Source organism: Amblyomma mixtum, chromosome 2 (assembly GCF_055824585.1).
Source record: "Amblyomma mixtum isolate Tamu chromosome 2, ASM5582458v1, whole genome shotgun sequence".
Lineage (NCBI taxonomy): Eukaryota > Metazoa > Arthropoda > Arachnida > Ixodida > Ixodidae > Amblyomma > Amblyomma mixtum.
In genome coordinates, this window is record NC_143013.1 from 221576738 (window position 1) to 221865095 (window position 288358).

The 288358-nt window shown below is 47.3% G+C and overlaps 4 protein-coding genes, 3 long non-coding RNA genes and 2 pseudogenes across 11 annotated transcripts; 5 read left to right on the forward strand and 4 right to left on the reverse strand.

Annotated features, from left to right (window-relative positions):
* Window positions 1-8512: 8512 nt before the first annotated feature.
* LOC149362685 (uncharacterized) lies at window positions 8513-178587 on the reverse strand. Of its 5 annotated transcripts, XR_016289037.1 has the most exons (8): window positions 178298-178587; window positions 175128-175206; window positions 101085-108100; window positions 26917-26987; window positions 26772-26851; window positions 21366-21398; window positions 9939-9983; window positions 8513-8594 (listed from the first exon to the last, which is right to left on the reverse strand). It is a non-coding gene; the product is annotated as an uncharacterized LOC149362685 (long non-coding RNA). The 5 variants fall into 5 exon arrangements; XR_016289038.1 differs by having other exon boundaries at window positions 8513-9983; window positions 26768-26851; XR_016289035.1 differs by lacking the exons at window positions 101085-108100; window positions 175128-175206; window positions 178298-178587 and adding an exon at window positions 41992-42321.
* On the forward strand, window positions 59230-60540 carry LOC149362686 (uncharacterized). The gene is made up of 3 exons (XR_016289033.1): window positions 59230-60050; window positions 60239-60315; window positions 60489-60540. It is a non-coding gene; the product is annotated as an uncharacterized LOC149362686 (long non-coding RNA).
* LOC149362687 (uncharacterized) lies at window positions 60923-65739 on the forward strand. The gene is made up of 6 exons (XM_089573162.1): window positions 60923-60973; window positions 61666-61728; window positions 62129-62322; window positions 62633-62792; window positions 63675-63786; window positions 65627-65739. Exons 1-6 carry the CDS (start codon window positions 60958-60960, stop codon window positions 65703-65705), a joined length of 624 nt encoding a protein of 207 aa, XP_089429288.1. The 5' UTR covers window positions 60923-60957; the 3' UTR covers window positions 65706-65739.
* On the forward strand, window positions 77032-77837 carry LOC149362688 (uncharacterized). Its single transcript, XM_089569790.1, has one exon. It carries the CDS (start codon window positions 77032-77034, stop codon window positions 77731-77733), a length of 702 nt encoding a protein of 233 aa, XP_089425916.1. The 3' UTR covers window positions 77734-77837.
* On the reverse strand, window positions 78520-94966 carry LOC149362689 (uncharacterized). The gene is made up of 2 exons (XR_016289039.1): window positions 87024-94966; window positions 78520-79400 (listed from the first exon to the last, which is right to left on the reverse strand). It is a non-coding gene; the product is annotated as an uncharacterized LOC149362689 (long non-coding RNA).
* Window positions 155166-156615, forward strand: LOC149362690 (uncharacterized; annotated as a pseudogene).
* Window positions 173145-174312, forward strand: LOC149362691 (uncharacterized; annotated as a pseudogene).
* Window positions 178588-180417: 1830 nt separating the features above from the next.
* LOC149362692 (uncharacterized) lies at window positions 180418-202160 on the reverse strand. The gene is made up of 11 exons (XM_089569791.1): window positions 202098-202160; window positions 198434-198514; window positions 198256-198353; window positions 197577-197635; window positions 197101-197146; window positions 196216-196283; window positions 194187-194311; window positions 192620-192682; window positions 190646-190765; window positions 187968-188032; window positions 180418-180514 (listed from the first exon to the last, which is right to left on the reverse strand). The coding sequence occupies exons 1-11, from the start codon at window positions 202158-202160 to the stop codon at window positions 180418-180420; spliced, it is 885 nt and encodes a 294-aa protein (XP_089425917.1).
* A 29419-nt stretch (window positions 202161-231579) lies between these two features.
* Window positions 231580-254838, reverse strand: LOC149362693 (uncharacterized). Its single transcript, XM_089568356.1, has 6 exons — window positions 254815-254838; window positions 243355-243637; window positions 242508-242651; window positions 237697-237956; window positions 234026-235055; window positions 231580-231794 (listed from the first exon to the last, which is right to left on the reverse strand). The coding sequence occupies exons 1-6, from the start codon at window positions 254836-254838 to the stop codon at window positions 231580-231582; spliced, it is 1956 nt and encodes a 651-aa protein (XP_089424482.1).
* Window positions 254839-288358: the final 33520 nt, after the last annotated feature.

A 288358-nucleotide genomic window follows, 5' to 3' on the forward strand; every position in this document is an offset into this window, starting at 1 on the left:
AGGTAATGGGGTCTGGTTTAGATATAGTGTGGGATCGGCCTGTAGGCCTCGTCTCAAAGAGAACAGAACCGCTACTGTTTTCTGAGGAGAAAATCTAAATCCGTTTCTATCTGCCCAGGTGGCCAGTTTATTTATTGTTATTTGTATCTGTCGCTCACAGGTAGGTATGCTGGAAGACGTGCATGTTATTTGGAGGTCATCTACGTAAACTGAGTACATTATGGATTTTGGGATTACTTTTCCTATGGAGTTCATTTTGATGATGAATAAGGTCGTGCTGAGGATGCACCCCTGGGATACGCCAGTTTCTTGTATAAAAGTGTTGGAGAAGGGTGCGCCTAGGCGGACTCGGAACGTGCGGTTGGTTAGGAAGTCGTTCAAACAGCTCAGCATCCTGCCGCGGATACCTAGGTCCGCTAGGTCACGGAGGATACCGAACCTCCACGTGGTATCGTAAGCCTTCTCCAGATCGAAGAAGACCCCGATACAGTGTTGCTTCTGGATGAACGCTTCCCCGACTGTAGCGAACAAGGTGATCGGTTGTGGAACATGTCTTTTTAAACCCGCATTGGTGTACATCTAAATGTTGCCGGGACTGAAGTATGAAGGTTAGTCTGATGTTTAGAATGCTTTCGAATGATTTTGCTATACAGCTAGTGAGTGCTATTGGCCTGTAACTGGTGGGACTAGTTGGTGGTTTGCCAGGTTTTAGAAAGGGTACTATGATTGCTTCTCTCCATGCTTGGGGGATTTCTCCACTCATCCATATTTCATTGAAAAATTTTAGGAGAGCGTCTATGGCAGTCTCAGAGAGGTGAGCAAGCATGGCATAATGTATATTGTCTGGGCCTGGTGCTGTCTTTTTACCGGATGTTAGTACTGCGTTTAGTTCCTTTATTGTAATAAGCTGATGGTAGTCTTCATGTATGCATGTTCTGAAGGGAAGTTTTTGTTTTTCTACTATTGTTTTGTGCTTTTGAAAGGAGTGTGTGTAGTTGGCTGAACTTGATACTGTAGCAAAATGCTCACCCAATATGTTGGCCTGCTCTTCTAATGTTGTTTGAGTACCGGGTGTTGTTAGCATTGGAAATGTGAAAGGAGTAAAATTTCCAGTGAATTTCAGCACCTGCTCCCACATTTTTTTTTATGTTATTGAGCTGTTTATCGAGGATATGTACTGTTGCCATGATGCCCTTTGTGCGTTGCGTCTGATGTATCGTTCTTTTGCTCTTGATTTTTTGAAGTTTATGAGATACTCATGTGTTGGATGTCTCCGAAAAATGCCCCAGGCTTTATTTTGTTTCTTTTTTGCATCTTTACATTCTTTTGTGTGCCAGTATTTGTGATTTTGTTTTACTATTCCAGAGGATTGAGGAATAGCTAAATGTGCGGCAGCTAAGATACAATTCGTGAATTTTTCATTTATCTCATTGATGTCAACATTTTCTAAAATTATTTTCTCTAATGTAGCTTGTGCTGTAAAAAGTTGCCAGTCAGCTAAATTTAGCTTCCAACACCGTGGTTTTGTGCGAATAACTGTTAGCGAGGATGAAAGACATATTACGACAGGGAGATGATCACTTCCATACGGATTGTCTAAAACACTCCAGTTAAAATCGTTAAAAACAGACGGTGAACTAAAAGACAAATCTAAAACACTCATTTTCCCTGAGGTTGGGGAGCAGTATGTAGGTTTATTAGAGTTGAGTAAACAGACGTCATTGCATAAAATAAAATCCTCTACGAGATGGCCTCTAGCGTCAGTTTTCTCACTTCCCCAAAAATATGAATGTGCATTAAAATCTCCAACTACCATGTATGGCTCTGGTAGCTGCTCTAAAAGATCCTCTAAGTCATGTAGTGTTAAATTAAAGAGCGGATCGATATATAGTGAGCACACTGTGATGGTTTTATGGGCAACCAGAGTGGCTGCGACAGCTTCAAGTCTTGTTTTTAGTTTAAGCTCTCGAGCCGGGACGCTGCTTTTCACTATGATGGCTACGCCTCCCGATAGTCGGCTCGCCTGTTCCCGATCGCGGCGGAAAACAGTGTAATTCTTTAGAAAGTTATTTTTTTGGGGACCTAAATTTGTTTCTTGTAGACATAAGGCGACCGGAGCATGTGCTCCTAGTATGTCTTTTATGTCACTGTAATTGTTTAAAAGTCCTCTACAGTTCCATTGTATTATGAAAGCCATCTTAATTTTGTGTTTCTATAGGGTCGAAAAGGTAGATCAAGTTGTTGTTGGCCCCGTGACTCGGGGCCTGTCTTTTTTTGATCGATCCAGAGAGCTCCGCCGACCGTCCGACGTGGACGGCGCGGGGCTGCCCGGGGCCGTGTCCATCGCCTCTGCGGAGGCGCTGGACGACCGTGCAGGAGGCACGTTCCCGTTCGAGTTTGACCTCGACCTGTGGGAAGAGGTCTTGAGGCCCGCCGACCCGGGGGTCTTCGCAGCCTGACTTGCAGTTGGCGAAGCAGCGTTAGCTGCTCTGCCTTGGGACGCGGATGGCACCGCCACAGGCTCACTGCGTGTGACCTGGACGGGTGCCGAAGCCTGGTCTGGTGCGCCGCGCCCACGCACCACATCGGCGAAGTTTTGTTTTGTTGTGAAGGAGAATGAGTTGGTGAGTGCAAAACGCCTTCTCGCTTCTTTAAATGAAATGTTTTCCCTTGTCTTTATGGTGATTATCTCCTTTTCTTTTTTCAAGGACGGACACGCCCTGGAGTATGCTGCATGGTCACCTTCACAGTTTGCGCAGTGCGGGGCTGCGTCACATTGATCAGAATGATCATTCGAGGCACATTTCGCGCACGTTTTCCGGCCGCGGCAACTTTGTGAGCCGTGACCGAACCTTTGGCAGTTGAAACATCGGCGAGGGTTGGAAATGTATGGTCTTACGTTAACTTTTAGATATCCTACTTCGACTGTGTCGGGCAGTGTGCTGGTGTTGAACGTCAGGATCATGTGTTTTGTGTCTATTTCCTTATTATCCTTCCGGATCTTGATTCTGCGAACATCTATCACGTCTTGGTCACTCAGATCTTCGAGCATCTCTTTTTCAGTGATGTGGACAAAGTCATTTTCGGATATAACACCTCGGACGGTGTTCAGAGATCGGTGTGACGTCACGGAGACAGGAATATCCCCAACAGATACAATGTTTACGAGTTGTGAGTGTTGGACGTTGTCACGCAGTTCGAGCAGTAAGTCACCGCTGGCCATTTTAGATACCTTGTAGCCAATGCCCAAGGCTTCTGTCAAACACTTTGACACTAGGAAGGGGGACAGGATTCTAGCTTGCTTATCTTGTACTTCACTATGAATCACATGGTACTTAGTAAAACTGACTTTTCTTTTTTGAAAAAACTGTTCTGCTTCGTTCCGCCCTCTCTTGAGAGAGCGATCTGGTTTGGAAAAAGGGGGAGCCATAAAAATTCTAGTTTTTCGGTCATGGTGCCAGCCACCCACCATGGAGCCCAACAAGGGGACGGGACAGGAACTTGCGAGCAAGTCCTGCCCACGCCAGCTGTACACCTTAACTATAACCTAATATGACTCAACTCAGGGTAGTTGGTCACACACGGTTAACCCTCGCCGCCAGGAAAAAGAGGAAAAAACGAAGAAAAGAGGAGGAGACAGGAGAGTTGCAAGAAAGAGATAGGAAAGTGAAAGATAGAGGGGAGGATAGGAAAAGGCGACTGCCGATTTCCCCCGGTCGGGTCAGGCCGGAGGTGCCGTCTACAGGAAGCTGGGGCCAAAGTGGTGTGTTGCCTCCGCCGAGGGGCCTTAAGGGTCCAAACGCTCGGCATCGGCTCAACCACCAGGATCCCCTTTTCCCCGGACACGGCGATGCCACGCACGGCTAAGCGCGGATGCTCGGGTCCGTGGTGATGCATTGTTCACCATCATCCCCCTGCGGGGATGTCCCTGCGGATGCTCGGGTTAACCCCGTGGTGTCGCCACTCACCAACGTCTGCATGCTGCAGACGCCTCCCTGCGGGGACCATAGATACAACTGTCAGATCTGTCCAGGTCATTAAGCTGAAAGTAACCGACTTAAGGAAATATATGATGCACAGACTCCAGCGTGCCCTTAAGAACGAAGATAGCCTAATAGCGTCCTTGAGGAAACTAGGGATAGAAAAAATCAGATGTACGCTCTAAGAGACAAGGACGGTAATGTTATTACCAATATGGATGGGATAGTTAAGGTAGCTGCCGTGTTCTACACATGTCTACACAGATCTATATAATAGGGAAAGTAATGAGAGCGTTAATGACTGAGACACGGGTACACAGGAATTAGATGTCCCGGCAGTAACAAAACAGAAAGTAAAGAATGCCTTATACGCAATCAAAAGGTGGAAAGCAGCTGGTGAGGATCAGGTAACTGCAGGTCTGTTGAAGGACGGTGCGCAGATTGTGCTAGAACAACTGGCCACCCTACATTGCAATGACACGTCACTTCGACCGCAGCGGAATTTTCGAGGAAGCTAACATTACCTCAATCCGTAAAAATGAGGGGGGGCGGGGGGTCACCGACTTGAAAATTTACAGGCCAGAAAATTACAGACATCGCGCCAAAATACATCCGCTTTCGAGAAGTCTGCAGGCAAATCAACTCCTCCAGTGCACGTAACTGGTCAAAATATCCAAAATTTGTTCGGCCACAGCGCCTCTGGTAACAGCGTTTTGTAAATTCTAAAAAGGGATCTGAATGTTACTTGCGGTGGGCTACACGCCTTTCAGTAGTTAAGGAAAGTAACAGTTAAAAAGTTAACTATGCAATATTAGTTAACCAGCCTGCTAGTAAGCACGTCTTATCTGTATTCTGATGTAGTACACCGCTGGCAATACTATGCCGAAAGAAGCGCTCTTCTAACTCAAAAAGCCCATTAAAAAAATTGTAACGTTTAGGTGAAACGCCCTTTATAGCCTTCACCGATTAAAAGAATGCTTTTGTCTCGCAATCTCAGCGGTCATGCTGGCATTAGGAGTCTGAGTGCCGAAGAGACATATGTAAAAGTGCTGGCAAATTATATCACGATAGGCTAACGTATAAAAGGTAATAAAATCACAGTCAAGTGTGTCAGACGAGAAGACATGGTCTCTCCAGTCCTGTTTATAGTGTATTTACGGGAGGTAGTCAGCGATCTGGATTAAGAAGAGTTGGTGAAAGAATTAGATTTCCGCTGCTGGCATTGCACTACTAGGTGACTCAGGGTACGAACTGCGAAGCCTGACCGTGTACCTAAAAACGCAAATCATCTCTCTGACCTCCTCTAAGTACCAATTTTTGCCCCTTACGTGTAAATGTAACCCATACCTCTTAGACTATACATAGACACTGCACAGCTGTCACGAGTTAGTGAGTATAAGATCTTTAGGGTTTACTTGTCATGTAAACTTACCTGACTAAACATGTTGAGTATACTCGTGAGAGTTTGCGAAATATTGAATTTAATCAACCATAATTTCTCGTAAGTATCTGCCGAAATTAGAGAATTACTTCACTTTACTAACACAACATCCGTATTGGAATACGAATGTGTGGTTTGGAACCTCCAAAACAAATTCTTTCTCATATGCTTCAACGTCTACAAACACGCACCGCTCCATACGTTGTACTGTTACTAATGTTACTTCTAGTGTTACTTTACCTAAGGGTGGATCGGGATGGGAACTATTAAGCAGACGTAGAAAAAAAATACGCTTAGAAATGATCTTCATAATCCATTTTGGCACAAATAGAATAGACAGGGAAACTTACTTCTTGTCTTATCATTTTACGTCTGAGAGGCGCGATCATCAGCGCAAGAGAAATTAATTGGAGAGGTAATGTCGTTCACTGCTTATTTCTTCCGGACTCCATCAACCATGGAATCAACTACCTCAAAAATTACTGAATTTCATACTGAAGTGTCGTTTCGGGCTTTATTGTTCATGTATAACGGCTGGCGCGGCAGCCATTTTCTTTTTGTAAATTTGCTTTTTTTGGTTTTCCATTATATAGATCTTCCTTCTTTGCATATGTCGGCTTCATGCAAATATTAAGTATTCTTTCTCCCATGCAGTAGTGTTTTCGGGGGCTACAGGTATTTAAAAAAAATAAATAGAAATTTGAGTGAGCATAAACAATATTTAGAACTACTAAAGTAATGTTCAAAGGTCTCGAGTGGGAACCGCAGTTAATTATAAGCAGCGAAGCGTTGCCGGTGGTAAGTAAATACACTTAGGACAGCCAGTAACCCCAGCTCAGGACAACGAGAGTGAAACTAGGAGAATCAGAATGGGGTTTAGCGCATATGGCAAGTTCTCACATCACGAATGGCAGTTTGGCAACATCCCTCAAGAGAAAAGTATACAACTGTATCTTACCGGTACTCACCTATGGGACAGAAACGTTCAAGCTAACGAGAAGGGTTCAATTTAAACTGAGGACGTTGCAGCGAGCTATGAATAGTGGATCAGGGAACAAATGACATCCTAGTCAATATCAAGAAGAAATGGGCACAGACAAGGCATGTGATGCAAAGGGAGTGCGCCAAAGGAAAGTTTACTCCCCATTGACTCCTTTTCATGTTTATACTGTGTCAAGCGTGAACTAAAATGCGCCTTAAGGCAATGTCAAGCGCTATACGTGCACTCTGCCAGTGTCACTCACAGAAAAGTGCGCTCCGGTTGAAGTGCGTTCACGGAAGACAACTCGTTGGTCAAGTGTGTACCTCGGCCAGCAGTGACTTCAAGGACCCAAAATGTAATGAATAAAAAAGTACACATAAGTTTATATTACTTGTTGGAAGAAGTTTTTGAAAATACTCCTTTGCTACAACAAAAAGCGAAATAACACAACGGAGTAACGAAATCAGGTGCAACTACTGGGCTCGCTACCATGTTGTCAGACTTCAGCGTAGGCTACGATTCGTCTTGGGTAGTTTTAGCTTTTTTTTCTATTTTTGTGTTGTTTCTTGCAGTTAAAACAATTTAAGATTTTTGTATTTGTGCTGCCGGGTCAAACAATCAATTTCAAGAAGCTGTTGCTTTTTCGTTACTTCTTCAAAAATCCCGGTAGTTCTGTCACCATTTTTGTTACACGAGCAACCATGCTTTTACATTTAGCAGCGGGTCATCGGGAGTGCCGCTCAGGCGCCGAAGTGCACTTCCTGCAAGTCCACATGCCCGCTCTACAGGCGTGTTATGTTTTGAGAGAACGATTTAGAGTTGTCACCTCAGCAAGGATCACTGTGACCGTCTCGCGGGACTAACCCAGGACGAATGCCTTTCCCGTCCAAGGCAAGTCGGTAGCCAAGACTCCTGACGTATATCCGGCGCAATCCCCCAAAATACGGCACGGTTGGGTACCCTAGTGGCACTCCATTTAAGAAAGGAGAACAGCACTGGAAAGCATACGGGCTAATTGTGAACTAATGGCAACGTCGCACGCTCAATACTCTGCTGGGTTTTGTTCACAAGAAAAGCTGCGAACGAATGAAAAAAAAATTATTGAGGAACACTCTGAAGTCGGAATCGGATCAACCCTAAACTGAAAGAAGCGTATGAAATGATGCATTAAATATATACCAGAATATATGGTTCTCCAAGTTTGCTCACAGGGCCCTCAGTATCACAGCTATCAATAAGGTGGTTGAGGGAAATGCACGGTGAGCCAATTGTGCAAAACTTTTGTAGAATAGTAACCCAGTTGTAAAGAGCTTCGAGTGTGGTGCGAAATGGTGTAAAGCAGTATTCGTCTTCTACGCGCAGCGCAGTGTGGTAAAACATTTATTGCTGTCTCTTAAAGCTAACATTGCATGTCCTCTAGAGACACCTGACCATGTGCTTATTCCGAAGTTCATAATGATTATCTATATTTTTGAACAGACCATTAAAGCTCTACTAGCTTACCGCAGCGGTCGGTGGGATTGCTTAGACGGATGAAGCATCCTAATTAAATGTTGCACCTTTAGAGGCTGCTGCCAGAGCAGGTACTTAGAAACTGCACACCCTTTGGCCCTGTTGTAAGTGACTTGTCTTCGTTAGAACGCTCACGAGACCAAGCTACGAAGTGAAAGACTATTTCCCCATAGCAGTAAGTCATACCACTTCACTGCTTCTGATATCTCACAGAGCAGCTAGTCGGAACGTATTGCAATTCGAAAGCGAGGGAGAACGCCGCATGACAAGACCCACTAGTATAGTATAGATTACAGTGCAGGTCTGGCCTCTGTCATGGCTGCGACAAAGTTGAGCGCAGCAGGTGAGGAATTACGTTTCAAAAAAGCGTACGAGCAAACTCGATCGGCAGCACATGGCTCGATCTGTGCTTTAAGCTCTAGAATTCTGGATGGTGTGCGCACTTGGTGTGGTCGCCCCAGTGTTAAATGTCCGACACACTAATGACAGTGCACGCATTCTCTTTTTTGTGCGCTTCGGTGTACTATCACCTGCAGCTCGATGTGGGTCATGTGCGCGCAGCATCTTACCACAGTCACCAAGTTATGCAACAGCACAGAACGGGCTAAGGCACACTTTATTCAGTTCTTCCGCTTTGGTCAGATGGTCCAAGTTGTTTCGGCACGTTCTTGAGGCAGTCCTGGACAGTAGGGGTAGGAAGAGAACATACCTGTCACAGTATTCAAGAGCGTAGCTTGCTGGGCCAGTTGTAGCATGGTTACGAAAAAAAAACAGCAGAGAAAGACGCGTTCAGAAGGAGCAGACTGGAAGACGCTAAACGCTGCAAAAGCGTCCGCTTCTATCCGGCTGGTCAGGAAGCTACACCAGAACATTTTTCTGCTTTTCTACAGCGTTAAGATTACTGTCGTTTCCTTACCTTAGCACTAGCTGCACTTCTGACTGAGCTCCACGATATAAGACAGACCGACATCAACTTCGTAAGCCTAATTTCCCTAAAGAAAAGGCGGCATAACAAAGTTAAACTAGAGCAATATTTTGTAAAGGCTGATTTTTTTTCTTTTCGATCGATTTTTTTGTGGTTTGCCACTGCTCCCGGTAAAGTAGGCCGTCGGGAATGACGGCACGTTGATCGTTACAGAAACACGCCCACGATACCAGCGACCTCTCTGACATCGCCCCGCACCCGTGCCACACTGCCGAACAGGCGCCGGCGGCTGTAGAGCACGACGTCGCATTTGACGCCAGTGACGAGTTTTACCGACGTTAACACTGTTTCGAGAAAAAATGTGTGCGGTGGTTGCGTGACGAATTGTAGGGGCATCGTCTGCGTCACTCCGCCGCAATGGATACGGCTGCAGTAGCAGTGCTAACTCCGGCGCAGAGACGAGACAGCCAGTGCCTGTGATTGGTCACCAGCGAACAATTTTGGCCACTGTTTGCCGCCTCGGCAAAAAGAAGTCAAAAGAAAACTAACAGTTACGGAATGCGGCCGCTACTGCAAGCGCCCGCTCACTCATTCAAACGTTTAATCCCCTTACCGTCCGTGCCGCGCAGTTCAAGCCAAAGTAGAAAAATGTCATGACTGAAACCAAGTTAATTTAAGGAAAGTGTCGTTGCTCATATTTAGTGAACGGAAATATGGCATCCGTATCATCGTACTTCATTTGGGGCAAGCAAATACCAGTCACCTCTAAACGAAAGACAGGAAACCATCGATTGGAGCGAAGTGGCCAGCTATATGCTCAGGAATGGGTCAGATGGCGAATTTTAGTACTTTTTGGCCTCAGCAGAAGTCTTTTGAGAGTGTTCTTGTTTGCTCTGGCACTTTTAAACCCTCGCTTCTGGCACACAAGTACTCTAGAATGGCGTTCTGTGGAGCGAGTTAGTGCATGACTGAAAAAACTGCGGCGCAACGACGACGGCAAAAGAAAGAAAGTGCGCATGTGTTGTCCTTTCCTTTCTCATGTTGCCGTTGCGCCGCAGTATTTTCACAAGTATTCCCACGAAGTAATAGTACACTTGCCCTGGCCGGTCGCAACGCTTTGGCAGCCTTCGGACCAATGATTCCCTGCGTGAAGATAAGCGCATTCATCACGAAAGAAGTGTTACGGCATGCGTAGACTAATCCTTACGTCACCGTGGGCGCGTTAAATGCTAGCTTGAGAGAAAAAGCAACATCCTGTCCAGATGCGAGACAAAGGGAATTGCAAGAGATCATGCAGTCACATATACAGGAGTGCCGACTCCGCTGATAAAAGAGGATCAGTTTTGCTACACCCGAGAAAACATGGTGGGCTATCGCATAGGCAGCGCTCTATTTGGTTTTTGCTTCAGAGTACCGCATCCCTTTTCCCAAAGCTTGAAAGAAAGAATAAAGCACCTGAGATCAAAATCTACGCGGAAGGGGCAGCCATCCCACAAGTGGAATCACTAAGAATCTTGGGAATTCTGATACAGACAAATAAAGAAAATGACACACTAATTAACACACTGAGAAACACCGTCAACCAGATCTCCCTCCTCATCAGACGCATCGCGAATAGGCGAGAAGGAGTTAAAGAAGCCGAGACCAGCAAACTAATACAAGCCTTTGTTCTTAGCAGAGTCATCTACTCTACACTATATGTCACCCTCACAGTCAGAGAAAGAGACGACCCGGATTCTCTAATTAGACAGTCCTACAAAATTGCGCTCAACCTCCCCCGTCATAACCCAAATGAAAAACTACTGCATTTATGAATTCATAACACCTTAGCGGAAATTATGCAAGCACACCTCACCGCACAACCCGAAAGAGTATCAGGCACTGAAACGGGACGTTTCATTTTAAAAGAAAGCAGGAATACAATATGAAGGAATCCGTGCACACACCTTGCCAATTCCAAGACACGTCAACGAACATTTAATAGTCCATCCTCCGCCCAAAAACATCCATCCACTCTACGATATACACAGACAGAAGAAACGTTAGGACACAAAAAGTTCACGAAAGATTTTCACTTGAGAAAGACACGGCGCGCGTGGACGTGGCAGAACATGCGGACAGAGACGCCTTTTCCATGGCAGTTGTCGATCACCAAGTTTATCGATCACCAAGTTCTGTTTTATCGGCGACAAACGATAAAACAGAATTTCCGTAGGAGGCCGAAGAAGCTGCCATATCTTTAGCCATTACCTCCACCACTGCCAAATACATCCACAGCGGCCCATAACCACAATTCCAGATTTTTTCAAAGGAAGGGCCCACTCTGCAGCCATCAAAATCTTACAAAAGATCTCTAATACCCTCCAGAACACATGGATCTGAGTCCCCGCTAATTCGGACCATCCTGGAAACGAGGCGGCGCACCAATTCGCCCGAGGATTCATAGTTAGCCCGGAGGTATGCTACCCCGAGCTCAGGTCGGCCAAGGAACGAGTGACGACCTACAAAAAAATTACTACCCACTTCAAGAAACAGAGACGAACCTTCCCAGAACCACGCAGATCTCTAAGTAAAACGCAAACAAGTCAGTTGGCGGCAGCTCCAAACAGACACTTTCTTTAATCTGTACATGTACTCCATATGGTTCCCAGAGCAGTTCAGCCCCGTCTGTTTTCTATGTGGGCACCAAAAGGCACACACCGCACATCCTATACTCATGTAATCAAGACAATCCATCGCAGAATCTGCAGCTCTCTACCCAATGGGAGTGGGAGGCCGCGCTGCTCAGCTCGCACCCGAAGGTTCAACTCCGAGTCATGGAGCGGGCCGAAGAGGCCACCGAACGACATCGTCGGTCGGCCACCTGGAGTCCGGCCTAGAAGAGGAACCCACCGTGGGGAGGGGAACGTCACCCCAACCCGCGCCTATAATAAAGTTTACCTCTCCCTCCTGCCTTTTCCGGCACCACTGGGCTTGGAATGAAAATTGCCGCAGAACAGCAAGGACAAATACTTGCGGATATTTTTATTGTACGGCAACCTTCGAAAGTATCTGGGCTCTCCTCCAGGACCTGCATACATGAGCATGGTGCTGCTTCAACGAGCGAAAAAAATATTTCTTCCAATTTCTTCTGTGAGTTTGTTCACGATCTCACAAAACAGGCATTGTCAACTACGCAGAAGTTTATTTCTTTAAAATAACGATGTTGCGAAGGGATATACACAGGGAACCACAGACGTGCGTGGCACGCTGGCAGAGACAGGAAGTGGAAGCCATGTACCTTCCAAACTGGCGCGTCGCCTGCGCCTGCTGCGTCACTTGTAAACACAGCGTTTAGTAGCGGCAGTATGTACAGGTGGGGCCTCGAGTAATTATGGAGGCGAAAGCTACCGCCAGGCAGACGGCCACTGACTACTGCCAAATTAATGTCGGCGGGAGTTCATAGCAAGCTCTCAAAAATGGAAATAGACGAAGAGTGGGAATAGTGCGGAAACTGATGATTACCGTACTATTCTGCAGATGGGAGTCCTGATCAACAGAGAAATGGCACAAAGACAAAAATGGAACGCAAAATTCAACGACCAACAAACAGCGCTAATAGCAGCGGGCAATGAGGAGGCAAAGAGAAAAGCCTCAAGGAAAAACGGGACTATAACCAGCTATAACTACTCAACAGCACAAAAATGCAACAAGTAAAAATGGCAGACCACAGTAAAGGAAAGGGAAAGACACGAAGCTTGTGGAAAAAAGGAAATTAAGGAGGCCATCGAACAACGACAGAGGTCTTCAGGGGAACATAGAGAGGCAAAGAACGCCCAGTTACCTCAAGATGAAATAGTCCAGAAATCGGAATCCTATCGACAAAAGAAACTGGAAGTACAGATCCTCGTCCACGGTAGAATATAAAAATCCACTGATCGCTGGATGGCAGCAGTTCGCCATGCAACTAAAGCTGGGCCGAGGGAATACTGAAAACATATAAGCTGGCTGGGTAAAAAGAATGCAGGAACATATTCAAGATGATGAGGAAGCATGCGTATAGGGAGACCACGCTGTGAACTGCGTTACATCAGTTATAGCTGAGTCAATTAGGAGCGACGATAGGGTGATCCCCTCAAATCAGGGAGCAACACAGGACAGTATAATAGAAAGCAGCTTAAAGGTGACTGGGAAAAAGCGGAAGCAGATATTCCTAAATTCACATTCGCGGGGATAGAACAAATTCGAATAAATCTGATTTATGAACTTGGTCCAAGAAGCAGAAAGCGTTCTCAAAGGCGCCGCGGTGGCTCAATGGTCATGGAGCTCGGCTACCGACCCAAAAGACGCGGGTTCAATCCTGGCCATAGCGGTCGCATTTCGACGGAGAAAGCGAAACGCCAGTAGCACGCGCACTGTGCGATGTCAGCGCACGTTAAAGAACCGAAAGTGGTCGAAATTTTCGTGGACTCTCCATTACGGCATTCCTCATTGCCTGAGTCGCTTTGGGAGGTTAGGCCCCATCAACCAAACCAATGGTTGTTAAGCGCAGTGCAAACATTCATAGCAAATAAGCAAACTCTGCGCAGCTCTTGACAGAGTAAAAAGAATTTGATTTATAAATGAAAAGTATACACACAAAGTCCATCACACCGATTGCGATCAGCATGATCATAATCACCAGCCTGACTACGCCCACTGCAGCGCAAAGGCCTCTCCCATGTCTCTCCAATTAACCCTGTCCTTTGCCAGCTACCGCCACCGTATCCCCGCAGTCTTCTTAATCTCATTCGCACACAACTTTCTGGCGCCCGCTGCGAAGTTTGCCTTCTCTAGGAGTTCACTCCGTACCCTTAATGCTCTGCCCAAGCGCATTTTTCCCTCTTGATTTCGACTAAAATCTCATTAACCCGCGTTTGCTCTTTCACAAACTCTGTGCGCTTCCGGTCTCCTAACGTTACACCTATCATTTTTCTTTCCATAGCTCGCTGCGTTGTCCTTAACTTAAGCTGAACCATTTTCGTTAGCCTCCACGTTTCTGCCTCATTGGTGGGTACCGGTGAGGTAGAGATGTCATATACTTTTATCTTGAGGAATATTGGTAAACTGCCATTCATGATCTTAGAGAACCTGCCATATGCGCTAAACCCCGTTCTTATTCTTTTACTCATTTCCTTCTTATGATCCGGATAAGCAGACACTGTTCCTTTGCGAGACCGCTGAATATTACTGTGGTTTTCTGCATGCTAATTTTAGACCAATCTATCTGTTCTACCTGTACAATTCATTGAATATGTTTTGCACTTCATCTCCCGAGTGATTTAGCAAGGCAAAGTAATCAGCGAATAACAGATTATTTGGGTATTATACATTAAATCTTATTGCGAATTGTGTCTAATCTAGCCCTCTGAATACCCCTTGTAAGCAGGCGGTGAATCGCATTTGCGAAATCGTGTCTCCCTGCCTGACACCATTCCTTATTGCAATTTCATTGCTTAATTATGTAGGACTATGATAGCTGTACAGTCGTCACAGATATCTTCCAGTATTTTTGCATAGGACACTTCTACACCCTGATTCCGCGATGCCTGCATGACTGCTGACGTTTCGACTGAGTCAAATGCTTTCTCGTAATCAGTGAAGGCTATATACAGACCTTGATTATATTCTTCTCATTTCTCTATCGCCTGAGTAGTAGTGTGAATATGGTCTATTGTCGAGTATCCTTTACGAAAGCCTACCTGAGCATGTGGTTGATTTCTAAGTCCTTGGCGTCTTCTTTCTTATGAATTAAGATATGGTTAGCGTTCTTCCAAGCTTCCGGTACGGTCGAGGTACATATAACACGCTCGAGGTGCATGCAACATCTCTTATAGAGAGGCTGGCTGCGCCGGCGGTGAAATTAAAAATGCAGTCATAGGTAGAAAGTAACAAGAAACTCGGAGAACTTTAGAGAGGGTTCATAAGGGGTAGGCGCTTAGGTGACAGCTGGTCCGTGCATACGTAATGCACAGAAAAAGCTAAGGAGGAAAAGAGACCTCTGTATTTAGCCTTTCTGGACATAAGCGTAGCAACAACAAAGCGAACAGGGAGCTCCTGAGGAACATACTAAAAGATGCTATCGATCATGAGACAATTGATTTCCTAGAAGGAATATACCGAGATTGCATGGAAAGGAATATGAAACGCGAAAACTGTCGAGGTACGCAAAGAATTAAGGCAAGGTAGTCGTTTATCAGCGCTGCTGTTCATGATTTATATGATAAATATGGAAACACGGCTGCAAGAAAGTAATCTGCGTTATAATCTGTCTTACAGATTAGACGGAACAGTCGCTGAGCAACGGCTCGCCGGTTTAATGTATGCGGACGATATTTTACACTTAACAGGTAGCCAGGAAGATTTGCAAACTCTGGTTAGTTGTTGTGGAGACGAAGGAGACCCTCTAGGCTTCAGTTTTATAGCAATTACGTCAAGCCTGAAGATTTTCGATGACATCACTAATCGGGTGCTTACAATACAAGATCATAAAATACCCAGAATGGCTTAATACAAATATCTCGGGGTATGGGTAAACGATGGACTGATCTACAAGGAAAAGTACGAACAATCTGTTAGGGCAAAAGAGCGAAGAGATGCCGGGATAATGAAACAAAGGGTCATTATAGGAGTACAAATATAAAGTGCTGTAAAGTATTTGGAAAGGAATAATGGTGGCAGGCTTTACTTTCGGGAATGCGGTTTTGTGCCTAAAGGCAGAAGCTCTGTGGTGATTAGAAATAAATCAGAGACCTGTGGGGAGTTTAGCACTAGGTGCAGACGGCAAAACTACAAACGAGGCAGTACAGGGGATTATGGGCTGGGCACCGTTAGATGCCCGGGAAGCTCACAGTAAAATACTATATGAAGAACATCTGCGAAAGTTGGACGATCTGAAGAACATCTGAAAATCTATATGAAGACGCTGTTCTGGCCCAGAGTCCTATTCGTACGGCTCTCTGTGTTTCTGCTTATTCTTCGAGCTCTTCCTTTTTAGAGCGCAGCTCTTTGGCGTCCGTTCCTGGGTTTCGCGTCGTCGTCGGCGTCGGCGTTGTCGTCGGCCTCGTAACCAGCTCCGCCCCCCTTTCATCCCCCCAGCGCTATCGGCGTCAGCGGCATCAGTCAGTCGCTGCTATCTCTTCCCTCCTCCCTTTATCGTGTTGTCCGCTTGCTGCGCGCGCTTCTGCCCCCATCGTTTGCCGCTGGGTGTACACGCCGCCCCCCTCCCCCCTCTTCCTGCGAGTCTCCGGTTGTCAAAGCGCCGGCTCGAACTTAATTCCTTTCTTCGCTCCTCCTCCAATGCAACCCCTGTGCGGTGGCAATCAGAGAGCCAGATCGGTGGCGGCGGATCTGTATATGTGCACCGCCCGAGCCGAAATTGCGAATACGTGTGAAAAATAAAAAAAAATTCTGTGATAGCGCATACATGTGTTGCTCGATTTCTTTGCCTCAATCTATCGAAAAGGTGAAACAGCTTATTTGCTGCGCTCAAATTTCGCATTAGGAAGTAACGTAATCGTCGGTAATTTTTTCATGTAGTTAGCGCGTCTGTTGCGAACAAATTTAACGCCAGTTCGCTCGTTACGGCTCCACTTCTCGTGTTTTCCTTCTTGTCCGCGTGCGCTGTTCTGTTTTCCTTTGCGCTTCCAGACTTAGTCTTTGCTGGACGCTGCGCTCTTTCGTCTTAACTTCTTTCTTGGTTTGCTGCGATGTTCGTGCAGCTCGCTTGCATTCGACTCAGCGGTCTTCAGCTTAGTTTTGTTCCGTCCCAGATTTAAGCATGAAATGCTTTTATCCCGTGTCGGCAGTGTGGTGACGTCACGCCGAGATCGAGAGCCAACGTCCGGGCACTGAAACGAGAGCATCCGGGCACCGTACGAGATTTAACGAGACTCATACGTGATCTGTTAGGGGCTTTGAGAGAGGGCCGTTTAGAGCAAGAGGGGAGCTCCTGGGCGAGAAGGGCTTTGGGCGGAAAAACTGCTTCCGCGCCGTCCTCAAGGATGGCGCCGCTGTCCCACACTAACGCATGTAAAAGACCGGCCGCTGACATTCTTGTCAGGCCTGCGTCCCGTCGTGTCCGCGTACACTTCTGCATCGTCCTGCATTTCCACGCCGCCACCGTCACAGCTGCCTAAGCCGAGCAGTGGAGCCTGATGAAAGGAGAGGTAGGAAGCGTCTTGCGGAAACCGATCGCTTTGCGAGTGATACGCCACAGCAGAAGACTGCTCGCCCCTGCCGAAAACGCCATGATTATGCGGCCGCTCCCGAAAGCGACAAGGCCGCCACGGTTCGCGGCTGCCTACCTAAGCCCGCACTATTGCAGGCGATCGCTTCGACGCAACAAGAAGAGTGTGGTGTGGTGTGTTGAACACTAGACCCATTTCACGATTTTGAATAGTACCATCTACAACCAATGTGTTATGCCCGTAAACATTTCATGCTTACTCTACTCTCGGTTACGGGAGAGGCAGAGATTTTTTTCCTGGGCTTTCTTCGAGGCCTGTCCTGTTCGATTACACCTGTATCGGAAGAACTCGATTCGGTTCTCTTTCTTTTTACCTTTTTCCAAACTTTTCTGGGGGGCACGTCCGATTCGCTTTCACGCGCATCATCCGAGCGCTGTTTTCGCGATGAAGCCAATAGTTTAGTTCCTTTCGGTTCTTCCTGGCCTGAACTTCTTGTTCTTTCCGATATTTTCTTCTTTTTCTTCTTTCTGACTCTTGCTCGAGCGCACTGCTCGGAGCACGGCTCAGGATTCATTGAAGAATCCTTTGAATTCTTCTCCTTCTGATTCATCCTTAAGCTTGTCACTTCGTCACTTACAGTGACGTCGCAAAAAGGCTTTCCTTCTACTGCACCTACTCCTGCCTCAGCAGGAGAGGCCCCATCGATGCTCAAGGGTTCACTCGACACGGCTTCCGTGTTTTCTCCGAGTGCGCTCTCCTCAGCTATTACTACGTCTGGGTTTTCCCACTGAGTGCCATTTAGCCACTCTTTCTCGTGGTCTGCACAGCAAGACTCAGACGTGTTGCACTCAGACTCCTTCATAGAGACCCGAACTGCTTCTTCGTCCTCAGGCGGCTGCCGTAGGGGTCCCTCTGACTGAAGCGTCAGTTTGGCCTTTACCTCAGTGCCTACTACCTGAGCACTAGCTACACTTTCACTTTCGTGAGGAATTGACACTCTGGTCTGTTCTTCACTCTCTGACCTGTGGAGCTAGCTACAACCTTTTCCGTGGTTGCCAACAAATCAGACTCGTTAGTCTTCCACCCGGCCTCTCCGGGGGTAAGCTCCACGGGTTCCCTGACCTTGCTTAAACGCCGAATTTCAGCCAGCTTCCTCTGAAGGATTGCGATCTCTTTTTCAAAAGCCCTTTCGGCCGCTTCTCGCCTTTTTCGTTTTCTCTCTTCCTATTCACGTTTCCTTTGCCTCTCTTTTTCAGCGGATTCTCTAGCGCGCTGTCTTTCTTCTTGTTTTTAAGGCGGATCGTTGTAAGCAGGAGTTGTCGACAGAAATGTCACGCTTTTCAACTGGTCCAAACGGTCGCGACATCACAACCATATAAAGGGATCGTATAGTGATGCTCCAAGTAAGTGGGACTAAGTTTAGTTAATTGCTTAATTACCCAATTAGCCTAATTAAGCCTTCTAGTCAGGCCAGATAAATAAATAAAACCGAGTAGGAATTTGGTCGAGATCGTGAATCGAACCCCGGTCGCCGGAGTGCGAGACCAGCATGCTAACCACTCCGCCTTGCCAGATTTTTTTTTTGTCTTTATTGCCCGCCATGCCAGATCGATGGTTTGGAATGAAAAAAGGCGCGTCTAGTGAATACGGTGTCCTCGTTCACTCCCATCTTCCTCCCTTCCCGTTACGGCGAGGTTTAGGTGTTCACCCAGATATGCGAGAATGATACGTTTCTTTCCCTCAAAAACCAATTTACCCACGAGCAAGGCGTAGAACCGAACGAGCGATGGCGTTCTATGGACTCCCTGGCAGCGTTGCAAGACGCTGTCGCGTTTCACTCTTAGAGGCGAAGCCTAACATCTTAACAACGCATCAGTGACACAAGCAGCAACACCGCGCTTAAGGCTTTCACCTCACCGCACTTTAGGTCAACAAAGTGCCCCCCTGAATTTTTTCTGCCATTCTCTCTCTCGCTCCTAAGAGAGCTTATCCGCCTCTTCTTGTCTCTTCTGCCATTCTCTTTCTTTTTCTTTTTGTCTCCTTTGCCATTCTCTTTCTCTCTCTCTTTCTTTTTCAGCCCTGTCTCTCTCTTGGTCTATCCATTTTCGCAGTTCGGCTCCGGTCATTCCCATCTGGATGCCAGCCTATACTAGCTCCTTTAAGCTCATATTTCCAGACCGAACTCTTCACGGTAAAGGATACCTCTGCACGTTGAACCTCACTAACCGCATGAGCGCGGCATCTCACACAGTCGCTCTGCTCCTAACACTAGTTTACGACCTCTTCGTAAACTCCTTCCGACTCTTTCTCCGTTCTCTGTGCTTGCAAACACCAAACGTCCTGTCCACGGATGCCAGAATATTTGTCGCCCAACCTCACGCACGTTTAACGTGAAGTTCCCTCCGGCGAGCGGTGGTGGAGGGGGCAGCCACACACACACAACGGTAGTAGCTCTCCGGGGGTTTCCATCTCCCTCGTTTTACGACCCTCGCTGGTGAGATGTGTCCGCGCGGCGCTGTTTTTGTTTCTTTCCTTCAAAAATGCACCGAATTTTGTGACCGGGGCCTTCTCTTTGAAGCTAGATCAGGGTATCTTAGAACACGCAGGTACGAAAATAAATATAACCGAAAAGATGACACATGCGCACTGTGCTGTAATTCTGCAGAAACAATTAAACATCTTATTCTTAATTGTGATGGTATCCATCCGAATGTCGACGGAGGAGCAGTCACTCTCCCTGAGGTCTCAGGGTTTAGAAACAACAATGGTCATATGACTGAATCTGCGATGGAAGCTACCAAAAAGTGATTGGAAGACTTGTGGCTCAAAACGAGAGAGGTGGCATAATGTTAGAAATGTTGGATTAAAAATTTATTTAAAGAAAACAGTGGATATATAGAACTATTTATAACACCGTTAAAGAAATATAAAGAAAGAATGAATAAAAGAAGCTCAGCACGTTGGCAACTGTCACCGCCCCGTTTCAAAAGGGACGCTCTCCATCCATCCATCCATTCATCCATTCATCCATCCGTCCGTCCGTCCATCCATCCGCAGTTTTCTGTGTTGGTTGGTTTGATTGGTTTATGGGGTTTAAAAGCGACTCGGCTATGAGAGACGCCGCAGTGAAGGGCGCCGTAAATTTCGACCACCTGGGGTTCTTTAACGTGCAGTGATATCGCAAAGTACACGGGCCTCTAGAATTTTACCTCCATCGAAATTCGACCGCGGCCGGGATCGAACTCGCGTCTTTCGGGTCAGCACCTAAGCACCATAACCACTCAGCCACCGCGGCGGCAGCTGTTATCGGTGTGGTTATGCACTACATCGAAGCAGTTACCGGTGAGGTTATGTACTCTATCGAAACTGGACAGGGCAGATGAGGAAATAAACGTTCTATAATAACTCGAGTCAATGCTATACTTTTTGAAGCTAGGTGAGGGTGCGTTAGAACGCGCAGCTACAAAAAAAATATAGCCAATAGATGACACATGTGGAGTGTGTTGTAAACCCTTAAAAACAATTGACATTCTTATACTCGACAGTGATGTCTATCCGGTGGTCGATGCAGACACATTATCTCCCTGAGGCCCTTCAGTTCGGAGATAACAATGGTAATGTGAATAATCAGCGGTGGAACTTAGCAAACCGCGATTAGAGGATTGGTGGCACAAACAGAGTTTACATAAGGTTAGAAGTGTACGACTAAATATGGATATAAAGAAAATGGCGAATTGAAAGACCGATTTATATGCGTTAGAGCAACATAAAAAATGACTGACAAAGAAAAATCAAATAAAGAAAAAGCCGAGCATGGTGGCAACTGCCACCAGCTCGTTCCAACGGCGACGTGCCTACCTTCCACCTTACCTTCGCAGAAAGTTCTGCTAAGAGGACGGCGAAAGATTTTATTTAGTTTGCTTTAACGGGGTTTAACGTCCCAAAGCAACTCAGGCTATGTGGGACGCCGTAGGGGTTCTTTAACGTGCACTGACATCGCACAGTACAAGGGCCTCTAGAATTTCGCCTCCATCGAAGTTCAACCGCCGCGGCCGGGATCGAACCCGCGTCTTTCGGGTCAGCTGCCGAGTGCCGTAACCACTGAGCCACCGCGGCGGGGCACGACGAAAGAGTAAAAGCGCATAGAGCACCGCGTTGGTGAGAGAAGGGGGGCGGAGGAAGAGATTACAGCGCAACGATGACCGCCGGACGGCCCGTGGGGGTTCGTGTAGGTAGCAAAATCACGCTTGCCGAAAGCATTGCGAAGCGCCACAGACGGCGCTATTGTCTAACTTCGTGTATAAAAACGAGTACATACATTAACTTCCGGGCTGTCTATGCACTCCATTACCTGCAAAGAAAAATGCATACAAGTTAAAGCACTTCATTTGGCATCCCAAAACAGATAATGCACGATGGATGACAACCATAAAAGAGAAAGCATTTTAACCAGATAGTGCATGTTCATCGGCAAATCCGGGTGTGTAATAACGGAATTTCCTTCGGCAGCAACCCCTGCTTTATGAAAACGAAATTCCCGTTGGTCGAATGCGATGTGATGTCGCAATCTCATTGCCTACACAGTACAACAATGATGACGTCACTACAAAATTCCACATTAGTCTACAAGGTCGTGACGTCGTCCCAGCACCATCCCGTTATGCCTCTGAAGAGAGAAAAGCAACTGAGCTGAACAGAAAATTGTCGCGTCGGTGCAAGAACCCCCGCCCCTTGGGTTGAAAGCGGGGCGCGCTACCCCATACCTTTGACAACAGAAGGGTTTGGGTTGAGAGGGCTAAAAGAAGGCCTTGTGTGATCGTATCGCAACTCAGAGTGCGCTACAACCTAATCTAGTACACTCTAGCGCTACAGAGCGGGCAGCATCCATTTAATTAAGATGACCAATTAGCTTCACAAATTATTTCAGCCAGTTTACAAAACTTATGCGTGCAAAGAACCGAAATCCGCTTGACGTGTGGTAGTGGCGCCCACATGCGGCGGCCGCCGGAACTACGAGCGCGGCAGAGTACACCGTGCGGCTAAGAGACGGCGGGGGGGGGGGGGGGGGGGGGGGGGGGGGGGGGGGGGTTGCATAGCAAATATACTAGGATGCTCACGTCGTGTCCAACTAACACAAAGGAAACAGCCATCAGGTAGACTGGCTCTACTAGACGCTATTGAATTCAGGTCTCATTGCGGTTACCAATACGTTCTGGAAAGCTTCGAGCTCTTTTTTTTTCGTCGTCCTTGCGCTAATCTCCTCCAGAGACTCTACTGCCGCGCCTGGTAGCTAAGGGGTCCGTGCAATTTCTGTACTGGTGAAAGCAGCTCACGCAGACTAATAGCAAAAATACAAGAAAATGACGAGAAAAATTTGATAAATATACACTGCACAACTAAGTGCATTGAGACGCAAATTATTTTTTTATGCGTTCAGCATTCGTGGTAACCAATTTTTAGGGTGGAAACGCACTTAACTGCACACGCGACTCAGTGATCGTGGATGTACACGCGCGGACAAAAGTAAAGAGAACACGCCAATGCTTTCTAACAGATTTCACGCGTTGATAATTGAAACTGCCAGCTATGATGGTATGTGCATGATGCTAGAGAACGTTGATGCTCTTCCTCATGGATGACCAATGTTTTTTTTTTTACCCATACGGAAGGCGCGCTGACGCTTAGAACAGAATATTATTTCGTTTAACTAAGTCCGCATTTATATGCATCCTAACATGCGGAGGATGTGTGTTGTGTTGGGTTTATTGGTGCATAAGCAGCTGAGGCTATCATGCGCCAAGCTCAAGGTATAGGATAATACTTTTATGCAGATTTTTGCTAATATTAACATGCGGAGGAACGATCATGCTTAATAACGGTATGATTTATCGCAGCCCATAAAGATTAGTAAGCTGCTCGGTGCTTCCTGCAAAAGGCATTCCTGTAAGCAGCTCTGTAATGGGCTCCCGCACAGCTAGTATCTGTCCTCGCTTCGGCGAGCGCGACTTCGGCCACTTATCTGTTTTTTCAGCAGCGTCCGCTCGGCGGACGCAGTTGTTGCTGCGACGCGCGTCTTTTCTTTCCTTTTTCTCTTTCCTCTGATCTCTTAACTCTCGTCTATCGGCACGTGACAGCGGTGGTGGCTTGGCTCGAGCCAGTAGGCAGGCCCGTGCAATTTCCTTTTCATCCTTCTCTCAGTCACAACAACAAACAACAACAGTACAGCTATCGTTGCCATCTATGCTGAAAGATCGAGTTTCACCGAGCATGTACGTTAGCAAGGTTTCCTAAATTATGTAGTAAAAACCTTACAATCTGTGGTTAAATTAAGCAGCAGCCTGAGGCGACCTCAAAGGCATCAGTATAGTCGTAACCTAATCGGAATTATATGCTGTAACGCAGTTCATGTTTTCAAAATTAGTGAACGAAATACGAGCTTCGCTAGCCGACTGGTAGCTCTATCGTACACTGCTATTTTTCCAGGAAAAAAAAAAACTCAATGGTGCTCGCTTGGGCAACAAGACAAAAATGAGTGAGTGGTCGTCGTTACGAACTATGCTCATTGACCACCAATTATTTCTTGTTAATTTCTTTTATTTTTGTTCGTGGGGTCTTTATTCTCGTCATCCTGTAACGCTGCGAGATCGGTCATTCTCTACTTTGCATTCACGAATCCCTCCGAGTCATCATACCACTGCTGGCACAGTGGTACAGCGTTTAAGCTATGCGCCATTGCCTTGCGTTGGCAGGTGCTGCCATATGTGAGGCTTGTGGGACCCAGGTGGCTTTTCCAGGGCAACCTGTCGGGGCTAATCATTTATTTAACTATCGCAGGCTTCGGCGGCCAGTTTGCTCAGAGTCAGGTAGGCAGGGCTTCACTTTCTGCGCTACTTGTCCCGTCAAATTATGACGCATTAAAATTATAGGCTTTGTTCGGCCAAAATGACGGCGATAACCTGAAAATCACGTTCAGCTGTGCACAGCTGCACAGCATGAGGAACGTGAGGTACAAGTGCCGAGAGCAGGTCCGTCTCATTTATGGTAAAGGACAGGACAATAGAAACGAAGAATCCAATGCTAGGATACCAACTAGACCAACAATTAACTATTTTAAAGTGCAGACAGCCGGCTCAGTTCGATGGCCAGAACACTATGATAGATGGTACAGCCCTCGGCAAAAAATATTAGCACAAGATGTACCGACGGTCGGAACGGCGAAATCGCCATAAGCGGTGCTACTATGTCAGATCGACGCTCTCGGCGACGGAGAGGGGCGGCACTGGCGGAAAGTTTTTTGCAAACATGCTTTCAGGAGCAGTCGGCTTCACCTCGTGCTAGGCTACGTACCAGATAGCGCTTACTGTGATTGGTATCCGCAAAGCTACCCGCTGATACATAATTTTCTCTACGGTGTGCGTTCAATGCTGCCATTTTCATCGTACAGTGGGGCGGTCGCAGGGGACGAGACCGTGGTCACATTTACTTGGTGTCAAAGGCTTTTCCTGCGGCGAAGTAGTGGTGACGAAGTGCCGATAAACGCACCTCAAAAAGTTATATTTTTGGGGGGGCGAGCAAGGATCAGTGGCAATTCGTCTTTCCCGATGCACTTGGAATGGGCGCGGGGCGTTGCTGATAGCATATACCGATATTTTCTGTGGATATACATATCAGATCAATACATCACCATATTTTCCGCATGAAACCGCAGGATGCCACGCCGACCGGCTATGGAGCGATACCGTAACCGTAACCGTACTCAATTTTATTAACAAATGCTAAGAAAATGCTTCAAGCTGGGCATCATAGCTTTAGGGACATAAATTTCAAAGAGGTGGACTAACGCTTCGAGAGAAATTGACAGCCTTTGCCGTCCAGCATAAATTCGCAGCTGAAAGGGTAGACGAATGTGAAAGAGCTCTCTCAGTTTAGCAGTTGTTAACGTCGAAAACGAAAGTTCAAAAGAAATTGCTGCAGTTTTTCACAACTGCTAAATGCGTAAAACAAACGCCTTCCTGAAACTTTGAAAGCCTAATGTGTATTTATGTTCATCAAAACGTACAACTGCCCGTTGATTTCGGTTCAGCGAAATTTCTCTCACGCAGGTTTGTTGGAATAGGATTTCACTGCGTGGCCCGCTTACCACACTGCACAGAGCATGTATAAACACCGACCAAATTATCGTATTTCTGCATGCCTCCTGTGTACGTGCTGCGTTGTAGTCTCTCTGAGAGCGTACATAATTGCAAACGCTCTGCGTTGTGCTAGCTTGGATTTTATGGCACATACACTAAACAGCTAAGGTCATCAGATGCCAGAGGCGAGGCTAAAAATCATCAATCATCACCAATCATCAACTTCAATCAGCAATCAATCACCAATCATCAACTTAACTGGCGTTTCCCATGGTGGGTGCCAAACTGCACAGGGCATGCATAAACACCGACAAAATTATCGTATTTCTGCATGCCTCCTGCGTACGTGCTGCGTTGTAGTCTGTCTGAGAGCGTACATAATTGCAAACGCTCTGCGTTGTGCTAGCTTGGATTTTATGGCACATACACTAAACAGCTAAGGTCATCAGACGCCAGACTCGAGGCTAAAAATCATCAATCATCACCAATCATCAACTTCAATCATCAATTAATCACCAATCATCAACTTAACTGCCGCTTCCCATGGTGGGTAGTGTGTTCGCTACCCGGCGGGCAGGTTGTGATGACGCCGCAGGGTAACGTGACCTATGTGGCCCACCAGCCTCCTAGGTCGCCCTATGAGGACCGCTTGCTACTTCCATGCCCTTCATATTTCGATCACAACGCCGACACCAGATTTTCCAGTGAAAGGGGCCTTTCACGCTATCGCGCTAATTTGTTAGTACTGTGGGAAGGAATCAAAAATTATTTAACAGCTATTGAGCGTGCTCGATCAGGGCTTAAAGAAAAATAGTCTGTCAGAAGCTGTCAGACTGAAACCAAATGGGGATTATTGGAGTTTTTGGGACAGGAAACAAAAGCGGGTTCATGACATCCTAGTCGAATTAAAAGAAGAAATGGGTCTCGGGAGGGCCTGTATTGCGAAGGCAAGACAACCGATTGTTGTAAGGGTAACGGAGTGAATTCCAAAAGAAGGCAAGCGTAGCAGGGGTCGTCAGAAAGTTAGATGGGCGAACTAAGAAGTTTGCGGGGACAAGGCAACCGTAGCTGGCACAGGACAGGGTTAATAAGAGCCATGTGAAGAGACCTTTGTCATGCGGTGGGCGTACTCAAACTGATGATAGTGATTGGTTATTTTGTGCAAGAAATTAGAGCATTTATACTTCGTAACTACCGAACGGATGCCACTGGTATATTCCAGCACATATGTATGCATTGAATTTGATTTTTTTATCGCCCTTTGGAAGAGGATCATCCTAATTGAGCTAGTGACGAAAAAGGAGAGAGAAGCGTGGCATCGGTTCTGGCAGTCTCAAATGGCGAAACAAGAAAAATATAAAGCTATCAAAGCGATATGCATAATTAATAGCCACCCAAACCACTCGCGTTTTCGTCGACTGGAAAATCAAATATTAAGGCGTGCAATTCGGTAATAAGAAGAAAGCCCTATTCATGCTTCCGCTGTTGTCGACGGCGTCCGCTCATGCTGCACCCCTTCAAGATTCTGCAAGGAAGCAAGTTTAGGACAGCTAAAGGAAATTACGTAAGATGCTCATCCACCGTTCACCTACTTGTAGTTTCCGTTCATGACGCATTCAGTATGGTATATCCGGGACAGGTCCGCCAGTAGTGCAGCCATGCATTCCACGCCCTGGTGGAATAGTCAGAACCACTGCATTGGCGGCGTGCCTCCAACACTGATGTGGAGTAACTTACCAATAACTCGGTCACGTTCTGTGTGAAAACCCAAGTCAAAGGAATGATTTTTGTTTTGCACCTCTGGAACACTGCGGAAAGAGAGACACTGATCACTCACGCGCTGTTATCCATTGCAGCGCCACAAAACAGCGTGGATGAGTGCATTGTTTACTATCAAGACTCCAAAATAGGCACACGGCAAAACTTTATGCCTCGTTCTTCTTGACAGGTACAGTTTCCTTATTTGTTGCATTTCGATATGCTTCGCATACCAAGTATATTAAGTCTATCACATTTATCAGCGCAGAAGATACCCCAGAGTATTGTAGCCATTTAGTAAATATCATGCACGTTGGGGACATTTTTTGAATCCTTGACTTGCCGTTTCTTATGAATTACAATGATATAGCGCTCTTCCAAGCTTCCGGTACGCTCAAGGTCTTAAGGCACTGCGTATACAGCTTGACTAGTTTTTCTAGAACACTCTCCCCACCGTCTTTCAAAATCTTCTATTACTTCATCCTGACCAGCTGCTTTGCCCCTTTATTTTCCTCTTTATGCTTTCTTTACTACCTCTTTCATTACTGGAGCGATTTCCATTTGCTGTGCACTGCTACCTCCCTCATTAACGTCCTCTTTACGCTGGCCACTGTATGCACGTGTGTAGAACACTTCGCCTACTTTACTATCTCATCCACAGTGCTAAAGACATTGCCCGCATTCTATCTTAGCCCATACGGCTGAATTTTGTCTATGCGTACTTTTTTCTTCACCGCTTATAGGTGACCTCCTTTCTTTAGAGCGTGAACGATTGTCTCCATTATATACGTCCTTATGTCGGTTGCCTTCGGCTTATTGATCAGCTTTGATAGTTCTTCCAGTTCTATTCTGTCTATGGGGGTTAGAAGTTTTCATTCTTTGGCGTTTCTTAATTCGATCTTTCGTTTCCTCAGAGAGCTTGCTGGTATTCTGTCTAACCATTCTACCGCCTTCGTTGATTCGTAAGCAATCGTTGATTATTTGATGAGACAGACAAAAAGTTTGTTCACTGCTTCTAGAGTCTTCATGGGTGAAATGCCGAGTCCAGGACTCCTAAGGAGCAGTAAAAGCTGATATGGTTCCCAGCTGAAAAGCGCTGCCTGGCACTGCTCCGGAGTGACATTGTGTGTGACTTGGACTGCTGAGTTGTACTGGTACCCTCTTGTAATGTGATATAGTGTGGCTGCCTCTCCGCGCTATGGGCATGCAGGCTTGTATGCAGTAAGGTGTATCATATTTAGGATAAATAAGCATGGATATGTGCATGTTTAGAGCTGTCTTGAACTTGCGGTGTGCTCTTTAGTTAGTTAGCTATGGGGTGGGCGGTAGACCCTCCTTAGTCCGCTAAGGAGGGTCTCATGACCGTACGTCTGGGTCCCAACGCATGAGCTTCCACTCGCTTAGTATGTCCTCGAGCAATGACATCCGCTGCGTGGTTCCCGGGCAGGCCGGCGCGTCCTAGTTCCTACATGACAGAATGTTTTTATTCTCTTGAGCCGCCTTAGCTTACAACGCGGAGACTTTTCTTGCCAATTTTGCCTTACAGCCAGCTCCGGCAGACCGTCTAAGGGTCCGAGATGATTACAAGGAATTTTCCTCTTCCGTTGCCATCGGCTACTACAAGAGCGATCGCAGTCTCCTGTGCTGCCGTATAGGTACAATCCCTTATAATGACGCTGGCCAGCTCCTTGTGAGCGTAGTCGATTGCCGGTACCACTATAGCTCTGTGTCTTCGGTACCTCGCTGCAGCTATGACGATGATGCACTTTTGTAACGCCTGAGCCTTTGTTTACCTCCTGTCTCGGCGCAGTTGTTGGTGCATGTGCTTAGGAATGGGTAAAACTGTGTGAGCCAATCTGCTGCCCGATACGTTCTCCGTATTTTAAGGCGCGTTTATACCCCGAAGTAACGCGCGCGCGCGCCAGGCACGGCGGCATCACGTTGACCAAAGTGCTCCTCTACTCTCCAAAGGCGCTTGGCCGCCAATGCACGGCGGCATCACGTTGACCAAAGTGCTCCTCTACTCTCCAAAGGCGCTTGGCCGCCAATGCGCTCGGCGGCTTCGGCGCACTCCAACCGCAGTGGCGGAAACTTGGAGCATGTTTCATTTCGCGGCGGGTGCGCCAGCCATGGCGCCAGCCGCCGGCGGCCCGACCAGAGCGGTTCCTCCCAAGATTATACGCGATGAAAACAAAGAAATACAAGCGAACATCGCAGATTGGATCCTCCAGGTCACCCCTTCATGGAGGCCACTTGGGGCGACAGTGGCTTAACGACGACAAAGTTTGCCTAAGTATGTTTATTCCTCCTCCTCCCTCTCTCGTGGGGGATGCGCTGCTTCGCTAATCTACGACAGATGGCGCGTCGAACGTACGGTGCATCATCTGCGCATGCGGTTCTACAGGCCGCGGCGTCTCAGCGGCGTCAGACAGTAGCGGTAGAACGAGCGCGCGCGCGTCAGCGGTGGCAGCTGCAGCGCTGCTCCTTCGCCAGACGTCTCGTTGCAGTCGAGTGAGTGTGACACGCGGCTCCGAAGCGTGCCAGTGATTCCGCGCCAAGCGGTTCGGGGAAGCGGCAGCGGACGCCGGGTTCCCCCAACACCAAACGCCAGAAGAACACGGAGCGAATGCGCATGCGACGACTGAACATGTAACCAGATGCAAAAACCAGGGAACGCAGAACGTAAACTCTAACAGCGACTGATTAGATCGCCGGGTATACCAAAGGCAGGGAAGCAGAACGAAAGCGGCAGCAGCGACAGGCGATATCGCCGAACACCAAAGCGAATGAATTCGAGCGCAGACAGCAGCAGCGACTCGCCATGTCATCGAACAGCGAACACTGTGGCCATTCCACTGGGGCGCCATGTACAACTAGGTATATGCAGTGGGTTTACCACAAGGCTTTCACCAAGCTCATTTTAGAAAGTGTCTTCGGTAATTTTTCCTGTGGCTGTCAGGACAGCCTGCTCGTCTGAGTAAGGCCCTGGCCATGGTCGTATGTAGAAGGTGTTCTTTCTGAGCGATGAGGAGTGTTTCCTGATGCTCTAAGGATGTGTTGGCGACCGTAAGGTATATTAATTTACGCGTAGATGTTCCCAGTGGTAGACCCCGGGCCGCCGTATATGCGTTCCACTCCATAACCTTTACCTTTTTGACTCCTTGTGATGTAAGTATTTGGTGCGGTAAGCTGTACGTAGTTATACTGACGACTACAGTTTGTATCAGTCTGACCGGGTCCTCCTTTTTGAAACCTCGTCTTCTGTTGGCTACCCGGGTGATCATCCGAGTAACTTGAGTCGTACAGTTGGAGAGGAATCTGAGCGTGTGGTCCACTCTGTGGATCGATTGTAGTCACATTTCCACGATCTTTAGCTTTGCTCCTTGAGAAATTTCCTATCCGCCAAGATGAATGTTAAGTCAGAGGTTGTTTCCGTATCATGTGAGTGAATATGTATAAAATCATACTTTTCTGGTGAGCAAGAGAGACCGCAATCCCTGGTCTACTGGCTAATGCAGGGCACATATTGGAGCTGCTTGCCTTTTTCCAAGATGGATCCGTCGCTTGGCCACACCGTGCTATAGTCGGCGTACATCACATGGCTGATTCCTTCGGTGCGGTCGAGTCTTCGAGGCAGCCTTGGTACGGCTATGCTGAACAGGAGAGAGGAAATTACCGAGCCTTGCGAGGTGCTTTATTGGGCATTCCTAGCTTCTCCGACCTCAGTTCTCCTACTCCAATGGTTACTGATATGCCCCTTAGGAAGGCCGTAACGTAATCTTGGATAATTCTTTCTGCTGTACAGACGGCTTAGTCACGCCAGGACTGCGTCATCGTTGATGTTGTCAAAGGCTCCTTTGAGGTCTATAGCTCGGACGATATCCACGTCGAGCTTGGGTACATTAGTTAAGACTTCCTCTTGAACTAGTAGGAGGATGTCATGCGTCGACAGGTGTAGCCGGAAGCCAAGTATGGCTTCGAGCAGAAGATCATTGTTCTCCAGGTAGTTCTGGAGTCTCATTGGTACGACCGTTTCATAGAGCTTCCCTTGTCATGATGTATGGGAGATGGGTCTGAGGCTATTTAGGCCAGGCTTCTTCATTAAGATGTCCGCATGCCTCCGCTCCTGGGGTACCATCTCTGCTTCTCAAAGATCCTTTAGGCTGATTATGTCGTCAGTCTGCTTAGGTCCCAGGTTTTAGATTATTGTATTGTCACGTTGTAGTGACGGCAGTCCAGCGGTCAGGAAGACACCAGAAAGACTTGTAAACGAAGCTCTATATTTGGGCTGACTTGCGCCCTCAAAAGAACGGAATCACTCGGCGGCGGCGTAAACAACAAGCGTGCTCGTCAATCGTCGAACTACGAATGTCCGCCGCTCGCGGCATCGCTCAATTTAAAGCCGGCAAAGAAACTTCCAGATAACAGGTCAAGATCATCTACGGTAATCTGGAAAAACCTAGATGCAGCCTTTCATGGCTGCGAACAATCGAGATTAGTCTGGTCGCTTCTCGCGCCACGAACAAAAGTGATAACGACCCTTTCCTGCTGCCTTGAGCGTGAACGAACACACACTGCAATGATATGTGGCATTACCTCCCTTCCAAAGAAGCATCGTCTCGATGCTTTAAAATGAAAATAAACACGGACAATGAAAACTTCCAGTCCTTTAGCGTTCATAATATGGCTTCAGGCGTACGACATGTACGACTTCCGGGCGTGTGCGGCGTCGCTGAGATGCTGTCGTGCCGTCGGGGATGACTTCGTAGTCGAGGTCACCGATGCGACGGAGAACCTTGTACGGGCCAAAGTAGCGTCGCAGAAACTTTTCACTCAATCCACGGCGGCGAACTGGCGTCCATATCCAAACACGATCACCTGGCTTGTAATGCGTGTCTCGTCGGCGCAGATTGTAGCGTCGGGCGTCGGTGTGCTGCTGGTCTTGAATGCGAAGCCGCGCAAGTCTTCGGGCTTCCTCGGCGCGATGAAGGTAGGCGGCGACGTCGAGGTTGTCTTCGTCAGAAACGTGCGGGAGCAATGCGTCGAGTGTTGTCGTGGGCTTCCTGCCGTATACCAGCTGGAATGGGGTAAACCTGGTTGTCTCCTGGACGGCAGTATTGTACGCGAAGATCACGTAGGGCAGAATGGAGTCCCACGTCTTCTGTTCGGCGTCGATGTACATGGAGAGCATGTCTGCGATGGTCTTGTTCAGACGCTCTGTGAGTCCGTTGGTTTGTGGATGATAGGCAGTGGTCCTCCGATGGCTTGTCTGGCTGTAGTTTAAAATGGCTTGCGTCAGCTCCGCTGTAAACGCCGTTCCTCTGTCTGTGATGAGCACTTCCGGGGCGCCGTGTCGCAGCAGAATTTGTTCGACAAAAAATTTTGCGACTTCTGTTGCGGTACCACTAGGCAACGCTTTTGCTTCGGCGTAGCGGGTCATGTAGTCGGTGGCCACGATGATCCACTTGTTTCCTGATGAAGAGGTCGGAAAGGGGCCGAGGAGGTCCGTCCCTATTTGCTGAAAGGGCTTGGTTGGCGGTGGTATGGGGTTCAGGAGTCCGGCTGGTCTAGTCGGAGGCGTTTTGCGCCGCTGACACTCACGGCACGTTTTCACGTAATGGGAAACGTCGGTAGCTAGCCGTGGCCAATAGTACTTCTCCTGGATGCGGTGCAACGTGCGAGCAATCCCGAGATGTCCTGCAGTCGGCTCATCATGACATGCCTGCATAATTTCTTGCATGAGATTTTTGGGCACGACAAGAAGATGAACTGCCCTGTTCGGCGCGAAGTTCTTCAGGAGGACATTATTGTGAAGGACGAAGGACGACAGTTGCCGCTTGAACCCTCGAGGAGGCGATGCGGTCTTGCCTTTCAGATAATCAACTAGGCTTTGCAAGTCAGGATCCGAGTGCTGCTGCTGCGCGAAACTGCTGGCGCTTACCGGTCCTAGGAAAGCGTCGTCGTCCTCCTCTTCGGGTGCTGCGTCGACAGGAGCTCGTGACAAGCAGTCTGCATCGGAATGCTTGCGGCCAGATTTGTAGACTACAGTTATGTCGAATTCTTGAAGACGCAGGCTCCAACGAGCAAGGCGGCCGGAGGGATCTTTCAAATTGGCCAGCCAGCACAGAGCATGGTGATCGCTCAAAACCTTGAATGGTCGTCCGTATAGGTAGGGGCGAAATTTGGACGTGACCCAAATAATGGCGAGACATTCTTTCTCTGTCGTCGAATAGTTGGCTTCGGCTCTCGACAGTGAACAGCTAGCGTACGCGATAACTTTCTCCTGTCTGCCATTTTTCTGAACGAGGACCGCTCCTAAGCCCACCCCGCTTGCATCGGTATGAACTTCGGTTTCGGCGTTTTCATCAAAGTGCCCGAGCACAGGAGGGGACTGTAAGCGGCGCTTCAGCTCGTTGAAAGCTTCCTCCTGTGGCCTTTCCCATTTAAAACGCACGTCAGCCTTGGTAAGTTGAGTCAAAGGTTCAGCGATGCGCGAAAAGTTCTTGACGAATCGTCGGTAATAAGCGCACAATCCAAGGAATCTGCGTATAGCCTGCTTGTCATTAGGCTGTGGAAACTCTGCGATCGCGGCCGTCTTCTGGGGGTCGGGGCGAACTCCATCCTTGCTTACGACGTGACCAAGGAACAGCAGCTCCTCGTAGGCGAAGTGGCACTTCTCTGGTTTCAGTGTCAGGCCTGAAGACTTGATCGTTTCCAGCACTATCCGAAGCCTTCTGAGGTGGTCTTCAAAGCTTGAGGAGAAGACAACAACGTCATCTAAGTAGACTAGGCAAATCTGCCACTTCAAGCCTGCGAGCACCGTATCCATTACTCGCTGGAACGTCGCTGGGGCAGAGCAGAGGCCGAATGGCATCACCTTGAACTCGAAGAGTCCGTCTGGCGTGATGAACGCAGTCTTTTCGCGATCTCTTTCGTCGACTTCAATTTGCCAGTAGCCGCTCTTCAGGTCCATCGATGAGAAGTACTTAGCGTTGCACAGCCGGTCCAATGTATCGTCGATGCGGGGGAGGGGGTAGACATCCTTCTTCGTAATGCTGTTCAAGCGGCGGTAATCGACGCAAAAGCGAAGGGTGCCGTCTTTCTTTTTCACTAGGACGACTGGTGCTGCCCAGGGGCTCCTTGATGGCTGGATAACGTCGTCACGAAGCATTTCCTCAACTTGCTTACGGATAGCTTGGCGTTCTAGCGGCGATACGCGGTAGGGGCTCTGTCGCAGTGGTCGGGCGTGTTCGTCTGTGACAATTCGGTGCTTGGCAAGCCTCGTTCGTCGCACATTCGATGCTGATGAGAAGCAATCGCTGTACTCTTGAAGAAGACTGCGTATTTGGTCTTGTCTGCTCCGTGGTAATGCTGGGTTGATATCAAACGTTGGTTGATGGCGTTGGTCAGATGGTTCTACGGGTTGGTCGGGTAGGGCAAATATGTCTCTGATGTCTGCCAGCTCGTCGAGGAAAGCGATCGTCGTACCTTTGTTTAGATGCCGGTATTCTTCAGTGAAGTTGGTTAGCAAGACCTGGGCTTGGCCATTTCGGATTTGGGCGACTCCCCTTGCGACGGCCAGTCCTCGATCCAGGAGTAGCTGGGTGTTCCCCTCGATGACGCCTTCGGCAGTTTCGATGTCTCCAGTACCTATGCAGGCGACGACACTTGATCGGGGCGGCGCGCTCAATGCTTCGTCGAGGACGTTCAAGGCAACGGGATGAGTCGCTGTCGTCGCTGCAGATATGGCTGTGTCCGTGGAAAGCTTGATCGACTTAGATCGAAGGTCGATGATCGCTCGATGTTCATTCAGGAAGTCCATTCCCAAAATCACGTCTCGCGAGCATTGCTGTAGGATCAGGAAGGTTGTCGCATAGGTTCTCCCGTTTACACTAACTCTCGCGGTGCAGCGTCCTGACGGCGTAATCAGGTTGCCACCTGCGGTGCGGATCAGCGGGCCATCCCAAGTTGTTGTTACCTTCCTGAGTCGGACAGCGAGTGGGCCACTCATGACAGAGTAGTCAGCTCCAGTGTCGACCAAGGCAGTAACCGCGTGACCGTCGACCGTAACTTCAAGGTCACTTGTTCGCGTTCTCGTATTGTACGTTGTCTTCGGTGTCCGATCTCGGCTTCGTCGAGTAGTAAGGCTGCGGTGGGCGTACTCCGACGTTACTGCACTGGGCAGCGGTAAAAGTTTCAAGTCTGGCCGCGTCGTCGTCGTCGTCGTTGTCGGTGCTGTCGTCGGTGTTGTCGTCGTTGTTGTCGTCGTAGTTGAGGCATGGACTTGGGTTTTCGTCGATGGAGGATCTTTGTGCTTGCGCTCGGAAGCAACCTCACCTCCAGAGGCTGCTTTATTCAGTTTAACCTTCGGGGGCTGGGGGAGCGTCCACGCACTGCGTAGCCTCGGCTAGGAGATACAAAGCGCGGAGACGAAGGCGACGGGGAACGTGATAGGCGGCTGGGCGGTGAGCATTCTTCCCGGCGCAAAAACTCCTCGATTTCGGCTGGTCGCTGCCCGGGTCGGGGTCGTGGAGCGTCGTAAGAGAACCCTCGGATGCCCAGTCGTCTGTATGGGCAGTGCCGGAGGACGTGACCGGCTTCGCCACAGTGGAAGCATAGTGGGCGGCGCTGGTCGGGAGTTCTCCACTCGTCGCATTTTCTCGGCTGCGCGCGTCGCTCGTAGGACGGGCGGGTTGGGGCGAGTGGGCGGCGGTCCAACGCAGCTGGCTGAGGGCGATAGGGGCTTGGGTCCTGGCATCGAGGGGCAGGGCGGCGCACAGCTGCGGCGTAAGTCATGGCTGGGGGCTGCAGTGGCTGCGTGGGTGTCGGCGTCACACCCAAGGCCTGTTGAACCTCGTCCCGGATGACGTCAGTGAGCGATGAAATTTGCGGCTGCGTTCCCGTTGGCAGCAATCGTTGGAGCTCTTCTCGCACAACTTGACGGATAACCTCCCGCAAGTTATCGTTGTTAACGGTGTCCAGGCAGTTTGCTGAGAAGACGCGCTGCTGGCGGTCATATTGGCGGGCTCGGGCTTCAAGGGTTTTTTCCATTGTGGATGCCTCTTCTACGAATTCCGCGACGGTTTTCGGTGGGTTGCGGACGAGGCCGGCAAAGAGTTGCTCTTTAACTCCTCGCATAAGCAACTTCACCTTCTCTTCTTCCTTCATGTTCATGTCGGCACGCCGGAAGAGACGCTTCATCTCCTCAGTATACACTGCAACGGTCTCATTTGGGTGTTGTATGCGAGACTGTAGCAGCTGCTGGGCTCTCTCCTTTCGCACGACGTTTGTGAAGGTCTTCAGAAGCTGTTCCTTGAAGGTTTCCCAGTTGGCAAGGCTGGCTTCCTCATTCTCGAACCAGACTCTTGCTGGTCCCTCCAGGGCGAAGAAGACGTACCTAAATTTCATGGCATCGTCCCAGTTGTTGAAGACAGCCACACGGTCGAACTGCTCCAGCCATTCCTCGGGGTCGGCGCCAGGCGAAGCGTCGAAGGTTGGTGGCACCCGGGGCTGCTGCAGAATGATTGGAGTGGTCGTCTGGGGCAAGGTCATGATGGACGTTGGTACTTGCTTTCGCTTCCGGGTAGGGTCCGGCAGGGTCCCGAACTCAGCGTCGGCTTGCGCGGTGGACTGGACTCAGGTCCTGCGGTAGATGACTCAGAGGGCTGGCGTCACGACTTTTTGGGGGTGTCCGGAACATGAAAGGCTACCCCGCACCTCCACCAGATGTCACGTTGTAGTGACGGCAGTCCAGCGGTCAGGAAGACACCAGAAAGACTTGTAAACGAAGCTCTTTATTTGGGCTGACTTGCGCCCTCAAAAGAACTGAATCACTCGGCGGCGGCGTAAGCAACAGGCGTGCTCGTCAATCGTCGAACTACGAATGTCCGCCGCTCGCGGCATCGCTCAATTTAAAGCCGGCAAAGAAACTTCCAGATAACAGGTCAAGATCATCTACGGTAATCTGGAAAAACCTAGATGCAGCCTTTCATGGCTGCGAACAATCTAGATTAGTCTGGTCGCTTCTCGCGCCACGAACAAAAGTGATAACGACCCTTTCCTGCTGCCTTGAGCGTGAACGAACACACACTGCAATGATACGTGGCAGTATTACCAGTGCCCCCCCCCTCATGGTGTTGTGCTTTTTTGCTGCCATGCTGACGGTGGCGTAGGCCTCCGCTTGAGTGGTAGGTGCATCTATCTAGTTTAGTGTTTTCCGGGCCTTGGAATCCTGCTTTGATAGCTGCTCGCTCCAACGTACCAGTCGGTAATACTTTGCCGGAGGGCTGCATCGTCAGCCTGGAAGGCGCGGATGATATGTTGCAAGGTCTTGTGTCGGAAATGGAGCAATGATGTGCCTAAGGCTCCAGGTTTCGGCCATTGTGTTTCCTGCAGTGAGTTGGATAGCTGGTCCGAGTCCCTGGCCAGGGTTAAGGCGTGTTTTTCAGGCTGAAAAAAGCCTAAGTTACCTGTTTACTTGTGCATTTTCCCTCTCTTTGTTCGGCTTCTATGGGCCTTCCATAGGTGCAGTCTGTGTATGTCTGTTATCCTTTCCAAGACTGAATTTGGTGTCTCTCACTTGTCCTAGCATGCGGCTCTATTCCTAGACAGCGTCTAACGAATCCTGGCTACACTTCTTCCTGAATGCCTTCAAATTCTGGTCTGGCCTATCTTTTCTTCTAACTGCCACCGTACCCAGCGTTAAAGAGAGAATATTGCCGCACTTAGTTTGGACACCACTGTACCGGCGCCCCCGTGTGGTCTGTCTTCGACATTTGTCGCGCGCCGGACTTCGTTCTCTTCTGCTCGGTGCTAGGGTCGGCCGGCTGCGCTCTGCCCAGTGTGCTCGCCAGGTACTGTTCTGCTAGGGATAGAACGTTCTACCGGCGTCCGTGACATTTTGGTGGAAGTGCTGGGTACGATCCATGTACGAAGAGATCCCAGGAACCACCAGCGCTCCGTCACACCCCCTTGACACGACACGTGTCCACAAGTCAAGCCGCCGCTTGAAAGGCTTAGCCCCCGAGTACAATACCCTCACCGCGCCATCCCGCACGATGACCTCTACGGTGGCCAGCCAGACCTTCCAGCAATTTGTGAGTTCGCCACCGCTGCTTCTTCATACGCCTCGTACGCCCGCGTCGTTCCATGGTGACAAGTTTGAGGATGTGGAGGACTGGTTGGACGGGTATGACAGGGTCGCTTAATTTAATCTGTGGGACGAGGACCGCAAGCTTCGGAACGTCTACTTTGCCCTCCAGGACGCCGCCAAGACATGGTTCGAAAACCACGAGTCCGCCATCCACACCTGGCAAGACTTCCGGCGGCAGTTGCTGGATACGTTCAGCGGCAACGAACGGAGGGAGCGTGCTGAATTGGCCCTGCAATCGAGAGCGCAGCAGCCAAACGAGAGCGTGGCGATGTTCGTGGAGGACATGACCCGGCTTTTCAACTGCGCTGATCCTTCGATGTCGGAAGCCAAGAAGGTGCGCCATTTGATGCGGGGAGTGAAAGAGCAATTGTTCGCTGGACTCGTGCGCGATCCCCCGGCTACAGTTGCCGATTTTGCAAAGGAAGCGGCAGGCATGGAGCGCGCCCTGCAACAGCCGTTTGCGCACTACGGCCGTCCATCAAACATCACTGCTGTGGAGTGCCACATGCCGAGGCCCGGGGATAAGAACACCTCCCTCCGAGAGCTCATCAGGAGCATCGTTCGCGAAGAGCTGCAGAAGCTTCGCTCTGTGGAGCAGCCTCCTAGCGTCACCGCCATCTCGGATGCTGTCCGTGACGAGATACGCCGCACGCTGCAGCCCATTCCACCTCCCCAACCGTCAGCGCCCTATGTGATGACATACAGCGAGGCATTGCGAAGTCCTGCGCCACCACCGCCGGCGTTCTACTCTCCTGCCTCTACCGCGCCGTCCCACCGATTCCCGTATACGACAGCGCTGCCAGACGACCGCCCACCCGTCACGAAGGCAAGCATGTGGCGCACGCCGAACAACAGGCCCCTGTGCTTCCACTGCGGCGAAGCAGGCCACATTCGTCGTCACTGCCCGTACCGCCGGATTGGCCTTCGCGGCCTTTCGCCAGACGCACCCCTGCCACGCTATGGTGAACGACCTCGCGAGATCGATCAGTACCTAGCGGCCAACATCCCACCTGCACCCACTGCCCAACGTAAGTCCAGGTCACCGTCGCCTCGACGGTTTTCTTCACCAGCCCGCCAGTCCTACGTCCGGCAGTCCTCCAGCCCGCGCCGGGAAAACTGAGGACGGCGACCCTCGGAGGTAGGATCGCCGTCACCGGACATAATGACGAACATCCTCCGCTCACCGACGCCTTCGCTTGACGCCCCAACTCGACCGCGAGAACGATCCCCTAGTCCGACCTCCCCCACACAGCGTTTTTCTGAAGGTGACCAAGCTTCGGCTGAAATCCCGATCATCGTTGATGGCCGCCGTGTGACTGCTCTCGTAGATACCGGCGCCGATTTCTCCGTCATGAGTCGTGGCCTGGCGCTTGAACTGAGGAAAGTACTGACACCTTGGCCTGGAACGCACATCCGGACAGCTGGAGGCCATCTGGTGACACCGGTTGGCGTCTGCACCGCTAGAATGGAGATTCGTGGTGTAACCTTCACTGCCTGCTTCGCTGTGTTGGCTCATTGCTCGAAGAACCTCATCCTCGGGTTTGATTTTCTTCGGGAACACGGTGCGATAATAAACCTCCGCGAACTTGTCGTGACGTTCTCACCTCAGTGTGCCATAGCCGACAGCAGCGAGCCCGACAGGCCTGTTTTTCGCGTGTGTGATGACAATGTCACGCTACCACCACGCTCCAGTTTGTTTATTACGGTTTGAATGCTCCAACCCACGCACGCCTCACGGGGTTGCGGAAGGTAACCTGTCGTTACTGCTGAGTCAGCAAGTCTGTGTTGCGCGGGGTGTTACTTCCCTCCGCGGAATGCGAACGCAGCTTTTTGTTACCAACTTTAGCGCCGAATACCGCCACTTGCCGCAAGCAACAGCCATAGCCTATTTCGATGAAATTAGTGACTCAGTCTCCCACTGCGCCTTGTCCCTCAACGATACTCATGCATCGACGTCTGACGCCCCCGTTATGATTGACGCGAACCCCGACCTAACCGCCGATCAGAAACACCGCCTCCACAAGATCCTCGACTCTTTTCGTGACTGCTTTGCGACCACTTCTAAAGTTCGGCAAACACCGGTCGCTAAACACCGCATTGTAGTGGATGAAGGCGAGAGGCCCATACAACACCACCCCTATCGAGTGTCTGCGAAACAACGGGAAGTGATTCGGAGGCAGGTTGAGGAAATGCTTCGCGACGAGGTTAACCAGCCGTCAACAAGCCCGTGGGCTTCGCCCGTTGTGCTGGTCGCCAAGAAGGATGGCACTCTCCGACTCTGCGTCGACTAACGTCGCCGCAACAAGATTACTAAAAAGGACGTTTATCCGTTGCCCCGAATTGATGACTCGTTCGATCACCTGCGTCATGCCCGATACTTTTCCTCTCTTGATCTACGCAGTGGGTACTGGCAGATCGAAGTCGATGAACGTGACCGTGAAAAGACCGCGTTCATAACCCCCGACGGTTTGTACGAGTTCAAGGTGCTCCCCTTTGGCCTGTGTACCGCTCCTGCCACCTTTCAAAGAATGATGGACACTGTCCCTGCCGAGTTCTTCCCCAGTGTTGATTCATTTCTTTTGCCTTCTATTCCTGGCGAATGTTAGGTCTGGAGAGGAATCCTCGCTGAATATGTTGCCTATGCGAGTCGGCTTTGTAAATTCCATAATTAGTTCTAACCATGCAGCGGTTGTGGCTTGGTCTAGGAATTTTCCTTTCAGGTGTTCCCTTTATACTCCCAGCTCTTATGCTGAGTGTTGAAGTCTCTCACGACTAGTAGGCCGTTGTTTTTGGCTCTCCTCATCGCTCCTCAGAGAAAATTGTCGAAGTCGAGCCTTTCTCCCACGGCGGACTGCGGGCACTTAGGATGAATGTGCTCTCTCGCCCTCTTGTTTGGGATGGATTCCACGAACACATTTTACTCAGGTGCCTTGAGTACAGGCTTATCCCCTAATACTAGGCGCGCATTTGCTTTCCTCGCTATTCTGTCGTGCTGCCTCAGCTGTTTTGTTATGTACTGTTGAAAATTGGGCTGTTTCTTTGTGAGAGCTCCGCGATGCCATTGCCAGATCTGTATGTTATTTTCTGCTTCTCTGATTCTGCGGGGCCATTATAAGATCCGTGCACCGAGGCGTTATTACTATCACTCGAATTTGAGAGCACTTTGAGACGGTGAAGGGGCCCTTGAGTCGTCTGTTGGATGTTCATCAGCCCATCCTCGTCTTGTTCATCATATCATCAGCCCAGATTGCTTGAACTCCGTTTACTCCGTAAGCCGGCTTTAAACCTGCGCTTTTATGACAATATTTTTCCTAGTAAATGAGTACGTTGGAGCACCTTACGTTTCGCACATTACGGCCTTAGCTGCCACTGCCCCAAAAACATCAAACTGCCGCTATTTCTACTACTCTTACCACCACTACTGTCTCTGCTGCTGCGGCTTCTTCTTCTTCTTCTTCTTCTTCTTCTTCTTCTACTACTACTACTACTACTACTACTACTACTACTACTACTACTACTACTACTACTACTACTACTACTACTACAACAACAACAACAACAACAAATACTGCCACTACACCACACTGACTAACAGGTAAGTGGGCTTTTACTCTCCGAGGAGGTGAGGGGTTCGAGTAGGACAAATTATGGAGACACAGTTCCCCCAAGAGAAGTCTCCTATGTAGTTATTGCATTAAATTAATGCAGGCATCGTACGGCTCTCTCGGGTAATGATCGCGTGCAGAGACAACACAGTATTGCAAAGCCAACATTAGTGCATTCCCGTATAGCGACTCGGTATACACTGATAACTGAACATTCCAGGTGTCGTACATTCCTTGGAAAGAAGGGAATGAGGACGCCAAGACGATGATTATCGCTTGAGGCAAAGGAAGTAATACCTGGCTTGCACGACGGCTTCAGCGCATCCGGTTCAAACTTAGCGCCCAATTCTAAAATGGTCTTCATATCAAAAAAAGCCCCAGTAGACGCCGTGGATGCCAACAGCCCCATGAAGATAGCGAACTGAGTGACGGGAGCCATAACCGTATAGTCAAATGCGTGAAATCAGTATAAAACTTCCACCAGCGCACGAGGCTACCGCTCAATGTGCCGCAGCTAGGACAACAGACGGAGTTTCACCCAACCGAGTTTGAGCACGAGGCATGTAAATACAAGGATGTAATGGATTCGCAGCCATATGCAGGTTTCAAGTTCCGTTGGAGTTGACAGGCTTGGCAGTGTATCTTCATTCAATGCGTTTTTCGGCCTCAAACTGGGAAGCACCGGTATGTGTTCTCAACTGCTCGCCTGACACCGAATCATTCATAACCCTCAGCCTGGCTAAGCCCATCGTAGAACAATACCTTAACCCTCTCTAGTGCCAGTGGCGCCCACCTTGTCCACACTAACTTTTCAATCTCATCCGCCCACCTAACTTTCTGCCGCCACCTCCTACGCTTGCCTTCCCTTGGAATCTGGTCCCCTACCTTTGACGAGGATCGGTTATCTTGCCTTCACATTGCATGCCCTGCCCAAGCCATTTATTCTTGCTTTCAAACAGTACGTCATTAACCCGCTTTTGCTCCTGGAACCACTCTGCTCTCTTCTGTCTCAACTTTTCATCTGCTATTTTCCTTTCTATAGCTCGCTGCGTTCTCCTCAAGTTAAGTTCAACCCCTTTCTTTAGCCTCCACGTTTCTACCTCATAGATGAGTACTGATAATATACAGCTGTTATATAGTTTTCTCTTAAGGGATATAGTAAACTGTCAATCATGATCTAACAGCGCCTGCCAGATGCGCTCCACCCTACTCTTGGTCTTTTTTTTTCACCCTTATGATTCGGATCTGCGGTTACTACCTGCCGTAAGTAGACGTATTCCCTTACCACTTTCAGCGCCTCGCTACCAATAATAAGCTGTTACTTACTTCCGACACTGCTGAAGATTCCTTTTTTCTGTATACTGATTTTTGCACCGAGCTTCCCGATGTACCTGCCTGATTCATCGATCATTACTGAGTGACTTAGCAAGGCAATCTCATCAGCAATCGCAGATGACAATCTCTATTAGCTGTTATCTCGAACTGTCCCCAGTCCGGGGGGCGTGTTCGCCAAATGCAGCCGGTACAGCCAGCGATGACAGCGCCGCCCACCGGCAGGTAGCAGCCACCATTAAGGCTGGTTATAAATATTCATTCAGAACGACGGCTTGACATCGCCGCTATGACGCAGTGGATTAGAGGCACGTGTTGCGTATGGAAGGTCGGCCCTTCGACTCTGCTCTCTGTACTGTAATTTTATTGTTTTTTTTTTTCATTTCATTTCTTAATTTTTTTCCCTTTTAGGTCGCAAATCGTGATGCTTAGTGGCATATAATGCCGTTTAAGATTTTCAAAACATTTTCTGCATACTTTTACACAGATTATTCACAGCGCTGGAATATCACTTTTGAATTTAAACTAAACATTACACGGGCCTCGAATTTTTCCTCCAAAGAAATTTAGCCGCCGCGGCGGGTTCGATCCCGGCCGCGGCGGCTAAATTTCTTTGGAGGAGAAATTCGAGGCCCGTGTACTGTGCGATGTCAGTGAACGTTAAAGAACCCCAGGTGGTCGAAATTTCCGGAGCCCTTCACTACGGCGTCTCTCATAGCCTTAGTCGCTTTGGGACGTTAAACCCCATAAAACTAAACTAACTAAACTAAACATTACAGGGTCAGTAACAATAGGTTGGTATAGACTTTTAAGCATTATTTAGGGAATAATTATCCCTTTTAGGTAAGCCGTTGTGACAATCTTCAGTCACCGTGATCAATTCACCGTGGTTTCAAGCCTTGTGGCTGTACAGGCTGCAGTTGGCGAATACGCGTCCGGGCCTCTGAATACCTCCTATAAACACGTGGTGAACAGCATTGGCGAGATCGTGTATTCCTGGCTGACGCCCTTCTTTATTTGAATCATAATGCGGACTTTACGGAGCGCTATAACAGCTGTGCAGTCGTTACAGATATCAGACACGTATCTTCCAATACTTTCACATAAGATTCTTCTACACCCTGATTCTATAACGCCTGCATGGCTGCTGGGGCCTCGACTGACTCAAATACTTTCTCGCACTCTATGTTACATATAGGGACTGGTTATACTGAGCGCATATCTCCATCCCCTGACTGATGGTTTCAATGTTCCTTATTGTCACGTAGCCTCTACGAAAGCGTGCCTGATCATTTTGCTGACTGAGGTCTGAACTTGTCCTGACTGCATTAGCGATTACCTTAATAAATACCCTGTAGGCAAAGGACACCTAGCTGATCGGTCTTTAATTTCTCAGGTCCTTGACTTCCCGTTTCTTATCGATTAAGATAAGCTTAGCGTTCTTCCAAGATTCTGGTACGCTCGGTGTCATAAAGCTACAGCTAGTTTTTCTAGCACAATTTTCTCACCTTTCTTCAAATGACCTGCTGCTACCTGATCCTCATCAGCTGGTTTCCCCCTTTGACTTGGTACTGAAACTTTCTCTACTTCCTGTTTCATTATGTAAGGAATGTCGAGTTGCTGAGCACTACTACCTCTCTTATTAACGTCCTGATTACATTGCTACTGTTTAGATTTGTGTATAACTCTTTAGGCTACTTTATCTATCGTATTGCTATTGCTAACGATGTTGCCCTCCTCTTTTTAGCACATACATCTGATTTTTGCCCATGCCTAGTTTCCTCTTCACCGCTTTCAGGCTACCTTCGTTCTTTAGAGCATGCTCTATTCTCGGCATATGATACTGCTTTATGTCTGTCACCAATGTGCTTATTCGTGAGCGTTGATAGCTATGCCAATTCTATTCTGTGCGGTTAGAGGCTTCGATGCATTGGCGTTTATTAACACCGTCTTTCGTCTCGTGAGAGAGCTTGTCAGTATCCTAAGGATTCCACCACCTTCGACTGCACCTGCGTAATGACAGTTCTGAGGCTATCATTCCCTGCTTGAAAATAACTTCGTAGTTCTCGTTTAAAGCCGAATACTCTTTCTGAGGGAAGATAATGAATTCCTATACTTTCCTTCTTACAGCTAACTCGATGATGTCCCCCTAGTTTCTAGCGTTCCCTCTTCAAATCTAGGCTAATTCGAGACCTTACTATTCTGTGGGCCCTGCAACGTACCTTGCTGAGGACCACCACTTCCTGGACGTTGCCAGGATGAGGGCATATAGTATGAAGTCTACTTCATTTTTAGCCTCACCATTGGGGCTCTTCCACGCACACTTTCTGTTTTCTCTTTTGCGGATAAAGAACTCATTATCCGTAAATTATTTCTCTGTGCGAACTTGACTAATATCTCCCTCTGCTATTCCTAGAGCTATGCGGTAGTCGCCTACCGGCTGGTCTCCAGCCTGCTTCTGCCGTACCTTGCTATTGAAGTCGCCCAACACTAGTGTAGTGCGTTTTTACTTTCCTCACTGCCGATTTCACGTCTTCATAAAGCTTTCTACTATCTGCTCATCATTGCTGGATGCAGCATCGTAATCATGTACCACTTTCAGTTTGTACCTCTTATTAAGCCTAATTGCGATACATACCTGCCACGTTCATGTTACTAGCATAGAATTCCTCTATGTTGCCAGCTGTACCCTGATTGACGAGGAATCCGACACCTAGTTCTCGTCTGTCCGTTAATCCACGATAGCACTGTATATGCCCGCTCTTGAGTACTATATACGCTTAATCTGTCCTCCCAGCATCGCTAAGCCCTATGACATCCCATTTAACGCCCACTACTTCGTGAAAATGCGCTGCTCCAGTTGCCTCACTAGATAAGGTTCGAGCGTTAAACTTTGCCACGTCAGTTTCCATTGACGGCGTGTACGGAGCCAGAGATCCTTATCACCCTACGCTGCGTCGGACGTGTTGCCGCAGTCTTGGTGAGTTACCTGCTTCGCTGCCGCTAGACGCTGACGGCCAAGGGCTTAACGAACATACAGGGTGCCCCAGCTAACTTGGACCAAAATTTAGAAAAAACCTAAGCGTTCTTCTGAACTGAAATCACTTGGATGTTGTTAAGATTCATCTGAAGTTACAGTACAGTTTTTTCGCCCGTCCTGTTTGAATAATTAGTCGAGATAAATAAACTTTTCAAATATAGCTTGAAACGTTCAGGCGTCAAAAGGAAGGCTGTGGAGCTCGGCAAATATTGTGCAACCCAGGCATTTGCAACGAGATAGACTTCGCGTGGCCGTTTTTAATCGGGAAAACGAAAGCCAGTGGAGTTTTAAAAATACCACGTGACAGTGCGTACCGCGCACCCGAATGCGCCGCGATTACAGCGCTCTCATCCGTGCTTTGTGAAAAACATCACTCGCTTCGCGCCTTTCGTGCTGCCCAAGACAGACCTTCACGTTGTGCTTGGTTCCAAGATAGGCGCAAGTTGGTTTGGGCGGCACTTGAAAGAAAGCGCGGCTCCCGTTTCTGCGGCGATAATTGAGCTCTCACGTTAGCTAATGCATGCGGAGGAACGGTGACAATCTCATGATTTTGAATTTGGGAGTAAGATCCCAACAAGCAAAGCCGCATATAACAAACTTGATAACGTCGTGTGAATTGCGCTGAAAATTGGTAGCCCCACTTCAACAACGCGCTATTAAACAAGCCCCTTCAAGACTACGTTGCGTAAAACGTGGTACGCCAGTACTCAAACGGACACAAGCCGTGCGAACCCTGCCAGGCACACCATGAACAGTTCACCGCAGTTTTGCGCGCATAACTTGTAGGACAAAAAAAAAGGAGTAGCACTGCCGCGCGTTCTTAGATATGAGTCGCTGAAAGCATTTCACGGGGTTGCAGCACTTTGATGCGGCGCGCATTATCCAGAAATATTCAAAGCAGCACATTCCCGCTGCAGTTAGGCCCTTTCAGAAGTACATGTGAGCGTGAGACAGTATTTTTTTATTTTTTTATTTTATTTATTTATTGATACTGCGATCTTTTACAAGACCTTCGCAGGGTGGGCACACAATACATAAATTCTGGAAACAACAAAAACGACCTCAGGAACAAGCAAACAATACAAGAACAATTGATCAACAATTTAAGATCAAGAACACAATTTCAAAAAGTACAAACGAAACAAAGAAATGTAGCGGTAGGACATTATAAAAAAGTTAAAGGTGGCTTTCAAACCTTTTTAGTGAAGTTACAGCATTACAGCAATGATTGAATACGTTTGAAGTTCGCTTAGCTTTTCTTCAAATGTAGCCCGAGCAAAGCAGTAAGCGGTGTTTCTATTGCATGCAGTTAACTTCACTTAAAGGGTTCCTTAAAAGGGTATTTGCGAGTGACGATATAATATGCTTGAAATATGTAGAGTGTCGGCCACCGCGTTTTCGTGCCCTGTACAAGACCTCAAAAGCGAGCTGATCATTTACAACATATTTTTTTTTTAAATTCGCACTTCTACGCCTAGGGGCGACCAGCGGTGCCGGGATTTCGCCCGAATCCGCGCGCAACGAGTCATGCAGTGCTGGTCACGTGACCAGCGGAGGGCTATACTCTTTCTGACGTCATGCAGCTACTGTGGCCGTGGCCGGAAACTCCGGCCCCCGGGGAACTCTTGCGCGCGTCGGCAGCCGGTTGAGTGGCCGACTGGGTGGGGATGGCAGAGGAACGCCAACATTTCCGTGTGCAAAATTGACGAAAGGAGAGAGACAGGCGCGAAAACCCGTCAATTCCAATTTTAACCACAGATAACTCAGCTTCCACAAAACGCATTAATTTTTTTTTTTTTTTTGCAGGCGGATGTTTGTGAAGCGGCGTCCTTTAACATCCCAGGCATACTGCATGATTATTGACAGCCCCTTTCATAGTCCCTTCAAGGCTTCCAGAAATGTAAAAAAAAAAAGCAACGAACGCGCTCCAGATAGGATCTGTTCCAACGAAACAGTGCACGTCTTCAGCCACAGGCAAAGCCATAATAACACGACGCTACCTGAGTTGCGATCGTTTGCGCAAATCGGCGCCAATACAACTCTATGGCGTTTCCGTAGTGTAGCACTCTGAGACCAGAAACGCATACTCAGTCTCTCAATCAAATACTTTTTTTTTTTGAGAAATTGGTGCACGCGTGAGTGGGATTCATGAAGGAGCCTCTCGAAATGAAAGGTAAACCGTCCCTTCATCTGCGCCATCTTTACTCAGCTGTGAAAACACAGAGCGAGCAGGCCAACGGCGGCCGGGAGCGGCGCGGGTAACAGAAATGGACGATTCTATAGGCGTGCAACGAAACGGAAGATGGTTATGAGGGACGCCGTACTGAAGGGCTCCGGAAATTTCGACCACATGGAGTTCTTTAACGTTCACTGACATCGCACAGTATACGGACCTCTAGAATTTCGCCTTCATCGAAATTCAGCCGCCGCGGCCGGGATCGAGCCCGCGTCTTTCGGGTCAGCAGCCGAGCACCGTAACCACTGAGCCACCGCGGCGGGGAAAACGGAAGATGGGTTGCAGTTCATAGGTTCTTCGCAGTGTTTGTAGAAGCTAGCCGCTAGCGCCCGTACCGACTTTTATAGGGAACCCAAGCTCAACTTTGCCGTGTCGATTGCAGCGCCGTAACACACAGCATAGCGAGAGGAGCAAGCAATTTTTGGGGCACTCGTAGTGCTATTCACGCCACCTTCCTGAGCTTATTGGCATGAGCTTCTGCGCTCTGTCGAAGCCACACGTGGTGCGTGTCAGTTATCTGGGTTATATCTACAGAAGCGAGGCAAACAGTGCTATCAACCAAAAGCGGGCTTCTAATCGTTCAGAATGTGCACTCGCGTTTGTAGCGGCCCAAGCGACTGACGGCAGCAGTTTTTGGTCGCCTAGTGGAATAACTGCAGTGCCATTTGAACAGCGCAGGTTCTCTATTGAACCATCACACTATTAGTATTCCTCAATACACTGTAGCGCAGCAAAAGACGAGGTCCTTGTCTTTTGCTGCGCTACAGTGTATTGGAACTATGTACCAACAAGCCCAAAAAGCCACGCTACTGAACTATAGTATTCCTCACGCGGCGCGTGACTGCAACTACTCTAGAAAAACCTTCCTCAAAACATCGCTGTTCATGACGCGCCCCAAGCGAGCGTCTGCAAGTAAGGAGCGACGCACTCCTCTCAGCATATGTGAAAACAGCGCTTTAGTGCTTCTGTTATCGCCTGTTCGGAGATAACAGAAAGATTACAATTAAAAGTAATCCACGTGAAAAAAAAGAGTGGGCGTTTCCGGAGGCGACAAGTACGAGTGAATCGAGCTCACACAGTGCTAACAGGAGTGTATTTACGTTGCAGCCGTCGTTCTCAGGCTCTGCGATTTTTCTGGCCGCGTCTACACCTTCCTGTACTTACTGAGGTCGCCTTACCGACTGTAAGGTGGCCTCACCTAAGTGCTAAAATGTCTCTTATTAAGGGGCACTTAATTAAGGCCTCCTTGGTGCTCCCTTCCGTTTAAGCAGCCTGTGTGGTACCTTCACGCTTCCTAACCTCTCTGCTCTAACTGAAGGCTTGCTTTCCCGCAAAACTCTGCAAGCGGTACCGCGCGCGGTTCGCATGCAGAAGGCACGCAGCCGCTCTGCGCGCGCGTAGGGAAGATATCCGCAGCCGAGTCACCCGATCAGTCGTGAAGTGCCCGCCCCGTCGTCCATCGTGAGTTCGTGAGAATGCTGCCACGCGCATATGTCTCTGATGACGGCTGTTTTGGAGGCTATCGAAGGTTTTTACGCCACGCAGATGGACTTCTGCACGGCGATGTGTATAGGCCTCCAGTGTTGCCTTAGCCGCCGAGCCTCGCAGCTGTCCGCACTGTGCGGAGAAGTCTTCGGACATCTACCACATGGTGTGGGCCTGCCCCTCCAACCCTGCTATCCCCCCTCACCCCAACCCAACCCGGGAGGACTGGGAGGCGGCCCTGCTCGGCTGCTCTGACCTGCAGGCCCAACGGGCCTTGGTCGCGCGAGCCTGGGCGGCGGCCGATGCCACTGGGGTCCCGAACTAGGGACCTCCACCTAGTATTTGTAAGGGCTGGCCCCCTCTGGGTCAGCTCATGCATAACCTCCTGTATTATACCTGTACATAAATGTTTTCCACCACCACCACCATCGCAGATCACCTCAAACCGTCGGAGCGCTACAACGGCCAAGAGTTTTCAGCATGCTACTGCTTCTCCAAAGACGCTGTGCTAGCCTTACTGGCGGAGCTGCAAATTAAGGGCACGGCACAAAACAGAGGAGCACCGCTACCACCCGCACTCTAGCTGCTCATTGCGCTCCGGTTTTACGGCACCGGTGCCATGCAGACTGTTGCGGGGGGCCTTGTGAACGCGTCGCAGCCTGCAGTCTGCAGAAGCAATTTGGAGATGACACAACTAATATGTGTCCGTCTATTTCCTAAGTACGTGAACGTGCCGAGCTCAGCGGAAGCAAGGGCAACGATGAACAAATTTTACGGGATCGGTGTGTTTCCCGGTGTCACGGGGTGCATGGATTGCACCCATGTGCCCATCTAAAGCCCCGGTGGGGATGATGCTGAATCCTACAGAAATGGAAAAGGTGTCTTCGTTAAATGTGCAGGTAAGCGGACGTCATACACTATTTGAATAGTTCCTGCCTATATGCACTCAATGTAATAGTTACAAATCGATGTGTAATATTATTGCTTTATTTGCATGGAATACACTAAGTGATGGTAAATGTCAACAAAATTACTGCTATCAGGAAAGCTTGAACTGGTAGTGCAGGATTAATGCACTTAACATTAACCTACATATACTGAGGTTAAACTGACACAAAGACTGATGCAGTTGAATTTCTTTTTACAGGCTTTCACAGGACCTGCGCTTCAGTTTTATGATGTCACCGCAAGGTGGCCCGGCTTTGTCCATGATAACCAAATTTTTACCAACAGTAGGGTGATGGTGAGGTACGACGACAAGGAAGTACCTGGCACTCTACTTGGCGACCAGGGATACGGCTGTTTGTCTTATCTCATGAGGTCACTGAGAAACCCTCGTACATCTGCAAAAAAAAGGTAGGTAAAACAATTTTACGGTAGTGATTTGGAGTATACAAGCTTATTACTTTGTCTACCTTTCTCTTAGAGGTACACCAGGAGCCATATACAAACCCGCCCGCGGCGTGCGTTCCTTTCCTACTCCGCGTTCCTACAGCGATGTGCGCAGCTTCCTCGGGCTATGCTCATATTTCCGCCGGTTCATCGAGAACGGTTCATTGAGAATAGCCTGCCCTCTTACCACGCTCCTCACGAAGGACGTCCCGTTCTCTTGGGGGCCCACCTGTCCTCATCGCTCCGTCTGTCTTGGCTCACTTTGATCCTTCAGCACCTATGGAACTTCGGACCGACGCGAGCGGCCATGGAATTGGCGACCTACTTGCTCAAAGGCATTGCAATCAGCTTCGCGTCATTGCGTACGCCAGCCGTCTCCTTTCTGTGACAGAACGCAACTATTCTATCACCGAGCGGGAATGCCTGCCCTCGTTTGGGCCGTTGCCAAATTCTACCTTTACTTGTTTGGGCATCCCTTCTCTGTTATAACGGATCATCACGCCTTATGCTGGCGTTCTTCGCTCAAAGACTCTACTGGCCGGCAGGTGAGCTGGGCTCTTCGCCTTCAAGAATACAAGTCGGGCCGCTTGCACCAGGACGCAGAGTGCTTGTCCCGTCACCCTGTCGATCCACCTTCCCCCAACGAATGTGAAGCTGACGCCTGCGTTTTATCCATCTAGTATACTTCCGCAACATTGCACAAAAACAGCGCTTGGATGTCTCTCTACGCTTCCTCATCGACAGCCTCACAGCCAACCGCTTTGATGCTTCTCTCGCCCCGTTCCTGCTTCAAGAACATCCTCGACCGGCGCAATATGCAGCCTGACGGCCCTGAGCTCTTGCTCGTGGTCCCTCAACACCTGCGCTGCAGCGTCGTTGAGCAGCTTCATGGCGTTCCCACGGCAGGTCATCTTGGCGTCTCCCGCATGTACGACAGCGTGCGCCGCCGCTTCTTTTGTCCAGGTCTACACCGTTCTGTCCGATGTTATGTAGCCGCTTGCGAGCTTTGCCAATGCCGGAAGGCGGCCTCGGTTCTCCTTCCCGAACACCTTCAGCCGATTCCCATCCCAGTAGAGCCGTTTTCCGTGTCGTCGACTTGCTCGGCCCTTTTCCGGTGTTTGCCATGGTAACCAAATGGGTCGCCGTCGCGACGGACTACTAGACGCGCTATGCTATCGCACGAGCGATGCCAACCAGCTGCGCCACTGATGTCGCTGACTTTCTCCAGCACGACGTTATTCTCCACCACAGCGCTCCCCGTCACCTGCTCACCGATCGCGGCCGCTGCTTTCTTTTTCAAGTGGTCGTCGAACTTCTGCGCTCCCGCTCCGTCCGCCATCAATTCGTCACGGCCTACCACCCATTAGACGAACGGCCTCAACGATCTTCTGAACCGTACCCTCACCGACATGATTTCCATGTACTACGTCTCAGACAATCACAGCGACGGGGATATTAGCCCCCTATTTGTGTGACATTCACATCCAATTTCACGCGTCACGATACAGCCGGTTTCTCTCTCCTTTTTATCTTCTGTTTGGCCGCGATCCTTTGCTGCCCTTCGACAGTGTACTGCCCGCCACCGCCTCCACAAGTACTTATGCTCGGTACGCCATCGCCCGCGCAGACGCCGCCCGTCATGTCACCCGCCAGCGGCTGTTGGCCTCCCAATTAACTCAGAAACGCCGTTATGACTGTCGGCGTCGCGAAGTCGGCCTAGCCTACTCTCCTGACTCACTTGTGTTACTATGGGTTCCGTCCCACCGTATGGGCCTGTGTGAAAAACTCCTACCAAGGTATACAGGTCCTTACCGTGTCGTAAGCCCCGTGACCGCGGTGACGTACGATATCACCCCGCTACATCACCGTCCCCGCCCACTGCACCCCGCACCGACATTGTACATGTGTCCCGCTTCAAACCTTACACCTCGCCGTCTCCCTGGCCTGTGTTGCGCGCACCGGGACGGTGCTTTTGCCGCGGGGGGGGGGGGGGGGGGGGGGGGGGGGGTCGTGGCACGGACTCTGGGAGGACGATGAAGTTTTTTTGAAACAAGACGACACAGAGGTGCGCGCTTGCCGTCGATCCTTTGTCTAGCAGACTGTCTCTCCTGCTTATAGCGCACACGTAACAATATACATCATGGTTATACTCTGGGCATTTGTGTATCATCTGATCGATAGTGTGAATAATCCGCTGTCGAGTACCGTTTATGATAGCCTGCGTGGTCATTTAGTTTACTGAAATCTAAGGTCGTCCCAATTCTATTACATATTTGTGATCTTAAATTAATTTTAAGGTAGCCAACTTCAATGTTTTCAGGCACTGTGCTGGTGTTAAACGTAAGGATCAGGTGTTTCGTGTCTATTCCCTTGTTATATTTCCAGATCTGTATCCACTGAAAGTTAATGACACATTTTTGTCAGTAAGTCCTTCAAGCATTTCTCTGTCAGGTCGACAAAATCGATTTCAGAGATGACGCCTCGGACAGTATTCAGAGATCGTGGTGACGTGGCAGAGACGGGAATCTCCCATGTGGATACAACGTTTGCAAGTTTTGAGTACTGGATACTGTCGCGCAGTTCGAGGAGTAAGTCGCCGCTGGCAGTTTCTGATACCTTGTACCCAAGGCCCAAAGTATTTGTCAAGCAAGTTGCTGCCAGAAATGGGGATGAGTCTTGCTTGCTTCAGTATGAGCAACGCGGAATTTCGGGAATGATACTTCTTTTTCGAAAGTCTTCCAGATCGTTCCGCCGTCTTTTTATTTAGAGAGCGATCTTGTTCAGAAAGGGGGTGAGCCATAAAAAAAAATTAAGTTCAGCCATTAAAAAATTTGTTTTTTGGTCATGCTGCCAACCACCCAAACGGAGCCCAACTAGGGGACGGGATAGGAACTTGCAAGCAAGTCCTGCCCACGCCAGCTGTTCACCTAAAATATGACACAACTCACGGTGGGACGGGACAGGAACCTGCAAGCAAGTCCGGCCCACGCACGCTGTACACCTCAAATGTAACCAAATATGACGCAACTCACGGTAGTTGGACAACCAAGGTTAACCTCCACCGTCAGGAAAAAACGAAAGACCAAGAGAGGAGGAGACAGGACAGTTGCGAGAAAGAATACAGGAAAGTGAAAGATGGAGAGGAGGACAGGAAAAGGCGACTGCCGGTTTCCCCCAGTCGGGTCAGGCCGGAGATGCCGTCTACAGAAAGCTGGGGCCAAAGTGGTGTGATGCCTCCGCCGAGGAGCGTTAAGGGTCCAAACACTCGGCAGAGGCTCTACTACCAGGATCCCCTTTCCCCCGGACACAGCTGAGCCACGCACGGCTAAGCGTTGGTGCTCGGGTCCGTGGTTCACTGCTCACCGTCATCCCCCTTCGGGGATGTCCCTGCGAATGCTCAGGAACCGGTGGAACTTACCAGCACCTGCATGTAGCAGGCGCTCCTGCGGGGCATAGAACAGTTACGGCAGAGCTTTTAAAGTAAACGGAAGGGACTGCTCATAAATGGCGTAGCTTGCTTCCTGACAGCGCTGAGGTCCATACCGCGCCCGTTATCACTTTGCTTCTGGCAAGATTCAGGCGGAAGATATTTGAGCATGCCCTATATAGCCCTCACCTGGCGCCCCGTTCTTTGTTCGTACGAACGAAAATCTCGATTGACACCTATTCGCCGATAAACAGTTCACCAGAGGAGTCATGGCGTAGTTTACATGGTAGGCGGGAGACATTATGAGCACCGCATCGAAAAGCTGATTCGCGAGCAGAGCGATTGTCTGGACACTGGCGCGAAATATGTGGAAAGATGAAAAAAAGAGAAATAATTGATTGCAATAAAATTTTGCGGAGTAAAAATTTTTCACAGCCATGCTGGCCGGCCGTTCATATTTGCTTTACCGACACGCCTCATAGAAACCATGACAGTGAGGCTAACTTAGCAGTGCTGTTTGAGGAACTGGCGGGTATTACATTAGATGTCATAGCGCACAGTGAGGTTAGGAGGATGGATGAAGCGTATACAGTGTTAAAGAGCGGGCACGTACTATGCTACAGTGGTTCAGGGTGGTCTTAGTATTTAGTAGGATCCGTAGGATTCCGTATAAATAAGGATATAGATGGCAACGCACATTAAGTATACACCATTAAAGAAAGGATGCCGCTTATAATGAAGCTTATTCTTTATGCTTTATGAGGTTTAATGCCTGAAAGCGACTCAGGCTATAAGCGACGCCTTAGTGGAGGGCCTAGGATAATTTCGACCACCTGGGGTACTTAACGTTGTTGAGGACGGAGGCGCCCAACACTTGGGTGGGTCGTTCAGGGCCGCAGGTCCCGGCTCGGAAGGACGATGGCGAACTCCATTATGAAGGAAACTGTACAGAAGGTTTATTTTACATACTTACAGTCGAGATGGGAGTGCTCTGATCACAACACAACATTCTGTTAAATACGGTTCGTATTCCCCAGATCCCTGACTGGGGAATAAAGTTCGGATGACGAAGTCCAATCACATGGCAGATGTAGACACTGGTGGTACCGCCCACGGCAGAGGGCGGTGCTGGGCTCTCTCACAGCTCGGTCGATGGGAAGGGGAAGACAGAGTCATCAAACACTGATGTGTCGCTTTGATCACTGCGGCAAGTCTTCTGCTCATTCCCTCCCAGCAGGTGAACGACCGTCCTCGAACTCCCCCGCCGAATGTCCGAAGCACGAGGCCTGTGTCGAGGACACAGCCGTCTTTCGATTAACAGCAACAGCTTGATCTTGTGAGCACTACTCCGTCGTCCGGCGACCCGAGGGTAGACTCGGCCACTGGACGCCGCCGCCATCGCCGCTGCATCCGCCGGTGCTTAGCCTTCTCCGCATCTTTGCTTAACGACGACTCACGTCTGGAAGTACTCCTTCACAGGCCCGTGTACCCCGATCTTAAGAACGTGCACTCACATCGCACACTACACGCAACTCTAGCGTTTTGCATCCATCGAAATGCAACCGCAACGGCCACGATTTAACTCGCATATTTCAGTTCAGCAGCCGAGCACCACAAACACTCAGTTACCGCGTGGGCTAAAATAAAGCTTATTAAGAGGTAAAAATTTAAGGGTGTACAGGCCTACGCTCCTACAGCCAGTCATGATGACGAGGGCGTCGAAAGGTTCTACGGAGATGTGGAATCGGCAATGAGTGTAGTAAAAACGCAGTACACTATCCCGATGGGCGACTGCACCGCCAAGGTAGGCAAGCAGCACGTGGCGACCAGGCAGTGAGATATTATAGCATAGGTTGTACGAATAGCATGGGGTATTTACTAGTAGAGTTCGCGGAACTAAACAGGTTGCGAGCCACGAATCATTAGCTAGCGCCACTGGTTCTAGGGGAGCCACGGCAATCGTGAAGTGCCTAATTAATATCTGTCAGGCGGCGGAGCACCGTGTCATCACCACAGCATCATGCCAGAGCACCATGGGAAGGTGATGGCGTCAGTTTGAGGCGAACGGCTTTCAAGAGCTGTGTGCAGTGTCACCATAGTTGAAGCCTGCGGACAGCCTCAAGTTCATGGGACAGTGCCTAGGTAAGTGCTGACTGCTTCAAAACGTGGCGCTTTCTGTTTAAAACCGTCGGGACTGAGCAGAATATGATGATTTTGTTCTCCAAACAAAACCAAAAAAACGTGTGAACCAAACCACCTCTTTTATATTCGGGACGTGGTTTGGGTTACCCTCTACTAGGCTGCCAACTTACCGGCACTTTTGTTTGTGCACTGTTTGCCAAGAGCCTTTAAAGGGACTTCTGGCAGTTTCTGATGCTCGCACATATTGCGACCACGACCACGCGCACATATTGCGCGTGGTCGTTAATGTCGTTTACACTGAGGAAAAAAGCGCCTCGTTATTTTGAGAAAAGGTCTCGGTTAATGATAAAAGAAGAAATCATCATGGCTGTCTTGCTATTGTGTTCATATTTTTCGCTCGCTGGTCGCGCCAAGCGGTATTTCAACTACCGCTTAAACGTAAGCGGAAATAAAGTGCTAGCGTCGCTTTTGTGAATACGGCGTGACCTTTGGCTCAGTTGACAAAAAATAACAATAGCGCCATTTACATGAACTCTACATAGTCCAGTGAAACTCTCGTTCATGCTAGTTGGTTCACGGTTACATAATATGAAGATGACGGGATCAACGGGGACAAAAAAGACACAAACGTCGCGGGTCCAGCTAGTCTATCGGTTAGAGAATGATCGAGCTCATGCAAAACATAACCAGTGAGGTATAAACCAGGTGGCAATGTAGATGTAGTTTATTCGCTATGAAGACTAGATAGCTCGCTGGCCTAGACGCGAATCGCGCATTCGCTGAAGATACTTATGCCGCCACAGACCGACCCAACTCAATGCCATTAAGTTCGTGCATAAAACCAGGTGCCATCGGGGACAGATGTGCCGAGGCCGCACCACCCCTATTTCAAATGCATCGCTGCGTGCCCAGCATTTCGTGGCCCTAACATGGCCAATCCGTTTCGCGGACCAAGGGGTGTTCATTGCTAAGCGTCTGATCTGCCTCCCTTGCACTTGATGCGAGAAACAGCCAACAAGACGGGTAGAAGAGCTGGAGCACTATGCAACCTCTATGATAAGGTGCAGGCAGCCTACATTTCTTTTTAGAGTCTAGCAGCAGCTCCCTCCTGCGGGTTGCCAGTGTTTTTTCGCGTATCAAGCCGATTGGAGCACACCTGCAGGAACAATCTCAGATTACCGCCCTTCCTGTCAGCTATGAACACGGTGTTAGAAAAACGTACCGCCGCCATGGATACGATTTTTGCGGCCTCTGGCGCATACTGGGCACTTCCGGATAGTAAGCGTGATGAGTAATTCCTATTTTAATCGGCAAATGCTACTTTGCTGTTATTCTTCAGTGAGCAAACCAACTGCGCAAACTGGATGGAACAGACAGACCACCTGCTTATTAGGTCGATTTTTCAAATTCCAATGTATTTTTTTCCTTCTTACCTAGTGTGACTGCCCACGAAACACACAACGTCTTACGAACGTCCTGGAACAGCTTCAAATGACTACAAACGTCTTGCGCTGTGTGCAAACGTCTCATAGATGTCGACAAGAAGTTTCCTCTGCGACGTCTCTTAAACATCTGCAGTCAGACGTTTCTGTGAAACTTCTGTGAAACATCTGTAGTCAGATGTTTTCTAGACTTGTTTCTACCACGTGGAACTTGAGACCACGTCAAGGAGATGCGCCAGTAATCAGCAGAGTTTCCACCGTGGATTAAACATGCTGTAAATCACGGCACATAAATTAGATGGCTCTCCTGCTTGACGTTTCGAAGAGCAGGCGCGCCGGTGCAAAGACCGCTCCCACTGAGCACACAATATCCTGTAGATGTCTAGAAACATCTATAAAAGTCATAAATATCTTGGGCTACAAAAGACATCTACAAGACGGTGTTTGACACTCGTCTAATAGACATCTTAGCCAAGACGCCTGGAAGATTTCTTTGGAGGGATATTTGCGTCTTCAGCTACACAAGGCGTTTAGAAGTTGGCTTAGCAAGTTGTCTCCAAGACATCCCCGGGAGACATTTTTGTGGCCGCGTACACATGATGCAATTGGCTTCGGCGCTTCGACTAGGTCACAACTCGGATGAACGAGTAGCCGACTGTCGCGCCATATTCCCGTGAATCGAAAAAAAAAAAGCTGAAACGGAATTATGAAGACAAGATCCCTTGTTAAAATGTTGGCTTGGCTTGCAGGCTCGGGCCCCCTCAACCCTTGTTCAGTGCTCTTTCATACTGTGTAGCCATCTCCTTTCTCCTTTGTTACCCTGTGTACAGATGTCTTTAAACAAACTATGAGAGACATCTCAGTGCTATCTGTGCATTTCGATTCGATCATTTATCTAGAGCTCTTGAGTGGTGTGCTGAGCAGAAAATTAAATCACAGCACAGGTGCTTGTTTGGGACCAATGTAGTCTGTGTGGATTGCATGACAGCGGCCTCGCTAGAGTATGTGTCAGTAAAAGTCAGTGCCTTTTTTTTTTTTTTTTCACAATTTCACTTCACTTTCGCCACAGCATCTCTAGAAGCCAAAATTATGCATCTGGAATCTTCTCGAGTTGGCAATTCACCCATTGCACATTTAAAAATGGTACTGCTTATATTTTTGAGTAGTAATATTGAATACTGTTTGCATATTTATGTGAAAGAATATAATATGATTTTTGGTGACAGTACTGCACCTAGCAAAGCTATTTTATAAATGTGCAATGTGTGAAAGCAAGCTCAACTACCTTCCAGATACTATATCTGGCGTTTGAAATTTTGAGGCATAAGACCAATTAAGAAAATTTAGAAAGGAGAATCATCTTTTTTGATGGCCATCAAATTATAGAGTATTGCCCTTGAAATCAAAAATGAAGTTCATTACTTGATTTTACCTAATTAAATTGTTTAGCTCTGTAGCAACCAGAATACCTGCCTCGCTGTATAACCAATCTGCAAAGGCTACACCAGGGTACTCATCATAATTTTTAAAATGCAGATCTATAGTAATTAAAAAAAATTGTAAATTCACTTCTAGCAGTCTTATCTATGGAGTTCTGAGTGGGGTGGCTATTTATGTGGTGAATTTCTCACCTTCGTGCTAGTGGCATTCACAAACTGTTGATATTTAGAATCGGTACCCAGTATAGACATCGCCTTGAACTTTTTTGTTGCAAATTCACATTTCATTTTCAGAGAAGGGTCGTGGGAAGCGAAAGAAGGTATCGGCAAGTTTGAGCAGCTCTGATATCTCTGATTTTGAAGATGGAAACAAAGATTTTGGACTCCGTGGTATTCCACCCTCACCTTTCAGGTCTCAAAGGCATGGAACGTTCCCTTTCTCAAGAAAATTTCTGGGTGATAAGAAAATAACTGATTCTTTCAAAGAGCTTGTTCTAATTTAGGAGCTGAATTTCAAAAGTAGTCTTTTCATGACAAAGAAACACCATATTCATGGAGGTTATAATTTTTCTTGTTTGGTTAATTTTGTGTTGTTGCTTCTAATTGCAGTGGTTCAACTTTGCATGGAGAGAACAGTTCTGCAGCATTGCACACGTCCACAGGCATTTTGTCACCATGTCCTTCAGGTGAGGTCACTAGCGTTACCATATGTTCGGTACTGTTAAGCAGCACTGAGTTGCACAGTGCTTATTTGCTGGTGTAGGTGTTTCAGGCTTTTACTTAAGCAAGTCTGCTTAGGGAAATGCATGCAACATTCATGTAAATATATCCAGCTATATGCAGTCTCCATTGTCTGCAGGGGAAAGAAGTTTTGAATCATCACCCACTTCTGCTGGCATTTTGGCAACAAGTCATTCAGGTACTGTTAAATGCTAGGAGCAGCTAATTTCATTTGAGTTTAAGAGCTTTTAATCAGTGTTGCTGAAGTTCTTTGGCTTCGAGTATTTCAGTTTATAATTTGCTTGCATTATAGTATATGTGTAGAGTGTGATCGATACAGTCTTAGTGTAAATGCATCCAGCTATATGCAATCATTTCTACCGGCAGAGGGGCGAAATTCTGAAACATCTCACACCTCGACAAGTGTTCTGCCACCAAGTACTCAAGGTATGCTTGCATTGCGGTGAAACTTGCCTCCCCCTAATGCAGAACCCTGCGCATGTCTTTGTATCTGCATATGTATGTATATATGTTATTATAAGCTACACGCATCATCCTTGCCCACAGAGAAAAGGCACTTCGGAGCAGCCCACACTTCCACAGGCGTTATGTCACCAAGTTCAGGTACGCACACCTGCCTTATTATATGTTAAGTGCAATTAGGTGCCATCAAGCTGCATAGGTTTCCATTGCCAGTCTGAGCATCGTATGACTGCTTTTCGGGTCTAACTGTATAGTAATGTGTGCAGCATAATGGACGCAGCATTTATGTAACTATATCCAACTATGTGTAGTTATTTTTGCTTGCAGTAAAACAGAGCTCTGAAGCATCACACACTTCCATGGGATTTTTGCCACCAAATCCTTGAGGTATACAAATGCTACCTTATGTTATGTTGGGCACAGTCAGTCGCCACCAGGAAGCAGTGTCTAGTTACTTCTTTGAGCATACTGTGACACCGATTGTTGGGCTTGAGCATAAATTATTCAGTATGAATGCACATATATCTGACTTCATGTTCAGTCATTTGAAGCTAGAAGTAACTGTTTCAATTGAAATTTTGAGTTGTAATCAATTTATGAGAGTCTATTTCTATTGTCTTGCAGTACTTTTTGCTATTAAGTGAACACTTACTTTGTTCGATCTATTTGGGGCAGTTGTGGTCCGAAAGACCTCTCAAATTTTGGTTCGTCGGGTACTTTAACTTCAGCATAGTAGCAAAAAACATTACATATTGATGAACGTTAAAAACACTGGTGTATAATATGGAAGAGGTTCATCATTCATTGTATTAACATTTTTGCTTTATATGCAGCCTGCCTTGGATGCTCACATGTGAAAGACCGGGCAGCATCAGAAGCAGGAAGCATCAGCTCTGGTAAATAAAAATTCTTGCAAATAGAAAACAAAATACTTGAGCACCATGCAGGAAATAATTGCACAATGGATCTGTCTCAGTAAATATAGAGAGTAGGAAAGTTTGTTTCATGTGCAATAAGAACTGTGTCAACAGTAAAGTAAATTTATTCAAGTATGAACTGCTTTACTCAGCCAGTTGAATCAGATTTCTGTCAAAATCAAGCTGTAGAGTTGTGCTGGCTCTTTGGGCTTGGTACTGCAGCACAATTTGCTTTTGTGGGCAGCACCATGTAATATCCAGTCCTTTCAATCTGTATACAGCATGCCACATACTTGCTCCATCAGAACAACAGGCATGACGTGTGCTTCTACTTTATGGCTTAATGCATTTACTTCTGTTTCTTGGTTACTCTTTTCAGATAATGCACTTCGGATTCTGCGAGAAGTTTGCTTTGTGAAGAAAGAGCTTAGAGCGATAAAAGGGCTGTTGGAAAAAGGACAGTGCGGTGATAGTGGAGGGTCTGGAGAATCTGTCATTTTACCATTGAAAACAGAGGAGGATATCCAAGAAATTGAAAAAAAGCTGAAATGTCAAGAGTTTCATGCACGACTGGTATGTTTCATTTTACAAGTGTGCTGGTGTGGTTCATTTGCTTTTGGTGAATAAACATAGTTGCCAGTTCATGTACCTGACAGGGTACTCAGAGAAGGATGCAAGGCATAAAGCAGAGTGCACAAGTTGCTCGTAGTGTGCATATATGGTTCATTGGGAGCACATAATTAGTGTGGCAGGAAATTAAAGAAGGATGTGGCCATGGATATGTAAAGTAAAAGCAAGTGCAATGTGGGCATTACATTAGCAATGCTGCTGGACAGATTTCCTGCCAAAAACATGTATTACATAACCCCTACTGGTTTTACAGGTTCGCCAGCTTGCTGGTATAGGTGGAACCACTGCCCAAGCTGCGACGACAAGGATATTATCAAAGTTGATTGATGACTCTTTGGGCCAACATTATAGCTTGTATGGCCAGAAAGGCAAGAAGGTGTTTGCTAACTTGGAACTATTCAATGTGATCCAGAGTGAGTATACTCGCATGTCACATATGACTACTCAAGGCAGTTCTGGCATTAGATTCTTGAGTGCTGAAATTTTTGCAAACCGCTAAACAGCGCTTGTAAGATATATGGTCATATCATAGCTGGATACAAACAACATACATAATTTTTCATTGATATAGTAGTTCGTGGTTAAAGCATCATATCGGCACAAGAATTTCTAGGTCTCTAACTTGTTTGTTACTGTCAAAAATTAAAACTGATCTCTTTACTTTTCAGTAATACACATGCTGCATACGTACCATTGCCCATAGTTCTGCTGTTTTAGTAGGATAGCTGCTGTTTTCACGTTGTATCCTACTCAGCTGAAGCCCTCTCTTACTTCGCCTGGCAAAAAAACCTTTACTCCCGGGCAACTTTTTGTGGCTATGCAACCAAGGCTGCGGAGCAGTGCTTTAGTTCTGGCATATCTGGCCTCAGTTTCGGTTTCAGTTTGACCTTTACTTGAAGTCATAGTTTTCGAGCCGCAAGCGACACAGCAAGGTCCTTCTTTAGCCAGCTTAGGGCCTACTTGAACGTAAATGTGTGGTTAATGAATAAAACACACTTTGTACATTGCCAAAACGTGTGCATTGCGTTGTGTAGCAAGACCAGCGGGTAGACGCAACAAAAACAGCCAACGTGCATTTCAGATTACTGACAGATGGTGTAGCATCTCGTTTTGCTCAGCATATTCTGCTGATTCAAAAATGCACTAAACTAACATTGCACTGTCTTGTGTTGTAGAACGATCATGATGTACCGTGATCATATAATACTCTAGAGCATGATCCTTGAAACTGTTGTGCTCGTGATTGTGTTTTAGTGTTTTTTATGCCGTCATTTTTTTTTTTTTGCCTCTTACAGAAGCAGTACGGCTTATGAATGGACTCTCGCTGGCATCACTGCAGGATATCCAAACAGGAGTTAAAGGGTGGCTCAAGAACTGCTCTGCACGGCTGAAGAATGCCAAGAAGAGGTACTTGGATTGTGCTGATGCGATTTATACACTTATCCACATGTACTGAGAATTTGAAAAAAAAAGTCACCTTTGTACTCATGTGGGCTTGTCTTTTTCCCCCTACTGTTTGAAAGTGGAGGCAGGCTATTTCACTAGTTTAATGGGTTGAGCTCCTTGCTTGTAATTAGCCCATCCCTGTCACTAGGTCTAAGCCCAGTTATAGGAATAGGCACTTGTGTTGGCTTCTCTATCTTCTGTCATCTTTTTTGCACTTGTTAACAATGAAGGTGTAAACTACCAGTAGCCTGGACATCAGAGGTGTGCCTTAGCAATTTGAATGCACTTGTGAAGAAATCATATGGATAAAAGACTGACGGCAAAAATGAAATATTGTGCAGCTTCGTAAAGTATTGCGGGGTTTTTTTTTTTGTTCACTGTTTGCAAAGTGAACAAATATGAAATTACCGTTGTGTTAAAAGTTCTTATATTCTTATATAGTGGGTGCTATCTACTGCAATACCGTACTAGATATTACATTGACTTGGCTATCCAATTAACAGTGACTATAGAGTCATGTAATCCCTTTTAACAATTGTTATTGCAACAGCTGTTTAATCAAGGATACTGCAGAAGTCCTAGGGGGCTATTTAAAAAAATGATTTTGGTGTTTAGTTTTTTCTTTTCCTGTCCTCACTTTTTTAGTCAGCATTTTGCTTTTGATTCTTGTAACATTTGCAGGGGTAGAGAGCAGGTCTGCTGTTTGAAGTAATGCATGTTACGTATGTTTTGTATATATGTGACTAAAAGATGTGAAATGTGTAGTGGAACACCACACAGGGATGGATTGGAAAAGAAGCTAACTGTGCAGTGATACATTTTTGCATGCTGAAATTTTGTGCTGTTGAAACACAGCTGCGATGCCTCATGGCCACTGTTTGGCTGCAGCTTACCTAAAAGAAAAAGCTTGTTAATGTTACATGAGGCTGAGTTAACTAAACAGGTGTGCAAATATTCAGTATTTTCTCATAACACATTAAATGTCCGTTTCGATTCACTCAACAAGTGAAAAGGTGCACATTTCAAATAATTTGCAGCTAACAGAATAAAGTGAGGCATTTGGATCATAGGCACCAAATTTGAATAGGGCGTGTTTTTTTTTCTGATGACTTATTTTAAAACAGAGCCTACTCTGACAATGCACAGCATGGCCAGCTTGTGCAAGGAGCAGTCAGTGCCATTAGGACTGCAAATTAATCCAATTTATGGACGATGGTTTAGAATCAACAAGGTTCAGCCAGGTTCAGTAAACATGTCCTATCACCTTGCCGGATATTGGAGGTCGTGGCGCACTGCTCTTGTCCTCATGTCAGCCAAAGTGTAGCACTTGTTTCCATCACCGTCAGAAAGAACAAGCAATTTCATTATGTGAATATGAATATCATCGGGCAAAATCTGACTGTGTTCAGTCGTTAGTTACAGCATTCCTGGATGAATGTTTGGTTTGTGTCAATATCCACAAACACAGGGAATAATCGCGTGGATGTTTGATTTGGTTCTCACTATTCAGTTTGATTTTTTCTGCTCTCTATATATACTTTGCCAGCAAAACTATATTATTCAGTTTAGTTTCAGAATACTATTCTCGCACCACTATAGTTGCTAACAAGGCATTCTTTGCAGACAATTCATTTTGCCTTGCATGATACAGCTTTTTTCAGTATGACAGTGTGACCGCGGACAACAAAGCAAAATTTTTATGTAGGTCCCATTTTTAATGTGGAAACAAAACATAAGGCACTTATTTCATAACTTCATAAAAGCATACTGAAGTATGTTACCTATAATTTTCTCATTGCAGGATGTCTAAGGGGACTCCTGATCACCTCACCTCCACCTGCCAGCCAGTCTCAGCATTTGTGGAAGCTGCGAACATTTAGTTATTCCAGGGAAACTAAGTTCATGGGCACACAAGTCCATGCCATGTTTTTTTAAGATTTTTATTTATTTGTTCATGACGCCAAGCGGCATACTTGTTTTCATGCTTATTTTTTAGTTCTGTTTACATTGTCGCTGTTGTGTTGCGCGAATTCTTTGTCATGTGTTCTTTTATTTACTGCACTTAGCATATCTTGCATTTCATACTTATTTTTCAGTTTTGTTTACATCGCTGCTGTTGTGTAGTTGTGCATAAGTCCTTGTCATGTTTTTTTTTTATTTTACTCACAGTGCCAACTGCCATACTTGTGTTTTACAGTATATCTTACATTTCTTGCTTACTTTTCAGTTCTCTTCAGGTCATTACATTGCTGTAGACAGTGTTTCTGAGCACATAAGTCTAGTCATTTTTTTTTTTTTCAGATAATTATTTACTTGCAGGGACAAGTATATCTTGAATTTCATGCTTTTCTCTTTAGATAATTCCTGGACGATTTTTTCAGGTGCATAAATCTAGTCATGTTTTTATATTTATTTATTTACTTGCCACGCCAAATTGTATCTTTCATTTTATGCTTATTTTTCAGTTCTGTTTGTCGTTGCTGTCGGCAAACCATGCTCCTAAGCTCATAAGTCCTTGTCATGTTCTTTCTTTTAAGGCTTTTATTTGCTTACTCACAACACCAAGTACTTGTGTTTTCCAGCAAATCTTACTTTTCATGCTTATTTTTCAGTTTTGTGTAGGGTGTTGCTGTGACAAGCCATATTTCTCAGTGCATAAGTCTGTCATGTTCGTTTTCTATGCATTTTTATTTTTCAGTGCGCCTCACATTATCATGTTTATATTTCATTCTGTTTTGCTTCTCTAGCTTTTTTTTTTCAGACTGCTGCTTTGTTATGGCCTTTACCTACTGTTTAATCAACTGCCACAGTAGATTGGTTTTTCTGAATCCTGTGTGTAATGCCCTCTTTGGCCCTTGAGCAGGGTGTAAATAAAAAGTATTTCATTTCGTATTTGATTACTATTAAAGTGAAAGCTTGCAAAACACTGAGTCGTTATTTTTTAAAGCTATTTGCATGCTAGAACTGCGTGCAACTGGCTGACTTTTCTGTAAATTGCCAAGTTTATAAATGTGGCGGGTGCAGGCTAGCCGTTAACTGTTCTTACATGCAAGAGGCTTTGATGTTAGCAATTAAGATTTGCTGCAGATCAACAGTGCTAATAAGCCTCTTACATATAAGAACAGTTAGTGGTTATAACTTCAGTCTGTCAAATCGTATTTTGAGTGCGTCTATGCAAGATATTTTTAGCCTTTTAAGGAGAAAATAAAGGCACATTAGCACAGAAATATACATCTCTAAGACGTGCCAAATTTCTTTCATAGACATGCAGTAGGTGTCCTTAAGATGTGTACACGATCGTCTTCCAAGACGTCTTGTAACCCAAAATGTATGGTGCGTTATCCCAGCTATGAGACTGCTACTGACCAGCTTGATAAGTCTTGAAACATCTTCCCAAGATGAACTCTAGATGTCTTGAGTGACTTGCAAACACTTCTCATAGATGTTCAATAGACTATTAAAATATCTGGCTAGCTGTCATATAGACATCTTCCATGTCTTACCTAGACAATTTGTAGATGTCTAAGAGATGTTGCTGTGTTCACTGGGGCTCTTTGTATTCGAACACAGAAAGCGCGAATCACGTTCCACATCGAGTGCAGCTAACCCGCCACTCGTAAGGCTGGATTTAGGTAACATATAATGGCCCTGAAAGCCGACGGTAGTTACGCGAGTGAAAAAATTTGCTTCATGTTGCGAACGCCTCTGTTACGCCTCGGCTAGCTGGCGGCAGCATGCGGATTGACAGGCGCAGCGCACGCTGCCTTCGCCGCCTTCGCCGAGCTTGCTCGCGCGCAATTTATCGCGCAGATCACCCGCGCGCTATCTTTTCGTGGCGGCGTATCTTGGAGGCAATCTTTCTTGAGTCACGCCGCAGCTTGCAGCTTGGTGTCGCTCCGCACGGTGGCGATGCAGGATAGTTTGCCAAAGTGGTTTTAACCGTTTAAAGCAGAAAAAAATCTTAGTGGAAGCTGCAAGTGCTTAATTTTACATGAAAGTATTAGATTCAATTTGTTTTTTCGTTCTTTGATTTGTTTATTTTTACGTTTAGAAATTTAGTACTTCATTTGGTCATTTGGCGTTGCAGAGGCTAGCGATAGCTACGCGCACGAAGCGGATGCTGCGCACGTTGTAGTACATTTCGCTGCGCACTTTTTTCCGCGCTGGTTGGCACTTCACGCCGCTGCAGTTTGCATTTTCCCCTTTTTCTGCGGTATCGTTTACTACCAATGTTGCACTGAGATGTAAGCCTCGTACGTTTTCCGCAAAAATAAGTAACCTTCTGTGGTGAAAGTGTCGGCTACTGAACCTTTGGTTCACAAAACAGTATCAGCCAGTGTTTTACTTACCAAAGTGCAGCATTGAATGTATTAAAACAGGGCATTTGCATGTATTTGAGCTTTTGTTAAGTGGATACAGCTAGGCTGCTATCGCATGCGAGTTGCTTTCTTTACCAAGGCGATGACAAGGTGAACGTGACAAAGCTTCAAACCAACCAGCTTTGTTTAAGCGTACTTTGATAAGGCGCGAATTTTTTCCTACACATTGATTAAAGTCTGTGCTCTATTGCATTCTGGCAGGGTTTTATTCTTGCCAAGGACTCTCATCTGGCCACCTGTGTGCTCCAATTCTCCTTGCTGTGATTGCCGTCAGTGAAACTCGCGTTAAAAGGCTTTGGTTATCTTAACTGCGTCAAGCTTTTATTTCATTGCGATTGAGAGCCCCGGCACAAAGATAGTTTACTCAGTGGTGCTGCTCTGTATGTGTGCAGGCTGTTTGACACTGCAGTGAAGTACTACGGCTCTTTGCAGGCATGGTGGCTTTTATTTTTTGGAAAACCATTGCACCGTGCACAGCTGGCCTTGTCCCTACTTCACTGTGTACATTTCGTATTGGGTACAGGCTGTTCAACAGTGGTTTTCAGAGGACCTCCTTGCCTGCTCAACTTCTCAAGTTTTGGTAAGCACACTCTGCAGCTGACACCTTTTCTTTAACTTCACGATTTCTTGTATAGGTCTAGGCTCTTTGCTAATGTTCATTCCACAAGCCCCATTATTTGTTTGTCCTTTAGAACTCCAACTGTTGACTGGAGGAGCAAGGACCTGGTCTAGTTTCACGCAAATTAATAGCAGCACCTTGTACTTGGTTGTTCAGACGAGTTGGCCTGGAGATTGTTTCAGTTCTGAGGTGGGAATCTGGACTAATGCTTCTTTTGCAGTGGTGTAAGTAATCTCTTGCAGTGGTGTAAGTAATCTCTTGCCCACTGTTTGAGCTTCATCGTACAGATTAGAAAGGGCTTCTTTGGCAATGCAGTGTTAGGAACCTTATACACACACTTTTATTTGTCTTATCTTTCAGATGTGCCCTGTGTGGCTGTCAAGTTAAGGTCCAAGATTTAACACATCTCTGGTGTATACTGAAGTGATGCAGGCATTACCAGGACAGCAGCATCTCTGCTATGTTTTCATGCGACGGTGCAAGATGTCAAACATCAACCACTTTTGATTCAGCCACATCTTGTAGGTAAGAGAAAGCCTGTTTGCAAGATGCAGCTTAGGAGGTTCTATGAGTACCGTGTGCATCACAGTAAGGCAGTGCACTTGCTATTGACTGCTTGGCTTTCAGTGTCCATGCACGCTGTTTGGATTTTGCTTCTGTTAAAGGCCTCCACAGTGATTGACTTCTTGAGTTTATGGTGAGCCGTAGCACTCTGCTGAAATGCCACTTGCAGTGATATCATATGCATCCATGTTTTTAATTAGCTTATTTTATTGCCTGTGCTGTCACTCCTTGCCCTTTCTTGGTCTTATTTGCTTCCGACTCCTCATTGGCCATTCTACATGCACCTGACTGACTGTGCTTTTGGTTACTCTAATATTTTTCACTTCTGCAGGATGCTGAAGAGAGCTGGATTTGACTTCCTCTTGTTACAGTCTAGTTGGCATCCTCCTTGCAAGAAAAGCGATTTTTGGAACACCTAGCGAGCTTTTCAGTGCCATCCACATCACAGCAACTTGCTCATCAACGCATCCGTTGTGAACAAGGCCCGGGGCCGAATGAATTTTTGATTTAACAATTGGTTGCTGCTCGACATTTTCCCGCCATCCAAGTGTTTACCGTTGTAACGTCAGCCAAACCAGTGAAGCTACCTCCTCCGTGGCTTCTAACATTAATTTCCTGATCCTTTTCTTTTTTTTTGTGGGTGTGTATGCACTGAATTCAATGAAGAGTAACGCAGTGACTGAAAAGTGTGCTAGCACATGCATTTATGGCTCATTACTACAGCCATACATCCCTTGTAATGTGGGTTCATTGTTCGGGTCATTGCAAATCAGTTTTCGAGTTCATTTTTGAGTGGTGTATACCAGAAAAATGAACTATAACATTTTTAAAGCTTTAGAGGGTTTAAAGGCAGCACTAAAATCAGTCTTGAAATGCGTACAATAATACGGGCACCCATTTCGGAAAAAAAGGAACGTCTAAAAAAATTCTAGAAAAGTTCTACCTCAGAAGTTTTCTAGCCGTATACAAGCGTAGCGTTAGCAGAGCTAATAGAGGGCTAGTAAACGTCTAAGTCTAAAAAACTGCTTAGGTAAAACTTCTTCTAGATGTCAAGCTTTTTTTTCCGATACTTTTTTTAGACGTCTATTAGCGCTTTTTGTGTTTCGTGGGTGCGCTGGGCGTCTGCAGAGGGCCGCCATCTCCAGCGACATCTTCCCTTTGTGGGACCCCGGAGGCGCTCCAGCAAAGAGACTGTTGGCGTCAGGAATCGTCGGGTCTCGGGGCCAAAGGCTCATTTTGGGTCAGGGCAAGGGCTTCTCCCATGTCTCTCCAATTCTGACCTTCAACTGGTCAAGCACACCCCGCAAAAGTGACAGCGGCACTGGCCGGAGGAGAAAGAACCGGTGGAAAACTGCGAGGGAAGTCGGGGAATGCCGCAGGCGCCGACGCTGAGAGGAGGGCGAAGAAGAGGCTCCAGCGTGGAAAGAATAGAGAGTTTTAGCTGAGCGGGTTTACTGTCCGCTCGGCTCCCAGTTCCTAGCGGAGCCACAGCGGAGCGTCGCGCAAGAGTAGAGTTTTAGCGCTGCGTCTTCCCCGTCCGCTCAAGCGAGGCGACTCGTTGCGCCTCCTAGTGGTGGTAATTAAAACTACCAAAATATTATTATAAGCAAGACTCTAATTTATGAGTGAATAAATTAATAATAGTTGATTACGTTTACTGTGCATTTGTGGTAACTGCGGTGGTTTGGTTCTAGCTGCGCTGTTTTCATATTACGAAAAATAGAGAAGTTTGCCATTGCGAGAGCCAAGTCAAGACCACGCAAGCCATTCTTCGGAGCGCGTTGTCGTGAGCGTTTGTGATCGTTGGGTGCGCGTGCGGGCATCGTGTTCGAGTTTTTCCCGAGTTTCGTTTGCAGGGTATCCGTCACCGCCTGTTCGCGATGCCGAAAAGTATACTACGAGACGCGCTCCTACTCTCGCAGTTGAAGTGGTCCGAAATAGAGGACTTTCCGTGCACGGGTTCATGAACATCGATACGATGGACAGTGGAGTCTTTCGGACTGCATTTCGATTCGAGAAAGGCGATATACGCAGGCTGCAGCGGGTATTGCTAATACCCGATGCGCTGACCACTCCGCAAAGGGTGACAGTGCCCGGGGATGAGGCCTGCATCACCTTACGTCGACTCCCGTATCCGAACCGCCTCCGCGGCCTCGAAGGCGTTTCTGGCGGCACAGTTCGACCCTATCGTCTGTGACAAACACCGTTCTTCAGCACCTGGAAGAGAAGTTCTTCCATCTCCTGGATGATGTCAACAATCATTCTTGGCTCAACATTGACACACTGGAGAGGTTTTCGCAGGTAAGGAGCAAAACGCAGCAAAATTGCGCAAATGAAAATTGCTTACATAATCGCCCTACTGTTTTCAGGCCGTTCACGCCAAAGGAGCCCCGCTGAAGAATTGTTGAGGGTTTATCGACGGTACGACGCGGCCAATTTGCCGGCCGTCGAAAGACCAGAAGATCTATTTCAGTGGGCACAAACGCGTCCATGCTCTGAAATACCAGGCAATCATGTGCCCGAATGGGATCATCTGCCAGTTAGACGGATCGTATCCAGGCAGCAAACATGACGCCGGTGAGTGTCAAAACGTCGCCGCTAAAAGCCCTAACGAGCGTACACTGTGTAACAAGCTGCTCCTAAGCCCGCAGCTTGGATACCAGCTTTTTCTGTGCTAATTTTGCGGCATGGTTTCTTTTTATACCCTTCCAGGTAACTTCGCGAAGAGCGATGTGTATACAAAGTTGGAGCGGCTAGTCAAAGGTCAAACCTATTGCATATATGGAGACCCGGCCTACCCACTGAGGCCCCTCCTGATGAAGCCTTATGGCGGTGCCCATATAACACCACAACAGATAGCTTTCAACAAAGCCTTGAGCACCGTGAGGCAGGCAGTTGAGTGGGGCTTCGGGAAGATTGTTGGAGTGTTCCCCTTTTGTGACTTCAAAAAGAACCAAAAGATCTACTGCCAAAATGTGCCAAGGATCTTCAAAGGAAGTGCCCTCCTCGCCAACTGCCACACATGTTTGTACAGTGCCCAGGTTTCACAGTACTTTGGCGTCGACCCCCCATCACTTGAAGTTTACCTAGCCCCTCGCTAACGCCACACTTCAGCATATAAATTGGGTGGCATTTGTCTGTTATACTTCTGTTTACAAGGTTGCCGCAGCACTGGGCCCCTTGAGCTATAGTCGGATACAACTCGGGAACGAAGCGGCTTTTCCTCGACAAAGGACCGCCTTCTAGCCAATAGTGTCGACCGATTCTCATGAACCTGCGAGCGTCACAACGCAAGGAGGGGACTATCCCCTTTCATCTCCAACTCCATGCATTGCCGTGCTAGCAGACTCATGAGAATCGGCCGAAGCCATTGCTTGAAGGGGGTCCTTTAAGAGGAAAAACTGCTTAGTTCTCGAGTCCTCTCCAACTATAGTTGTAAAAACAGTACAAAAGAGATCACATTGGTTTAACCAGTGCACTTATACATGTCTGGAAGCTAGAGGCCCGTGTAGTGTGCGGTGTCAGTGCACATTACAGAACACCAGGTGGTCGAAATTTCAGGAGCCCTTCACTACGGCGTCCATCATAGCTTGAGTTGCTTTGGGACGTTAAACCCCACAAACCACAACCACATCATTGTCACTTGCATGTAGTAAATGAACATTCGATCAAGATTTACTGCTAGTGATGGCCTGCACATATTACAGGTGCTCTTGTAGCTACACGAAAAATCGGCACGACCATCCACTCATTTTAGCTATTTATTATTCAAGCCCCTGAGGTGCTCTTTCCTTCCAAAAGTTGCTCGAGCCGGTCCAGGCGGGCGAGCAGACGACTATGCTCCTCTTCTCGGCGTTGCACATCAAGGCGGTGCCTCTCTTCTTCAAGAGCCAATTTCCTTGTTTGAAAACACAACAGCATGAGGTCACACCATAATTTAGTGCTGAAAAGTCTTCTGTGACTTGGGGATTTGCGGCCTTGGAATCGCTTCTAATGCACGGCAATATTTTCGCCTTTTAGCTGACGGAGGATCTGCTGCCCTGCGTCGACGGGAACCACCATTCTACCTGTCCCCTACGGCAGACCTATCACTTGCTACGATCGCCACGAGCCATCATCTGGACTGCGCACCTGGATAGCGCAACTACTTCCGTCCCCGCCCGCAACGCACCGCCCGGCTATAAGAAGACTGACCATCAACCACAAAGTGGGATTTGCGGCCTTGGAATCGCTTCTAATGCACGGCAATATTTTCGCCTTTTAGCTGACGGAGGATCTGCTGCCCTGCGTCGACGGGAACCACCATTATGCCTGTCCCATACGGCAGACCTCTTGCTACGATCGCCACGAGCCATCATCTGGACTGCGCACCTGGATAGCGCAACTACTTCCGTCACCGCCCGCAACGCACCGCCCGGCTATAAGAAGACTGACCATCAACCACAAAGCGGGATTTGCGGCCTTGGAATCTCTTCTAATGCACGGCAGTATTTTCGCCTTTTAGGTGAGTGTGAATCTGTAAAGAAAAGTGTATATTCGACTATCTTTGGCTGCAAATCCCAACTGAAGTGTATACCTGTGTACTGTTAGCTGTCAACTGATGGGAGTCGACATTTGTACCTACCGCGCTCGAATAGGCGTTTTTGTTGCACGCTGTAGAGTGACTGAAACGTGCTCTCCTGTCTGGCTTCGGCCTGGAAACGTTACTGTCCACCTATGCTTGGGCGGCCGTCTAACTCCGGTTCTTTTTTGTCTAGCCTACCTGTTGTTAACCGCAGGAGATGTTGAAACAAATCCGGGCCCTGATAAGGTAGCCCTAGTTCTAACTATTGTCCAAGAAATAGCATCGTCCAATGAAAAGTTTCACAATGACATTTTAGGAAAATTGAAAGATGTTCAGTCGAGTGCTACGGAAATCAAACGGCGCCTTTCTAAGTTAGAAGACAGCTCTGATACTGTCAGCAATGCTTGCATGGAAGTCAATAACCTTGGTGTGATGTTAAAAGAATCTCAGGGTCAACTCAAAACCATAGAATTAAAACAGATGGAACAATTCGAGTTGTTGACGACCTGAATAACAGAATGCGTCGAAATAACCTACTTTTCAAAGGCATACCTGAGAACCCATCAGAAACATGGAAAGATACAGAAAAATGTGTCACCCAATTTGTGTCCAAACACTTGGGAATTTCTGCAGGCGAAATAGAGCGTGCACACAGATTAGGGGAAGAAAAATCCGACTAAGTTCGTCCCATTATCGTTAAATTTCTAAATTTCAAGGATAAAAGCAACATACTGAAGAATGCATCCAAGCTGAAAGATGTTGAATCGCCACGTGTGTGGATTGAGGAGGACTTCTCGCCCAGAATGCAATTCATTAGGAAGAAGCTAAGAGACTTTGCCCGGGCTAAGCGGCAGCCTGAGGAAAAATACAAGCTTCTGTACGATAAGCTCCTCCTCAACAACACGATGTACTGCTTCGACAGCGTTACTAGCGAGGTAGTAGCTCTTCCTAAGCGCAATAAGCCTACCGAAAATGAGTGACTGAAAGGTGCACACCGGAGATCTTCTTTGTCAATTTTAATATCAAACTTTCGTAGCTTATTTCACAAGCGAGATCATCTTTGTTCTTATGTAGAATCATGCTCGGCAGACCTTGTGCTCGGCACGGAAACTTGGTTATCTGCTGACATTGCTGATTCTGAGCTATCTTTGTCAAGCCATTTCTCGATATTCCGGAAAGATCGAGTCTTGTCACGTGGTGGCGGGGTGCTAATCGCCGTGAAAAAGAACTTGCAAGCGCATGTCATTCCTACAGATTCTTGCCTCGAGATTTTGTGGGTAGCACTACGTCTATCACCTGCTGTAACTTGTGCCGTCGGGGTCTGCTATCGCCCGCCTGATTCACTGCAAGAATTTACCGAATATATATATGAATCCTTAAACATTGTAGAAAATAAATTTCCGCTGTCACCAATATTCCTAGCCGGCGCTTTCAACTATCCAAATATTGACTGGCGCAATGGGAGGCCCCTGGGCGGCACAAGGAAAGGTGAATGCCAGAATTTTCTAGACATCCTTTCCATGTTCAACTTGCATCAAATTGTTTCTTGTCCTACACGCGGTGGTTCGCTCTTAGATCTTGTATTGACCACAGAACCAGTGTATACGTCAGTGAATGTACTAGACGGTGTAAGTGACCATAACATGCTACACTGCGAATTTACAATAGCCTAGAAAAAAGCAGAAAGCAAGAAGAAACTGATATTTGACTACTCAAGAGCAAACACTGACGCGCTGATCGGTGACCTGGCATCCTTTTCGATCGAGTTCATGCGTACATTTAGTCTTCACAATGCAAATAAGAACTGGACACTTTTTCGCGACAAACTGATTTCGCTAAAGGAAACATATATACCAAAAATCGCTATTACCGAGTCGACACAAGGCCTCTGGTTCACAAATCAAGTAAAGCGCAGTATAGGCAAAAAGAAACGACTATACTCAAAGGCGAAACGGTCGGGCTCAGTAAGCGATTGGGAGCATTACCGCGAGCATGAGAAGTCATGCCAATCCGAAATTGCAGCTGCCAAGGACAAGTTTTACAATACGGACATTTCAAACATGCTTCAAACCAACACAAGAAAATTTTGAAAAATTATTAATCCCAACTACTCAACACAAGCATCAATATCTTTAGCAGACGACGGGGAACTTATTTCTTCGGCCGAGGTCGCAGCGCATTTTAATGACTTCTTTTGCTCTGTATTTACTGATGAGACTCCGATACCAACTGATCTTCATTTTCCGACCCTGGATCCCTGCATGCCTGACATAACTGTCACTCCTGAAGGTATATCATCCGCCATTGATCACCTTCCGACAAACGCGGCACCTGGACCCGACGGCATATGCCCCAAGTTACTTGAAATAGCTAAACCTGTAATTTGTTCTGTTCTTGCATCTATCTTCCAACAATCTCTCGATACAGGATGTGTCCCAAGCGATTGGAACGTTGCTCGCGTCATCCCTATTTTCAAGTCTGGTGACCCATTAAATCCCACAAAGTATAGGCCTATATCATTAACTAACACATGTTGCAAATTACTGGAACACATTATTTCATCAGCTATTATGAATTACCTCGACCGACAAGACTTTTTCTTCGTTAACCAGCATGGATTTTTGCGCGGTAAATCTTGCGAAACGCAGCTATTTGAATTAATTACCGATGTTCATCATGCCGTTCACTCTTTGTGCCAAATAGATGCGATATTTATCGACTTCAGAAAGGCCTTTGATAAGGTTCCACATCAGCGCCTCATTAGAAAACTTGCATGCTTAAATATAAACACGAAGGTTGTCAAATGGATATCTAATTTTCTATCAAACCGCACCCAGTCCGTTTTCGTTAATGACCATTCATCTCCACTTGCCTCCGTGAAATCTGGAGTGCCACAGGGTTCTGTGCTCGGACCAATATTGTTTTTAGTCTACATAAATGACATCAGTAATAACCTGTGCTCTACAGTCCGTTTATTTGCAGATGATTGCGTGGTATATAGACAAATCAATAACCCTATGGATGCTTATTGTTTACAAGGGGACCTCATAAATCTCGGTAATTGGTGCAGAGACTGGCAAATGGAGATTAATGTGTCAAAAACGAAAGCCATCACATTCACGACGATCAAGCCGGAGTCCTATACTTATAGTATAAACGATGCCCAGCTGGAATCAGTGTCCAACATAAAGTATTTAGGCGTTCATTTATCATCCAACCTGTCATGGAACCTTCATATAGATATGATGCTCAGCAAGGCATCCAAAGCACTTGGCTTCATTAAGCGCAACTTGCATCTGGCCAACTCGTCTACAAAACTTACGGCATACACTGCATTAATCCGCTCAAAACTCGAATACGCGTCGCTTATATGGAATCCACATCAGACCTATCTAATAAATAAAGTTGAATCTCTTCAAAACAAAGCTGCCCGGTTCATCGTAAAAAACTACTCACGCACAGCAAGCGTATCTGAAATGAAAAAGTCTCTTAACTTATCTCTGCTCGAGAAACGCAGGTTGCTTCAGCTCATGTCCTTCTTTCACAAACTTTACCATAGTCATTCACCATTTTCTGCGCTACACATAGTACCAGCTAACCAAGTATTTCCGCGACTGGATCACCAACACAAAGTACAGCCCATTTTCGCCCGCACAAATCTGTTTTTTCAGTCACCGCTTCTTGTTGCCATTCGCAACTGGAATCAGCTCCCGGAAAACGTGGCGTCCATCACTGACCACGTCACATTTGCCGACAATCTGAAGTGCTTCCTGGGGCTGTGAATGTTGTATGAGCCGCATATATCTACCTGTTTGCTTCATGTTCGAATTTTGTGTGCACTCGCCTGTTTGTGTATTTTCTCCGTATTCTAAACTTTTATTGTACCCCCCCCCCCATGTAATGCCCACACGGGCCTTTAGGGTAACTGAATAATGTACTCGCCTTCTCCAACTAAAGGATGCATGTATAACAGGGAACTGTAAACACACCAAAAACAAAAAACCTGCATACATGCATGTGTACACCACTCCATGGGCTGTATACTTTTGACAGGGCATGTAGACTCTTTTTCAAAGTGCTGTGTGGATGCTTGTGCATAGGGTTTGGACATAAATTTTTATGTTACAAAGATTCTTACTTTTTTTCAGTGTTTATTTCACAGGACAACTTCCTTTTTTTTCAACGAATATTATAAATCCGACTAATGACTTTTTTCGGTGATTTAATGTGCCAATCTTGTCCACTCTAAACTCACTTGTAATCTATCTCTGCGTTCTCTAAACACCGTTCTCTTAACACCAAAGTTTCAATGTTTTAAGGTGTAAGACATAGGTTTGACCTGTGCCACACTCGATATAGGTGCATCTTCACCGTTCTCTTAACACCAAAGTTTCAATGTTTTAAGGTGTAAGACATAGGTTTGACCTGTGCCACACTCGATATAGGTGCATCTTCCAAGCATACAACACACAGCTTCCTCACAGTCAAAAGCGCTTCCAGCAAGAAGGAAAACTTGGCAAAATTGATATAAAAATTCCTTACACTATTGCTCATTTGTTTTCGGGCTGTTCAAGGCAAGGGAACCCCCACTTGATGTTAATCTTGAATGGCTCGAGTTTCTGTTCAGGTGTGGTTTCTGTCACCAAACTGAGTGCATTACGTAGGCATGGGAGAAACTTAAGACTTGCATCTAAATTTTGGGAGGGTTTTCAGTTAGGAGTTGTCATTATCCCTTAGTTATGTGAAAATATTTGCAGTATTAAGAGCACATCCTTTTTCAAGGACAGTAAAAAAGGAAGTTCACAAATTCTGCTTCCTATTCTGCTCGTTTCATTTCACTTTTCACTGTACTTGGAATTTGTGCTGATTCCAGATACAACTCTTGGAATAAGACAACACTTACTCTGTCAGAGGTCTACTTTTTGTTTCCTAGCAACCTGGTGTAACCTTCGCCAACATGTTATACTGTGACAATATAGCTCTGAGCACATCTTCTGGAAAATGAAGTTGCATTGAAACTGAGAACGTAAAAACAGCACTTTAGGCATTACATTGGCTTAAGTGTGCACTTATACTACGTGTCCGTACATCACTGACACTAAGGAGTAAATGAGACTTCCTGTGAGTGATGGCTCACCCTCATTTCTGCTCACAGCTACAAAAGAAACGAGCATAACCACCGATTCATTTTTCGTATTTATTGTTTAATTGTTTGATGTAGTCTGTTTCTAGAGAAGCTTCTCAAGCCTGTCTAGCCGGGCAAGCAGATAGTCACGCTCCTCTGCCCGGGATTGCACAAGGCAGTGCCTATCTTCTTCCAGGGCAACTTTTCGTTGTTCCAGGGCCAGCCGCTGTCTTCCTAGTTCCAGTTCTTCTTTCCTGAGACTAAATTCGTAGTCCTCGTGGCGGGCCAGGAGCTCCAAGCCCATCGCCTGAAGACCTCGCACTCCTATTTAGACAGCGAAAGGAAATCTTAACAATGTCGCCGAAAATAACACTGGCATGAGGTCAGGCTATTACATTACTATTGCTGAAACACAAAATAAATTAGCAACCAAAAGAATATCTTTGGGATTTGGTATTTTCTGGCATTTGTGGCAAATATGCCCCATTTTTTTACCTTGCAACATTTCTCTCGAACAAACAAAACCAATGTTAATTTAATACAAAGATTTCCCTTCTTGCTTCAAGAAGAAAAATGCAACTTTTGTATTTCCAAGTAGTGCACTGCACGGGCTCGGGCCAGCCCGAAAGCCCGGGCCCGGCCCGGCCCGCGGGCCGGGCCGGGACATGATTTGTTTTGCCGGGCCTGGGCCGGGCCCGGGCCTGAAGTTGCCCGGGCCGGGCTCGGGCTTAAAGCTGCGGGCCCGCGCCGGGCTTGGGTCCGTACAGAAACAGCTGGTGTCCGACTTTTCATTCGCTATTGCAGAGTGAAATACACAACTGCGGCATTGAAACAGCGACACGGATGAGCTATGAGTTCTAGTACGCGCTGAGAAAAAAACTAAGCTTTATTCATTGACTTATTTATTTCCTTATTTCCACGCCGCGGTGCAGTAAGAGTAAAATTCAACCGGCCTTAATTGGCCATTGATCGTTCGTCATCCCGAAACATACTTATACACTAATAGAAATGCATTCGGGAAGAACACATTAGTTTAGGACGCTTGTGTAATACCCCCTATATAATATCCTCGTGAAGAGGGCCTTTAGGGGTATCTTAAAATAAATAAAAAAATAAATAAACAAACACCGTGAAATACTCAAGCCTTTTAGCTTTTCGTTTCTGCTGATAGGCGACCAGTTCGGCTATGAGTTCTACCTGTGAGATCGCGTTCACTAAAAAAATATATTCCCACTGCTTGCTAGGCAGCTTTAATGTTTATACTTTGCGGGCGGCAAAATATAACTGATTAAAATCATGGTGGAATGCAAAGTAGTCTATTACGCGCGTATGCAGCCCTTTTTATTTGGCTCTCGGAACTTCCGAGTTTATCTTTGCGCACCTACATGAGATATCTGTCCAAAAGACGGGACTGGCGAGCACTACTCTTAATCACTTCCTTCTGGGTTAAAAAGAACCAACTTTCTGCAAGCCAAACTGTGGTTTCAGAACCTTTGTCGGCCAGTTTCTTATCGGTCTAGTAGTAGTCTACTTGCTCAGAGTGAGCAGTATACCTCATGCGTTACTGTGAAACGGGCCGGGCCAGGCCCGGGCTGGGCTTCACTCCGGGATTCACGGGCCGGGCCGGGCTCGGGCCTCAGATTGAGGCCCGTGCAGTGCTCTATTTCCAAGTGATGTTTACTCAAGTTTGTGCAATATAAATGGTGAACTAAAACATAGAGCAGTGCATAATACAGGGTACATACAGCCTTGCCACATACAGCCTTGCTCGAGGGTACATAAACCGAGCAGCTAACCTCTCTTCTTTCCCCCCTACATACGGGGAAAGACTACACATCCTACGAACGCAGAGACAAGTCTACCCTCCCCCGCACCGCAAGCTAAACGCGGAGGAGGCCAGGGATTGGTGCACACCACAGACCAACACTTTCCCAAACCTACATAAATTTCATATCTTTCTGGACCAATATGACGGGGTTTGCCCTTGGTGTGGTGAGACTCCCACCACATACCACGTAACACGGGGATGCTTTGGCAACAAACCCCCAAAATTTAGATATACAACACTCCGAGGAACAGTGGGAGACCACTCTGCTCAGCTCAGAACTGGAGATGCAGCGCACACTAGTGTCCCAAGCTAGAGCCACAACGGTGGCCATTGGGATGCTGAACTAAGGATTCCATACGGATCTATACTTTTTCCTCTCTCTTGCTTCTTTGTTAATAATAAAGGTTTTCATCTCTCTCGGTGAGCCCTTGGAGCACTTCGGTTTCAGTTAAGCGGACAAAGTCAATTTCAAAGATTACGCCTCGGACTGTGTTGAGAGATCAGTGGAGGGTCACGGAGACAGAGATGTCCCCTATAGATGCAATGTTTGAGAGTTACGAGCACTCAATGCTGTTGCGCAGTTCAAGCAGTAGGTCGCCACTGGCCATTTTTGATACCTTATAGCCAGAGCCCAAGGCATCTGTTAACCTTTGGACACAAGGAATGGGGATATTATTCTGGCTTGTTTTTCTTCGATTGACTCTGGATTACATGGAACTTTGAGAACGTTGATTTCTTTTTTGGGAAAAAATCTGCTGCATCGTTCCGCACTCTTTCTAGAGTGCAATCATGTTTGGAAAGGGACAGGAGCCATGACATGTATATGTTCTGTCATGGTGTCAGCCCCCTCAATGGAGCCCAAAAAGGGGACAAGACAGGAACTTGCAAACAAGCCCTGCCCAAGCCAGCTGTTCACTAACTATAACCCAATATGACGCAACTCAGGGCAGTTGGCAACACAAGGTTAACCCTCGCCGCCAGGAAAATAAGGGAAAAGCAAGAGGGGAGTACGAGATAGGAAAGTTGCGAAAAAATAGGAAAGCGAAAGATGAAGGGAAAGAGAGGAAAAGGAGACTGCCGATTTCTCCCGGTCGGGTCAGGCCGGAGGTGCCGTCTACAGAAAGCTGGCGCCAAAGTGGTGTGTTGCCTCCACCGAGGAGGCTTAAAGCTCAAATACCCGGATTCCCTTTTCCCTGGACACTGCTGAGCCACACATGCCTAAGTGTGCGTGCTCGGTTTTGTAGTGATGCACTGATCACCATCATCTCCCCTGCAGGGATGTCCTCGCCCATAGTGTCGCGACTTACCAAGATATGCACGCATCAGATGCACCTGCAGGGAGAGCGAATGAAAGCAAACTACACCGATGAAGATCACCAGACTGTTAGAAGAGGAGTTGAAGACCTACCATTTGATCTGGTTAAACAAGTTCCATTGTATTAGATGAACCTAGCGTGCGCAGGCGTGGTACACAAACTACTAAGGTTGTGGTTACAAGGACCACTGTCTTGCCGACAGGCAACTCAAGTGAAAGAAATCACGGATAAATATCAAAACTTGGTACCCGACATTTCATGCGGGTTTAACCATTGACCGATGCCTTAAAGTGAGATAGACCGATGGCATGCAACACAATTTCACCTCATGTTACTGAACACTAGGCATGCGATTTTTTATGATTTGCTAGATATTAGCACTTGTGTGCAAATATCATGGTTCTGCATTGTCTAGTAACACTTCTGGCTTCCGCATGTTTGTGCGTAGAGCTTGGAGACTATGAGGAATGACTGCTTGAACACTTTTAAAAGTGCTGACAAAGACTTGTATGGTGAGCATTTCATGTCTCACAACGTTCATGGACTGATGCATCTGGCTGAGAATGTGAGGAATTTAAGGCATCTGGACAGATGGAGTGGCTTCTCATTTGAGAATTTTATGCAAAGCTGAAGGAACTGCAGCGTAGGCCCAGCAAAGCACTTGAACAAGCGTAAAGGAGGGTTAATGAAGAAATAGCTTTGCTCTGCTCTGAACACGAGGCGTCAGCCAAAGCAGCAGTAGTTTTATTGCCACAGTGATGGCCCTTTACCACAAGGCTTTGAGGGTCAGAAGTACCGAAAGCTTGTTGCAAAAGCAGGTTTCATCCTGTCTGTCGCATCCCCAAACAACACATGTCCCCTATCAGATAGCTCTTTAGATGCTCTCAAAAAAAATCACGGAACACAGGTCAGGAAATTCTTATTGGCTGCAAATTTTTCACGATGTGTGATTTGTATGAATACTCCAGCACATTGGTGTCGTGTCCCTCTTCCCTCAAAGAGTGGGAAGCTTAAGACGACGGACCACGGATCAGATTAGATTACATTACATTGGATTGCATTGGCTTGGATTGGATCGCATTGGATTGGAGTGGATTGATTTGGATTATATTACATTGGACTTGATTGGATTGAATTGCATTGGATTGGTTTGGATTTGATTGGATGGGATTGGATTGCAGTGGATTGTATAACCGATGCACCACCCCAAGTCTAACCACAAGCACCACCACCAGCTACACTACCAGCTGTACCATGGTGTAGGTACGGATATTGCTTTCGCAATTACCGGGCTTAACCAAGCTAAGCCGCAGCGAATTTTTTTCCCTGCCCGGTACTTCTCACTGTGGAATATTGTTCCAAGATGGTGTTGCGTTGTGTCTGCTCCAATAGCGGACTCAACAGGAAGTGAAGAACCAAGTCAGAAGTCGGGCTGCAGGCACTCGGGCATCGTGGTTGACGCCGATGCAGAGACGGGTCGAGGAATAGAGAAAAACTTAGCAGAGATTATTTACATGGTGATCAAAGACATTTCAATCGTAAAAGAACGAGCACTGCAGCTCCTTTTTAAGGGGTCCCTGGTTGGGGAATTTAGTTCAATTAAAAACAACCAATCACTGTCGTTTGGGTCACGTGTCAAGTCTTCGGGAACTGCCCACGGACGTCTCCAACACAATCTTGCCACTTCCGGCAAAATGCTGTCCAGGCTATTCTTGCAGCAATGATGACGAGCTCGGAAAGAGATCCAAGTGGTGGTGAACGTCAGGCACCTGCACTGCACAGCTCTCTGTGGGAACGGAATGAGGAAGCTTCACTCGCGCATAGGGTTCCACACAGGGCGAGAGGAGCAGTCTCTTCAGAACCGTGAGTATACAGATGCTCCTCGCTGTAAGAAACCTCTGCCGCATCTGCCGTGAATCACACAGAGCACCACCGTCGCCGCCGATGCACGATACCATGCCGCTGTGGCCCAAGTGGATGGCTGTGATGAACCTTCCCAGGTAGCGAACGGCCGTTTAAATGCCGCGGTCTCTTCCACACAGGAACTTGAAACGTAAGAGCACTGCGAATCTGTGAGAGTATCCGGAGGAATTTTCGAAGACAAACAAACGTCCATCTCAAAACCACTCTCTCGAAGCTGAGAATATTTTGAAACGTAACAGCTTCTCCGGCGGCGCCAGAGATCCCGATGGACAAAGGTCAACAACCATTGTTCAGAGGGATAGTTGGGGCGGATATCGTTAACCATGTGCTTCACTGTTGCAGGTAATCTGTTTCTTCAGGTAGTCTCTAAAGCTCCTCGTTTCTTCTCAAAAGGACGGCTTCTTGCTGTCTGCAGGACAGTCTACTCTCTAGGCAGACAGCATCAGTTTGAACAACAAAACCACAACTGCAAAGGAGGCAAGCGCCAGGACTGTCCCTGAGATTCACCAGGCTCCTTTTCAAACAGAACGGCTTTAATCCTTGCACAATTACGGCAGCATTTGGAGCAACCTGAGCATTCTCCAAACATACACACAAAAGTTCAGGCAGTCAGGTAAGACAGTAAACCTAAGTCAGGAAAAAAAATACTGAAGCCAGAATCTGCAAGACGATCATTCACACTACAAGCAACGACTTAAGCCATAAGCACTGCCGTTCAGTTTACCCCTTTTGTAGCAAACTTCAAAAGAGTATTGCTTTAGTGCCAGGCTCCAGCGGAGCAGGCGGCCGTTTTTAGACAACATAGTCTGCAACCACGTGAGAGGACAATGATTCGTTCCAATGATGAACCTCGAGTCAACAAGGTAGCATGCAAGTTTCCGCACTGCCCACACAAGACAGGCGTGTTCCTTCTCCAAAGCGCTATACGCTTCTTCTCGTAACGTCAGCTTACGGCTAGCATAGAGCACCGGATGCTCTTCCTCTGTCTTGGCTCTTTGTCACAATACCATACCCATGCCGCAGTCACTGCCGTCGCACTGTACCACAAATGGCTTCGAGTAATCAGGTGCCTGCATCACAGGCTGACTCATTAGCGTACTTTTCAAGGCCAAGAAAGCCTTTTCCTTTTTTTCGTCCCAGTGGAGGATCTGCGGTTGTATTCTTCTGACAGCATCAGTGAGAGGACTAGCAAGCTCTGAATAATGTGGGATATAGAGCTGATAGTAGCTGGAAACACTACTTGAGACCTCCAGTGGCATGGCCTTAGCGGCAATTTTTCGTGCTTTCGAGCAAGTTAGCGTGCAGACAGTCCATTCCCCGAACGCAAGGCCCTTCTACCGCAGCAGCTGGTCTGATTTCTTTGAAAATAGATAGGGGTACTGCATCGGCAGACTGGCTGACACGGCAGGCTTCGTATGAAGTACACCAAAGAGGCCTTTAATGCATATGTTAGTGATAGGAAGGCATACACTGTTGGCTTCCACCGCCTGATTAATCCAGGCGCACTTCCCGGTGAATTGCCCTGGCTCTACATAGGATGGGCGGACTATGTCCATTGTAGCTGCCGAATCTCGCAGCACACGACACGGCTTTTCATTCCCTACAAGATCACAGATGTAGGGCTCTAGAAGCTTCAAATTTTCATCGTTGCTGTCTACTGACAAGCAAACAGCTTTGCGGCTTTTGGAACCTGTAGCATACCGAGGCCCGTCTCTTTTCAAACGCTTTCTTTTGGTGCTCTAATGCTTCAGGGGCTTCCTCTTTTACCCCCGCCCATTATTCTGAAGATTCTACACTCCGTGCATGCTCCTTCTCTTTGAAAAGCTGCCCTTTCTACCTAGATGCATGCCTTCCTATTCTGGTATTCTTTCTTGGGGCTTTCCTTTCTGTCTAGTGCACGGCGTGAGACGAACTCTTCTGCCAGCTCGACTGCCTTCGAGACAGTCGTAATGTCTAGCCTGTCTTGCACACAGTGCCTTATGTCTTCAGGCAACCGACGATAAAACTGCTCGAGGCCGAAGCATTCCCTCATTTGCTCACTTTCATCATATGCCTTAGCCTTTTTCACCATTTCACCATTAGCTGGTACACGAAGTCTGGGTATGACTCATCCCTCTGCTTCTCGGCATTGCCAAATTTTCGTCACAACGCTTCCACTGACATTCTGTACTTTTTCAGTAGACTACTAGACTTTACTTTGTCATCGTTGTCTGCATCTTCTTTACTCAAGCGGGCAATCGCATCGGCAGCCTCACACGGCAATAGGGTCAGAAAACACTGTGGCCATGTTGCCCTGGTAAACCCTGCCTTCTCACATGTGCGCTCGAAGTTTACCAAAAACAGACCTATGTCCTCTCCTTTCCTATAAGGTTGCATGAGGTCTTTCATTCTGATTGACTTGAACTCTCCTACGCTAGATGCTACGCTCTCATAACTTTCGTTTCGAGCCTTTAGCACCTCCAGTTCAAGACGCTTCAGCTCAAGCACCTTCTCTAAGCGCTTATTCTCTTCAACCATGTGTTTATCATTTCTCTCTTCTGCTTCCCACTCTGCTTTCTCTCTTTCGGCAATCATATCCAGACATTCCGAAAGCTTGTTGTCGTCTGCCTCAAGTGCCTCGATAGCCGCGATGATGACTGGCTTTCTTGTTTGGTCCTGAACACCCAAAGCCAAATTTTTGGCCAACTCCAGCAAAAGCGGCTTTTTCAATGCTTTCAGATTCATGGCTGCCCTTAGTGCAGCAAAACTTTTACTGCACAAATAACTATCATCACTTACTTTGAAACAAAAGGTCAGATAGCCACAATTTACACCACCTTTTGTAAGCTAATTCAGTGCAAAGCCTGGTAAAACCTCAGTGAAGAAAATCCCAGCACTCACCAAACTTTGCAGCCATGATTCCAGCGGAGTCCATCCCGATGCTGCCAACTAGGTGTTGCATTGTGTCTGCCTCAATAGCGGACTCAATGGGTAGTGAAGAACCAGGTCACAAGTTGGGCTGCAGGCACTCGGGCATTGCGGTTGACACCGATGCAGAGACGGGTTGAGGAATTCACAAGTTCCGCGACCTACACAGGGCGCGACGAGCCATACAATATGGCTGCCTTAGTGGTGGTCAAGCTAGTCGAGACCGGATGCGTACATGCTTTTTCGCAGTTGCTTGCCGTCGAGGAAAGGCATCTGCAGAAAATGCCTCTGCCGTTCTCAAAGGCCCTAACGTTAAGGGATACCGTGGAACACATAGGATCACGCGAAAAAAGAATTAGGTGCCTAATCGAAGGTGAAGAAGTGCTCAACGCTGGCCCTTTAATATGCTGCGGTGTACAAAGTTGCATGGCACAGACGATAGCCCTACAAGGTCTGTGCGTGCCGACTTCCCATGTTAAGGAAAAGCCGCACGAGCTGCAATTTACTTACGCCTCTGACCGCTCTCTCAAGGTATGTCCATCAATTTTTTTAGCTTTGTTTTCGTAATAATAAGCGTCGTAGGTGCGAGTTGTCAATTGCCTGAACAAGAACAAAAAGAAGGCACTCTAAGAGGGACTATGTGTTGCAGAGAAAACTCAAAATGTTCGAAGAAAGTGCAGATCGCTCTTCCTATTATGCAGTCATTTCAATATATGCGTATGCATGTTACAGTTGTGTGCTTCGCGTACAGTGGTAAGTGCCAGCCATGTTTATCATGTATCGCCTACAAGACTTAAAAATATACCTAGCGATGTCCACGCCTATGGTGCGCGCATTCTCTCAATAACATTTGTAGATTGCAATGAATCGAGTGTGCTAATTATATAGACGTGACAAAGAGCGCGCTCGTGGCGAAGATTTTCCTATTGTTTGAATATTTTCGTTCAACGCTTCACTTTGTTATCGTGACAGAGATGAAAACAGGCGCGTCAGCATTCAAGATGGTGTTCCATCTTCAGAAGACCGTATTCTCGTGAAGCACATGATTGAGAGCAAAAACTGATTCTGTTACATTACACAAAATGCATCAAAAACTGTCGATAGGAAAGGATAGAAAAACTTTTAATGTCTAACAGACAGAGGGTAGCCAGAGGGCTACCCACCTAGACGACGACCGAAAGGTCTTGACTCGCGGCGGCGGCTTCCGCCAGTCGGACGAGTTGTAGCTGAGTCTCCGGGTCGGAGCTCAGTAGTAAGGTCTCCCATTGGTCTTTCCGTGTCACTACTTGTGCTTTCTGTTGCGCCAAAATAAGTGAAGGAACTCCGAATTTCCTCATAGCCGAGAAAAGTGACGAAAGTGATACAGAAATTATTCTCATGCCACACTGAGCAGCTGCAAGTCCAAAATAAAAGCCAGGTGCTCTACACAGAACCCGAACTCGAACAATCATCACTTTCGAACTAGCCACTAGAGTACTATAAAGTGTAGGGCAATTACAAGCCATGAAAAAAAAACAAATCGATAAATTGCCCTGAAGTAATAAGGTCCTAATCGGAGGCAGCTGTCACCCCGGTGAGTCGGCTGCCGCCAGAATTGCCTGTTGTATCACCTGTTTCAAGCAATAAGCAGAAATAGTTATGCGCTGTCAGTAGCGTGCACACACAGTTCGGCTGGATCGTTTCCGCACAAACATTGCACGCTTGCCGGCACGTTGTATGTGAGAAACCGCACGTGCACGACTCGCAAAAAAATCGAATCTCGCAGGCAGACATATTCGCATCAGACGGAAGACATTAACAAAAAAGTATATTACCTGTACGGCTCCAGAAGAAATCGCCATCGACGAAATGCATGCTGCACACTTTCATTTCCCGCGTCACAGCCTTTCTGATCCGGAGTTTTACAACCCATTCATTTTTGAATTTTGTCACTAAGAAATTAGTGCAGACTAATCACTACCAGCTCTATTTGTGCACTGTGGCACACTGCACATTCGCTTGCTTCCAGACTTTCTGTCCATCCCAAGCGAAGCACAAACAGTGTGGTTAAAATGGACACGCTGCTGCGAGCTGCCTCCCGCTGCCGGTAGCCACCACCACTAGACTGTTTCGCTCGTCCGCCGCGCAGTGGCGGCAGCGTCTATGGAACTTGCGAATAGATAAACTTAACAGATTTATTTACATGGTGATTAAAGAAATTTCGGTCGTAAAAAAAAACCAGCACTGCGGCTCCTTTTTAAAGGGGTCCCCTGTCCCTAGGTCCCTGCTTGGGAAATTTAGTTCAATTAAAAAAGACCAATCACTGTCGTTTGGGTCACGTGTCCAGTCCTCGGGAACCGCCCACGGACACCTCTGACACAATCTCGCCACTTCTGACAAAATGCGGACCAGGATATTCTGGCAGCAATGATGACGAGCTCGGAAGGAGACCCAAGTGGTGGTGAAGGTCAGACCCCTGCACTGCACAGCTCTCCGTGGGAACGGAATGCCGCAGCTTCACTCACGCATAGGGTTCCACACAGGGCAAGAGGAGCAGTCTCTTCACAACCGCGAGTATACAGACGCCGTTCCTCGCTGTAAACAACCTCTGCCGAATCCGCCGTGAATCCCACAGAGCACCGCCGTTGCCGCCGATGTACGATACCATGCCGCTATGGCCCAAGTGGATGGCCGTGATGAACCTTCCTAGGCAGCGGACGGCCATTTCAACGCCGCGGTCTCTATGCACAGAGGAATTTGAAACGTAAGAGCACCGCGAACCTGTGAAAGCAGCCGGAGGACAAGCAAATGTCCACCTGAAAACCACTGTCTCGAAGCTGAGAATATTTCGAAACGCAATAATGGGCAAACTGTAAGTGCTCTTGCACAGATGGTGCATGGCCAAAACAGGACTGCAAGCTGGACACCTCTTGATGAGAGAGGGGAGACGCAGCATTCGGAAAACCAAGCATTGAAGCAGTTTCAACACACTGTGCATTCTTTGTTTTCTGATGGTGAAGGAATGTCGAGCACATGGTTTGTACTTTAGGAGACACAGGCGATTCTGATAGTAAAATATGCAGCTCCTGCAGCATGACTACTTTTTCAATTATTTGCCCTGGCACACCTTTAGCTGCATTAATGAGTTTAATAAATTTCCCATTCCCACTTCCAAATATATAAGCAGAGTGTGCCCATAGTGGTCCAAAGTTCTGAACTGCGTGTGCCAGGTGATGAAGGTGGTGAACATTAAAAGTCATGTATCGCTTCCATAGAGGCTCGCTGCTTGTGCGATGAAGCTTCTGAAAAGAATCTAGAGAGAAAAAAATGATGCAAGTAAACTATGTCAGTGTAATTGTCGACCCTTGCCAAATGCGCTCAAGATGCTAGAATATTCAAGGTATATTGTGATTAACAGTGCTAGTTAACAGGTCCCATGAATATACAGAGTAAGCACAATTCTTAAAATGTGTGTGCTGTGCCTTTTGGTTAGACATTCTTTATCATGCTGCTATAAACTTTCAATACACAGATGCCGAATTCAAGACAGCTATTGAATGCCTAGCGCTCGTAAATGTCTTGTGTCGTGCCACACGGGCAGTCTAGTGCCTTAAGTTTTAATGCCATTCGCACGACGCCACACGCAAAAACTTAATGGCATTAGCCTTACTGCCATTAACGACCTACTGAGTTCCGCACAGCTCATTCGACTATCGAATGTATACTCTCGTCGCTCTCCTGCGTAGCTATGTTCCCAGTGCACCCGCATATCAGCAAAATTATTTTAAACAACACGCACTTTTATCAATTAACAAAAAATGTATAACGTAACATGTAATGTGTAACATGTAGGCAAAATAAGTAGCTTTTCAAGTAATAAGCATGCAAGTCATAAAAAATTCACGCTTCATTAGAAAAGGCTTTCTAAATTTAAGGCAATCATTTTAAAAGTTAGCAACCATGAATGCGAAGCACCAAGTGTAGTCAACAAGTTGGTCGCTTTCGTATGCGAACGCGAGTAGCGTCCTGTTTGTCCATGTGTTCCTCCATGTGTTCGTCGAAGTGAGCAAAGCTTCAGCACCATGGCGGGAAGTGACCATGCCAACTGGACGGACGACGATACTGAGGTATCAGTAAAACTCTGGGAAGAGAACATGGACGACTTGCGGGGCCATAAAAGAAACGGCAAAGTATGCGCAGCCATAATAGCTAGAGTGGCCAATCATGGCATCTTGAAGACACGAGCACAGGTTCATTCGAAGATAGAGAACCTGCATGTAAAATACAGGTATGAGTTCTTCAATTCCGTTGTGATTGTAAAGCTGTAGAAAGAGAGAGAGAACGACTCGGTTTGACTCTGAAGTGGAGTATTGTTTTCTCGATATGGGTTGAGTTGGGCAGCGTGCCCACACAAAAAGGACCAACAGCGCATGAGCAGCTGCAAATAATGCACGATGTCTGTTCTGCGCACTTCTGTTCTGCGCACTTCTCTTCGCGAAGCGCGCGCTTAAGGCGACAATATACTCCGACGTAGCGCGTGCGCCGCGTCGGCCAAGACGACCACCCGCGCTGCGCTATGGGAGAGGCTGGCGCCGTTTGCAATGAATGCCCACCGATGGCGACAGAGGGTGCTACTTGTCGGGAGGGTGCTGCCGCAGCAGACGACGCGCCTTTCTTTCTTCAGAAGGCAGCAAGCGGTTGGTCCACACATGCGTGATTTAACCCGCTTGTGCACGTCTTTTCTGTTCAGCGAGGTACAACATTTGTTGTTCTGCGTAGGTCCTTGCACATGCGAGCCGTTCCGTACTCCTAGCAGTTTCGTTCGGAATGTATCGGGGTTCTGTGCAAGCGTTGTGTGCGATCGTGTATCCGTGCAATCGTGTATCCGTGCGTGTGTGTTCACTGCGTCGTTCAGCATGTCGTTTACAGTGAGTCCCGGATTGTTGTTTTCCCTTGCCTGTCTATAAACGGCACAGAAAGATGTCGAAGCCAAAGCGGCAGGGAAATCTGATGAAAAGAGGTAATGCAAGAACATTTCTCGAAATCTGTCAAGAACGAAGAAAAAGTTGGAAAATGCAAAGAAGCAAGTGGCTCACATGAAAGAGCAAAATGAGGCTCTTAGTAGAGAAGCATTTGATAAGAAAATTAAGTCTCTTCCCTCACAGCAGCAGCTGGCTGTCAAGAGTTGTTTCCTCACTGCGCGACGAAAGTCGCATAATGACATCCGATACGATGAAAAGTGGATTCTAGAATGCATGTTGATGAGGATGCGTAGTCCAAATTTATATGTGCATCTCCGCAGAGAAGCTATTATGGTCTTACCAGGGTGAGCTTGTCTGCAAAAGTACCTGCAGCATTTCAGGGGTGGTTTTGGCCTCAGTCCTAAGATCTTCAATGCCTTAAATGAAAAGACGAAGACCATGGACGTTTACAGTTGCCATCGGGGCCTTGTCATTGACGAAATAAAGCTATCGGAACACCTGAGTGTGAAATCAGCTGGTGAGTATAGCTTCATTGCATTCGTGGAACGCTTTGTTCATATATAGAAAAATGTTGTGTTCTGCTAATCATTACGATATTCCTCAAGTCCCGCAGTGCTTTGTAAATACTCATTTATAAGCTTTACCATGTATTCCTTTTTTTGTTGTTGATATACTCATCACTGATACATATTCTGACCTGTGCTGAGAGCTGTCTGGGCGTTAAACAGCGTGTTCCTTCTGTGCTTTTAGAATTAAGGCGATATTGAAGGCTTCGTTGACCTCGGAGATAATACACCTGCTGACCAGAAGAATGTGCCGGCAGGGCATGATTGTGCTGTTTATGCCATTTACTGGTAAGCTGTTTTTTTTCTTGGTGCTTCGCAACCTTATGTATAAAATGCGCATCTAAGAGATAACTTCTGCCTTTCTGCAGGAAACTGGAGTCAAATCCTAGGGGTGTTTGCCGCAAACAGCAATGTGAAAGCGCCAACATTGGCAAAGATCATTTTGGAAACAACTGTTTGTTACAAGACGCTCCAGTGGATGGCGCCAGCTGTACCGGCAACGCACCCTCCGGCCGCCGTCCTCCTCACCCTCTTATAGGCAAGGGGCAGACGACTCGGATTCCGCGGCTTCCCCACTTGAACAACTACGCAGCAGACCCAGCCATGTATTCCACCTAATCAGACCTGTGTAGCCCATACTGTAATAAATGTTCAATAATCCCCATCTAAAAGAAGTCCTCAGTTAAGTGAGTCATCCTAGATTAGACAGGCGCGAAACATGGTGTCAGGAGTGTAAGATAACCGCCAACGCCTCAACATGGAGAAGATTCCGCCATCTGCGAAATTCGAAACCATTGGCAACGCAGCAGAACAATGGAGAGCCTTCAAGCAGAGCTTCACGCTGTACCTCAAAGCAACCAACACAGCGAAAGCACCGTCCGACCGGCAAGTAGCACTTCTTTTGACCGTCGGAGGCTCCACGCTTCTTGACATTTATAACACTTTGGACTTCGGGAAACCAACAGGAGCAGGACCACACCCAGGATTTGACTACACGCATGTGATAAGCCTTCTCGACGCGCATTTCTTACCGAAGCATAACGAACTGTACTCGCGATACGTCTTCCGCTCACGAATTCAGCAACAGGAAGAGCAGTTCGATGACTTTCTGACCGACCTGAAATTGAAAGCGCGCGACTGCGGGTTCGGGAACGAACGAGACAAACTGATCCGCGACCTGATCGTCTGTGGAATTTACGATGAGAGAGCGCGAGCGGACATTCTAAAGCTCGATGACCCAACCCTCGACAGAGTTGTCAAAGTGTGTCTTGCTCATGAGGCTACAAAACATCAAATGAAAGCATTTAAAGAGGGACCAGCTGCAAGCAACAGCGAAGTTCACACTGAGAAAAAGCAGAACCGTCGCAACTATGCCAGTAAAAGTCTAAAAGAAGAAAGGAAACCTCCGTTGATGGCGAATCTTCCGAAATGCAAGCACCGGAAGGAGCCATGAATGCAAAAGAACAGCCTGCCCAGCTTGGAAACAAGTGCGCGCTAAGTGCAAAAAGCCAAACCACTTCGCAGCAGTGTGCAAAGGCAGCAGGGCAGTGGCTAGTCTGGAGGTCGATAGCGACGAAGAGGACATTTTGGCAGTCAACAGCGAAAAGCCCAGCTCAGTCTACACGCTCTTGGAAGTGAAAGGAAACAAAGTGAAGTTTCAAGTAGAAAGTGGAGCGGCAGTTGATGTGATTACAGCCAAATACGTCCAGCCACAGCAGCTGAGAGCGAGCGCAACGACACTGCGGACATGGAACGGAAGCAAAGTTTGCTCCAAAAGCAAAGCCCAACTTGGCGTCACTGCCAAAAATGGAAAGAAGCATGTCCTGGAATTCGTAGTTGTTGGTAATGAGCTCACACCTATCATTGGAAGGAAGACAGCAGAAACCATGGGTCTCATAACAATCGATTATGATCTGGTAGCTACAGTTAATGCTCCAGAGGAAGACTTCACAAAGTGCATAGTGGAAAAATTCCCAGACATCTTTGGAGAAGCACTAGGGACGCTGCTGGGAACAGTACATCTGGTAACAAAACAGGATGCAGTCCCGAAAGTGATAACAATCTGCACAGTGCCTGTCAGCATAAAACCAACAGCTTGAAGAAACCTTGCAAAGCATGGAGAGAAGAGGAGTAATCAAAAGTGTCACCGAGCCAACCGAGTGGGTGAGCCGAATGGTAGTGACGATGAAGAAAAATGGCGACAGAGTGTGCATTGACCCACAAGCGCTAAATGAAGCGTTAGAACGAGAGCGCCACACATTGCCCATTCTCGACGTCTTGCCAGAGCTTGCAAAAGCCAAGATCTTTTCAAAACTAGACCTACGAGAAGGGTACTGGCAATGCTGCCTCGATGAAGAGTCAAGTCTAAAGACCACGTTTCAAACGCCCAACGGCCGATATCGATGGCTACGCCCAAGGGCGTCCGCAGAATTTTATGCAGGGGGGGGCCCCGTTGGTGCCCCGGGGGGGGGGGGGGGGGGGGGGGGTATGTTCGTAGCAGAAAGGCGCTATTTGCGGAGTAAATTTATTTATTTATATATAAATAAAAATTAAACAAAATGCACACATGAAAGAAAAATTACAAACAGCAAATTAAAGCGCGGCTAGGAGAGGTACATTGGAGTTTATCAACGAAGAAACAACTAAAATTAATAAAAATGCAAAAAGATGCTATATCACTTCGTGGAGAAGAGTGCTCAGTCTTGCTGCATACGGGTTCTCGACTCACCCGGATTGATGACCAGCACACAGCACAATATGTTCACAAACACGCAACTACAGTCACTCAGTCAGTCTTCCTTGAACAGCAACTGTAGGCGCCTCGGATTTTTCTGGGCGAATTGCGTAATTACACGTGTGATAAATTCACTTCTGTGCTTCATTACACGCTCTCGGTGCACACTCATCATACACATTGATTGGAAAAACTGTTGAACGCGTACGTTGAAAACAAAAGATGACTATATATACAACGAAAACTTATTTACAAGATAAATGCACGCTCGCAGCTTCATACACCTCGCTCCATCTTGCTTGCGCATCCGCACAGTCGAGCAACCGCACACACACTTCTCTCCGCTCGTCGTTTTCTCGTCCGCTGTCTTGGTTGTTCTCAGCTTCGCTGACAACCGGCCACTAAAAACACCCAAGCACAAACACAGAGGCGCGCACACGTGCAAGGGCTTACTTGCCGCAGTATCCCCGAATGCGCACTTTGGGGGTGAAAGGAACGCCGCGCAACTTCCGAGGGGAAGGGACACTCGCCACTCCAGTCGGAAAATTTGTTTTTGTGTTTTTATGGGGTTCAGAGCCCCAAAACGACTCAGGCTATGAGGGATGGAGTAGTACAGAGTTGCGGGTAATGTCGACCACCTGGGTCTCTTTACCATGCACTGACACGCACAGTACATGGGCGCTGTTGTGATTTGAGGCCCAGCCAGAGGTGAAAGGCGAGCCAGGCAGGCGCCATCGGGCTGCGTTGACCAAAGGCGCTGGTTTTCGCAGAAGACGCAAAGAACGCTGGTGTGGGGGCGCCTCGGGAGACTGCGTCGCCGTGAACAAAAGCAGCTAATCCCCTTTGCCGGAGATTCTGAAAGCGGCGCTTCTACCGAACTGCGCTACCCGTGGATCGGAGGAGACAGCGAGCGGCGGCGGCGCCAACTCATCGCCCGCTTGCCCCTGAGCAGCCCGACAAAGCGGGGGTGGACACGGCTGATTTTACCTTCCCTCCTTAAGAATTCATCGGTGACCGGCGTAACGATAGGCGAAAAGAAGATGCCCCGTGCACTGTCTGCCTCCGTGTCGCTATCTCTCTAGAGATCAAAGAAACAGACACCCATCTCAAGGCGGCTCGAAACACATGCTCGCCGGTGCCGCTGTATGTCTGGAACAGGTCGCCCTTCAGTAGAGCTAACGATGGCGTGGTTTGAAAACGGCGGAACGACGCACGCCCGGACGCGGCATTTCGCAGATGTGACCATGCGGGGCTGCTTTTACCCTTTTGACTGAGCGCACCACCGCCCCTGGCGTGCGGCCATCACTCACGGTTCGAGTGAGTGATTTTCCAGGGGGGTGCAGCCGCCCCCCCTTGCCCCCCCCTCCGGACGCCCATGGCTACGCCTACCATTTTGGTTAGCGGTCAGCAGTGAAATATTTCAGGAGAGACTGCAAATGGCACTTGAAGGACTAAACGGAGTTCTGTGCATAGCAGACGACATCCTCATCTATGGAGTTGGGGAAACTGAAAAGGAGGCTCTTGAAGATCACGACAGAAAGCTCGAAAACCTAATGGAGAGATGCGGACAGACTGTCTGAACAAGAACAAGACGCAACTTCGCATGAGCACAAGTCTTCATGGGACACGTGCTGACAAAAGAAGGACTGAAAGTGGATCCAGAGAAAATTTCAACTGGCTTTCGCATGTCGAAGTATGCTAGAATAGGAGCTCTTGTCACTGCATCCTTTGCCTTCTGGAACGCTTGTTCTTGTTCTTCTCCCCAGTGCCACGGTGTGTCTTTCACTGTTAACTTCCTCAGTGTTACCAACACTCTCGTGAAATTCCGGGCAGGAATCTGGACAGGCAATTGATCACTACGCAAAACCGCTGTACGCCTTGGACATCAGTTGGTCGAGGCATTTCTTGAATTGCAATGTGACGCCAGCGACCTCGGACTTGCAGCGGCTCTCATCCAAGAAGGAAAACCTGTATCTTTCGCCAGCAGAGCACTAACACCGACAGAAAGTCGCTATGCCCAGATCGAGAAGGAAATGCTAGCGATCGTATTTGCATTGCAGAAATTCCATTAGTACACCTTCGGAACAGCTAAAACGATCATCAGGGATCACAAACCTCTTCCGTCCATCATGAATAAGACTCGATCAAGTGCCAAGACGACTGCAAGGTATGATACTGCAAACGCAAAGGTATAACATCAACATCGAGCACAGACCAGGGAAAGAACTACTAGCTGACACGATGTCGAGGGCATTCCTTCCCAACCGTGACAGTGAAAGTGAACTAGAAAGCATCAACGTTGTGAACTACCTGCCAGTGCGCAAGGAAACCTTGGAAAAAATTCGCAAAGCGACAGAGAAAGATTATTTGCTGCAAAAGCTAAAGTCAATCATATTGTCAGGATGGCCACAAGAAAAGCACCAAGTGCCGCGAGACATGCGCGTCTACTACCCATTCAGAGATGAACTCACAGTGGAGGAGGACCTCATCTACAAGGGATTACGATTGCACACCCCATTGTCTCTGCACCGTGAGATCAAAGAAAAACTTCACACATCGCACATGGGAATTGAGAGCTGTCCTCGGCGTGCTCGCGAGTGTGTATTCTGGCCAAAGATGAACACAGAACTGAAGGATTACATCGCAAGGTGTGAAGTGTGTCAGAAGCATGCGCATTCCCAACAACGAGAGACACTCATCCCTCATACGGAACCGAGTAATTCGTGGGAACGAGTTGGATGCGACATCTTCGAGCATAAGGGGAAAAACTTTCTCGTTACAGTAGACTATCTCAGCAACTTTTGGGAAGTAGATCACCTGAAGACGACAACTTCAACCCAAGTAATCCTCAAGCTGAAAGCTCACTTTGCTAGATACGGGATTCCAAGAATTCTGGTGAGCAACAACGGACCCCAGTTTGCGAGCGAGAAGTTTGAGAGGTTTGCTAAAAGCTGGAACTTCGAACACAAAACGTGAAGTCCAGGTTATCCACGTTCGAATGGAATGGCCGAATCAGCGATAAAAACAGCAAAAATGCTATTGAAAAAAGCAGAAGAAAGCAAGTCAGAACCGCAATTGGCATTCCTAGATTTTCGAAATACACCCCTGTAAAGATTAAACACCAGCCCGGCACAACTGCTCATGGGTCGCCGCACCAGTACGGCACTGCCGACCACAGCAAAGCTGCTTCAACCCGAAACGATAAACGTGAAAGGCAAGAAGACAACGAACAATCTTTTATCATGACAAACGTGCCAAGGACCTGCCAACACTGAAAGAAGAACAAGGTGTGACTGTCCGACCGATTAGAAGCGGACCATGGTCTAAAGGAACCGTGACAAAAAGAGTTGATAACAGATCGTATGAAGTCAACGTGGGAGACAGCGTTCTGAGAAGGAACCGCGTGTTTATAAGAAGCCCACCGAAGAGTGCAACCAGCAACAAGGAACAAGAAAAGAGAGAGCTTGAGTCCGAAGAAGGAAATGCTGAAACGGGAGACAACCAAACCAATGATACTGAACAGCAAGAAACCCAGCAGCGCCCTAATGTGACTCGCACGCCGGCACGACCTCAAAGAACAAGAATGCTCCCAAAGCGACTTCACAATTACCTGGTTGGATGACGGCAAGCTACAAAAAAGGGAGGATGTTACAAGACGCTCCGGTGGATGGCGCCAGCTGTACCGACAATGCACCCTTCAGCCGCCGTCCTCCTCACCCTCTGATAGGCAAGGGGCAGATGACTCGGATTCCACGGCGTCCCCACTTGAACAACTACGCAGCAGACCCAGCCATGTATTCCACCTAATCAGACCTATGTAGCCCATACTGTAATAAACGTTCAATAATCCCCATCTAAAAGAAGTCCTCAGTTAAGTGAGTCATCCTAGATTAGATAGGCACGAAACACTTCTTGCGGAATAAGCTGGTCTGTTCGTGGATTCCGTAACCTGCAACAGCGTCAGCTGGAATAGAAAGCATGTGGCGGCTGTTTGGAATAGATTGTAGTTTCACGTAATTACAGAATTATTCTCACAGTGTGGTGCTAGCTTAGCTCTAAAGTTTCCTATGTTTAAAAGTTGTGATAATGCACCGATGATTACTTTTTCTTTTTTTGACAAGGTTCCGCAAGCCATGTTCGAAGCAGCACGAAGCATCGAGTGGATTCAAAGAGGCAACTCTATTTTTTGTCCGATTTTCCACACCTATTGAAGAATGTGAGAAATGGGTTCATTGCAAAAGGGTACATGACACCAGCTGGACATGTTCACAGTGGCATTGTACAAGCAGCCTTCGAAGTAGATCGGGAAAATGTTACGCTAAAGGTGATGCCAAGCATAACAAATGCACACATTAAGCCCAACCGCTTTGAGAAAATGAAGGCCGACATCGCATTTCAGGTCTTCAGTGACCAGTTCATCAAAGGACTTTTCATTTATAGAGAACAGGTTGAATCCTCATATAGGACCTTGCAGCCAACAGTAGATTTTGTAAAAGAAATGAATCGCCTGATTCGTGCGATGACGTCGCGAACAAGCAAGAAGACACTTCAGCCCGACAGTCCAAACGTGCAATTTCTGAAAGGCTTCCTTGAGTATCTGCAGGAATGGGAGCAGCATGCGAAACCAGCCGGAGGTGGCTTTCTTACGGAAAGCACATCAGGGTCACCATCAAGAGTACACTTGACTTGTTGTCCTATCTGACATTGACTGTGGGTTTCAAGTGTCTGTTAACATCTAGATTAAGCCAAGATAAGCTGGAAAACCTTTTTGGGATAATTAGGCAGTCATCGGGGTGCAACGACCACCTGACAGTTTCACAGTATATGTTTCCTCTCGGCGCGCTTCGCCTCTAAAATTTGTTGCAACTCCAAACGCTTTAGAGCAAGTTGCCTTTCATCGGCTTCCTTGAGACGAAGGCGTTCTTTTTCTATCCTGTCAGCCTCCTCGGCTTCCTTGCGGTAAAGGCGTTCTTTTTCAACCCTGTCGGCCTCCTCCTTAGCGGCTTCCTTGCAGTAAAGGCGTTCTTTTTCTATCCTGTCAGCCTCCTCCTTAGCGGATTCCTTGCGGTAAAGGGGTTCTTTTTACACTCTGACGGTCTCCTCCTTGCGTTCTTTTTCAACCCTGACGGCCTCTTCCTTGCATTCTTTTTCAACCCTCTCGACCTCCTCCTTAGCCTTCCTGATTCCCTCCTGAATGACCTCCCAGGTCTCCAAAATTCCGTCACCCTCAGCACCACATTCCTTAACCCTTTGAAGGTTTTTGCCGTATATGTACGGCGGCGGTTTTCTGTCCCGCAAGGTCTTTGCCGTACGGGTACGGTTTCGATCTTCCGTTTGAAATTTTGCGCCAAAAGAACAATGCGTGCTCACTGGGGGGTGCTGCCACCTCTTAGGACTTACAAGAAGTGTTTGAATTTTGTGCTGCCTTCTTACGGAGATAAGCAGAACTTATGTCTAGCTTTAGCGCGGCGGCACAGACTGCGGCAACACCCCTTTTGTAGTTTCGGTTTCGCCGCGTGATCGCAACGGAGTCGCGCGAAATTTGAGTTTTCTTTTTGTCAGCACTATCTTGCAGGGGCTGCCGAAGTTGATTTCTATCTTTATTGGCGCTGCTCTTAGCTTGCTTATCACCATAGCTCGCGAGGTATTCTCGCCCTCTGTGGCAACACGCCTACGCGGTTTCGATTCCGCCGCAGAAAAATAATTTACAGGTAGTGATAAAATTTCCACAGTTATCAGCCTGGCAGATTCTTAAAGAAAGTCAAGCGCTCACCACTGCTGAAGCCAGGACCAAGCGTGGACGACCCCACCGCTGCCACCAGTTGATATATTTTGCCGTGCTAGTAGAGTGTTCCACCAGGCATCAGGTCCAGGAGCACTGCCGCTGTGCCGACGGAGGAAGGAACGTGGGCCAGAGAAAGGGAGTAGGAGAAGCAAAGGAAAAACTGTATTCACATATTTACAAAGTTATTTACAAGCAAAGACAAAAAGGGTAAAAGCTGAGAAGTCTCAGGGAAACGCTGAGGGAATCGCTCCTCGATGAACGTGTCGAGCACTTTAAATAGACCCTCCCGAGGTCTTTCCGCCTTTTTCGACCAATCGTAGGGACTTGGTCGTCTTGCTTGGCTGAGTCACCTGGATACCAGGAAGTGTCCCCTCCGGCCAGGTGGATCCCATATCTTGTTTCAAGGAAATGCCCAAGGGCGAACACCTGTAGCGGCGTCACCCCGCTTCATCGTCTTCCTCGGCTGAGGCACTTGGATACCGGGAAGTGTCCCTTCGGGCCAGGTGGATCCATATCTTGTTTCAAGGAAACGCCCGAAGGCGAACATCTGCAGCGGCGTCATCCGCGCAGTTGACAAAAGATCCAGGCGCGGTTGAATGGCAGACGCTCGTCTCCACACGTGACAGAAGGCGTTGAGTCATGTTACCCTGACGGTTGTACACACAAGGTCTTGGGTGCCGTTTAAGGGGAACTCAGGAAAAACATGTCGTGGCAGTTAGGCAGAAGTGGAGGTACGTGGAATCCAGGAGTCATATGCGTCCCTCGTGTTCGGTTCCACCTTTCTTTTCAGGAGATCGCATGGGAGCGCGTGCACGGAGAGCCACCACTTTAGCAGAACCCCACACTGCCTCTGGGAAAGGCGTATGTGGATACAGATGTGACGGGAACACGCAAAGAGAGTTAGGGGGGGGGGGGGGGGTGGTAGAGTCACAACAGCACTACAGACCAGAATCCAGAGCTGCTCCCCGATGCAGCTACAGTGACCTAGAAGGGGCAGTGCGGCGGCCGCCACTCCACGCGCGACCCTGGCAGCGTTGCCCGTAGTGGCGGTGCTGCTGTCAACGAAGCATGTATGTTGAATTTCCGCCACATCGCTCTGTTGCATCCGGCTGCATCACAGGTCAAGTAGTCAACAAATGTTCTCATGGCTTGTGAATGTTCCAAGCACCTGTGTCCAGCTGCCCACAAGTGGCACTAACAAGACAACAAGCCCGTGATTGCAGGGTAGTGATTCTTGGTCCTGAGGCGTGTGCTGTGCCAAATCTACAAAGCCTTCAACCTTGCCATCGGTACTCACAGTCAGGTGCTCAGAGAGCTTCATTTTGTCGATGACGATATCTCCATGACGGTGCATGTTGTCAAGTTGAGCTACTTTTGATCTCAATGCGCTCAGGATCTTTTCATTGAAGCCATAACCGGTCCTGTTAGCGAGCAGTGTATTTGCGTATCGTTGTTTCGCTTGGAAGTGCAAGGATGTTCTGCTTCCTCATGTACTGGTACAACTTTGGGCTTCTTATATTAAGCAAGATACACTCAAGCATCCATTCATTCTCATATTGCATTCCACATGAACTCTTCCTTTTTGCTGCTTCGAAGCACTGCCTGACGGCAAGCTGCTGTTTTGGAGGTAGAGAGTTTATCTTTGCTGCTAGTGCCTCTTCAGTATTTGCAGCAGATTAATTTTTCAGTTTTTGAATATCTTTTTGAAGGCTTCCTAGCCTCAAACCACTGCCACCTCCGCTACGAGCTTTCCTAGCACAAACGTTCTTGAGTAGAAAACACCATCGCTGTTTACAGTGAAAAACACTGCCTTTTCTACTCTCATGTCACCTGTGCCGCCGTTCATTGCGCAAGATGTAAAACATATGCCCTCAGCATTACACAGCTCATGAAACGACCAGTACTTATCGGGCAGCGTTGTTTCTCTCAAAGAGGCAATTGTCACAACCGCGCTGTCGCTGGTCACGCGTTCGTCCAAGACGTCGGGCGCGGCTGTACTCAGTCGTGGCTTTTTCCTAGGCATGACATATTCTGCAGGTTTTCTCTTCCTTTCATTTCTTTTAGGAGGTAAGCGCTTGTTTAAATATGAAGCAATGTTGGGTAGAATTGTCGGAACAGCGTCCGGTCTGAGCGTCTGGGTTCCGCGTGGAATTCGCACCTCTTTGCCATCAATATTATGAACACAGTCCCTGACAATGAAATGCTGCTCAAAATGCAACTCACAAACAGCACAATCCAGTGTGAGTCTTCTGTCGCCTTTGCAAAGGTTACGTTTCTACACTCTTCTTCTCTCCAGGTCTGCTGGCGCTTTGAATAACAAGAGTTTGGCCGCTTACAACAACGACCGAAGCGAACAGGTAAAAATGCCTTCTACCCGCGGCGCCGGCGACACCCGCAGTCCATCGGGCCGCGTGCGCCAACAGATGGTGACTGGTGTCGAGTAGGAGCGCGCCCGCAGCCTGTGACCGCCGACGTGACTGGCGGCCCCTGACGCGCTCGGACGTCGTTCGGCCTGGAATGCAGCCAGCCTCCTACAATTCCGCAGACCGCGCCGAACTCATCCGCACCGCGCGCCCTCTCTCGTCGCCTCTTTCCTCTACCAACACAAGATGGCTGCCTCCAGTGACAGCATGGTGGAGGTCGCTGGCTCAGCCATCGAGCGCTTCCTGGACGCGATCCAACAGCTCCCTTGCATATATGACATGAAGCGCATGAATAACCGTGGCCAGGAGCGCAAAAACAATGCGTGGGAACTAATCCGCATACAATGCGGCCTCGCCACAGGTGCGTGAATGCTTGATCCCTTTGTGTAGCGAGTACTTGTGATTGAGTATGTGATCGCCGTTTCTTATTTATTTTCTTGCCTCTCCAATTTCAGTTGAAGAGTGCCATAGATTATGGAAAAGGCTTAGGAACAGATACACCCGAGAGCTCAAAGCGATTGAGCTGAGCAAAAGGAGCGGCAGTGGTTATGTTTCGCGCCGAACGTGGGAGTTCGCCGAGTCCATGGCATTTTACCGAGACTGCGGCCATCCGAGGAAGTGAGTTTTTATCCATTGTCACTGTTGCGCGACGCCATTTATTGCTGTTTAGTCTTACGCCATCTCGAATGGTGCGTTTCTTAATCGTACTTTCGCAGCTTTTCTTGAACTGTATTTTATTCCCTGCATTCGAATGTAGGGACAGGGGTACACCAGACCGATGTACCCCTTCAGACTACACTGCTGTCGTTGCGGTGAAGCTAACCTAGCTCACAAGTTCTTTCTTTTTTTCGCGGCCCGTCCCGTTTGTATCTTTCAAGTATGCATTACTAGCGCATTTGTTGTGCTCATAAAAAATACTCGCATGTACTGAACTTGGCAAGAAGTGCTGATTTTTTTAGCACGGAATATTCAAGATATTATAATGGTTAAGCGCTTTTGTGCGCATTTTTTTCTCATCCATTTAGTGTTCTTTGTAGAAAACTATAAAGAGATAAAGGACTGAATATAAATATTAATCAGTACTAAAGATCCGGAGGAGGCCTTTGCCCATGTTTCCTATGACAATATTCCTGCCAGGAAGTTTCCAACCCGAGCTGCAAGCGCCAAATGGCGCAGCCGAGTAAGATTGCTGCATGAACAGAGTTTTTCAGCCTCGCTAATGCAGGTGTGTTTTTCCCCAATTTATGTAAACTTTTCCTGTGCAGAACTGTATGCAGCCTGGGCACATCCTCTTTTGTCGGTGATGGGGAGACTGCTGAGGAAATCCTCATGGCAACACAGTACAGCGCACCAACATCACCTACAACTGTTGAAAAACCATTAGACTCCACACCAATGCCACGAACACCGATACCACCAGCACCAGGGCCATCACCTCCAACATCAACACTCGCCACAGCACCGCCAACACAAGGTGAACCACATCACATTGAAAAACAGAAGAAAAGGCAAAAAAAGCCAGACGCCCTTGAAGAACAACTTTTGGGGCAACTCGAAAAAAATGACCGAAAATGAGGCCTTTGCGCTATCTATAGGCCTCACCTTGGACAAGATGCCAAGAAAAATCACATCCAGGCTGAAGGTCCGAATGATGGAGCTTAATACACCAGGCTGAAGAAGAGCAGGACAGAAATCTTTAATAACTAAATGTGCAATTTTTGTGTTTTCTTTTAATTAATGTTATTGTTTCATTTTTTCAGTCATGTTAACCCTGTAATTGCCAGCATATCGCCTGTGACACAGAGTGCAAAAAAAATTGAATAGTTTTTGTTTCTCATTGCTCAACTACATAAATTGCTAGAATAATGCAGAAACAGTCTTTTTTTCAATATTTTTCACACGAAAGTAAAGTGTAAGATTTCATACTCTGAACTGACTCATGCCATATGAGATGGGTAATAGCAGAATGCTCCGGATTGATTTACACCACCTGGGGTTCATTGACGTGCGCTGACATTGTGCGGCACATGTGTGACTTTTGTGTTGCGCCATCGAAACATGGCTGCCGTGGTCTGTATTGAACCCACATATTATGATGGTTCAGTAGGCAAGTCCCGAAACCACTGAACCACTTACAGGGAAAGAAAAGTTATGTCTGTGGCCAGAGATGTTGCAGGTTTGCTGAAAGAAAAAATCATGCAAAAAAAAACACTAGTGCTATGAGCAAAACAGCTTCCATGGTTGAAATTTTGTTTTAAATTTCTCTTAATTTACCACTAGTCTGCATATTTACACAGTTTTTATTGCCCTTATGGTTTTCTAAATCATAATCACCTTAAGTTAAGTATGTTCATCTTGTTCCTCTAAAGTACTAAATGCCGCATGCAAACTTAACACAGATGCTCGTGAACATGGCCCTGAGCCGACGTCAGTATTGAGGAGTGTTGGCCACTAGGTCCGAAACCATGCCAGAGTAGCTGTAAAACACCTGCTGCAGTCATCCGCTACTTGTGGTGAGCCGCATTTCCTACGGCCTACCGTACCTGCAATTAACTCGACAAAGGACTCACCAAAGTCAATTCCATGCTACGTACTGCATACAAACATGCGCTGGGCCTTCCTATCTACACTTCAAACGCCAAGCTAGAGGCCCTCGGCCTATGCAACTCGTTCGAAGAGATCCAGGAGGCTGTTCTCCTCTCGCAACGTGCACGTCTCCTTCGCACGGACACCGGTAGGCAGACTCTGGACCGGGTGGGCTACCCGGCAGACGTCCAGATAATACAGAGCACGACAAACCTCCCAACAACATATCGCTCACGGGTGCACGTCGCCCCGATTCCCAAAAACATGTCGAGCGAAGCCGGCTCGGGCAGACGCTCAGCCAGAATCGACTACTTGAAGCAGACGGCGGCACGCAGCCCCCACATGGTGTACGTCGACGCAGCAACACACAGCGAGGCCATGCGGGCGATGGCAGTTGCTGTGAACTCCTCCCACAACGAGGTTGTCAGCGCCTCTTTGAAACACACAACGCTCATGGAAGCAGAAGTGGCAGCAATCCTACTGGCGATCCAGTACGGCGACGCCCGTAACCAGGGTGTGCACGTAATGACAGACTCCCAAGCAGCCTGTCGACTCCTACTTGCAGGCAGAATACCTAAAAAGCTAAATAAAGACCCGGGTGCACACGTGCTTTCATCATGTGCCATAAATCTTGACTTGGAAGGCGACCTCTGCTCTTACTTGGCTTGACCAAAGGCACCCAAATTTCAAGCCTGCGTCCACAGTGGCTTGGAACCGACTTCGCCAACTTTCCATGTTCTTTCCAACATGGCAGCCCGCAAGAACGACGTTGCATGCTACGCAATGGATGTAGCTTTTTCGGAGGCACATCCGTTGCCAAAAGTTCCACGACCGTCTTTGCACGACCGGGGCAACCCCATAGAACTTTACAGTGAAGACCAGTTCCTTACCCGGAACAGATTTTCAAAGAACGCCGTGCGGAAGTTGCTCTCGATGGTGCCTATACGAGAGTGCGCCAACAACAGGAGACAGCCTGTGCCTCCAATGCCGAAGCTACTTATGGCACTGCGGTTTTATGCAGCTGGAACTTTACAGTGACAGGAGACCTGGTGCGCATTCTGCAGTCAACAGTGTGCTGCGCAGTTGGCAAAATGACTGTGTTAATAGCTAAGCACCTGCGCCCGAACTTGTTCACTTCCCCCAAGTGTCCCAGTTCGCCACAGTGATGCGCGACTTTTACGAGCTGGCAGAGTTTCCGGGAGTCACTGTGTGCATAGACTGCACGCGTGTTCGGATTAAAAGGCCCGGTGGTGAAAATGCAGAAGTCTTCCGTAACCGCAAGGGATACTTCTCTATCAACGTGCACGTAAGCAATGAACATTTTCAGCTTTTTCTTGCAACACGCTTGCTGTACTTTTTTTTTTCGGGTTGCCACGAACGTGCAATCGTGATGTTGCTGGTCTAGTGCGCTGGTGGATGAAATAGTGCAAAATATGTCACTATGTACTATCATGCTCAATATGAGCTACACCGCGCGAGCGACCAGTCGTGCACTAGCGCACTGCAGCTCATACTGAGCGCGATAGTACAGTGCTGCGCTCGAGGTCCAGCTTTTTCTTTTAAGCACAGTGACTGCTTGAGAATGTAGCTTTATTAACCATGCAGACCACCTCTCAAGTGCTGTAATGCGTTTGTTTTTTGCTTGTGGCCCTCGAAAGTGGTTTTCACAAGTGATCTGGATTTTCTCAATAAAACAATGCCGTGTTAACAGCGTCCGTACTGCAGTTAAGTTTATCCCGAGCCCAGGAAATAATGCGTGCTTACGCGGCCCTAGTTTTGCTGACTGGTATACTGCTGGTTTCATGCAGGCTGTCACTGGACCACAACTTGAGCTTCTCGATGTTGTTGCCCCATGGCCAGGTTCAGAACATGACAGTCGAATTTTTGATAATTCCTGCGTGCGGGTAATGCATGAGGAAAGCCGGGTGCATGGTGTGCTGCTGGGAGACACTGGATATGGGTGCCAGCCATTCTTGATGACGCCGCTCTTGGTCCCTAGCCCAGCAAACACACCAGAAAGGAAGGTAAGTTGGCAGTGACATTGCACGGCACAAGCTTTGACCACACCTTTGATGTGTGGTAGAGATTCATAAGAATTGCAATCGTGCCCCGTTAATATGGACTACTTGAATTAAGTACATTTTTTCTGGATTTTTCTTGTTTTGTGGGGTGTGTGCGTGTGTGTGTGCGATCTGTGTCAAGGTTTATAGTGGCAGTTAACATGCCTTACTATTCCCAGACTGCATGACTGGCTGCAAAAAAAATTACATCCATGCGCACACTGAAAAACCACAATCAGCAGCTGTCAGCATAAGGAGTAGCAAGTTTTTGTTTGGAATGTGAACGCATAGTAGGAGATACTTGATCTCATGGACCACTAGGTGCATCAAACATGCTTATACTTGCATCGCATAATTTTAAAGATAATGGTGATCAGCTTCCAAGATTGCCATATTTTTACTTCACTGCCCGCCACTATGCATAGAAGCAGTCCATAATCATGAATATTCTTTTTAGATCATTTTTATTCGTGAGTCATTACTACAGTACACTCGCTTTATCAACACTTTGCCTTGCTAACCAAAGTGTCCATTTCGATGAGGTACAACCGTACAGGGAAATGCATAATATTTCTTTGTTCACACAGGTACCAGAAAACCCACATCAAGACAAGGAACAGTGTTGAAAGGGCATTTGGAGTGTGGGAGAGCCGCTTCCCTTGCCTCGACATGGGGCTGCAGCATAAGCCAGAGAAGGCAGCCTGCATAATAACAGCCTGTGCAGCACTTCACAACTTTGGCTGCTTGATGAAGGAGCAGCAGCCCCCTGTCACCAGAGCTGCACTGAACACTACCACCACGACAGCGGCAAGGGGACCACTGTACCTGCCACCTGTTGACAACCTCATCGACAGTGCATCAGGCATGCAAAAGCTGGATCTTTGCATTCCTAGAAGGGTGGAAGAGAGTGCACCCGAGCAGTTGCTGACAGAATCCAAGAGGCATTGCGGAGAGACGAAAAAGGAACGAAAATACAAGAAACGTGGCATGGTTGCAGTTCGCAATTTCAGCAGAGGGGCTAAATGGTGGTTGGGTGAAGTTGATGAAACAAACGGAACTTCCATGGTAATGGTTTCAACCCCTCAATGGAAAGTTCGCCACCACAACAACCACGTGAAAAAGCACTTGGCCACTCCAGCATCAAGTGTAGTGGATAGACCTGCAAGCACCTTGGAGGCCGCAGCGATGCCATCTATGAGATGTTCAACTAGAACTGTTCGCAAGCCTCTACGTTACCAATAACCTTGTTAAAGAAAGAGGAGTGCTCTGTATGCATGTCTTGTGTGCGTTGCACTAGATGGTGCCGCCGCCCAAGCAAGTACTGTGTATGTTGTGTGCAGGTGGAGCCCCCGCCTGAGAGCGAACTGTCATGTTTGTGTTTATGGAGAAAGGACGCTCCCGGAACAATGGTGTATGTACGGCCAGATGCCGGTCACTTGTAACCAATATGAAATAAACTAGTGTTATGTTACGTAAACATAACAGCAAATGTACTGCCCTTCAGTGCAAGTCTAAAAGTAAATTTTGCTTGTATGTGCACAATACATCCAATAATTTGTGCTTGTTGGCACCTGATACGAATCATGAACTTCCTTTACTTTTCAGCATAACAGCTGCTAAGGCATACAAGAGCTTCTCCTAGAGCACGGCTGCATAGTGGTGCCCACTGTTGACCATGTACAGTATTTGGTTTGGTAGACCCTTTACTCTGATACAAGCATCAGGCTAGTTCTACACTGCAGCTGCAGGTGCAATATTTTGTATTGTTGACATCTGCTGTTCGAGTTTCATTCTAGCCAGACTGTACTTCAAGCAATGCATGCATGCAATCATACAGCTCCAAGGATTCATCCATTGATCCTTTTTTCCAAACCCATGCATTTTCGCTTTAAGATGCTGTAGTATACTGGAGCCTACAAGAGTGGCAATATTTTGCTTAATTTAAAAGATTTGATCTAGAGTTCTTGTTTGTCAAGTTCGTTTTTGTGTTTTAACAGCTCAATTTTGTGTACTATATTGTAAAAACTTCGTGTAGTTGCCACCCTCTCGTTGATCCTATAAAACTCCTCTATGTTCTCGTCTGTCTGCTAATTCATGATAGCGCTAAACATTGTGACATGTTGAAGAAAACAAATCTGTAGTATTGTCGAAAAGGGCAGTTTTTTTTTTCTACAGCCATTCAGAGGTCTACAGCACTGATACAAGGAAATTGTCTGGCCAATGATGCATTTTCGCTTTCGTCTGCCATTTATTGGACCAGAACCATTCAGTTTGCTTTTCAAGATTTCATTATCATTACTGGCTTCAGATTATTTTCTAAAAGGGTACTTTTGGGGAATCTTATGCAGGATTGCTGATTTGCTTTCCATGCAACAATTTTGCTTAGGTTGGCTGTTGCAGCTGACTAGCGGTCATGAGCTGACATGAGGAGGTACAGATGAATTTAACATTGACGAGCCGCAGGTTCATGCATTGGTTTTTATGTTTTACGAAACGATGCCTGTAGAACTGATTTGTGTGTATGCATATATGTTTTTTTTCAGGACCCTGCAGCTCTGCATTTATATCCAACCGTGGTGTTTGAGGGGAACATCTTGAGGTGTACCGAATTTTCGGCGTGTTTAGTCCGTGGCCACGCAGATGTCTCTGTACTGGGCATGCAATATCGTTTATACAGCCAAAGCACAACGTTCGTTTGACCTGCTATGCCAGCTCGTAAAAGTAGATAGTGGATTGCGGTCAACACCAATTGTGCGCACGGCGCATACATTTCTTTCAAAATAAACATTTTCAGACATAAATTACTTTTCTTGTCAGTTTTCTTACCTTACACACGTTCATGCTGTAGTAAGCACAGTGCAGCTGCTCTGAACTGGCTTGTGTGGGCATATATTGTACAGATCAGCAGTTCATCCCGCTGGGGGAAAATGAAAATTGGAATAACAGTTAACCTCTGCAGAGTAAAATTACCTCCACCAAGGATCATTTGGCAGATTAACAGTTCGTCTTTTGGGGAGTGCCTAAGATGAAGAGTTAATCTCTATAGAGTAATATTTGCTCTTCCAGGGATCATTTGTAAGGATCAACAGTTAGTCTTCTGGGGAGTGTCTGCTAAGATGTGTCTGCTCCCTGTAGAGTAATATTTGCTCTTACAGGGATCATTTGTAAGGATAAACAGTTAGTCTTCTGGGGAGTGTCTGCTCCCTGTAGAGTAATATTTGCTCTTACAGGGATCATTTGTAAGGATCAACAGTTAGTCTTCTGGGGAGTGTCTGCTAAGATGTGTCTGCTCCCTGTAGAGTAATATTTGCTCTTACAGGGATCATTTGTAAGGATCAACAGTTAGTCTTCAGGGGAGTGTCTGCTAAGATGTGTCTGCTCCCTGTAGAGTAATATTTGCTCTTACAGGGATCATTTGTAAGGATCAACAGTTAGTCTTCTGGGGAGTGTCTGCTAAGATGTGTCTACTCCCTGTAGAGTAATATTTGCTCTTACAGGGATCATTTGTAAGGATCAACAGTTAGTCTTCTGGGGAGTGTCTGCTAAGATGTGTCTGCTCCCTGTAGAGTAATATTTGCGCTTACAGGGATCATTTGTAAGGATCAACAGTTAGTCTTCTGGGGAGTGTCTGCTAAGATGTGTCTGCTCCCTGTAGAGTAATATTTGCTCTTACAGGGATCATTTGTAAGGATCAACAGTTAGTCTTCTGGGGAGTGTCTGCTAAGATGTGTCTGCTCCCTGTAGAGTAATATTTGCTCTTACAGGGATCATTTGTAAGGATCAACAGTTAGTCTTCTGGGGAGTGTCTGCTAAGATGAAGAGTTACTCCCTGTAGAGTAATATTTGCTCTTCCAGGGACCCTTTGTCAGGATCAACAGTTAGTCTTCTGGGAAGTGTCTGCTAAGATTAAGAGTTACTCCCTGTAGAGTAATATTTGCTCTACCCGGGATCATTTTTGGGGATCAACAATTAGTCCCCTGGGGTGCATCTGCCCAGATTAAGAGTTCATCTCTACAGAGTAGTAGTTGCTCTTCCATGGATCATTTGTAAGGAGCAATGGTTAGTCTCCTGGGGAGTATAAGCACAGATGAACTGTTAGTCCTTTATGGAGGGGAGTAACTGCTCATTCCGTTGAAGTTAGTCCCCAAAACGAGGATTGCCAGTGGCAGGTCAGTTACTCCCCAAAAGGACTAACCTCCCTACCCCTTTTCATCCTTTTTTTCTAAGAGTGTATATTCGTTCAAGCCACAGTGGCTAGCTTTTCAGTGAAAACAGAGCATGATGAAAAATCACACGCATGTCTAAATCAGTTTATGGTAACCTTCTCTGGCTTGCATAGCTAAAGCTGTGTGCTTTACAACAGAATCGCATTCATGATGAATACCTCCTGCAATGTGAAACAGTGAGTATGCTAGAGCGTCTACTTTTCATTATCTGTAATATCGAGATTTAATATCCATACATCTATAATATCCATATCGATAATTCAGCAGCTGAGAAAGCTGCTTTGCAAGCAACATGGCCCGAAGGCAAGCAGCTCCTCTGCCACTTTCTTGTGGCCCAAGCCGAGTGGCGCTGGCTACATGCATCACGTGACACCAGCAGGGATGACAAGCGAGATTTGATGACAGCGTATCAATAGATGAATGCAAATTAAGCATGCATTACTTTTAGTCCTGTCAAAGCCACTGGGCCACCACAGTGGGTTGATGGGAGAAGAGCCAGGTCAAAAACACGGAGCATAATACAAGGCATGTTGCAAGTAAAATTAAATGAAATCAATAACTACATGCTCACAGAACTACGAGACCAGTAAAATCAGACGCAACACACTGAACACAATAGCCATGGTAAATTCAATGCATGCAGAACTGAATGATAGCTAGTGTGTATGTGTGTTGTTGTGTTGTGTTGGGTTTTATGGCACATAGGCAACTGAGGCCATCATGCGCCAAACACAAGGTATTGTAAAAGTTTATTGTTGAATATTAGAGACATGTAAAAAGTCATCCTTGGTGCAGACATTAATATTACCTTTTGAACATGTACACAAATTTTAAAAATGGCTACTAGTAAAAGCTTTAAACGGGGCTGGGAAACCTCAGTAGCTATCCTTGGCTGGACAAGGACACTGAGACTCCCAACATATATGTGTCATTAATTGAAAAGGTACATCAAGTTTGTGAGGATGATGAACATGTACATAAATACAAGTACCATAAGCGATCAGGGGTACCCTTAAATGGTTTTAATACAGTGATTGATCCTTTCAAAAAGATCAATATTAAGAAAAACCTCAGAAAAACGCGCATAGTGACATGCCATGTTAAGAGTTTATTGCATATTTGTAATGCTTCTAGTATGCTGCTAATTACATACATTAAACCAATTCATTCTATGTGTTCACTCCAGCTTTAGTTGTTGAAAATCTGCTTGGGCATTTTCTAGAAAGAGCACTCTAGAAAGGGTGGGACACAGTATATATAGCTGTCTTTGTTTTGAGTGCCGCTGTTGAGTGCCTGTTGAGTGCATACAGTGAGTTATAATGGTGCTATTAGTGTCGGTAATACCGCGTATATTCCATTTTTTAATATTTTAATGTCCTCCCAAAAACAACTTCATGGCTCTGATGGTGTCGCCACACAGTGGCGGGTTATTAGCAGCGGATATGACATCACCTGGCGCGAGCTTGATGATCGGACAAACAGTAAATATACTGCAAATTGTGTGAATAAATAGAGACACATTATGTCACCTGTCTGCGTTTTATATTAGATCAACAAAAACAACTTGTTTGTCTTAGATAAAAGCCCTGCAAAGCAAGTAAAATAAAAATACACCACCAGGGGCGCTCTGGCATGGAAACAACGCTGCCAGTCTCAGCAAGAACGAGTTACAGAGAGCAGGCAACCATGGAGTACAAACTTCTGCTCTGGCTGGCTGTTTTGATCGGTTGTGCCAGGTGCCGTCATTGGGAGAGCGAAATAGGAGTGGGAAGCCCCGCCAAAATCCAGTTGAGGGCAGCGTTTTGTTTGCTTGTATTTTGAAATTTCTTCACTCAATAACTCCCATTCCTGTGCATCGATTCCTGTAATTCTTTTTAAGTCAGCATCTGTGTGACATAAAGAACCCACCTGAAGTATAGCCGGTATTCCCCCAGGCAGTGTTTCGCAGCCCCTTTAACATGAGCTTTCCAGGGAAGGTTATTAATAGCATAGGTATTAAAGCATTTACATTACAGAATGGGGCCATGGAGGCTATTGTTAATACAAAATTGTTATGTGGTGGTGGCAAGAAGGAGAGAGGTAAAAGAAGGCTTTGGCGGCAAACTTGTGTCCACAAATAGATAATGAATAACAAGCTGCAATGGTAAGAAGAGTGCGAAACATGGATTGAAAATACCTGCTGTTCTCAGTCGAGTACAGTCTGAAGGTTACAGTGAACTTTGAATGTAAAGCACCCAAAACACCCCCACAATCTCAGAGTTTGTAAAAACTGCCACGCACGATCATTAACTAATCAGACAGTTAGGTCACATCTTATATAGCAAGAAAAGGGACAAACAAACACGGAAAATTAAAATGGAAACAGCACTTTGCGGAAATATTTCTGACAAGGTGATAGTTGCTGGAAAATTGTCATTGCAGTGTGTTTAGCGGCTTGATATTGAGCAGCATAAGAAATGTTAGTTATCTTGCAACATCACAAGCATAAGTCACAGATGACACAGATATAGATCACTCAATACAAATTTTTATGCAGAAATAGCGCCCTTACAGGAGGGGAATATTGGTATGTATGCAATATGCGTTTTAGAATCTCCTTTGCTGATTATGTATGCATCAACTGCCAGTGAACTGAATGCTGCCAAAAGGAAATGGAGGGGTAGTCCCACAACAGCTACGTGGCACGTGTTCTTGACTTCCTGGAGCGCAAGGCAGAATGGGTGCTCCTGTACCGCTCTGGAATGCTCACAAGGGGCCACAACACAAATAATTTTGCTGAATCGTCAATACGGGTCCTTAAGAATATGGTTCTGGGCAGGCATAAAGCATTTAATGTTGTCACCTTTGTTGAACTCGTCACAAGCATCTGGGAAGGCCACCTGCAGAAAAGACTGCTGAAGCATGCTCACAACTGTACGCCAAGCCATAAGCTCCTCTATGACAAGCTGCTCGAAAGGATGCCTGGAAATGCTGCTGCAAGCATCCACACCCTTGGCAGTAACCTGTTAAGTCCCCCGTTGTAAAGAAGATGGGAAAATCTATGAAGTGTGACATAATGTCGCCACTTTCACCTGCCGAGCTGGCCAGCAGGGGGCATTCACATCCCCTATGGGGTAGGGTGCCTCGATGCGCGCACCCTCTCTAGGGTGAAGTCACCCTTTGGGAGGGCGAGTGCCGCCTCGTCGGCTGTGACAGTCCATCGGCGGCCATTTTCATGCCCTTTCTCGCGGCGGCGCAGTGGCAGTAACACGTGCGTTCGCTTTGTCGCCTTTTCTCTTGGTGCTGACCGGGCGCACATCGAAAAATGCCGGGTTGTTGAATGCCGAAGTGCACCAACCACTCCAGAAATGGGTGGAGAATGTTTCAGTTCCCAAGGGACGCAGAGCACGAGCTCAAGGTAGTGCCCAACCTATGCGAGGTGCACACCAGCAGCGGCTATTTCACAAAAATGAAAGTTGGTGTTGCCGTTGAGTTTTTCCGTGAAGCATCAGCTGCTATTTGGTTTTTAATAAGATCATCTGTAATTAAAGGAGAAGCTTAAACCACTGCATGGTTTTTGGAGCTTATTTCCAAATGGTATTCTGTAATGTCGTCTCGCAACGCAACAATGGCCTTAAGTCGCAGGAGTATGGCCAAGTATTATGCCGCCCTAGGCACGTTGCACACGGCAATGGAGACCATTAGAAGTATGAAAATGGGGTCCACATCACTGTGGAAACCATGCCAAGCTGGCCTTCTCATCGCAACAACCGTTGTCATCCACCTCCAAGAAGTGTTGCTGGGAAATGAGGGGTGCGATTTTTTTCTTACCAGCAGACTCTTACAGGATTGTCTCGAGAACCTCTTTTTGGTGGTTCGACTGAGAAAACCTGTGCCCAGTGCGTATGACATGAAATGCGCTCTGAGGCTTGTGAGCGTGAGCCAGTTTTTAGTTACCCCACGGACGACGAGCTGCGATCTCGATGAGCGCGAACATCTGGTAGACCTTCTCTCCCAGGCAAAGAAAGGACAGAAGTGGAAGCTGATGAGATAAATGACTCACTGTTCATTGAAGAACTGTGCACAACAGACTGCAGCATTCTACACTACATAGGAGGCTTCATTTTGAAAGGAATCTTGCCGTCTGTCAGCTGCCAGCAATGCAAGGATGCGCTACTGGGATGTGCTAGTGATGAACATGCCTCTCTGACTGCTCTGAAGGAATGTGTGTCAGAAGGTGACAACCTAGTTCATCCCAGTAATGACGTGATGCACATGCTGGAAATCTACGAGGAGCACTTTGTTGGAATAAACTTATGGTGCACAGGCAAACTAGTGAGAATGAAGTCACCTCTCTGCTCACTTACAGCATACCTAGGAAAGGTCTGCTGCATGCAAGCATACCGACAGCGCTTGGAGCTCTGCGCAAGCCATGATGAAGAAATCCGGAAAACGCTCACCACAGGTACACAAGATTCAGACTGCGCATCTTCCTCCGACACCTTCATAAAGCTCGTCTCAACGGTCAAGCAAGCAAGATGTGTGCAGGAGTTAATTTAACCTAAGTTGCTATCCACACTGAACTACACCCATGCTGCTAACATTAGCAGAGTTCCTATTTGTACACCTAATAAGTGTCCTAAATTGCATTGTTTGTTTTGCACTGACTCTAGGTTTTAAAGACAAGGACGATCAGTGCAAACATGTCTTCAAAGTACCATGAAATATTTTTTTTTTTCAGGGCAAATAAACAACTTTCATGGTTATAAACACTATCAATGATTGTTTGGTTTCAACTAACCTCTGATCGCGGCAATAGACTGTTAATTTTTCCTTAAAACACTGTCTTCAGTGTGCGTTGAATTATACAAATGCAGTCAACTCTCATTAGTTTGACCTATCAATGACACCAAAATTTCGATTCCATTCGAGTATAAACGGACGTATTTTCACTGCGACTAATAACTTTCCTCATCATTTGACCAATATACAGTGGTCCCGCCAAGTTCGAATGGCTGACTACACGCATATAAAAATACCTGGATATATTTGGGGTTTTCAGTGCACAATGCATGCATGCGCGGACTGGGTACTGCAATATTTGCTTCTTGTACGTGTGGTGAATGCGCTGGCTTTTGACAAGGTACGTAAAGCACATTAATCTTTTTCTTCTACAAAATATCGTCGTTCCAGTACTGAGGTTAACAAAAATGTGAATAAGGCAATTGCAGCGTTCTTAATTAGTTACACAACAGAGTGATTGAATGCAATCTACCAGCTTATGATATTGCTATATTGCTAGTTTTCTTTTCCCCACCATGGGGCTCACTAGTAAGTCTATAACTTAAATTAGACAACCAAACCGCCTTAACGAGACGATGGAGGGTGCCCCATCAGGTCTCCGAAGCTTACGCCGCCGCTCTGGCAGCGTCGGCTGCTCGTGTATGCTCAACCAGCTATACGCCGACGCAGCCAAAATCATCGAGCTGCAACATTAGGCTCGACATGTTGTCAGCGCTGGCCAACGCCCGCTCACCCCCAACACCCCTGCGGGCATGTCGGAACCATCACACGACAGCCCCCTGACCTCAACACCGACGCCATCCACAGTCATCACCATCCCTGTGGAGGCAGGACAAAAGAGCTCCATCCTTCTGCTACAAGAAGGAGCAGTGACTGCCGGTCAAGGCATCTCCACACCCCATGGCTCCAACCCTGGCCACACAGCATCGTTGCTGGAGAAAGACTTGGACAGCTCCTTTGTGCTGCCCAAAATCGCGCCCCCAGCAGCGAGCATCAACAGCGTGTCCCCCGAGGAGCACCGGGGGTCGCAAACGCCGCTGCACCAAGCAGCAGCCAACCGCAAGCGGCGCAGCCTCCCAGGCCAACCAATCGAAAGCGGCGCTTGGCCTATCGCCCGCTCGAAGATGCTCTCGCTCCGAGCGCGTCGTCTGCTAGCGCCGGCGGCCCATCCACCAAGCCGAGAACGAGTGCGCGCTTCTCGGCGCTGCTCGCCCCGCCAGCACAAAAGAAATCGTCCACCGTCCTATACTTCCCGGCAGACAGACAGGGCAATTTCCTGTCTGCCTCAAGAGACGCGATCGCCGCCCAGCTCTCCAAGCTCCCCGGAGTCACGGCGGTCCGCGTGAATCAGAGACGCAATGTCTGCGCCGTTGACACCCACCCGGCCACTGACCTCGCGCCGCTCCTCGCTCTCACGTCGATTCAGGGCATACGGGTCCGGACCAAAGAGCTGGGCATCAAAACATCTACCCGCCTCATCTTCGGTGTCGACAAGGGCCTCTCTGAGGAAGACATAGAGGCTGGCATCAAGAGCCGCGTCCCCGTCCTCGGCTGCTGGCGAAACCGGGACAACCTGGTCATTCGCTTCGCCGGTCTCTGCCCCCCGCCAGAGATCGCGCTCTTTAAGCTTCGGCGCCGTGTCCGTCCCCGCCTCCCACGCCCGCTACAGTGCACGCAGTGTGGTATGCTCGGCCACTCCACTGCTGCCTGCACAGAACAGCCCCGTTGCCTTCGCTGCAGAGCCGCACCTCACCCTTCCGAGTGCGATTCTCCCAAGCCACGCTGCGTCATCTGCGGCGGCACCCACACGGCCAGTGAGCCTCGCTGTCCACGCTGCCAGCAAAAGCGACACGTTGCGGTCACCATGGCCACCTCGGACAAGCACATCACTCGCCTAGAGGCCAGACGCCTCATCCGAGAGCGCATGCAACCCGCAACAGAGTCCTCACCTGCTCCCAAAACGCCAGCACCTCCCAGCGCGCACGCTGCACACAACTTCGCCGTGCATCCTAGCACCCAGAGGGGCATCCCATCTGCCCTCAACAGCGCGTCCTCAGTGCAGCGCTCATACCGCGATGTGGTTACCGGTCTAGCCCCAACCGCAACGGCCACGGCACCCCCGCAAGATCCTCGTGACAACATCATCGCTGCCCTTTCGGCAGCCGTTCAGGCGCTCATCGAGGAGCTGCCTCCCACGTCTCCAGCACGCAAGTTGTGTGCAGCGGCTCTGGCCGCGCAACGCGCCCTCACTAATCATGCCTAGCTCAGCTGCGTTTCGGCCGCGTGTGTTGCAGTGGAATTGTAACTCGCTGCGCCGCCGATCAGCTGACCTGGCAGCACACCTGCCGCTGCACCCTTTCGACGTCCTGGCACTGCAGGACACCTACCGCCGCGCAGAGGACGTCTCGCTCCCTGGCTACATGGGCTACATGGGCTACAGCAGTGCTTCGGAGTGCGGTGCAATGGCCTGTGTTGATTCCCCCTGCCGCAACCCCTCCCACCCCGTTGGCAAGCCACGAGTGGCCGTGTACGTGCGCACCGAACTCCCACATGTGGTGCACGATGTCGCGCACCTCCCTGGCGGCTCTACAGAGTGTGCCGCAGTGACAGTGCGCATTCGGGGCACCGACACCTCGGTGGCGAGTGTTTACATTCGCCCTGGCATGCAGTGCGATACCACTGTCCTCACGCACCTTACCCAGCGGCTCACCAGAGACTGCATTCTGTGCGGTGACCTGAAGGCCCACCACACTGCAAGGGGCTCGCGAAGGTGCGATCGGCGCGGCAAGGACATATACGACGCAGCGCTCACCGCGGGACTCGTCCTCTTAAACCGCGGCGATCCCACCTACCTAAACGCCCCGGGAGTCCCTACGGCAATTGACATTGCATTTGCTTCGCAAACCTGCTTGCGAGACTATGTGTGGCAGTGCGCGCTAGACACTCATGAGTCGGACCATTAACCCATTGCAGTGCTGCCAGTCATCACGCGCCCACGCACGCGCTCCTACGTGGTGACCAGGTGGGAACTGTTCCGCGAAAGGTGCGCCACCATCCCACCTGATGCGGATTTCCTCCACGCTGTGGTTCAGTGCGCGAGGGAGGCCTCAACTGTATGCACGGTCCCTGTCGGCACTCCCGTGCCTGACATCAAACTTTTGAACCTTCGCGCCGCGCGCCGGCAAGAAGCGCAAAGGCTCATGTTACGCACTCGACGGCCGTCTGACAAGACGGTCTACAACCGCATGGACGCCGTGTGCCGTCGACACGCTCGCAGCCGCCGCCTTTAGAGCTAGGCAGCACTGTGCTATACTTTCAATGATCCGCGCTACGAGCCGAGAGCCTGGCGCATCGTCCGGGGAATGCTGCAGCCCAAACTGCCGAGACACCCCGTTCTCGCCGCAGCCATCCACCTGGGCATCAGCACCGAGGAGCTGACTGAGCGCCTGGCGCTTCAATTCATCCCCGAGGCGCCAGCGGCACGACCGGCGCTGCCTCCTCCCACCGCGCTCCGTGTCTCGCAGCGTGTTGAGGTGCAGATTCACTCACTCTGCGAGGACCCCCTTACCATCGGGGAACTGCAAACTGCACTCACGACACGCAATCGAGGCAGCGCACCCGGGGAGGACGGCATCACATACCAAATGCTCCAAAACCTCGACGCCCCACAGCGCCGGACTCTCCTCGCGGCATTCAACGAGGTCTGGACGAGCGGCGCCCTCCCTGAGGCCTGGCAAACCGCGGTTGTCATGCCCATCCTTGAACGGGGCAAACAGAGGAAGCTGCTCACCTCCTACCGGCCCATCTCCCTCACCTCGACCGCGGGGAAAATGATGGAGGCCATGGCTTTGCGCAGGCTTCAATGGATTGTAACCGCCTGCGGCGTGCTCTCGCCACTGCAGAGCGGTTTTCACCGCCAACGCTGCACAGCCGACTACATCTCCGACGTCGTCGCCACACTCGAACAGGCCCGAGAACAGGCACTCGAACTTTCCTCGAGAATTTTGAGCGAATTTGTAGTGAGGAGGAGCTTGACAAGGGTGAATGGTCGATGATGTTGGTGGCCATTCTCCCTGGTGACGTCGGCGGTGTATTAGCGCGCCTGTCCGATGACGAGGTCGACAGTTATGAAATAGCGAAAAGCGCTCTCTTTCGCTTCTTCGGCATTCATCTAGAGGCCGACTCTGATCGTAGTGATGGCAGCGGGCAGCGCTCCCATCTGAGTGTCAGCTACCAGCCAGAAAACCCCGCTTGGTCAGTTATGGACACAACAGTCGTCCAGGAGAGCAGTGACAGGGCAGCTGCAAGCTCAGAAATTACTGCCAGTTCTGCAGGAACAGGGACCGAATGTGTAAGTCTTAAGGCAGAGGAAAAGGATGATAGCACCGCCAGCCATAACAAAGGCGCAAGGGATGGTTTTGGCGGAAACGCGAGCAACAGAGAAATGCGTGACACGGTCGCTTATAGCCCAAAGTAAGGTGCCGTTGTTGCAGAAGAAGCTGGCATTCCAGCTCGAGCGCAAAGCAGTGAGCCCGTATGCCACCACACCGAAGTAAGAAAAGCTCCTTCTGCCGGCCGCTGGGTGAGTGACAACTTCCAGGGCACAGAGGGATAGCTTCGTGGTAATGGCTGTAAGTATGCGTCACCTGATAGCAACGTTGAAGCGCCAGGCAAGAGCGCAGGGTTAGCTTTAAAAAGCGATGCCACACGGGTGGTTGCTGCAACCCAGAAAGGTGAAGGCGCAGCGCCGAAATATGGACCGCAGGAGAGCGAACGATCGTGTTCAGCAGAGGTCACGGGAGCGAACGATTCTGCAGGTGAGCCGTCGCCTGGCACTCTGGGCAAAGGACAAGTGGCTTCACTGCGCGCCAAGAAAAATCGCGAACACGATGTGCCTGCGGCAATTGATGGCTCGACTAATGGCCGTTTCACATGATGCGACGCGCGCGAAAAACTTCGGTCCAGTCGCAGTGTCGCAGCGGCGCCAGCCGTTTCACATGCTTGCGGCTCCTGCGATTTCTGTTGGTGCGGCACGAGCGGCACCGGCATAATTTACCAATAATAAACGTAAAACACGCTTAAGTTTCATTTTTTTATTGAATTAATGTATTTTTATTACAATATAAGTACTTTATGCAAAGAACGTATTCTCAAGTTTTCGCTTTTGTACGCAACAACGTACAACGGTTGTTTTGGCCTTAGCGTCTGTTTGGCGCGCTTTTCTCGTATTGCTTCTGCTCACCTGCAATGGAGTATACACGCAATACACGCTTGCTCCTCGAGCTTCTCTGTCTTCTAGAAAAAAAGAAGCTGTTGCTAGAAGGAAGAACTCGCGGATCCGATGAGGAGAACGGCCAAGCGGACGCTTGGCCGTTCCAACCGGCGGTTGGTTGTAATTGGTGACGCCTTCTGGTATTGGAGCACTGTTACCTCCTGCTAAAGAGAAAAGCCGTAATGAATGCGCCCACTCCGAGGCAGTGGTGGACGAGGCCGATTTGGCTCAACCGAAAACAGGAGTCGGAGTTTTACACGGTGGTGAGTTCATGCCGTAAAAATCATTTTTCAGGTGTTCGTCGTCTGTTTGTGTTCTCATACTGCAGTTAATTTGCTGTGTGCAGATGCCGTTGCTTATGTCAGGGGACCCAGCATACTTCAAGAAGTACTACAGGATGTCCCCTGAAAAGTTCGAGGAACTTCACTCGCTTCTCGAAGAGCCTCTGACGAAACTGTACGTCGTACGAGAGCCAATCCCTTCTCGAGCAAGGCTTGCAATCACGCTCAGGTATCGTTAAATTGCGGGCATATAACGAAATGCTTGCTCCATGTCATGATTTATTTTCTTTTACACTGTTTTTGATCAAATTAACCGTTTAGGTGTCGTATATGACTACCAGAAACATGCCTTTTGGTTTTGTTCTAGCATCGATCTTTCATTTTACTCAGCAAACCAAATGCAATGGACGCACTATAGTGGTAAAGTGCAGAGGAAGTATCAAAATGTCAAATAATTTTGTATAGGTATTTGGCATCTGGCATGTTCATGCAAGATGTTGCCATTGATTTTCGAGTTGGCATTTCAACTGTGGCCAACATAGTGCACGCCCCATGCAGACTGATCTGGAGCACTTTGCAGCCTCTGTACCTCAAGGTATGCATTCTTAAATTCTTTGCACCCATTTGTTTATGTAGTAATAAGGCTATCTTTTTTTTGCTTTCTCTCTGTGAAATGTTCTATCAACAAATGAACTTCACTGTAACAAACAAAGTACATATTCCTTGACAGAGTGCTGAACAAAATTTCACCACACCACAAGTGTTAAGAGACAAATGGGTGATGCTTGAGGGGGGGAGGGGATGGCGTAACCGGCCGGACAAGTATGTTATATGTTTCCCTAGCCAATGCACGAGGACACTAGGCTATCAGGTGGTTGAAATTTCCAGAGTCCTCGATTACGGCGTCTCTCATAGCTTGAGTTGCTTTGGGATGTCCAACAGTACCTTTGTAGCTTACATGGAAACACATTTTTATTGCCATATAAATGTGTAGTAAATTGGAAAATTTCCGCTCTATGTGTATAGGCTGCAACAACCGAAAAATGGAAAGAAGTGGCCCAAGGATTTGAGGAAAGGTGGAACTTTCCAAACTGCGTTGGTGCAGAGGATGGTAAACATGTGAAAATTCAGACTCCACCGCACTCTGGCAGCCTCTGCTGCAATTACAAGGTAAGTAGTTCACTATTTCACTGCAGTAAATGGTGATTTTAATGTGTCGTTACGCTCTGGTTACAGGGCACATACTCCATTGTTTTGATGGCTGTGGCTGACAGCAACTTGAAGTTTGTTGTAATTGATGTGGGCGCATACGGCCGACAGAGTGATGGTGGCACTCTAAATGCATCACGATTTGGCCAGTGCTTGGAGAAAGGCCTCCTTGGGCTCCCTAACCCTGCATACCTGCCAGGCACCGACACCCCGGCACCACACGTATTTGTGGGAGACGAGGCCTTTCAGCTTCGGCAAGATTTCCTCCGCCCTTATTCTGGCAAAGGCCAGGGTGATGAAAAAAGGATTTTCAACTACCGTCTAAGCAGAGCAAGGTAAAAGCATGGTCAGCACCTTTAAGTTGAAGAATTTTATTGTTATCCTGTAAATATAATTCGTTTGCAACTACTACTTTTCAGGAGGTGTGTGGAAAATACTTTCGGAATTCTGGCATCCAGGTTCCGAATTTTCCACAGAACCATGAACCTGCTGCCGCATAACGCAGACTATGTTGTCATGGCTTGTTGTGTGCTGCAGAACTTTCTGCGGAACGATGTCATTTACATGTCATCCACCTGCGACGATGAACTAAGTGCAAGTAATGGACAGGGCATGATACACCTGCAGCCACCAGTTGGGCACAACTATAGCCGATCAGCAGCTGAAACTAGAGACCTGTTCTCTGAATACTTTTCAAGTGTTCCAGGTTCAGTACCATGGCAGCGAGCTTCTGCAGGTCTGCGGCCATAATGTTTGCAGCCTCCCACGCCCAATGTAATCTCATGCTCTAAATAATGTGTTTTTCTTTCCAAACAATTTTTCTGTATTTCATATTGCAATAGCCTTTGCAGTGAGGCTAGCAGTAGGTAATAAATAAATACAGGAGTTGAGTATGACAACCTATTTAATTTCTTCTCGCAATACAATAAAACAAGCAATGACAAAACTTTATTCATTTGTTATGTTGTCTATGACTTGTGTGCTTGTGAAAAACAAGTTGTTTGGGTATGTGCCTTGAGCGTAGCTCGAGACAATATTAATGAGCTTTATTTTTAGATTGCTCATCATTGCCTTCGGTACCTCCGACATTGTCCCATGTAAGGAGAGTAGGAAGTGCTTCACATCGTCCATGGGCTGCTCAGCCGCAATGGCACTTCTGATCGATGCAATTTGTTCGTCGAGCGCACCTATTTCAGAGGTGCGCTTTCTTTTTCTTGGAGCAGCCCGTGGACGTTCTGAAGTGCTTGCCTACACCGATGGCTCACCGGGAACACTAAATACTGTGTTAAAAGGCAACACATTGTCTGGTGGAGCTGACCGTCTCCACCGCTACTGTGACCCTCCATCATCAGTGTGCTCGCAGTGCGGTGGTGCCGAATCAATGACCCACATTTTGTGTGTGTGCCCCGCGCTCTCACGGGAGCGCTCACGGATGCAACAGGCATACAGAGACCTCGGCATGCCGTGCGCCACTCTGGACGACCTCCTGTTCCCTCCACGCTCTCGTGGGAGCCAGATCAAAGCCCTACGTCACCTGCTGACCTTTATTGAAGCGTGTGACCTGCGCTCCCGACTGTGATGTGCAACGACATTCCTTGGTCCCATCGTGCGCCTCACTTTCCAGCATTCTGCGGGCCCGCCGCTCCCCCCTCTTATTGGCTGCGTCGCGCCCTTGCTCCGTGAGGTCCGCGCGGCTTTTGGGCCAATCCCGGCGCGGCCGGTTCGCTCTCCCCCACGTGGACGGCAGTCTGTGCCCAGTGCTGCCAACCCTAGGGATTTTCCCCTAGACCTAGAGAATTTGAACGCTGTTTAGGGGAAAAGGGATTTTTGTTGTAATCTAGGGAAATTTTACTTTCCGTATGGGTCTTTATTATTTTTCGATGTGTATTGGTTCCTTACACTGTTTCCCGCGTGCCGCCGCCGCCGGAGCGAGAGCGAATGGCAAAGGTGAGCACTTTAGCGCGGTCAAGCTTGCTCCCTCTCCGTCTGGGTAGAAACTACGCGGACATTCTAGAGAAATCGACGGCGTGGGCAACCATGTTTACTTTGGCACCGCGCCGACGAGGTGAGTGGAAAGGGCAGCAGCACACGCAAGGCTACGCGCTCTCTCGGGTTCCTTCTCGGCAGTGTTTTGTTTCATTCTACAGCGCGCGCCCACGATTGCTTTCGCGTAGCGCCGTTTTTTCGATTATGCGCCCAATTTTGTGACAGCGTGCCAACCTGTCTCACAGTGCGTGTCACCAGCAGCATGTCGTCGTCGTCCGACTGTGACCTGCAATGCCCGCAACCACCAGCAAAAAAAGCCAAGGTATACGCGCAAAAGTACCTTGAAAAATGGGAAAAGGATAGCAAGTACAGTGGCTGGCTGACGAAGAGCAAGAAAGGACCGCTGCATTTTTACTGCAAGTCGTGTAGTGCTGATTATAAAGGTGGAAAATCTGAATTGGACAAGCACGCAGCAAGCAAGAAGCACCAAGCGAGCGCCGCAAGCATGGTAAAGATGCAAACGCTTTTTGACATGCCCTGTTTTAGCGCAAACTCAGAAATGGAAAAGAAAGTCAAGGAAGGGGAAATAAGGTTGGCTGTTTTCGCAGTTGAGCACAACCTTCCGCATGTCATGATGGACCACCTCGTACCGCTAATAAAAGCGGTGTGCCCAGATTCCGACATCGCGAAAAAAATGTCTTGTGGCAGAACAAAGTGCACTGCAATAATCAAGGGAGTGCTCGGAAAAAAAAAACGGCAGCGAAAATCTCATCGCTTTACTCAGAACATCATCGTTTTCACTCATCGCAGACGAGTCTACGGACAGGGCCGGAGTGAAGCACCTTTCTCTCGTGGCAAGAGTTGCGAAAGAAGACGGGACCGTGATTGACGCCTTCTTAGCGTTGCTTCCTGTCAAGGACGGTACCGCTGTTGGTCTGCACAGGTTAGTGTGTGATTTCTTCTCATCAGCAATGATTGACTACAGGAAGAACATGATCGGGTTTGCAGCCGACGGCGCTAACGTTATGATGGGGTCTAGGAACTCACTGGCTTGCCTCCTCAAGGGTGACATTCCTGGACTGTTTATAATGAAGTGCGTGTGCCATTCCTTTCACCTGTGTGCATCCTATGCATGTCAGACGCTCCCCAGGGGCATCGAAGACTTGGCCAGAGACGTTTATTACTATTTCCCGTCATATAAGCAAATGGTGGCTTATTAGCATGTCCAGGAGGAGATCCTAGCTGTGCAGCCTCACAAGCATTTACACCCCTCTCAGACACGTTGGCTCTCCCTCCACGCTGTTGTGGAACGGCTTCTAGAGCAATACCCTGCTCTTGTTCCATTTTTTGAGAGCTGCAGCAGCGAGGACCGACTTCTAGCTGTTGACTCAATCTTGAGCAAGCTGAAGGAACCCTCGACAAAGCTGTATCTCCAATTTCTCGACTATGCCCTTCCGCTTTTCACCACACTAAACAAGGAAATGCAAGCCGAAGAGACAAGACTGCACAAGCTTCATAGCTCTATATCAGCGGTATTGAAGACCATTCTCGAAGCGTACATAAAGCCAATCTGTTTGCGGGGTGTACCGTTGGAGCGTGTACCGTACAGAGACCCAATGAACTTCATACCTCTTGAGGAGATATACGTCGGAGGAAAAGTGATGTCGGCACTGTCGGAACCTCACGGCATAGACCGAACCATTACTCATAACTTCCACCTCAGATGTTTGGAATTTTATATTGAAGCGGCAAGCCAGATATTAACCAGATTCCCATTGGACAACGTCCAGATGAAGAGACTGGAGGCAATCGACCCGCAAGTTGTCATCGAAAAGCGGATTTCTTCAATAGCCCCACTTGCCACCTCATTCCCCTCTCTGGTGCCAGAAAGAGAAATGAACAAAATTGACGCAGAATGGACACTGCTCCGCAATACAGAAATGGACCTGCCGGCAGATGCGAGCGTTCAACGCTTTTCGAAACGAGTGAGAGACGCCAGGCAAGGAGACGGGAGCCCCATGTACCCTCTCTTGAGCGACTTCGTCTACAAGCTTCTCTGTTTACCGCACTCCAGTGCAACAGTGGAGAGAGTTTTCTCTCAGATTAACCTGATGAAAACAAAGACCAGAAACAGCTTGGTGACGCAAACCCTGGCAGCTACGCTTCACGCCAAGCGGGTTCTAGGAGGGGCCAACTGTTATGACTTTGCAGTGAAAGAACGCTTAATTGGCCTCATGAAAAAAGAAATGTACATGCAGGAGTGAAACTCAGTCGGGATGCCACCTGAATGACGAGTCCTATATTTTAGCGTTTGTTTGTTCACGCCCTCATTTGGGCAAAAAGTGGATTTCCCTCGCTCTTTGACTGCAGCCGGTGAGCGTAAGTGTTCACTGCGAGATTTTCATTTATTTTAAGGCTTAGGCCAGTATTTACTAGGTTTTGATATTAACTAATGTTTTCCTTGCCCGTGATCACGTGGTATGCGAGTTTGCATGGGAAATCAATGTGTTACTGTATTCATAGTTGCTACCAAAGTGTGGTAAGAGGGTCTCTGCAAAATAAAAGAGTTCACAATTCAACTATGCACCTTTTTTCCATGCTTGAATATTATTTTTCGGATCTAGGGAAATCTAGGGAACTTTAAGTGAAAATTTGGGGGAGAAGTGGGTTTCGAGGTTGGCAGCACTGTACTGAGGTGAGCACGCACTTTGTTGCGGCAAGACGATGTTCGTGCTTGTACAGTACGAAGGTGAGAACAAGCGCTACGTCGTATCAGACACCGATGTTAGAAATTTCTCTCCCAATGACATAGACGACTTCGAAATAGGGAAGCCGTATGATGTTTTTTGGGAAGGCGACAGCACCACCCGGGGCGGGTTTTACAAGGCCACCATTGTACACATGACAGGTAAGTGTTAGGACCCTTTCCGGCATTGCTGAACACGGTTTTGGCGTTCACTTATCATAATTTTGCGGTAAAAATTGCAGACTCTGCAGAAGAAATGAGGACGTGGCGTCAAAATAAGCGCATGGCCTCGCGCAAGTGTTCCTCCAAGGAAGGCCCGCCGCGAAAAAAGGTGCGTCCAACCGGCTTTCCTGTGCCTGCGCTTAGTCCACATTAACCGCTATTGTCGTTGAACCAGTATCATCATGTGTACTGTGTCCATGTTCTTGATATTATTGCTCAGTTTTTGGATCAGTGATGAGCCTAGGAGATTCATGCACGCATTCCACGTTTTGCCTGCACAGCTTTCAGGTGTTGTCGGTCACACGGCAGCAATAAAAACGTCGTTCCAGTCGATTTTTTTATTTGCGGGTGGGCTTAGCACGAGAAAACAGTCGTTCCAGTAGATTTCTTGATTTGTGGGTGGGCTTAGCACGAGAAAACAGTCGTTCCAGTAGATTTCTTGATTTGCGGGTGGGCTTAGCACGAGAAAACAGGACACGTTATTAAGCTATTCTTGGATGCATTTCCATGCTTCCCTCGTCAGTAATAATGCCTTGGAAGTAAAAACAGGCGTAACTTGGGTTGGGAACATATAATTTCATGTGTGGCCAGCTTTTCTGGTTACCAAGCTTCAGCAGGCCATTGGCAGCAAGCAGGTTCACTTGTGACCAATTATCGTGTTGCGGGCAACCTTCAGAGCATGTTCTGTCCTGAAGGGTGGCCTCATGGGCAGGGAAGGGAGCTCTTCGCTGCATCACGTGCAGCTGTTTCATTGATGTGCTCTCATACATAGTGGAGATAACGTCAAGCTTTGTGGGATGCGCATCATGAAGGTTTCAAGAAGGTCAAGGTTCGTCTGACTGGAAGAAACCTATTTATGAAAAATTATACTTATTTAGCGCAACCAGGACAGAAACGCGAAGAACGAAAGACAAACACCAGCCCTACACAAGTGTTTCATTCTGTGTTCCTGACCTGGTTGCACTAAAAATATTATATTTAAATATGTATAATTTGTAAAATCCAACTAGCCTAACATCATCACTTCTTAGATGGGGTTGAGAGCCGAAGACAGGAAAGTGGGACAGAGGGCAGTTCAAAGGAACTAAAGTGAAGACATATGGGAGAGGGATAAAAGTGTGCTCTCCGCTGAGCGGTTCAGTGTGGGAGAATGTCTAGTGTGCCCAACTGTCTTTGTGTGCACAGGTTCTTAAAATTATCCAAAATTTTAAATTAGCGATGCTTTCATGTTCAGAATCAATAATGCATGGGGTGTACTACTGCCCATAGGGGCCCAGAGCCATCTTTGGCCCTGCAAGTAATGTAGATAATTTGGCTGCACAGGTACATCCTCCTTGCCCCAGTTCTAGAGGGTCATTTAAAAGAAAGGCTGGTTTGTAAAATATACCCAGCACGCTTTCCTCATGTGACCTGTGAGGAAGGGCTGAGGCCTTAAATTCCATTGCAGTTTCAGCAGGACTTGTGGGCTTGAAAAGTGAAGCTTTTCCTGTAACTTGACAGTACCCTTCTTTTTTCAAGCTCACATGAACCGAAAATAAGTGCTCAAGTGTAAGTCAGGGTCTGAACTTTCGAGAAACAGTGCAAAACATGTTACAAGTTAGTAAATTGAGATATTTTCTCCAACCCAAACTTTTTAACTTAGAAGTTGATACAACAGCTGGTGTTGAGAAAGATAGCAGCCTGTGACATTGCTGTGAAAGGTTGTAATGTTTGTCCATGCTGAATGTCACCGGCATGCAGCTTTATCACAATGTGACGCGAGATGGAACTAGGTTTATCATTCTTAAATGAGCGCAGCCATGTGCAACTGCTTCCATGTTGCTTCAGATTGTCGTGCTTGCTTTCGTCCCTTTATCTCATAAGCTGTTTGCCAGCAATAAATTGAGTGCGGCCAAAAGCAGTGGTCGTTCTGACCTTTGATGCCACCGCCAAGTCAAGTTTTTGTAGGCACAAGGCAGCCGAATAGAGAACATCTATTGAAAGCCTTTCACTGCCTGTCAGACTGCCGTCACTACCATGTGAATGTTATCATAAACCATTGGAAACCAGTTCCTGCAGCATACAAAGGATCAAATAGCATAGCACGTAATGAAGCAGTCTTTCGAGCCAATAGAAAAAAAAACTATGTTTTTTGGTTGTTAATTATCGCACTGTTTTTGTGCAGCTCTTGGGCCGGCAGCACAAGAGATTGACCCAACTGTTGGGGTCCTGAATGAAGCAGTAACTAGCTACCATGTTTCAAATATTTGCATAAGAGAACAAAGCACTATGATACATGTGATAAATGGAGAACCAAAGATTGCTGCGCTTCCTTCTCTGTTTACAATATTTGCAATAAATTATTGTCGAACCATTTAAGCCCCAGTCATCTGGCCTCGACGTTGCTGAACATGTCCTGGAACAGCAATGACAACCAGAAGCGGGGACCTCTTCAAAGTGTACAAGTAAATTTTGCTTGTATATACACAATACATCCAATAATTTTTGCTAGTTGGTGCCTGATATGACTCATGAACTTCCTTTGCTTCTCAGCACAACAGCTCCTAAGGCATACAAGAGCTTCTCCTAGAGCACCACTGCATATTTGCCCACTGTTGACCATGTACAGTATTTAGTTCGGTAGACCCGTTACTCTGATACAAGCATCAGGCTAGTGCTACACTGTAGCTGCAATATTTTGTTTTGTTGACATCTGCAGTTCGAGTTTCATTCTGGCCTCACTGTACTTCAAGCAATGCATGCATGCAATCATACAGCTGCAAGGATTCATCCATTGATCCTTTTTTCCTAACCCATGCATTTTCACTTTAAGATGCTGTAGTATACTGGAGCCTACAAGAGTGGCAATATTTTGCTTAATTTAAAAGATTTGATCTAGAGTTCTTGTTTGTCAAGTTCGTTTTTGTGTTTTTGTTTAGAATTACGTACCTGTGGAGTATGACAAAAATTTCAGCTTTTTGCTAGGCTGGCTTGACTGCATGGCAGTATTGTTGTGCAGAGAATTACACATTAATTACATTACTGTTACTAGTGTCTCTCTAATATAAAATAGACACGCAATAAGATGAGTGTTATTCTGAGAAGAAAATCATTAGCATTTGTTTTTGACTACGATCAAATTTCACAAGAAGCGGAAATGCCAGCATTCCAACAGGAACAAGATTACTGGCCAAACGGCCACCAACTGTCCAGCCTTTGTAGACATCAAAATAAAGAACATCACTAGGGACACCAGGAAGCAAGACCCACCCGTGAAGAGGGCTACGGTGTTGCGTGCCATTGTGAAGGTCAGGGATGACCACAATCATGCACTAGACTGCTGACGCATTACGTCTTCTGCGCACCACAGCTGACACTACAGCTGTGTTTCAAAACTATTTCCACGATGGCCTCACATCAGCAAAGGTCATAACGATGCACCAGCAGAAGCTTGCCAGTGGTGCCATGAATGCAAGTCCTGCCACTCTTTACTCCTGGTTCCGGCTGTGGCAGGACCAACATTATGGCAGCGCATCGGACCTTGTCAGCAAACTTTCAGAGAAGGCGTCATGTTACCTTGACAAGGGTAAGTTGCAATATTGTCTTAGCAGTCTAGCTACTTTTCTTTGAAAGTCCTATGACTTTTTCACAGTACTACACTGCAAAGGTTTTTGTATGCTTTACCATTTACATTCGCACATATTTCTGTGTGTGATTACTTTTATTTTTCATTAATATTTACCTTTTCCTTCCCAAGAATAATCACCATCGGTGACAAAGAAATTTTAGCTTGCGGTACATATCGCACAAACCCAGCGGACCTACCAGCGGATGTGAAAGTGAACAACAAGCTCGACCGTAGTGAATACATCTGGAGGAGAAAAAAGAATGTTTTCGCCTACCAGTGGCGGGACACGAAGAAAGTTCACGTAACGTCCAACTATCCTGACCCCTGTGAAGACGTTCAAGTCAAGAGAACTGCACCACAAGGACATAAAAAAGCAGTGAAGTGCCCTGCAGCAGTGCGCGATTACAACCTCTGGATGGGAGGGGTGGATCGCTTCGATCAAAAAAGAAATGCATATCCACTAGACAGGCGCTCCAAGAGGTTCTCGAGTCGCATTTTTTGTTTTATCCTTGACGCTGCGATTGTGAACGCTTGCATCCAGCATGGCTACAGAAACAGTATTGCATACCTGTTCTTTCGGGTCATGCTGGGAAGACAACTCATCAGTGGGAGGAGCTTTCACAAAGGTCGGCGCAGCCTAGTGTATCACAAGAGAGGAAGCAAGAACTGCTCAATTATGAGCGGGGTGCCGAAAGATGTTCGGTTCAATAGCCAAGGGCACTTCCCATGCACCACCACTAAACGCAAAAGGTGCCGACGGTGCTCGATGACTTCACAGGAAAAATGAACAAAGCTTGTATGTATAGCCTGCCATGTGCCTCTTTGAATTACTTGCTTTGAGCCTTTTCATAAGCAGGAATAAAGCTGACAGACAGAAAGGATGAACGCCAAGGTGTGCAGAGGGACAGCGCATGTCCACTTCTGCTAATGTCGCCAGTTATCAGTGGGACAAGTGTCACCCCGCCCATTTCTCTGAGACTTTTACAGGCAATAATAAATTTTTTGGTGGCTCATACAGGTGGTCCATTTTATTTTGGTCAAGCTAGTGCACAAACTATCAGTAGATTTTTCACGCCTGATAAAGGGTTAACGAATCACACGGTTAAGTCACATCACATAGAGCAAAAAAAGGGGCAAACAAACACGGAAAATAAAAATGGAAACAGCACTTTGCGGAAATATTTCTGACAAGGTGATGGTGGAAAACTGTCATTGCAGTGTGTTTAGCGGCTTGATATTGAGCAGCATCACAAATATTAGTTATCTTGCAACATCATAAGCATAAGTCACAGATGACACAGATATAGATCACTCAATATAAATTTTTATGCAGAAATAGTGCCCTTACAGGAGGAGAAAATTAGTATGCATGCAATATGTGTTTTATAATCTCCTTTGCAGATTATGTACGCATCAACTGTCAGAGAACTGAATGCTGCCAAAGGGAAATGGAGGGGAAGTCCCATAACTGCTACGTGGCACATGTTCTTGGCTACCTGGAGCGGAAGGCAGAATGGGTGTTCGTGTACCGCTCTGGAATACTCACAAGGGGCCACAATACTAATAATTATGCTGAATGGTCAATACGGGTCCTTAAGGATGTGGTTGTGAAAGCATTTTATGTTGTCACCTTTGTTGACCTCGTCAAAAGCATCTGGGAAGACCACCTGCAGAAGAAACTGCTGAAGCGTGCTCACAACCGTGCGCCAAGCCATAAGCTCCTCTATGACAAGATGCTCGAAAGGATGCCTGGAAAGGCTGCCGCAAGCATCCGCACCCTTGGCAGTAACCTGTTTCTCACGTCCCCAGTTGTAAAGGAGATGAGAAAATCTATGAAGTGTGGCAAAATGTCGGCACTTGCACTTGCTGAGCTGGCCAGCAGGGGGCGTTCACATCACCTATGGGGCAGGTGCCAAGACTGCCACCAGCTCGCACGGCTCACTTCAGGTGACAAGTGTCAACATCCTTCCCTTTTCTCTGACTTCCATGAATCTGCATAGGACCAGCCAGGGGCAGCTCAGGCGAGCCAGGCAATGAACCTGTGCAGTCACAGGCTTTGGTGCAAGATGCTACAAGCTTGCCCCAAACAAAACGGAAGTTGAGGAGTAGCTTGCTGCTGAAAGGCCAAGTTCGAGTCATGAATGAAGTGAGGTCTGGGTACACCTGCGACTTTGTTTTATTCGTGTAACCGACCCCGTTCCACACGGCTAAAAGCAACCACCGACGCGCTGTTCGAGGAGCTCCACAACGGCAACTTGTCCAGCGTAGACGGCGAATTTGTTGACTCGGACGAAAAGGTGAGCGGCCTTGTGCTTTTGATAAAGCTCAAACGGAGAGCGAGAGTGAAAGCTCCGATGACGAGAGTACACTGCACACATCTGGCCGCTGGAGACGAAAATCGTTCAAGGCACAAGGCACAACATACAAAGGTGAAGTCCACGAAGCATCGGGACTCGGAGAGTTGCTGTCAGCCTATGAATGTTTCAAAGGGCATGTACCAAATAGTGTATTTCTAGCGCTGGCTGAAAAAACAAACCCGTACCCGGTGTTTCATGAAGGCACCTCCGTAAACACCAACGAATTGCCCTGACTCTAACGACCGTCTCTGGAAAGTGAGGCCACTGCTCGATGTTTTCCAAAGCGAGTGTAAATCACTCGTAGCAGAGGAGCGCCTCTGCATAGATGAACAGATGGCGCCTTTCAAATGGCGCCTTGACATAAAACAGTATGTCAAAGGAAAGCCGCACCCATGGGGCATCAAAATATTTATGCTCTGCGGCAAATCTGGCTTTGTATACGACTTTCTACCCTATCAGGGGTCCACAACAAAGATCAAATATCACATCAGACAGCAGTATGGTGTTACAGGCGCAACAGTTTTGCATTTAGCTTACCGAATTCCATCTGGTGTGGGACACCAGCTTTTTTTCAACAACTATTTTACGTCCCTGTCACTGCTCCGTAACATGTCGTGTAAAAAAATATTTGCTGCCGGCACTGTAAGATCGAACAGGTGTGAAAATTGTCCTGGGCCGACTGAAAAGGAATTGAAAGAAAGCGGCCACGCTTCTTCAGAATGCGTTGTGAAGGCTGATGGAAATATAGCCATATCAAGTTGGATGGACAATAAGATTGTGACCCTTGCATCTAATTTTATTGCTATCAAGGAGGAAGACAGTGTTCGCCGTTGGAACAAAGCAGAAAAGCGGTTTGTGGACGTGAAGCGACCAGCAGTCATTAACGCATACAACCGCAGCATGTGTGGGATCGATAAAGTAGACGTCCTGATATCTCTTTATCGGACTACCATTCGCTGAGGGAAGCGGACGTTGAGAATGACGTTTCATTTTACGAATCTCGCAGTGGTGAACGCTTGGCTTGAGTGCAAGCGTGACGCGGACAAACACAGCCTGCCTAAGCAGCTTGATCTCCTTGACTTCACGCTAAAAGTGATTGAGGCACTGTCAGCGGCTGGTTTGAAACCTGCAGCACCCAAGAGAGGAAAGCCTTCACTTTCACCATTGCAGACTTCGAAACTCCCAAGAATGGAAGAAAACAGACCTGTCCAGGATGTGTGTTTTTATCAGCTCGGACATTTCCCACTTCAAGATAACACGAGAGAAAGGTGCAAGATGGAAGGCTGCACAGGAAGAACCTGCATAATGTGCGAGAAGTTGCTTCAGGGGTTTCCATGTGCGTGTATAAGATATCCCTTTGATCACTTTTGACCATTTTGAATTGCTCTATGTACTTTTGAATAAAGCTGCTGCATCTTTCACTTTGCAACCATTAAGCCTTGATGTACGGTTTTGACACCATACTTGTAACTCTGTCAGTACTGACGTTATGATGTTTAAATTTTTTGGTGATGTTATTTAAGCCCTAAACAAGAAAGAAATGCATTGCAAGATTTGATCTACAGTTTTTGTGTTTTAACAGCTCAATTTCGTGTACTACACTGTAAAAACTTCGTGTAGATGCCACCCCCTCGTTGATCCTAAAAACTCCTGTATGTTGCCAGCTATATCCTGATTGATGAGGAATCCCACACCTCTTGTAATGTTCTGGAATACTCACAAATGCCACACCACTAATAATTATGCTGAATGGATGCTCTTGTACCGCTCTGGAATACTCACAAGGGGCCACAACACTAATAATTATGCTGAATGGGTGCTCTTGTACCGCTCTGGAATACTCACAAGGGGCCACACCACTAATAATTATGCTGAATGGGTGCTCTTGTAATGCTCTAGAATACGCACAAGGAGCCACAACACTAATAATTACGCTGAATGGGTGCTCTTGTAATGCTCTGGAATACTCACAAGGAGCCACACCACTAATAATTATGCTGAATGGGTGCTCTTGTACCGCTCTGGAATACTCACAAGGAGCCACAACACTAATAATTATGCTGAATGGGTGCTCTTGTACCGCTCTGGAATACTCACAAGGAGCCACAACACTAATAATTATGCTGAATGGGTGCTCTTGTACTGCTCTGGAATACTCACAAGGAGCCACAACACTAATAATTATGCTGAATGGGCGCTCTTGTACCGCTCTGGAATACTCACAAGGAGCCACACCACTAATAATTATGCTGAATGGGTGCTCTTGTACTGCTCTGGAATACTCACAAGGAGCCACACCACTAATAATTATGCTGAATGGGTGCTCTTGTAATGCTCTGGAATACTCACAAGGAGCCACACCACTAATAATTATGCTGAATGGGTGCTCTTGTACCGCTCTGGAATACTCTCAAGGAGCCACAACACTAATAATTATGCTGAATGGGTGCTCTTGTACCGCTCTGGAATACTCACAAGGGGCCACAACACTAATAATTATGCTGAATGGATGCTCCTGTACCGCCCTGGAATACTCACAAGGGGCCACACCACTAATAATTATGCTGAATAGGTGCTCTTGTACCGCTCTGGAATACTCACAAGGGGCCACAACACTAATAATTATGCTGAATGGATGCTCCTGTACCGCCCTGGAATACTCACAAGGAGCCACACCACTAATAATTATGCTGAATGGGTGCTCTTGTACTGCTCTGGAATACTCACAAGGAGCCACAACACTAATAATTATGCTGAATGGGTGCTCTTGTACCGCCCTGGAATACTCACAAGGAGCCACACCACTAATAATTATGCTGAATGGGTGCTCTTGTACTGCTCTGGAATACTCACAAGGAGCCACAACACTAATAATTATGCTGAATGGGTGCTCTTGTAATGCTCTGGAATACTCACAAGGAGCCACACCACTAATAATTATGCTGAATGGGTGCTCTTGTACCGCTCTGGAATACTCACAAGGTGCCACAACACTAATAATTATGCTGAATGGATGCTCCTGTACCGCCCTGGAATACTCACAAGGAGCCACACCACTAATAATTATGCTGAATGGGTGCTCTTGTACTGCTCTGGAATACTCACAAGGAGCCACAACACTAATAATTATGCTGAATGGGTGCTCTTGTACCGCTCTGGAATACTCTCAAGGAGCCACAACACTAATAATTATGCTGAATGGGTGCTCTTGTACCGCTCTGGAATACTCACAAGGGGCCACAACACTAATAATTATGCTGAATGGATGCTCCTGTACCGCCCTGGAATACTCACAAGGGGCCACACCACTAATAATTATGCTGAATAGGTGCTCTTGTACCGCTCTGGAATACTCACAAGGGGCCACAACACTAATAATTATGCTGAATGGATGCTCCTGTACCGCCCTGGAATACTCACAAGGAGCCACACCACTAATAATTATGCTGAATGGGTGCTCTTGTACCGCCCTGGAATACTCACAAGGGGCCACACCACTAATAATTATGCTGAATAGGTGCTCTTGTACCGCCCTGGAATACTCACAAGGAGCCACACCACTAATAATTATGCTGAATGGGTGCTCTTGTACTGCTCTGGAATACTCACAAGGAGCCACAACACTAATAATTATGCTGAATGGGTGCTCTTGTAATGCTCTGGAATACTCACAAGGAGCCACACCACTAATAATTATGCTGAATGGGTGCTCTTGTACCGCTCTGGAATACTCTCAAGGAGCCACAACACTAATAATTATGCTGAATGGGTGCTCTTGTACCGCTCTGGAATACTCACAAGGGGCCACAACACTAATAATTATGCTGAATGGATGCTCCTGTACCGCCCTGGAATACTCACAAGGGGCCACACCACTAATAATTATGCTGAATAGGTGCTCGTGTACCGCCCTGGAATACTCACAACGGGCCACAATACTAATAATTATGCTGAATCGTCAATACAGGCCCTTAAGGATGTGGTTCTGGGCTAGCATAAAGCATTTTATGTTGTCACCTTTGTTGACCTCGTCACAAGCATCTGGGAAGAACACCTGCAGAAGAGACTGCTGAAGCGTGCTCACAACCGTGCGCCAAGCCATAAGCTCCTCTATGACAAGCTGCTCGAAAAGATGCCTGGAAATGCTGCTGCAAGTATCCTGCAGGTACCTTACCTAAGGAATGGCCACCAAACAGGTGGCGGCCATGGTGTTCAGAGTTGCACCATCAACGTGTCGACAGGTGATCCATAATACAAGCAAAATTATCTGGAAGTATTTGGAGCCACTGTATGTACCGGTGAGCTTGCCTTATTTCACTGCTGCCTGTTGTGGAGCTTAAGTAGAAAATATTGCACATATATAAAAAAATATATATATAAGTTAAGTAAAAGGAGGAACATCACTTCATATCCAAGCATTTATTATGTCAACGTTTCGGCCAGAAGCAGGCCAGAAGCTGGTATGCATTCTGAAGAGCCATCAGTTCATTCTGCCATTCTAAAGGCTATGGAAAAGTATTGTAATGGCTGGAATGAAGTGGTATGAAAAGCGAAGAGTTTTGGCACTTTACTAGCATGCAAAGATAGGAAATTTGTGGAGAATCTTTCTGCTATCTAAGAGCCAGGGCCTGAACATGGGCAATATGCTGCAGACAATTTTGGCAGGCGGTGGCATTTCTCCAACTGTGTTGGTGCAGTTGACAGGAAGCATGTCCAAATAATGGCACCACCGCTGTCCGGTAGCAATTTTTTTAATATAAGGTACGGTTCATTCAATGCATTTGTTATAACTTGACCAGACTTTGTACCCATACAGAGGAGTTGATGCAAATGTTGTGTTATACATCTTTCAGGGCACATTCTCCATCGTCTTCATGGCTATAGTTGATGCCAAGTACAGATATTTAATGATTGATGTTGGTGCTCCTGTGCGGTACAGCGATGGAGTCATCTTCAAAGAGTGCACCTTTGGGAAGATGCTCGCCCATAACGCTGTCAACTTGCCGCTATCAACACACCTTCCCAAAACCCAAACAGTAGCTTCACACGTCTTTTTCGGGCATGAAGCTTCTCAATTGAGGCAAGATTTATTGTGTCTTTACCCTGGCCAGAATGCGGAGCCTACCAAGAAGGTGTTTAACTACAGGCTCAGCAGAGCAAGATATTGTATGACATTCTGTAAGCCGGGCATGCCTTTGTCTGTTATGAAAAGAAAACAAAATGTTCACCTGAACTATAGACTACTTAATTGCTGGTATTGTTAGATGAGTAATATTCAGATATGCTCCACCTGGCCTGTACATTTGGTTGCTGCAATATACAGTGCTAGTTATTTGATCAAGTGAAATTTCGTTATGTTTGATACTTGTACCTGGAGTGCAAATAACGACTATGCAAACCTTTATTGCAAGATGACGGATTATCATGGGTTTACTGTCTTTATTGTAGACGCATTGTGGAAAATGCAGTTGGGATCCTGATTGCACGTGAGAGAGTTTCTGGGGCCGCTGAACTTACTGGCTGAGAATGCAGCATTTGCTGTCTTCGCGTGCTGTGCTCTGCACAACTTTCTGTCTGCAACAAAGGGCGCTTCATATTGTCCACCGGGCTATGCAGACCAAGAAGATGATTGCGGAAACGTCATCCCGGGTCAGTGGAGGTCAGAAGATGAATCTGGTGCCCTCCTCGACCTGAACCCACGCAGTCCAAGAATCATAAAGCAGCCGCTGCTCAAACCAGGGACATTTTTGCCCGCTATTTCATGAAAGAAGGTGCTTTACTATGGCAGTGGGCGTACACTGGGCTTCCAGCAGCTCAGAATGTGTAGAAGGTCTTCACACATTATGCAACCTCTTTCTGTCGGTTTGGTTTATTGGGGTTTAACGTCCCAGAGCTATTCAGGCTATGAGGGACGCCTTAGTGAAGGGCTTCGGATATGTCGACCACCTGGGGTTCTTTGACGTGCACTGACATCGCACAGCCCGCGGGGCTGTGTATGTCTCGAATACATTTCACTTTGGTTGTGCCCTTTGATTAGCTGTGTGTTACTCTTTGTATAAAATTTATGTTCTACATAGCAACACCTCTTGGAACTAAGTGGTCACCCATATCTACCTAGACAGTCATGCTTCGAAGGGTATCTTTCGTTATGTTTCGTTAAATTTCGTTATGTTTGATACTTCTACCTGGAGCGCAAATAACAACTATGCAAACCTTTATTGCAAGGTGACAGATTATCATGAATTTACTGTCTTTATTGTAGACGCATTGTGGAAAATGCATTTGGGATCCAGACTGCACGATGGAGAATTCTTCTGGGGCTGCTGAACCTACTGCCTGAGAATGCAGCATTTGCTGTCTTAGCGCGCTGTGCTCTGCACAACTTTCTGTCTGCAACAAAGGACACCTCATATTCTCCATTAGGCTATGCGGACCAAGAAGATGACTGCCGAAGCTGGCAGCGCCGCTCGGTGCGCCCTCTGGCATGACATCAGAGAAGGAGCCGGCGTTGCATCGTATATATTGACGGGGTGGCTCGGTGGGATTTGCCAGTAGATATGGAAAGTGAGTCAGAAAGATTGACCGCCGAATTCATAAACACTACTCTACTCGGTGTTTGTACTCGACTCTGTAGAGTCTGCGAAACGGGCCATTCTCTACTCAGAGCCATCGCGTTTCACGAAGCGCACTTGGCGTTTGCTCCACAGTGGAGCTCCTCGAAAAACCGTCCTCGAGTTGAGATTTTCCGCAGTCGGCAAATTGGCGTCTGGATGCAAGGGTATGAAGCAATTTCGGGCACATAAACACTGCGCAGCTGCGAAATAACAACTTTAAGTAGTCAGTTTCCATGATTATTAGTAGTGGGTGGGCATTTTAACTTGCAAAAACGCATCCCTCTTCGCGTTTTGCCAAGAGTGTCCCTGTGAGCCAATTTTAGCCAGTCGGCGAGCCGACCGGAGCAGTTCACGCTACTGTTGGCAACTTGTCCATGGGCCGCATTTTGGCGCGATCAGCAAGCTCGCAAGCATCGTAAGCTTCGCTGAACGTCCGTTCTTTTCAGCTTGCAAGCGTTTTGTCTCAGAATGAGTAGCACGCAGGAGAGTGCGAGCGAGACTGCCGTGGATGTGCAAGGGCGGTTCATATACACTCGTGAAAACAAGAGGTGCTCACGGGACTCATTAGGAAATATCAGCACATTATTGAAAGCAGGCAAACCAACAGTGCTTCCCTGCACGCAAAAACGAAGGCCTGGCAGAAACTCTGTACTGAATATAACAGTCAGCCGAACATCCGACCGAGGACTGTGAAACAACTAAAGAAGAGGTGGGACAACGAAAAATCCCGGTACAAGGAAAAGAAATCGAAGATCAACTGAGATATGCATGCAAAAGGTAAATATGATGTATATTGCGGCATAACAATGCAGAAGCAAGCAAAATTTCAGTTTTCATGCTTCTGTGGATTATGCGTTGGCACTATAAATTGTCGCACTCTTCACCAGGCGCAGCATTTTTAGGCGCATGTGCTACGTTCCCGTGACTGTACAAATGTATGGAGTATTGGTATCGCTATTCTGCCGTTACATAATAGACTGCACCGAGATAAGAACTGAAGAGCCACTCACTGTTGAGCAAAGGAGGGCACTTTTTTCACACTATAAAGGCGGTTACACTTTGAAGTTCTCACTAGGAATTGTTCCTAATGGTGTCGTCACTTTTGCCTTGAAGGCCTACGGTGGTTGTGCATCGGACACGCACATCACGCTCGAATCTGGGTTCCTTGACAGGATTGAGCCAGGTGACATAGTACTCGCTGACAAGGGCTTTCCAGGCATTAGAGCACCCGCTGCAGGGCAGGAAGGCATTCTTGTTTTGCCCCCTTTTTCAAAAGGGAATGTACAGTTTACGCACGAGGAACTCCAGGAGACATACAATATCGCCCAGGTGCGTATACATGTAGAAAGAGTGATTCAGCATGTGAAGATGTTCAACATCCTGAACGCAAGGATACCCATTGAACTTATTCCTCACATGAGTGATATTATGCGAAAGTGTTATGCCATGCGTGGCGTGCTCGTTTTTCACAATTGCTTTTACGAGCTGAGAAGCTGTCTGACTGGCTACCTGATCAACTGCACTGGGCCACACAGCCTCGCATTCTTTGAATATATCACCCTTATTGCCTTGTAGCAGATCTGTGAAGACGCACCTAATGCCCGGAAACTGAAGGTGACATCGGATGGGGGACCTGGGCGGACGACTGGAATAGGTTATGCAATGAACCTTGTCAAACAATTTCTGTTCTTCTCTGGGAAAAGTTCCCTAATTTGCTTTTTTAATAAAGAAAAAACCGTCGACTTATGTGCGGCAATATACGGTAATAAAAGCTTTACAAAATAAATCATCGTGTAATTGGTGCACATAATTTTTGCACAGGCGCAAATGTAGCAGCTTCAACAAATAACAAGCTTGAGGCCAAGCAGTGTCAAAGACTGGAGGCACAAATCTTCGCCAGCAGGCAGCAGAGACATGCCCCATATTAAATTCAAACTGGGCAGAAAATTTGCAGTACCCTGGACAGATATGCCAAGAGCACTGCGCACATCTGTCGAACAAAAAAGTGTCTAGCACCAAAGGACCGCCGCAATAAGGTCCACGTGGTAACTGACCAGGTGCAAAAGGTTTGCCCTAATTCACTATGTAACTACCTCGGGATTATTTAAAAGAATGTTGAGGACACCTATCCTGATCTCTTCACGGACATTTTCGAAAGTAATTTAATAAAGAGCGGCTACAATTCTCTGCTGAACCAGCTTGTAAGCTGCCTGGACAATGTAATAAGGGGGGGGATGGTCATTTCTGTGCCAAGCGTGCCACGAATGGTGTTCAACAGACGCTAAATAATATTGGATGCAAAGAGAAGGTGATATCACCCAATAATGAAGACATGTAACAAAGAGAAAACGCTCCTCTTCAGACTATGTGTGAGTGTGAGTGTACTTTGTGAATGTGTGAGTGTACTTTCCAGTGCTTGAAATAACACTCATCCTGTGCTCACATTACTTAATCGTTAATCTCTTTGGTTGCTGCCTCCTTCGCACTAAGCAGCCAGCACAGTGATAAGATGATATGATGCTACAGCAGATGAGAAACTTATGAGCTTGAAACAGCACCATGGGATGCCCCATCCTAGAATGGATATATGTGGCCCCGTTTCTGCGCTCATAAGCAAAGCGTATGAAAGAGAGTTCTTCCTTGAAATCTGGGAAACACATTCCTGGATCAGTTTTTAAAAGGTGCTCTTGCCAACTCCAGATCCCCCCTCCCTCCCCCCTCCCCTCCTAAGTGCTCCTTAAAATTTTTTAGGACTAGTTCTTTTGTTTGAGTAGTGCCAGTTGAGTCGACATGCATATGTGGAAGGCGTGTCGATGGGGGGTAAAGTTAAGCTTGTCAAGAACGTGCAACCCGCCTGCCTGAATTTTACCAACGGGGCAAAAACCGCTGCTGGTGGCTCGTCCAACAAGCTTGTCGAGCAGCCGTGGCCAGTGGAGTCCTGGAATGAGGAAGCCACCTACTCGACCACTGGAATGAGATCAACAATCTGGTTGTTCCTAATAAATGTTTCTCTCCTCCTCCTCGTATGAAATATCTGGTCCCCTCGATTTGGCTACACTTTCTACACTAGTGTAGGCAGTGCTACACTCACGCACTCGATTTGTTAGTGTAGCCAGCGCCACCTACACCTCGGCATTCGATTTGGCCGAGCGCTACACGAGTTCTTCTACATTTCTGCACTACCATTTCAGCGAGTTCACTTCGTGTAAGCGCTTGTGTAAGCACATAGCAGACATTTCCGCAGCCATCATGCTGGTGTTGATTGACGGCATCGAAACACCGGCATATGCCGTGCTTGACGAGTGTGGCTCACACATACAGAGCGATGATGGGTTTCTGTACGAGACTGAAGGTGAGTAACGTTGTCAGTTCAGCACGTGGGCTATGTCGCCGTTTGTGATGTGCTGCAGCAAGTTATTTTATTTCTCTAGACGGCCTTCGCATCAGTGTGCTGCATGTGGCAGAACCCACCCACGACATTGGCTGTCGTTGAGGGTGCCATCGCAAAATACAAGAAAGCCAAAGGTGGTATTGGCAAAAAGGGTGGCTTTAGGTAAGTCGCAGCGTGTGAAATGCCATAATGACGCGTGCTTATACACCAGATAGTGCAGATGCCCGATTTCTGCAACGCACCATAGGCGCACTTTGTGGCGTTAACTCCTTTGATTTTGTTGCTGAATTTTGGATGCACGTTTTCTCAGCCTTAAGAAGTTATGGCTCGACGTACTGGCAATGGATATGTTTGCTATCTACTTCTAGAAGCACATCATTCATTGTTTATCGGTTTCATTTCTTCTCCAGCGTTTTAAAAGTTACACAAAAGCACACAGGTCCGTGGTGTAAGCTTAGAACGTGCTGTAACTTATGTTATCCTTATGCAAGAGCTTATATAATAGTGAGGTACTAACACTTGGCAAAATCTTTTTTTCTCAGGACAAAAAAGGCCATGTGGGTGAAACTTGCGGAGCAAATAAATTCTGAATTTGGCTGCCACGTCACACCACTGCAAGTGGAAAATAAATGGAAGACTATGGAAAGAGCATATAAAAAATCGAAATCGAGGAATGGTTCATCCGGCCATTCGCAAGCAACCTCCTTGTACGAACGGTATGGACAGCAGACATTTCAGTTGTTTGTTCAAGTAGCTATCCTCTCAAGATAATCTCTGACCTTGTATTTTCTTGACAGCGAACTCGCCGAGGTGCTGGAGAACGAGCATCACATTACCCCTGTGGCATTGCTTGCACCAGGAAGAGTAATTGCTTGGTTTGGTTTGGTTTATGGGGTTTAACGTCCTAAAGCGACTGGTTGCGTAAGTCTACAACTTAGCATTTTTTTTTTCTAGGATGCAATATTTTAAACCTTTTTCATCTTATTGTGTTCACATAATGTTAACTGGCATGTTTTAGTTGTGGTTCTAATTTGTTTTCGCATGCTTGCATGCATATGTGTTTTGGGGCCCCGTACAGAGAAATCTTGACTAATTAATGAATTCTTATTGTTGCAAAATTTAGATAAATGACTTTCTTGAATCTGCAATGAATTTTTTTACTTAATTTTTTTACTTCGCCTTGTAGTGACCTCTCCAGCTCTTAAATATACTATGTACGCTGCTCTGCTTACAGGAATGGCGAGAAACCAAGCTACCCAACAGCAAATTTCTCTGCCACTCCTCTTGTATAGTTACAGCATGGAACAAACAATTTTTTTTGTGCTGAAATTAATGAACCTTTATTAATGAGAGCAATAAGGAAGAAGAGAACATGCCGCCCGACAATGGGCCTGCTGATGTTGAGGAGGAACCAGCTATACCCTCCCGCAGCACCGAAGCAACACCAGCTCGCAGACGTCGGCAGGACAGGACTCCAATCGGCAGCCTCGTAAAGGCGCTGCAAGAAGCCATGGCACAGAAGAAGCAGCAGCACGAGCAGAAAATGCGTCTCCTAGAGCGCCTAGTGCGAGCTGCTGAAGCAAATAAATGAGTATCAAGTTCAAGTTCACATTGCTCCTGTGTGCATTCCTTTTCGTTCAGCACTGGTGCTGGGCTATTAGCTTCCCTCGGCTTTCACAGTGTCCTGCATGCTGCCAGAAAATGGGCCTTCTGATGACATTCAAGATTAGGAGAAGGCACGAGCTGGGGCGGCACCACCACCCTGCAGCAGCGCAGTGACAGCATCGAGGAGAGTCGGCAGAGAGGCACATTGGCAGCCTGATTAGTGTGACACAAGGTGCCATAGCTGCAAAGCAGAAGCAACATGACGAAAAAAATGCGCCTTCTGAAGCCTCTTGTACTTGCTGCCGTGGCAAATAAATGAGTTCAACTAGTTTCTTTTCACATGATTCACATGTTGCTCAGCATTGATGCTGGGCTATGTGTCTCCTTCGGCTTTCACAATGTGCTGTGAATGTGTAGCTTTCCCTTGGCTCTTCATCATTGCCAACGTCGTCGTGAGCAGGCAGCTCTGCAAGCTCTGATATGAAATCCCTCTCAGAGTTGCACATGTTATGAAGCACGCATGCTCGCATAACAATGCGACAGCACTGCATAATTGTCTTCGCATCGACCAGATATAGTCTCCTGAAACGTTGCTTCAGGAGGCCAAAGCAGTTTTCAGTGACCATCCTCTGCTGGCTGTGGTACTTATAGAATCTTTTTTTCCACGCCGGAAAACTAGAACCATTGTCTTTGTACGGTGGCAAAAGCCAAGGTAGCAAGGGGTATACGGAATCGCCGAGTGTATAATGATCACCGCACTTGTCTGCAGCCTCTTCGAAGAAGGTGCTTTCTCTCAATACCCGGCCATCATGTGCAGAACCAGGAAAGCCAATAAAGACATCTAAAACCTGATCTGATCATTGCAGACTGCTTGAAGGATTATTGAAGGACACTTTTTCCGGTTGATATATGACGCGGTGGAGTCGTCTGGCTTCAGGATCTCGATGTGGCTGCCATCAATGCATCCCACGGCGTTGCGGGGCCCTTTCCCACCGCTTTTTCTCAGGAAGGCAATTTTGCTGCGGGCCATGTCAGCAGCGCTTGGCCAGCATATTACCTCACCGCTAACTGCTTGCAGAAAGTTCAGTACCCACTGCATGCACAACGCAACCGACAAGTCAGACACGTCAAATCTGTCAGCTACCGAGTACATGCTTGTTTGCACTCTAACGTAGCTCAAAGCTATAAGGCAACTCTTTTCTGCAGTAATTTGCGGACAACCGGAGACACTTTTCGAGTAGAAGGGCGACTGCAGTAACCTCGCGCACAAACTGTCAAATGTCTCTCGCACGACAGCCTGAACAGCCTCTTGAATTCAAAGTCCACGTATTTAGTTGTCACCTATTCAAAGTAGCCGTTGACTCGGTGACGGTTGAGACGCGCCACTATGCACAACACAACAGAAAGCGCACACTCAAATTCTTCATCGCAGTAGGAGTCAACGAGTTCCATGGCCACTGCCAAATAATGCGCCATTTTGAACAACTACACATTGCTGAGCGTTGAACTAGCACAATACCGCGCACATGTCAACGCACGCAACTAACGCCAACATCCAAACATCTACCGCAGCAGACAAAGGCCTGCACATTTCTACACTTTTGCCCTCGATTTGACCGCTGCACCGAAGGCGCTAGTGTCGAGCTACACTCACACTGGAAGAACTGGCGCTGCACTGGCACGGCACTTTTGGGAACTAGTGTAGAAAGTGCAGCCAAATCGAGGAGACCAATTGTAAGGTCGTCGCTTGCACCCGCTTGTACGCGTTTCTTTTGCTTGTGTTTTTTTATACAGTTACGCCCCGAGCCGCTTCGCCGGGATGCCGAGCGTCCCGGGCGGGAAGGAAACTTTTGTTTGTCTTTTGTATGCTGTTTGGAGTTCTCTTTCGTACAGCGGTACCCCCGAGCCATGTCGGTGGGGCGCCGCGCGCCTTCGAGGGCGGAGCTTTTGTTTGTCTTTTATTTGTCGTTTGGAGCGGGCCCCCTGGACGGACCGTGCGTTCTTCACCCGCATTTTGAGGTGTTTGTTTCCGCGGGTGAACTCGCACTTCGCGTGGAGTGAGCATTGAGAGTGCTACTGGTTTTGTCGGGTCTTGTTCTAGCACCGACATGTAAAGCGCTGTGTGTCTCCGTAGACGGCGGCGCTTCGCGCATGTGCGGGGCTCCGGACGCCTTCGACAAACCACACCCCGCACGTCTATTAGGTGCCTGGGTTTGCGTTGCTTTTCTTTACCGGATGTCGGAGCCACTTGTCGTAAATTTGCGCTTCTCCTCGGGAATGGGTTTCCTAACTTGCGGACCGGGGCCCAGACGCGCCGGCGCCCCAGCCCCGTCCGCAGTACATGGATTCCCCAAAACCGGGGGAAAGTATCCTTGGGAATATGAGAGCACTGAACGAATAGTTGTTTTTGTGGGAGAAACCCAGCCACGGCCGCGAGCTGTGAGCGGGCGGCAGTTGAGGTCGGAGCTGGGTAGGAGACGGAATTCCTCCCGCAGGCTCGCTTAGGACGACGGATTGTCCTAAGTCCAGGGGCGGCCCAGCTCAGTTATTCTTTTCTATGCTGCTGTCATCTTATAACTGCACTGTACATTTTTGTTGTAATCAAGTGTTAATTAAATCAGTGTTCTCAGTTAATCCGGCCAATTCGAGAGGTTCATTGGGCGAAGCAGGGAAACGGGACCTACTAAGAAGAAAGAAGAAACAACAAGCAACGACGAGTGAAGAAGAAGAGAGAAGGAAAGATCAACACAACAAACAAACCAACAAAACACAGCCAAAAGCTTTACTGGTGCAGCCTGCGACAGGATCACCGTTTCCTGTCAGACTTCGGCGAACTTCAGGCCTTTCGAGGACGAAGACGATCGGGCCGACGGATCGTGCCTGAGAAACGTCTCCGCCGGAAAGAGGACAGCAGCTGAAGAATTATCACAGCATAGTGGCCATTGGACCAAGCCAGCTGTGCTTACCAAGCCGATGGACCGGCACATGGACTGCCGAAGTACTAGCGACGCAGCAACAAGAGGCGTCCAGCACTGTGGCCAACGGACCGAGCCAGCGGTACTGAGCACTTCAAGGTTCAAGGGAAAGACAGATCAGCGCTGAGCGACTGACGACGCAGCAGCCATCGACTCCCAGTGCAGTGATCGACGGAGGGAACAAGCGGCTCTGGGTGTGTCAACGGACCGACACATTAGCGCTGACGGACTAGCGTTACAGCAGCCGCAGAGTTCCGGCTCGACGGACAACGAATTGAGCCAGCGGTGCCATTAAACCACAAGAGGCACATCGGCCGCTGACAGACTAGCGGTGTACTTTCACGTTCGCCCTGCCTCACATCGAGCAGCGGCAACGGAAAGCAGCGAGAGCTACGGGCGGCAAGGGACGGAGACTGTGCCTAAACTCGACTGGAGGGAGAGACGCAAGATCAACAGACGCGGGTGTCTCAGGGACGACAGGGCATGCAATTCCTGTAGGAAGGTGAGTGGTCCTTCTGCTGGTCCTTGGAACCCACTGATGCGGAGTTGAGGCGTTAAGGCGAGTCACAGGTCTTTTGTATGATCCTACGTAGCGGTGCAGTGGTGGCAAAAATGAATACAGATGAAATTGGCAGTAACACCACAGAGTCTAGCATAGATCAATTGACGGGGACAGAAAGTGTGACGGGAGCAGCGAAGGGGACAGGTAATGCAGCAGATTCAGATGTGGCCATGCAGCGGCTGGAGATGGAATTGGAGTTGAGGAAAACTACGCTGCTTATCGAGCGAGAAAGAACCCGGCAGTTAGAGCTGCAAACCGGTTCAACACAGGGCTCGCAAGCGGGCGGGCGGCAAACGTGCTAAGCGTCTAAAGAGTTTGCTGACCCCGATTCCAAAAGATCCAGAAGTGCCGGTATGTCTTGAGGGGATCGAGGGCATTTTTCGCGCATATAAGGTGCCGGACGAGGTTAAGAGCCATTTACTTTTGCCTTTGGTAAGTGCAAGGATCCCACACCTGTTCTCCAAGCTCTCTACCGCAGAGCTCGACAGCTATGATCGGGTCAAACAGACCGTTCTGTCCGAGCTCCGACTGTCCCCAGGTGACTACCTCAGGCAGTCCCGTACTGCGCTGCCGGCGCCAAATGAGACCTGGCAACACTTCGCTTCGCGAATTGAGAGCTACCACGCCTTTTACATGTCGGCGCGAGGAATTAAGACACTCAAGGATCTCGCTGCACTGAACGTGGCAGATCAAATGAAGCAGGCGTTGAGCACCGAGGCATACAATTATGTCAAGCGAGAGGAAGGAGATAGCTGGTAAAGCCTCATGAAATAGCGAAGCTGGTGGAGGCGTTCAAGGATTGTGAGGGGAAAGGCTCGGGAAAGAAGCAGATGTTCGTGGCCAAAAGCCCCTCAGGCGCCCATCAGCCAGCATTTTCGAAAAAGGCAACCTTAGCTCCGCGGGAAAAGCCGCCTCCTTCAATCCGCCGCATGCTTTATTTGTAATGGCCCACATTTTGCGCAGTCGTACCCTAAAAATCAGGCCACTGGCAACACACACAAGAAAAGCGTAAACAGGGTAGCTCAAAGCAAATGTAACGCTGCTGACAACTACGGAGACATAGGTATGAATACAGCCGAGCAGAGTGCTACCGTGGACATTCAGGCCAGCGCGAAGCCTCCGAGAACGGAAGGACCAGCCTCTCTCGAGTACGTCGACTTGAGATGCGGTGAGGGGGGTCGAGGGCTCTAATAGACACACGCGCTGAAATAACTGTGATCAAAGAGGGCGCTGTACCGAGCTACCTAACGGAGGAGGTAGGAAACGTCACGCTCGACGCCGCTTTTGGTACTAGAGTAGTTGCTAAACTAGCTCGGGTGCCACTTAGCATAGCAGCAGGCGAGGATCGGCATGTTAGAGAAACCGCGTCACTGCTGTGCGCAGTAACGAAGGAGCTGGCGTCCAAAGAGGCAGACTGCTTGCTCTCCGCCGAGGCTTGGCAGATGCTTGAACAGGCACGCAACAACGCTTGCGAGATGCCCGAGAAGAGAATGGAGACTGCCGACACACGGGGCGCAGATAGCTGGGGGGACGAAGACTCTCCGTCATCGGCAAGCGCCGAGACACAGCTGGCAACGGAGGAAGTACTAGTGGCTGCGAGCGAGCTCCTCCCTGAGGAGACAAGAGCACAAGAGAATGAGGTATTCCGTGATGCGCAGCGGTCGGACGAGAGCCTGGCTGATGCCTGGCGTCAGGGCAAAATGGACAGCCATGGAAAACTCTACGCAAGGTGGGGCGGCCCCTATAAGGTCAGTTCAAAACCACGCCAAAATTCGTACGAAATAATAGTGGAAGACGACAAGCGGAAGGTTGTGCACGCCAACCATCTTCGCCCCTATCATGCAAGGGTAGGCCACACAAGCATTATTTTTGGTGAGGATACTGAGTTCGGAGAAGTTGAGTGTGCGCCACAGCCCGAAGAGCAGCTCAGTAGTGGTCTACCGGCCAGTGCGACACAGCATTTGACCGCGACCAGAGATCGGCAGATACGCGAGCTGTTTCATTCGTACGAGGATGTATTTCAGGGGCGGCCCGGAAGGGCGCGCATCGGAGAACATAAGATAGTACTCAGGGAGGGTTGCAGCCCGAAAAAGTGCTATGCACATCGCATGCCAGAACTCCTTAAAAAGGAGGTAGATAGACAGGTGGATGAGCTCCTTGATTTAGGGCTCATATATCCAGCCTCGAGTGCTTTTGCTCACCCCGTCGTGTGTGTCACTAAAAAGGACGGCTCACTCAGGCTTTGTATGGACTACAGGGCCTTAAACGCTGGAACTGTAGACGACGCTTTCCCTACGGCACGTCAACAGGAACTATTCTTTCGCGTAGGTGGTGCGGAATTCATTACCCTAATAGACCTCAAACGAGGATATTGGCAGATCCCACTAGCCGAAGAAAGCCAGGAGAAAACAGCCTTTGTTACCCATATGGGGCAGTTTGCATGACGCGTCATGCTGTTTGGGCTGAAAAACGCTGCCGCGACATTTCAAAGAGCCATGAACGATCTGCTAAGAGTACACCAAGAGTATGCTTGCACATACTTGGACGATATAGCAGTTTTCTCCAGAACGTGGGAGGAACACCTTGATAACCTCAGAACGGTGCTCAGCACTCTGCGCAAGGCGAAATTCAAAGCGAACCTACAAAAATGCCAGGTCGCGGCACCGCACATCAGATACCTGGGGCACGTCGTGGGATCGGGACAGCACGGACCTGACCCCGAAAAAGTTGCCGCCATCAGTGAGCTGGCGACACCGTGCACAAAACGCGAGCTGAGGAGTGCTCTCGGACTCTGCGTAACTACAGAGACTACGTCGAAAGCTACGCGGAAATCGCTCGACCCCTCACCGCGCTGACGGGAAAGAAAGTGCCAAATTGTATTCCCTGGAATCAAGAGGCAGATAAGGCTTTCAGTAAGCTAAAGGCGGCGCTTTGCACTGCGACGATGCTCTCGACCCCCGACCCCGAGAAGCCGTATTGGCTATTTGCAGACGCGTCTGCTTTTGCAGCGGGAGCCTGCTTGGCACAAATGAGCGAGTCGGGCAGGGAGTTGCCCATATCCTTTGCGAGCCACCGGTTCAACGAAACGCAAATGAGGTGGGCAACCATCGAGCGGGAAGCTTTTGCTGTGATCTCGGCGCTCCGCAGGTTTGACACGTGGGTATACGGGGCACGCGTGCATGTGGTGTCCGACCACAACCCCCTTGCCTATTTCACCTCCAGCCAGCCAGCCGGCGCAAAGCTAGCTCAATGGGCGTTGGGCCCTGCAGCGATACAATGTGACAGTGACCCACAGGAAGGGAACCGCTCACGCGAATACTGACGCACTGTCACGTTTGCCTCGCTCACGCAGGGAGCGAGTCTCGAACTAAACACCTCAAACAGCTGTCCCCACCTGTGGTTTCCGAGGGCAAGCATAGGGACCACTTCAAGGGTTGTTTTCGTGTGAGTGCATAGTGCATGTTGATGTTAGTGTGATGGTGCATAATGTGATGTTATACGTCTCGCATGTGGCGACTATCGTCGTGTATCATGTCAGGAGGCCCCATATTGTTTTGTTATAAGAGTTGCATGCTGGACGATGGGGTAGAGCTGACGACGGCCTTTAGTATGTTACTTATCGTGTGCAACAACCAGTGAGGTTGTTGCAACGATCTTAGAAGGGGCGTGTAAGGTCGTCGCTTGCACCCGCTTGTACGCGTTTCTTTTGCTTGTGTTTTTTTACACAGTTACGCCCCGAGCCGCTTCACCGGGATGCTCGGCATCCCGGGCGGTGAGGAAACTTTTGTTTGTCTTTTGTATGCTGTTTGGAGTTCTGTTTCGTACAGCGGTACCCCCGAGCCATGTCGGCGGGGCGCCGCGCGCCTTCGGGGGCGGAGCTTTTGTTTGTATTTTATTTGTCGTGCAGAGCACGCCCCCTGGACGGATCGCGCGTTCTTCACCCGCATTTTGAGGTGTTTGTTTCCGCGGGTGGACTCGCACTTCGCGTGGAGTGAGCATTGAGAGTGCTACTGGTTTTGTCGGGTCTTGTTCTAGCACCGACATGTAAAGCGCCGTGTGTCTCCGTAGACGGCGCCGCTTCGCGCATGTGCGGGGCTCCGGACGCCTTCGACAAACCACACCCCGCACATCTGTTAGGTGCCTGGGTTTGCGTTGCTTTTCTTTACCGGATGTCGGAGCCACTTGTCGTAAATTTGCGCTTCTCCTCGGAATGGGTTTCCTAACTTGCGGACCGGGGCCCAGACGCGCCGGCGCCCCAGCCCCGTCCGCAGTACATGGATTCCCCGAAACCGGGGGAAAGTGTCCTTGGGAATATGAGAGCACTGAACGAATAGTTGTTTTTGTGGAAGAAACCCAGCCACGGCCGCGAGCTGTGAGCGGGCGGCAGTTGAGGTCGGAGCTGGGTAGGAGACGGACTTCCTCCCGCAGGCTCGCTTAGGACGATGGATTGTCCTAAGTCCAGGGGCGGCCCAGCTCAGTTATTCTTTTCTATGCTGCTGTCATCTTATAACTGTACTGTACATTTTTGTTGTAATCAAGTGTTAATTAAATCAGTGTTCTCAGTTAATCCGGCCAATTCGAGAGGTTCATTGGTCGAAGCGGGGAAACGGGACCTACTAAGAAGAAAGAAGAAGCAACAAGCAACGACGAGTGAAGAAGAAGAAAGAAGGAAAGATCAACACAACAAACAAACCAACAAAACACAGCAAAAAGTTTTACTCCAATCTTCTCAAGTGTTTTCACAAAAAATTGGGAGTCTGAAGAATGGGTCTGTAGTTCGAAATTTGAGTTTTGCCCCCTTTTTTGAATAGTGTGAGACCTATACATACCTGCCAACCTGGCAAGATCAAAAATCGGGAGATTTTATTCATGTGCCAGTTGGGAGGAAGGGGAAGGGGGGGTGCATTTAACCTTTATGCAGTTTGCAAAGTGTTCTTTTGCAGGGACTTGGCCATGGCAGATTTTGCCTGCTTCAAGCACTTGTAGAGTAGCTTTGCTCAAAGCTTGGTCCAGACTGGTGGCCCTTTACAACTCGATGAAAAATCGGCTTTCCATCAGCGCTTTCCATTTTTCCCACTTTGGTCCACTGCACATCACACCTTTCTTTATTCAGAATGCGCTCTGGAAGACCGTGTGCTTGCAGCAGGGCAAATCAGGGGTGCCTTGAGCCACGTTTCATGTCAGCAGTGACGGCCGAAGCGCAGGCATGCGATGTTCGCGACGTACTTTGCGCAGTGTCCGCAACCGAACGGAAGTTCAGTTTGATGGAGCAACAAGGCCAACAAATTTTGGCCTCCTGTGACACTGAGTTTATTATGGTGCAGGTTTCCGTGATGAACTCTTTCACAGCGAAAACTTTGTGCACAAGATGCAAACAGCCTTCCATGGGTGTGCACTGCGATACCAGGCTCGGTCTGGCCATGAAAATGGTGCTTTCATGCACTGCTTGTGGCCCAATTGAAACCCAGTGGTCCTCTCAAAGGAAGGAAGGTGCAAGAGTGTTTGATGTGAACATTCGTTCAACGCAAGCTATTAGAGCAATAGGTAAAGGGCAAACAGCTCTGAATGATTTCTGGGCCACCATGAATGTGTCCCATCGTGGTTTACACCACAAAACTTTCCAGGGCCACTTGAAGGGCCTCTTCAAGCCTGCTGCAGAGGAGGCTGCTGACAACATCTTTAGGGATGCTGCAGCTGCTGTGAAGAAAGTGTACAGCGAGATGGACGTTGGCTTCACCAAAAATGTGACCGTTGTTTATGATGGCACCTGGCTCACGCGCGGTCATAGCTCCCACATTGGGGTAGGATACATAACGGAATTCCACACAGGGCTTGTGCTGGACAGTACTGTTCTGTTGAATTTCTGCCTTGGATGCAGCCTGGGGCTAGCAGAGTGTGACCCCACATACCTTCAGTGCCAAAAAAACACTGAAGTTGGCTCTGACCGAATGGAAGTGAAAGCCGCATTGCAGCTTTTTGGTCGTTCTGGCCAAGAATGACCTGCGATATACGGCAGTTGTCTCTGATGGAGACAGCCGTGTTTTCCAGGCGCTGCAAGATGAGCAGCCTCATGGGTTTATAGCAGTCACTAAAGAAGACTGCATAAACCATGTAAAGAAAAGAATGGGCACTGGTCTTCGCTCCATTGTGAGCAAGGCCAAGAAAGGGGAACCACTGGGTGGCAAAGGCGGGCTCACACAACAGCTGATTAAAAAGCTCGCCAATTACGACGGCCTGGCCATCAGCAAGAACATCAGCGATGTTGCAGCAATGCACAAAGCTGTCATGGCCACTTATTGGCACGTGACTTCTACGGACAGCGACCCCCACCATGAGTTTGCCCCCCTGGCCGCCTCAGCTGGTGTGAGCAGAGAGCAGCAGAAGCGAAAAAAGAAGCACAGCCTCCTCATAAGTATAAGCTTACGAGCAGAGTTGCCCAAGCCATGCTGCCCCTATATCAACGCCTTTCAGATAGATGTACACTTGCTGGAGTGCTGCAAGGGTGGAAGGACCCAGAATGCTGCTGAGAGTTTTCACTCAGTTATTTGGTTCGCACTTTCCAAGGATGAGCACGCCTCACTATTTGAAGTAGAGACTGCAGCGTTTCAGCATTAAAAAAACGTGCCGAACTGGAAGATTTGTCATATCGCCATAAACTTGCTCGCTTAACCCTTTTCCATAAGCTTTATCACCACCCATCCCTTCGCCTTGATTTGTTTCAGTCACCTGATGCTCTCTTTCCACGCCGTGATCATTCTTTCAAAGTTAAACGCGTAAACTGTCATTCATCGTCTCATGCCAATTCATTTATTCCCCATACTATCACTGAATGGAATAGTTTGCCATCAGTCATTGCCACAGAAACTGACAATAAAAAATTCCATGAGCTTCTTCGCTGTGACGGAAATGTGTAAATGTTTGCTGTTTTTGTTAGTGTTCAATTTTTCTTTGTGTGATGCCTTATGTTTTAATTAACGCTTTTTTGTTACACTTACTTGTTAAAATGTATCGCGATTACTTATGATTGTACCCCCCCCCCCATGTAATACCCTCTTCTGGAGGGCCTTTAGGGGTAACTTGAATAAAATAAAAAAAATGAGGCAGTAGTGAAATATAATTCAGGGACTCACAGAGCCTACTCGGAAATGTGTGCCACCTTGGGTGTGCATCCTGGTGCCCTTGCCGTCCAGAGGGCTCAAGAAAAGAACCAAGAACGCCTCAGGAAGGCATCAAAAGCTTCCCACCAAACAAAGAGGCAAAGGTGCAAGAAAGTGCCTGACAGCAGTTACACAAAATATTACAGCTCTGGTGCTTTTCAATAAATCTGAAGGGCTTGCAAAGCTTTGCAGCCCGTTTTCTCAAGTGTGTTTTTTTTTTGTCGATCACCTCGCTCGTGGAAAGCATAGCACAACAATGGCTGAATCGATTTTGATCCTATTTGTTTTGCTATGATGCATAAACTGTGCTGTATTTAAAGACAGTCTGAGTTGACCCACAATGTATCGCGCGGAGAAAAATGACGTATGCCAGCGCGAGCGGTGTGAGTGGTGCGAGCTGCTCAAATATTGAAATTGTGCCAGATATCGCTGTGGAACGGTTTATCAAAGCCATCAAACAACACCCTTGTGTATACGACTCCAAACGGATGGATTTCAGAGACCACCAGCGCAAAGAGGACGCTTGGGAACAGATAAGGCGAAGCACCGGTCTCTCCACGGGTGAGTTGTTCCAGACTGCTGTGCTCGGCTTCATTTGTATCCTTTTCAGCTGAAGCATTCCACTTACTGCATGTACTGTAATGTTTGATCATTTTTTTTTGTTCCTTGTTTTCTTTGTAGTTGAAGAATGCCACAAGTTGTGGAGGAAGCTCCAGGACCACTTGACCCGGGAGCTAAAAGCCATCGAGCTCGCAACGAGGAGCGGCAGCGTCTACATTACGAGGCAGACATGGCAGTTTGAGTTTGCCAAGGCAATGAGTTTCTACAAGAACTGTGGTCGTCCAAGAAACTTGAGTTCTTTTGCTTTGTTTTGGAATGTTTGTTTTCGTGGATCGAGGTACGTGGAGTTATGAGCGCGGAACATATTCAATGCACGGCATGAATTGGGTGCTACGTTCACGCACAGGTAGTTCACTGAGCCTCCTTCGTTAATTTTTTTTTTACCGTGCCTTTTCCCTTCTGTGAGATAGGATTTCGTATCAGTTTTTTTTTCCATGTAACTACCTATGAACTACTACGCTTTATCATGTTAGCATGGCTTTAGGAGAGGACCCTGGAGGAGCCTGTAGAAAACTACTCGTGTTTTTTAAATGTTTCAAGGCTTTTGTGCGGCTATGAAATCAGGGGACCGAATCCGTAATAAAATGAGATTAACTTTTTACCAGCTTCAAATGTAGTGCAGTATCAAACATGCAATAAAAAGTTGGCGGGTGGTCAGACACCTATAGCAAAAAATTCTGTGGATCCTTATGCTTCTGATTGTGCATTGGTGTTATGTGTTTTAGTGTTTGCGGTCTCATGGGTTCGGCTGAGCTGCAGTCTTAGAACTCGCGTATATTTTGTTTTGGTCTAGTATGTGTATTGGCTTTTTGTCATTGTCATTTTATGTGGCTTTGCTGTTTGTGCTGGGGGTGGGTTGAGGGTTGGGAACGGTTAGTGGGCAGCTCCCCGCTCAGGAAAAGTGAGCGCGGGCCAAAGCATTTGACATTCTGTATGCATTTTTTCCACATGAAATATTCAAGCTCCTCTTCAATGTGGGTTGTCATATTGCCATGTTTTGCTCACAGATGCTCCTGGCATACAACCAGAGACAGAAATGGATATAGCTGGTGAGTTTAACATTCTTCTTTGATTTTTGCGGTGTTTTGTCATCCACTGCTTTCTGCATACTCACGTATGCATGGTGACACAAGCTTTCTTTTTTTTTTCTCTGTGCCAAGTTATTAGCCTACAGTCATGATTATTTCCTTATGTAGTCATCAATGTATTTCAACAACCCTGATTGTCAGACGTTAGTGCGAAGTGAGGGAAAATAAACTATGTGAAGAGAACGGTGCAAAAATGACATCCATGAATATTGCAAATGCAAGTGCCTGTCCAGTATGCTTCTATGTTCATTCTGTTTTCTTTCATTAAGTTCATTCACCATCAGCAACATATTATTAAAAACCTGTCTGCAACTGCTCTTCATCAATTTCTGGTTACAGCCCAACTGATACAACAAGCCCTGCAAAAGAGAATAGCACAGCATGAAGCTGAACTCCAGGCAACACGACGAAGGCTTCGACTTGCTCAGAAGCAGCGGTTGCAGGCACTGAAAGCAAATAAGCACCTCGTTGCTGGCCTGACTAAGTATATGAATGAACACCAGGTTAAATGTCTAAAAATGGCAACAATGAAGGGAACACGATGGACGAAGAAGACCATTACAAAGGCATTGAAAGTGAGACTTTCCTGTGGGGCACTGGCAACCTCTGCCAACAGAACGCACCCTAAATTGTCACCCGTAAGGATAAAAATTTGCACCAGGTTTGCTGCAGAAGATCATGGAGTCATTTGCACTTAAGGTAAGGTAAATAGGCGCATGCTCATGACCACTCGCCTATGTCGTTATTACAGTAGCTCTGTTTACACTGACTAAACCTTTCCTCTTCACAGGTCAGCCTCATGTCACCTGAAGAGCGGCATGTCACTTTAATGCTTGATAAAATGCAGCTTACACCGCGCTTGGTGTACAGCCCATCTTTAGGTAGAGTGCTTCCAGTCCCCCACTATCCCGTTTGCAGACGAAACGCTGCCACTTGAATGCCTAGCCACTCATGGACTGGTGTTTTGATCGGAGGCATCACAACCCGCTGGAAGCAAACAGTTGCTTACCACTTTACTGGGAATTCGTTTCATGCCAAAACAGTGAAGGACATAATCACTGACATCACAAAAGCATGTGAGGCAATTTCTCTAAAAGTGAATGTCATAGTCACAGAGATGGGAGGTGGAAACCAGGCCATTTGGAAGCTATTCGGTGTAGTTGTAGGCAAACACAGCAATCCTAAAACCTCGTGTACCCACCCATGTGATGCATCTAGGCAGCTTTTCTTCATGGCTGACATTCCTCATCTCCTTAAGAACCCGAGGAGCCACCGAACTAAAGGCCAAAAAATATATCTGCCTGAAGACGCAGTGAAAAAAGACAATTCGCCAGGAAATGTACTGTCTATTGAGCCTATCAAGGGACTGATTGAAACTGACACCAATGCGGAACTAAAGCTAGCACCTCACCTTAAGGCTTCTTCAATAGATCCAAGCCATTATGACAAAATGAAGGTGGGCCAGCTTTCAGCCTCATGAACAGTGACACTGCTGCTGCATTACGCTTGCTTGTAGGAACGGATCAGTGGATTAGTCTGCCTTAAAGGGACACTGAGGAGAGCTCTATTAATATTTTTTTATAGCAAAATCCGATAGTTTGGCATTTCATGGCTTTGTTGCCACTTGGCCGGCAGCGAAAGATGCCTTTATTTCTAAGAAATTTGGATTCGAAGTTGAAAAAGTTTTTCCCGCCGCTCTGATTCAAACTTGGGATTCTCCTATGACGACACAGGACTAAGTGACGTGAAACATGACGTGCACATGACGTAACGCGGACTCCGTGATTTCTGGCCGCCAGCAGTGCGGCCCAGCAGCAGCCGAAAAGAAAGCTACCGCCAGCCGCACGTTGAACGCATCTATCGGCTATTGCGGCCGTCGCTTCGTTTACGTTTGCACCGGCGTTTTGCCAGCGTTACAATGCACCCCGTTCTTGAAGTCGTCAACGAAGTTCTCGCAAATAGACACCTTTAGCATACCGTGTACCTTGTTACCGTTAGCGGAATACCGGCAGCCCGCATACCGCTATGAGCAGGCACTGATTGGTCCCGGCGCTGCAGGAGCGCGCGTAGCTGTCGGGTACGTGGTGCCATCTGGCGACGTCAAGAATATTTGCGCATGCATTTGCTGCGCCTCAGTGATTCGTGGCTTCTCGTGTCCTAGTGTTGCTAGAACTATTGGTTCTAGCAACACTGTTTTGTCCTATGACGTCATGAAGCTTGTACTTGCAAGTTTGGCCTGTGGCGGCGATACCTGTATTTTGGTTCTTGCTCTTTTCTATGTTACAAGAGCTTTGTTGGCAGTATGAATGGCGTTTTTGTAATCAGGAGCTGGTATTCTGTCGATGCAAGTCAACTTCAATTTCTCCTCAGTGTCCCTTTAACAACTGCATGGTTTGTTGAGATGGTGTTTCGATGGATCCGTCTTATGACTTCAAGAGCAACAAAACTGGCACTGAGCCATTTTGATGACATTGAGTACGGAAAGGCTCTTCAGTTTTTCAAGGAAACAACTGCACTTCTTGAGAAAATTTCTATCAGTGACGATGAAAGAAAATCTGCCTGGAAGCCAGTGCAGTCACTCTAGCGACACCATCCATGCTACATCTGCAGGCCCTGTTTCTCGAGAAGTACACTTCAAGTTCCTGCTTCTGAGCAGGTTTAGCCAGGACGCCCTTGAGAATCTTTTCTCGACATTTCGGTGCAAAAGCCCTGTGCCCCGAGTTTTTGAATTCAAGTGCGCACTTAGAACTGCTACAATGTCTCAGTTTCTGCGGCCAAGTAAGGACGCCAGCTATGCCGAAGAGGACTGCTTTTTGCTGACTGGCATGGCTGAGGACAAACTAGACGAAAACAAAATGTATGTTGTCTGTCCATCTGACTTGCTTGATATTGAAAATTTGGAACATGAGTCTCTCGAGTACCTTGTAAGGTATGTTGTCGCGCAAATTAAAAAAGTTTGGTTTGGTTTATGGGGTTTAACGTCCCAAAGCGACTAGGGCTATGAGAGACACCGTAGTGGAGGGCTCCGGAAATTTCGTCCACCTGGGGTTCTTTAACGTGCACTGACACCGCACAGTACACGGGCCTCTAGAATTTCTCCTCCAAAGAAATTCTAGTTGCCGCAGCCGGGATCGAACCCGCGTCTTTTGGGTCAGCAGCCGAGCACCATAACCGCTGAGCCACCGCGGCGGCAATTAAAAAAGTAAACAGCTGCCAAGCCAGTCTTGAAGCCATAAGCAGCTCTGCCGACGGCAACAAGCTAACCATTCTAAAGTGCTATAACAAAAAGAAGCCGGCACTGACAGTCCCCTCACCAGCTGTCTTGCAGTTGATAGAGACTGCTGATAGTTATATAGGCTTGAACGAGGATGGTCTAATAACAAACAGGCTGTCTACATCTAAGCTCCAAAGTAGCATTCAAAGTGCTCTGCACTTAAGTTGTGGTTTCCCTACCTGCCACAGCATATCAGATGCACTGCTTGCAACATATTTGAAAACCAGAATGACAATCCTCGTAAAAAAAAGAAGCCATCCTCCAAGAAGAAAATAAAAGCTCCCAGAAATGTGGCATTAAAAGCACCAGCATTAAAAGCGTGCATTAAATGAACGCTGCTGCCAGAAGTAATAGGTAGTGCATTGCGATTTCTCACTGCTAATTTCAGTGAGAAAACACTACTCGTGTTATCTCTCTCATGTGGTCACCGGCAACAACTTCTATTACGTCCTTTAGGGGGTCACTTTATTAGCAAAAAAGAAAAAGGGGGAAATTTAGAAAAGGAAAGGCACGCTTTTATATGCCCTACTTGGTTTAACTACATTAAACCCCTACCAATCTTTTTTTACTGACTCATAATAAGTCTGATGTATAAAAAATATGGCCTCTAGTATTATAAGAGTTTGACCATTCAAACTGTTTGCTTTACAAGAACTTATTCCAGCATAACTGTTCATTGTATGCAGAATTTTCTATCCACTTGGAATGTTATCTAAACAGTATTTTGTGGCCCGAATATGTGAATAAACTTATTATGAGGTACCTGCATTACTCTGTTTCAAAAACAAATTTTCTATAGCCACAGGTACTAAATATAAAATTGTGATGCAATATTTCAATCAATAACACCATTGAAATTGCGAAATTACAGATGGTAAAAAGAAAACTGTAAAATCGCCGATCACTTGCACGCACGCACATGCACCCCCACACACACAAAAGCAAACAAAGAAAAAGGTCACGCTGACAAGTTTCACTTCATTGCCGAGTTGAATGATTAGATCACGTTAGCAGCAAGAATAGAATACTCCATGGCACGGTATCCATACAGCCGCTGTAGAATGTCGCGATAGTTGCACAGTTCAACACATAGGCTGAAACATAGGCTAGCGATCAGGTAACAACTTCAATACACCACACAGTGAACGGCGGGAGGCACTGTTTAGACTCGCATACCCGCACTGCCGACGTTTACTTTCCGCGAGGATCAGCAATGTTATGTCGCAGGTGACTATCAACATTCTTTTGTACGTAATGTTTACGCCCATAGTAACCGTGATGTGTGTGCAGCGCACGCATACGCAAAAAAAAAGCCACAGTGCAACGAAATTAAACGCCTCAATAGCCACGGTTCACGCGGATACACTGTAATGCGGACAGTGTAAAAGTCTCACGTCGTCTTCGGCTGCGACTGTGTTTGCCATCGTCATAGACTTCACCTCTTGTCTAAAATGCCACGAAATCAATATTATTCTCTTTCTTTAATTGCATGAAGCTAACTTTAGTTTTAAAAGTGTAAACTATTTCGAAAAGCGCAAACAAACAAGCCTGAAACATGCGGAATCCAGGCTACGAAGCATATCATCCTCTCTCGTTTTTCTTTTTGAGCGCGTTTGAAATTCATGAACAGACATATTCTTTATGCTTCAGTCTGTTTTTTTTTTTTTTTTCGCTTTTCAAACTAGAAAGGCACCGGAATGTTTTGTTCAATCGCATGCGAAAGATAGGTTCCCCACTTATGAACACCGCGGGCCATGGTTTAGCGCCGATGTCATCTGCTACACAGGACCTTTCTAGGTGGCGCGCACGGCAGTTGTCTCTACCTTTAAAAATTAAAGACGGACCTTAGTGCACTCCATCGCTAGTGAAGTGTTGGCGCATGGGCAAAGCTAACAAGTGATTTGGAGTCACGCCATGCGCTGAAGATGGGTCCGAAAAGAAAAGCTGCGCAGCCGTCCGTTCTGTCACTTTTTTTCTCCGAAAGTGACTGAAAAAGTTATTGGTGATGCCCAAGAACAACATACGCAGCCGGCAACACCCGATGTGGATGCTGTTGAGCCCCGACATCATCCATGTCAAAGAGACTGAAATTGAGTACACATGATGGAGACAGCTCAACCTCAAGCCTTAAGGCAACGTGCAGTGCTCCAAATACTGGCGAAGACAGCAAGCATGCGTCAGTCTTCAACGCATCTTGGATTCATAACCACCCTTGGCTTTTCTACGACACCAAAGTTAGATTATATGGAGTTTTATGGCGCATAAGCAACTGTGGCTATCATGCGCCAAACACAAGGTTACATTAAGTGTATAGATGTTACATTATATTAGATTAATGCATTATATTAGATTTAAAGCAACGCTAAACACAACGCTGTCCGCGGACGTGCCGATGTCAGCTCTTGGAATAGCTCGACACGTACGGCGCTTCTTGAAATCAGCGGGTGGGGCGGCTGACGAATGCGTCGTGGTTGACGCCGGTGCACTGATGATCGTTCAATTATGGAATGGCCACGTCTTTCCAAAGTTCCATGAGGCCCGTTCCTGACGTTGCTCTTTCTACAAGTTCTTTCATTCGCAAAATCTGCACAGGCGAGAAATGTTTCCTCCGGTCTCCCATGTTCCCCTTGCGAATGAAGTCTCCAGCCAAGGGTTCTTTTTCAAACTCTATGACGTTGCGAAGCCCTTTCTGGAGTTCCGGCCTGACACTTTTCATTCTCATCAAATTGGTAAGCGTCACCACGGATCCCTGTGGTGGTGGTGGTGTAAAACATTTATTTATACTATATACAGAGGTATTGCTTGGACCGTGCCTGAAGGGACCGGCCCTCACAATCACTAGGAGGGATCCCTAGTCCGGGACCCCTGTGGCCTCCGCGGTGGCCCGGGCTCTTGTCACCAAGGCTCGTTGGTCCTGGAGAGTTGAGCAGCCGAGCAGGGCAGCCTCCCAGTCCTCTCGGGTGAGGTGGGGGAGGGGTGGGAAAGCAGGATTGGCAGGGCATGCCCACACCATGTGATATGTGTCCGCAAACACTTCCCCACAGTGTGGACACTCGCCCGAAAAGGCGGAATTGAAATGTTTGAGCACTGCCGGGCACAGTACCGTGTTGGTGTAGAGGCGAAGTAGCCAACGCTCCTCTGCCTTATTGAGGCCTTTACAGGGGGGTGGGTATCGGCCGTGAGCGTTTTGATACAGGAGAGAGATCTCCCGAAAAGTAATAGCCGGATTAAAATCAGTAGCCGGATCAGGCGGCGAGAGAGGCGATGCCCGGTGGTTAAGCGCGCGGGCGGTAGTGTCCGCTAGCTTATTTCCCTCTATCCCCGCATGTGCTGGGGCCCAGATGATGGTGCGCCGGGTTGGGAAATCCCGGTACTCACATCTGTGTAAAATTTGGAAGGCACGATCTGGAATTTGGCGCTGTTCAAAATTGCGGCAAGCTTCCCTTGAGTCGGTGATAATGACTTGGGACGCTGGATCCGCAGCTGCAAGTGCGATAGCAACTTCCTCCGCGAATGTAATGTTGGGGGCACGGAAGGTGAGGCCCTGAACTGGGTTGTTTTGGTGGACAACAGCAGCCGTGTACCAACCCCCATGGTGTGGACCGGCCGCGACCGTGTAAAATACCCCCGGTCGAGCGCCATACTACTTCGAAATGGCCTCCGCTCGCGCGAGGCGGCGACCATCATGGGCATCTTTTGTCATGTTATTGGGGAGGGTGCGAACCTTTAGTGCGAAGCGCCAGGCCTCGGGCATGGATACCCGCTTCTCCTCTTGGGTTGTGTAATTGATGTGGAGGCGGGTCAGTAGGCAGCTACCCGCACGTGTCTTGCTTAACCGCAAGTATTGATTGCTGAGATGAACCTCACGCAGCTCCCCAAAGGTGTTCGTCATCGCCAGGCCGAGGAGACGTTGGTTGGATGTTGCAATTGGGAGGTCGAGAGCTCTCTTATAGATTTTTCGGAGAATCACTTCGAAAGCGTTCTCATCGCATTTGCGCAGGTGGAGGTACGGTGCCGAATACAGGATTCGACTGGTTACGAATGCATTGGCCAGCCGCAGGGCGTCTTTGCATCGCAACCCCTCTCGTTTGTTTGATACCCGGCGGACCATACGGCCCACCTGATCCCCCACCTTGCGGAGTTTCTTCAGCGTGGTGTCAATCTTGCGGTTCTTTTGTATGTAGAGTCCCAATACTCTGATTTCATCGTGTTCAGGTATCGGGCCACTAAGCAGGGAGAGGGCAATTTTGGTTGTGCACCTTGGATTGGGACGTATGTGCACGAATTCCGATTTGCTCGGGGAGCACTCAAGGCCGCAGCGGTGTGCATAATCATCCACAATAGCTGCCGCTTGCTGCAGGTTGGCCTCGATTTCTCCAACCGAACCGTGTGTTGCCCAGAGGGTGATGTCGTCCGCGTACAGGGCATGCTGCACACCCGGGACCTCACCCAGCATAGTAGGGAGCTTCATCATGGCCAGATTGAAGAGAAGAGGCGAGAGGACTGCTCCCTGTGGAGTCCCTCGCGTACCAAGTTGGTACGGGCCATGTTCACTGTCTTGGAGTCGGATATATGATTGCCGATCTGTGAGGAATTGCTTGATGTATTGGAATGTGTTGTACCCACAGTTCACTTGGGACAGATGGGAGAGGATGATATCATGAGTAACATTGTCGAAAGCCCATCGCAAGTCCAATGCGAGGACCACCTTGTCATCGCTAGGGTGCTCGACGGGATCAAGAATCTATGAAGTTGCAGCAGCAGCACATCTTGTGCGGACCGGTGTGGGCGGAACCCGTACATGGTGTCTGCAAAGGCGTTGTGCGTTTCTAGGTAGGTGGATAGTCTGTCACGGACCATGGTCTCCATCAACTTCCCCACACAAGAAGTGAGAGATATGGGCCGGAGGTTGTCAGTGTTGAGAGGTTTGCCTGGTTTGGGTATGAATGTGACGAGAGCCGTCTTCCAATCCACTGGGAGAGGCGTACCTCCCGTCCAGATGGCATTGAAGTATTCGAGCAGCCGCTCGTAGGCCGGTTGGGGTGGGTTAGCAAGAAGTTTCACAGTTACCTTGTCTCTGCCCAGTGCTGTCCCTCGTTTCATTTTGGCCAGGGCCGCTTTGAGGTAGTGAAGCTGGAACGTTCGATCCAGCTCTGCGTTCTCAGAACCTGCATACGAGTACGCCGGACCACACGAATCCTGGTCTGTGTACAGATATTTGTCTCTGAGCACGTCAGCCAGTTTGGCTGTGTCTCCGTTGAAGGTGTGAATTGCTCGTTGAAGATGTTTTTGTGTTTCGGTGCGGGTATGGGTCGGATCAATGAGGGCGCGGAAAAGGCGCTACGTGCTCCGGCTCGACATTTGCTGAGCAGCGGTGTTGCATCGGTCTACCCAGTTCGAGTCGGCGAGTTGGGCCGCATACTCTGCCGCTTGTTGGGTGAGTTCCGCGATGCGGATTTTGAGTTGCCGATTGTACTTCTGCCGGCGCCAACGGCGGACGAGGCTGTGCCGGGCCTCCCAGAGGTGAAGGAGGTGGTTGTCCACCGCCGGGTTCGCCTCTGAGAGCTGAACGTGGTGTTTGGTATCTTTGAGTTGGCAGATGAGGTGTTGTGACCAGGTAGTGTAACCTTGATCCGCTATAGGGGTAGGGTTAGTGTAGTTGGATCTGAATTTGGTCCAGTCTGGAAGGGTTGCTTTAGTGTGAGGTCTTGTAAGGGGTTTGGTGCGGATTGTGGTCGCAAGAATGCAGAGGTCGCTACCCAGGGTTTCCTCGGTGTTGTGCCATTCTGCATATGTGATATTTTTGGTAAAGGTGAGATCTGGAGTTCCCAATGCGAGTGGGTTGTGCAGGGTCCGTGTGAAGAGTAAGGCCCAACGTTGACGCAAGTTCCGCCAGCTTGCGTCCTCGTTTTTCTTCACGTATGTATCCCCATAAGGGGCTAGGGGCATTAAAGTCCCCAACGATTATGAGGGGGTCCCTGTTCGCCACCTTTAACGCCCAACTGAATAAGTCTGCAAATGTGATATTTGGAAGTTTGGGAGAGCTGTAAACGTTGAGTACATGTAATGGGGGGTCCTGTTTGCGTAGCAGAAGGATCGTCACCATCGCATACGAGAAAATCGCCTTGTAATCCAGGTCCACCCGGGAGGCCGTATAATTTTTATGTACGCAGAGGCAGCTCTGCACATCCTGCTGATACACTGAGTAATTTGTGAGGGTGGCTGCGTCCCCGGGCTCCTGGAGGGCCACTACAGCAGGAGGACTGGGGAACGTTGTTAGGAAAAGCCGTAGGTCGGCCCGCTTAGTACGGGCCTTGAAACCTCTGCAGTTCCACTGTAAAATTTGGACAGGGGCCGAATTGCTGCGTGAGTACCATCGCGAGTTCTGGGACGCGCGCCGAGCGTTCAGCAGGTGCACATGGGCTCTGCTGATTCTCGGCTGGGGCCCCGGATTTTTTTCACCCCGGGCCAACAAGACCTGCATCACCGTGCTCCGGAAGTCACAGGGGATCGGCGGATATATTTTTTTTCCGAGGTGAGATCCCCTTTTACAAATCCTGGCAAAGCGAAGTTTCGACCACGCTGGACGGCGCCGCTAGGCCTGACAGCGGCGCCAATGCCCGGCGCGGCGGAGCCCCTGCTCTGCGATAATATGGCCTTCCAACCAGCCACCAGCCAGGGATATGACCCGGAGGCGATGGCGCGGACCACCGTTCATCCCCAGAACGTGGATGAGACAATAGCAGCAAGCTTCAAGAGCGCCGCACTCGCTGCCGCGGTAGCTCGCCGAGCGCAGGGCCGTGCCCTAAAAGCGGCGTCCGTCGACGCGGCCTCCCCTGCCGCTCCCGCCGCAGGCGCCAGCTCCGACAACACCGCTCAACGCACAGCGGGCCGGCCTCTTACGACCTGGAGGCCGCAGCCATTACCAAAACCGACACCCAAAGACTTCGTGGTAGTCCTCAAGCCGCGAACTCGAGTATCATTGCAAGAGGTATTCGAGGAGAACGGATACGAGCGGGCGTTCATAGCCTACCTCGGACCGGACTGCTCACAATTTTTCACAATTCTTCCGGTAGGCGACCAAAATTTAATTCTAATTTACACTTCAAAAGCCGAAATTGCAGATAAAATTATCGGGGACTTCGAGATAAATCTGCAAAATAAGAAAGTCCAACTTACAGGCCACCTAAGGCAAGACGGTGGTAACATCTGTTACGGCGTGGTAACAGTACGAAATACAGATACAGCGGAATCCCACCGCTCAAGTCTCAAGTGGCGCCATGGCGAGATTCAGGAGATACGCAAATTCGGCACGTCAAACAAGGCGCGAATAACATTTTCCGGAAAGCTGAAGCCGCGCTACGTACATTACGAGTGCATGCTCATCCAAGTCCGTGAATACCAGCGCACCATCCCGGCCTGCGGTCACTGCGGTGTTGTCGGTCACCGTATGGACGCCTGCCCCGGCGCAAGACCGGACAAATGTGGTGTGTGCAGCCAACAAGCCGAGCTCGTTGAGGGGGTGCGGGTCTCTCACGAGTGCGTTCCAAAGTGCTCTCTGTGCGGCGGAGCCCATACCACGGGGGCCCGCGGGTGCGTTGCAAAGTATCGAACCCCCCAGCCCCTGCGCCCGGAGCAGGAACCGACGCACAAGAAAGGCCGCCGTAAACGCCGCAAACGGCGGCCCCGCCAAGCCAAGGACAAGGGAGCCAACCAGCCCCCGAGCAAGCCAGGCGGTACATCTACTGGCAAGCCAGGCGGTCCATCTACCGGAAAGCCAGGCAGTCCATCTACCGGAAAGCCAGGCGGTCCATCTACCGACAAGCCGCAGTTGCCTAAGGCAGTACCACCGCCACCCCAAGCCGACGTGGAGAAACGAACGAGTACCCCCCCACCAGGTTCTTCGCGGACATGGGCGCAAGCCGTCATCCAGGGATCCCAGGTGAGCAGCAAGGGCAGGGCAGCCCCTCCTCATCCCCCCCCTTCCAAACCGCCGACAAAAACTGCCGAGCAATCCCAAATTTCCGCCCTCAAAAGGAAATCGCTAACCTACAGAAGCGTCTCGCCCTCACTGAGGCGCGCCAAAATTTTCCAACCCAGAGGCCCACTCCCCCCGCGGTGGAGGAGATGGATAGCGACACACCGGCGAACGCGCAGACTGCAACCGCGCAGCCTGCGCTTGAGGCGAGGATTAGCGCACTGGAGGCCTAGATGAACTCCGCATTCTCCGCCTTAGAAATAAAAATCGCAACCACCATCAAGGCGGCTCTAGACAAAATTCCTACCATTATAGCCGCACATATGACGAAACAAACTCTAACTACCAGGCGCTCCGGCCAACTCAAGCGTATAAGGAGCCTCAATATTAAGGCTGGTAGACCAAAAGTCGCACACGAGGAACAGGAGCCCGCCCTCAACCTGCCCAGCGTGACGCAACCTGCTGTCATTGGGGCACCCGGCTCAGAGGCGGGCCCCTTCCTAGTAAACATAAATTCTAATCATAATCATGGCGGACATTAAAGCAATGCGGGATGAAACGGAATGTGTTCATAGTAAAATACAGTAAAAACTTTTTCCTAAGTTCTTCGAGATGGGAACAAGAAATTAAAATGCGATTAACTGTGAGCTCCTCACCACACATTTCACATACAGGTTTGTCTTCTTTTGTTAATAAGAAGCTATGGGTGATGTGTGTGTGACCTATGCGTAAACGACATAAAATTAGTTCTATAAAACGCTCTTTATGGCGGCATGATTTCCATTCTTTTAAAATGGGCTTTACAGTATGCAGCTTGTTGTTTCCTTCATTTTCCCAAGAGGCCTGCCATTTGGCTCTTAGTTTGCTATGTACTAACTTCATGTAATGCCTAGGAGGCAAATACGACATCAAAGGTGGGATGTTTTGCAAGCTGTGCACAAAATACAATCACAGGCCTTTCGAGAAGCCTGTGTGGAACGAAGAGCCATGCAGAAGGATCCGACTCGAAAGTGTTCGCCCTGCGACGCTGTTGCCCTTGAGGCACACAGCAAGGTAGCCGTGTCACTGCTTGAAAAAGTGTAGTGCCCGATCTCTCGCAGCACCATGAGGCACGCATTAAAACCTATGTATTAATCGAACCAAACCTGTTTGCTCGACATCCTCAAGACCAGTCCCTCTGGCAGTCTCAGAAACTCTGGACACTTCTGCACCGAAGAATCCTTCATCATCTACAATATCAGCAGTACGTGCTGCATCACCAGATATGCCGGTACTTCCTTCGAGACGTTTCTTTTCACAAACATAGATGCAAGATCTCAAAGTCAGGCTGACATTCATGGACCAATATGCTCAAGAATTAATATTTACCAAGAAGATTTGTGAACACGATTACACATTCCCTGCACCTGTGACAGAAGAGCGCTCTGCACCACACATTCCGGAGCTGACAACCAAAATGCAAGCATCTGTAGATGATGCGCTCAAGCCGTAGGTGCACCTGATGAGGTGATTGTCAAAGGATTTGGGCTGAGTACTATAACACGCAAGGACACGAAAGCACTTGAAGATCTGAACTGGCTTAACGACGAAGTCATCAACTTCTACGTGAAATGCTTCTGGAGCGCAGCCTGCACACAAGCGACCCTACCATTGGTCTATGCTTTCAAAAACATTTTTTTATCCAAAGCTCTCCATTGGTGGCTATAGTGCCGCCAAGCACTTGGCAAGGCGTGTGAACATTTTCTTTTGCCCATGACCTCATCCTTGCTACCATTTTTCTGGAGCCACACTGGTGTTTAGCTGTGATAGACTTCAGGCACAGTACCATCAGTACGCCATGCAACGATGGCGTAGAGGTAGAGCATCCGCCTCGCATGGAAGAGTGGAGGAAAAAAAGATCCCCAATGGCGATCGATGTGGTTGCATAGAATCGGGCAGGAAAACTTTGTGCCATCAATGAACACCCACTTGTGCGAGGTAAGCTGGTTCACTTATACATTACACACTGTTTGTTTAGACACAAAATAAGGGCAGAAAGTACGCAACGCGCGCATGATGCGCATAATTGAAACAGATGTTTACATTTCAATGCAGTATGCCGCAGGCACGAGGGAACAGGCCGCGTCCTCTTTGCTTGTGGTATTTTGCAAAACTCACAAATTAAGCGAACTAATTAACCAGCCGGTAACAGATCCATCTGTACTCAGTTATACAAAAATAAATATGTGCACATGAGTGCACGACCGCTCTTCTTTCTGGTTGGATTTCTATTGTGAATGTGTGGATATACCTGAAACTTAGCTGTACATTTTAAATATTATTTGTTTAGTTAACTGTTACTGCAGCTCCTAGCAGACTTGATAAAAAATGGTTGCTGCCATTTTTGACTAGAATAACTGGCCAACTACATTTAGTTTGTGCAGGGTTCTCCCCACGGTGGACGGCAGTGGTTTTGCCGCCCACCTCTCAGTCCGACCGTCCACGTCTCCAACCACCCGCCCACCTGTCGGGCTTAAAGTTTGCTATAGTCGGGACTCAGGGGCCACTTTCTGTTGATGTGGATGCTACGAGCGTGAGGCGCCGGCTTCCACAAGTCCATTCTAGTGGACATATGGTCCATAGGGACCATAGTGGACACAAGCGCGCTGTTCGCACACGCTCACAAACTAGAGACACAGGCTGTACAGCTGGCGGCACGATTGGTACATCTGGGTACGTGATCGCGCGCGCCGATACCGTTCGTGCTGCTCACGCTTACGGCGGCTTTCTTTTACTTGATTTCATTATTGTTTATGTTTCTGGACAGCTGCATTTTTCTTTTCGTGCAATATTAGCATTAGCACAATGCCTATTTGTCTTCCGCATTTACACTTTCGAAACGTTCCGTTTTTCGCCATAGTGCGGCGCCACTGACCACACCGCATTCGGACTTGGCTTTGTGCGTTCTAGCGCTAGCAAGGCGTTCACCACCTTAGCGTTCACATGTGAACGAAACAAAGTATTTGGAGTTGTGCCATGCGCTGAAGATGGGTCCGAAGAGAAAAGTTGCACAGCCGTCTGTGCTGTCGTTTTTATCTCCGAAAGTGACCGAAAACGTTATTGGCGGTACCGAAGAACAACATGCACAGCCAATGGCAACCGATGTGGACATTGTTGGGGCCCCGACATCTCCCACGTAGAAGAGGCAGAAATCAAATCAATATAATGATGGCAGTTCAACATCAAGCGTTGAAGCAACATGCAGTGTGCCAAATACTGGCGAAGACGGCAAGCACGCATCAGTATTCAACGCATCTGGGATTATTGACCATCCTTGGCTTTTCTACGACATCAAAGGTGGGATGTTTTGCAAGCTGTGCATAAAATACAATAAGAGGCCTTTCAAGAAGCCAGTGTGGAACGAAGAGCCTTGCAAAAGGTCCCGCTCGAAAGTGTTAGTAAACACGAAACATGCCAGTCGCGCCGCGACACTATAGCCCTTGAAGCAAACAGCAAAGTAGCAGTGTCATCACTTGAGAAATTGCAGTTGCCGGTCTCTCGCGACACCATGAGGCACACATTCGCATCTATGTATTATCTGTGCAAACACAGGATACCGCACACTACGAACTTCGAGCCGCTTCTCAGTCTGCTCTCGCTGCTTGGGCTTGATGCGAGAGCACAGATAACAACCGAAAAGAACGCCACATACTCAGCCAGAGGTCTATTCAGGAGATGGTAACCTGCCTTTCGGATGTTATTGAGGACAAAATCCTACACGAACTACTGCAGAGTGAGCATTATGCACTTATGTTCGACGAAACAACCCACTGCGCAACACTGGAGCAGCTTGTCATCCGCTGCAGGTACATTTTCAATGGGGAATTAAAAGTGAAATTCCTGTCCATGACTGATCTGCTGGACATCCTCGAACCACATCTTAATGATGAAAGAGCATTAGCTCTCAATGCTACCAACACTGCATGTGCCGTGGAAGGTTTTATGGCCACGAAGGGCCTGCTCTTTGACACCCTTCGCGGAATTGGGACTGACGGTGCACCTGTTATGACAGGAAATAAGGGTGGAGCTGTGAAGTTGTTAATTGAGAAGCAAAAGGCTCTAACAGCACCCCAGAGCTTTCAAGCTGTAGGGATACACTCTGCGGCACACAAGCTCAACCTAGCAGCATGCCAGGCATCCAAAGACCCTTCTTGATGATGCCACAGTCATGAAGAATAAGTTGCCAACAAATGAGGTAAGGCAAAATCTAATAGCTGTTTTTGTCAACTAAGTTGGTGGTGGTAGCAGCTGAACAATAATTACTCTAGTTATTTCTGTTTCCGAGTCATATTATTGCGCTTACAAGCCCCCAAGCAAATGGAAGTCATTCTTGCGTTCGTGTAATAGACACAGTTGGAGACATGGTTCAAAGGGGCAAGACAGCTATGTTCGCCTTTCTGCTCATAAACAAGTGTGTACGTTGCCTCTAACATAAGGTACCCTTGTGTTGAGCGCTTGAGCACTGTGCTGCAAGGAAAAATGATATTAGGCTGTAACTGGCGAGATTGAGGTAAGGTACTCATGCTGATCTGGCCTGTAGGATCATGTGACTGCACACTGAAGCAAGCATCCTCTTTAGAGCTTAACTGCTGCAGGTAGACATTGCTTTGTTCTCAATGCAGTGCACCTCTCAAGTGGTGTACACAAGACTAGCATGCACTGTACAAAAGTGCCGGGAGTTCTTTTTGCATCATATGAAGGTAGTGTTCATGTCTACTGACAACAAAGTTAACTAATTTGTAACAATTTTTTTTTTCTCCCAGGTCAGTTAGGACTATGTGGTGCACCTCTGTGAAATTGATGAGCAATACAGCCTGAAGCTAGCCCCAAGGCTGAAACTGAAGCACCTTGACCTCAACCATTTTGATAAGATGAATGTTGGCACGGCTGATGCCTTGTTCAACCATGCCACTTCTTCTGCTCTGAGACTTTTAAGTTCAGCAGCAGAAGATAGACGTCAAAGCACTTACCACAGCCTGGTTTCTCGATCAGGTCTTTAAGTGGTTCTCACTGATGACTTCAAGGACATCAACGCTTGCACCGAGTGACCTGAGCCCAGAAAAAAGCAAGGAGACAGTAGTGTTTCTTAAGGAATTCATAGAAATGTTTATGAGGCTTAAAGTTTATGATAAGGGAAGAACAAACGCTTCGTGGAAACCAGCGTAGACTGGTGTGGTTATAACCACAACAGCAGCTCTAAACCTTCCGAGAGCTTTACCTAACGAAGAAAGGTCTGAAATTTCTTTTATTGAGCCGCTTTTGCTAAGACGCTCTTGAAAATCTCTTCAGCATTGTACGGGTAAGGTCACCAATCCCTGGAGCAAGGGAGTTTAAATACACATTGAGGCTAACTGTGCTTGCTCAGTTTTTTAGAGCTAGCAGGCATGGCAGCTACGAAATTGACGATTCTGAGCAGCTTACAGATTTCCTGAACTAAAGGCCCGATTTAAGTAGTGAGCTGGAAGCTGTTCAGATGCCTGAAGTGCAGAAAACCTTGCACCACAAGAGCAGCAGTCTCGAGTATTTGGCTGGCTACATCTCCCACAGCGTCTGCAAAAAAGTGCAAGCTCTGCGACTGCTGCGGAAGCACTCGCCTTGAGACCAGCAGTGCGCAGGCTAGCTTGCTAGCGGCACTGAAAAACTATGCACCCAACAAGATGTCTCTGTGCATACCATAAATTCTAGTCATACCCCTCATGGGGAGTGCAGAGACATAATTCTGCAAACATGAAAGGCTGCTTGTCAAGGGTAATAGAAAATTGATCAAATTAGCACAGTGATCGCAGCAGTGGAACCAGCATTTTCCACCCTTCCTGCATGCCATACTGTTGCAGATAAGGTTGTGCACGAATTCCTCTTGTGCAGGCTACGATTTGCTTTACGCCAGAAAAATGAAGAGCTGCAAAAGAAAGACCCACAACCCAAGTGTGCATCCAAAAGTGTTGGAATGCGTGTAGCGGTTGCATCTGTGAAATGAAGTGCTCACTAGTAAAAGAGTAATTACTCATCAGCATCCACCTGAGTGCAGCCATGTGGCTACAAAGGGTAGATGCGGACAATTTCTTCAGCTCTTTGGAACTCGTTGAGGAGCTTACTGGCCGCGGAATACAGTATGTTGGAACCTTGCTCCAAAATCGGCTCAAAGATTGTTTGCTCATGAATGAAAAAAGCCTGAAGACACTAGGGCAAGGTGCCTATGATCATCGTGTTGACAACAACACAAGCATTTCTGTTGTACGCTGGTTCGACAGAAAAGCGGTGACATTGGTTTCAAACTTCGCATCGCTGGAACCTGTTGAGAAAGTAAAGCGGTATGACCACAAGGCCAAAGTACACACTGATGTACCGCGACCAGCTAGTGTCGCTGTGTATAACAGCTTCATGGGTGGTATTGACCAGCGCAATTACCAAGTTGCTCTGTATAAGTACAACATCAGATCCACGTGCTGGTACATGTACATTCTCTGCCACACCTTATTCATCCATGTGGTAAATGCAAAAAACTAATGAAGCTGAGAGTATTTATTACAGAGCTATCAAGACTGTTTGATGCTCTGTGGGAAGACAACGAAAGGGAAACCACCTAGCCTGCAGTTATCTGTTTCAAAGAAAGGGACACTGGCGCCGGAACAGCCCCAGAATGACGTAAGGAAAGTTGGTGTTGGCCACTTTCCCTTTGTAACGGACAATAGGCTGCGACGCAAGAACTGTTCACCGAGTCAAAACACATTCACTTCGGTTATTTGTTCGAAATGCGAGGTGACGCTTTCCCTGAACAAAGAAAGGAACTGTTCTTATGATTTTTACAAGCCATGAGTTCCTGAACTAGCAACGAAGCCCACTGTATCAAATTTGACACGTACTGTAGTTGCGTAATACTTACACATTTTTGCAATATTTTTCTATCAGTCAGTTCATATAGTTCATTGAAGTGAATAAAAAAGTTTTCTCATTTTTTTTCACGTGATTCTGTGTTCGGGCTTTCCAGGGTTAGGAATGTTCATATAGTTCATTGAAGTGAATAAAAAAGTTTTCTCATTTTTTTTCACGTGATTCTGTGTTCGGGCTTTCCAGGGTTAGGAATGTATACAAAAGCTCTGAATCGAAGGAACTAAACAAGCTGGACCAGCTGAAAAAGAGGCTTGACGGTCTAATCGATGAAGGGTGCTGGGAGTGCGATGAAGTGTTTGAATATGACAACGATGCAAGTGTTGTTGAGTGTATAATTTATTATGTTACAGGGTTTGTATCCAGGAAAAGTTTCAATCAGACCTCCTCCACTACGAGCAAGGAAGCACTGGAGGGGTCAGAAAGGCTTTTCAAAGGTGCTCGAAGCTGAGCTCATTAAATGCAAAACAAGGGGCAGACTCACGTACCCTAACATGCACCTCTATCAGCTTTTTATGGAAGCTGATGAACATTTCTATAAATACGCGAATCCGAGAGATGCTCACGATAAAACAATTGATGCTGTACTAGGGAAGTTCGCTTTCACTTTCCCTTGTACTATCTACAAAGAGGACATGCTCGCCAAGCTACTCCATTATTATATAAGCCTTCGTATGCGTCAGTACTGCCGTCAAATGAAATGCAAGCACATTGAAAAAGGCCAGGACTTGCGTAAAATGTCCAAACTTTCATGACCGCAAGGAGCCAAGCTGAGTGTACGAGAGAAAATAAAGCGCGTCTGGCTGTCAGTGCAAAGTAGTATATTGGTTTTCCTCATTGGTTCCCCTGCTTTTATTGATGCGCACTCATCTGCATATTCTGCAGGTGTTGCGCTGCACTAGCCAGCTAGGATTTGAAGAGACGGTGGTAATGTACGCAGTGCAAAGGCTGCGAATAATTGCTTGCCCCAAACGACATTAAGAAATATCAAGTTGTTTCCCTGAACCTTTTGTTCAACTTCATGAAAACTGAGGACGTCAAAGTGGCATAAATGCTGCTGCGTACGACCGCGGTGACGAATGCAGCACCAGAGGGAACACACTGAAATGTGTCTCCGCTGCAGCCTTGGAGCCAGTACACACGGTTTTCGCGCCAAACAAAGGAACCAGAGTGCAGTTGGCTCCGAATCGATCAAATTCAAATCCCCGGCCTCTGCAACTAGTCGCTCTCTTGAGTGCCACAAAATGCTAACCTTCCGTCACCGGTGCGATCCAGCGGCGATTTGCAACGACAGCTCCAGCAGCCCTGAGGTACCCGAGCAGGTGGTGGTGCTACAGTCCATGAACACAGTCCACACTGCTCTGCTTGTTGTCAACACGAAGCACACAATTTTACCGCGTTATTGAGAGTCTTCTCGCAGATATCTGCTATGCCTGACCAAACAGCACTGAAAGTAAGCGTGACAACATCGCCACGAGCTCCTGAAACTGCCTAAAACGTAGCACTGCTGAACGGCATGCAGAAATGCGCCCATGCCGCACGTGTTCCTGCATGTGTACTAGCTTGTAGGGTCGGCTTGTTTTCACGCTAGAAATCCACAGAAGGCGGAGCTTCTCCTTCCCACGTGGTCTTGTAGCCGGCGCGTGATTTGAATGGTGCTTGCAGTAAGGTGCGGGTACAGTTCCGACATGTGCTCTCCCAAGCACCTAAATTATGAGGGAAAGCCAAAGCTCTTGCAGACAGAAGGCGGACTTGATGTAGTGGTTAGAGCGAGTGCAGGCGCAATCCACGAGGTTATCGCTGCTGAACGTGCCTTAATGTAGGCAGATTACGATTGCATTGAATGACACATCAAGCCACAATGAATGAGTTACGAACAAAACACTCGACATGTGGTGCATGGGTGGCACCATCTGTTGTAAGCACCTCAAATCACAAACGTTTCCTTTTAACAATCGGCGAACACTTGTGATAAAATTATGTCAAAGCCGCCAAAATTTCTGCGGTCGTAATGCTGCATCATAAAGTGATGGAGGAGTTTTGAATTTGGTTATTTATTTATACCGCATGCGCCTGCGTATGGCGTGCAGTTTTACCGTCCTTAAACAAACAAATCAACAAAATGAGCTAGTTTTAATTGTGGCGTAATCTGATATTTCTAAATAAATTTTTTTACACCTCTGCAATGAAGGGCCCGTTAGTGATGAAATCCTCAAAGTTCAGACCTTAGTGGTGGTGGTGGTAGTGGTTTATTTTAAAAAATAAAAATAAAAAAGTGAAGCAAACGATTGTTGCCGGCCGCGGCAATTGCTATCTAATATCTTAAGCACCCGAGCTGCAGCCGGCGGAAATGAAAGGGAGAGGATAGTGAGAAGTATAGAGGGGAGCGACAGCAAGAAAGGACAGGGGAGAGCTTTGTACACTATTTACAAAATACAAACGTAATCAAGTTCGTGACGCTCGCGCGCTAATGTCCAAGCATTGTCCGAAAATAAGTGCGTTTGCGATCACTTGCAACCAGTAATATCCATGGGTTTTTTCTTGGTCAGAAAGTCACTACTGCGCACGATAACGGCGAGAACTCGCCACTGCTTCTGGAATCAGTAGCCTTTATTATTTTTTTTTTTGTCGTAATGTTCCCCAGGGCCATATGGCCTACATATTCTTTATCACCTGCAGTTCACATTAGCTGAAATTTTTATAAAGGTAAACTACTTGTAAGGCAAACGCAGTATGCAGGTGTACTTTAAACAACTACAAATTCTTTTCTGTAATTGAAATTTCAAGTTTCAAGAAAAATACCACAATAATTTTATCCAAACCATGGCTTGTCGACAAAGAAACCATGTCTTTCATTCTGAGTCTGCCAAGGGCTACAGTTATAACATCTATGGCAACATGGGCGGGGTCGAACTCTCGTGAAATGGGTTGGTTCGTGTCTGGTTCGAAGAGCTTCCAAGGATATGCGCTTGCGGACTTCGTCGTCGACGCTACAATAAGACTTTCTGTTGCGTTACTCGGGCTCTCCAGCGCTCACCCTTTGTTCCCTCCCCTTTCGTCCACGTCTTTATGCTGTTGCACTAATAATATATCACCAACTCGCTCGTTCAGCTTTAGTATTGAATTCCACCATCACTGACATCTATCTACATGCACATCACGTGTTACATCATTCTGCTGTCAGTATTAAGACCACAAGAACAAAGTGAGCCCTTTGTGCAAGGAACAAACCTTTATTCTTAAACTGGGATCCATACGTGATTGAATCACAATGAAGGCGTACAATACACCCAGTTGTTCGTGACTGGACTCTTATCAGTACCAGCGCATGCTAACGTTCCGTACATAAGAGAATGTTCAGCTGCTTGGATATCAGAAAATGCTTGCAAGGCATGCCGTCGAGTTCCCAATGATCGGGCAACGGAAAGCGCTTTGAAAAGCGCGGTTATTTTCCAGAAGGTCTTGGATACTGCAAGATAAAAAATAAAACAAATTTACGAGTAAGGCCTGTGCTCAAGAAATATCACGATGTCAATTTTGTCGTATCTATTGTTTCTGCCTGTTTGTTTAATCAGTCTCGTACGAGCCACATCGAAACTTAGCTCTATTTCTTTTCTTTTTTTTTGGGGGGGGGGGGGGGGGAGGGATGCTGGGACAAGGTGGCTGAGGCAGAGGCACGAGTGGTGATGACAGCGTTTAACCATAATGCCTAACTACACACGCACGGCTAGCGTGAATGCTGTAGCGCGGCTCACTCAAACACGTCATATGTTCACAGCATGGCATCCGGGCCATGCTGTGAACTCAAGGCGGGAAACGGCGGTAGGAGACGCCATTTTGAATTACATTTTTCACGCCGACCACTAAGAGGAAGATTCAAAAATTTAATTTGAATTAAGACTTCGAAGCCTGGAAGCAGTATTGGACACTAGTCAAAGACCTGAAGGTACTAATTTCCGGAAAATACTTTAATGCGGCTAAATGAGCCAGCTCTTCAAAATGGTGGAGATGTCAACACTCTACCAAAGGAAATGCATAAATGCACCCCACAGCGTTGCCCCATAGCTAGGACTAGCTAGGACGGACAGCTTCTGCCAGCAGTCGGGTAACTGGCCAGTAATACTGGAGACGTGGTAGGTGATTCCAGCTCGCAATGATTCTAAAGGTAACAATGTCGCGTTCTTGGAACCGAATTCTTACATGCCTTCGAGGCAAAAGTATGTACTAAAAATATTTCATTCAAGAACACCACGACTGGCACATGAAATACCTGGCTACATTATTTTGCACTATAAGAAACAGTCAACAACACAGGATTATCGTTGGTGTGGGAATCTACATAGGAGGTATTAAACGCCTTTTTCAACAAGCACTTTGGTAAAGATGCCAGAGGCTGCGCGAAATAATATTATAGTTTTGCGTGGCAGTTACTGAACGTGTTCCATGACGTTTTGAAAAGCCTTTGTCTTGTCTCAGTGAAAAGAAAACAACTGTATAAGCAGTTCTTTAAACGTTCGATCGTGGCGACACTTAGCAGATAAATGTCGTCACGAATATTCCCTTGGCTCTCCGGACAGCATCTCACGGAGTCATATGCGATGCTTCTCTTCGTCGTGCTTAGAGATAAAGGTATATAATGATTTCCAACACTTGTCATATACCAGGTGTTTCAGGGAAGAACGCCATTAATTTTTTTAAATAGGGCTTATGAGGTAAAGAGAAGCTTTTTTATGGCAAAGTAATACCACTGTTGGTGAACATAAAAAACAGGTGAATCATGTTAACTAGTAAGGTGAGTAACTTCCCAACAAACACAAAACCTCCTCAGAAACTCCAAAAAAGGATGGAATGTGCCAGTCCCAGTACAACGTTTATCAAACGTTTCCAGACCATAGAGGCACGACATAGAAACACAAGCAAAAAGGCAGTGCTCCCACTAAAGGTCTAGAAACGTTTTTTCTGGAGTGTTAAGCAGCAACAAAAGCGAGTTAATGCATTTTCGTCCCAGAAATGTAACTGGCCATAACGTTTTGGGACCAATGATTTTCAACAAGAAATAAAAATCGACTGCTCGCGCTCTCTTTTCTCCTTCGCGCCACAAGCTGCGGGGAGAGAAGGTTTTGCTCTTGCACTCGTCGTTTTGAGAGATGAAACGGCAGTTTCATTCGAACAGCCGAAGGAAGCGGTTAACCCCGCATCTCTCTCGGTGCATGCGTTTCTCGCACGTGGGCCGTCGGCTCCATGCTGCAGGCAGGCGGCGGCGGTCTGCATTTTCATTGCGCCGCCGGCAGCGGCGGTCAACATCTTTCCCGTCTTCTAGCGTTTTCCCAGCTTACGCCCAACTTCAAAATTGTGTGGTGGTTCCTCCAGGCGTCTCCGACTATCGGCACTCCTCGCCGCGCCGCTGTCTAGCAGAAGTGCGGTAATGGCCTCCCGTCGCTCGCCCGGCTTCCTCGCTGGACGGGCGCCATTTTGCGCACGCTTATTCGCGCTGCCCCTGTCGTTCGAGCACAAGCCCCAGCGCGCAGCAGTTCTTGCTCTCGTCACTGCGCCAACTGGGCTGTCGTGGACTTCGTAGCTACGGATTCACGGAAGTTTTCCCGCGCACCTCGGCGTGCCCACACCATTCCTTTTGGAACTGATGCCGCGGCTGCGCATCGCAAGTCCTTTGCGCAGCTCCACGGCCCTACTGATGCCGCTGTTCGAGGCGGCGTTCGTGGCAGCGGAGTTCGTGGCAATAGGTGACTCCTCGCACGCACCCTGCATTCCTCAGCGCCTCCGACGACTGCAGCACGTTGGTGGTGGCAGCGTGGCCGTCTACTACGGTCTGAGGCGGGAAGGACCTTCCGAGACCCACCACTCTCTTTCTGCGAGTGCCCATGGATTAGCCTGCTCTACCAACTTCGCCACCGCGCAGCCATCCTGCCGCAGCGGTATAGTTTGTGCAGTGTTCGCGTGGTTATATTGACCCTCTCCCACTGGATTAATCGTGCCTTAATTGATCTCGACTCCCACGCTGGACTGTGCCGCATGCGCGGTCTGCCGCACCATGGATGCAGCGCGCCACCGCACGTACCTGAGCACGTTCACCTTCCCGCCTGGCTCCAAGCAGTCTTATCCTCACACTTAGTCACAAGAAAATAAAACTCCCAGGATCGTTACGAGGGTGTAACGCGTAGTTTGAGCGCTCGCTGTGCTGTGAGAAGGCGCAGGACAGAAGCCTGCGTTTAATTTATGGTTTCAGCTGTTGCAGCCTTGTATTTCATCCCTGGGTTTCCGTAGGCAACGTCGTCAAGGTATGTTGGTTTATTTTAATTATTTATTTAATTTATTTATTTAAGCATACTGCAGGCCCTTTTCGCATTTTTTTTTATTTTCGCCTAGTGGAACTAATATTTTTTTTTTTCTGTTTTGATAACACGTCGCTGAAGCTTGCTCCGAGTCTCTAAGCGTGAGAGGGGTTTCAAGTTGAAGAAAATCCGTGACCTGAAACTGCGTGTCTGCAGCGTACGCCCATCTCGTCTTTTCTTTTGTCACCCAAGTTGCTCTTTACATACGTTTGCTTTTGCATGTGCATATCTGCTTTTGAAGCCCTTAGAATGCTCGTTTAAGGTGCATCAACTTTCAGCCTGTATTCTGTTTTAATTGCTTCATATTGCAGATTTCTCAGGGCTGGAGAAAAAAGTGGCCATCATTATTGCATGGCGCCGTAGTGTTATGTACACTGTGTATTAAATGGTGCATACGTTTGCGTCTGCTTTTTGTATTCATTCAGATTTGCGCCGTTGAACGTAAGTTTTTCGGCACGGACTTTCAATTCGGTCTGTATTGTTTTTCTTTGACTGAAACATAAATGCATTTTGATTGTGGTGGTGTATGGTGCGGTCGCCGGCATGGACGACAGGATGCAATTCGTGCTAAGAGCACACCTAGTAAACTGAAATTACTTCTGTATGGCGCTGCTATTTGCTCTTATATGAGCCAAATCGGGTGACTTTTTGAGTTCATATTTCCTTTGTGTGCAAAATGCTAGGACATTTCACGTAAACGGATAAGTGCAGAACGGCCGAGCCAGCACGCATTCAGACGAGTGGAAAGGTGGATTACACCACCTGTAACGTAAGTATGCACCTGAAATTTGGCACATATGTGCGCTTGGATGCCTGCAGGCTGCACGAAAAATGAGGAATAATTTTATTGAACCAGAGCCGAGAAATCGAGCATTAACCTTTTGGGGCTTTCCATGGGACGCACAACTTTTTGGACATTGCTAGTTGTGGGGACGTTTTTTAGATGTGTTCGGGAAAAATGAGCACCTCCTGTGGAGATTCCAGATGTCCCGATGGGTCATTTTTGGGAGATTTTGAGGAGGTTTTGTGTTTGTTGGGTTGCAACCCGCTTGCAACTGAGATTTGCAGCCGGCCGTTAGGAATTGCCATGACTGATTTTAGAACTTCGAAAATACGATTACTCTCGCCGCTCTGGCTCACACAGATTTGCGTGTGTCACGTGCTCCTTTTGCCGCGTCCTAGAGCGGCGAGCGGTCAGAGATTCCTTCTCGGAACACTCTGTTCGAGTAGCACGGCCTTACATCAAGGCAGGTGATGTTTCTCAACAGCCCTAGCTACCTCAAATAAATTCATGAATTTATGCAGGTCTACACCTGAGCTACCAGGCAACACCTAAAACGAAAGGCTTCGTATAACTTAGACGAACATGGGTTTCAAAATTTTCGCCTCAATCTCAGCATATGGTCGTTTTCTCACCCTGCCTATGTCGAAATGCAGCCACCGTGAGAGCCTAAGCACATATCCTTATGTATAAGTTTGAATGGATCAGCAAATTGGATTATGACATATTTGGTGCGGCTGATGTCCCAGTCTGAAGTCCCAAAACGACTCAGGCTATTGGGACGCCGCAATGAAGGGCTCCGGATAATTTAGACCACCTGGAGTTCCTAACGTGGACAGAAATCGCGCAGTACACTGGCGTCTAGCATTTCGACTCCATAGAAATGCGACTGCTGTGGGTGGTACCGAACCCGCAACTTCCGTGTACTGTTTGATGACAGTGCATGTTAAAGAACCCCAAGTGGTCGAAATTACACGGAGCGCTCCACTGAGGCATCCCTAATATCCTGAGTCGAGTACGAACTATGCGAACAAGACGGGACGTAAGGCACACAAAAGGACAGACAAAGCGCAGAGTGTGCCTTTTGTGTGCCTTACGTCCCCTCTTGTTCGCGCAGTTTGTACTCGTTAGAAGAACGTCCTTCTTCAGTGAGTCGCTTTGGAACTTAATTCTCATGCAGCCAAACCAAATGAGCCATAATCTTATTTAATGAATCATTCCAACCTATACATATTTTTCAACAGATGTCAGTGCAGCGGACAAAACTCTGCATGTGCTAATAGCAACTGGGAGTGTACTTAAAGATCATAAGAAATAGTTTTGCTAAGCGGAATTCAGTGATGTTTTTGAATCAACTGCCATTATTCTTCACCCGCCATTACAGCTGACTTTAGCTGGTTTGTCACACAAGCTAGCCAACCCCAATATGCATGTAACTTAACGGAGTGTAGACACCACGTAAGTTCGGACAGCATGCACAGGCACAAAATTTTGCTTGCGCGTTTTCTTTTTCATATGATGCGTTATACATTAAAATACATGATTGTGGTATTTGCCTACGTCAGTTAAATAATTTAATGGAATTTCCTTTTGGTGTTTCGGTTTCATCAACCGAATGAAGCAGTGACGATGTTTAGATCACGTGACGCATGAAAAAAAATCATAAGTAGTAGTAGCAGACCTTTATTCGGCCATAATTTACAGGCCGAGCATGTCGACAGCCTGGGCGACCAGTCGTCACTGTTCTTCCTCCCCTTCAGCGCCAAGCCAGTCGAGCCAGGTGGGGATGGATAGAGAAGGTGGAAGGTAGGAACCCAACTTCTGAGCAACCGGGCAATAGAAGAGACAATGGGCCAGGTCCGCATAGATACAGGGGCAGTTGGGACAGGAAGGGTGCGATCGATAGCGATAGAGAAAGAGGCAGGACGGGATGATTACTGTATTCAATTGGATGTGCCGAAAAAGGCGAGCCTCTGGCACCGTGAGTGATGGATGAGGGGGAGGGTAAAGGCATTTGTCAAGGCGGAGCTCGAGGTAGACCTCTTTTATGGTGCGGCGAAGGGTGTCTCTCCCACTGTCCTCCGAGGGCTTGGGTCAGGTGATCAACGGTGCCCGGAAAAGTGCGTCACTGGCGAGCTGATGGGCCAGATCATTGCCGTCAATCCCTGAATGCCCAGGGACCCAGCGGAGGAAAGCGATTGAAGGCTGCAGTGTGGAGACCACTCGTTCGTGCTCCTGTTGGAAAGAAGGGGTTATGGTGCGGTTCTGTATATATGTGATGTGTAGCGGCTTGTGGCTCGGAATAGACTATGTACTCTGAGAGAGAGGGAAGGAGGGCAAATGACTGGACGGCATACGCGATGGCGAGGATCTTGAGGGACAATGCGTCCGGAGGGCGTAGATACGGCCCGCTAGTGTGGGTTTCAGGAGCGGGGAGGTGGGGATGGGGGGCGGATACGCCCTGTAGGGCGTATCCGCAGGAACCTCGAGGAGGCATCGATGTAGGCTACACCCTGGGTATCAAAAAGAGGGAATGGTGCTGCGCGGCCGCATTACATAGCCACCATAGCTGCATAACGACGGCCGGCGTGCAGGACTGGGGACATGTTGGTCGGGAGAAGGAGGATACGAAGATTGGGGGCCGGGGTGGGAATAGGAGAGGTAAACGGGGAGATGGGAATGGGCGAGATACCCGCTTGAGTCAATAACCACTGACCCTGACGGGTAAGGGAAAGTCGGGCAAGCTGTGAGTCACGATGGAGAATGAGAAGCTGCCTTGGTTGAGAGCTGCCTTGTAGAGGCCCACAAGGGTAGTCTCGAGAGCGTTGAGTCTGAGTGAAGAAAACGTAGGATGCAAAGTACAAGACTTTGCTGAGGGCCAGCGCGTGGGCAACTCGGAACGCATGAGCCTCGCAGAGACCTGAGCGCCGAGTGACCACGCGCTGCAGGAGGTGAGTTATTGAGTGGCAGGTGGTGGCAGCGTGGTGACGTTCTTGGTCGCATGTATAGGGAAGCCAAGAACTTTGCACTGCATGATGACAGGAATGGGAGAGCCAGAAAGGTGGGGAGAGACGAAGTAGTTGTGTGAGCGCTGGTGTTGGGAATGGTTGAGAAGGAGAAGCTCGGATTCAGGAGCAGCAAAGAGGCCAGCGGTGGTGAGAAAGGAGTTGATGAGATCTAGGCCACGTTGTAGCGTGCCCTGTACGTGACCGGGAGAGCCAGACGAACACCAGAGAGTGATGTCATCGGCGTAAAATATATGGTGCAGGTCAGGAATTTTAGCTGGCAGGGAGACGAGAGGGGTCATAGCGAGATTGAAAAGAGTAGGAGAGAGAACAGCACCTTAAGGAGTGCCACGAGTGAGGTGGTGGAGTCGGACAGATTGGTGTCTACTCAAAAGCGAGCCACACGTTTAGAGAGGAATGAGAGGATATAGAACTACTGTTACGTTTATTATAGTCCGTCAAGCTTTGAAGCAGGCTGATTTAAGTGTTGTAGCCAATTAAAACTACGTATCAGCAAATAAACTGCAGTTTTTTTGTCTCATGCCACCTAAACAGCTACTCGTCACAGCCATTGTTCGGTTGATGAAACCGAAACAGCGTCAAGAAAAATTTCGATTTCAAATTATTTGTTGGTCGTAGGGGCATGCGCGGTGAACCATGTATTCTAATGTCTAATGCATGATTTGAAAGAAAAAATGCAAATAAATTTAGGTGCCAAAAATCCTTCATGAGCACCTGTTGCACCGCAAAGTGAAGCAGTGAGAGTAAAACAAAATTCGAGCTCACCTCCATCGAACCGGGTGTTCACGAGAAATGCTCCTATCGCCAACACTGTCCCCTTGGCACAGGCTCTGCAAAGAGGTACCAAAGTAGCGTGCCTCAGTCGCCTGAGTTGCAAATCTGTGCGGTTATGTGTGAGGTGCGTCGAAAGACTACATATCTTCAGAGATCTCTTTAGAGCACTGAAAAGCGTAAAAGATAGGTTAACGCGAATGCAGTGAAACCCGGGAATATTACATTCGCAACAGTGATTTACGCCTCGTATACGTGTGAATGTGTGAGGGTTATCAATGTAAGATATATGAGGTACTTGGGCTGGACAGTGGATATAACTACGAAAACGTACTGCCACCGTAAGAATGCGACATATGTTTATCGCGTCTGGGTATTGCAGTGCGTGCATGCTGAGAGTAGGAGTACAAAACTCCCTCACATGATTGTACCCTGCGAGTGTCTATTGCTAGAGAAAAACATCGAGAAAAATGTTGACCACAGCCCTCACCAACCGAATCTTTTGTTTCACACTTATTCTTTTTAGGAGTCACGTCATCGCTAACATATGTTCAGTAACTGGTTAAGTCGAGGAGTTATCACTGGAGGCAAAAAGAAGGAACGAACAAGCCTCATTTTAATGCATAATTTTGTTGCATGCCACAATCTCTGACAAAAAAAGTATTTTTCTTCGTTACAGCTCGTTCTTAATTAACTGCTACTGCACTTTAATAACCTTCTGTAGTGCATGACGTTAGGTCTGTTCCTTCTTTTGCAAGTGTTTATATACGTATATTTGTTTTGCATTCATAATGCTGCGTACCTTGAAATGTCACAGCGTAATTAGCAGTTTCATTTGGTCAAATGATTTTAAAACTATCGCATGTGATGTACACAGTGAGGTGTTACATGTATAAATATATCTAGTACAGATCGCGCCTGCTATTTGTACGCTTTACTTTTATTACTGTGAATATCTATTACTTAGTATCCCGCGCACTCTCCTCAGTAATGTTTCTACGCTGAGAGTGCAATTGATTACATACAACAAAAAAAGCTAAAGGTATTGTCTTGGTTACACGTCTCTAAATGCTTTCAAATATATTTACATACGATGCCATCCATGTCTTAAATTTGAGTGCATAAAACCTGGGTGACCATACGGAAGTGAACAGGGGTCACTGTGAAAGTTTTGAGTCTGCGATACAAGATTCATGCTTCCCCATGCAAAAAAACGCGCTCAAGGGCCGCCTCTTCTCTGATTAATCGGGACAATTTTCAGCTTTTCCAGCCTATGTTTCCAGGCTTGACAATTATATCGTCTGATTTCAAAGGGAGTACTTTCGCACGACGATGGTGCAGAATCCCGAACGATGTTAATGCGAGGAAAACTTGAGCTTTTGTAGCGTGCTTTGTGTGTTTCGCTCCTTTCCGAGCGAAAATGTTTCTCTTGTTCCAAAATTAAGCAAAAGCGGAATTTCACTGCAAGAAAAGCGGAGATTCTTTCGCACGCCGACTGCTTTGAGTAAGGAAAGAATTGCTGTTGTGGAGAAATCATACATAGAAACAATCTAGTGACGTTTAAAGCGGCACTGCGAAATAGAGCGATGGCAGGTCCAAATCGTACGCAAACATCCCGAGGTAAAATAGTTTAAAAACTGAAGTGTAACCCCTCACATTTCGACAAAAGCTCATGCGTGTTGAATCGTACAAAATTTACAAGTCATTTTCGATAGCAACCACTGTGGGCGTGTTTCTCACATCTCTGCTGCTTATGGGACCTGGCTTCACTAGTCTGCTCCGATAAATAAGTGTTTGAAAAAAGTTTCAACTTTCCTGGTGAAGATTCAGAAAGAAAGGTCAAATAGTCCTGAGTTGTAGCAAGAAAACGGTGGGGAATTTCAATACAAAAAGCGCTCATGCCACAACTTTTCCTCTGGAGACAGAAATGACTTAACGCTGGATGCTCAGTGAAAGGCTTTATTGAGAGGCTAGAACTGCGACCAAGCACGGGAATACAGAGGGTTACTCGGAATCGTGAAAATGTATCAGCGCACGAAACAAACGTCACCATTCATTTCCCGGAATTGACGGAACTTATTTGTTACTTCCCTTTACTTCCCTAACGAACTTATTCGTTACTTCCCTCTAAGGGAAGCGTACGGGGCATATATTTTTGAGTGAATGAAACCCCGCAGCACACGTGAAGGCACCAGATGTCACACTCTCTCATAGTCTCTCTCCCAAATATTGCGGGACAAAATCTAAGTTACGAAAAAAAAATAGCTTAGTAATCAACATCTATCAAAAGAGCTAGAACAGGGGCTACTTTGTATGTGACCAGGTTTGTTGAAAAGCGCTAGTTAGTCAGAAAGTGCTTCGTCCAGATTGTGCCTCTTCCTTCCGCCCGTCCATTCCCTTTTCTCAAACCAGCGGTTTTCAAGACTATAAAAAATATAATTAGTTGACATCTGAGGCAGTGAAGCCAAGCTTCCCTAAAGCTTTCTTTGGGAGTCAGTACGTGTAAAATTCACTCGAGAAAACGGCCCTTCACCAAAACGTGCTTACAACACACCATAACGACTTTCTTAGTTATCAAAACCGGGCACCATCTACCATTTTTTTAATTCGAAAAACGAAGTTAATGCAGAGCTCCATTGACAGAGCTGCGTGCAACGCGTAATGTTTCTCACCCATCCGTAAAGGACAAAGAACAGTTGGTCCGGTTCGATGAAAACAGAATCACTGAGGCGCAGCATTTTATCTGACGTCTTGTTCCTTCCTTTGAGCCTGCCCAGAAGTCGATGGTAAACCTGTATAAAAAAAGGATACCGATGCGAAAAGACAGGGTTCGCGGAGTGGAAATATGTTTATTTTTCTTCCCTGAAAGAAAATTTCGAGCAGAAAAGTTTGCTCAAGGAATGAGGCGCATATTCATTTGTGCCTGCGGTATTTGTTAGATGAAGAGCTCTCTCCACCAAGCGCGTTAACAGACATTGTCCAAAAGGTAGTTTTTTCTGAACGCAGCGATTTTCGATTGCTATCACAATAATTGAAAAGCAGCTGAGCAAGAAGGTCTAAGTATGAAAACTTCTCTAACGCAAGTAAAGTATGTGTGGAACGACAGAAAACACACAGAAGAAAAAATCAGCATCATTTTCGAAGCCTATAAGTAGGCTTGAAACAATATTATTTCTCCTCTTCATAAATAACTAAACCAAATGCATTTCAAGCCATTTGTTGGCGGTGCTAGTCTCTAGTCTCGCCCTGCCATTGCAGCGCGCGCAACGCAACTTCTAATTAACAGACCCTGCCGACTGGACATGCGAGTACGTCATCTTACTGAAATAATGATTGGGGTTCGAATGACCGCATCAGGGAAAAAGATATGTTCACTTATTTTTTACTTGCATAGAGAGGCTCTAAGATATGGATGTGGAATGTAGGTCATCCTTTGCTGGTAAATTCTGGAGGGCATTTTAGCTGCGCACAAAAACACGGACGGGTGAGTCACTTTGAAGTCAACAACAAATGTCGGGAAGAACGGCACTGGGCTTTTTTAAAAAGACAAAGACAATCATGTAAAAGACAGGACATGCATGTCTTGTATTTTAGGTGGTTGTCTTTTTAGCGTAGTAGTTCTTTGTCACGAGCCGTCATCAACTGGCCGAACTTGCTGCTTTACAGCAACAAATGCCAATGCGAAAATGTTAGTTGCCTCACTAGTTTCAGAATAGAAAGCATCCATGCAGAAAGATAGAATACAGATGAAGGCGACGAGTGGAACATTTGTTCTATTTAATGTCATGCGGCTACGGCTATTTATCTCTTAAAACTGCATTTTTTTGTCATATAGTTGGTCTTGTCATATCTCACTTCTGACACCAACCTCTACACGTAAAATTACTCGCATATAAATCGCTCATCAGACCAAAATTAGAATATGCCTCTGCCATATGGAGCCCGCACCAAACTTATTTAATTAATGCATTAGAAGCTGTCCAAAATCGTGCCACTCGATTCATCCCTTCTTCATACTCATATGACATTAGCATTTCTTCATTGAAAGCATTATCAGGAGACAACCGCCCCTTTCGTTCCGTCGTCGCATTGCAAGCCTCACCCTTTATCACAAATTATTTCATTCTTCTCTCAATCGGTCACCGTATAGCAAAGCTGCCGCACGCATATCTCACGGAACCAGTCATCCCGTACAAGTTGCCCGGCCGCCATCGCATACTGCCACCTTTTCTGCTTCATTTTTCCTTCGAGCAGCAACGGACTGGAACGGCCTACCCCGTGACATCGTCAACATCGCTTCATCCTCTACTTTTCAAGAACATGTAACCGATCACCTTCAATGCTAAATAATATTCGATGTTTTGTTTGCTCATTTAATTAAAATCCCACCCCTTATGTAATACCCCCCACACAAGGGGGACTTTAAGGTAAATAAACTGAACTGAACTGGACTGAACTTTTAGCTCGTCATTGAATAATCCATGATGAATAAAGTTTTGTCGAAGCTTAACAGGTACCCGAGGTCAAACATATTATACTTTCCGGGAGAGCTTGGCGCGCATGATGATGATAATGTGGAGCTAATTTAGAGTCTTTCACTCCCTCGTCGCTATCTGCGTCGAGTCACTCAAGGAGACCAGCCTCACCTTGTACGCGGCCTCCAGAAGAAGCACTTGCATCAAAGGGCGCCTGTTCGGCCAAGGGTCGGTCTAAAAGAGAGGAGACGGTCAGCGTCAGATCCTGACGGCAGTATTACCCACAACCTCTTCTGCGGACACACACACACACACACACACACACACACACACACACGCACACACACACACACACACACACACACACACACACACACACACACACACACACACACACACACACACACACACACACACACACACACACGCACACACACACACACACTATACCCTAGTGCGGGCATGCCAAGTTTCCACCGAACTATGTGTCCACAATTCGGAGGCAGCACTTCTGCGTCCACGCGGTACAACTCACAATAATACGGGTCTTAAGTCAAATATATAACAAAAGAGAGCACTCTTATCTTTAAACTCGTGCTCTGCAATCATACATGGCTGTGTCGACCGCAGGTTAAAATCAATAGAGTAAAGCCCCCCCCCCCCCCCCCATTTAGCTCCCAATCAGCGCAGCCCACACTTATGAGTACTTGCCCCCCATTGAGTGAAATGTATTCCCGCTTAGGGTAGGAATTCCCCAAAACACATAGTACTATGGAAAGAGGATAGATTATTCATGTTACCGAGGTGAGCCTGGAATACCAGAAAGATGAACAGGAAAAAGTAGTAGTACAAGAAGAAGGAGGCGATGACGATGATCGCAAGGATTGACATCCTGGTAACAGAGCGCCATTGCACAAGGTGTTTTTTGTCTGCACAAGGTGAGGTCCAAGACCTATTTTCGAAGCATCTGACCCCAGATAAGCCCAGCACCAGACTTAAGAAAGCTTGTACCTATTGTATAGCCGGTGGCCCTGCGGATCGAATCCCCGTACACGAGGCGGATGCTGACGAAGTATCAGAAGACTCTATAAAGGATGTTTTGCTGGGAGGGGACTCGACACTTTCTCGGCATTACACTGCAAAACACTAATTACAAAGGCACTTTCAAAACATCCACAGGAGAAAATGACTTATTTATAGAGAAAAAGGCAGTAATTATTAGCAACCACCCCAGCGCAGCCATGCGGCTAAAAAGGAAAGTGATAAAGCTTGCACAGAAAGTTCGTAGTTTTAATAAAAATTACAATTCTCCCTTCTTATCCGTTATCTCTTAAGATTATCTCTAAAGAAAATGCACTCCACCCTGGTGGATTCAACTGAACATTGGACCAACACCGTTCTCCCTTCAATCGCTCGCTCAATAAATTCGCTCTCGCCCTACCATGCGTCTACCGCGCCGTTTAGCTCAGTTGGTAGGGAGATTCCTTGGTAAGGCGGTGGTCGCTGGTTCAAACACCGGACCAGGACAAATTTTTCTTCAACTATGAAGATTCTGTGGAAGCTGTATAGCTTTCCTTTGTAGCCGTATAGTAGAATTTAGGTCGATGCTAATGAGCAATTACTTATTATAAAACTACTTTACCCTGGGGTATTCCCCTAAACATTCGACCTGCATTTTTACAACGTTGGAGTGCTACCACGAAAAGCATGCTTTCTTAAGAAAGAATTACGCACGCACCACGTTGGGCGACTTCTGGAAACCCCGGAAACCGCGCGCGATGCATTCGGCCAGCAGGTTCCACCGAGACTGCGTCGCCTCGTCCATTTGGGAGCCGAAGCCGCCTCTCCGGTAAAAGGCCAGACCTGCGCAAACACGAGGTAGCGCATTCGCAAACATCACAGTTTACCGCAGTCGAGCTGTCCCTCTCGCACACGGCATCTTGACCTGTTGGGTCGGTTTCTAGGAACGGTGTGCATGTAACTATAGGGTGCATAAAAACACTCGAAGTTGATGTGCTTGAGATATAGAACCCAACGGAGTATTATGAGACTAGCTACCGCTGAAGCAGAGCCTGACCACGCAAGTCTTTCGAGGAAGACGACTCGTACATTCGTCGGTAACGTAATTATGCGAACGACGATATTTATTTATTTATTTATTTATTTATTCAAAATACCCCCAAAGGCCCTCATTTGAGGGCATTACATGGGGGGAGGGGGGGAGTAAGTACAAAGCATTGCTATAAGATAAAAAATATAGCACTAAAATAAAATAGAAATCACAAAATATTAATCATAAATAGGCATCCACAGAAAGAGTGGCAACAATGCACATAGCAGCAAAATTTGAGATTAAATAACAGCACCGCTAGAAAAGGAAAAAGACGACACTGGAAAAAGTGCGCTGAAGTACAAAACAAAAAATATAAAATAAAAAGAAGACAAGGCGGAACAAAGAACGCTGAAAAAAATACCTTTTTAGTTGTTGAAACATAGGTGAATAAGGTGTTGGAACTTATTTAGATCAGATTCTGTGGCAATTTCTGATGGCAAAGCGTTACATTCGGTTATTGTGCGTGGTAAAAAAGAATAGGCCTAATGGAATGACGGCAGTTAATGCGTTTAACTTTGTAAGGATGATCGCGACGTGGAAAGATAACTGGCGGTGGCTGAAAGAATTCATCGGGAAGGGAAGGATGGTGATAAAGCTTGTGGAAGAGTGATAGACGGGAAATTTTTCGGCGCAGTGCTAAGTTTTCTAACTCGGCTTTAGTCTTCAATGAGGTGACGCTGGTGTAACATGAATAATCAGAAAAGATGAAAGATGAATGAATATATATGACGTGAGCGTTCATAAAATCGCCAGCTTCGAACAAGAAAGACCACTGCAGTTTACAGCAAAGCTATACGGACATTCAGGGGCATGGTATTTTTGAAGCGATAGCTTCACTACGCCAGCCACGTCGCCTCGTCGAGCGTGGTCGCACCTCGGCGTATGCCCGTAGCTGCAGCTATGCGCCGGAGCCGCCGCAAGAGCCGTTGCTTAGCAACCGCCGCACCCGCGCTTCGCCGCTCCGCCGTGCCATCTGGTATGACGTCACCTAATCGTTGCGCTCGCCATCGGCAAGAGCGTTCGGTGCGATATCTGGTATGACGTCATCTAGCCTCCCGGCGGGGGTACGTATATATCGAGGCAGCTGGTTCGTCAGCAGACGAACCGTTACGGAGGACGATGGGCCGTCTACGGCACTTGCGCGCTGAAATGAAACGAAGCCTAGATGGCATGCCGAGGAGACAAAAGAAGAGCACATCGAACGCCTGGAGAAACGCCGTGAAGGGGATGCAATTAGAAACTAAGAAAGGCCAGGTTCAGCCAAGATAAACAAAGCTAGCCACTAAAAGCTTGGTTATAGCGAAACTATAGGCATAGCTAGTGCTACGAAGCTATCTCTTCCAACCAGGTTTAACCAGAGCTAAACCACAGCCATTTTTTTTAACGTGCGTAAGAATTCTGGCCAAGACATTCCGAGGAAGAAATTCTTGGCATGGATTTCAACTGCTGAACTGAAACTCGTCCAGTATGGAGAGCGCGCTCCAGACGGGCCGTGACTGAACAGACGTTACCGTGAACAGGCTTTCGTCGAGTTACGCAGGTAATGCGCAAAGAGGAGTCAAAGGGAAGTTGTGAGCTGGTATCTGAAATTGTTGCGCACGAATAATGACACCTGTGCGTAGATTTTGTGGCTGGTTATTCTTTTTTCTCGTACCTTCATGAAGAAACGCCGGCAGGAAGCTTTCAAGGACTGCTTTTCCGAAGGTGCCGATGTGCATGAAGCTGGGAAAAAGAGCGAAGCACAGATCGAGTAAATTTCAGGGATGCAAGTAAACAAACAAAAAGAAACTAGCACAGAACATTGATTCTTGTACTTTGTTTTCCATCTTTACTGCATGCGCCATTCGATCACAGCTTATTACCAATTAGGAATTTTAAAAATCGTTATGAATCCCCTTCAAATTTTACGCATGCTTTGGAGATCTGTGAACAGCAGTTAGTTTCCAAACGTTCTTAAGTCTGATTTTCCGGTGTGGTTTATCAGAATACTACGATTTCGCTACGGGCTGTTAGCTTGCCCATTAAACTACGTCGCTCACCAGCCCTCTGCACAAGCCTCTTATGTCTATAGCATCCAATTGCACGGTAAAAATGACCACCTTGGCATTGCAAAGGTTGCATGCAGACCACTACGTACCTGTGCATGCACGTCAGGGTAAAACAATTGCTTCACACATTCAAAGAACACGAATTCTTTGGAATTTTGGTGCTACAACAGCCATTGAGTGAAATGTAGGGTTGGTTGGTTTATGGGGTTTAACGTCCCAAAGCGACTAAGGCTATGAGAGACGCCGTAGTGGAGGGCTCCAGAGAATGTATAACAAAATGCACGTGGGCTGAATTCTTTGCACTCCAGTTTTGAGTGCCAAAGCGGAATGGTTAGTCGTGGGCTGACTTCAATGGTTACGTTGAAGATCAACGTCAGCATGAATGTCCTAAACGCAGCCACATGCGGAAGAAGCACTAGAAAACTGCCTGTTTAAAAGAAGTTCTCGTCAATGTCAAAAAAGTTGTATGCATGGCGAGTGTTACACTTTACCTTTCATCACCAACGAATGCAGAATTAACAAGATGTACAGGAAAGTCTGGAAGTGGAGATAAAAGAAGGCATTCGTACACTTTCACTTCTTTCTCGATGGACACAGCTTTGTTCGAGATGCAGTAAACCAGAAGTAGAGGAACTTTTTTTCTTGCATGACTTCTGAATCCCTCAAAACTTGACTATAGGTATAGTTTCATGCCCACTTAGAGAGAAAAATATACATGTCCCGCAGATTTCTCACCAAAATCTGGAAAGCAATAACTATTTCTTTTGAGTTGTGTGGACAGCTATAACATATTCTATCACTAATAACCATGCAAACTTTTCCCACCTGCTAATTACAGTTGAGTTGTCAACATTTTCACATCCTGGAGCCATAGAAAAATGCGTTCCGGTTGCACTTTAGAGTTATACTTCACACAAGAAATAAATTGACAACTGTCTGCTTCGAAAAAGAGAAAAAATAAACTTACACAATATATTTGAGTCGTACGCCAAGGAACCTCTAACAGTGAAAGTAACATCTCTCCATCTGAAAGATAATATGCACCAAATCAAAAAAATATTCAGGAGGCATGGCGAGCACAACTTAATAAAACGAACCATTGCCATCTTTGTTTGATGCTTGTGAAAGCGAACAGATTTTTATGGGTTACATACACACATTTATTCCTTGAAAACCCCAGTCATCCAAGTGACAACAAAAAAAAAAGGTCATGTTACGGTATACGGAACGTTAACGGGTATACGGAACATTAACTAAGAATGCCACAAAATTTACCTCATGCTTTCGAAGTATCTAGCACATGACGTCTCTGGAAACCGTAGAGACAGGTAGACAAAAGAAAAGGAGTTTGAGGTAGATAAACATAAGCATGGCTGTGGAAAGATGTGTTTGCCAAAACCCTTTGATTGTTTATAGTGGTAGAGACACGATACAGAGGCCATGTTTTGGAGCAATGTTCTCTACTTCTGGCTCATTGTCTCTGCCCTTTGCTAGCGCCACCTTTAAATTCAAAGCCTAGGACCTGTATAGCTCGGTTGGTTTTCGCATTCAGCTTCCAGAACTGTTGAAAATTACCTTACTTGCTCTCTCCTATCTAAATTCCGGGAGGGGGATCCTTGCGTTGTTTAGGACGCTGTTTTACTTACCCTGGCTGCTCCTTCGTAAGCTTAAGCTCGACATGAGACACCATTGTAAGAGCAATCGTCATTAAACTGTATTTGTCGGGCTCTTGCATGACGGGGACCTGAAAAAACGAGATCAATGCGAAACTAGCTCAACGTTATTGTGTGCAACGCTGCAGTGCTATCAAATGGTTGTACTCACGTATTTATACAAACTGGCACATTCTGAATTACTGGAACAGGTCTTTTCAATTTCGCCGATGTTAATACGAAGGTCAGACATCTGTAAAATTTCGAAGAGAAAATTTGAAAGCACCTAGGACGAAAAACGATCGTCTACAATTGCCTCGCCATGTGTTAGGTCAGGGCTTCAAAGAGTGGCGCATATTATATAAACCACAGGCGCTAAGCGAACTTTTTATAATGCACATGTAGGTGTCCTGAACTGAATGAAAGGCTGTAACAAATATTTTAGCTGAAACTATAGGCAAACAGACAGGTGTATCAAACAAAACCACCTCGTTTCTACTACTGCTCTTTCTTCAGTAAACTGTGTTTATGCGGTCTGAAGTAAACTGGGTGCTCCTAATGCGCTCAACATTACGCCATTTTACTGCGTTAGCAGTATAGCCTTCATTCGGAGAAAGCGCCGCTATGTGTTTGTCCGAAGCCAGCACCCGCCACCTAATAACCCATCTCCACCCTCCAGAAAGCTTTCACCCTTCGGAAACCCATGTAGAATCAGAAAGAAAAAGTGACTGTGGAATGAAATTCGAACACGAAGGGGGAAGGCAATCATCGAAAAAAAAAATGTAAAAGCGAAATGCAGAACCAATACTGCGGTCATATTATAGAACGACCACATCGGATCTAAAGTTTGTGACAGTGACGTCAAAATGACGGAACGATGAGACGCCGTCGCTTGACGCAAAGAGGAATCAGCCAATTACAACACAGTGGTGCCCCGGAAGCACTTATTTGCACGGCGAAAGGCCGTCGGCTATTTCTTTGAAGAAAGACAAGAAAAATGCAGTGAATTAAGCAGTAATATATTTAGTCAAAAACTGGGTTTGAAGCTGAAAAATACCAAGCAAAACAAGCGCAGGAAGTTTTGCTATTAAATTTCCTAACGCGTAACTTTTGCTGCCGCAGGAGTGCGCTGAAGACGGTAAAACTTGAACATGGAGATTTGCGCGAAAACAGCTGGTTCGACATCTAGTGATGGTTTTTTTTCACGCCTAGCTTCCTTCTCGAGTCGAAATGGACGTCGAAACAGCTCGTCCGGCAAGTCAAACGCATCTCTGTGCGCCTTCCTTCGCTGTTGCTCGCGCGGCGTAACCGCCTCAGTCCTCACAAACGCAACGGTCACAAACGCAACGGTCAATTAGACCGTCTCGAGGCGATCAAAAAAAAAAAACTGTTTGCACCTGCATAATAGACGATATGCGAAATGCGCAGCGCCATCTCTCGGCGCTCCGAGAACTAAGTCCTCCATGTTGGCTCGGTACAGAAAACGAAACTGCTGCCCAGCGTTGGGTTAAAACGGCTGCGCTTCGTTTGAAAAGTAAAATGCCGATGCAGTGTTGCGCTACCCTCTCCACTGTGAAAAGACACTACGATGCGTGCCAGAACTAGGTGCGTTCAAGCTTTTCGCTTTTCTATTTTTTTACTCTGTCCCAACGTTTTAGTAACACAAAACGCCATGCGAGGTATCATGTGTCAGCACGCGGATCAGTGCGCAGCTTTCGCTTTCTGCGCTGATTTTTGACAAAGCTTTCGAGGTTATTTGCGTTTAAATTAAGATAGGGACCACAGCCTTTGTTGTCTCTGATCAAAATTAGAAGCCGATTTCGTGCATTTATCAACTCTCCGGTCGAGCGTGAATATATTATATATAGACGCATACTTGAACAACGTAATACAGAAGGTAATTTTTTTGAGCGGGCCAATCGCTCGTGCCCTGGCGAATTAAGTTCACTCGAAGAACCATATGCCGATTACTGCTTAGTTTGCTACGTGTTCAGTCAAGTTTTTCCCGTGTTCAATTAGTTTTAGAAGGGCGAACAAACTCTGGACCATACGCATATGTTATACGCGTTAAGGAGTCTTTGTGAAGCAATACACCCTACTTATAAAAACTGAGGTTCGAATGCTTTATTTCTTGAGGATTCCTATACCTTCGATATCTGCGGCGACGAAAATATTTAAAAAAAAAGGAAGCGAATAATATAGCTACTTTATTATGAAGGAGGGACGCATTTCGAAGCTAGAAAGTACGTGCAACAATGTTCTGAAAACGCTTCAGGCCATCAGATTTTATTATCGTTGTGGCAAGCTCCAACAGCTTGCTTCGCAACAAAGCCATTTGTCCAAGTTTGGGAGTAAGCTAATTAAGTTTCGGAAGCAACCGAACATGCTAATTTAGCCCCTGCACACACAGCTTGACCAGTGTATCGAGTCCGTGCATATGCACCTACAGCTGTAGCATCTTTCTCTAATCAAGCCGCCGCGGTGGCTCAGTGCTTATCTGAAAAAAAAAGCTGCGTCTTTGCTAACAATATATTGAATTATATGTGCATGCCTACTTTCCTCTTGTTAATGTCGACTGACTGACTGCGTCTTAAGCAGGACGCGGTTTCAACGAATTGTGGCGAAAATCATACCGACGCCGGCTCTGAAACGGTGACGTTGAAAACCGCGGATGCGCATTGCACATTACAGTAGAGGAATCGAATTACGCAGCTGGTCGAGGGTCTTGTGTGATTATACTGCAATGCACGAAGCTCCTGACGTCGGCGCGAACGAAAGTTCGCACTGTCACAGAAGTTTGTCAACACACGTGCGCACTCAGCGCAAAACAACCGCTCGTTACTCTACCAGATGAATTCGCGTCCACCTGGGAATAAAATAGCCATGATAATACGTTATGCTTGAACTGACGCTTTAATGCGAGCATTAAAACGACAACAGCACACGGTCACGGTTCGACTTTCCAACCCACTTTCGAGTGCCGATTATTGCGATCATCAGCGCCAGACTTCAAGCGAAGCTGAGGACGCGGTAGGAGTAAGCTGGCGCCTATTGAAAGCACCTACATTTGGTCAAAGATCAGCTGTGAAAAAAACGCAGCAGCTGAAGCTTGCCTGTTGAAATTCCACTCGCATGAAGAAAGTACGCATAGCAAACGATGCACCAGCTCGACGAGCTCGACCGCGCCAAGATGGAAACCGGAAGTTGTGGGCGCGGTGTTGCCAGACCGCCAAGCAATTTCGCATATCGTCTATTAGGTGTGCAACGTCATCCCTTCTGCCACGTCCGTGACGTAGATGGCAGTTCCCACGACGCAAAAAAGCAATATGGCTGCCGGCCATGAACGACCAATAGGAGTGGACTAATTGATCCGTTTTTTACAATATGATCGTTCCGTAATACGGTCCCTGCTAACACAGATCTGTTGCATGAAATCGTATTATTGTCCCGCGGTTTTTCCTTGCATAAATTTTCGCACGACTGACTTAAGAAATGAACGAGTGATACTGGTACTTAAAAACAGGCGCTGCTTTGATGTTATCATTGTTAGGCGCACGAATAATGCACGCATGACTGCAAGTGCTCTTCTTTTTATTATAAACTAAGCCTGCAGATAAAAATTTCGAACTGGTGCGAGCTCTGTGAACGAAAATGAAGCAGTGCTGTTCGTGGCTACCTTGATAAAACGGTAACTGTATAATGAATTATTTCAGATAGAATTCTAGCTAATGCCCATCTTCTAATTCGCTATACAAAATATTAAAGGTCCGATGTCATCTAAAGAGCACACAACGGCACTAACTAGGACGCCATAATTGCTTTAGGCAAACGCTTACTTTTTTCTGCATCATGTCGTGCGTTTGAGGGGAATCAATCCCCTTACGGAAGAGGTCCATCATGGAGGATAAGTACACACTTTTTATATCATTCACCGTCTGCGAAACAAGGAGAAAAGTGGTTCCAATATGAATGAAGCAAATGAAGAATAAAAGGCTGCTGTAATGAGCACTGCAGCCTAGTACTCCCGCATAGCAGAGGCTGTTCACATGTCCTTGGGCGCAGAATTGACATTGCCTAGCCCGTTAACATGCTTAGCGCCTTTTCCCGTCTCTTCTCAATTCCTTCGTTTCTTTATAACTGAAATTTTGCCATGCGCCATCATAATTGTTTCCAAGGCACGCTCATAATATTCCTCTATTGAGGTTTATCCAAGACAAGGTGTTCTGTCTACTATTCGGGTCGGTAGTTCGCTTGTTGAAGGATTTTGCCATTGGATATTGTTTTCTTTCGTCAACTCTCTTGGTTACTGATATTTGCTACTTTGTATAACCTACCACTTTTGCATTACAAATTTATTGTAGCCATTGCAGCATAACACCCACTCTTCTCTTCAATAACTGCTTAAATGTGAGGGCATGTGCAATACAAAAATATAAAAACAGCCTTCCTTTATTCTTAGCTCGGTGCACGAAAATGAGCGCATTCGTTTGTCTATATGGGCACCTCAACAGCAGGATTATCTTGGTCGACAGTATGAGTAGATGAGGGTTAGTAACAATAGCACAGCGAGCACAGGAACAGTGTTCAGTTTTAGTGCGTTCTCGCATCGTTAAGACCTTAGCGAAGCACATTTCTGTGTTTTAAGTTCCAAACGAGCGTAAGTGCCGTGTGACTTTACTCATCAGGAAAAGATTTCTTAGATTCCGAAGGTTTCACAACAGAAATTGATGCTCTCGAGGAAAAAGCAGGAGCCACCCGCGGATTGCTCCGAAGGATTTAACCTTACCTATCATCAGTTCAACTAAATGCACAGCAGAACGAAGACCTTTCAAGAAGATTTCGGGTTCATCTGCGTTGCTTCAGCCGCCGTTACGGTGTGTGAGCAAATTTCAAGAAATTTATCACTTCCTAACTCTCTGCCTCAGTCGATAACTTTCCCCTACCTTTTGAACATGCTTTGTCGCGGTTATGGGATACTGGCTCGAAATTTAGCATATTTTCGGCCTACCTAACCTCATTTCCTCGTATTGATACTTTTTGAAGCAAAAGTGAAATGCATTCCATCTATAATACACATTTCGTTCGTCTGGCAGTGCTACACCAGTCATTTTTCTTTTCTACCCCTTAGCAGTCGGATGTTGAAAAACACACACCCAAGACTATCTTAGAATGTATCAAAGTTTAGACGATTGAGCCCCTTCTCTAACACTGCGTCTTCTGTGAACAAGGAAAGGGAAAGCCTCAGGATGCTCGCCAACGTTTCGACAAGAGGATTTATCTCCGTTTGGACAAAAAGGGGTTAAATAGGGTCTTTACTACGAGGAAGAAGGCCCGGTGAGGGGAAGGAGGGTGAGAGGTGGAAATGGATGGGGAGGGTGAATTTTGTCTAGGCATTATGACTGCTAAAGATGATTAACCGGTTGATCTGCAAAACTGTTAAAAGAAAGGCCAGCTCAGTAGAAAGGAATCCGGGGGTATGACTCATGGAGAGATAGTGAGCATGGGCTTGAAAGGCTGCATGTTCACATTCGACAGGTAGCTTGGTATGACTGGCTGCGTTGACCTGAAAAACTGAGATAAAGGATTCAGGTAGAGTGGCGTTGGAAAGCAACATTGGCAAACATCCTTAGACCTTCCTCTTCCCTGTTCACTCTGGGATTATCAAGAACTATCTACCCGCTCTCTCTCTACCATTGCGCCTTGTGTGTGCGATTTCAGGATGGCGTTGGGCTCGGAGTGCCGTTTCGCACCTTGTGCGCGGTTCCGTTGGAGATTCGCTGCGCCAGCAGGCCCAGAAAGTGGAAGCGGAAGAGCGAGAAGGTGCTCTCGGCGCAGAAGTGCTCGAGGCGGCCGCCGTAGCGCAGCGCCAACACATCCTGCAAGAAGGGCTCGTCGCGGGCGTCGCCCATCAACGCCGGCAGCACGGACAGGGTGGCGCGCATCCCCAAGAACGTCATCACGTCCGTCCTGTGGGAGAACCGGTAGGGGTGGCGAAAAATAAATACATTTATTATAATAACGTCGCCGTGTGTCCATCTCTCCCTCCGTCCCTTGTCTCTTGATGCGCTCCGTCCCTTGTCCGAAGATATGTCCCTAGTTCGTTGGTTGTCTTCAGTCGGTTTCAGAGAAAGCCGGCCGGGTTCGATGGCGTGTCCAATCATAGTTTTTAGGATGTTTGTGCGTTGGGAGCATAGGAAATCTAAGTCAAGCGTTCACGTCTGCACAAGTGGACATCGTCACCAATGTGGCGTCATTCTTACGTGCAGGGGTCTAGCGTGTTAACCCGAGGTTTTCTCCTGCTAGTTCTGTAGACCTGTTGGTTCACGCCATCTTCCTAACGTCACTCAAGTTCTTCTTGACGTCACAAGCTAGTGCTCGCTCCTAAATATCAGTACCATGGCAGCGCGTTGTTTTGCGCATTCTTTGTGCTCAGTCCTTGGGCTTAGTATTTTTTGCTTATGAACTACCATTTCCTCGAGCCTTCTTCCTTAAAAGCAGTTGAGGGTATGCAATCTAGCGAATAAAAAGATTATTTGGCTTAAACGTACGTGTGCCTACTGTTCCCACTGGTAATACTGCCCCCGAAGGTTTGCACGCCATACACGTGAAGTAAAGTCGCGAAAATCTCACGTTACCACACCTTGATTATTCTTCCAGAGTTACCGCGCAGCAACACGAAAAGCATCTATACAAACCACGGCATTAGGTCCCTGATTAAAGAAGCCTAGGCGCTTGCAGTTGTGGTGCAGAAACCGTGGAGTCTGCTTTTGTGCGTTGGTCTTGCATGCTAATATCCAAATACCATAGTTTACAACGTTGGTGTAATGCTTCAGAAAAAGATCGCTCTTTTATCACTATGAGATGGCGAGTGCCGAAGCGAACACCTCTGACTAACTCGATCAGATCTGTGCCGGAGTCCTGAAACCCTCACTCACATGTTGGTCTTCCGGAGAAGCTCCATGAGGTCGTTGACAAACTTTTTCTTGAAAAGGACAATCGTAATAGGGGTTATGGGTTCCTCGTTTATGTTCTTCAGTACGATGCGCAGGAACTCCTCCCAGTCCCACTGCAAAAACAGGCCACAATGACAACTTATGGAATATAAAAACATACGCCCGTCGTCTAGCATTAAAAGTGGGTAATCCGAAAGTAAGGTGGGCGGATGATATTAGGAAGTTTGCGGGGACATGGTGGGCGCAGCTGGCAAGGGTCGGGGTTAATTGGAGAGACATGGGAGAGGCCTTTGCCCTGCAGTGGGCGCAGTCAGGCTGCTGATAATGATCATGCTGATCGCAATCGATGTGAAGGTCTTTATGTGCATACTCTTCGTTTATAAATCAAATTCTTTTTACTCTGTCACCAGACAGAGTGACGCTCTGCATTAGGCGTCAAGCTGACGATGGTGTTGAATCTGAAGACATTAAAAAACTACGTCAAACAAGCCCACACAGTTATTGCCTAACGGTATTTTTTCTTTTTTGTGGCCGCGCATATAGCCCAGCTTTTGATGTTGCTTGGCTCTCGCTGCTGGCTTTTCAGGCAGGCCATAGAAAGGGTAACTAAAGGTTATGGAAACGTCTGCTATGGAAAGAAAACCAGGCAACCCCGCCCGATGGGATCAGGTCTGAGTAGAACTTAATTTATTATATCACAACTTATGCATCGGTTAGCTGGAAAGACGTTCAGTAAATTAATAGCCAATCAAAATGTCACGGGGTTGCACTGTTACATCTGACTGAAAGCCTTGAACTACAGAGCTGAACAACTAAAAGCATGCTCGTGTCTTATCACATATCGTCACTGCATCTGACTAGCACGGCCGTTTTTTTTTCAACAGCCAATGACCTCGCGAAGAGCGTATCTGCCTTCAAATTCTAACGACCTCCTTCGCCCGTTGGGCAATGTCGGAAGGGTTGGGCATCTTGCTCTCTCCACTATGAAAGGCGATGTATGCAACAAAAATTGTCCAGTTGGCTGCAAGAGCATCTTGAGAGAAAACAGAAGGAGGAAGGGAGGTCGGGAAGTGGTCTTTTTGTTATCTTCTCGCACTTTGTGCTTTGACTGCTATCTGCGAAGAAAACTGCCTGCATCCTAACGAACCCTGAACAAAATGGCTATGTTTTAACTGCCACAGTGGCAGCAATCATTTCAAAGAAATCGCGTTCGTGTAAAGTTACGTAGCACAAAGTCAATATGCACCGAAAATGTTGATTTTAGAGCGCATCTTTTTCTCTTCTCTATGAAAGACGGGCGCGCGGAACCGGCGAAGTACAACACTCCAGCCATTTGCACGCTCTGAAGCCATATTTTTATTCATTTATTTATCACATACTGGGAACCAAATATGGCCCATTGTAACATCAATCTACTGGCGCCCCATGACAATAGTCAAAATAAAAACGCTGTCTGCCCTGGACTTTGGAAAGCTTGTGCGCCCTTCTGCCGCGGGCATTTTAAATGTACCACGTTGCGTTAAGAGCGCAGAAAACACCTTTGCAATATGGTTGCCTCTAAGAAAATTACGCAATTAATCGGAAAGTACAACTTCCTAACGGGAGATTTTAACCGTCCTGAGGGATATTTGAAGCTGCGTGATTAGTACTAGCAAAATAATTCGCTGATTTAAAATGCGCACTTACTTAAAATAACCAAAAGCAACATCGTTTTTCCATAGTTCTCTCAGCGGGTTTGTGCCAATTTCTTGAAATATATAGCTCACGTTGCGTTGTAATTCTGTAAATGACTAATTTTATACGTGACTCTGTTATTAGTGGACGCTATGGCTCGCGTTCTTCCGTTCGTCTCGTTTCGTTGTGTTGCCTACTTCCTCAAGCACACACTGATAGACTCAAGCCGAAACCATCCTTAAGCTCACCACTTCGCTGTCTGCGATGTCCTTGATGCTGCGCACAGCATAGTCGGGGGCAGCGCACATCTCTTCGTCAGAGTGCTTCATCTGCAAAGAAAATACAGTTCAGGATGTGCACACGAGTCATTTCGCAGCCGGTACTGAGATAAGTGAGGCATGTCAATTACAATGCGACAAGTAAGGAATCACTCTAATATTTCTCAGTTAATGCACGAAAAACATTTAACTGCACTCGAAGTACCGCTTGACTTCTGCTAGTCAATTCAAAAAGAGCCCTTCCCGATTCGTGATGTTGCATCCCCATCACGTGCAGCACTGAAAAGACACACTTACAGGAAGCTTACGAATGAATCAGTGAACCTTAGTCTGGCTACTAGCAAGGACAGTACGCTACTCTAAAGCTGTGAAAGAGAAGCTGCTATCATTGCAGTAATATTAATGCAAAAACATTATTAGTCTGCGAAACCCGGCGTTTTTGTGCAGACGAAATCGTCCGAAAACTCTAATGCCGTCCCCATGGTCTCAGAGACCGCGACTGACGTCATCGTACCGGAAGTGAAAAAGCCGGAAGCGACGTGGCTCTTGACCCTTGATCTCAGAGTCAGATACGATACCCCTAGCACACAGAGCCACATTCGTACGGCTTGGTTAAAGCGGCGATTTATTTGTACGCCTGTGTCGTGTTACCTTTCTAAAGGCCTTTGAGACATTTGTACTATAGTCGGATATAGCTCAAGAATGAAGCGGGGAATTCCCCTCAAATGAGCGCCTCCAGCCAACGGCGTCGATCGATTCTCCCTTTGGCCAATTCTTCCGCCTCTACCCCTTGGACCAGCTAGTGTGAAATCCCAGGAGGTGGTGGATGAATGGGGGATCACCCCGGCTTAATCGGATTAACCACCATGTCATAAAAATCGGTGACGCCACTGGCGAGACACGGCTTTCTTTAAGTGGCATCTGCCGCTTCGTTCCTGAGTTGTATCCGACGATAGTTACTAACTAGCAGTAACTAGTAGACAAATATAGTTAACCAGTAGCTCGCGATGAGACACAAATGCTTTCGCATTCTCAGCACGTAAGTTGTCTTAAGAGCCCTCTCTGATTTTTATCAGTTGCGTCGTAGCTTGACGATAATATTGCGGATTAGCTAAGGGAGAGTTCTTGTATGGTTTATTAGTGTGTGGGCTACCGCTCAAGAAAGACGGTGGAGCATCAGATTCCTGTTATGCGCCTTACCAAGTATACAAGTGCAAAGCCTCAGTACAGTGACATCCCTTCCATTTCTTTTATTGCGTTAGCATTACTACTCTCATATTTGCAAAATCTGTTCGTCTGGTGTTGTGTGATGGCCCGGAGTGAAATGTGGAGAGGAGGGCGGGGACAGTGGGGCGGAGGAGGCGCGGTGGCCAATGTACGAAAACGACAGGGGGGGGGGGGGGGGGCGGAGGGGGGGGGGGTGGAGAGGTTCAAAACTCTGTCAGACCGTAGTGAGGGAGGTGGGTTAACGGGGTGGTAACTGAAGAAGAGGAGAGTGGAGAGGGTGTACAATTGAAAAGGAGGACAGTGACTTCCATCGCGTGGGTTTCGCGAAGGGCGCGTCACCGTGCGTGGTGCTTGGGGAACATGTGCCACATGCTAACACATACTCTGCCGTATGAGTAGCACTGATCGTCTGGGATTTCTTTCTCGTAGCACATACCTGTGTGATCTTAGCTTCGACACCCAAAGCGCCCCGTAACACGGCCGTGTGCTTCGGTGGATTCGCAGCGTCCTCAGCACCTGGGTTCCTCTCAGCGAGCTTCTCCAGGAAACCGAGCAGAGCTTCTTCCTTGTAGCGATACTTATCCATTTCGAACATGTCGCGTATGGTGTCCGGTTCCGTCACCTGCGACGACGTTTGAGCAGAAACACCGAAGAGTTCATACGTGAGAAAGATGCTAAGAACCTCAAGAAACGGCATACTCTCCTTGAGTACGCCAGCACCAAGCACTGTTCAGAGGCTCAAAGATGATATATTTCGATGGAGAAAAAAACCCATTAGCTTACATTAGTACACACAGTCATTACTTCCAGTTCGTATAGCTGACGCGTACAGCTGACGCGTACAGCGTACAGAACGCAAGTCCTCACGCAGCACAGTACGTAAAACTGTAAGCTGTGCTTTACAGAATGGGAAGGTAAGTTCACATAAAACTATATAGCGTCTAACCGTGCCTTAGTTTGCAGGACCGTCCCGGGTTTATATAGATATTCTTGACCCTTGCCTTGCCCTGGTCAGATCTTCTGACACCCGTCAGCATTAGGACCACATTTAGTGCTGACGGGAACATGAAACTGCAGTACCTCATAAAAAAAGAGCTTCCCCTATGACAGTCCTGCGGAAGGACGAGATAAGTTTTATGCTTATGGAAGTTTTAATGTCACAGGGTGTTCTCGAACAGCTACTTCATGGAATTCAGTGTCTTCATGGCCTTGGTGTCACCATGTCCTTGAAGACATGGCGTCTTAAACAGTGTCGTTATTGCCTATCCGCATTTCATGGCCTAGCGCTCTGTCCTGTCGAGTTTGTTCTTTCTTGTGCTGTCTTTCTGCGCCAGAAATGCACCAACTAGCCTGCAAAAACATTCTCGCAACCATTCTCCCATATGAGGCTTGGGGTCTCTTAAGGCTGGAAACTAACTGCATATAGGCCATGAAGACACCCATGAGTAAGAGTTCATGAAAGCGGCAAGCAGTAGGTGAAACGTTTCGATCATTCGGACATAATAAAAGCGAATTTCATGGTTTGATTAACGTTACTTTTATTTTAGGTTTCACTCCACATCACGTTCTACATCCCGCTCATTGGGTGCGTAAAAGAGATGGGCCATAGACCTCTAACAAAAAGACTAGAGCAAACGGACATTTATAAACACTGCAGAAGACAAAGTGTCACTACTTGCGGCAGCACCCCTGAAGCAGGCGGCACCCCTCGCAGAGCTACTTCGCAAACCTTGACCTGCGCTCATAGAGGCGCATTCATCACAATTTGGGAATCTGAAAGACCAACGGGTGCCGACAATGTGCCGTAACCATCGCTGGCTTCAGGGTTGAAGCCGGGTACTCGTGGTCGATCTCACCTGGATGTAGCGCTTGCCTTCCTTGAGCCTGAGGGCGACCCTGACCAGCGGGAAGCTGCCGTAGATCTGCGCCAACTTGGCGGCCGAGAAGGATACGCGGGGCAGAGCGGCGGTCGACACCACCGGCCACTCGGCCAGGCCTAGAGGCTGCGGGATGCGTTTCTGCGCGACCTCGGACAGCACTGGTCGCTCGGTCGAGTGGGAACCTGCGCTCGTTGCCGCAGGAGAAGCGTTAACACGGTAAGGCATGGAATGCGGTAGGTCCCGACCTCTAACGGTGCAGCTGAGCCCTACCAAAGCTCTGGCTTGTTTCCTCCGAGAGGAACTTTCTCACCGCGAGTGCATCGAAAAGGGCGTCAGCCTAGAGACGTTGTATAGCGAGCTACACAGCAACTGTTGGTACGACAGTATGCACGCTTATGTCAGACGTGTCATATTCTTGACATCGTATACTCACCCTACTGAGTATACTCACACATCCACACATCGTATACTCATCTACTGAGCACTCTGCTCAGCCAGTTAGTGCGTGAATGTTTGAAAATGCCATCATGAACATGTTTGACAAAATTGCTCAATTATTTTTCCATTATGAGCGGAGGCGATAATAAACTTAGTGCCGAAGTTAACCTTCCCCTGAGCGTCACAAGGCCTCAAAGGCTCCTGGCTTCTTTTTAGATATATTGAAACGGGCATACCACGACGAAGACTGCCTAAACCACGACTAGAAGGTGGACGGAGACGACGAAGATCTCTCCCCTCGGCACTGCTCGTGGCTACGTCGGCCATCACTAACCTTGTTCATTGTAAATACCTCTAAATATATCGTTTCCGCGACAATGTCTTAAACAGCCCCTTAACTTCTATATTCATGCCAGCTCATAGCGTAGCGAGACACTTGGTTCTGGCAGTGTTGAAGCCAAAGTCAGCATACGAGCGTCCTCGCCTAGCTTCCGCTGCCCACTTTCGATCACGTTCCACGTGACACTTCCTGTCTAACAGGATGTTGCCAACTGTGGTTGGGTGCGGTGAACACTCAAGGTACACCTGCCCTTAACATAAGTACCTTAGAAAGTGAAAGGCGAGACAGCCGCCGCTGTAGATGATTTCGTAGACAGTGTACGCGACATGCGGAGGTCGTGGGTTCAGATACCACCGGCAGCATTTGGTTCTCTTTTCTTTTACTTTCTTCTGAATAATTTCGTGCCTAAATAAATCCACTATTCGTTTTTCACCAACAAAAAGAGCCGAAAATAAAATAATTATTAGCATTCCCCAATCACTTCCTTGGCCTCAAAGACTTCTGAACGCGTTATTAATGCAGTAAGGCGCGAAAAGAAGTGTCAAATGTCAAAGTGAGGGGCATATGTTTTCTCGCCTTGGTTCGTTGAAAAAATCAACGCTCTCACGTTATGAAGCTATCGAATAGCCACAGTTTCCTAGCTGTTTTAAATTATTACTTGAACTGTGCGTGCATGACAATGTTGCTTGCTGCCTGGCAAACAGCAGTGTGAGAACTACGTCATACATGTGATGATGTGCACTTGGGAAGTTCCACTGTCATACATTTGGAATTCAGAACAGACTATTGTCTGAGGGACCATAGTATTCAATTTCTGTTAGGTTGCTCGTGAAATTTTTGCAAGCAAAACAGTGAACAATGAGCGAACTCGCCTACTTTGTTTTTAATAGGCCAGCTCTTCTTCGACCTTCTGCCTAAGTACAACATATGACTCCGTGATTGGCCTGTTAAATGGTTTTCGTCTCTTCGACTCCCCTGACATGCTGAAGCGCGAACGAAGGCGAATCGTGAAAAGAATGAACAAAAACCTTCCAAGTCCGACCCAATGGTTGCAATTGGCAGCTCCTCTTTGTGGACTCCTATCGCGAGAAATAATCCGAGTGTAATACAGTTTATTTGATTTCTTCAGCACAGGAACATAACAGTATGAATGCTGCAAACATGGCATGAATGGTACAAAAAGTCACACACAAAAAGTCACACAGTAAGGTAACACATAACCTCCCTACTAGCGACGACTGGGATCGGTACGCGGATTGTGCAGCCCGATTCTGGTATTAAGCAGAGTTGAATATACTTGAGGAGAGGCTGGTTACATCATCGTTCATTTTTCGAAAAAAAAAAGACAAAAAAAGCAACACGACTTATCTTCTCAAGGCAGTTATAGTACAGAATGCATACCGTGACTCCTGCAGACATGAAAATGCGAATATATCTTCATCAAGAACGGATCCGTTGAACGGCCAAAATCTGTGGAAGAAATGTTCAATAAGTATAAAATCCAGAGCCTCACACTACTTCACTGTAATGCAAAGTGCGTTCACTGCATGTATGTCTTACGTAACATCATCGCTTTTACGTGATTCTTCTGGGCGCGTGTATGATATTGAAAATAAACGGAAACTGTAATGCACGCGCAAGGACAGAATATCGTTATGGCAGAATATCATACCTCGAAGTATAGACGTGCTTTGACGTTTTGGAACGCAGTTAACGTGTGGTTATTTCGAAAAGTGTCAAAAAGGGGCAGGCCTGATTTAATGTGACAAATGGCAGAGGGCAGATCGAGGCTACCGCTTCATCGATGCTGGCGGAATGGGCTGTGACACATTTTCGAGTTAGGCACAAAGCTAGGCACAAGGTTAGGGCAGGAAGAAGAAATTTGTGACGTCATTGAGAGTTCGCGTTATATCTCCTTCCCCTTAACAACTGCCGCTACACCTAACTCTCGTGGCGTACAATAAATTTCCTGTGGCGAAGATAACGTGGAAAAAAAAAACACATAAGCTCCGCTCTAAGAGTATAACGTGGCAGTGTTATGCGTTAATTCCCATATATGCAGAAGGTCATTCTTTACATTCATAGATCCCTGATGCAGCGGTAAAGCGATACGCCACTGCCCTGCGGTGGCAGGTGCTCCAAGCAGTGGGCCTTGTGCGACCCAGGTTGCCCTTCCCGAGCGACCAATCATTGATTTAACTGCCACCTACTACGGTGGGAAGTTTGCTCACTATCCGGTGGGCAGGCTGTGATGACGTCACAAGGTCACGTGACCTAGGTGGCCCACCTGCCTCCTAGGCTGCTCCCTGGGCACCACCTGCCAGAGTCATGACCGCTGTTTTTCGCTCACAGTGCCTACGCCTACCACGCCGATACAGGATTTCCTGGTGAACGGAGCCTTTAACGCTATCCCGTTAAAAAAATGTCAGTGTTGAAGGTGCGTCTGGCACATCACACACATCAAGTGCTGACTGGCAAGACAATGCCAGTTGCCCTTGGCGTTTCAAAAATAAGCGCGAGACAGAAGAATGTGGTGTTCGCACTTACCGTGAAGTGTCCTCAGCAGCTCCTGCCAGAGCAACAACCTCTGGTTCTCGAGGAACGGACGGCTGCTCATCTGGCATAGGAATGCGTCCGCTTTCTTGCACGGAGTTCGCTCGTACTTGATCAAATCTGAAATTTCACGTCCTGAAAAAAAAAAATCGTTTCCGAAGAATCCTAAGAGAAATGGCCCGCAGGCACCGCCCAGAGTTCTGTGAACAGACATGTAGAGTGTAGAAGAGGCGATGCATAGCTGATTTTAGATTACAGTGCGTTCTTCAGTGTACAAAATGGTGTCACGTAAGGCCTCTGCCCTTCCGCTGATGTTTGACAGCTTTTAATACTTTATTAACTACAGTTGCATAAGCTGAGGTCTACGTTGTCGAGTCTGCCGCGTAGTCTGTGTTCTACCTTTAGAAGATGCCGACCAGCGGGGATCCATCCCCTGCCTGAACACTGGCGAGTATTTACTCGGATTTCATATACATGTGGCGCTATTTACAGTGATGGATTTACCATCGCCAGAGTTTTTTGAAGGTAGGATTGTGGCCAAAGATTGTTTTGTATGCCGCCGGATGGCGTAGTATCATCCACACAATGATATCCTTTCACTACAACACTATACATTAGGGCGCATGAATTCGGTCTTCAACTCCACAAATATGGCTCGAGGCCACCAAAGAATAACAGAAGTATCGGCTTCGCTTCAAGCTCATGTGCTAGAGGCCTGTGCCCCCTCCTCCCCACAGTACGAGGTATCAAGTACACAGCATGTCATAGTGCACGCACGCCCAGTCCCCATGGCCCGCTGGATAACATTTTCATACGACTATCTAAGGACTTGGATGCTTGTTTTTAGGCACCACGTATTGTGCACATGACGATGCTGCTTACCACGTGATCTGTCGCAGCTGCCATCGTAAAACAAGAATTTCTGGATTTTTTCTCCGTTCACCACGTAGAAAAAATGAATTATTATTGGCCAGAGGTTGAACAGCAGTTTTCGATTGCCACGTCCGGCGACTTAACACAAAAACACCACACACTTCTAAACTTGTGACAACTGTGGTAAGAGCGAAACGGAGCATGAGTTGTGAGCTGAACTCACCGGTGTCGAAGCAGGCGGCCGACGAACACAGGTACATGCCGCTGCGGTCGACCGGCGGCGAGTCCTTCTCTTCCAGGCGGTGCGAATGCAGCTTGTCTATGCGCTCGCGCTGCAGCGAGGCACGCCTTCCCGTCAGCACTGCGGAGTTTTGCAAGAACATTTCGTCGATTTAACTGTCGCCTCCTTGTCGCAGCTGTATTCCGAAAGGCTGACATCGGCCTGAACGTAGCTGACAAAACCCGTCGCGGTGGCTCAGTGGTGCTCGTACCAAGGTTCGAGCCCGACCACAGCGACCGCGTTCGATGAGCGATGTCAGCGCCGGTTAAAGATTCCCAGGAGGGTCGAAATTGTTTCGGAAACTTCCACTACGGCACCTCTATATTTTTCCTCTTTCATATGGGCGAACAGGTACGCGAAAGAGTGCGTGTGGTGTAGGGCTACGCCACAACGTACCACGCCACCTGGGGCTGTGAAAAAAGCCCTTTATTACCAAATATAAATAGCCCTAGTCTAGAGCAGTGGGAGGCCCTCCTGACTGACTCCGACCCGAGCACACAGCTTATGCTGGTGAAGAGGGCCAAGGCAGCGGCGGAGGCCAACGGGATCTTGGAATAGGGAAGACCGACCACTGGAGCTCCACATCTATCTATCCCCAACCCCCTACGCCCTAACTCTTCCTTTTGCGAAAATAAATGTTTTTACTACAATTACTCCCTTCCCTTAAGGCGCGTTTCGGGTGTCCACCGAAATGTGAGATATTTACTGCGCCATTTCCTTTCGTCAAAAACCAATTTTCCGCGGCCAGGATTTGGTCCGTCCTCCTCGGAGTGAAATACAGTTGTTAATTGCTTTAGAGAGTTCGGAGGAAAGGAGAAAAAGGAGATTGCGAGGGCATCTTCGCTCATCGTCCACGAGATGGTTGAATGCCATTCTGGTTACTGTCCAACGGGATATAGGACGTGCCGGTGCACTTACCAAACGGTACCTCATCTTTATCTTCACGCCTTGATTAGTTTCGAATGTAGGAGAGTCGGGAACGGAGCTTTTTCTGGCGACGAAAGTCTCAAGTTCATAAGGTTGTCCACGTGCATGGTAATGCCGATTTCCGACTCCACGAGAAAGCTGTGCACTCGAACGCGGCTGCGTCATTTTTTTACGCGTGTCTGCCCTTTTGGCCTTGCTGAGCAAAAGCACGGACGTGAACACGTGAACTGAATGCAGCAGTCTGGTTCCTACCCATTCCTACCCAATGTTGCCAATCGCTACGAGGTGGGAACAGTAATCTCAGCTCCTGTGAAGTTATCTGGATTGTGTGCGATGGTCAGAGCGAAAGCAGAGGGATTAAAAAGTAATCATCGTTGCCATGTTAATCACAAATCTAGGTTTGTGCCATGTAGAAAAGAGGTGATTTACAAGATTCCTCTGACGTGTGAAAAATATTATGTAGGGACGACCGGGCGCTGTCTAAATGTCCGGCTGTTCGAACACAGAAATTCTTTAACGCCAACAGCTCTTGAAAATTTACCGAAGCATTGCAGAGAATGTAAATGTCGCCCCCTTTTCGATAAGACTGTAGTACTTGACAAAGCACATTATCAACGTACGAGAGAGATTATTGAAGCGTTCCATATCGCGAAAGGGGGGGGGGGGGAAGTGTGTTAGTGACGCATCCATCGCCTTGACAAAAAGTGAGATTGTGTACCTTGAATCGGTTGTTAAGTAACACTGCACGTGTTTTATGTTGCTATGTATTTGCTTTCATCGCCGGCCTTTTATCTCCTCGTATTGTTCTTTTTTGGGTTGTTATTTTGTATTTCCTGTTTCCTTCCCCGCTTCCATATCTATGGTATATATTCTGGTATCTTTCCCAATAAAAATTCAGTCGTGAGAAGCGCTCGTGTCCTGTCTTCACCTTGTCTGTGTCTTGTTTTTCGCGCTACATATTTCGAAGATGGTTCCTACCCCCCACCCCATCACCACCTGGCTCGACTGGCTTGGCGCTGAAGGGGAGGAAGAACAGCGACCTCTGGTCGCCCAGGCGGTCGACATGCTTGGCCTGTAAATTATGGCCGAATAAAGGTATACTAGTACTGCTACTACTGATACTTCCTTTAAAAAGTCGCTAAGCGTATGGTGCCACTTGCAATATATAGCGGCATGATTTGAGCAGGAACCTGTTAGCAGCCTTTCCGCAAGCTCACTACTACGTGATGCGAAACTAAGCTGCATGCTGAATATTTGTCAGCGCACTCGACACAATGCGCTACGCGCCAAATTACATCTATAGCTGGACGAATCTTAAAGGTGGCTTCGACAGAGGCGCCTTTATCCCGCTTACCTGATGCATGCAAGCCCATTTGCTCATTCTTATGTCCCAGTCCTGTGCGCCGAAATGCGGGCGACTCGCTTCCAGCATGTGCACAAGGTGTACACTCTTCGTACTTGGCGGACGCTATTTCCTACTGTGAACTTACGTATAGTTTAGGTTCTAGATCGGGTTCACATAGACATCGACTGCATGTAAAACGCGCCGGAAGGATATACTAGGTTGACAGGTTGCGTATACCATAAGCGTGTAAATCATTTTAAAGTACGAAACAGACGCTTGTGCTGGTATATGCCCAGTATTAGTTCTAGTTTTGGCACCTCTATGTATGCGTCAGATTTGTTTTATTTAGATGTTATCTTACCTAGATGGGAAGGCACATCTACAAATTTGGCGCAGTTTTCTACAAATATCCATGAGCCGCTGGCCTGCCCCCATCGCCAGCATTTTCTTTGCATCAACAAAACCTCTTGCGTTTAAGTTGCCAGGATACATTAGCACTATAAATTTGTCAACACGGCACATCGGGCACCAGTAAATCGCTGTTTTGTTTTTAATGAAACCAAGCTAATATCCCATCACTCCCTATTGTGTGATAGAGAGATGCAGTCCTTTGTGCAATACGAGACGAGAGTAAAAAGCAGGTTGCAAACGCCTTCTGTGCGGAAGAGTAAAATTCAATATGCTGAGCAGTGAGGAAACGTGTGGAAAAGTTTCTACGGATATAGAATTAGCAGTTTATGGCTTTACACATGCATTTATAATTATTCCTCGCCGCACAAAGAAGGCTATACCAACCTTTGATCTGCAGGAGTTGGATAACCAGCGGCAACAGGAGGAACAGCAGAACGACGGCCGTGACGACCGCCGTCACGTACGGCTCCAGCTGGTTTCGCTCGTGGTACTGCACCGATGGACTGTTGATAAAAAAAAAAGCACGAGAGGTGAAGCTCGTGGAAGCTTGCGGCAGAAAACTAAATTTTTGGTGATATACGCAATCTCGTAATACCAGACGCCACCGACTGAGGTGGACAAGGGCCAGTATGACGGATTAACTGGGTGTTTTAAAGCGCAGCTGTTAAGCGTCCGCTCGTGGGTTGAACGTCGCCGTCGCCGGTGTAACCGAGCGAACTAGAGTACCGCCTCTCGCTCATAGATGGCGCCAGAGTAGTGCGCGCCGTCGTTCATCACAACTGCATGAGCGGATGTAGGGCGGCTAGGGGAGGGGAGGTCTATCTGCCGCGGCACTCTCCCAAACGCAGCCACCCACTGCCTCCTAGCAGTCAAGCCACGCTCCGTTCCGTTGGCAGGCCATGCTGTGGAGTATGCTGCATGCGATATGTTAGGTTTATGTTCAATAGGGGTTTAACGGCCCAAAGCGACTCAGGCTATGAGGGATACCGTAGTGAAGGGCTCAGGAAATTTCGACCACGTGGGGTTCTTTAACGCTGCACGTGATGATTGTACCAATTCGCACAATTCGCCGTTTTAATGATTGTCCGTGTCGGCCACGCCACTCACAGCGCTGTATTCCTAGTATAAACCGCCTGCTTATACAATACAAAATAGTCTCAGTCAGTACTCTCTGAAGACTTTCTCTGAACTCTTCGTCTGCCGCTGCTGCTAAATGAGCTGCCCGAGCAGAGGCTCAGCGCCGCCGCCGAGGCCACCTCGGTGTTCGCGGTGCCGAAGTACAGGCTAGGCAGCGTCTCCGAGAGAAGCCTGCCGTTCGCATCGCCGATGCCGAGAGAGCTGCGCTCAAATTTCGCATAAATGAGTATCCTAAGCGTCCATAGAACTTTTTTTTTGTGCCGTAGTACCTGCGTCAAAGATGAAAACGTCTTTTCCCACTTATTGCACACGCTAGTGAAATGCGCCAGAGCTCAGGCCATATCTTTGATTCGAACATGCAGTGACGTCAATATCGTGCTGAGATTCAGAGCTGGCGTTGAACAGGCGGGATATATGCTGCGTGAAATGAGCGGCGCTAGAAGGCTGCTTCTGCCGCTGTGACGACGTCACAAAGCACGTGAGTTATGTGCTCCCGCTTCAAGCGAGCTTGGGAGCTACGCCTCAAGCAGCTGTCGATGGAAGAATTTTCTGTGCAAGAATAAAATGCCCTTGCAACAGCTGCCCCAGATGCAGTGTTGGAGCTTGAAATTCGTTAGGCGAATAATTGTAACAGAACGAGTTTTTGAAAACTGCAAATGAACTGTGTTTTTCTTGTCTGATACGACGCTCATTGAGAGCCAGGGATTGCAACACGGGTCTTTAACCCTAAGGACGCGCTATGCGTTTAACTTTAATTTGGCTGGATATGACTGGTAACATGAAGAACGTTTCCAGTACTATATACTGTGAATGACATGCAAAACATTCAAATGTGTCGAGACACGCATTAAAAACAAGAACCGAGAATATACAGTAAGACTATGAATAATACCGCAGCGGGGGCGTTGTCGTTTGAGCATTCGCATCGCATGCGGTAGGTGCAGGGTTCGATCCCCAGTGCCGCCGGGTACCCACCTGTGATACAACGGGTATAAGCTTTCCCCTGGCCTGGTGCTCGGCTTCTAAAGGGAGACATGATTGGGAAATGGGCCTTTGACCCCACCTTGCGAAGACGAAAATACCTTGTGCCATGGCGATTTTTGGCCGCAGATGCCCATGCGCCATGAAATCCATCATCATCAACGCTATGAATAACGTGGGTTGCCTCCTTTTGTATTATACGAGTATAGCGTTTCTGAACAAATAATGCCTAAGTAGCAGTAGAACACATTTCTCCAGGATTGCATTGCCAGGAGGTCATTGAACCAGCCAAATAAAAAAGGCGATAGGCTGCGACGCTCTGTGCCGTATAAATTTTTGACGAGAACTTAAACGTCACCTAAAACGTCGCTCTAGTGTTCCTGTGCTATTCATGCACTAAGCAACGAGGTATGAGTTTACTACAAGGTTGAAAACGGATACAAGAAAGTTCGAAAATTTCTCGCTCAAGCTGCCTTGAAATGAAAGATTATAACATTATTCACTGTATTTAGGATTGTGATCACTTACTATCCACGTATAGGTTTAGGTTTATGGTATTTAACGCCCCAGAGCAACTTGTAGGCTATATACTGTAGTTAGTGGACGTTTGAACAGATATGCGCCTTTTATTTTCTTGATGTCCATTCCGATATGTGATGCTGTGTAGCTATTACCGCATTTTACAAACAAGATCCGCATTTATTAAAAAGAAGTTTTCAGAAAATTCAGATTATTTACGCAGGGCAATGATTCGCCTCCCTTTCAGCGTTGACATTTGGTTATGCCTCAACGGGGGGCACTACGAGGAACGGCCCACAGCGGCAAGATCGTAAGAAGCACGATTCAAGTTTAGTCAGTCCTTTCAAGGTTTGTGAGATGTGCCCGTCACTGCATACAGTTGTCAGACAATTGGCTTCGCTGCAAAAGCATCCCCACATCTTTACCGGCAATGCCCTTGTCGTGCAGGTTAAGGTGCTAGTCACGTCGGGAATGGACACATTGAAAACAGGTACTCACACGTCATTTGGAGCCATGGTTAAACTTCTACTTCGTGCAAGCTCGAGCTGCAATGGGCGTTCTTCCTTTTCGTTCGTGGGAAGCTCGCGGCAAGCAAAAAATGGCCAAACAAAATAATGCGTAATACTAACTCGAATTGCTTTCTCTGTGCTTAAGGCACACTCAAAACACCAGCGGAAAATGTATGCTTGAAGCGAAGGCCAGCCTGCAGCGGTGCGCGGCCGAAAATTTAATAGGCACTCTGGCCATAAAGGATATAACAGTCGCATTTGAGCATGATCACAGAACATGAGAGGGCTTAGCTGAGCTGTAAACGGCTCATGACGGCGCGCTTCAGGCACAAATCCAACTGGCAGAGTGTGTGAACAAGCGCAGAGAGTTGCAGCAATAATCTAGAAACAGGCGATTATGATACCAGGTCAGTGTGGAACAGGTGTCGACATCCATGGCCCAAGTTTGGAATGACAAGCCTACAGCATTGTAATTAATCCTAGGATTCTGAATAAACATTTCTCTGAAACGATATCCGCAGTTGCTGTCAATTCCTTTCAGGGTGGAACCGTTACCACAGCCTTGTTTAAAGTCTTTACCGTATAGTTTCAGGGCCAAGTTGTCAAAGTATTTTCATTTTGTTTTCGATTGCGCGCATTGTGAGAACACGTCCAATCGCTCATATACACGCCTGTAGTATATGTGCGGGGCAGTAGGGGAGGCCTAGCAGAGTTCTCTCGGCCTACATGTGTGTGAAAAAAACAATTATTGCATAGAATAATAGTTGGCGGGCTCTCATTCCAGGAGTCTATTGGTTTTTGCCGCAGCTCTTGTCCGGTTCACCAGCCAAAGCTGGTCTTCCGGGTGTGAACTGGACACTGATTCCTCCTAGTCCTCAGTTTTTGGTTCATTAATTCCCTCAATGTGTGGATTGTTCTGGCGTACCATACTATGTGGTATAAGTTAGCCACTTCGCCACAAAAGGCGCAATGTGGACCGCACGAACTTGGAAACATTTAGCTCAATTTGACTGGTTTAGTTTATGAGGGTTTATCGTCCCAAAGTGACTCAGGCTATGAGGGACGCCGTAGTGAAGGGCTCCGGAAATTTCGACCACCTGGGGTTCTCTAACGTGCCCTGACATCGCAGAGTACATGGCCATTTTGATTGGGTTGATATAAGTACGTGATTGCAATTTACTTAGTGTGACCCATTGCTCCCTGTTTACTTTTTTGTCTGGTTCGGCGTATACTTTCCTTGTTAATCTTAAACGATGGAGCAATTCCCTATAGCTTAATAACAGCGCTGAATAATTATCTCCCCTCGCATGTTGGGGCACCCGGAGCCATAACGCGCAGGCAACGGAGTGAGCGCCTTCGTTTCCAACATCCGCATGGTGTCCTGGGGTCCATACCACTACGGACATGGCCTTGGTCTTTTCTACTTTGAAGTACTTTTCTTGCGTGTTTACCAATGCTTCCTCTGGCATAGTTCCGACATGCAGTCTGGGAGTCCGTAATTACGCGTGGGAGCTTCTAGGAAACTATCCCCAGAGCAATCGCCGCCTCCTCCGCCTGGGCGATTTCCTGGCATCGAATTGATGCGCCATTAAATAATTTCTCTTCCACATCCGGGTATGCTATGGCACACAACTGAATACCTGTAGACGACGTAATACATCGCACGGATTTTGCCGGTTGGCCAATGATAAGATAAACGTCGTACAACTTGCTTTACACGAAGTGTATGTGTCTTTTCATCGCTATATCTGACTTCACATTAACGCGCCTGTACTGCCATGTGCTTCTTCCTCCACGGTTGCAGTTCGTGAACAGAACCTGTGAACTCATAAGCAACTTCTTCCTTTTGCATTTATTGCATAGTGATGGAAAAATTATTTCGTATGGCCTCATTTGTGCTCCTGATTATGTTTTATTCGTTACACAAAATCCTTTTCTCATTTCAATCGACCTTCGGTGCATAACTTTGTCGTCCTCTCGGAACGAGCTGAGCAGAGATCAATAAGCGCACGCGCATTGTTTCAGGCTAAGAAGGCGAGAAAGAAGTGTCAGAAATTAGCCGACTCCGTTTTTCCAAGCGCCATGATGTACTCAACGTTCACTTCGTTTCAACACTCGGAGGCAAGCGCACACCAGCAGCCGACACCGACGCCCTTCACAACAGCTGAACCTCAAGGCCACCTCACTTCGTGGATGGGCACCCTTTCTGCCTGGGGCGAATACGCCGTCCGCGCTGCCGACTTCCTGGGCGACCCTTCCGGCAACTACGACGATGTCAGAACGGGCGCCTTCTTCTCCAACCTCGCATCGCGCACGGGACTCGTCGATTTTCAAGATCTGATGTACCAGCAGCACCCGACGCTGCGCGCCTTCCTCATCGGCCTGCTTCTCGGCGTGGTGGCTCTATTGGGAGGCGCAGTTCCCGTCGCCATCTTCGCCTGCAGCACCGGCGGCCGCATCCCGTTTCCGAAGGGAACCACCAGTCCGCGTTGCTGCCTCGTCGGCTGCGCGCTGCTGGGACTACTCGCTTTCTTCGCCTCAGCCGACCTGACCATCATGATGGCCTCGCAGGCTACATTAACTGACACGATGAGGAGGCTTCCGGGGGTATTCCAACTGGCGGTGACTGAGCTGCGTCGCTACACGAACCGAACCGTGGACGAGCTGCTCCTGGAACTGACGGGGCATGACGCCGCTCTGTCTGGAAACGTCAAGAATTTCCTTTACGGAGTCATGTCAAACGAGACGGTGACGCGCGTCTTTTCGATCAACTGCCTCGCTGCCTTCGCAAACGATTCTATTGCGACCAAGGTGAAGCACTGCAAGAATATTCCTGCCAGGATGTTCCTGCCTGGCGCGGTGGTCCCAGATGCAAGGGACGTGATACGCGAGGAGTTGCAGCTTCAACTGAATCGCACGCTAGCGAGCATTGATCGTCTAGAGGCAAGCATTGCCAGATTCGAACGGCGCACGAGAATTTGGTCTAAGGTAATCATCGTCGACTCGGTGGCAACACCGGTCGTCATGGCACTCCTCTGCATCACGATTGCCTTACTTTCATTCGGCGTCACCACTGGCATCTGGAGCTGCGTCACTTCAGTCAGAGCGCACGTTCAAACACTTCGTCATACAACTGTGGCAATGCTAGCGATAGCAACGCTCGTTATGCTATTCCTTTCGCTTGCCACGCCTCTCTTGATGATAGTTTCCTCGGTAGGAAGCCTGGCAGAATGCTATGTGTGTGCGCCTTACAAGCGTTCGACATTTGCGCGCCTCAATAAGCTGGCAAAAATGGCGTGGCCTCAGGCTGATCGAGGTCTTCTGTTCACGGTACTCAATCCCGAAGTTGTCTTGACGAGGTGCTCTGGCGGCGGAAGACCCATCGCAGCACTGGGCCTGTCGGCACGGTCTACAGTAATGCCAACAACTGTGACGACTAATCACGGGGTAGCCAGCAGCTTCATAGAGTTATCGGTACGCCAGACGACGGCCGGTAACTGCAAGTCACTTTTCGATGCCGCAAGAAAAGCGCTGGACCTCTTCTGCGACGACTTTCTCCACAACCAGCTCGGCATTGCCCTTTCAATCGCCGTAGCCATCGCCCTTTTGATCGTAGCTCTACCAACGGTACTAGCGCTATCCCATTTTTTCTGTACCATGATCGAACAGAGCGCCACTGACAGCAATGCAGAAGAGACGCGCTCTAAACATAACAAGCAGAGCAAAGCGCCTCGAGAGAAGTTGTTCACCGACGACGGTAGCTTCTGCTACTCGTCCGGGAGACCTGCTTCTTCGGCGGCTTTGCAGTGTCGCGTCCACAGGCCACGAAGACCCTACGGGCACTGTCTGCCGATAGTCGGCAAAACATGGAGGCTGCCACTGAGCGACGACGAAGAGGAGATCGACGTCATTGACGACGTTAACAGCGGGTGCATGCCTGGTGACGACGACAGTTCCTCTCTCATCTCAGCCAAGCATACGACTGCGATGAGGATGCGCGCCTTGCCAACCGAGAAAAACGTGGAAACACCGGATCGCTTGATGCCCTATCAAGAATCGCCGCTTCTGTTCGGATCGCCACCACCCCGAATCCCTGTCGCCGCTACGCCCTACGGCGAAACTATGAGCCCTCCCGAGATACGCAGTAATTCGCCGCTGGTTAACGAGCACTTCCCGAGATTGTCGTCTTGTGGCCAGCCGTTCAGGAGGTTCAGAAGCCGGTTTACGCTGCCGGCAAAGGTCAGCCAGAAGACATCGCTGGTAACTATAGAAGAGGAGTCAGAGCCGACGTCAGGTAGCGAGTGCTCAATGATCACAGCGCTGTCGGCAGTAAGCGAGGAATGCTTCTTTACGAAGAACCCGACTCCGACCGATCAAAACCATGGCGACGACGACGACGACTTCGCCGACGACAATATCGTCTGGTCGTGCCAATCCTGTCTTCCGTCTCCGAGCGAAGATTGTCACCCTTCAGCGTGACGTGTAAGAAGGCAACGTCGCCCTGAAACTGTCGGGCAATTGATCAGCTACGCACGCCCCCAAAACCGGCACTAGAGGGCTGCGCATCGTTTTTCTTTCTCCGCCTTCTACTCGCAAGGGAAGTAAAAGAACCATGAACAAAATGTGTTGGTAATCTGTTTGGGATTTAGAAGGAGTGAAAACAAAATATAAGCGAAATTCGAATAACCTGTATGCGAGAATCCGGTCTTTGGACTGATACCACCAACAGCAGCCGCATTTTTCTAGGCGTAAAATATTAATATTTTCGCGCTCTTTGAAGCCCGGGTGGCAGAAATGGACCCCAAGTTTCCCGCTAACATGATTTGCTTCACAGCCACTGCCTCCATTTTGGCATGTAAAACTTCACCAATTCGTAATGATTATCGAATTGTTTTGAAAACGTCGACCTCTGTTCACTTATAAGCGTTAAAAGCTCGTCACGTACTACGTACGCTCAGGTAAAGCTTTACGAGGACCATGCTGACAATTGCTCAAACCATATGGAGGGATTTTTGCTACTTAGAAGAGGGTGATGAGCGGGCAGTGCCGCTGGACGGAGCGCTCGCGCTAGGCCAGCTGAGGACACGCGAGAAAAATGTTTAATGCATAGAATGGTTGAGTGGGCCCTCATTACAGGAGCCCATTGACTTTTGTCGCCAATCTTTCCCGGTTCGCCAGCAAAAGCTCGTCTTCCAAATGTGAGCTGGACAGCGCCGCCTCCAAGTCCTCAGTTATTCGGTTATGGATTCTTGGTATATCTGGGTTTTTACGGCATGCCCATACGCCATATGGCGCAAGTCAACCACTTCACCGCAGAAGGCGCAATGTAGATTGTACGAATTTGGAAACTTATAGCTGAATTTGGTGGGATTTACATAAGTATTTGGCTGCAATTTCCTTAAAATGATCCACTGCCCCCTGTTTAGATTTTTGTGCGGTTCGGCGTGTACTTTCCTCGCTAATCTCAAATGTTGGAGTAAATCTCTATAATTTAATAGCGGTTCAGAATAGTTATGTTCCTGCGAATGCGTGAGCGCTTTCGTTTCCAACACCCACAGTGTGTCCTGGAGGCCATATGACTGTGGGTTTAAAGTCTGCATCTTCTTTATTTCTGAGCATTCTGTTTACTAATCTACCGAGCCGGAGTACCCGGGCTCGAACCCGACCGCGGCGGCCACGTTTCGATGGAGGCGGAACGCAAAAGGCGCCCGCGTGCTGTGCGATGTCAGTGCACGTTAAAGATCCCTACGAGGTCGAAATTATTCCGGAGACCTCCACTACAGCACCTCTTTCTTCTTTCACTCCCATCTTCCTCCCTTTCCTTGCGGCGCGGTTCAGGTGTCCACCGAGATATCTGAGAGAGATACTGCGCTATTTTCTTTCCTCAAAAACCCATTTTTACTTCACCAATCCTTCCCCTGGTATAGTTACGACATGCAGTCTGGGAGTCTGTAATTACACACGATACCTTCCTGGAAACCATGCCAAAGCACTCGCCGCTTCCACAGCCTGGGCGATTCCGTGGCATCGAATTGATGCATCATTAACTATTTTCCCTTGCGCATACGAGCATGCTATCGCTGATATCCCATTGACAGGTCCTACCGCGTCCACGCAAATTGCCGCTTCCATGGCGCCCTATATTCTCCTGCTCGCATTCTTCGCCGAATACAGTTTAATCTCCTACATAAACCAGCCAGACTTTATCTATACCGGTATACTTCCACAGCTCAGGGCCCAAACTGTCCGCACACATATGCAGACATAGAACACTGCCTTACACAGTGCCACGCAGCCTTCCAGTCCCCCGCCTATCCTTTGCCCCCACCCTACAGATTACTTAGTACAGACTACTTGGTAGTACTAATAGGGCAATGTTGGAGAGCGAAGGGGACAGCACTGCCCCCTGTGGCGTGCCTCTTCTTGCCAATCGCGTGAACTCCGACTTCACTTCACTTCACTTCACTTTAATACCTTAAAGACCCTCGTTAGAGGGTATTACATAAGGGGTGGGGCACACAGAAATGAAAAACAGAATGACTAACAGATAAGTTGAAAGTTATACAAATATAAGATTATCACTGAGCAAGTACACGCGTGATTTCTTCGATGAACAATGATTGGCATGTGATAGCAGCAAGTTTCTTCGACATTGAGCCTAACGCTTCGGTTTGAGAGAAGTTATTTGACATAATTATACGTGCTTGCACTAAATTGCAGTCCTGTAAATTTCTGAGTATGAAATCATGTTTGACATTATCAAGAGCACTACAAGTGGCCTTGTCTGATAGCCTCTAGGTTTGTCGATGATTTCTTCTTTTAGCGGTGAAAGTACACCTTGAGTCGAAAGGTTCGGTTTGAACCCTAACATCACGTTTAGGAAGAGGCCAGTTTTATCTAAGTGTCTGTAAATCTTTTTATATATCACTTTTTTCATCAACTTGCCGGTCCAGGAAGTTAGCGATATTGGCTGAAAATTCTCGATACTGATCTTTCTACCGGGTTTCGGAATGAGCAGAACTGCCGTCTTCCATTCCTTAGGAATTTTTGCTTACGACCAGCATTTGTTGAAGAATTTCGTGACAGCCTCTAACGACCTGTCGTCCAAGTTGGCTAGCATTTTGGCAGTTACCCGATCTCCGCCAGGGCAGGTATCTCTCCTCATGTCCACGAGTGCGGCACGCACCTCCCATCTTGTGGTCTCCTCGTCCATTTACTTGTCCAAGAGACGATTTAGCTCGACATCGCCTTTTTTGCTTCAGAGAACGACATTTCCTCTTTGTACCAGTCCTTACAGTCCTACCTCAGTGTCCTAGACCAATGGCTAGGAGACATTAATCTGTCCCTTAATGTCAATAAATGTGCTCTATTGGTTTTTCCGCTGTCTCGTCCAGTTAATATCTCTATTGTTTACCGGAACCATGTAATTCCTCAAGTGCAAAGTGTCAAATACCTCGGAGTAATTTATGATCCTTCTCTTTCCTGGGCGGCCCATATCGAGCAGATCACTGTGAAAGGAGTCCGAGCAGTCGGTATGCTGCGCAGGCTGAGCAGTGTTCGTTCTGGCATGAGAAGGCACTCACTTCTTATGATTTATAGAATGTACGTCCGTCCAGTCTTAGAGTTCGGCTGTGTTTTATTCTCTGGTGCACCAGCGTATAAACTTCGCCCCTTGATTCTCTTGGAGCGGGAGGCGTTGCGCCTTTGTTTGGGCCTTCCAAAATTTGTGGCGAATTCCGTTTTGTACCTGGAAGCGCGTACTCCATCATTGACTTCTAGATTTCGGCTCTTAACGGTGAAAACGTTCGTAAGAATGTGCGATTCTTCGCTCCATGCCTCCAATTTGATCTTCCTTCGTCAGCCTAGGCTATTTTTCAACGAAACCTGGTCTCGTTTCCGTACCCCTCAGATATGTTTGGTGCAATCCCTCCTGGACCCCTTAAACGTCCGCATTTCGGGCATCCGTCCGGTATGCGCCAACTCATCTATTCAGATTGTCTTCGATGACATCTTTCCAAAACATGCAAAGTTAATGCCTTTTCATTTGCTCAGCGGTTTATTGCAGGATTACCTGCTGTGCTTTAAATCTCATGTGCTCATAGCGACAGACGCCTCACAGTGTGAAGAAAAGGCCGGTGTTGGCATTTTCTCCATCTCCCTTGACTGGTCATTCTCACTCCGCCTTCCCGATTACACCCCTATTTATTTGGCCGAATTTCTAGCAGTAGTCTTAGCGTTGCGCAAATTAAACAGCTCCTTGTCTTCTGTCATAATTATGACAGATTCATTATCGTTGTGTTCCTCTCTGACCGCGCCTACAACATCTCAGGCACTTCGGTTACTCAAATGCTTGGTTCCACCCCACGTGTGTTCATTACGGTTGGTCTGGGTGCCTGGGCACAGAGGAATCCATTTGAATGAAGTTGCTGATACCCTGGCGAAGGCATCTCTTCAAGGCCCAGTCGTATCTGTGCTTCCACCCAGCGCATATATTACCGCGGCCAGGTTTCGCAGGTATCTGCTCTTGAAAGAATTCGCAGCATCAGCTCTGACCTCTTCTCCCGAATTCCGTCATCTCCTTTACCCGTGGTGCAGTAAAGGATGGCGAACACGAAAGCTTGAGGTTTCCTTCACTCGTCTACGTTGTCGCGTGCCTCTTTTAAACTTCTACCTTTATAGATCTGGTCTGGCGGTCTCCCCATTGTGCCCGTTCTGCGGAGAACCCGAAACGATAGATCATTTCTTGTTGACCTGCCGCCGTTTCTCCTCTTTACGGAGCCGCCTGCTGGAGCTTCCGTTACGACAGCTTGGTCTAAGTCTGTCAGCTGGGGTTGCTCTGTCTCTTGGGGCTTCCTCCCTTGGGCACAGCAACTGGAATGTGCTCTCCGCCATGCAAAACTTCCTTACAGACACTAAACGGCTGCCGTCTTAAGCTCTGCTCTTTCTCATGATCAATATTTCTCTGGAATGAAAGCTTTCTGAAACGTGGAATATTTAGCCCCGTTCTCTATTTCAGTCACCGATCTCAAAGCATTTGTTTAACCTATTTCAATTACACATTTGAGATCCTTTCATTTATTTCCTAATTGCTATTATTATCATGATTATTTTATTTTTCCCCACCATTATTTTCTTGTTTAACATTTTGTACACCTATCAGTTGCCGCCTGTGTCTTGGCCAATCCCCCGCAGTGGGTATGCGCCATTTTCTAGAGGACAACAACAACAACAACAGAGCGCTCGCGCTAGGCGAACAGACAATGCGAACAGACGATACCAATAGACAACGTGAACAAACAACAGTCGGCTTTGCTCGGGATTGGTACCCATCGGATTAGTGCTTAATCACTAAAAAGTCCTGATCACAGAGCAGAGAGACAAGTACAGGGGGACCGTGCCGTAACATAAATGTCTCGCAATACCATTTCTTTCACCGCTTCATATGGCGTTCTCTTGCTTCCAACACTCACGCTGAACTCCTTCGCCTTTGCCACACACACTCTTCGTGAGCACGGCGGTCTATAGTCCAGAACTTGAGGATGTGTATTTTGTGAGCACCATGCACTGACGAACATATCAGTCCTATATGAACAGTTCTTTGACCACCACTTTCGAAGCGAGCACTAAAATTAGGTTGCACAAGGTTTCAAGTGTTCTTAAGGCACTGAGATTGCGCGCATATTTAGCTTATCTAGAAGATCATGCGCACGAATCGAGGAGGCGCTTTACCGGAAAAGTCGTGGACACCTTACCTTCACAGAGTCCCGTACCCTGCTTAGGTACTTGTCCGTGGTGGAATAATGAGATGTGTATGGCAAATGACAAGAAAACATCATAAAACAGTCCACAGCAGCCAAGTTGGTAGCGGTCAGCAGAGGGACCTTTATTGATAAATATGTGAGAAGAGGATTAGCTGCGCTCTAAAGTACTTAATTCTGCTTCTTAAGTCATTCAGTCTCACGGTGCGAGTATGGCGACCAAAACTTTCACTGCGGTAGCGAGTGGCATCATCACCATCCTATTGCATCAAGCCATGGTCCATACGGACTGAAGCTGTTTTCGTATAAATATGAACTAAAATTTTATTTCTTAATCATGATGGCTGATATCTGTTTTGCTGCTTTTACTTTCATATTTATGAAGCAAGAAGACAGGTCAAAAGAGTGACTCTAACTTCCTTGTTAAAAGAAACAGGGATGAATATGATTGTTGCGGTTCACAGCCTCAAAATAAAGTTGAATGTAACGTGTCTTTAGAAAATACGGGAAAAAACATGCCCAACGGTGGAGGAGAAAAATACAATCAGCTCTACGCTGAGAGTCAGCTTAACGAATGAACACATGACCAGCTCCACTGCTGGGCTCCAATAAATTTTGCTTGGCCTTAATAATAAGCGCTGGATTCGCTACACTTCCATCATTACAGGCTAGGCGTGAAACACGCGTCAATTATTATATAAGGTTGCGCAGTAAGGACTATTTCATGGCAGATACGACGCTCCATGTGAGAGCTTCACGAAAACCACAAAAGCCTCCCTAGCACGTTCCCTTGCGGGTTAATACCTTCTCTTGAGCTTTCTCTGGCACACTAAACAGCTAATAAAACGTGTAGAATCATCATTGTTACCCGTTTCGCCATCGACTATCAGTTTAGTTTCGCGTGAATAAAAACTAAGTCAAGTCTTCTGCGGACCTGAACTACAAACTCTTCTGCTAAAGCACGCGGTGCTGCAGGCTTGACGTATTGTTGCTCTTTCTACATACAAAGATGCTAACGGTCGACGTTGATGACTGTGTTAATGACAGACTAACAAACAACTCTTACAAGATCACCGTTAAGAAATATATTTAAATAATAATGAAACCTTAAGTATCACGGGAAGCATAATCGCTCAGCCGTTGCGCGCATACTTTTCCTGAGAAGGGTTTTCACTGCCGCAGGACCAGCTCGCTCCTCCAGTGTCCTCACATCCTCGAGCAACAAATGTTCAACCCTAGAGTGCTGTAATTTGCTTCTCTTCGTCTAATGTAGGCAGTGCTCCGGAAGTGGATACAGGCCCACTGTTTTGGACAGCCGTCGTAGTGTCTTTGCTCCTCGAGCAACGGCTGGCGATCCAGAGTCCAACGTTAAAGAGGAACGAAAGGAGAAGCATTCCTCCCATCGTTAGAAAAAGGCCGTCGTAGGAGCCCAGTTTGTCTCGGAAGAAGCCTGAAAAGAGTCAAATCACAGAAAAACATTCTTTCAAATGAAAACAGCAATAAGCATGCTCCGATTCAGGAGGAAAACGGCGCAAAAAACGTGCACAAACGAGACAAACACGACAGGACCAGCGCCAACTAGCAACTCAATATTATATATCGCACCAAACCCGCCTTTATGTAAGCCAACACGTCGTAACATCCGTGTAATCACGCACACAGCAGTAGAATAGATCACTGTAAGACTGTGATCTTTTGTCCACGTTTTTTGCGCCGCTTTCCTCCTGAATCATGAACCAACTAGCCCAAACTAGAGTTCTTCTTAAGCATGCCCCGAGTTCAGAATTTAGCCTTATGGTTATCCTTGCATCTAAAGTAAACTAAAAAGAAATTACAAGCATGAAGTAAGCCAAAGGCCATTGAAAACAAGGAAAGCACATTGGAATATGTCCTTTTTTATGAGCGGTATTTTTAAGTGAGTCATTAAGAGTGTAATCAGTTTTTAGCCGTAGAATAATTGGTTAGAAAGCACAAGAAAAGACATCGTCATGCCGCCAGGTGGATCCGAATGCACAGTGTCAATGCCGATCGTCCTCCCGTTTCGCACGCACATAGGACATAAGTGAACGGAAGGCGTTATCCCGTTCTGAATGCGATCGCGCCTGTCTTAGCCACGTTATTTTGATGAGAAACCGCACCTTCACTTAACGTGTACAGCAGATCAAAAGTTGATGGAACACAATGTTACCTAAAAAAGTTGTCATTGCCTTTGGCGCGCTCAGCCCGCAATATACCTATATAGGGCGTTTTACCTAAGATTTTACACAATTCTTAAAAGCAGGAATTTAAGTTGGAATACTGCTTTTTTTTGCATAGCATTGTCAGCGGTGTACTACATCAGACTACAGCTAAGACGTGCTATTTAACAGGCTGGTTAACTAATATTAAATAGTTATCTTTTTAGCTATTACGGCTCCTTAATTATTCGGAATTATTCGGAGGTGTGTAGCCCACTGTAAGTAATATCGGTATCCTTCTTAGAATTTCGAAATCGCGTTTGCCCTCGGCGCTCTGGCCGAAAAAATTTTGGCTAGATCGCGCCAAAATACACGCGCCTTTGAGAAGCTTGCAGGCGAAGCAATTTCTCCTGTGCACGTAACTCGCACAAATAGCCAAAATTTGTTAGACCACAGCCCCGAGGGTAACAGCGTACTCGAAATTATAAAAATGGGTGTTGATATTACCTACAGTGGGCTACAGGCCTCTCAGTAATTAAGGAGCATAATTCTCATAGTTAATAAGTTAAGTATTCATTATTAGTTAATCGGTCTGCGACTTAGCACGTCACAGCTGTATTCTGGTGTACTACGCCGCTGACAATCCTAGAACGAAAAACGCTCTGCTTTAGCTCAAAAAGCCTTTTTAAAAAAAATTGCGTAAAGCTTAGGTGAAGCAACCTGTATATGCGGCGTAAACCAGAATCTGTGAATCATACAGTCCGCCATTAAATATGAAGTAATGCTCTTTGGATGGAACAAAAATAAATCCTTGATGAGAGTCGCGTTTTATTAACTTTTTATAGCGTCTGTGCACGCTGTGCCTCACTAGGCAACGCATAAATAAAGTTCAAAGCCCTATAGAGCGCTCCTTTTACTGCTGTCGGCGCCTCTACATTGAAGCAGTCGCATTACTGCCTTTATGGGCACAGCTACCGCAGATTTCATTTACGGCGGAAACCGATAGTCTACAACTTGGTTTTTAATATGTAGCGCAAAAGTTACTATCTTATATGTCAGCGCTGCCGCGCTCCTAATTCTGTTTCATAAATTGAAAGTGGAAGGTAAACCTGGGGGTGAGAGTTGAGTAACAGTTTTTTTAAAGCCGTTTCCGCGTTAACACGACGCGCGATTTGCGACCCTTTTGCAGTCCTCCGCCATGCTGTCATGGTCTCTTAAATGGCGGGAGCAAGACCAGTCACAAAGCGCCCTTACGTGCGAGATTGGTCGGCAGTCCGGCCTCACATTTGCTGCTTCCATTTCAGGTACACCAAACTGTGACAAATTGTTTATAAGTGTAAATACTGAAACCCAGATGAGCATCTCCCGAAGTAAAATTCACGCCTCATGGTACTCCGCTAACCTTGATCGTATCTCGCAGGGCATATGATAGTTCTTGTTTCTTCCTGCAGTAAACAGGCTTGTCACGCATTCATACCAAAATACACAACACGTATACACTTACCTACCACTGGTGGCCTAGCAAAACTGCCTGTTGCGCAGACAAACGTCATCAGTCCGTAGGCCATTGGAAGGTTCTTTGTCCCTAACTCAGTCGACAGTTTTTCCGAGGTACCAACCACAATGTAGCCTCCAGGAATTCCCAGAATGGCGCATAAAGCCACGAAGGCAATCTTTTCTGAAACAAGCGGCATCAGCGCGGAAATAGCGGCAAGCATGACGTAGAAGAAAGTCAGCAGGGACGCGGTCGATGTCACTCCGTAGTCGGTCAGAAAGGGTACGAAGAACCTCCCGACGACGTCCATAGCGGAGGAGAGTGTGAGAGCCAACACGGAGTCGCTGACCGGCACGCCAATGTCCTCTCCAAGATCGAACATGACCGTGAGGAAGGAGTCCAGGAAGAAGGCACATGAGAAGAAGCTAAGCGTGTGAAAGTACATCCGCGGTTCGCACAGAACCTCCTTCAGGCTGCTCAGTGCTGACGTCGGGGCGTCGGCAGTCGTCCCCTGGACATTCACCTGCTTCATGTAATCAGGGCAAGGTAGCGTCTGCAAGTAGCCCGGAGGCTGAACGCTCGCCACCGTCGCTCTCCGCGAGAACTCGTCGCCTTCGCCCATGGAGACTTTTCTGGTGGCGAACATAGATCCGGCGACGCTCATCAATGTTCCTCTTCTCTCCATTGCTGATATCTTAGGTGCTGTCTCTGCGATCGAAGAGGCGTCGCTCAACGTCATCCTACCCGCGGTACTGCTCAATCTGCTTCGTCTAGATGCGACGGAAGACCGGTGATGTGACACTAACGTCTCTTCCCTGAGCGAAAAGTTCCGGTCGCTGGCCGAGTTTGACGAGGTTACTCCCTCGGGGACCTCAGGGACTCGATCCAGGCTGATCAGAGTGGTCCGTCGGTGGTTTGTGATGCTAGCTGCCGTCGATCGCCGCTTTCCGAGTACCGAGATTGGGTCGCTGGTGCTTTGACGTATGGCTTTATTGTCACTGCCCACCACACAAGTCCGACCAGCACCAGGGTTCTCGGCCTGCGATGTTTGAGAGTGCATCTGTAATGAATGCATATTGCCCCAAAACCCAATTTGGTAGAAAAAGCTTTACGAAGAAGTCGTAAAAACAAAACCCTTCTATTTCTATCATGCCGTAACTCTTTTTCAGTCTCTCAAGCAGATGTTGAGGACTGCATGAATGGCACTTCCGGACGTTTTCACAGAAGTAATAAGATAGCCCATGATGCGAGATATTTCTTACCCTGCAAATGCAAGTACAAAAACTGCAGACGTCGGAAACGACTTTTCCTTAATGTCCTATATAGACGGATACAAGTCAACAAAAAAGCGACCTTTCTCCATCAAAGGACCCGCTCCATCGAATGGCGTCGGCCGATCCTTATGAACCTCCTAGAGTGAGAAAGGTGGCATTTCAGGGAGGGAAGATACGATTGAAGGAGGGGACTATTCCCGACACTGCAGGGAGGGGGCTGTCCTCTTTCATCTGCCACTCTCTGCATTGTCACGCTGGCACGTTCATAAGAACCTACCGACACCATTGGCTGGAAGGGAGTCCTTTGCCTGGGAAAAGCCGCTTTTTTTTCTTTACTTGCATCCGACTACAATGCTGCTTGTTACTTTAACGTATTCGATTTGCGAACGCGACAGACCTGTTTCAAGTGAAAATATGCTCAACCAAGCTTTGCCCTCGCAATATTTTTATGGGCGCTGTACGAATACACGAATACCACTCTACATAATTTTTTCCTATTGAACCGATTGTCGTCTACCGCGTGGGAGCGCGCAAGCTAATTAAGAACTTGGAAATGTCTTCTGCCCCGAGTTATTGGCGGCATAAACAGCAATTTTTTCTAAACAATGAATGCCTTGTTGTTTAATATCGCCAACGTTTTCTTGACAATCACTGGAACATTGTACGCTTCCAGACGGCTAGGTATTTGGGAATTGGATACCTTGTGGTCGTAATATAGCGACCACATGCCAGTGTTGTTAACCAGCCTACCTTGGGAACTAAAGAAACTAGGTCTTTCCTATCACGTTTGTCTATGTTAACATACGCTAGTTTTTTTTCTTCTGCATTCACCTATAAAGCTCCGGGAAAAAAATAATCTGGCAAAGTGCAGGTAAAATGTTCCAATAAAAACTTATTTTCTGTCTAAACTTATTCATGCAATATTGATGGCGTATTTTCTAATGTAAATAATCACAATTAGTTTTTTGTAAACTTAAGTCGGCATTCTTGGCTGCCTTATGCATCATTTCAAAAGAGACCTATTCAGGTCAGCTAAGCGTTTCTTCATCCATGGGTAGTTCGTTAAAGCACCTAAAGACGATAGCTCGCTTCCGCACATTGCGATATCCGCTTTACGACAAGGATCTGCCGAAGGATGTTACTCTTTGTACATTAGCAGTCTGGAGAAAGGGCAGTTATTTATTAAGAAAACTTTTCGGTCATTTGCCGTCAATATTGGGACGAACTTGCCTTTTTGTCCAGTTAAAACACAACATGCGTGCTATTAGAACTGAAGAGTATTTTAAAATATTTCATAAGTTGTAGATAAATGCACGAGGAATTTTGTCCTCAATAGCCTTCGCGCAACCTTGCTTGATTGAAAATATTAGGTTTAAAAAATTGACAGATGATTACGAACGTCGGTAACGCAAAATTTGAGCGGAGCCCTTCACATCCACCTGCCACCGTTGTCACGTGACGTGTTACGCTGCTAGCCACCCTCCAGGATGTTCCCTTGGCAGCCCTCTTCCGGTTGTCCATTCCTCTGGAATTTCCGGGATTAAATCTAAAAAAACGCCCATGGATAAAAGAAGCAACCACAATTACAGGCGGATGCGAGAGTAGGAGCGCTGCGCCGTTACATGTGAGAAAGGTGGCGTAAGCCCTCCTCTGCCTAATCCACACATTTTCCCCGATAGAAGCTAAGAGAGGGCAAATCCAACAGTTGAGTCTTCAAGAATGAAATGTTTGTAAGCGGTCAAGTCCGGCAATCGCCAAGGAGCTACCAAGTCTTGGAGAGTCAGGATAACTGTGGTCAAAAAATGGTCCCTCAGCAGTCGTCCGGTGATAAAGCAATAGAAAGAACACATTAAAAAATTCATAGGGGCACCTAGTTACAATATGTGTCGGCAATACAATAACAATAGAGGCAGCTGATGCCTTTACCGTAAGCGACGTCACACTCTGTTTGTTGACGTCACTTCCATCGAGCAAATCTGCGAATTTTAAGTCCTATGACACATTTTTTCTCCCATGATACTTGTAATCCTATCGCAGACGAGAAAATGTAGTGCCTGTCTACCCAACAACTACATCTTACGTTGTTATTTTACGTTTAGTTCTGGCTCCAGTGTCCGTAAAGGTTGTTTCTGTCTTGTGCCGCCGCGGTGGCTCAGTGGTTACGGTGCTCGGCTGCTGACCCGAAAGACGCGGGTTCGATCACAGCCGCGGCGGTTGAATTTCTTTGGAGGAAAAATTCTAGAGGCCCGTGTACTGTGCGATGTCAGCGCACGTTAAGGAACCCCAGGTGGTTGAAATTTCCGGAGCCCTCCACTACGGCGTCTCTCATAGCCTTAGTCGCTTTGGGACGTTAAACCCCATAAACTAAACTAACTAAACCGTTTCTGTCTTGTCTAGTTCCATCACCTGAGGCAAAGCTGTCTTCTCCCAGGGCGGCTTGTGCACCAGGATTCCGAGGACGGGCACGTTTGCCATGCAGGCGCCCACCAGGAGAAACGTGCCCCGGAGCCCGTACTCAGCCAGCAGCCACTCCAGCAGTTTGGGAATGACCAGTGACGTCATCGGTGGGCCGGCCAGGTTCAAGCCCAGAGCGATGCCGCGAAACTTATCGAAGTACCTGGTCACCGCCACGATGCAGCAGCTGTTGGCTATGCCGTGTCCGGTTCCTTCGACAGAGGACAGCGCAGAAAGACGATCGGAGTGTGAGGAACATGATGATAAAGGCATTGTCGCATTACTTAAGAAGTGCATCAAAAAATAAAAAAGAGCAGGACTGATATTTCTTTAAGGTAGTGTGCATTGTTGGCCTCCACTTCAGAATTTTTGAGTCCGGATGAAACAGTGGTCAGATTCCATCCGGAGCTGTTACTCACGCAGGTATCTCTGGCTCACGTTCGTAGCCGTATGGGTCATCACTCAAGGGACGTGACAGGTGCTCATCAAGATAAAAAAAGGAAAGACATGACACTTAATTCTATCCTCCTGAAAAGTGTCATTTTTTTTTAACGGGTATAACAGAGGCAGTAGCGAGAGACACTGAAGTTGCCACGCTTTGTGTTAAGTCGCTCTTCTGGAGCATGTTTTGCTATTTCTTCAGCGTGTGACGTGTGCTGAAGCATCAAGTTTGTGTGCTCCCCGAAAGGTGCTATAGGATCCCTGCGGCAATGCACGCCAGACTTTTCCCCGGCTTCTTTATCCACGTCTGCTTTCGCTCTTCATTGCAACACTTCTTAATCCCTGCTGCAGAACTCGCCTAGGCAACAGCCTTGGTCCATGCTCACCTGATGTATTGTCATCAGCACCCGTGTCTCTTTTAACACGTTCACTGCGTCGTGGATAATTTCGTTTACTGATGCTGTGCGGTCACTAACACCAAGTCACACGCTAGAGCCTTGGGAAAGATTTTCTTGTGAGGTTTAAAAAGGAGGACCCCGCTATAAAATCTGACCCGCGGCTTCAGCATGTGACTGCCTTCGTGGCGGCACAGCAGCAATAAATGACCTGACTCGCAGGCGACCCACACCGCAGCGAACATGTTAAAATTGATGCGCCGTGTACATGACCCCGTAGGTAGGAGAAAAACTTGTCTATGCTATTTTGTTGAATTACACAACGACGTTTCTCTGACGATGCTACGCTTCCGTATCCCTCCTCTGGAATAATGTCGGACCCAGTCTGGTTTGTCTCTCCTCTCTGCGAATTATGCCATGAACTCTATTCAAGAAATCATGTCTGGCTCTTTTGCTGCCACCTCACCTCTTTGAAAAGAAGGTTGTTGGAGGAGCCCTTGCAGCATTTTGGCCTTAGCTTGAGCAGTCCGCTGTGGGTATCAACCGGCGCCACCACACTTAGGTTACCCGCAGATCTGGTTTTCCGCTGTTAAAATCTTTTGTTGGAATCTCATTGAGTGCCTTGCTAAGTTTTAAAATATTACCGCCCTTATCCGTTCATTTTTATTTAATTATCTTTGCTATTTTTTTTACTTTTCAGACCATGCTAAAGTTGAATTCGGATCAAACGGTGTTGCACTCCCGCGTGCGTTATGATATGCCTGATCTTCTTTGCTTGACCACGCACATATACGTACATTTAGATAACTATCCATGCCTCCAGACACTTGGCTCAGCTCCGCGTGTGTGCATGTGACATATGATATCAAGTTAATACGTTAAAAAAAAACGGGAAGGCGTTTTTGCAGCGCTCTCGCCTGGCGTTCAGCATGCGTATCTGCAAGTTTATTTTTTTCTCAACTGGGGGAGGGGGGGCGAGGTGGCGGAGGGATAGGTTGCATGAACCCATTTACTGCCCTGAGTTAAATGCAATTTCCTGGAAGGCTAAGATATCAAGAAATAAAAGTTTCAGAGTTGTTTCCCCTTTTATGTATTATTTTCTTCTGGACTTGATTTTCTCTCTAACACGAAGGCAGCTGAGACCCCAAAATTGTGCTGTTTTTAAGAGGAAGCATCGGGAGAAAGGTCTGAGGCATATGGAAGGCACAATTTGTTGATTTTACTTTATTTTATTTTAGCAGCAGGGGACGCACAAAGCCTGCCGCGGGCATAGGACGCTGCATGTTTTTCAACGACCGGCGCTACAGGGAACAAGTACAATCTTCCCGGGCAACACATGCAGTCCGGAAGAATCCTACTGCATAATTTGTTGCTCTCTGTTAAGATCGATACACGCCGAACTATCTTCCTACACAAGTGATGAACTCCCTCGGGCGGCGTTCGTCGATCGGTCGACGGCCAAAAGCTGGCTCGTGTATCTAGCCGAGTTGTTGTAGGATACAACTTGAAAATAAACAGCAGCTGTTAACAATGGGTGATCACTCTCCCGGTCCAATATACTACACTACTACACTAACAGCAACAGTAAACGAAATCAGTTTTTTCAGTATTTGACTATATGAAACCAGCTATAGGCATCAAGATTCTTGAGTTTACAATTTCTTCTTGTGATTAGCTTCCTGTTTAGCTTACAAGAAAAAATTTAAGAAGCGATTTCTTTTTTGTCGCGGATGAATTCAGTGTGGTGGTCGGGATTGTAGGCGGAGCTTCGTCGCTGGCTTATTTGGTATCCGACCATAGAAGTGTTCGCCGGGCGGTCGGCTACTTATCGGAAGCGGTGAGTGCAGGCGTCAGCGTGTACCGATCGGACTCTCTTTTGTCTCGGACTTCCGTCGCCCTCTTCAGACTCTCCTAGTGAACATGGCTGCAGTGAACATGGCAAGCGGCGCGCATCCTGTACGGAGGTTCATATTTCGAACATTACGCTGCACGTGACATCCGCACTTTCAATTCAACGTACTGAGACGTCATGATGACTTTAGTCTTATGGTTCCCACTTCGTTTTTATAAAGTGAATAAGTTTTTTTTTTCAACCAAAAAACGTCTCAGTTAGGCGAAGCAGCTGACTAATTGCCGAATAAAAATAGGACAAATTTATCTACAATTAATTTTATTATAGGTGACTTAACACTAAGCGGAAGCGCTGAGAAAGCAATTCACAGTCAGTCACTGTTTACCTATTGCAGTAACGCGACCATTTCACTTCAAAGCGTGGACCAGGTGGGGTCCCGCTTCAGATCGTGTGGGAACATTGGAGACTTCTTTTTTTTTTGTTTTGTCGCGTGTGGTGCAGCGGGGCGCGTGCTCTGGTTGCGCAAACTTAATCGTGAAAGTTGAGTCCACGTGGGTCGGCTATTAGGCTTACGGCGAAAGCCTGAAAACTCTGCGATACCCTATCTCTGATCACTAAGAAGGGTACAGTAAACTATAACGGGATGCCGATCAATAACAGAGGAATCGATAGGGGTGTGTTATCTTTCGCACGCGTGAGCGAGCAGGTCAGCGGCCGTTTACAATGGCGCGGAAACGATTTGCTCGGTTTGAAATCAGTACGCCAGGTGAAAATTATTGTTTATATTTACGAACAAATCAATGAAAACAGATATAAGACAAAATGACACCCACGAAGCCGGAACGTCGAACGCAAGTTCTTTGTTGTTCGTCAATGGGGCTGCAGTCGTTGACCGTGACTTTCAAAGCCTTCCACTGTAAGTGCGCTTAATGTATACCCATGAAATAACACAGAGGGAAATGCCCTCTAACTTTTGCATGCTGCTACCGGCACCTACACGTGTAAACAAATAAATTAGCGTCGACATCATCAAGCAGCGCTTCGAGGTACAGTCTTTGTCAAAAGTAACCAGGCTGCATAGTTTGCTTCTAGCTCGTACAGTGGAGCCCTTACATTTTCCCTGAAGCTGAAATGGTCATTAAGGGTAAGGACTGGGGGTCTTCCTACCTTCCAACACGTTTTGATCTTTAGGAAAGCTACAAGCGCTCCACTGTACAAGCTAGAAGTAAACCATACAGCCTGCTTACTTTTGACAAAGACTGTACTTCATGTTTAAGCCTCAACACATATACATACCGAACAGAGATGCGCATAGTTTTGTACTTCACTGTGCGTACTGCAGCTGACTCTTTGTTCCTTTTGAATACAGGGATGCTGCCTAGAACGCCTTCCGTTTCCCGAGGTATGGAGGACGTTATGTTAATAGCGCAGATCACTCCGCTTGTTCATGCGTTCCTTGACAACAGGGCACATTTCAGCTCTTGCACTTTTTACCTGCAATTAGTCTGAGGGTGCATTATTCGATGAACACAATACCAGTACTACATAAAGTGAGTTAGAAACGACCAGCTGCAAGGCGGGTGGTACTTCTCTGTTCTTAATTTAAAACCTGCATTATGGTATTAACTGCAATGGGGCGCCTGTGAAGGTTACCACAGAAATACAAAATATCTATATGTCATGCAGCATTCTCTCTCATTTAACACCGTCTTTAGCGCTCATTTGAACTCGTAGTATTTACAATCTTTACTACTTATTGGAGTCATTTATTGATCTCAGTGACCAACAAGGAGTCCTCACGCTAGTACTAAGTAATACAAAGCTGTGCCATGAGTGTCACATGTTTCTCACACATTCAAAGACGTCGTTTGCTATTATTTGGACATGGCCATGAAATGTGGTTCAGACTCCGTTCATTTGCCGTGTAAGTCCTTAGCTGCATATCGGGCAAAACTACAAACCCGCTCACTGGTACATGTCTTAATCTAGCACAAATCCACGTAAAGCCTAGAAGTTTTCAGGTTGTTCGAGGATGCACGCTTTTCTTTTGCTGACAGAGGTCTCAAGCGACTTACCGGCCACAACTCCCACTGCTAAGACAACGAAGAGCGTGGAGGTGGCAAGGAATGACACGGTGCATCCGATGCACATCATAATTCCGCCCATGATGAGAGTTAGGCGGATCCCAAAGCTTTGAATGAGTGCTCCAGCCACGAGACCTGAGCGACAGGAGAAAAAAGAAAGAAGACTCGCGAAAAGTGGCGCATGGAATGCATTTAAATAACCGACTTGTCTTGAATGTGTTTTAATAAATATTGAACACAGAAAAATTGCCGTTCCATGACGTAAATCTGCTTTGTCATAAAGCAATGTGCATTGCTCACTCTACTAAACGAGTTCAGCAGAGCTGTCTGAGAGTTGAAATAACGTGTGAAAACAGAATCTCACGTTACTATATTCGCACTCACTCTAGCCTTCAAGTCTACTTATTCCGTCCTGATCCCTCTTCTGCCGACTGCCTATTCACGTGCGCCAACCTGGAGCATTCTCCTTTACAGGGCCAGAGTCACTATCCACTGGATTCGTACGTGATCCTCCCCCTCTGTCCTGGAGGGCATGGGTACAGTCGGCTCAGCTAAAAGACGAGTTCGTCTTTCAGCTCCAAGACATGCATACGAGAGGATGTGGCGGTTTGTTTTCAACAAGTGGGGCTGGAGGCGAGAGCAGCGCATAAGGAGGGCTCGTCTTTTGAAAAAGGCTGATTTACGGGATCTTTCAACCACTGCAAGTCTCGAAGCCCAAGTGCAGTTATGAGCATATGAATACGCTGATTTCAATATTTTAAATACAGTGAAGAAGTGCACCGTCCGCATGCTCTACAACACGGTGCTGGGACTGAGGCGGAGAAGGAGTTTCATTTACCGGAGAAGCAGTAGAATCCGGCGTACACAGAAGCAGGTATAGATGCGTCACCACGGCTCGTGCTGAAGGTGTCCATTATCGGGTTGAAGAACATCCCGGTGCAGCGGTAGAAGCAGGAAGATATCAAGTTTATCGCGAAGCAGATTACAGCTATGACCCAGCTAAGCCTTCCATCGGGGCCCACCGCCGCAGAGCCCTCGCAGGCGGTTCTATTTGAACGCCACTGGTCTTGGCGCTGGGGCTCGAGGCCATGGCCATCGGCGTTTGGGGAGTCTTTGTCGGCCTAAAGCACACACACACAAAAAAATCAACAGTGTGAAACATAAAACATGTCAGCTTTTCGGAGAAATTCACTAAGATAGGTGCCGAGTGTCTTGGTAGGACTTAGCCGACATGTTGTCAATGGACAAAAATGCATTATTTCGGCTTGATGTCTTAAGATATCTTAACTCACCAGAAGAGTCGACCTGGGAAAAATCGGCTTGCCGGATACGACGTGCACGCTGTTTTGAAAATTTAGTTGCCAACGGCGCTTCGCATAATCTCATTGTAAGCTGTCACGGTTCTCGCCCTCGCCTGTCGCGGTGCCGTCACATCGCATTCCTACCGATTGCGATAGGTTCGCGGCATAACTACAGCTGCTCGTGGCAATGCAAATGAATTCTGTGGCGCGCACGGTAACAATAGTGAACTCGCGGAGTAAGGAATTCAACCGGAGAGTTTAAGCGAAGACGTTCGGTCGCGAGCCGCGCCAGCGACTGTTCGAGAAGCTTGTCAGCATCGTCAAGAGACTGTGCTTTAAGGATCTTAATGTACTCTAGAGACGGGAAAGTTCAGCATCCCACGAATGAATTGAACTTAAAGAACATGAATTTCGACAGACACACATGCTGAAATTTCTTTACTGGTTTTTCACGCTATTGTACCGCCAAAATGAAGTGCATTTTTTCGGTGACCTCGACAGAAAAAAGCCTCCGAAATCTTCATGATTCTGCGACATGTGCACAACGATCTCAAAGCTGCCGCTCTGGTATATCGCACGAGATATTGTGCGTGTTTCAGAGTTTTTGCCCATTTTGAAGAACTTGCGTACAAAGTATGGTAGGGTTTTAACTTAGTTAAACCGGGTAGGATGTACGGAAGCTTTCGCGCACAGATGGAGGTTCATGGAGAGGACGACGTGCAACGCACAGCGCGAGAGTATGTTGTAGATTAACAAGTTTGTATTTGCTATGCACCCTGGCCAACCCACCGCCGTGGATATGTGCCATTAAGCCTGAGGACATAATCATCATCATCAACACGAGGCGTGATCGGTTGCACCGATAGCATAGTGCTGTAGTTCAGTGACCAGCGAAGCTGATCTGTTCGCGCCTCCGCGGTTGGGAAACCCAGTCTCAGCAATATTTATTATATTCCTGGAGATTGGCCAACGTCATTCTGAAGGTCATGCAAGGCAGTAGATTATTGGTTAGGTTGTACCGCAGTGCTTTAGCACTAATACAAACTTACAGGCTCGTTTGCTTCTACCGTATAAAATCTACCACGTGAGCTGGTGCCATCAGCGCATCTTGCACCGCTGTGAAAAAAGGTCTGTGAGGACTATGGAAAACTCCCCGCTGTTTAGAGATACTTGCGGCTCGTTTCCTCTCATTTGTTTTGCGTACTGTTTGATTACACTTCTATCCAAGTTGAGTAATAGCCCGAAGAGCCTTTAAAGTATACTATTAGTTACTTAAAAATAAATTACTTTCTGGCGATTGCTTCTTTGTGGCAACATATTCAAGGTTGCAGGCTGCCACCATTCTATAGTGAGAAGTCAAAACTTCCAGGAACTTCAAACTTCACGAACATCTCTGTGCATCAACAGACAATAGCGATACTCCAAACAAGGAATCAGCTGTCAACGTTAGCTGAAAATCCAGCCACACAGGCAGCGGAGTTTCAGTAAGGCCGCCACGATGGCAGCGAATGACGTCTTACAACTTGAAGTAAAAACACCGTACCGATTCAAGAAATGCGCAGTCACAATACACACGCTTAAACAGGGATAGACGTGATCACAAGAATTCTTTAGTCTTGAAGAAAACATAAAAGATGAAGCACATAGACAACCTGCGCTGAAGTTTGCCGTGCTGATTCCAGCGCCATAACACACAGTCTGGAGAGAAGAGCAAGCCGTTTTTGGCGCAACCATGGTGCCCTTTCCACGCCGCCTGTCCGCGCTTAAAGGCATAAGCATCCCCGCTCTCTCGAAGACGCAAGTGGCCTGAGTGAGCTTTACTAGGCTACGTTGAGAGTAGCTAGGCAAAGAACGTTATCAGCCAAACGCAGGCCACTAATCGCTGAAGATATGGTCTTGTGTTTGTAGCGACCCAAGTGATTGACGACTGCAGTTTTTATTCGCACAGTGGAAAAATTTCGGCGCCGGCTGTGCACTGTATGCTATCGAGTTTGAGTAGGGTTTCTTGTGTTGGCATGTACTGTATGAACTGTTTGAGTTTCTGCTCAAGTGTGCCGATGTGGTGGCGGATTTGCATTTTATTTTATTTCTCTGCCCAGCATTCGGCTCACAAGGGAAGAAAATTTATTCATCCGCGCCTGTTCTGCGCACAGCCTCACGCCGCCGCCATGAAAATGTCGACAGTTCGAAACAATTCCTTGCACGCCACATACGCGTGAGGGCTGCGTGCGATCCGATCTATTAGGCACCGTTTAGCGTACAAAGAGGGTTCGATTTTTCTTTGGAGCTCACTGGCGTTCGACTCAGGAGATGACGAAGCTGTCTGATCAGCGCTAGATTTGTGCAGCGTGGCACATGTGCGTATATAGCGTCTATTGTATCAGGACGATAACCCCCGCACGAGAAATAAATTGCGCACATCTTGCAGTCAGAAGGTCCGAAGAAGCGCAGAAACCGGCGCGGGCAAGTTCTCGCCAGTTTTCCGAACTAGATGTCGTCATGAGTTTGAGGCTATCTGTGATAGCGTTGAACGATGGCATATCCTGGAGATTTTAATAAAGAGGTAAAGAGACTTCGTGTTCAAATTAGTAGCTTATAGAATCTAGCAGCAGAGAGGGCCGCACTCGTTAACTTGATACAACCCATTACAAAAATTGTCTTGCTGCTCCTACAGCTTATCCCACTTGCCTACGTGGAGTCCCTGTCTCGCGCGTGCGTCCAACACGACTTTCTGTTCTAAGCTGCACATTTACTGCCAGATGACTCGGATCTCTACCAGTTCTCTCCGCCTCTTCCTTGGATGTCCCTGTGGCTCTTTCTTTTGATGTCCATGCCTGACAACCTTCTTCTGAAATGTATTTTATACCTTCTCGCGACTTGCCGAAACAGGCAGCCTTGGCTTATGTGGCTTTTCTCTTATTTCCCGTGTTACAAAAAATACGGTTCACACACACAAAAAAGTTATTTCTCCGGTGTCCTATCCTCCTCCTATCCTTTCCAGCGTCATGTGGAGGGGGAGGACAAGTTGCAGAGGCACCTGGAGAATTTCAGAAACTGAAGCTGCTCTCGTAGAAGACGTTCGGCGAAGCGAACGACGTCATCGCAGTCTAGCAGGGGCCTTCCTGTGTGTTGATCGGTACCTCACCATTTCTTACATTCTTAAAAAATGCAGCGCTGGTGCACGACGGACTAGGACAAGAACTGGACACAACTGCGCTGAACAATCAACTTTATTTTCGAAGACAACTGAACCTCACTTTTTATACTGTGACAGAAAGTGCTCACGCAAAAGAGGCCAAAGATACTCACGTGCAAGGTTATACAAAGAGGAAACGAGGTAAAACCATACGAGTCAATATTTTCCTATTCGTTACCCACAGATAAGTATACAGGTCCAAAACAGACAAAAAAGGGGGGAGGGGGCGAAAAAAATCTTTAAAAACATGATTAGTGATGAAAAACTAAACTACAGTAATGTGAATGAGAGCTAACAACCAACACGGCTAATACGGTGAGGAATAAAAGTGGAACAATAAAATGGAGTAAAAGATAACAAATGACATGGCTCAAAGGTGGCTGCGTTAAATGCGCTAAATACGATTAAAACTGAGAAACCGAGGAATGCCTGGGAGATGAAAAACAAGAAGACCAAGGGTGTCACGTGTGTGGAGACCAACAGACAAAGCGGCTTAAGACGATGAAGACAGAGATAAAAGCATGATAGCTTTAAAACTTCGAAGGAATTAAGGTGGGATGAGAACAAAATTAACTCCGGTGAGGTGGTAAATAAGCGCGGAAACCCAAGGTATGCTGAGAGTCGTATTAAACATAGCTCAATTTCTTACAGTACCGCCCGTCGCCGCTTCAGGTTGGAACAATCCTTCAAGACAGTATCTCCAGGACAACGAAATTCAGCGTCGGGTGGAAAATTTTTCTCGTAGGTGTCGCCGTGTCGGACGCAAAACGTTGTGGGCACACGATGAAGAAGGTGAAGTCGCCACTCACATGCTCTTACTTCATGAACTTCTGGCAATCGAGCAGATTTTGGAGAAAATGTCTAACCACGTGTCGGAATTGGCTTAACTTCACGAACGCTTATAATAACGGTGATACAGAAGAGGTTCTAAATATGAGATGAAAACAAAAGACGATAACGAGCAGGCTTGTCGAATAAACGGTATAAGTCGAATACCTTTGGTTTGATAGATTCAGATCTTGATTTGTGATCAACCGTATAGTAGATGTTGTGTGTGTTTTTTTCTTTGCAGGTATAATAGTCCGAAGGAATACATCACCAATATTAATATGGTCCAAGGCCGGAGGCGCCACATCGCCATGCACTTAGCCAAACGTCTTTGCAAGGTCTATATGCAAAAGCGAAACGTCCAGCCTCATGCTTTTGTCCATCCTCCAACACCAAACGAAAAGCTTTTGCTTGTAGGTACTGCTCTCACAGGTGATCATACAGACCAAGCTTATCTCATGCGGTCTGTTGCAGAATTTTTTCTCTATGTCCATAACGCAGGCGAAGGCATCCGAAAATTTGTAGCAATGGAAGTTCGGCTCTTGAGGTTACTAGAAGTGCCGTGTTAAATGGAAAATTACCGGTTGGAATACGGCAGAGCAGAATTTTGATGTAATCGAGCTGTTCGCAGCCTCGAAGGGGTCCAAGGTAGTTTGTTGTACCAAGCAGGAAGGGTGGGGGGGGGGGGGTTCATGCACATCAAGAGTACTGCCAAGAGCCAAGAAGAGAACCGAGGAAGGGGGCTTGGAACTCTCCCCGGATACCTGTCCGGCTCAAAGTATGATTAGACATGGTCATTTAGAAAGTCTCGATGATGATTGCGAATTTTTATGGCGCAAAGGCATCTGCGGCCAAAGAGTGCCGTGGCACAAGGTGTTTTTGTCTTCTTAAGGTGGGGTCAAAGACTCATTTCCCAAGTATTTCACGCTAAAAAGCCTAGCACCAAGCCAGGGAAAAGCTTGTATCCACTGTATCACCGGTGGGTACTCGGCGGCACTGGGGATCGAACCCAGCACCTCCCGAATGCGAGGAGGATTCTCAAACCACATTTAGAATGACTTCTGCTTGCAACAACTTCGGGCTCTGCCGCAACGACACGTGTAGTTTGGTTGAACTGGTATTCGAGGCAGATATTCTCGCCCTGGTATTTAGTTAAGTGGCGCACTGATAACATGTGTCGGCACTTTGGGTGCCCTGGCACCTGCTGCACGAAAAAACACGTGATGCTGCGTACTAGAATAACGCAAAGGGGCGGGGCTTAAAGTAATGCCGCCGTCGTCACCCGTGACCCTTCGCGTACTGCGTCATCCTTCGTTGTATTATTTTCAGCGTTACGACTGGCAGCGAAAGCGACAGGCTTGTTTAAAGTTACCGTCGGAGCTGGCCTTAGTCAACACAATCCTGAATATCTGGCTGGAATGCGTCGGCGACAGACGGATTTTCTTTCCTTACGCGCTGGTTTCACATGAAAGAAAAAAAAAACATACGGGCGGTACTTGGCGTCTTTTTCCTGCGAGATTTTGATCCCTTGAATGAATACTGAAATCTGTTGCTAGTTATGTCGAGTGAGTTCAGCATAACTGCCATTTTACCAGCAGAAGAGCTCAGGTTCCGGAGCGCTGCAACGGAAATAAAAGAAATGCCTAACAGTTGGCCCATCTTTTAATGCATAGCGTGATCACTGAAGAATTACACTAGTCACTTCCTGCAGTGCACATGCAGACAGGATTCGTGGCAGCGATAAATCTTTGTCAGCCTTCACGCAGTACGTGCAACGTATGAGACCTGACAAGGCACTAAATAAGCAAAATATCTTCTTAAGTCTGGTTAGCTTTGGGATCTTTGTTTGGAACTGCTAGTTAAAAGACACCCAGTGCGATGCGTTCGGTTCTCTGCTTGACGGATTAGATCGCAGTTTAAGTTTCTCGGATTAGTGTAAGAGCATTAAAGAACGACGCAGCGTATAACACAGCATGCATGCAGCCTCGTAAATAAACCCTTATATCTCACTGCACGTTCGTCTTTACAAACATTTAAAAATGTTTTCCCAGTGCGATTAGGCTGAACCAACTGAAACGAAACAGTCTTTATGTGATTGGTTTAAGCCGAACTATTTTCTTTTATTAAGAACGTCAAACGCATCATATTTAAATCTGTCGATAAGCGTCGCAATATATTGCTTTGCAAAGCACGCTTAGGTAATAAAAAACGTGTAATCTCAACAACTCCTTATCGAATGATTCCACTGGACAGTGAGCTAAAGCGATATTGCTTTAAGACAAGTTCTGTAAAACAAAAATCCTATTTATGCTTCGTTTTGCCATGGAGGCATTCCTACATTTAAAGTTAGGTACACTTCACTTCTGCTTCTCTCAGTCGCATATTGCATACTGCATTAAGAACCGTATTGACATGTCTGACTTATCTTGAACCTGTGATATATAACAGAAAGATATTAACGATTTGTTAGCACTGTCGCACTTGGCACTAATAATTGTGTTTACATGTCTCACTCAGCTTGAATCCGTGATGTATTACTGAAAAGAGACTAACGATTTAGTAGCTCTGTAGCACGTGGCACATCGTCTTGAACACTATTCATAGACTCGTAAAAAGTTGACTTAGCAATACCGTGTGACTGCGGCACAGTCTTACAGCCATACAAAACAAGGCATATAAAGTATTCCCACCAACTATATTTAGCTCCCCCAAAATAATGAATAGGCTGTCTCCGGAGTGAAATTTTTAACATTACTATCGCAAAACGCCTGCGACCAACGGCGTCTGAAATAGACAACGGTTAAATTCTGCAAAAATATCCCTTACAGTATTCTTCAATCATTATGCATCAAACAAAATGATGAAGAAATAGTCTTTTGTTGTTTTAACCATGGACGAACTACGCCTAAAATAAAATAAAATGTATAGGTTTAAATGTTTCCCGCTATCACTTTGTTGCTAAAGACCTGCATGATGTGGTGACTTTTGTGTATAGTTGCTGCGGTTCGGAGTCTGTAATGCTCTGCTTTCGAGTATACGTGCGGCAAGAAACACTGATATTCACGTTATCACGCTAACATTGTCAATGTATTACTGAATGTTAACAATCCTATGAGCGGTTAGTAAGCTTACTTTTATTGTTATGGTTACACGCTTTGTAATCATTTTTTGTATTCGTACATGCAGTCTTTCGCACTTCTCATTGATATTTCTGCACATGCACCCGTGGACTACCCTGCAGCTCTGGATCCGATGAATTTTATATACGTAGAAGGCTCATATTTTATAAGCCTTCTATATATAAGCCTTTATAAGCCTTCTTATAAGCCTTATAAGCTTTTGAATTTTATATACGTAGGAAGGCATGCCGCAGTACCATAACTTGTGTAACGTCTTCAAATGGAGAAATAGTTGGCTTAAATGGCAGCGTTGATGATTTAAACCTGAAAATAACCCTAAATATTTCAGGAGGCTTTCGTCCGCGACTGCTAAATTTGGTTGCAGTGCTAAGCGCTATACTCAGAACTGTGACTTCGCACGACGGAGTGTGTGAAAAGCCGCCAAACGTTAACGGCTCGATAGTGCAGCTGGCAGTAGCCATGCTTCACGTGTATATTTCTTTTTTGAATTCTTGGAGCTTCCGAGCGAGTCTCATTACGTACATGTGACGCCTGTTCCAGCTGTGATAGCGGAATGTCGCTTTTGTTTAGAAGAGCTGTCCTTAAATGTGTAACCGTAAAAAAAAAAGCACGAGAGCGTCATTTTTCTTCCTCAAAGGCTGCATATAGCCACTAAAAACCTTCTAGTTGTCGAGCCTTCGGAGTCACACTTAGTCGTCAAAAGGGCGCGAAGCCCAACCCGATGACATTAATATAAAAAACACACTCAACGTTCTACTCCTCAGTCCATATTTTTGTTCACTGCTTTAAGCTTTAGGCTGCTGCTACGTCGAGCACATTACAGTTCTTAGACCCACACAAAGTTCTGTTATTCTGTTCATGCATCGAACACGAATCAAGTTTTGATGGGATCATTCTTTTCTCTAACAAACTCGTAATCGTCAATATCTCTCGAGCTTTCAGGTATCCTAACGCGGTTTCTCCTTATTCTTATTTTACATTATCCTTGCGCAATACAGTGTCGTCCTACGCTATGCAGGAGCCATGTGCATATTTTGCGCTATTAGGCAACATAAGTTACGTGCTTCTTTTCCGCTTCTGAACATTTTTTTAACAAGCTCTTCTTGATCACAACAAACGGGTACTGTAGTCTTCGTATCGGGGTTAAAGCGCGTCAAAAAGTAAATACTCTGTTGGATATGCCATAGAGAGAGATAGAAAGAAAAGTGGTGGAGGAAAGGCAGGGAGGTTAACCACAAGAATGTTCCGGTTGTTACCCTGAATGTTACCCTGCACTAGGGGAGAGGGATGAGAAGGGCGTAAAAGAACAGGAAGAAGTAGAGGAATGCGGTCCGTGGCAAGCGCTACAAGCAATGGCACAAGCACAGAAAGTCACAGGTCGCCACAGCTGCAGCTTGAATACCTTGAAGGCTGCCGAGTGCTGCGACTTCAGTAGAACAGATCGATAGTCCTGCACCCCTAACAAGACAGTCAGGCAGCGCAGACGTTCCACTGAGAAGAAAGGCTGCTTGCCGTTGCAGCTGATAATGCGGATGGATGACAACGTAAGGCATGCCGACTTCATCTTGGAACGATGAGGCTGGAGGATGCCTCTTTGATACCTATTGGAGAGCTACAAACACTGCATTGAACAAACCCAGCATCTGCAGTGCATTCTCTGCAGCTGGCGTGTGCAAGCTGGGAAGCAGCGCACGCATGGTATTCACGATTGTCTTCAGCACTGCAATTACTTATTCGTCTGCGACTTCGGCCGGTTCCTGACCTACTGCCCGACCTGCAGAAGACTCAGTCCACTTGGTGGGCGGTGACTGCTCCATCATTCATCATTGAGGGTGTGCTGTGCTTCGGGAGCTATGGTCAGGTAATTGGTCAGGAGTTTGGGTTTGTGCCTGACTAGCAATACGCTCGGGAAAGCTGAAATTGGCTGTCGCAAGCTTAACTTGGAGATGATAGCGCTCGTCACTGCAGTTGCTTACTAACCCTGACACACTAAAGAGGTCGCACTGGCTAGGCGGCGCTGCCGTTCCATGAATGTGTAGCTTTAAGTTCACAGTAGTAGCCGCTCAGGCACCGACAGATTCTGGACGCCACTGTGAACGAATAAGGACGTGTGCCTCATTCAAAGCCTCTCTCGCCCGGCGGCAAGGTGTCATACATGCGCGAGAGCTGCATCCCAATGGGCGCTGGAACTCTCTCGGACATCGTGCGGATGTCCTGAAAGTCCGCAGTACGTCCATTGGAGTTTTAATGCCCATTGAGATGCGACATCTGCGCTACTACAACGCAGAACATGCCGTAAAACAACTAAGGGCTTTATAAAAGGCTGGCTCTACCGTTTACCGCTGTGTGACAAGTACGCTTCCCTCACTACTGAAAGTGCCAGAGGTCTTCGGGTGGCCCGGAAATATTTTGTGAGGTAGCTACAGTAGTTAATCTTCGTGCCCCACCCCCGAGTAATTTCATGAAGCGCACGCATACCACTGCTAGTTTGTACACAGCACGCGAGAAACGCTGATGCCGGCTATGCGCAATGCGGGGCAGCATATAAATGCCTGAACGAGTGAACATGCGGAAAGACACGGGAGAGTGGGACTTTCAGCAGTGCCACCGCCGTGTTGTTCAGTGGAATGGCACTAAGGGGCAACTGTAGCCAGAGGTGCGGCGGTCAACTTCAAAAAGTTTTATCTCACCTAAAATAAAATTAAAACACACTGCGATAAATATCGCTGAGCAAAATTATGATAACAAAAGCTATCAGTTGGGTCCCATTTAGCATTGTTTTCATTAGGAACACCTCGGTATAAAATTTATGGCCGAATAAGTACACAAACGCTAATTTTCGCAAACTCTGCATGTTTTTCTATAGCAATTAATCTGGTGTATTCTAATTTAAACATTTTTGACAAGTCATATATGCACCAGAAAATCGATTAAAAGCTATATATCACCGCGTAAACCGCATAGCTTTTTAACATTGCCGAAACTGATGATTTTGGAGCTAAAATAATGAACTAAAGACACACAAAAATTTTTACTGGCAATTTCTTGCTGCGCGATACGAAAGTCCAAGCATATGCAATGACCAGAAAAACGTTAGAACATTAAAAAAAATTTGATTTTAGGAAATTCTTATCAGAAAAAGTCAGAAGGCTCAAGGTTCGGTTACACTACACACAGATACCCCCGAAAGCAGAAGATTGGACAGTTGTCGCCATAGCTCAGTTGATAGAGCATTGGACGCGAAATTCGGAGGTCTTGGGTTCGGATCCCACCGGCGGCATGTGCATTGTTCCTTCTTCTGCTTTCTAATCACTTATGTTTAAAAATGATTGCGCTACTAATTTCCCATTGTTGAACACCGCAAATTAAAAAAAGAGAAATCCTCTGTATTCCTTGGTTTCGGTGTCGGCTTCCGTCACGTATGTCATAACGAGCCCCTCTTTTACGTTCTCTTGCCTGCTGGATTGCTTGCAGGTGAGTACTTACTCGCTGCATAGGCAAGACGACGGTTTACGCAGGCGCACTGCTATTATTCGCTCTTCAGTCAGCCTACAGGTCAGGCTCGCGCTGGTAATTTTCAGTCAACAGCTTACGAGTCACGAGCGAGGCAGTTTGGACATGGCCATTTTATGGTTCGACGAATTTACCCGATTTAATTAGAAACTAGAAGCAGGATTTTCAAGCAAGCGGCTTCCTAACTGACTGATATTCCCATAAAGTATAAATTTATCCGAGCAGATGAAAACGGCACATGAAGTTAACTTGAAACACGCGCGGGATTCTGAAAGACGCATCCATCCACCTCCAAGTACATTTCGTTCGAGCTTACGTACCAGACTCCAGCTGTAGCTGCCCATTGCTCGTGTGGCCTCGGAGTGTCTTGGACGCAGCGCGCACAGCCTCTTTCACAAAAACATCCCGCCTTCCTGAATCTATCCTCGTTGCTTGCCATGTGACTTACAACGTCACTGAGCATGAAGGCGAGTCTGTCTTCAGGTGCATCGCGCCGAAATGCGCTCCGCCTGCGTCGCCTAGGCACAGATGTGCAGCGTAGGCGTCCTGAGGCCTCCCCTTTCCTGCAAACTTCGTTAGCGAGCAGCGAGTCGGAACATATGGTGAGACGTCGACAATGCAAATGCTTGCTCCGCTAAGTCATCGCTGAAATAGACACACCGCACACGCACTTTCTTTCTTTCTTTCTTTCTTTCTTTCTTTCTTTCTTTCTTTCTTTCTTTCTTTCTTTCTTTCTTTCTTTCTTTCTTTCTTTCTTTCTTTCTTTCTTTCTTTCTTTCTTCTTCCTTTCTTTCTTTCTTTCTTTCTTTCTTTCTTTCTTTCTTTCTTTCTTTCTTTCTTTCTTTCTTTCTTTCTTTCTTTCTTTCTTTCTTCTTTCTTTCTTCCTTTCTTTCTTTCTTTCTTGCTTTCTTCCTTTCTTTCTTTCCTTCTCTCTTTCTTTCTTTCTTTCTTTCTTTCTATCTTTCTTTCTTCCTTTCTTTCTTTCCGTCTTTCTTTCCTTCTTTCTCTCTTTCTTTCTTTTTCCTTCCTTTCTTCTTTCTTTCCTTCTTTCCTTCTTTCTTTCATTCCTTCTTTCTTTTTTTCCTTCTTTCCTTTCTTCCTTTCTTCCTTTCTTCTTTTCTTTCTTTCTCTCTTTTATTCTTTTTCTTCCTTTCTTTCTTTCGTTCTCTCTTTCTTTCGTTGTTTCCTCCCTTCTTTCTTTCTCTTTTTTTCATTTTCTTCCTTTCTTCCTTTCTTCCTTTCTTCCTTTCTTCCTTTCTTTCTTTCTTTCTTCCTTTCTGTCTTTTTTCTTTCTCTTTCTTCCTTCCTTTGTTTCCTTCTCTCTTTCTTTCTTTGTTTCTTATATTGATTTCGATTTTACATTACGGAGGAGGCCGAGATAAAAGCTGCTACAGTGCAGCTTGAGAGAAAGTCGACCCCCTTTACACGTAGCAGCGCGGAGAAGCACAACATACGAAACACAGCATACACAGGTCACCTGTCCCGGGAAAACAATCATCTAGTTATACTTAGGAGGTAAGATAAAAAGAACTGTTACAAGACACTACATAATCGGTCTAAAGTACATTAACTCAAGAAAGTCTTATCTTAAAATGTGAGGGGCTCATATTTGCGATATTGATGCCATTTTCATTAAGGAAATTTAATAACCGAGGTAAATTAATCTCAAGCACTTACTGTAAGTTGTCATGTATGTTTTAACCTCCGACTTATCAGAGCATTGTGTACTGCAAGCGGGTACGTTTAAACGTAAATTAGCGATGTCAAGTTATATAGAATTATGTTTTTTTATACTTAAATAGAATTCGGGCAGGAGTCGATTTGTGTAAATATCTCGAAGTTTTTTTACGTCATATCTGTCAAAGTAAGGGTCACGATGTTCAGTGTAGGATGCATTGGCAATAATGCGCAAAGCCCTTTTCTGCATGGTGAAAATATTGATAAGATTTAATTGAGATGTTGTACCCCATACCAAAAGCCATAATTAATGCGCGAGGCAAACAGCGCATTATATAGTAGTAGTTTAACAGAAGTAGGAAATATAGGAAATATACATTTATTGTGATTTAACATGCACACTGTAGTGCTGAGCTTCTTCAAGACTAAATTTGTGTGGTCATCGCATTGTAAGTGGTTTGAGAAGGTTATGCCGATAATTTTTAATGATTTCACAACCTCAATATGCACGGACTTGTACGTTATACCATGGTCCTCTGGGATTTCTCTACACTGAGTACGAAAAATTATTGCTTTGGTTTTATTGTAGTTTACTTGCAGACCGTTGTTTTTAGACCAAACAGAAAACCTTTCAAGAAAATCATTTGCCCTTTTAATTAAATCTGTGTAACTGGAGGACGATAGAAAAATACTCGTGTCGTCAGCATACATTACAAAATCATTAATTCAAAGCTTAAAAAGTAACGGCCCGAGAATGCTTCCCTGTAGCACACCTGATATTATTTCCCTGGTCTGCGACCTGACTTCATTTACTTAGACAAATTGGTGTCTGCTTTGTAAATAAGAGGTAGTAACGCAATAGGTGTGCCCCGATACCATTACCATTCTAGTTTACTGAATAGGATACTGTGAATGATCTTGTCAAAAGCCTGCCTGTAATGAACAAATATACCAATAGCAAGCAATTTATTTTCGAAGTTCCTTAATAAGTACTCTTCCAGAGCTAAAAAGTGCCAGTTCTGCTGACTTATTTTTTTGATAGCCATACTGTGCTTGAGTTATGAGCTGAAGTTTGCTAACAAATGATAACATCCGAGTGAGGATGATTTTCTCAAGTCCCTTTGAGAAAACTGGGAGGATCGATGTTGGGCGGTAGTTTTTTATGTTCTGCCTGTCACCTTTTTTAAAAATGACTGTTACTGTTGAAGTGTTCATTCTGTCGGGAAAAACACCACAAGATGTAAACCAAACACACCACCACAAGAAAAACACCACAAGAATATACACCGAAATCGGAGCAATTTCATGCATTGCATACTTAATAAGGCACATTTGCAGGTCATCCACTTCGTAGCTACGAGATTTTTTAAAGCTTAAGTAAATGGAACACACCTCTCCAACATCATTTCACTGCTATTTCTCGGCTCTGGGGTATCATTGTCGAAGCTTGGATTTGAGACAGTCTTTCACTGTAAGAGAGAGAGAGAGAAATGGAAGGAAAGGCAGGGAGGTTAACCAGGCGATGCCCAGTAGGCTACCCTACACTTGGGAAGGGGAACAAAGGGGAAAAAACGAAAAAGAGCGGCAATGAAATGAGTTTTCTAAGAGTCCAGCGCCCACTATGTCACGGGGACAGTGGGCGCGCACTGAAAACTTTAAGATTATTGGTTAAACACATCAGCTAATTGTTGCCTTTCACTGAGCGTCCGTTTAATAAATTTTTGGTGGGTCCTTCTTTTGTTTTCGTCCCGTAAGGGCGTTTATCTTTTTGCAGAGTTTATCGCTTTTCCCAGTGCTAGACACGAACTCCCGAACATAATACGCGTTTCTTGCCTGTCTTAGTTCCATAGTTAATTTGTTTTTATTCTTCTAGTTATTTCCCTCTCATGATCCGGATCTGCGGTCACTACCTGCCCTAAGTAGACATATTCTCTTACTACTTCCAGCCCCTCGCTACCAATGGCGAACTGCTGTTCCCTTGCTAGGCTGTTGAACATTACTTTGGTCTTCTGCATGTTAATTCTTAGCCCCACCGTTCTGCTCTGCCTGTCTAACTGATTGATCATGCTTTGCAGTTCTTGTCCTGAGTGGCTTAGCAAGGCAATGTCATCAGCGAATCGCAAATTACTCAGGTATTCTCCATTAACTCTTATCCCCAACTGTTCCCATTTCAGACCCCGGAATACCTCCTGTAAGCAGGCAGTGAAGAGCATTGGCGAGATCGTGTCTCCCTGCCTGACACCTTCCCGTATGTGAATTTTATTGCTGACTTTATGGAGAACTATAGTAGCTGTGCAATCGTTATAAATATCTTCCAATATTTTCACATAGCACTCTTCTACACCCTGATTCCGCAATGCCTGCATGACAGCTGAGGTTTCCACTGAGTCAAATGCTTTCTCGTAATCAATGAAAGCTATATATAGGGGTTGGTTATATTCTGCGCATTTCTCTATCACCTGATTGATAGTGTGAATGTGATCTATTGTGGAAATAACTAGAAGAGTAAGAATGGGGTGGAGCGCATATGGCAGGTTCTCTCAGATAATGAATGGTAGCTTACCAATATTCCTTAAGAGAAAAGTATACAACAGCTGTATCCTACCGGTACTCACCTATGGGGCAGAAACGTGGAGGCTAACAAAGAGGGTTCAGCTTAAGTTAAGAACAACGCTGCGAGCTATAGAAAGGAAAATGATAGGTGTAACGTTAAGAGATCGAAAGCGGGCGGAGTGGGTGAGGGAACAAACGCGGGTTAATGACATCTTAGTTGAAATCAAGAGGAAGAAATGGGCTTGGGCAGGGCATGTAATGCGAAGGCAGCATAACCGCTGGTCCTTAAGGGTAACGGAGTGGATTCCAAGAGAAAGCAAACGTAGCAGGGGACGGCAGAAAGTTAGGTGGGCGGATGAGATTTAAGAAGTTTGCGGGGATACAGTGGCGGCAACTGACAAAGGACAGGGTTAATTGAAGAGACATGGGAGAGGCCTTTGCCCTGCAGTGGGTGCAGTCAGGCTGATGATGATGATGATGAATTTATTTTTGAATGACTCAAAGGATATAGTGGGTCACGAGTTTTTAAGAATTTCCAGTTTTAAGAATTTGCTGCGAGAGAGCGCACCTGCGCATCTACCTGCGTGATGCACGCACGCCTACGCGCTACCATCGTTGTCCTTAAACGAAATGTGCACACACCGTCACTTTCCTCGTCTAGTAATGTAGATGGAAGGACTTAATGTTTCGCCTCCGTACGTTTGGTCCTTGCTTTGTATAGTCCCCGAATTGTCCATAAACCCGTTAGAAGCCCCTAAAATCTTGTTTTTTTCGATTAAAACAGCATTGCAATGCGATAAGCTGTACCCGATGCCGTACTGTTAGACAGACGTCATAGCAGCAAATATTGCTACTTTGGAAATACAATATGCAACACAGAAGTACTGCGTCAAACCTCAGCGTGGTTAAAATCGAGTCTGATGGCTGCTGTTGCTATGCGGAGCCTGTTTGCGCGATCACTGTTTCCGAAAAACGGTGTTTGTGGGAAGCATCTGCGTCGCTGTCACCTTTGATGAACCTTTGATCTTTCTTCCGAACAAAACAGTAACGGATAGAGTATTATATGCCGAGCTCGGAGTAAATAAATAAATAAATAAATAAACAAGCAAATAAATAAATAAATAAAATAAATTATCTTTAGCACTTCTTTGTCATGCTGTGCGTCAGTAGCAGTGATGTGCTAGTACACAATACACTCTCACTTGCCTTAGAATGTCGCTCGAATAAATTGTGCCGCAAGTATACCAACAGTATACTTGGGATGGTGGGAGGGTAGCTGAGAAAAGAAAAGTGTGTACTCCGTTTGCAGTACAATTCTCTTTCGGCGAAAACTCGGAAGCGCTTTTGTAAAGGTGCCCTGTGGACGCCGTGATGTCCTTTCTTAAGAGATGTAGTAGCTCGGGAGCGCATGACAGCCAGTTCTTTTGCAGTAGACTCTGCCTACCGCAACACGAGCAAAAACATGCTTTTATTTATGTTAGGGAGAGAAAGTGCTCTTGTGTGTGTGTGGGGGGGGGGGGGGGGGGGGGGGGAGGGAGGGAGGGGGGCGCACTCTTGCAGTGTATAGGCTACCAAAGCATCGCCGGGTGGCGCTGCTGGACGGATGGATGGAGGATAGATAGGAGCGCCCCCTTTGAAACGGGGTGGTGGCAATTGCCACCATGCTCAGCTTTTCTTTCTTTATTAGTTTTTTTGTTTAATGTGTTGGCAATTCTCATTAAGATTCGCCATCATCTTTACCTACGGTTTTCTACAATTCTAACCTTATGCCACATCTCTGCTTTTCAGCCACCAATCCTCCAATCGCTTTTTGCTAACTTCCACTGCACATTTATTTACATGACCATTGTTATCTTTAAACCCTAGGGCCTCAGGAGGAGTGACTATGCCTGCATCGACATCCGGATGGATACCATCACATTTGAGTATGAGGTGTTCAATTGTTTCCACAGATCTACCACACACTGCACATGTGTCATCTTCTTCGTTAAATTTCTTTTTGAAGCTGCGCGTTCTAAGACACCCTGACCTAGCTTCAAAAAGTAGTCCACTGCCTCTTGAGTTATCATAGAAAAATTCTTTCCTGATCTGTCTTTTCTAGTGTCGATATAGTTCTACACTATGTTTCTTTTCCATTGAATTCATCCAATTTTAAACTTCCGCGTTTTTAACCTGCCGTTTAATGCTCTTTCTTTCTCCGTCCTCATGACCGGCGTACTTACTGTTTAGTTTGCTAGTTCTTTGCGCTGCCCCTGATGTGCAGCGCCATCTATGGGAGAAAAGTAAAAACTGGGACGCTGCTCGCTGCTCACGCTGCTCTCACCACGCTTCTTTGCACGCGCGCTTTCTTGCACGTGCACGCGCCCGCGCTGTCGCGATGTATCGCCTGCACTGCGGCTCCTAGAAAATCGTTCAGACTGACGCGCAGTTCCTCAATGCAAACTTAATTAAAGGGGAGAAACTGATTAGTAGCGTCTACTGTGTGGAGCAGACGATCGACGACGAGGAGGCCCATTCGGCTGTAAAATGCGTTTCACGAGTGAGTAATAACGTCGTACTATATGACATGTAACTAGAGGTAAGTCCACTGTATAATTATATGCTCGAAATATGCGAAATACTCTCTGCTCTGCGAAATAAAGCGAGACACTCGTTGATCGTAGTTGTCAGTTGTTGCATGCGATGCGCAGGGCGATCCACTTACTTGCGAGTCGAAAGGACATGCGACCAGGCAACAGTTCGTCAACATTCTGCTCCACCTTGGTGGATTCTCCTAAACATCTGACCACCATTGTTCACACTTGCAAGTGGGACCTGCGGGTTGCCTTCTCGCTTGAAGCGAAAACTCTCCAGAATAACATTTTTTGTGCGCTTTCGAGACTTTTGTCTGCTTTGACCGCGTCTCCTGGACTCACGCTCGGTGCTATTCGCAATGCACTACGGCGACCAGGAGGATATCGTGACGGTATTGATGTGCACCGCAGTCGTACAAGCGTCACGATGACAGCGGCAGCGGCGTGTTTCTTAGGGCCGGCCTGTATGCCTGCCGCCGCCGTCAGAAAAATACGCTAATATTGTTTGTTCGCGTTCACACCAAGCCCTGGAGTAGAGTAACGTCAAAAATGCATCATTTTTGAGGATCGTTAGCCAATACCGAGTTGCTGGTAGAAGTGATAACTGCGATACAAGCATATTTCTTTCCCAAAGCCGCTTTGCTGATGCCCAGTGCGGCTCGCCTGTTGTCACCTGGCTCCGCTGTTAAAGGCGTCACGGAAATCGATCGCGTCTTTGTTTTATTATGTGACGATGAACATAGTAAAACGATGATGCGAGTAGCACATTTATTACAGCGCTGGCCAGTTTCGAAGTGCCCTCAGCTGCAGCATCGATGCGAAACGGTTAGGCTTAGAGAAGACTACGGCAGCGAGGGAGCAGCGCAGTTCGTCGCACAGCGTGTCCGCGGGCGACGTCTTCGCCGAAAGCTCGACTGTCTCGCCGATTGGTTCAGCGGCTTGCGACTCGCAGTCGCAAGGCTGGAAAATCGAGCAGCGAGCGACTTGCCTGCGCGTCGTCTCCCACTTTTTTCGTGCATGGTAGGGACAGACTCACTGGCTCTCCGAAGAGCGCGGCCGCATACTCGCGTGTTCGCGTTAAGAGTGGATCACCCTGTACATAAACTTTGGTTTTTAGATTACATTACGGCCTTCATACTACCTCCTTTTTGCTTCGCCGAGACCGCGTCTGTCAGCGCGAAGACTGCGCCTCGCGCGACTCTCCCGTCGCACGTGCTCACAAAGCTAGCAGAGCGTCTGCTCCGTCGGCGCCCCGAGTTTCCGCGGCTCGCCGCTGCGGCGCTGGTGTCGCGCTCCCAAACTTGAACTTGGGTTCCCTATAGCATAACTTTCGCTCGTGGACAATCATGGCAGGTAGTAGCCGAGCGAAAGGCCCCCTACCACGGGCGAGAGCGGGGGAATGGACAACCGGAAAGTGGCTGCCACGGGAAGATTCCGGACGGTGGCTAGCAGCGTAAGACTGGCAGCAGGTGGCGTGTGAAGAGTTGCGTTCAAATTTGGCCTTACCGGCTATCGCAGTCGTCTGCAATTTTTTTCTTTCGGAACAATGAAAAACCTGCTGTTTACGGGGCTGGGGGGAAATCTGACTGTGCGGCCTGCTCGTGCCCCCCCCCCCCCCCCCCCCCCCCCTCCCGCTGCCGAATACGGACCGGTGCGGTTTCGGCTGCTAGGTTTTGTTTCGGTACAACGCCAGCAGTGGGGATGGGACGGCCGGGACCCATCCTCTGGGGATGCAAAACCCCATGGGAGTTGCAGCGACTCCCAGGCGACTGTGAGGGCCAGTCCCGCGCGTGAGCCCGATGCCTGAGCGGAGGCAGGCCTGGGTTCATTCTCAGGTTGGACTCGCGAAATCCGGCCCGGAAGGCATGTCAAAAGAACGAAAGGATTGAAATACATGCTACTTCTCTCCGCACATTCACACACACCACATTCACACTATCAATCAGGTGATAGAGAAATGCGCAGATTATAACCAACCCCTATATATAGCGTTCATTGATTACGAGAAAGCATTTGACTCAGTGGAAACCTCAGCTGTCATGCAGGCATTGCGGAATCAGGGTGTATAAGAGTGTAGTGTGAAAATATTGGAAGATATTTATAACGATTGCACAGCTACTATAGTTCTCCATCAAGTCAGCAATAAAATTTCAATACGGAAAGGTGTCAGGCAGGGAGACACGATCTCGCCAATGCTCTTCACTGCCTGCTTACAGGAGGTATTCCGGGGACTGGAATGGGAACAGTTGGGGATAAGAGTTAATGGAGAATACCTGAGTAATTTGCGATTCGCTGATGACATTGCCTTGCTAAGCCACTCAGGGCAAGAACTACAAAGCATGATCAGTCAGTTAGACAGGCAGAGCAGAACGTTGGGGCTAAGAATTAACATGCAGAAAAACCAAAGTAATGTTCAACAGCCTAGCAAGGGAACAGGAGTTCTCAATTGGTAGCGAGGTGCTGGAAGTAGTAACAGAATATGTCTACTTAGGGCAGGTAGTGACCGCAGATCCGGATCATGAGAGGGAAATAACTAGAAGAATAAGAATGGGGTGGAGCGCATATGGCAGGTTCTCTCAGATCATGAATGGTAGCTTACCAATATCCCTGAAGAGAAAAGTATACAACAGCTGTATCCTACCAGTACTCACCTATGGGGCAGAAACGTGGAGGCTAACAAAGAGGGTTCAGCTTAAGTTAAGAACAACGCAACGAGCTATGGAAAGGAAAGTGATAGGTGTAACGTTAAGAGATCGGAAGAGGGCGGAGTGGGTGAGGGAACAAACGCGGGTTAATGACATCTTAGTTGAAATAAAGAGGAAGAAATGGGCTTGGGCAGGGCATGTAATGCGAAGGCAAGATAACCGCTGGTCCTTAAGGGTAACGGAGTGGATTCCAAGAGAAAGCAAACGTAGCAGGGGACGGCAGAAAGATAGGTGGGCGGATGAGATTAAGAAGTTTGCGGGGATACAGTTACGGCAACTGACAAAGGACAAGGTTAATTGGAGAGACACGGGAGAGGCCTTTGACCTGCAGTGGGTGTAGTCAGGCTGATGATGATGACCCTCCGCACGCGGGGGGGGGGGGGGGGGGGGCAAGTCTGGCTACCGACGCGCCGGTTTCTGGTTCCGGAGAAACCAGGTCCGTGCGGGGGTTCACAGTAGCCAGGAACTGAAGCGACACGGGGATGGAGTACGGTGACTCCGGCGAGGTGATGGAGTAACGGCGGAGCAGGCCCGGTCCTCTCACCCTAAGCCCCGTTCTTGGTTTGTGGCCCGGTCGCCCGGCCTTAAACACTCGCTCCTCAGTAGGAGACGAGCAAGCTAGGGAAGGAAATAAGTGCATGGATGGATGGTAGGAAGCACAGATGGGTCCCCCGGGGGCGTCAGATCCGAGGCCGAGGGCCGGTGGTGCCGTGTACGCTGACGAACTGGGGCCTCTACTGGCCGGACCTATCACACATACTTCCGGAGTCTGAAAAACCGTGAAAAGCCCTCGTCGGTTGGTAGCCGGCATGTTGGAAACAAACCCAGTCATGGAGGGGCCCTTGAGTAGCTGCTGACCCTGTGTTAGGTTTTCCTGTCTTCGGCGGTCGGAGCCCGTTGCGTATGGTGGGTGGTAGGGCATCCCGTGAGTGGGGCCGCACCATTGGGCAATCTTGACGCTCTCCCTGTCCTGGCCAGGCAGGCCAGTAATGGAGTCGAGACAACCGAAGGATCAGAACAAAACTCTCGCTGTCCCCATTCCCCTCCCATGTCCCATTTCCCTTTCCGCTACTTCCCAGGGGAGATCAGGGGAGTCTCCCCGGGCCCGCTCCCCCGGCTGTGGGTCGCTATAGTAGTACTCCCTTATTGATTTCTTTCCACCTTCGGGTGGTGAGATTACAATTGCCTACGGGCCAATTCATTTATTTTGATTGGCTTGAACCCGCGATACAGTAGTGGTGCGGGAGAGGCTCATTTTATTATTCATTTATCATGCCTTGAACTACAATTTGTCTACGGGGCTCGATTCCGCAAAGGATTCGTTATAAACTCTGCCGACGACTTTCACCCAGAATTTTGTATCGAGAGCTACACTGGCCGTATTCTCGCCGTTCCGCTGCGGCCGCTGGCCGCACCGCTAGCTGAGCGTTGCCGCACCATCTGACATGACGTCAGAGGAGGAGCCGGTGAAACCGCGTTGCAACAACAGAGAAGGAGTCGGCGTTGCATCGTATACATAGAAGGGGCTGCTAGGTGGTATTCGTCGGCAGATATGGAAAGTGAGTCGGAGAGACTGAAAGAAGCCAGGCTTCGTCGTCGGAACGAAACCAAGAGGAGCCAGCGAGCCGAGGAGACGGAGGAAGAACAAGCCGCATGCCTAGAGAAGCTTCGTAAGGCGTCTTGGAACAGTAGACATCTCAATCGTGCTTGGTAGTGGTAAACATAAAGGACGCTTGTTTGCCAAAACGATTTACTTGTCGAACGGGGTTTAGCGTGATGTGCTTGGCCCCTGGGTAGAGGTGCTTCGAGACTCGCCGCTGTACTAACACTACGGTATAAACATCGACGAAGCGAGGCTGGAGGAGATTTACCGAGAGGCCGTTCAGCCTGACGAGGAGACATACGTTGAGGCTTGCTCCGGCTTGACTGACTTAACAGGTCCGATAAACGTTGGGACCGCGCTGACGCATGACCAACACAGTTTAGTGTATGACGAGGACAAGGTCTTGACCATGGCATCGGGGGAGGGTAAGAGGCAGTTGAGCATACTGTATGACAGCCACGCAGAAGAGCTGTCTTTCCCTCAGATTTACTTGGGTCAGGCCTAATGTATCGCCCCCTAGGCTAGACCTACACCGTTCACCATTGCCTCCAGCGAGATCCGACGAAAAAGCAGACGAAGCGCTTTGCCGTTTCACGTACTGTACATGGCCATGAAGGTGTTACGTCGTCGGGTTTCGTCTCAGAAGACGATGATGTATCGGAACAACGATACGACCCGCCGTCTGACCAGGCCAGACGTTGAGGATCCTAGCAGGGTGCAGCAGTTGATAGAAAAGAATATGGGTTTTATGGAGGGTGTTCCCAGCAGCGTTCAGTACTGGCACAAGAGAAAGAGCGAACTGTTTGCTACGAGGTGTTCGTCAGAATGTTTGATAACAATAAGGAATCCATCATGGCAGTCAAGCAGCGGTATTCCGCTGGCGTTACCATTGCCGAACTGATGGCTGCCTGTGAGGCGGTTGGCCGTGAGGAGCGACGGGAAGGTGTGACGTCATGGCCACGACAACCCCAACAAGAAACTGGCGCCGTGCCTACGTCGGTGGAAACCAGTGACAACTCCGACTTGATTCCCACCGCTGCCGAACATGCCAAGATTCAGTCAACTGACCGGGTGTCAAGCGAAGAGATGACGTCATGCCGCTGGCTGACTTCTACGAGAGAATGAGGGTGCTCAATGAGAGACAGGCGGCGTTGATACGAGAAGTGATACAATCGTGCTCCGGACAAGACTGCCAAACCACTGCAGATTTTCTTCACCGGTCCGGCTGGCTTTGGCAAGACGTTTGCACTGAGGCTAGTCATGGACGCGTACAACCAGTACTGTCGGAATCGGGCCATCTCGTACGGAGACGGTCAGGAAAGCAGCGCGATGAACGCTTACGTAGCCTGTGCGATAGCCGGAAATGCGGCCGTCGCCCTTAACGGGGTGACCGTGCATTCGACCTTTAAAATAGCCGTGACATACAGGCGGGGGGGGGGGGGGGGTAAGGGGCTGTCGTCTGGTGACTTGAACACGTTTCGGGTGTTGTTTCGTGATGAGAGATGTGTCATTCTGGATAAGGTGAGAATGCTGCCGCCTAATCTGCCGAGACAAGTGGACATGCGACTGAGAGAAATAAGGCCTTCGCGGATGACAGAACCGTTCGGAGGGTTCGACATAATCTTCTGTGGGGACTTAAGGCAGCTACCCCCGGTGCGAGCCAGTGAGGTTTACAAGAGACCGCGAAGCAGAGGTAGAGTATACAACACGTCCGTGCTCCCATGGCACCTACTCTCCTACTACCCCATAACCAAGGTGGTTAGGCAAAGCGACGCCGTTTTCTCGTTTCTTCTCACCAAGATTGGTGACGGTAAACAATTGGACGGTGCCGAGATTCTCATGGTGTCCAAACGGTTTGTCACGCGCGAAGAGGCAGCGATCAAGTGCCCCATGGCCGTCCGCCTCTTCTTTAGCAACAAAGACGTCGACGCTTACAACAAGTTGGTCGCCGAGTCTTGCTAGCTTAAATATGACAGTTCAGCCATACACGTGGTCACCGGTCATTGCAGCAGGCAGGAAGAGCACGAGGCGCTAGGATGGATCGATGAGCTTAGCCGCATCGAGAGCGGTAACTTGCCATCGGTGGTGAAATTCTGCCTGAACCGGCCATACATGCTAGTAAAGAACACTGACGTCACAGATGGCCTGGTAAGCGGCGTGGTCGGCACGTTAATGGAAGTACGGCTCGACATTGATGACACACCCAAGAGGGTTTGGCTACAGTGCCTCAGCGGGGTGGGAGCGCGGACTAAAGCCAAAGTGAGCTACCAGTCGGGAGTGAGACGGTACGCCTCGAGGGTTCCCATAGACTCTATAACCATGTCCTTCGTCGTGAAACGCAAGGAGCTCAGACACGTGTCGGTCAAACGCACGCTGTTTCCGCTAGTCTCCGCCAGTGCCATGACCACCCACAAATCTCAAGGAGGCCACCCACAAATCTCAAGGAGGGACGTTTGACGCAGTCGTTTATGACTACGGCAAAACACACCTTCAAAGGTTGGTCTATGTGGCATTGAGCCGTGTAACCAGCATCAAGAGACTCTGTCGGACTAACGCCGAACACGACCATCGGTTTTATCACCACGTTGACAACCCGGATAGGGTCTTGATGTCGGTGTTTGAGCGCCTCGACAAGCATTGCCTGGATACGGCATACGCTCGCTCTGAAGCGCTGCTGACAAACACCGCCACGGCTTACTCCGTAGCCCTGCTAAACGTCAGGTAGCTCGTTTGTCACACGGCGGACGTTTGTCTAGACCCCCTGCTAAACAAAGCTGACGTACTCGTCTTTACAGAGGTTGGCCATGCATTGCGATCGCAAACCGTCACACTCCTTGGCTTTATCATGGTGGCTCATGCCACTCGTATCGAATCTAACAAGAACACCGGAGTCTGCGTCTACGTTAAGGAACGAATCGCCGCCAGTCCGTTGCCTACCGTAGCAGTTCCCAATGGTGAAGCATGTGCCGTGCGGCTGGTAGAAAGCGGTCTGGCTGTGGAAGCGGTGAACGTGTCACCAAGCAACTCCACACTGGAAATCATTGAAGTAGTGGCAACCTGTATCCCCAAGCGTGGAATTGCCGAGGAACTGCGTGTCGTGGCAGGAGACGTTAACAGGACCCCAGAGTCGGTTAACGCTTCACTTAAAGATAACCTCCACCTGGATCTGGCCAGTGATCAAACATGCATAATACACAACGGAGAACCATGATAGACCTGGTTTACCAGAGAAAAACCTTGGCTTCAAAGTACTGCGTCGGAGCCATTGAGACGGCTGCTTGCTACTTCATCGACCATCGGGCCGTCTTTGTGGCTATTCAGAAACAATAAGATGAAGACTTTGAAAATAAATGCGTTACACTTTAAAAATGTCTACTCTTTAATGTAACCATAACCTAACGATAGGTAACAACGAAACCTAAGCACTGACACGTGCCAAGCTAATCGGTATAGATGTAACCGTATAGATAGCCTAGCTAAACAATAAGATTAACGATACCTCTCGCGACGCCCATTTAGGCATAAACTGAGTTAAGCCAAGCCAATTTTTTTTTTAGATCATTGCGTGCGCCCGTTTTTATGTTTGCCTAAGCTGGAAAATGGCGATTGCACGTTGGCAGACATGATGTACCAAAGAAGAACAAAAATCTCGTCCCAGACAGTAATTAAACATCTTTAAAATATACGAATATCCATTTAGTTTCCACACCAAAGCTGTTACGACAGTGATGGACACCTCGTCAACGAAAGTTTTAGTGGACTGTGGTCGCCGCTTCATCCAAGAATGGATGGATGGATGGATGGATGGATGGATGGATAGGAGCGCCCCCTTTGAAACGGGGTGGTGGCAATTGCCACCATGCTCAGCTTTTCTTTATTTATTACTTTTTTTTGTTTACTGTGTTGGCAATTCTCATTAAGATTCTCCATCAACTTTGCCTACGGTTTCCTACTATTCTAACCTTATGCCACATCTCTGCTTTTCAGCCACCAATCCTCCAATCGCTTTTTGCTGACTTCCACTGCAGATTTATTTACATGACCATTGTTATCTTTAAACCCTAGGGCCTCAGAAAGAGTGACTGTGCCTGCATCGACATCCGGATGGATACCATCACATTTGATTATGAGGTGTTCAATTGTTTCCACAGATCTACCACACACTGCACATGTGTCATCTTCTTCGTTAAATTTCTTTTTGTAGCTGCGCGTTCTAAGACACCCTGATCTAGCTTCAAAAAGTAGGGCACTGCCTCTTGAGTTATCATAAAAAAATTCTTTCCTGATCTGCCTTTTCCAGAATCGATATAGTTCTACACTATGTTTCTTTTCCATTGAATTCATCCAATTTTTAACTTCCGCGTTTTTAACCTGTCGTTTAATGCTCTTTCTTTCTCCGTCCTCATGACCGGCATACTTACTGGTTAGTTTTCTAGTTCTTTTCCGCCACTGTGAGTCAACGTTCTTTCTGTATAAATATTTAAATACCTTAGCTGCCCATCTGTTATCGTCCAATTTCCTCAGGCGTTCTTCATATAGTACTTTACTCTTAGCTTCCCGTGCCTCGATCGATGCCCAGCCCATATCCCCTTGTACTGCCTCGTTTGTGGTTTTGCCGTGGGCACCTAGTGCTAATCTTCCAACAGCTCTCTGATTTACGTCTAATCTCGACTGAACTTCTGCCCTTAAGCACAGAACCGCATTGCCGAAAGTAAGTCCCGGCACCATTATTCCTTTCCAAATACCTCTTAGTATTTCATATTTGTTGTACCCCCATAATGCCCTATGTTTCATTATCCCGGCGTCTCTTCGTCCTTTTGCCCTAAGAGCCTGTTCATGCTTTTCCGTGTATATCTGCCCTTCGTTTAGCCATATCCCGAGGTATTTGTATTCGGCCACTTTGGGTATTTCGTGGCCTTGTATTGTAAGCACCTGATCAGTTGTATCGTTAAAAATCATCACACCTGATTTAGTTGCGCTAAAACTGAATCCTAGAGCGTCTCCTTCGTCTCCACAGCAATTAACCAAAGTTTGTAAATCTTCCTGGCTATCTGCTAACAGTACAATATCGTCCGCATACATTAAACCCGGGAGTCGCTGCTCAACTACATTTCCGCCTAATCTGTACGATAGATTATAACCCAGATTACTTTCTTCTAGCCTTCTTTCCATATTTATCACGTAAAGCATGAACAGCAGCGGTGATAGAGGGCAACCTTGCCTTAATCCTTTGTGCACCCCTACAGTTGTGGTACTTTTTTTCCCTTCCCATGTAATTTCAACTTCATTATCTCGGTAGATTTCCTGTAGAAAATCAATTACCTCATCACCAATACCTAAATCTTTCAATATGCTCCACAGGAGTTCCCTGTTCACGTTATCGTATGCACCGCTTATGTCTAGAAAGGCTATAAACAGAGGTCTATTTTCCGCCTTAGCTATTTCTATGCATTGGGTAAGCACGAACAGGCTATCATCTAACCGCCTACCCCTTCTGAACCCATTCTGAAGTTCTCCGAGTATCCTATTCCCTTCTACCCATGACTGCATTTTTAATTTCACCGCCTGCATTGCCAGCCTGTACATAACAGATGTTATCGTAATCGGACGGAAGGATTTTATGTTCATCTTATCTCCTTTCCCTTTATAAATCAAATTCATTTTACTCTGTCTCCAGCTGTGCGGAATTTGCTGATTTGTTATGACTGCCTCCAATGCTTTTATCAGCGCGTCCTTGCTTCTTGGGCCAAGTTCATTAATCAGCTTAATTGGAATTTCGTCTATCCCTGCGGATGTGGTTTTAGGAATATTCACTTCCGCCTTTTCCCAGTTAAGACTAGTCAGTTCTAAGCTGTTCTCTTTTGTGCTGGTCTGTGTTGCCGCCTCACTTGGGGAGATTACCCCATTGGCGTCGCTAAAAGACGCAGCTATAAATGACGTAATGTAGTCCACAGCATCGTCTCCCTCCAAACATTTTCCCTCAGCATCTATAATCTGTTCCTGCTTTCTTTGATTTGTTTTTCCCAACCAGCTTATATGGTTCCAGAATTTTCTTGGCCCCCCTTTATTTGCCTCGCGAACTTCAGCCAGCCATTTATCAGAGGACTGCTTTATTTTAGCCTGGACTAGGACCTGAACTTGCTGTTTCTTTTGTCGATAAGATTCCCATTTTTTTTCTATTTCCTCTACAGATAACTGCGCCCTCTTTGCTTCTCTGTGTTCCCTTGAAGCCACCCGTCGTTGTTCGATGGCCTCCTTAATTTCCATATTCCACCAGCTTCGTGGCTTCCTCTTTCCTCTCCAGCGGTTAACTCCTTTCACTTGTTTCATTTTTGTAGCGATGAGCAGTTCCAACTGATTATAATCCCAATTTTCCATGTGGCGTTTCTCAATTATTTCTTCTATATCGGCTGATATTAGCGCTATTTGTTCATCATTTAATTTTGCGTTGTCTTTTGGACTTCGTTGCATTTCTCTTTTGACTAGGGCTCCCAACTGTAGACTAATACGTTTATGATCACTTCCTAGGCTGTCCTTCCCCTCTTCGTCTATTTCCATTATTGCGAGCTTGCTATAGATGCCCTGCGACATTAGACAGTAGTCAATGGTTGTTTGCCTGTTACGGGATTCCCACGTGATTTGTCCCTCACATTTAGTTTCTCTATTGACAATAACTAAGTTGTGCCGCTCACACAAGTCTAGCATTAACTTCCCGTTACAATCTGTGTATCCATCCAGATCCTCGATGTGGCCGTTCATGTCTCCAAGCAAAATAATATCGACACCGTCTCCAATCTGCTTTATATCGTCATTGAGGCACTTAACTAGATCCTTGTTTTCTTGCCTGCATTTGTCCCCGGTCCCTAAATAAACTACCCCTAGCCATGTCCTTTTGCCAGCAATTGTACCTGATACCCAGACATGTTCTTTGCAAGTTGATTTTATTCTTTGCCAATTTGTTCCTTGATGTATCAGCATACCTACTCCTCCTCCCTTCTTCTCCGTTGTTGTTCTGTTGCACCCTTCCCAGACATAGCCATCGATGAAAGGTGGATCTTCTAGATCCCTCAGATGTGTCTCGCATAGAGCGTACACACCTACTGCTTCGTCCTTTAACTGCTGTTCTATTTCTAGCCATTTCGCTCTCTTTCTACCCCCTTGCATGTTTATGTAACTGATCCTGGCGTTAAATTTCTTTTTCGTAGTTTTCTTTCTGGGCCTCCTAGTGGCCATTTTGTTGGGATCAGCCGCCATTGTTACATTTACATCGCTTCTACCTACACCTACGCCCTGAGCCACCGTGGACCCCCTAAAAAAGCTACCGCTCGGCCTCCCAGGCGCCTGCCTATCTCTTCTCCTACCCTTCCACTGAAATGGATGCCATCTCGTCCAAAGTCTCTGCCCGAACCTGCCCTGTGCACTTCCTTGTTTATTTCTACCACCTCAAAGCCTTTCTCGAGGCCTAACTGCCTTATCTCGCGATTAAGATTCCAATTACAGGGGCGCCATCTAGCGGCAAAAGATAAAAGCTCCTCTTCGGCATTGCGACGAGCGCGTCGCTTTTCATGGAATAGCGCAGTGGAAAGAGCTTTAACTTATAAACTTCCAGGAGCTCTCCTGAAAGGAAAAAAAAAACAGTGTGCATTTCAAATAAATCAGTGATATTTGCCGAAGCATGTTCACGTGCAATACACTAATAATGGCAATGTTTCACCGCAAGATGGCATTTTGTGCGATTTTAAATGCCCAATTGAAATTGCAAATCCTTGTTTCTTTCAAACTGCAGTGACTGATTATCGCAATATGAGGCACGATCTCTTCATTGCCACCATAAGCTCATAACACGTTTTGATCACTGGTCGGTCCCTACAAACTTTTAGCTCAGTTCTAGTACTTCGTCACTTTAAGCAGGTTTGTTCGTATGTTCTGAGCTATATTAGTTTCATTTCAGTGACGGCTCGGGCATTATTTAATTCTGCTTTTACACCATCAATTATTCTATTCTGCTTCAACAACACTAGTTTTACGGCACCAGCAGAGGGACCTTCAGGTAAAACGTAGTCGCGGGTTGGTCCCAGATGACTTTTCCGCTGGTTGAGGAAGCATGTAAGATTTGATGAAATATGAGAAAATTTGTTCTTATCCCCCGAATAGATTCATTTAGCTACACGTTTATTTGTCCTGTGTGAGACTCAGCGCGAAAATCAGTGGTAATTATCTTTAACGACCAAGTAAGAACAAAATATCCTGAGGACATCCTCAAATTGTCCAAACTGCGGAACTAGAGCAGACCTGGCAAGGACGTCGACAAAAAATTGCATTAAGATTCACCCCCAACGTATTCCAAAAGTGTCTACTTTGGATCAAGAAGCATTTTATTTCCTTGTTTTAAGTAACATTTCAGTAACGTTTCAGAGGCTCTTTCTCTTACACGCCAGCCGGTAGCTAGGGTGACTTCTAGGGGTCTCAGATAGCGGAGCTTTTGCACTCGAGGTGCACCCGTCGCAGACAGGACTCGCCAGAGGCAAAGAGATTGTTTTATAGACGAAGGTTACACAGGTAACAGGAAGTTTGCAACGAAGGGAGCGTTGTGTACGGAATCTTACTGCGCTCTGCGTAGTAAAAGTGTCTACTGGTCACGGCGTAGTCAAGGCAGGCAAGGTGGACAACTTCACGGGCGCATTTGAAAAGTCGTTGAGCCGGCTGTTAACTGAAATAACTTTACATTCAGAGACAAAATTAGTAACGTGCATGCAACACCTGACCATAGAAATGCTTGCAATGCCTGTGTGTTTTTGTTTTTAATAAATGCTGGAGCATCTGGAACCATCATCACCCTTCTTCACCTGACATTAACTTGATGCTGAAGAGACGCTATGCTAAAACGTGTTCTGGCCTTTTGCTGACCTAACATGAATGTTCGGTGTCCAGTAGCACGGTAAACGGTAAAGTAAGTAAGGTATAATGATATGCTACAACTCTCTATTACCAAGAAAGCAGCGAGCTGAACGATAAATGAAACATTGTCCCATACGATTCTGGGACATAAATGGGCCGGTGCAAAAAATCAAAATATACAGTTCCTTTCGTATCGGCATGAATGGCGCAACAATAAAGAGCGAGTGCAAGCGCAGACGATCACACGTTGTCCACTATTCGCCCGTGTCTCTGGATGATAGACCGATGAAATGTAGTTGGCGGCGCCTTGGGTGCAAGCATAGAGGATGACAAGGTTATCTCGTTGATAGAGACTGCGAACCGGCTTTGATTTCAGTTTTCACCTCCTTTTTGAGGGCACGCATGGCTCCAATATTCTGTCATGACGACACTGGCCCGATCTACGCCATCGGATAGTTCATTTGAGGTGTCCAGAACCCGGCCAGGGGCAAGTTAAAAATCGTCGTGCCTAGATGTTTCAGCAGGCGCGGAACATTACAGCTGTCGTTCCCATTTTATGGCCGAGTAATGTAGGCGAGTTTGTTTACATGCTACTCAGTGGTATGGAGTTAACCGTGCTTAGTGCTATAGTCGACGTGATCTCTCGGGACGACTTCAGAGCGCATTTTTCTTAGGTGCCCCGCCATATGGTGGCGGGTTCTGAATAAACGTCACAGTATTTTGTTTTCCCTGTCTCTCTCAATCTCTGAGTTTAAAAGAGGTTCAGAATGTGCTGCGTGGATCACATATTCAAGTCAGCTTACACAGGTATGGTACCATATGCTCTTCACATGACTAGGGTAGCAAGTTGAGGGAAGAGCCACTGGTGTCTGAAATACAATGGCGAAGCGCGAAAAAGGTGCTTTACGCATCACTGAAGTGTATCCTTGATAGATGAAAACATTGAGGGCAATGAGGTTGTGAGAAATCTTGGATCACGCCAGCCTTCACTAGAAGGCGTAAAAACATCACAAATAAAAGCACGCGCCTTATTTAAACTACTGTTCTATGTATGCGTGGACCAATCCCACGACTGTAGAAAGAGTGGCCGAGATGACTGTGTCGAACCAGCCGTCTACTCGTCAGCAGGACGGTTCGGAGGCACGCTCCTCTCGATGGAGTGATACGAATCAGCTAATGCTGTAAATGCTGTAGTACCAGGTCGATCCCAGCAGGAACGTCGGCCCACGTCTCTCCACACATGACGCAGCCTCTCGCGCAATGGCTTCCAACTGGTGACCTCTTGAAATGCACGTTCAAAATCGTCTCTCTCTCTCCTTTAATTCGTTTCGCTTGCACTTCCAATTGGCCGCTTCCAGACTGTCGCCGTTGCAGTGCAGTTGAGCCGGTGGGGTCAATAGGTAGAAATGGTCGCCAATGTCCCCAACGGCAGCTTTGTGTAGCCGCAGACTAAGGCTAGAAAAAGGCCCAATGCATCGATAGGGCGCATGAAGAGCTCCCGAGCGCTAAAGCGCGTTAAAGTTTCCCTCTCACTTTCTCGGCTCAGCGCAAGAATCAGCGGGAACAGTTGTACTGCGCCAGCCTAAGATTGGCTAAATGGGATTTTCGACTTACAGTGTATATGTGTCGCTTTTTGTTGCAGTAACCAATATAACTTTACGCACGTGCACTGACCACAGTAATTTTGATTACTTCCCGCAACCTACAACTTTGCAATCGGTCGCAATATATATACCCACTGGCTGCCTCCAAAGCTAGCTGCCGTCCCAAATACATTCTTAAGGTGCATACCGGTCTAAGCTGTCGGGGGTGGCGAGTCGGTCAAGTACGGCTGCAAATGCTCTTTATTAAAGCGGGCAACGTAGACTACTGTGCTGTTGGCAAAACGTAAGCACAAGCGACCCCCATGCCGTAAGGTAAGCGCACACCACACATTTCTCTGACATTTTTTTCCGCGTGACCCACCAAATTCACCAGAGTGCGTATTGTTTTGATTTCGCGGGCGTACATGACCCTGCGGACTGTTTGGTTGTTTGGCGCAGCTCGCCGCGAACGTAGGTGCATATCCTAGTACTTCAAAAGGCATTCTTGCATGCATACAAGTAACAGCATTAGAAGTGGTCACTAATATGAAATCCTCCGTTGGTTTACCTTCTTTGGCATCCCGTCGTAAGATAGCAAGGCTCTGTCGATTTCATAAACTTTATTATAATTTTCCCCAACTGCGTGAGAGTCTAATCTTGCCCCCTTTAAGATCATCGTGACGTTTGTTTAATTGCCGTAGTATTCAACGCATTCATGGTTCAACTAATGCATTCAATTCCTCGTTCTTGCCAGCTGCCATACCCGAGTGGAATGTCCTTCCAGACAGTGTTGTGAATGAAGTTAATTCCCTAAAATTTAAACAGATGTTAATTGATTTATTCCCCAAATAGTTCTTGTTGAAGGCCCTTTCTCTTTTTCTTTTTTTTCTTTTTCTTTTGTTGACCTCCTTACTCGCTTGTTTTTCTTTTGAAGTGTTCACAGCTGTATCTACATGTGTCTAAGTTTATGTTCCAACTTTGTTCTTTGTGACTTGATTACTGTCCCCACCCCCCCCCCCCCCTTATGTAATGCCCCCTGGGGCCCTTAAGGTTAAATAAATGATGATGATGATGATGGAAGCATACCTCGAACACCTAGAAGAACCCCTCAAACGCACTAGCAAAGTTTGGATGTCTTGATGCCCGCTCGCTTCCGCTCGAGGCACTCTAACCGAAGTGAGAAGTAAGCGCCACTGTGCAGAATCCGGCGAGCGTTTCTGAACAGGCAGCTTCGCTACAAGGGAGGAGAGGACGACGAAGACGAGAGAGAGGGAACGTGCGGCGCTGAGCGTGCGGCGCAGAAGAGATGCAAGGCATTCGATGGTGCACCTGTTTTATTATTCGGTATCGTAAGGAATTCGTAGGACCATTTTACGCTGACGCCGTCAGTCACATCCAAACCTATCGACAGTGTGTAGTGGCGTCTTGGTATATGGGAGTGCCGTCATGCTATGTGTGGCAACTGCGTATGTGTGTATGAATCATATGCCCAGTTAAGACCTATGACATATACCGGAAGTGACGCAACCAGGCTGAAGTGACAAGTGCTGTGTGTGTGCGGCAACCTTACTGAGTCATATGAGCATTCATGACTTATGACATAGATTGGAAGTGACGTCACCTTAACAGGAAGTGATTTCGTAAGACCGGGAATGAACCGACTAAACGGGTAGTGGTGTCACCAGACCGGAAGTTGATCGAGCTCAGCGCCAAGTGGCGTACGCTATCACGTAATAAAACTGAGTGTCTTTTCCTTATTACTATGTTAGGTAGCGTTCCTATTAAGTAGCAGTTATTGTTAAGTGAATTGATTCTAAATGGTGCGAAATTCGAGAGGAATGGACTGTCCACTAGCGGTGTCATTCGTGTTTCCACAGAACTAGACGATTGGGGAATGTCTGTGGGTAAACAACGCTTGCAACCGTAAATGATATTTTGAGCGTCTCAGCGGAGGTATTCAGTCGTGTACAACAAAACAAGATTCTTTAGAAATCCCTGAATGATGTTTATTGCTATGGCTAGACATTCTTGTTTTGTGGCCAAACGGCATAGCTGTAAAGTACATAAGATCAGAACTAGGACACGGGTCGTACATATGCTGTAGACGCGAAATAGTTTTCATGGTGCTTAGCCGCGAGTCCAACTTCTTCCGAGACGTCTGTGCCACAGCCGTGCCAAACTTCCGGAACGCAATATTTTTCAGGAATCATATCATATTCCTCGTCTTAAGGTGTAAATAGAGTAGCTTCCTGCAATTATGGTTTGAAGTCTGATTCTCGTTCTAAATTGGGTCAGCAGATATTGCACAGTTTTTCGGCGACGTTGTTCGTCCTTTGGGCTCCTTAGATATATTGTTTTGTGCTGCGCTAATCAAGGACCCTGAGATGTGTTAGTGGTAGAATTTTGGTAAATGTATGGCGAGAAATGTGGTTAAATCAACCGAACGACTCGTTATCAACTCGCCCTGCACGTCATGACTACGAAGGAAGTCGTGCGGTGGCACAACGCCATCTGCACCTAAAGTTTTTCTAGTCGTGGCTATTCTACGGAGTAAATAAAATGACGCTTTATCGGTTTCCAAATTAGGGTTAACGGAATAAATACCTTCAGCGGTATTGTTCCTTAAAGACAGAGCATCAGTTAGCAACCGAACCTAAAAGCAACCGCGTCGTGATTTTGAAACGAAGAACAAAGAAGAGCAGTGTGAACGCCGCTTTAACAGCGTATCCTTCTAGAGGCCCCTCTCAACTGGAGAACAGTGTAGCGACTAGCACCGTGGCAGCAGCCCTGCTAAGAAACACCGAACGAGATAAAAGTCTGAACTGACATTCAGCAGCAACTGTGAGAAAGCATTGTGAAATAAAATGTTGCGGAGGAAGGGAGGGGCGTGAGGAAAGCAGCAGTACTATGTCAGTTCAGGCTAAACACAGCGCTGTTAACGTGCGCCTGCTTCTGTGATAAGAGAAATTCGTAGAAGTATTGCTGCAGAGAAAAAACTTATACGAAGAATTTCACGTCAGCGACAAGGGTACTGACCCGCCTTCCAGGAACACTTAAAATGACACAAATCATCAGACAAACGTGCAGAACGCAACTTGGCTTGCAGCTGCCTCCTGAATTTGGACGCCTGAAAACAAATGGTCGTAGAAAATTGAGAACGGGGGAAATCAAGGATGTCGACAAGAGATAATTGATTTTCCTATCCACGCACGCGCGCACTCAGCAGGCACTCAAACGCGCGCGCACGCACGCACGCACGCACGCACGCGCACGCACGCGCACACACACACACACACACACACACACACACACACACACACACACACACACACACACACGCACGCACGCACGCACGCACGCACACACACGCACACACAAACACACACACACACACACACACACACACACACACACACACACACACACACACACACACACACACACACATATATATATATAGCGCTTCTAGAGCTGGCAGAGATATATTCAAGCCTGACATGTTGAACGCGGCATAGCACAAGAACCGAAAATGTGAGCCTACAGGATAGCGTCTGAGCAGATGACGTGGTGGTGCAAACGGTAAGAGGACAAGTCGCAATGGTGGATTCACTGCGCTCAAGGGTCAGACTTCTTGTAGCCACACCTACAGCAATAAATTATGCAGCAAAACTAGGAGTAGAGTAGCGACTCGAGACAGTGTTTTTGTGCTTTCTCATGCATCACTAACATTAATGGCTTCTCGTTCCAGCTTGTAGTGGGTGTTGCATTTGCTATATCTCGGCATGTGATAGACTTTCGGGCATGAGCAAGATACTGCTTAGAGGGACACTGACGCTAACGGCCTCTCATACCGAGCTCCAAATTCAGCGCAGGCCGAGGAGGTAACCATTGCGCTTGCAGTATCGGACCCGGATTCGAAGGAAATCATCACTGATTCGCGTCGAGCCTGTGAACACTACCTGGCTGGCGAGGTTTCACCTTTAGCCTACCTTATTCTAGTGGTGGGAGCAAGGAAATCGGACCCTTCAAACAAGCGGATAGTTTGGACTAAGGCCATCAGTGCTTTAGAGGTAACGAGACAGCGGACGCAGCCGCCCAAGTACATACCCACCGGGCACCTCATCCAGGCTCCTCCGGCTCAGAGATTAGGCAACCGCTTCAGCGGTTCAGGGAAATTCTGGAATACTATTGCGTACAACATTTGCTTTTCCCGGTCCCTTCTAAGGACCTGAGGCGCCTAGAGACCAACTCTGTTGTGTCCTGCAATAGCGAAACATTTTGACCCCATAAATAATGGGCGCTGCCCTCACTGTGGGGCAGTGTCCTATAACTTCCACATGGTTTGGGTCTGTCAGGAGAATCCTTCGCTTCCCTCAAACCCTTCCCTTTCCCGAGAGGCATGGGAGGCAGCCCTGCTCAACTGTTCGGGGCTGGAGTAGCGGCCTTATCCAGCGGGGTCCCGGACTGAGGACTCCACCTATGTAAAGGGCCATTTTTGCCTGCAAACATTCGTTTCACAGCATAAAAAGTTTTCGCCGCCACCACCACCATTTCCAAGCAAATATATATTTACTTGTATCGATAGATTACAGTGATCTAATGACAGGAGGGTTATTCGGAGAGGAATTTCAGCTGCGATAAGCCAGAAATGGTAAAAAAATTTGGCAGTGGCTCTAGCCGACTGAACATAGTAAGACGAGGGAAAGCTCTGTTAAGGTAAGCGCACGAAGGTGAGCAGATGCTAGGACTGATGCTTGGGCGAGTAGGTATGCCATGTTCAAGAAGAACAAATAGACAAGGATTAAAGGAAAAACACACAGAGAGGTGCTGTCCGTACGCTTTTATTTAGCTTTTATTTACGCTTTTATCTACGCTTTTATTTAGCGAACGACGAGTCACGCGATTTCCAGCAGTTGCGAGAGTGCCCTCGGCTTCGCATACGCATGCGTGGCGAGGCGGAGCGAGTCACGTGATTAGATTATTGCGGGGCGAGCGAGCGCCGTCGGCTCAACGCGCGGAGCTGTGGAGAGGCGCGGGGAGTCACGTGGCACGACTTCAGGGCCAAGCCTCCAATCCTTCTGGTTTGAAGGTCAAATTTCATAGCCACATGACCTTCAGCTTTGTGTGGCAGGACTGGAGCTTTCGCTTTAAAAGTGAAATATTGGTATCGCTGACACCTGCTGTTCGCTCAAGCTAAGTGCGATGACGCACCGTCATTCGCTTCCAAACGGTGATCAACTAGTTTTTAACGCGATAACGTTAAGGCTGTCGTTGTGCAGGAAATCCGGCATCGTTGGTGATGATGTCGTCGTCGGCGGCTTTATTGTGAGCTAAGGAGAAAGTGGAAAAGTGGCCCACCTGGCAGTTAAACTAACGACTGGTCGGGAGAGGTTGCTTGGGAAAAGCTACTTGGGTATCACAAGCCCCACCAGTGGCAGCACCTGCCACCGCAGGGCAGTGGCGCATCGTTTAACCGCTGCAGCACTGTGCCAGAAGTGGTAGATATCTATGAGTGTAAAGTCGAGAATGATCAATTGCGGTTATATGGGCATTAACCCAGTAACGATATCGCGTCATACTTTTAAGACGCAGCTTAACTGTCCTCTCGTCTTCTTTTGCCCGGCCTTGATGTCAGGAGTTTTAATTGAGTGGCAGCAGACCAGTGTGTAAGACGGAGATTTAATAGTGTGAAAGCATTACTTGGCTAAGTTCGTTGTTTCGTGTCCGCAGAGAGTGGACGCAAAACGTGCCGGCAGCCCTTACGCCATTCTAGGAAGAGTTAGAAGTAAAATAATGATTGAATATGATAGAGGATGATAAAATGTCGATGTGCATCAAATTTGATTTGTGTGGAGTAGTTAGTTAATTAATTAGAGGCGAAAAAGTCAATTAAATGTCGAAGTAGCCACGGGCGTCGATATAATGGGTAGATGTCAAAACAGCCTTGGACGTCGAAATTGTTGGAAAATACGCAACCAAGCCCGATGAAGGTTCGAAAAAGATTAAAAGGTGACTAAATTATGCTTTGAAAAGCGTCGATTGATTGCAAAATGAATTAAAAACCATTAATTATTGAAATGTGCTGAGAAAAAAGTGATACAATGGCTGTAAACGCAGTGGCGGCCAACCAAGATGGTGGTAATGGTAACGAGGGACGTCATGCCGTCTCGCTGAAATGGGGTCACCGCGACGTCAGAGGAGTTGGTGGCGGCCCGATGGGGTAAGCGGTGGCGCAATAGGAGAACCTTCTAGAAAGTTCATGCGCGTCGCCTCCGCTTCGGTTGCTTCCGGCTTGCGTCAGTTAAAGTCACTTAGCGTCAGTTAGCGTCAGTCGCTGCCTTGCCGCCGTCGAGTGCGCTCGTTCCTTTCGTATGAGTCGAATGGGGCGGTATCTGGTTGTGTCATTGCGTGCGCGTTGACGTTTTCGCGGTCATGGACGGGGCGTCTACGTCGTCAGACGGCGCGTCTTGAAATTCCACCAAAATGTCCGCGCAATGGAAACGTCTGAGGGAACGTCGGGAACGTGATATCGAAGCGAAGCGTTCTAAACGTGCTTCGCAACACAAGCGAAACGAACCCCGGTCACCGAACCCTCGCCTCCGGAAACGTGAAGCAAAGAGTCCAGAGTGACGAAAGAGAGGCAGATAGTACTAAGTTAAGCAGACAGAGGCAGAGTTCCAACAGAAACAAAGAGAGGCAACAAGTGTACAACAGGCGTCAGTGCTTTCGCATTCCCTCAATGCGGGTCGCCACAGTGATCTGTAACACTTTTGAGTGAAGCTTGAAAAACAGGAGTAGCGCCGAAAGCAGTCTGAAGTCACAGTCTAAACAGGGTCTCGCGCTGAGCGATGATAATGTGCCTCGCGCATATGCCCACATTAGTTTTTATAAAGCCCGTGGGGGAGATGACGAGCCACCCTAGCCACTCATGGGGACCGGACAACCGGGTCATACGACGGCCTGAGGCACTGGGTATGAACAGTCTAGAGGCCGCGGCGACGGAGATAGACGCCGTGAGTGGTGCAACAATGTAGTTCACAGTAGATATTTGCTCCAGTGCGCTACTAGACAAGGAAGGAAGAAATAAACTTTATTGATAAAAAATAGCTCTTCCACCCTGGGAGGACGCCTAAAAGGTCCAAAAACCCTCTGACCTCCCCGCACGCCTCGCCCGGTTACGAGCCTTCGCTTGTTCATGAGGATGGCGGACCAGCCAGACAAGAGAGCCGGGCAGAGTCGGGCGACTGTTACACAGTGCGACGTTTTGAGGTGGTAGGAGAGAACTGATATTTGGGAGCGGATGGATGTTGGCTGTAAAGAAGACAAAAACCTTAAAGGGAGACTGAAGCACTTTTTTTGAAAATCAGGCTGGCAGCGGCGTCCCATACTTTTTCATGCTGTATACTGGAATATCGCATCCAAATAAGGCAAAACAAGCGCGAGTTGCCTTTTTTAGCCGAAATATGCTGCCTGTGCCGCGGGGCAGGCCGCGCGGCGCGCCGCCGCCTGTGATTGGTCAAGAGAGGTCGTGACGTCACTTTGAGGACTGGAGAAGCTGCCGATGTGGATCCGGCGCTGCGTTGAGTGCAGATCGCAGCTTTCCGTGTCGTTGTAAAAGCGAATATGGTGACTATTTTTTTTACTGACCTCCGGAGAAAAGGATACTACAGTTTGCTCATTCCACGCATCGCCTGAAACCAAAAATGACACAAGCAAAAAATTCTACGCCTAGCACAAGCGTACGCCAGCGTGAAAGACGCGATGCAGACCATGCGTAAATACTCAAGTCAATTACCACCACCGGACGCCTCCTGGCTCGCCCGGAAGAGCGTCATCCTAAAGAAAAGGCCCAAAGCACTGTGTACAAAAAATCCTGTTCTCAGTACCCGGCTTTGCAGGTTGGGGAAAGAAAGTATTTCAAGGAAACGATGAAGGAGCACAGAGTTGATGTCAAAATTAGCGAAGCGCAGTGGCCCAGCACTGCGAGGCATGTGACCACAGGATAGTGACGCAATCATTGTGCGCTCGAAACCAAGCCAAATACGTCGGCACAAGGCAGCTGCTTCACTCGTGGCGCGTTCAGCAGATGCCAGAAAGTATTAATCGCTGCCTCGGAAACCATCGCCCTTCCTAGATTTGCAGTTTAGGTTCTCGAGAAGCAGTTGCCAACTATAAGTGTGTTTAAAAGCCAAGCTAGCTGCAACTCGCCCGCTGCCACAACTAGACGAAGAAACCGAGTAAGGTTGCGGTGTTTTTTTGCAAAAACTCGGTTGGCATTCATTTCTCTCTTAAATTTGCATCCGAAATCAACGTCGAACGGTTTTGATTTTAGTCGCTTAGCTACGATTAAACGAGATGCCGCATATGAAGAGCTTCGATGCTTGCTTGCTTTGCTCTATTGTGCTTTGCTCTGCTTGCTTGCTTGGACAAGTCGAACCTAGTATAAAATCACTAACCGAGCCTTGCTGAGCACGTCTCAGGTGGTCTGGTCGCACCTAAGCTGAGGAGAGCGACACATGCTTAAGCCTCTATAAGGTTTCTTCAGGGGCTAAGTGAGCATGTTTCTACTTTTAAAAGAGCTAGGCGCTTCTTCGGAATGGTGACACGCCTCTCATGCGCGAGAAAATCGAAGGAACTGTGTCATGGTTCAGCCGCGCCTTTTCGACAGAAATCTCCAGAGGTCACATTAGGGACAAGCTCTGCATGTAGCCGCTCTTACGAAAGTGCTTCGAGCAGAGTGGGCTTGCATTGGTCAGCTTGAATTCTTTGTCACAGCAGTGAGCGCTTGCGCTGCGAGCTTATGATCTTGAGAAAAGCAGTGAAAGACGACACAGTCTCGGCCGTGTTTGTTCATGGACACGAACGTAGTACCTCGTGTTGAATCTGATTCTCAAGGTCGGCTGGCACGCTTTGTACGCCACAACGCACGCAGCACGAGAAAAAACGCGCGCTGAAAGCTCGCTCGGGTGCGCCGAAGTACCCCGGCTCCTCAACGTGACGTCACGTTGGCCGACATGGACGAGGTTTCCCTCTCCGCTGTTCTCCTCTCCTACGCTCGCGCGGGGCGCGGGAGATTTGAACATCGCGTTTTTAATTGGCGATTGCGCCACTGTTTTAGCCAAAATCGAAAAAATAATTTCATAGACGTGATCAGCAATGACACCACTTCAAAGCCCTAAAATATTAGCTGATTTGAAAACCGCCTCAGTATCCCTTTAAGTGCAACGTTTAGCAGTGGTGTAGGGGAATGCAATATAAGGGAGAACCAGGACTCAGTCCGTGTGGTTCGAAGCGACGTAGTACGTAATCAGCGTGTTGTAGTGGAAGTTGAAGTTTATTTGGTTTCGTTTGGTTTGGTTTATGGGGTTTAACGTCCCAAAGCGACTAAGGCTATGAGAGACGCCGTAGTGGAGGGCTCCGGAGATTTCGACCACCTGGGGTTCTTTAACGTGCACTGACATCGCACAGTACACGGGCCTCGAATTTCTCCTCCAAAGAAATTCGATCGCCGCGGCCGGGATCGAACCCGCGTCTTTCGGGTCAGCAGCCGAGCACCATAACCACTGAGCCACCGCTTCTCGCTCCAAGTGGTACAGGTATCAGTGGGAGAGAGAATGCTCAGGGAAAAAAGTTGCTTGAATGCACCTTGAGAGGTACCCTACGCCCAGATTGCTGAGCTACAGTTGAGGCAGTCGAAAAAAAGAAAACTAAAGTATCAACATGAATGAAATATTTACAGTGGCATTTCACATTTAGCATCACAATAACAACATTAAGCGATATAAATGCTCAAAAACAAAAACATCACATCGTCCAAAGTCTACAACATCAGCAGAATTCACCGGTGTTATAGTTTTATTCAGAGTTCAGAGCAAGTTCTAGCTGAATGTCTTCAAAAAGGTGCGAAAGGGTTTTTAGGCTCTTCAGTGTGATGTCTCTTAGCGGTATGTTATTTTCTGTAATGTTTAGGTATTTTCGCTGCATAAAAGACAATGATTGCATACCGTATTTTGTACGACAAAGAAGCAATGACCAAGGAAAATTAGAGCATCACAGACAGTTGAATAGCGAGATATTTTTAGAAGCGAGAGAGTGGTTTTATTGTTAGCAATAACCGCTGTTTTCTACATTGCTAACAATCTGATAGGAAACAAAGAAGTGATCTTTAGAATGCCCAATTTAATGAAGTACGGATGGATGCGGGTATTCCGCGATACGTTTGCTATTAGTCTAATTGCCCGCTTTTGTGCTGTTATTAGTTTGGATGTGTTGTGCTAGGTCGTCGTTCCCCAAACTATGAGACAGTAAGTCAGTGATGGGAGAAAAAATGCTTGACAAATGAGGACTTAGAACCTTTACTTAAGACGAAAGTGTGTCCCTATGTTGGCAAATAAGACCGTTGAAGTGACTCGGTTGTTTCCGAACATGATTGACCTGCTCGTTCCATGTGAGACACGATGAGAAGATTACTCCTAAGAATTTGATGTTTTGCACGATTGCAATTGTTTTCCCCCTAGTGGTAGGGTGAAATTGGTATGAACAGTATTGTTTCTTGTTCTGAATAAGACGGCCTCCATCTTTTCAGAATTCACTTTAAGATGGTTATTTCTTCACCACTCGTGAAGATACTCCAGGAACTTATTGGCTTGCGGCAATAATTCGGCTTCTGTGCTACCCGACAACAGTGCTGTAATATCGTCAGCAAAGGTGTGATTGATGTAAACAAGGAATAATAAGGGCTTCAATATGCTGCCCTGGGGAACAACAGAGAGAAGTGCTCAGGGCTCTATAGCCCGTTATTGTGAGCAACCATTTGTCTGCGATGAGCTAGGTATGATTTTAACAGAGACAAACTGGCTCCCCTAATTCCTAGTGTTACAGTTTTTGTAGCAGCAGACAATGGTTAAGCAAGTCTAATGCTTTTGAAAAATCGACATAAATGCCAAGGACCAAGCAGTTCCTCTCAAAGGCTTTAATTATTCGTTCTTTTTGTTCAATCAAAGCTGTCTGTACCGATTTTTAGGTCTAAAACCATACTGTTGGTCCGACCGGACAGCATGCTTATATAAAGATTTAGTTATTCTTGAACACAAGATTTTTTCTAAACCCTTCGATAACACAGGCAGGATCGAGATGGGATGGTAATTTGATAAATCTGATGTGTCGCCTCCTTTATAAATGGCAATAACCTTTGCGACTTGCATTTCTCTAGGAAAGACCCGTAGCGAGAGCAACGTTGTAAATGTGAGTTAACGCGGCAGCAAGTAAGTCAATAATAAACTTAAGAGGTTTTACGCGGGATCAATTTTTGTCCACTGCACTGCTACATTTTAGGTTACTAAAAACTGCTTCGACTTCAGCTTCATTTGTGGGGTAAAGGGATATAAACTCAGCATCAGTTGATGTTCGCAAAGCTTAACCGGCAATCGGTGCGGTGCAAGCGAGCAGTGTTTATGTGATGCTCGAAAATGTTCATTAAATGTATTTGAGAGATCGCCTCCACGAATGACTATGCCGTCTTTCATTACTGAGGTGAAAGGAGATTTGGCATTCCGATTTAATAGTTTATTTAGTTGGCACTATTTCGCGCTCAGATCTTTACCAGACATGGAAGAGAAAGTGTGGTTGTAGTAATTAAACTTCGCGGATTTCAGCTCTCGGTTAAGAGAACTGCGGTATTTCTTAAATTTCTCTAGCTTTGATGAGTCACGGAATTGAATAAACTGTGGAAAAAGCTTTTCTTTAACCTTTATTTTCAGCAGTAGATGCTGCGTTATCCAGAGCTTTTTTAGCTTTTTGTCTGCGAGGACGATGAACCAAAAAACCTTTATCGTGCACAACCTTTATTTTTTCAACCAGGATACCGTATGCGTCATTCGCGTCTTTTGAGAGCATCACGTCATCCCATCCAGCTGCACACATATCAGCTCAGAAGCGGTCCAGGGTTATTATATCTATGCGCTGATTGGTATTGCAAACTGTTGGCCGGGAAGAATTGGACCTTGAGACAGGAATGAAAGCGAAAGTTGTAGCGTGGTCACTTATATCTTATAGAAGTGTGGCAGCCTTTGCGTGGGAAATTTCCGAGTTATTATCGATGATATCTAGAGAGGAAGGTGGAAAGCAGGTTATGCGAGTGGGAGCATTGATAAGGTTCGAAAGCCCGCAAGCATCAAAGAGGGGCATAATTTCTGTTTGTCGGGTCGAGACGCTTCGCGTGTCAGCGTTCATGTCGCTCGCCAAGACCAGTGATTGTCGATTGGGGGACACAT

Excerpts from the sequence above, each read along its gene's own strand:
- LOC149362687 (XM_089573162.1), top strand. Across the intron at positions 62,323-62,632 it reads AAGAGTTTCATGCACGACTG|GTTCGCCAGCTTGCTGGTAT; the intron begins GTATGTTTCATT and ends CTGGTTTTACAG. Across the intron at positions 62,793-63,674 it reads ACTATTCAATGTGATCCAGA|AAGCAGTACGGCTTATGAAT; the intron begins GTGAGTATACTC and ends TGCCTCTTACAG.
- LOC149362692 (XM_089569791.1), bottom strand. The coding sequence starts at position 202,160 with ATGATGGACCTCTTCCGTAAGGGGATTGATTCCCCTCAAACGCACGAC. Across the intron at positions 197,147-197,576 it reads GTACGACTCAAATATATTGT|ACTTTCCTGTACATCTTGTT; the intron begins GTAAGTTTATTT and ends CTCCACTTCCAG. Across the intron at positions 180,515-187,967 it reads GAACACCCGGTTCGATGGAG|TATCCAAGACCTTCTGGAAA; the intron begins GTGAGCTCGAAT and ends TTTATCTTGCAG.
- LOC149362693 (XM_089568356.1), bottom strand. The coding sequence starts at position 254,838 with ATGGGCAGCTACAGCTGGAGTCTG. Across the intron at positions 242,652-243,354 it reads CGGATTCTACTGCTTCTCCG|GTCTCGTGGCTGGAGCACTC; the intron begins GTAAATGAAACT and ends CCTGTCGCTCAG. Across the intron at positions 235,056-237,696 it reads AGAAGACAGCTTTGCCTCAG|GCCGAGAACCCTGGTGCTGG; the intron begins GTGATGGAACTA and ends CAAACATCGCAG.
- LOC149362688 (XM_089569790.1), top strand. The coding sequence starts at position 77,032 with ATGGAGATTAATGTGTCAAAAACGAAAGCCATCACATTCACGACGATC.